At 44.2% G+C, this 203,972-nt stretch overlaps 3 protein-coding genes across 11 annotated transcripts; 1 reads left to right on the forward strand and 2 right to left on the reverse strand.

The window, feature by feature from the left end:
* Window positions 1–237: 237 nt before the first annotated feature.
* TTC26 (tetratricopeptide repeat domain 26) lies at window positions 238–99,953 on the reverse strand. 6 transcript variants are annotated; one of them, XM_039492456.1, is made up of 19 exons: window positions 99,826–99,953; window positions 99,590–99,662; window positions 69,352–69,489; window positions 68,680–68,772; window positions 59,986–60,100; window positions 52,127–52,176; window positions 47,029–47,174; window positions 45,060–45,231; window positions 44,547–44,621; window positions 41,846–41,948; window positions 38,977–39,032; window positions 35,235–35,288; window positions 34,708–34,771; window positions 25,503–25,591; window positions 13,787–13,870; window positions 12,129–12,198; window positions 6,901–7,007; window positions 3,460–3,593; window positions 238–1,694 (listed from the first exon to the last, which is right to left on the reverse strand). In XM_039492456.1, exons 2-19 carry the CDS (start codon window positions 99,629–99,631, stop codon window positions 1,583–1,585), a joined length of 1,704 nt encoding a protein of 567 aa, XP_039348390.1. In that variant the 5' UTR covers window positions 99,632–99,662; window positions 99,826–99,953; the 3' UTR covers window positions 238–1,582. The 6 variants fall into 6 exon arrangements, with proteins under 6 accessions (XP_039348390.1, XP_039348381.1, XP_039348400.1 ...); XM_039492447.1 differs by having other exon boundaries at window positions 99,847–99,881; XM_039492466.1 differs by lacking the exons at window positions 99,590–99,662; window positions 99,826–99,953 and adding an exon at window positions 69,608–69,829.
* LOC120373686 (heat-stable enterotoxin receptor-like) lies at window positions 71,832–148,991 on the forward strand. 3 transcript variants are annotated; one of them, XM_039492426.1, is made up of 28 exons: window positions 71,835–73,340; window positions 88,759–89,045; window positions 90,945–91,057; window positions 91,659–91,726; window positions 95,340–95,555; window positions 98,582–98,703; window positions 99,622–99,718; window positions 105,253–105,373; window positions 108,046–108,184; window positions 111,373–111,458; window positions 112,412–112,523; window positions 113,858–113,939; window positions 117,300–117,405; window positions 118,570–118,632; window positions 119,217–119,288; window positions 120,191–120,295; window positions 120,876–120,962; window positions 124,185–124,317; window positions 128,319–128,456; window positions 133,093–133,181; window positions 134,461–134,552; window positions 135,995–136,153; window positions 141,781–141,973; window positions 142,624–142,798; window positions 143,864–143,962; window positions 144,723–144,817; window positions 145,322–145,398; window positions 148,207–148,991. In XM_039492426.1, exons 2-28 carry the CDS (start codon window positions 88,835–88,837, stop codon window positions 148,373–148,375), a joined length of 3,219 nt encoding a protein of 1,072 aa, XP_039348360.1. In that variant the 5' UTR covers window positions 71,835–73,340; window positions 88,759–88,834; the 3' UTR covers window positions 148,376–148,991. The 3 variants fall into 3 exon arrangements, 1 of the variants encoding a protein (XP_039348360.1); XR_005585652.1 differs by lacking the exon at window positions 148,207–148,991 and having other exon boundaries at window positions 71,832–73,340; window positions 142,624–142,653; XR_005585654.1 differs by lacking the exons at window positions 141,781–141,973; window positions 145,322–145,398; window positions 148,207–148,991 and having other exon boundaries at window positions 71,832–73,340; window positions 142,624–142,653.
* Window positions 148,992–160,490: 11,499 nt separating this feature from the next.
* Window positions 160,491–180,338, reverse strand: LOC120373711. 2 transcript variants are annotated; one of them, XR_005585665.1, is made up of 11 exons: window positions 180,132–180,338; window positions 179,876–180,013; window positions 179,416–179,507; window positions 179,204–179,296; window positions 176,387–176,465; window positions 174,082–175,305; window positions 169,784–169,940; window positions 166,820–166,935; window positions 164,995–165,095; window positions 163,568–163,709; window positions 160,491–163,386 (listed from the first exon to the last, which is right to left on the reverse strand). XR_005585665.1 is itself a non-coding variant. In XM_039492507.1 (9 exons), exons 4-9 carry the CDS (start codon window positions 179,284–179,286, stop codon window positions 165,038–165,040), a joined length of 615 nt encoding a protein of 204 aa, XP_039348441.1. In that variant the 5' UTR covers window positions 179,287–179,296; window positions 179,416–179,507; window positions 179,876–180,013; window positions 180,132–180,338; the 3' UTR covers window positions 164,811–165,037. The 2 variants fall into 2 exon arrangements, 1 of the variants encoding a protein (XP_039348441.1); XM_039492507.1 differs by lacking the exons at window positions 160,491–163,386; window positions 163,568–163,709 and having other exon boundaries at window positions 164,811–165,095; window positions 166,928–166,935; window positions 174,082–174,257; window positions 176,387–176,519.
* Between the last annotated feature and the right edge of the window lie 23,634 nt (window positions 180,339–203,972).

Consider the following 203,972-nt stretch of genomic DNA (forward strand, 5'->3'; position numbering starts at 1 on the left):
AAACCACTTACAAATATAAGGGTTATCCAGCCACCCTCATCTCAGGAGCTAACATCAAAGGTCAGTACATAGGCCGTTGGGCCAGTCTGCTTTAACATGGTTCATCTTCATCTGACCATGAAATGCTGATTTGGCAGTCAGTCAATCATACATCCACCCTCCTCTGCAGCGAAATACATTTTCCGTCTCAATTGCCAGCCTCATCACAAGGCAACAAAGCCAAGCAAGAAGTTAGACTGAAAATCCAAGTATAAGCTTTAATCAAGGTACAAACATCATAGTGTTCAATGAAATATCTTGTCACAAGGTACAAAAATACTTTATAAGTTAAGTAATTTTTCCTTTACAAATAATGTACAGATATTATGTACTGTAAGCTCTACAATTCATTTCTATATCATATCCATTGTGCATCTTCTTAGAATTTCATCTCCTTTAGGATTAAGTGGTCTATTCTGAAAAGGATTCTCCCCAATTCCCTTTCCAGACCACCTTGAAACACAGCAGAGTATTTGCTGGGCAAAACTGTCAAGCAAACGCACAACATATTGCTGTCTAAGGTAGTGACTGGTGAAGGGCCTGATCCTGTAAACATACATGAATAACTTTATTGATGCGAGAGGTAAACTGGTGGGACAATTCACATGAGCAAATTTACTAACATGCACAAATGTTTGCAGGATCAGACTCTATAGCAAGAAACAGCTCAGCCAATCAGAACCTCATGCTTTGAAAAGCAATCCCCCAAATCTTGTAACTATCCTCCTTGAAAATAAGTAAGCAATTCTGGGGCCCTGCATTTGTGGTTGATTAGCTTCATGTTCAGAATTAATCTGACTTTGGCCAAGGGATAGCAAATCCTTTTGGACAAAAAGGAAAGAGATAAAGAGGTTATAAATTGGTCAGTAGGATCCATCTCAAAATGGATGTTGCTCAGGATGTGGTGTGTTCCACCCTGCAGTAGGCCAGGAATATTAAAAACATGTTAACTGTTAATAGTAAGTCAGTTGCTAAGATAACACAATCCTTCTTCCATTTGCCATCACCACTCTTGTGCTGAAGCAGATTTGCTGAGTTCTTCTTTGAAGGCCAGGAGAACTATTTTAAAATGTAAACCTCTCAAATTGCCACAGTACATCTTATGCAGTACTGTGGGAGCTGGTGCAAAGGAGTCTGGAGTGCCTGTGAGGGACAGTTTGAGTTGCTGAACATTGGAATCAAAATATGAAAAAGGTTGAGAACCCTTGAACTAGACACTGGGATTGCTGTAGAACAGAAAAAACGCCACTCGGATCTAGGTGAGAAGAGCATGGAATTCAAACCCCTTCTGTCCAAAAGAAATCCTTCATACCAAAATCATTGAAATTTTGTGCAGTCCAACTCCAGTACTCTTTTTGCTCCATCTGAGAGTTTGGCAGTCTCTTTAATGTTTGATGAGAGGCCAGCCCTAAACGAAGACTACAAGGAAGATGTGTGTGGGGTGGGAGGGTGAATGAAGGTGTGGGGGGGGAGGGCTGGACTCCATGCCCTCCGCTATGCACAAAAAGATGGCATCTGACCTGGTTTTCTTGGTGATGCTGTCTTAGACAGGCACTCTGTTCTCTTTGGCCCACTTCTTCATGATGCGGATGATATACTCTACCTGAGGGTTACCAGTGCTCCTTAGGAGATGTAGCACTTCCCGCAATGTCTCTCTGAAAAGACAGAAGACAAAGATTTAAAGCAGGGTGACGAGCACTTGGCTAGAAACAGCTGAAATTTCTGTGCATCTTTACATCCTGAAAGATTGCAAAGCACAGACTCTAGGTATGCAATCTACTTCACCTATGACTGAGGAGGAAGGTGACAGCTAATAAACACCACAGTAAACCTACACAATAGTATGAATCAAGAAATAAAGAATATTGTATCTAGTTGGAACTAGAAGGGAAATTCTAGATCAGCAAAAAAATATTATTCATACTGTAGCTTGCCAGGATATAAAATTTAACATTCCTACTCTTGCAAAAAATGCCATAAGACATTTAATGGCAAATTGTTAGAGCTTCAGTTTTTCAGGCCATCTGACAGACAACTTCAACAGCACAGCAACACCTATGTCAACACAGGAGCACTGCTCAGCACTAATTAGTCAATGCGTTTTCACAACATGAAGCATTATGTATTTTTTATTACTAAGAAATAAGAGTGCTGCCTTCAGAAGCATGACTCCCTGAAATACCCTGTTTTCCGTGGAGGGTTCCCATTCAACTACTAACCAGATCTAATCGTGTTTAGCTAGAGATATCTGATGAATTAATTCATAGTTTTAGGTAGTTTGCATTTAGGGGGAACAAGACCTGACATAACAAGTACATCAGTTTGTTTCTCAGATGTCTGTCATATCCATGCAGAATTCAGATTTTTGTGGAAGGATTAACTCAATTCCAGTTCAGAGACTGAGGTGCACTAGTTTATCTGCACTACTTTAGTAAGGGGCACTGTTGGAAAATGGAGGGCAGACAAGGGAGACAGTAACAGATGCCAGGGCTATGGGTGCTCCTGTTTTCTTGAAAGGTATGCATTTAAGAAAGCAACTGCAACTCCTCCTCTGTGTGGCCCCAAATGGGGAGAAAAGTAAGAATTCTAGAGATTATGTGAATCTTAACCAGAATGTACATGAACTCTGCCAGAGGGAAAATTGGAGGGTGCATTAGTTAATGCCACTGCTTGCAGAGCTTGGTCACTCAGCAGCACAGCAGACTTTTTACTGGAGAACAGGAACAGAAGGTATCTCCTCTATCCTCCCCCATTCCCCTATCCAGTGAGGTAGGCCAAAGGCAAAACAATAAATGGGAAGGACCATTTTCTCTTTTCTCTTGGAGGTTTAATCAAATCAACAAGCTTGGATTGAACAAAATTTGCAGAAAGAGAGATTAGGCCTTCACTAAAAACATTCATTTATCATTCAGAAACATGTTCTTCATCCCTCCTGGAGTTGTGAGTAACCATCCACCTATTTTAATTCTGCCATCCTTGAAATTCTAAGACCAAGGAGGAGGGGATACGACTTCCATTCACAGGCCATCAATACCTCTCCCTAATCAGTGAAATGAGGTCCTCCCTCCCTGTCTTCAGGGAATAAGTATGCTGTGTCTGTAGTTTAGCTACTACAAGAACAATGACCAGCAATCTATTTTAGGTCCCTGCAGTGCAGAGCACTAGCTGATGGACTATCCTCTACCACATATCCTGTCCCTGTTGGGCTGGAAGCTAGAAATCAAAAATGGTTATTGAGTGTGCAACTACTGGGGCAGTACAGGTCTCTTTCAAAAGACAAAAAAAAAAGGAGGGTTAGGGGACATCTGTTCCTGAAGTCACGCATCTCTTCACAAAAGCAGCTGTGACTGTGGTTCTAGCTACAGCTAGCTGGGAACGGAAGACTAATGAGAAAAGTTCATACACAGCAACGGTACGTACTTGGGTTCTCGGCCAGCTAAGATCATTTGGAAGATGCCCACACAGGCACCCCTCTTGCCTTCCCAGTATTCAGGGTTAGGGTCCAGTCTCTCCAGAACATCAAAGGCTTTGGCTGAATAGTAAAACTGGCCCATCTGTGTAGGAAGAAAAAAAACTTTACACATTTCAGGTCACAAGACTGCCTATACAGAATGAGATCCAAAGTTACGGGCTGGTTCTGATGCTGTTTGTCTGGTGTTAACAAGAGGAACAAGTCATGAGAACAGCATGCATTTTCCTTTTCTTTCCAGGTAGTCCATAACTAAAACAGGTACATTCCAATTCCACATAGGCTATGTACAGACTAGGAAAATAGTTTTATCTAACATGATTTTAAACAGTATAGACAGGCCAAGTTGTGACCTTTATTAACTGGTCATGATCAACTCTAGACTCCCCACTAGGTAAACCACATTCAACTATGAGCTAATAGAGCTAGTCAAAAATGTCATCTCCTTATTTTTGTATGTAATGTTGTAGCCGTGTTGATTCCAGGATATTAGAGAGATAAGGGGGATGAAGTAATATCTTTTATTGGACCAGCTTCTGTTGGTGAGAGAGAAACTTTAAGGCTTACACAGCGTCGTCGACCTGAAGAAGTGTTCTGTATAAATTCCAATGAAAGACAGCCCTAGTCTTTATGCATGACTTTCCCTTATACCCTAGGTGCAAAGTCCTGTTTAAAAGCATGTTAGTTAAAACAAGTTTATCCACGTTTTAAAACATGATGGATTTTCCTAGTCTAGATATGGCCATAAAGACAAAGCTCTGAAGGCTGCTGGGGTATTAGTTCAAAACTAATTTTTTACCCCTCGCTATAGAAGTAGAAGAAAAATCAAATGTAGTAGTGTTGCAATTCAGAGCTTTCCTGAACCTACGGGAAAATCATGTGTACACCCAACCTTAGTTATCCACTTGCAGGATAGGTCTAGGGGCACCTCGACTGGTACAGATGGGGAACTCTCAATTCTTCTCTTGGACCTTTTCTAAAGTGGATTTTAAAAGGTGTAACGTGCTAACATGTTTTAAAAGTCTACTGTACATAAGGCAGTGTATATTTTAATATGTGCTAGTTGGTCAAGTTAAAGCCTAGGGCAGTTTAGCACACATTCAAGTATATGCTGCCTTGTCTACAATAGACTTCTAAAACATATTAGTTAGCCTGTGTTAGCGAACACATGCTAACAACCTACCTTTAAATCCTGGTCTGGACAAGGCCTTGATTGTAGTGGGGAGGACCTGTGGGAAACGGCTTTAGGCCTATTCCACCAATTCCCCCGAATCGGGCCCCACGCCTAAGAGGGCCCCGCACCCAGTGAGAATCCCTTCCCTGGCTAAAGGCGCCTTTTTAATTTTTACTCACCTGGTGGCGCTCCGGGTCTTCAGCGGCACTTTGGCGGCAGGTCCTTCGCTTGCTCTGGGTCTTCGGCGGCACTTCAGCGGCGGGTCCTTCAGTGCCGCCGCAGACCCGGAGTACAAGCCCCATGTGTTTTTTTATATTTTTTTTTTAAAGTCATCCCTGCCGGGGCCCCGTCGAAACTGTTCAAATTGGGCCCTGCACTTCCTAAAGCCAGCCCTGCCAGGGAACATACCCTCTGAGGGAGTTGAGGCTATCTAATCACAGAAGCATTTAGCTTCATATTTGTTCTCATAGGAGGAGTGAAAAAAGGTTAAACATATGTGCACACCAGTCCTGGGAGAGAGAGAATTTCCAGCAATGCACTGCTACATTATCACAGGACAATTATCAATGTGCTTTTGAAATCTTTCATGGCCTGTGTCTCAATCTAAAGGAGTGGGCAAGAATCCCAGTGCTAGAGGCTGAAGATGTTGATCTCATCTATTAGTTTATTGTACCTACTCTTGAAAGTGGAAAAACAAACACCAGAGCATCTGTGCTAAGACTGACAAGGTAGGTAAGGTAAAACCTTTTACTGAACCAACTTCTGTAATTGTAATTGTTTTATGACACCCCGTATGTGGGTTTCCCCCCCGGTATTGAAGCAGGTTCTCCTGGGGTATCTGAATGGCCTATTCCACAATGTGATCTATTTCTCTGGTGGAGTGTCCTTGTTTAGTGAAGGCAGTTTTGAGTGTGCTTAAATGTCTGGCTGTTGCTAACAAATTTCTTGGTGTGTCTGGGGTGGTTGCAGGAGCTGAGAAGGTAAGTGTAGTGATCTGTGGATTTCTTGCACACAATCATTTGTGGGGTCTCATTGCTGAAGCTGACTGTGGTATTCAGGAAGTTAATGCTGGTGTGGGTGTTTTCTAGAGAATATGATGGATGGGCAGTTGTGGTTGAAGTTGTGGTGGAAATCTGAGGGAACTGAGGTCATCTGTCCAGAGGAGAAAAACATAATTGATGTACCTCATGTATATCATTGGTTTTGTGGTGCATTTTTCCAGAAATTTTCCTCGAGGTGGCCCACGAAGAGGTTGGCATACTGGGGGGCCATCTTAGTACACACGGCTGTTCCCAATATTTGGAGAAAGTGTTTGTTAAATGTGAAGTTACTGTGTGTGAGGATGAATTTGATGAGTTTGGTGATGTGTTTAGGTGGATTTTTGAGTGCTATATATTATCTTGTAAGTATTTGAGGCAGGCATCAATGCTGTCATGGTGAGGAATGCTGGTGTATAGGGAACATGACATCCATGGTGGCAAGGATGGTGTTCTGGGGGAGGATGTTGATGTTGGAGTTTCTGGAGGAAGTCAGTAACATCTTGGAGGAAGGTGGGCCTTTGTGTGCAGAGGGATAGCTCAGTGGTTTGAGCATTGGCCTGCTAAACCCAGGGTTGTGAGTTCAATTCTTGAGGGGGCCATTTAGGGAACTGGAGTAAAAATCTGTCTGGGGATTGGTCCTGCTTTGAGCAGGGGGTTGGACTAGATGACCTCTTGAGGTCCCTTCCAACCCGATGATTCTATGAGTGGTTTAAGGATGGTTTCCTATGACACCTAATATTCCTTCAGTAAAAGTCCTGTGGCCAGATATGATGGATCTGCCTGGGTTCCTATGTTTGTGTATCTGGGAAGCCTGTAGCAGGTCCCTGTGGGGGGATCAGGTTGTAAGCTTCACAGTCTGGGCTGCTGTCCCAGAAACAACTCCAACTTATAGCCCCTGGTTGTGTCTATATTAGAGTTTTCTCTTAAAATTTCCCATTGCTCCCACCATTGAAACTCTACTAGAGGTAGAAATTGTGTAGCCCAGTCACCAGTCTAACTAGAAGACATGCTGGTTTAAATGTTGACAGATCTCTACCAGCCTCTATACGTTGTGGAGCTTCACTAAAGGTAGCAATGGTGAGGAATTTTAAGAAGAGGAGTCTGCTGTAGACACGGCATCTGAGTGTAGTGCCACAGATTTAACAAACTAGATACCAGGCCTCAAAGAGAAGACTCACCTTGTAGCAGTCATTTGCAATGAGTTGCAAGAGACTGAAGGACTCTCCTGAGGTTTCCATCTTCAGGTAGAGCTCCCAGGCCAGTCGAGGCTTCTTATTCATGATATCTACAATGAGAACAGAAAGTTGGAGAAGATGAAGAAATGCCATAGTGCACTGCCCAGTAACAACAGGACTTCACCAAAGTCCCTGCTCCCTACTGAAACACATGGGGTTTGAATGAAAGCTAACCATCCCCTCAGCCACATCAATGATAGTCGTAAAGTGCTACAGTTTGCAAACATAAGAAAGAAGAGTTATGAAATCTACACCTGTCAGATTTATATTTCACAGATACAGCACTTACTATGCTGGAACTCAATGGTCCATCTAGTCTGGCATCCAGCCTGGTGACACATCAAGTCAGTCCATTGCTCTAGCTAGTTTGGTATTCTGCCCCTGACTGCAGTCAATACCAAATGCTTAACAGGATGAGGGAAAGGGGGATGGAAATAAAACCCAAGAGAAATCTCATAACACATAGCTAGTTATACAATGCTATAAATGAAAGAAACAATTAGTGACCCCCATTTTATGTTTTGAAGCAGAAGTTCATATTGCTCTCGTTATCTTAGTTTGTACACAGTAACTACAAAATTAAAGAAATCCTAGCCACCTAAGTCTGCAGAGTTTTAGACTCAAAAGGTTATCTACAGCTCAACACATGCACCTCTGTAGTTTCAGATACCAGCAATAGCTCTAAGTTCCATTTCATTTTATTATTTTTTTTTTCATGGCTTTGCTGCTGGTTTCCTCAGCTTCTGTGCAAGGGCAGGATAAACCAGCATTCTTTGAAGTGAGTGTATTCCCTTGGAACGGTGGATTTTAGAGATGACATACAGTACAAATAGGAAAAAGTCTAGAGTATGTTTTGTACATGTATTCAATAAGAATCTATAAGATATGCCCTTATCTACACTACAACACTTAACTGTGTTTGTTACACTTAGTAGCATGGTTAACAGTTAAACCACAGCAGCTAACAGTGTTTCACCCTTGCCAGAGGCCTGGGCTGACACTGATCAACACTGTTATTTTGCTGTGTTGATAGGATGCTCTAATGGTGCCTGTCTGAGTCCTCTTCCTTCCAAGAGCTCCGTGCAGGACCATCCAGAACCAATTTCCTTGTATGCTGAAAGAGTCTTTGTGCACATCCTCAGGACACTCTATCCCTCTGCTTGGGCAGTGTAGGAGATCTACAGCTACCCAAGATTTTCCCGGACTTCAGACTTACAGATATGAGTAGGAAGCATCAATGATGCAGATGCACAAACTTGGTTGGAATATGATTATAGTAGGAGGGGTGGGTAAAGAGAGGAGGAGAGTAAGCTGTTGTCTGGACACAAGTCAACCATGTTTGTTGAACAGAGTCTGAAAAGAGTTTGTATCCAGATTGCAACACATGCACTAATACTTACAGCATTTAAACAACAATTAAGCAATTGAAATTCACTTAAATCCTTTTACCTCTTCAGTTTTGGGTAGAGGACATGCATGAGGTTGAACTAACTACCACTGCTGAAGTCCCACGATGTCAGAGATTATTATGGGGCATAGAGTGGGGAATGTTGAATAAACAGAGAATGTATTTCTTATAGGGTACTGGACTGTGACATTCTCCTACTCTCTAATCTATTCAAACAGTGAGACTTAATATTACCCACTCATGTTCACAGAAAATAAGTCAAACATGAAGGACTGATGTCCTGAATGCCTGCACCCACCTGATTTTAAATACTGAATCCCCATAGTACTCATTGGTCCAAAGAAAGATAAAAATATCCACAAGATCCTTGCCATTGTGCACCCTATGAGGAAATTCTTTCCAGATTCCATAGATCTTGTGGTCATTTTAACAGTGCATATGTGAGCAAGAACTACCACCAGCCATTAACCTGAAACATCTGTGGTATAACACAACTAGTCATAAGTGCCAGAATAGACTCTCTCATGAATCCCAGTAACAGAGTTTCATCCAGTACTTTTTGGAGACAGAAAATTCCACAAACAGACCCTCTGAAGGTAAGGAAGTATTTAACCTAAAGTTTGGCTTGTTAATTCCAGGCATATCACAATGTTTTCTTATTGTGAAGGGAAAATATCCCCTTGGATCAGGTGTCTACCTCCTCTCAGAGTTCCACCAGATATTCATTCTGTGCACTGGTCATTAATATGGGGAAAATTCTTGTGCTCTTCAAGGTGAGGGAATGCTTGGCATTATGTGTACAGAAGTCAAGCGGAGTAACAATCATTTTTGACATTTATCCGGAATACCAATATAAATCCCTTCACACTGCACTAGAAACATACTCCAGAGTAGTTTATATGCACAACCAATCTCTCTCAATCTGATTCTAATTAAAACTATAATCTAGGGATAACTACATTAAAAATTACAAGAACTTCTCATATGTCCGAGCACAAACTGTTCACCAACTGGAGTCAGGAAGAAATCCACCCTTCCTTCACAACCTACATGGTATAGTATTGTACAAGTAGGTACATTATGGGGAAGTTACATCCTGTTATGAAATATCCTGAAATGGCCACTATTGGAGATAGTACATAAGAACAGGTAATTATTGGACTCTCCTGGTGTGGCAGAAACTGAGACACCAGACTAGATTTTGGGTTCTTCAGCTTCAGTGGTAGCACCTTCAGCAGAGAGGACACAGGTCTTAGCCCCACATATGACGACCAGATGTCTGAACACTGAAAACCTCACAAACCATGATTCCTTATGGGAAAAAATGCCTTTATAATTTAGTAACAACTAGCAATCTGTGCATATAGAGAAACAGTGCGCCATGCTGGGAAGCGAAACAGTAATGGCTTTTCACCTCCTCTTTGAGATAAAGTCTAAATAATTGGTACAATAACTCGAGACCACACATATTACATAGAGCCCTGAATAAGTTGCATTTCCAGCATCTCTAGTCTCCTGCAAATATCTGAGGACAGAAATATCCAAGGGATAATCTGAAGGCCAAAAGTTAAAAAAAAAAGAATTAGATAAGTTCATGGAGGATAGGTCCCATCAGTGGCTATTAGCCAAGATGGCTAAGCCTCTGACTGCCAGATTCTGGGACTGGAGGACCGGCAATGGATCACTCGATAATTGCCCCATTCTGTTCATTCCCGCTGAAGCATCTGGCATTGGCAGAAGACAGGATATTGGGCTAGATGGACCATTGATCTGACCCAGTATGGCCATTCTTATGTTCCTACAATATCTGCTCATACTCAAAAATGAATATGCTAGAATACTTTACAGCAAATCACCTGCGAATGGTGGAAAACAGGTAATTGCCTTATGTTAATCCCTGTAGCTAGTTACAGGTGATGCTTAGGAAATAAGTCTACTTCAAAGTCTCAGTGATTGCTTTTTGTTCACCTAAGAACTCCGAGCTGTCAAAAGAAGACATGAAACTGTATAAAAACCCTTGGGTCCTGATCCTTTTTATCTCAGATCTGCTTGATACTTTATGCAGGGGAAGTTTCAGTTGTAAACTGAGATCTCCAGTCCCACCTGGATCACCCTGAATATGAATGTTGGACTTACGGACTAATTCTGAAAGAACTCTTTGCAACTATAAAATTTACCATCTCTACTATAAAACTGATCTCAGAATTGTACTCAAGTCTGTATTATACTTATCTTTTAACTAATTCTCTCTTTTCTTTTTTAATAAATTTTAGTTTAGTTAATCAGAATTGGCTGTAAGTATTTATTTGGGTAAGATCTAAGATATTCCTTAACCTGAGAGGTAATGTGTCTGATCCTTTGGGATTGGTAGAACTTTCTTCTATGATGAATAAGATTTTCAGTAATTCTCATATCTGATTGGGTGTCTGGGTGGAAGCCCAAAGCTGGGTTGCTTTAAGGGAACTGTGTTTTGGTTTCTTGGTAACCAGTATGGTATTATAGAAGTTGTTTTGTGTTGGCTTGGTATTGGAATATCCACCAGCTTTGGGGATTGTCTGCCCATTGTTTACAGTTTGCCCTAACTGAGTAACCTCAGTGTGGCTCCCCTGGGACCCTGGCCACAATGGGTAGATGTCAAAACATAAAATTCACAATAAACATATATTCTAGATTTATGGATTAATTAAGTAAGAAACTGTGAGGTCCCCAAGGAGAATCAGGAATGGTTGGTCAATGTGTGTGGTGTAGAAGTCTCCATTTACCTGTCTGGGAAGGGCATAGCATAGATAGTGACTGTACCTCCAGCACAGCATAATGAAGTTACTGTTGCTGCTCTGGTCATTGAGGTGGGAGAAGGGCAGTCTAATGAACATTCTTACTGTTGTGCTGAGGCTACAAGGAAGGAGTTGCCTCAGGAAAAGTCTCCAGCTTTGAGCTGCACAAGCCTGTAGCAAAGGCCACCTCTATGGTACTCTGCTTTGAAAAAGTGGTACTGCCCATGTGCTCTCAAATTGACAAAATGTCACCTGAAGTAAGTGACATTGGCAACAATCATCACAGTAACAGCCACCATGTTCTTTATCTATCTAGATAGTCTTTGGTCTTCTTCACCAAAGTAGTTGAGCATTGCACAATCACTAATGGATTTTATTTTCACAGCATCTCTTTGAGTTAGGGAACTACTGTCCACATTTTATAGATGGGGAACTGAGGCACAAGTGTAAGTGACTTATCCAAGATTACAGAGGAAGTCTGTAGAATTGAACCCAGGCCCTGACTGCTAGGTTGGTGCCCTATCCACTAGACTATCTTTCCCTTCCACTCACCTCTTCCTATTCCTCTAAGGTTTTATATTATGCATCACTTGTATATTAGCACCTTTCCATGAGAAGGATTTCGTAAAAACTGGAGCAAACCAATATTAATTTAATAGCAATTAATGTAATCTATTATAATTGGCAATCTCTGCTCAGACAACATCCTGGACTTGGAAGAATGAGGTCCTACAGATCAGGAAGGAGGTGCATTGGCAGAGCTGTGTTGGGCCAGAACTGAAACAGGAGTGGTTATGCAGCCAAAGATATACTGCTTGCACAATACTTGCTCGCACTACAGCTGGCTAGAGCCAGTGCTATTTGCACTTCACTTTCATAAGTACTAAATCCACCCACAACATTAGAAACTATTAGGGAAGATGGATTGGCAATACTAATGCAAAACAGGAGGATCCACACCCTGCAATCTTGCAAGTAAAGTGACTCACAGCAACGAGCCAGCCAGCTAAGGTAAACATAATCATTCTTTATCTTCTCACTCTGGATCAAGAGGAACACCTGCAGGAAAGAAGGAAAAAGAAAATTATGTGCATCTGCTGTCCCACATACACAGTAGACCATGTCCTTGTTCCAATATGTAGCCAAGGCCTAGGCCGGAGAATACTTAACAACAGCTTGATGGGAAGAGTTAGAGTGTGAAATTGTAATCCATAGGGGCATCTCTCTTGTCTGGTAAGTGGGGAATTCAAACAGTACAACATTTATCATGGTATTATCTGGAGCTCTAAAATGCCAAACTATGGTGTGGCCTCACTTGAACAGCTGCTAGCAGGTGTTGGTACATAGCAAGCCAGCCATAAAGGAAGACAGGGGCTGAGAGAAGAGACTAGTTTGCACAGGCAGCAACTGAGAACGCATTAATTTAGAATGTAGTGCAAAGAATGAAATCAGTGTCTTTCTAAAATACCAGAAGTCTCACTGTGATGATGATCCCTTCCCACCTCTCTGCCACATATTGTACGTAACAGAGCATTCCTGGACTAGCAGCAACAGTCCTTAACCATTAGTTTTATCAAGGCTCTGTGTCAAAATACTACCTTTTACAACATATAGTGGAGTTACAGTCATTCCACATCTAAGGAGGGCTGGGGGTGATTTTGTTGAGTTCCTGAGGTCTGGTCTATACTACGTTAGGTTGACCTAAGTTGACTTGTTTTGCATCTATACACACCACACCTGATGCAGGTACCCACCAATATCAATGCAATAACAACCCCCAACAACACAAAGCTAAAGTCTACGTTCTTCCATCAACATAGTGCTAGTATAGACAGTGCATTACCTGCGTCAACTCTAGCAGTCTTTCAGGAAAAAACTGTCACCATATCGCTCCTGAGACTCAAATTTAAAACTCAAAAGAAAACGATTTCATTTTTTTTGGCCTATAAAAATCACACGATTTGCTTAAAATAAACTCACATGGGTTTGGGGGGCTTTTGGGTCTGTCCTCTGATTTTTTTTTTAACCCTTGTGGGAAATCTCTCTTCTTTCTTCCCAGCAGCCAATTGCTTTTGTTCATTTCAGGGATAATTCAACATCAGATGCACACACACACACACACACACAAAAGCTACGTATGGGGAGAAATGAACCTCCTTAAGTACTAATGGATGCGGCTGAATAGGATGGGGAGCACTTCCTCTTTCTTTCCTCCTCCCAGGGAAGAAAGTTCGTTTCTCACAAACCTCCAAGGGGGACACCTAAAGCTCTCATCTATCCGGTCTCTGTTGCTCAGTGATCCCTACTCCGCCTGAACAAGCCCTAGGTATGCCTCAGGCACAGTACACAGAACACTGGTCAAGACAGCATTCCTTGATCAGTTAGAGATAGCTTGGAGTGCTGCACTCACAGCATGATCCCCACATACCCAATCATGTGAGGTTAGCAGGACTCCGACTCCCCTGAATAAGGTTCACTGAAAGCAAGATATATATCTCAATTACTGCAGGAAGCAGCAGCTCCATTTCCACACAATATGCAGAATCAGAAAGGTGTGGGGGTGAAAGAGTGTGTGTTGGGGGGAGGGTTATGTAGGAAATAATTCCATTGGCTTTTTTTTTTTTTTTTTAAGAAAGCGTATACATACCTCCTCACCCTCGCTGGTATTGCCAGTGGCAGCTTTGGCTTGGGCGTAGTTAAAGTTAAAAGTGTCATCATTGTAGAAATAACTCTGGAAAATAAACCAGCCAGACAGAAAACCATGGTGTACAACATTAAAAATAAAGACCAAAAATATGAGTCAGCCTATAGCAGACAATTGGGAAAAAAACCCAAACGATACACTGTAAACATTAGGCACTTACAAACAGTGCCTAAAGAATTATGGAGGGGCTTTCCATCCTGACTATGTGATTACAATCAAAACTGAAACATTCCTGGGTATTAATCATGGTTGGTTTGGAGAATGTTCCAAGCCAAAAATTACAGGGTGGCAGCTTTTGTTGGGTTTGGCTTTCATTCTGGGCATGCTAAGACCTGCTATGAGGCTGTGGCCACTTCCTCCATGACCCTTCATATATCCCCAACACCGTAAAATCTGGGCTGGTGAACAGGTAGCTCTGACTCTCCAGTGGTTTAAAAGAGTGAGCAGTGGGGCTCTCTTGCTTTGTGAGTCTAGCTAAGTAACATTCAGAATCATAATACTGTGCTGAGTATTCTCCCGCAACAATGGTTTTGTCAGGGTTAAAACAAGTCCGGGGGTTAGGGAAACTTGGTAAGCAAGAAGCTAGCTTCTCTGCATCACCACTTCCTTTTGTACAAATACAGCCAGCCTTCTCGCTCAAACTTCACTTCTAAGTCCTTCAGCACTGGATGCCAGAGAATTTCAATGCTACCCTTCCTGTGACTTACATCTCAAAATTCTTTATGCTGTGGGAATCAGCACAAATAAGGCCAATTCCATTCTACAACTTTCAAGAGAGTCTGTTATCAGTTATTGACATGGTCAGCTATAAACATGATTACAAAACTCTGACAGCAACTATGGTCAGCTAACAGCATTTCACCGCAGTTAGGGTGTATTTGCATTACAGAAGTGAATGTAAGTTGCGGGGAACAGACCTTGTGTAAGTACTAATGCTGCTGTGAATTCACAGTAGCCATGCCCATCTGGTTGCAGAACAGGCACATTTTCTACCCTGCACTAGACTTACTATTGTTATCTTTGGTCTTGTAGCACCAGACCTTAAGTCCCTTGATCTTTTCATACGACCGGTTGCTGTTCTGAGTAATGTACAACTCCGCTAGCTGTTCAGACACTCAGTTGTACACTAACGTGTTCCTTATGACCAGGACTCATCTTGGCCTGGATTATCTCATCTCCCCAGATGACTTGCATCCGAAGAAGTGGGTATTCACCCACGAAAGCTTATGTTGCAAAACGTCTGTTAGTCTATAAGGTGCCACAGGATTCTTTGCTGCTCTCCCCAGATGGTCATCAGTGCCAGCATGTTGCCCTCAGACCAGCTGGCACACTCATAGCAAGGCGTCCTTTGAGACATGCAGTTTTAATTCAGTCACCGATAAAGGTGATTACTGAGGAAATATAATGCAAATGAGTTCCATAGAGTTCTCAGCTCTACTTGTAAACCTAAGTGGCTTCGATCAAAATTGGCCTCTGTGCTACAAAGCATAAACCATACTGGGCAGGCCACCTACGACTTGACTGGTGGGAAGTAGTGGGAGAACTATTTGAACCATTAGGGCTATAGGAATATAGGAGTTGCAAGCCTGGCTTAGACCAGTGGTCCATCTAGCCTGCATCCTCGTTTAGAGAGTGGCCAGTACCAGCTGCTTCAGAGGAAGGTGCAAAAAACCCTGCAGTAGGCAGTATGGGATAGCCTACTCCCAGGGAACAGTCCCTTCCAATCCCCACTCTTTAGAAGTCACCTTATGCTCTCAAGTATAAGGGTGTGTATCCCTTCAAAAAGATTTTTAAAATACTTATTGTTATAACTCTGGATAGTCTAGTTGGGTATATAAAATGTCCAATCTTTTTTAATCCTGCTAAAATGTTGGCCTCAATATCATCTGGTGGCAATAAATTCCACAGGTTAACTGTGTGTCTTATCTGAAAAATATATTTCCTTCAAAATGATCATTTTGAATTTGCCACAATTCCACTGACTCTCCTTGTTCTTGTCCTCTGAGAGAGTGAATAGAAGTTCACGATCTACCTTCTTTGTATCATTATTTTATATACTTTTCTCCTGTCTCCTTTTATTCTTTTTTTCTCTAAAGCATACAGTTTCAAACTTTTTCAATCTCTCTTCATATGAGAATTTTTTCATGTCCCTAATCATTCTCATTACCTTTCTCTGAACCCTCTCTAATTCTGATGTCCCCCTGGAGTGACCAGAACTGAACAGTATTCCAATGAGGGCATACCACCAATGTATATATTGGCACCATCTCTTCTGTATTAATCTGTTTCCCATTCCTTATGCATCCTAATTTTATTTGCTCTTGATGAGCGCATTGGCAATGCACTAGAGGAGACTGACAGAGGTGGACCACATGATGGTTAATTTTGCTTGAAGCATCTCTAATCAAAACAGTGATCACTTGCATGCCATTGGAAACACGTACATGTGCAGACACATGATGTGTTCCATGCATTCTTGGGGGACAATGAGAAGGTGGGAAGGGCAAGTGGTTATTAGCATACCACATTTTTCTGGAGTAGACCAAGTCTCAGAGTTCTAGGCTGGCAAATGGTTGGCTTCCTTTATCCAGTTCAGCACTCCTTTTTACAGAGTGAAGTGGTTATATTCTAGTTATATTCACATAACCAGTTTAACCTGCCCTTCTTCCTCCAGGCTCTCTGATATGACGTCCCAGAGTGCATTGTTCCACGTGCTGCTGAAACTGCTTTGTTTGCATGCCCTCAGCCCAGTCTATTACCTGTGGAGGCACTACAAGGTAGTTGCCCAAAATGCACCGATAAACATAGTTAGATAGCATAGTAAGTGCAGATGTACAAACAAGGCTCTTTGAGCAAAAAATGTGCCCTGTTACATGTATCCAGTTAAACTGCTCTGGTCTCTACAAAATCATGGATAAAAGTTGTAGGGCTGAGAGGACCTAAAAGATCATTGGCTGCTTTGTTTGGGAGCTTAAAAAAGACGGTTACTCACCTTTGTAACTGTTGTTCTTCGAGATGTGTTGCTCATATCCATTCCAATTAGGTGTGTGTGCGCGCCGCATGCACGTTCATCGGAAGATTTTTACCCTAGCAACACTCGGTGGGTCGGCTGGGCGCCTCCTGGAGTGGCGCCGCTATAGCACTGGATATATACCCCTGCCGACCCATCCGCCCCTCAGTTCCTTCTTGCCGACTACTCCGACAGTGGGGAAGGAGGGCAGGTTTGGAATGGATATGAGCAACACATCTCGAAGAACAACAGTTACAAAGGTGTCGCTCGCGTGGAAGGTTTCCTACTTCCCAATAGCACTTGTTGTACTGCATCCGAACAACGCAACTCCGATTGGCTCAACCAGAGAGCAGCCATGCTGTCAGATGGAGGGACTGCAGGTCCGGGTGGTGAAGCCTGCCGAAGTCCTGGGATATGAGGTCGGGTAGAGTGGCAAGGGGATCGGATCTTTTCTTCTTCGAGTGCTTGCTCATATCGATTCCAATTAGGTGATTCCCAAGCCTTACCTAGGCGGTGGGGTCGGAGCGAGATGTTGCGGAATGTAGGACCGCTGAGCCAAAGGCGGCATTGTCTCTAGACTGTTGGACCAATGCGTAATGTGATGCAAAGGTGTGGATGGAAGACCAAGTAGCCTCACGACAAATTTCCTGGATGGGAACATGGGCCAGGAAGGTGGCAGAGGAGGCTTGAGCTCGAGTAGAATGGGTGGTGAGATGTCCAGCCGGAACATGTGCCAAGTCATAGCATGCCCGGATACAGGATGTCACCCAAGAAGAAATTCGTTGGGAGGAGACCGGCATGCCCTTCATTCGGTCTGCGACCGCTACAAAGAGCTGAGGTGAACGCCGGAAGGGTCTGGTTCTCTCAATATAAAAGGCGAGAGCCCTACGGACATCCAAAGTATGCAGTTGTTGTTCCCGACGTGATGAGTGCGGTTTCGGGAAAAAAACTGGGAGGAAGTCGTCTTCATTGACGTGGAAGGCAGAAACCACTTTAGGGAGGAAAGCTGGGTGTGGTCGGAGCTGTACCTTGTCCCTATGAAAGACAGTATAAGGGGGATCCGCAGTCAAAGCGTGAAGTTCCGAGACTCGTCTAGCTGATGTGATAGCGACGAGAAAGGCTGTCTTCCAGGAGAGGTACAGCAACGAACAAGTAGCTAAAGGCTCAAAGGGGGAACCTTAGCCAACGCCAGGTTTAGGTCCCAGGTAGGGGTTGGGCATCTGACTTGAGGGTACAGTCGTTCCAAACCTCTAAGGAACCTGGAAACTATATGGTGAGAGAAAACAGTACTGTCAGCCTCGCCCGGATGGAAAGCGGAAATGGCTGCAAGATGCACCCTTATAGACGAGATAGCCAGGTCTTGCTCCTTGAGGGACCATAAGTAGTCCAAGATAGTGGGGACAGACACATGACCCGGGAGGAATCCCCACTGGGTGCACCAATAGGAGAAGCGCTTCCACTTGGCAAGATATGTCGCTCGCGTGGAAGGTTTCCTACTTCCCAATAGCACTTGTTGTACTGCATCCGAACAACGCAACTCCGATTGGCTCAACCAGAGAGCAGCCATGCTGTCAGATGGAGGGACTGCAGGTCCGGGTGGTGAAGCCTGCCGAAGTCCTGGGATATGAGGTCCGGATAGAGTGGCAAGGGGATCGGATCCACCACTGAGAGGTCAAGCAACAGGGTGTATCAATGTTGCCACGGCCACGCTGGAGCAATCAGGATTAGGTGGGTTCTGTCCCTGCGGAGCTTGAGAAGGACTCTGTGGACGAGTGGAAACGGAGGGAAGGCATAAAATAGGTGCCCGTTCCACGGAATTAGGAATGCATCCGAGAGGGAGCCCGGAGAGCGACCCCACAGGGAGCAGAACACCTGCCATTTCCTGTTCTCTTGGGAGGCGAAGAGGTCTATGTGGGGAAACCCCCACTTCCGGAAGACAGAATGGAGAACGTCCGGACGGATGGACCACTCGTGAGAGAGGAAGGATCTGCTCAGTTGGTCTGCCAGAGTGTTCCGGACTCCTGGGAGAAAGGATGCTACCAGGTCTATTGAGTGGGCTATGCAAAAGTCCCATAGTCGAATCGCCTCCTGACAAAGGGGGGAAGATCGTGTCCCTCCCTGCTTGTTTATATAATACATGGCCGTTATGTTGTCTGTGAAGACTGAGACACAACGACCCTGCAGCTGGTTCTGGAATGCCTGACACGCCAGGCAGACTGCTCTGAGTTCTCGGACATTTATGTGTAACGCCAACTCTTGAGATGACCAGAGACCTTGAGTGCGAAGGTGCCCCAGATGAGCACCCCTTCCGAGGGATGACGCGTCCGTTGTCAGGGACGTGGAGGGCTGGGGTGGATGGAACGGCAGGTGGGCACACACCAGGGACTGCGTCCGCCACCAGTCGAGGAAGGCTAGGACGTTCGATGGGATGGTGAGTATCATGTCCATGGCGTCCCTGCCCGGGCGGTAGGTCAAGGCAAGCCAAGTTTGAAGGGGATGCCTGCGCAGTCTGGTGTGCCTTGTCACGAATGTGCACGCTGCCAAATGGCCGAGGAGGCGGAGGCAAGTGCAGGCCAAGGTTGTCGGGAAGTTTTGAAGCATTTGTACAAGTGATACGATTGCCTGAAAACGAGGCAAAGGCAAACTGGCTGTTGCAAGACTGGAGTTTAGCATGGCCCCGATGAACTCTATTCTTTGCGTAGGCACTAGAGTGGATTTCTCCAGATTGATCATCAGGCCTAGACACATGAATAGGTCCTTGAGGATTTGCACGTGTCTGGTGACTTGTGCTTCGGAGGTCCCTCGAATAAGCCAGTCGTCGAGGTATGGAAAAACATGTATTCGATGACGACGGTGGGAGGCTGCGACTACAGCCATGCACTTCATGAAAACCCGCGGGGCTGTGGAGAGGCCAAAGGGGAGGACTGTGAACTGAAAGTGCTGGCGGTTTACCAGAAGCCGTAAATGGAGGGTAAACTGCAATGTGGAAGGTAAACGTAAATGGAGGGTAAACTGTGTGGAGGGTAAACTGCAATGTGGAAATACGCGTCCTTCATATCGAGAGCAGCATACCAATCTCCGGGATCCAGAGAAGGGATGATAGTCCCCAGGGATACCATGCGGAACTTGAACTTTTTCATGAACTTGTTCAGTCCTCGCAGGTCCAGGATAGGCCGAAGGCCACCTTTCGCCTTGGGGATTAGGAAATATCGGGAATAAAACCCCTTGCCCCTTGATTGCTCCGGTACCTCCTCTATAGCTCCGATTGTCCGGAGCCTGAGTACCTCTTGTAAGAGGAGTTGCTCGTGAGAGGGGTCCCTGAAGAGGGACGAGGAGGGGGGGGTGGGAGGGAGGGGCTGAAATAAACTGCAGGTGGTATCCAGACTCCACCGTGCAAAGGACCCAATGATCCGAGGTTAGTTGGGACCACGCAGGGAGGAAGGAGGAAAGGCGGTTGTAGAACTGAAAGGGATCCGGGGAGGCCATTGGTACACTGCTCTCGGGCGCACCCTCAAAAGTTTGATTTGGGTCCCGAAGATGGCTTGGTGGAACCCGTATTGTTACCCCCTTGAGGTCCAGACTGGCGTCTGCGGTTAGGACGACCTCGACGTCTGGCAAAGTCTTGCCTTGGCCTAGGTGGGGGGTAAGGGCACTGAGCTTGTGGGCGGAAGGACCGTCTTTGAGTCTGTGGCGTATGCATTCCGAGCGAACGCATGATTACGCAATTGTCTTTCAGACTCTGAAGCCTGGGGTCTGTCTTTTGTGAAAATAGGCCCTGACCATCAAATGGTAGGTCTTGGATCGTGTACTGAAGTTCAGGTGGCAGGCCTGACACCTGAAGCCACGAAATACGTCGCATGGCGATGCCAGAGGCGACTGTCCGAGCTGCTGAATCTGCGGCGTCTAGCGAGGCCTGGAGCGAGGTTCGCACTACCTTCTTGCCTTCCTCCAACAATGCTGAAAATTCTTGCCGGGAGTCCTGTGGAAGTAGTTCTGAAAACTTCCCTACTGACTCCCAGGTATTGTAATTGTACCTGCTCAGAGGGCCTGCTGGTTCGCTACCCTGAGTTGGAGGCCTCCCGCGGAATAGATCTTTTGTCCCAATAGGTCCCTTCGTCTGGCCTCCTTTGATTTTGGGGCAGGCCTGTTGGCCGTGGCGTTCCTGTTCATTAACGGACTGTACCACTAATGAAGATGGAGGGGGGTGTACATATAAGTACTCATACCCCTTGGAGGGTACCATGTACTTGCGTTCGACCCCTCTAGCTGTGGGCGGGATGGACGCCGGAGATTGCCAGATAGTATCTGCTCTAGCCTAGATCGAACGGATGAAGGGTAGGGCCACTCGGGTGGGTGTCTCCGCCGATAATATATCTATTACCGGGTCCTCCACCTCTGGGACCTCCTCTTCGGGCAAGTTGATATTCTGTGCGACCCGCCAGAGGAGGTCCTGATGTGACCTGAGGTCAATGGGAGGTGGTCCCGACGATGATGTCCCCGCTACCGCCTTGTCCGGGGAAGAGGAGGAAGAAAGTCCCGGGATGAGTGGGTCCTGAAGAGGCTCCTGGTCCTGGGGGACATCAGGAACTGGAAAAGCCTGGATGTCTGGTGCAGGGGCTGTAGCTTCCTCCATACCAGCTGGTGGAGGCCTGCTGACCGTTGCTTCTGGCATGCGGTGTTCTGAAGCAACAGAACACGATGTTACAGCAGGTTCATCTTGGGCCTGGTGATATGCCCAAGGCGTCCAAAAGGGCTACTGTTGTGGTCCATGGTCCAGGCCGTGGGCTCTTTGGGTGTGCTGTGATTATCAGAGTCCCCATAGGAGGCACTGTCCGCATGGGAGGAGACCGATGCATGCCAAGACGGCCATGGACGAGCTGAGCCCGTTTGGGGAGGGCCTCTGTATCCCGATGATCCGTGTACCCCATGCGGCACCGGGGAACGGTACTGGGGGTCGTACTGGTACCGGAAAGGAGATCGGGACCTGCTACCAGCACGGTGCCGGGAGGTCGACTGAAGTCTCGAATCTCTACGCCTCGACCGGCTGCAAGAGGTGAGGTGCCGGGACCTGGATCGGTGCCAAGAGTACCGGGTTGGCTAACGGGATCTTGACCGGTGCCACGAGTACGACCGGTGCCTAGATGGATAGCAGTACCGGGACTGCGAGTGGGACCGGGATCGATGACAGGACCGCGAAAGTCTGCGGGATCTGGACCTTGAGCGACGATGTTCGGTGGCGCCCGGCGAGGGAGGTCTCAGCAGGGCAGGCTTGCCTAATGATTGAGCAGCCCGCACCAGCGGTGCCAGGGGCTGAGGCGGCCCAGGGTCCATTAAGGCAATCAACTCCCTTGCCATAGAGAATGTCTCCGGCATGGAAGGCACGATAAGCTCAACCACGGTGCGTGCCGGGGAGCTGATGGGCACCGGACTCAACGGCTCTTGTGAGACCGGAATCAACGGTGCAGCAGGTGTTGGTGCCGCGGCAGTTGACGGTGCCGGGCGGTCCGACTTCGACGCGCGCTCCGACTGCGTCGCAGGTGCGGGGGCCACAGGAGCCTTGTGCTTCTTGCCACGTGGGGAGAGTGGACGGTGCCGGGCAGGAGTTTGGGCCGGTGACGGCTGATGTCGAGGAGCCTTCACGGTGCCAGTGCGCTCCGGTGCGGAGGAGGCACTCGTCCCCGGTGCCGTGGCCGGTGCTGAAGATGGAGGAGTGAGAGCTGCCTCCATCAGGAGCTGCTTGAGGTGAATGTCCCACTCCTTTTTCGTCCGGGGTTTGAACGCCTTGCAAATGCGGCACTTGTCCGCGAGGTGGGATTCGCCCAAGCACCTGAGACAGGAGTTGTGCGGATCTCCTGTGGGCATCGGCCTATGACACAGGTCGAGCACGGTTTAAAACCCGGCAAACCGGGCATGGGCGCCGGTATCGGGTGAGGGGAAGGGGCTAAGCCCCGATCCCTCTCAACTATCTATACTAACTACTACTAAAACTAATAAAACTTAACTAGAAATATAAAATATTGAACTATATACACAATAACTATGAAAAAACGAGCGAATAGCTAGGGAGGTGGAGGTCAGTTAAGCCGCGCTCCACTGTTCCAACGACCGACACAGGCGGTAAGAAGGAACTGAGGGGCGGATGGGTCGGCAGGGGTATATATCCGGCGCTATATCGGCGCCACTCCAGGGGGCGCCCAGCCGACCCACCAAGTGTTGCTAGGGTAAAAATCTTCCGACGAACGTGCACGTGCACACCTAATTGGAATCGATATGAGCAAGCACTCGAAGAAGTACTATTCCCTTGCCCACCCTTGTTAATGTTTAGCCATGCCTAGGGACACATCTTTCATCTCTAGGTATGGACATATTAGATTCTTTTGTGAGCTCTTTATGCTTGAAAGCACTGGCAATGCATGGTATACAAGGGGTTAACCTAATCACCCTCGATTTGGAATGTATGGAGGGGCCTGGTGCCAACTGGCACCAGGCCTTAGTCAGCAGGGAATGTTCAAGCACTCATAGGCTGAGTTATCCTAGACTTCTGGAACTGGCTTTGTACAGCACCTATTTCTCTGGCACTCCTTAGCTGCCCTTTAATCCAACAATCATTGTTTTTCAGCTTCATGATCTGGTGTCTTTATTTTAGTTATCTCATCTGCATGTTTCATTTCTAATCTGCTTTTCTTCTCATCTACTTCCCATTTCCAAAGTTACTTCAAACTCTGCTATATTATACTGAGATAATATAAATAATATCAAATAAACTACAGGAACTGTTTGTACATATTCCAAGTGAATGATCAAAGGAACAGGGGAGGGGGTGTGCGCGTGCCTGTGTACACTAGTATCCTCTAGTGGGTGGCCCAGGAAAAAGCTGCTCATGTGCAAATCAGAATCTCTTCACCAACTGAGCTCAGGAAGCTGCTCCTTCAGGCATGCAAATGACAGACAAGTGTACGTATGTGTGCGCGCGCAATACTGCACTGTGCTGGATGGGATAGATTATTCACCCTTGATCCCTGATTTGCTCTTGGAAGGTTTACGTTTTAAAATCAAATTATAGCCTATATGTTAGGGAAAGTTAAAATGTGTAAAGATGTTGATGATAAAAAATAATTAAAGTTGTAATGCAAGTAGGGAAAACAAATGTAAACATACGTGTTATAGGCTCTGCAAAAGTAGGCGAGCTAGAGAGTTATAGCCTACAGTGCTTGACCTAAGGCTATAAGATTTAGTAATATGCATCTTGTGATAAACAAATAAACCACAAAAGAGGAGTTTAAGCTTGAAATAACAGATTTTTAGGGGATTTTTGGTATATGTAACCATCAAGTTAACCACATTAATGTGCTGGAAACATTGGGAAATGTATTGACACAAATAGCTTATGTCAGCAATCAGAACCCCAATTATGGTTTCCCCGAAAGCCACACCTGGACAGGAGATGATAGGTCAGTGGTCCCCAACATGGTGCCCACGGGCACCAAGGCGCCCACCGGGGCATTTATGTGTGCCCGCCTAGTGCCCAGCAGGAGAGAGAAGCCGCGGCCCCGTGCCTGCCGGGGACAGAGAACTCCAGGGCTGCAGGCTGTGGACGCTGGTGTTCTCGGTCCCTGTCGGTGCGGGGCCGTGGCTTAAGCCAGAGAGAAGCCACGGCCCCGCGCCTGCCGGGGACAGAGATCTCTGGGGCTGCAGGCGCCGGTGTTCTCTGTGCTCGAGGCTTCTCTCCAGCCTCTCTCTTCTCTCTGGATTCATATATTACGTAATATTAAATATGTTTTTCATATTATTTAATGTACAAATACAAAATAAGCCTTGAAAAACTGTTGGCGCCTGCCACACTCTTCTGAAAACATGAATGTGCTACTGGCCACAGAAAGGTTGGGGACCACGGTGATAGGCAATCTAAATATGGTTACCGGATGCATGAGGGATGTAAGGAAAAAGGGTATAAAAAGGTTGTCAGACCAACCCCAGTGGGCACATCAGCATGACAGGATGCGGAAGTTTAGATTGTCACACCTCACTTCTGATATTCTCCACTTACTTTTCCTTCCATCCTCTGATACTTCTGATTGTCTCCACATGGGTGTGAGAATGCATAATGCAGGGAATTGTTCTGCTATATTTATTTTGCTTTTCTATTATTGCTATTATACTTGTATGTATTTAAGTACTAAATAAAGTCCTCGTGTCTGTGTGTGATTCACCAATCTCATCTCCTTTAAAAAATTTGTGTAGCTGCTTGAGCAAAATAACCTATTAGTGACTTGTGCAATTTGCATGCTAAATTAATCAAAGGCTACAAGGTCAGGCTTTTCATTAGTTCCCTCTGTTGGTTGAGTTTGGAAGGCAGGCAGCTCCTATCACTCCGCAAATAGAGAACACTGGTTTGCAGCTGAAGATAAACCTCTTGATGTTATGTATATCAATATTATATACAAGAATGTGCCATTGTTTTCATTTCTCCAACAAAAAAAAAAAGATAGAAAAGATAGAAAAAATGATCAGACACCCAATGGAAATTTCCCACCCCAGATAAGTAAGATTTCTTCTCTCAATGGGAATTATGCACACACAGGCCTGAGAGAAAAAGCTCTTAGCAGAAAAAGCTGGTAAACACAGCAGTAGTTAAGGTGCTCTACTGACCTTGACTGAGTTGAGGTAAATCAGGACATCATCAAATTGTCTGAGCAGAAAGAAGCAGGAGGCCATGCACTGTCTCCCTGGGATTGTATCTAAGACATGAGAGGAAAAGGCAGATATTTAAAATGGGGGGGTGGGGGGGGGTGGAAAATTAACTCGGATATCTGCCTCCCAAATTGCCAACAAAGTCCTAGAAAATAGTATAACCTGCCTCTTTGAGACAAGGGACTACACTACAGATGGAGAATAGCTATTAGTTCATCTGGTCATCCTTCCCTATCCTGCTCCGAGATAATGCAAGATTGTTTCCCAAAATAACTTTTCTAAATCTAAAAAGTTCACATATATTAAGTCCTTTATATTGGACTCCATACCAGGCCTTGCCATGTCCCACTGGAAAACTGTTAATCTCCCTTCACAATGGTATACAAACAACATGGTACTCTTATACGGCACTTTTCATCAGTAGATCTCAAAGCACTTTACAAAGGAAGATCAGTATCATTATTCCCATTTTACAGATGGGGAATAATTAGAGGTGAGGTGATTTGCTCAAGGTCACTCAGACAGCCAGTGGCAGAGCCTCAAATAGAACCCACATCTCTCGAGTCCCAGTTCAGTACCCTATCCACCAGGCAACACTACTGAGTATATGAGTATATAGCTTCCATTTCTTGTCCTGCAGGGTCAAGAGATAACAAGATTGGAAGTTGTGACAGATGTGAGACCCTGGAAATGTGAAAACCTCAAAATCTCATGTATTGAGATGAGCCAAAGGTTATGGACCCAGGAGATATTCATTGACTATTGTATCAATAAGCATTATGTGTATCTCTGTGTTCCTGGTTCACTGGGTGGGGTTCCTATGTAATCTGGAATCACTTAGAGGAGGGATGTTAATAATTAATGCAAGTTCCCAATGCTGGTTATGCAGATATCCAGACAGGTGAAGCTACATCCCCCAGGAGAAGTAGCATTGACTTAATTTAGCATCCAACGAAGTGGGCATTCACCCACGAAAGCTCATGCTGCAAAACGTCTGTTAGTCTATAAGGTGCCACAGGATTCTTTGCTGCTTAATTTACCTGATTCAGGAGGTCTGAAAGACAAAGGCTCCAAACTGTACAGAGTCAGCTTGAATTTATTCAGGACAGACCCATTCTGCAACAAAGAACTGACACCTTTGTATATGGACCTATCAGGATTTCATGTGGATAGCTGGTAAGTTTAGCATGTATGTAGGCTGTTTATTGTTTTATGATATGTTTTCTCTGTAATGCTTTTGTCATAAATAATTGTACTATGCTTTGTGAAAGCTGACTGGTCACTGATTAACTGTTATTGTCCCTGAGAAACAGCAGAACTGCAGGTGCTGAAATAAAGTCAGATGGGCTGGGATAATCATCACAGTGAATTGTAAGGGGACTGCAGCTCTAAAATTCGGATCTGGAGAGAGAGGAACACTGGTTCCTGCCCCGAAAAAGGGTACAGCTAGAGGCTTGAGACCTAAGGGTATGCCTCGAGGAAGTCATGAAGGTGGCAGATGTATAGTTAACCCCAATATTATGACAGTTTTCAAACACAGAAATCCATCCCTAGCTGAAGGTTTTATCTGGGCCTTTGGCAGGAGTTATAGAATGGAAAATGCCCCATTTGAGAGGAAAAAGTTTTGTTTTTGCTTTTTTAATGAAGCAGCACTTTGAAGTTGTTCAGGGGCCCTGAAAAATTAATCCATATCCCAGGGGGATTTATTCTAGTGGACAGAGGATTAGGAGACAATCAAAAGTGTTATCACACGGCTCTGCAATTTAACACCTTAATATCACCTCTAAGTATGATGTCTTTGTATAAAACACACACACACTTTGGTTGAATGTAAAAACAAAACCAAACAAAACAAAAACTTGAGTATTTAAACAGAGTCCACTAATGGGGAATGTAAGAAACCAACTGAAAATGGGTATGTTTTTGCTCCACTTCTCTATCCGCTGCCAGACTCCAATCTTATTGTCCTTCCTTGTAGGATTGCTCTAGTGTGGTTTTTCTACACCAGTGGTGCCCAAACTTTTCCTGTAACACCTCCTCTTACCAGTAATGGAATCTGTCTGCGCTATCCCCTCCCCCACCAATTATTGCACAGCCATGGCTTCCGCAGCAGAGGAACTTGGGCTGAAGGTGGAGCTGGGTACAGAAGTGGGGATGGGGGAGGAGCTAGGGCTAGAAGTGGAGCTAGCCTGGTGGCAGAGAGGGAAAGAGGGCAGAACTGGGCAGGAAGTGGAGTTGCAGCTGGGCTGGAAGCAGAGGAGGGGCCGGAGCTGGAGCTGGGCTGGCGGGTGGAGTGGAGCTGTGGTTGGGGCTGGAGCTAGGCTGGGGACAGAGCAGGGGGCGGAGTGCAGCTCCCACTGGAGGCAGAGCTAATCTGGGGGTGGAGTGGAGCTGTGGGGCTGAGGTCAGAGCTGGGTGGTGCTCCCTCCCCACCGCTCGTGGGGGCTGGCCAGCCCCTCCCCCTGCATGTTCCTCTGCATCCCCCTGGGGGAGGGCACACCCTACAGTTTGGGGACCACTGCTCTATACTCCGGCTTCCCCGGTCACTTCACTATGTATTATATTCTAGTACCTACTTGGGAACAGAAATTGGCTTGTGTGTTTAATTTTCCCTTTGCTTAAATATATGTCCATCACTAAATGCATCTCCATGTGTCAGGGCAATAAGTTAAATAAACCTCAGTGTTCTTCCACACCCCTCAAGGCAATGGAAGGCATAAAGAAACCCCAAAAGAGACCGCCCCACACACCTACCAAGATATTTAAGTTCATAAATCCATAGCAATTTATATTATACAAGATCCAAACAAAATATAAAGAAATATTTAAGGAGAGTAAAAATTAAGAATATATTTTCTTTATAAATTAATCAAGTTAATGGAACATTAATTTATAAAAACAGAATGTTCAAAGGTCAAGAAATTCTTGAGATTTATTCTCCCCCCCTACATTCCCACTCATCTTCCACTTTCTAGCTGGAGATCACCTTATCCCAGCACATTCCTCTCTGCATAGTTATTTTTTTTAAAATGCATTTAATTAAAGTAATATCCATACATCTCATACAACTCAGGCTAACACTACACATTTCCAAGACACAGTCAACTGGGGCATTAATCTTAGAGTTCTAGTTTTTCCTCTTCGTAACACCCATATTTCCATATTTGTAAAATACAGCCTCCCACTGAACTTTCAGAATATAGCCACAGACACCCCTTTTCCCCTTCCTGCAAACCATCCCTTAGAAAATTCTATATACTGGTTTATGAACTCCGAACATACAACACACAATGGCTGGAGACTGGAATTATTTTCCCATTAATGGCCAGAGACCATAACATCCTGAATGTTATTTCCATATGTATGTGCCAGAGATACCATCATGTCCCCATCCATCATTATGTGATGGGCTGAATACTCCACTAGACTTAGTTCACTTTCCCCATAAAGATTACAGACCTCACTAACTCATATTATTTCAGGCAATTATACTTCACCCATCACTATAGGATCTGAGTGCCTTACAAATTCTAAAGAAGAATCTGTTTCTCTCCCTCACACAGTTTTTATTATTGTGAAAAGCTAAGCGGAAGTAGTAAGTTTTGCATTCCACACTGATGGTGGCAAGGTTTGCAGTCATTCTGATCTCCTGCAGCATGTTCCACAGTCCTGGCCAGCTGCCAAGAAAGTGTTGTCATTCCTGTTTATTATCCTCATTGTTCTTTGGTGGCAGTTGAAGTAGTAAAAAGAGTCCAAAACGGAACTGAGATTTTCACCATTATTAAGAGGCACAAATTCCTTAACAAGTAAGAAGGCTTCAGGTTATGATCCGATCACATCTAAGAAAAGTAATTGGTCCTTATCAGTACTTGGGGAAACACCCAGAGGAAAACCTACAGGAAGCAGTGTCTATAATTCAGTATAGCATACTCTTTTCTTGGAGTCAGTAATAAACTAAAGCCCCAGCACTGTTTTGAGGATATTGTTTTGAGGATATTGTGCTGCTACATAAGCGCTATCTTGGGAAAAGACAAGCTGGGTCCCTGACTAACTGTGGTCATACAAAAATTCAATGGCACACTTTGAAAGTCTGTTGCCCCAGTGTTCTGCCCAAATTCCCTGTTAGAGGATAATTCTATGTAGGCAAAATGCAATTATCTATGATTTCACTTTAACAGAATATTATTCTTCACTCCCTGTTCTTAGGTATAAGTAGCATTACTGTGCTTTGTTAAATATCTGACCAGTATTGTGCTGGTACAGTACCAGTGTTGGATGAAATATTTCCTGAATAACGATCTTTCATAGAATGCTTTGAGATGATGCCTTTATAAAATATGGTATTAAAAAGATAATAAAAAGAACACAAAATAGTCATGGATTGGTGCCACTATCACCAAACCTGGTTTACCATGGATACTACTTGTTATGGCAAGAAGTGAATGGGTGACTTTGCCTTAGCTCTGTTCCATTTTGACTAATGAAATGGAAGTAAAATAGGAAAGCTGGGATTTTATAGACCTAATCCATCCCATGTGATTCACGCAGAAAGAGGAAAAAAACCTCATTTTGAGAAGCTCCATACTTTGTGTAACTTAAAGTGACTCAAAAGGAAGGTAATATGAAGACCAGAAAAGAGTTTTCACTGCCAGTGATTTGATGTTTTTCCTTTACCAAATGCAAGATTTGGTCTTTAAACGATTGAAGATGAAGAGGGGGTGCTTAGTCTCCATTATTTTGGCGTAGTGTGCAATCCTTGTGTTCGAGGAGGTAGAGCTACCAGCTATAGGTGTGCCAGCAGCAGCCACTTGCGTGGGCTACAGAGTCCACTCATATTGAGAATTAAGTTTGTCTAATGAGAACTGGATACTTACTAAGACATATGCTCAGCTACAGAAATGATATACCATTTATTAGGTGAAAGTGTTAAAAATGTGACAATTTACTGCGTCTCCCCCCTTCAGTTCTTCTTTTACTCTCTCCAAGGAATCTGATCCTTATTTCTTTTTCCACCATGAGGCTAAAGAAAGGTGAGCTATTGGGAAAGATCACTTAGAGCACTGGCATTAACTGCCAGGAGTATAGGGCAGCGGTTCTCAAACTTGTTCCGCCGCTTGTGCAGGGAAAGCCCCTGGCGGGCCGGGCCGGTTTGTTTACCTGCCACGTCTGCAGGTTCGGCCGATCGCGGCTCCTAGTGGCCGTGGTTCACCGCTCCAGGCCAATGGGAGCTGCTGGAAGTGGCGCAGGCCGAGGGACATACTGGCCGCCACTTCCAGCAGCTCCCATTGGCCTGGAGCAGTGAACCGCGCCGCCTGGGAGCCGCAATTGGCCGAACCTGCGGACGCGGCAGGTAAACAAACCGGCCCGGCCCACCAGAGGCTTTCCCTGCACAAGCGGCGGAACAAGTTTGGGAACCACTGGTACAGGGAACTATAGTGGGGCGGCTCCCCCACTCCAGCGGCAAAAGGGTTAAAATCAGCCCTGGGAGAAGGTTGTGGCTGAAAGCTGCTAAACTGGGCTGATTGGGGAAGCTGATTGGCTAAGCTGGGCCATGCCCCAAATCAGGCCACAGCTGGCCTGTATAAAAAGGCTGTGAGCCAGAGGCCCAGAAGTCTCTGTCCAGGCTGGGAGAGAGCAGAGCCTGGCTGCCTGCAGAAAGGCTACCGGGAGTGAAGCAGAGCTGGGGAAAGGCCTGAGACGCTCCAGGCTGGCAACTCCCCAGGCTGCAGGGCCTGGTCCAAGGCCCATAGAGGTACTGGGAGGCAGAGGAAGGCAGCAGGTCCAAACCCCCTTGCCTATGATGAGTGGCTTTTACACTGCAGTCTGCCCCAGGGAGTGGGGGCTTGGTGATGACTGGCAGTAGCCCAGACTGAAGCAAGATGGGGATTAGAGGGTTGGGGGTTTCCCAGAGAGGGGAGACCCACAGAGACTGGTGGGGTATTGCCAGGGGGAAGCCCCAGGATAAAGAGGCACTGGGGTCTGGGAGGGACACGGGGCCAGCTACAAGTGGGACACCGGCCCTGCAGAGGGCACTCCAAGGCTGGAAAAGAGCTAAATTCCCTGAGACTACCAGCAAGAGGCGCTGCAGGGGTGACTCCCGCACCTTTACAGTGACAGTAAAAAAAAAACAAACAAAAAAGCAACCTCTAGTGCAGGGGTGGTAAACCTGAGCCTGAGAAGGAGCCAGAATTTAACAATGTACATTGCCAAAGAGCCACAGTAATACGTCAGCAGCCCTCCCTCCCCCCAAACACACATACCAGCTCCCTCACCCTGCTCCCAGTGCCTCCCACCCACTGGCAGCCCCACCCATTAGCGCCTCCCCCTCCCTCCCCATCAGCTGTTTCGTGGTGTGCAGGAGGCTCTAGAGGGACGGTGGGGGGAGAAGCAAAGGCATTGCAGGCTCAGGGAAGTGGGTGGGAAGGGGTGGAGTCCCTGGGGCCAGGGCCTGTCGCAGAGCCAGGGGTTAAGCAGTGAGCACTCCCGGAACATTGGAAACTTGGCACCTGTAGTTCCATCCCTGGAATCGGTGCCTATACAAGGAGCTGCACATTAATTCTGAAGAGCCGCATGTGGCTCCAGAGCCACAGGTTGGCCACCCCTGCTCTAATGCCCTCATTTGCAATGTCAATTCCAGTTTATGAGCCATTGGTGATCAATAGTTTTAGCCATCTTTTTTCCTAGCTGAAATGCAGTGTAAGCTGTTGATTTTGGGCAGGTTTTATTGTGGAAGAAAGGTAGATAATGGTTGCTACATAATGGATGCTTCTTGAGTTTTTCTGAAACCACACAATAATTAAAAGTCTAAACTTACACAGCTCCTGAATGGAAGGACTCATACCCTAACTCTGCTCATTGTGTGTTTTTTAATTTCCTAAGTCAGTAATCTAACCAGAAACAACAGAGATCTAACCGCTGACCTCTGTAAGACTTTGCTGAATGTGTGACATAGTTCTCATAAAGTACCCTGTTCTCAACAGTTTTTTAAACATTTTCCAACTCCATGTCTGGTCCTGGGATCTCTGTAGAGAGTGAGAGATGTAGAAAGACCAGAATCACAACAAAGAAAGTGCTCTGCTTTTTCTGTTTGTCCATTGATCTTTGAAAATTCCCAGTAAGTTAACAGGCTTGTGAAGGTGCTATCAATCACTTCTCTGGCCCCCTTCCAAAAAAACCCCCCAAAACACTAAAGCAGGATTTTCTTCACTTTACGAAACACACAAAACTAGAAAGGAATGATGGTTTGTAACAGTTAGATATGCTGATGCAGGGCACAGACAATCTAGTGGTACTAGATCTTTAATCCTGAGAGACCACCAAGGACTGGCAATAGAAGGAAATGCTAGATTTTGACTTTTAGGCCAACTATGTTAGCAAAGGCTCTCATACAAAGGCAGCAAAACTATAATCCCCATCCTAAATCTAGGGAAGCAAATGCAAAGTCTAAGGGCAGCAGAATGACCTTAAGCAGGCAGCAGAATGGCTGGTGTGTTATAATATATATAAGTACAGTACATTTTGGAACACTGCACTGAGAGTTCTTATTGTTCCTCTTTATTAAATGCTATTAGCATGTGCTGCCCTGAACGTATAAAACATTGTAAGCTCCTTAAGGCAGAGACAGTCTAATTTAGACAAAAATATGCTACTTGAAGATAATACAGTAAAAGCTGTTTTATCTGGCACGTTGGGGGAATGGGGGTTGCCGCTAAGTAAAAAATGCTGGTTAACTAAGAGGGAGGAGTTTGGGTACTGGAAGGGCTGTATGGCTGGGGTGCGGGGTGCCAGATCTGGGGGATGCTCACCTTGGGTGACTCCCCACAAGCGGTGACCTGTCCCAGCTGCTCCTAGGCAGAGGCACGGAAGGCGGCTCTACCCTCCTCCGAGTGCTAGCTCCCCAGCTCCCATTGGCTGGGAACCATGGCCATTGGGAGCTGCGGGGGTGGCACCTGCGGGTGGAGGCAGCGCGTAGAGCTGCCTGCCATGCCTCTGCCTAGGAGCAGCTGGGACAGGTCATCACTTGCGGGGAGCCGCCCAAGGTAAGCGCGCTCCGGATCTGGCACCCTGCACTTTCTTCCATGTCCCAACTTGCTGCCCCGAGCCCTCTCCCGCACTGAAACTCCCTCCCAGAACCCGCGCTCCACATTCCCTCTGGCACCCCAACCCCCTGCCAGCCCCACGGCAACTGGACTATAAACAGGAATTTTAATGAAGATCAGAAATGCCAGTTTAGAGAGCTTTCCGGTTGGTGAAGTGCCGGATAAAACAGCTTTTACTGTACTGTGTATTTGGTATATCACTGGGCCCATCTCCAGCCCAAATGCTGCTGTTAATGTGACTGTTTATGATAGAAGTACACCTCTACCTCGATACAACGCTGTCCTCAGGAGCCAAAAAATCTTACCGCATTATAGGTGAAACCGTATTATATCAAGTTTGCTTTGATCCACCAGAGTGTGCAGCCCCCCACCCCCGGAGCACTGCTTTACCGGGTTATATCAGGGTAGAGATGTACCATTTTACATTGATAGAGATGCTGTTTTATTACAAACCGATTGCTCTAACTGGAACAATGTAGGTGTCTATAACATGCTCAAAATTGTGTGCACATGTGTCAGAGCATATCCTCAGTTTCAAATGACAGCAGATGTACTGTGTGGAAACATTATGCTGGTAACAGCATAACTACAGCAACACAGTGCCTGGCACTAGACATGCTGAGAGTCAGCAATTGCATAGGCACTATTATAAGACAGTATATACCAGCAGTTCTCAACCAAGGGTCCAAGGCCCCCTGGGGGCCACAAGCAGGTATCAGGGGTCCGCCAAGCAGGGCCAGCATTAAACTCACTGGGGCCCAGGGCAGAAAGCCAAAGCCCCACCGGTCTAGCCCTGGCAACCGGGCCTCAAGGTGAAACCAGAGCAGGTTAGCTTCGCAGGGCCCCCTGTGGCTTGGAGCCCTGGGCAGTTGCCCTGCTGGCTACCGCCTAATGCCAGCCTGGCTTGTACATGCAGAAAAACAGCTGTGGCACATGCGGGCTGTGGAGTTTTTATAGCATGTTTAGGTGGGCTGCAAAAAGAAAAAGGTTGAAAACCCCTGGTATATACTGTAGTAACAGTAGAAGAGTGTTTACAAAATGGAGAAAGAAAATTTCAAACGTACCACATTCACTGGCTGATCCTCCCACAAGCTGGAAGAACTGTTGAGCAATTTTCAGATGATCCCTCTTGGAGAGAAACAAATGACATGAGATCCAGAGCATGGAGTGGTGCCATGGGACAGAATGAATGCATGCTCCAAGAGGTGTGAGTAGAGTGAAGTAGAGCAAAGTAAATACACATATTGTGGGGTGAGGGGAAAGATGAGGACGGAGGTACAATAAGGAAAGAAGGAATCTTATTGCTTGGACCCATATATACCGAATCATTGCAAAAGGAAGCAAGGCTTTTGTAAGCAGGATAGAGAGGCTCAGTTCAGTCTGGATGAGTCTCAGGGCTAGTAACAGAAACTCACAATTCACTCACTCTGGACTGTGAATTATGGAGAGAGAAGAAATGAAGGGACTCAGAAAGCATGGGATTTGAGTGTGAAAGTACCACCTCTTTCCCATTAGCTGCAATCCAGATACCATATTTCTTTCTCCCCTAGTACTAATGTAAATGCTGGAGCAACAGAGGGGTTTTACTCACTGAGCCCATTTCCTGTCCAAGGGCTGCATTCACCACTCCCTTGAGTATGTACTCCTGCAACAAACAAGAGGATCAGAGAAGACAAGTTAAAGAATTCAGAAGACATACAAAACAGCTGCAGGCAACTTAGAAATTTTGTTCCTGCCCATGCCAACTCTATTCAAACTTCATTTTATTAGTAGTCAGATACGACTGTACTCCAGCAGCATGTAATAAATAATAACAAAAACAAAAATCCTGCATGTGAGCCAGTTTAAGTGAAATGAGCTAGGGTTCTGAATCAAAGTCCTGTGTAGAGACAGCAACATTATAAAAACACCATCAAAATTGCCAAGAATTGTCCTGATGTTATCAGTCACAAAAGAGGGGCCCAAGTAGACTGAACTCCCCTTTCAGGCTTATAAGTGGTCACGCCAGGGAGGAGGAGATGTGTCTCTGCCCCAGGGTATGGACGTTTGCATTGCCTCTGCCAGTATTATACCTACCCTGTGAATAAAGAGAACTTGAGTCTCTAGGGCTGACAAACTGACTGATATCTTTCAACCAGCATGAAAAAGTAAATCCGGTGCTGGTAAAAGGTATTAGATTGACAGTGCTGGAGGCTGAAGTCCTCTGCCGATAAGTCAGGTACAGCAAAGGCAGAAACATTGCAAGTTTTCCCACATATGTATATATAGTTCATCCACCCCTCCCTCGAGAGAGGCAACTCTGAAGCCTCTGCAGTTCTTGAACCCCTCTGCTGACATGCCAAAGAGGGGGACAATTAATGCCAATTGTGATTACGGTTTTTGATGGAACTTGTCCAGTAGCACAACAATGGCATGTTACCAATAATAAATAAGAGGAGCTGGACTGAGAAACTCACTGCATTTTACACAGGTCACTGGCCCATTCAGCCAGAATGCAACTTATCTGTCTGCATTCAGCCAGAACAACTGATTTTCTGCATATCCAGTAGATTAAAAGCCAGGGCTGGCATTAGGAGTAGCAAGCAGGGCAACTGCCTGTGGCCCCGGACCACAGAGGGTCTCACAAAGCTAAGGCTTTGGCTTCAGAGACGTGCAGCTTGGGCTTCGGCTTTTTGATCTGAGTCCCAGTGAGTCTAATGTTGGCCCTGCTCTCTGGTTTATTTTGGCAGACCATCTGAAACCTGCTTATAGCCCCCCAGGAGGCCCCAGACGTCTGGTTGAGAACCACTCGGATTGGCTTTTAGCCAAGATGGCCAGAGACACAACCCCATGCATAGGCGCCAATTTCCCCCAGTGCCGGTGGGAGCTCATGCCCCGCCCGCCTCCGGCCCTGCCCCGACTCCACCATTTCCCCATCCCAATTCCAACTCCTTCCCCAAAGTCCCCGCCCCAACTCCACCCCGTCCCTGCCCCTATTGGACCCCTTCCCTAAATCCCCGCCCCAGCCCCGCCTCTTCCCTGAGCGCACTGCATGCCCTCTCCTCCCCACTCTCTCCCAGCCGCGCAAAACAGCTGTTTCGCGGTGCAAGCGCTGGGAGCTAAGGGGAAAAATCAAACATGCTGCATGCTCAGGGGAGGAGGTGGAGCAGAGGTAGAGGTGAGCTTGGCAAGTGGCTGCTGAGCACCCACCAATTTTTCTCCATGGGTGTTCCAGCCCTGGAGCACCCACAGTCGGCGCCTATAGTGTCTTAAGCCTCTTACTGCAAGAAGCTGGGACTGGAGAACAGGGGATGGATCACTCAGTTGCCCAATTCTGTTCATTCTCTCTGAAGCATCTGGCACCGGTCACTCTTGGAAGACAGGACACTGGGCTAGATGAACCACTGGTATGATCCAATCTGGCCCTTCTTATGCATATTAACATACTGTATATTATCAACCTCGTGGCAAGTACTAGCATGTATGTGAGGAATATATTTATAAATCAGACACCCATAGAAGTCCTACATGTGGAGATGGATCTATCATTCTTAACCCAAGGAGTTCCAGTCACCTTTTCAAAAAAGCCTACCAGAGAAATGTTTCCTCTTTTCCCTGAAATATAAATTTCCTGACAAACACTGAGGAGCAGGACTTGATAACATTCAATCTAGAACTAGTGCCCGATTTACAGTTGTAGAAGGTCCCTGCAGGGCTAAATAAAGGAATTTATACCATTGCTATAGAAAGATTTCCGTTTTGCCAGTGGGAACCAGCATTTGATTCGAGCCATGGAAGATCCTAAAATGTCAGATGTTAGAAATTACATTATTTTTTAAAAAGCTCTTTTAGGTAATATTAAATCTTTCTAACATTTATTCATTATAATTTCTCTCTCTTAAAAAGCCTACACAGTAGGACTCATAACTACAGCAGCCTGGCTTTACAGGCAGAGAGAGATAATAAAACAGTACCAATAAACATTTTAAAACTTTGTAAAACATTTTTTCTGTAACATATATGGCATATGCACAATTCACAATGGCTGTGGTGTGGCATAAAAGATTTATTGGTACTCATCTGGGATGATCTGCATAATTTGCCTGTAGTTTTGCCACTCTCAACTCATGTTTACAGCAACATTTACAGCACACCTCCATTACCAGTAAATAGATACAGAATACATGAACACAAACAGCTAGCACATGAAGGAGTGGAGAGGACAAAAGGTTTTATCAGCATGAGTTTGGGATGACTGGCATAATTTGAGTGGCAAAGCCATCAGTAGCTGCTCCAACGTTGTTAAAACTAGGACTCGTAATTCACTGCTGGTGCTACTCCACCATCAGCAATGGTGGAAGTTCTAGGGTACACAGGTTTCAGGAGTTTTGGTCACTGTATCATGTAATCTTCCAGAGTATGCCTTCCTCAGTGTCTATTTTAGACATTTTCTCTTGTTCAGATCCACTGTATTTATACAGTGCATGTGTCTCTATATATGTGGGCTTTGAGAAAGAAAATGCAGGGAGGAGAAAGAGACCGAAGCTGGCCCAGCAGCTGCAGAAAGCAGTTCAAATAGATAGTGTTGAACTGGGATGAGTGGTTGAAATGAGGCCCAGCTGAGACCACCTCTTCCCCCTAGCACCTCCCAGACCCAGACCTATGCAGAGGACAACCCTATCCCCTCACAAGGACCCATAAAGTCTTCCCTCTCCTCCCCAGCCATGTGATCTGTGAGAAAAAACTGCAGGGAAGAGTCAGCAAGAGACATAAGTCAGCCCAGGAGTGGCAGAGAGCAGTTCAAGCAGGAGCCAAGGACACGGCAGTTTTCACTCCGAACATTCCTTCTTCTCTGCTGATTGGCTGTTCCTCCAACACCTCCCACCGTCACTCTTCTTGTCTAGTTAATACGCTTAACATAATGCAACTGAAAGGATTTAAATAACGAAATCACAAAACTAACACTATGTTTGCCACCGCCGCATTGTTCACTCTGTTTCTGCATTCTATCCCTTTCCCATACCCTGCGTCTGTCTTCTCTATTTAGACTGTAAGCTCTTCAGGTTAGGGATTGTCTCTTATTCTACATTTGTATAGTGCATTTACATTTGCACAATCAGGCCCCGTTTTCTACTGGCCCCTACACATGACCATAATAAACATGATAAATAAAATACTACATGCATGTATATATTTCACACATACAAAGCTTTAGCACTGGTGAAAGGTGGTGGAAGGATGAGTGCAGGGTGTTAAAAGGGATGAATCCTCAGGGTACTGGCTTGGACATGGCAGATTCTACCCCAACTTACAAACTCTTTCTTTAAGTAACCATGCCATAAGTCTCCAATTACCTGTGGAGTTGTAGGTTCCAGGTCCTTAATCAGGTTATAAGCCTCCTGCACATCATCTGAAATACCAGAAGTTACATGCATGACAAACCACAGTGAATTGTATTCAGACAGACCACTCATCCTCCACAACATTCCTTTACCCAGTCACAGATAGATAAAGCATTTGAAGGGGAGTAGTAAGGGGACTATAAATCTGTGTAAATGTATACCTTGCTGGTGGTGGTTTGCTTGAGCCTGTATAACAAACATGGTTTGAGTAATAGCTTCTTTATTACTACATTTTCCTTAGTACAGAGATCACTTGGCCCCTTGTTCATAGTCCAGTGGATGACTTCTCAATAGTACAAGGTCAAGATAATAAATCCTTCATACTCCTTTCTCCCCCAACATGTTTATTCCTCCCTCAGGGCAAGACTGGGTCAGCTGCTTCTGAATACAGACTTTGCAGTTTCATTATTAATATCTCAACATTTGGCAAATTAGTGTATCTGACCCTAATTCTCCCAGTAAAAAGCACGGTTAGTGCAAAAGTTAATTAAAGAATTTTACTCACACAAAAAAGTTATATACTAAAAAAAGTACATTCTAAAAAAAAAAAAAAAAAGGATCCAGTCTTAGAACATCTTAACTCCATCCCCTTCACTTGTAAATATTAGTGTGGGGCTCTTCTGTCACACAATTACCCAGAAAAGTTAATTCACACTAATAAACAGGAAATCCATTGCAAATTACCAGGTGTTGATAATTGAGCAATTTTTTTTTTAAACTAAGGTACTATAGAATAGCATATTTTGTTCATGTATTTTGACAAGTACAGTTTAACTTTAATGATACTTCATTGTACAATACTTATACACCATTTAAATCTTCAAAACACTACAAAATAAATCAAACCTCACATACTCATGAGGTACTTAGGTATATATGAGGCCAATAATTTTTTTAAGTACTTTGCTCTTAAATACCAAGTATTATTGGTTTACTAGTACATGCATTTTAGTACAATTTGTAAAAGTAATCAAGTCTTAATATGAGATCTTAATGCAGATCTCTGGTATTAAATCTTTGATGAGAAATCAGGTGAAATTGCCATTTTTGTGAGAATTAAAGGGCTTGTGGATTAGCAAAATGATATTAATGAGGTTCTGTACAGAATGTACCATAAGTGAGCTATATCCATTTATGGCAATAGGAAAAGAGAGCACATCTATGTACTAAAATTTGTGACAGCTCAAGTAATGAAGCTGAGTTCCAACTGGATGCGCACATACAGAGACAGTCTAGGATGCAAGTGAGTAGCAAGCAGAAAACTCATTTGAGACAAGTCCTCTGACAAAGGGATTACTTTTCAATAACCTTATTGGCATGGAATAAATATATTGCTAAAAATCAGCACATCAAGCTTCAGAATCAATATAATTAAGCTACAGAAGGCCCACAGAGCTTTTTCTTTTACTACTTTTATAGTCACTCAAATGCCTTGATGCACTTATTGGTATGTAAAGTTTAGGGTGTGGTTTGTTTCTGCTCCTTAGGTAAGAAGTCTAAAGTTTTTCTGATTATTTGAGTTTTGTGGGGTTATCAGTTTTATTTCTTTCATCTAAAAAGAACCAACTTGACCAAGGCTATGGCACCTATAGCACTTCAGTGTAGATGCTTACTATAGCAAGAGGATGGGTTCTCCATCTCTGTAGTTAATTCACCTCCCCAAGAGGTTGTAGTTAGGTTCATGGAAGAATTCTTCCATCAACTTAGCACTGCCTACACTAGAGTTAGGTTGGCTTAACTACATTGCTATGGGGGGTAGATTTTTTTACACCGCTGAGAGACAGCTATGCGGATGTAACTTTTCATTGTAGACCAGCCCCAACCCTAGACATTTAGGTGACAAAGTGGTAAAGGTTACTAGCTGAAGCAGTCAACATTACTGCAACCAGGGCTGGCTCCAGGCACCAGCGCAGCAAGCAGGTGCTTGGGGCGGCACGTCTGGTTCTTTGGGAGCAATTTGGCGGTGGGTCCCTTGGTCCCTTTTGGAGGGAAGGACCTGCCACCGAAGTGCCGCCAATCATGGCTTCCCCCCTCTCCCCCTTGGGTGGCAAAAAGCCTGGAGCCAACCCTGACTGCAATCTCCTTTGAAATACAATAAAACAGAATGTGTGGGACTAAACCATAAAGACAAAGAAGATAACATCTACTGCTTTTAAGGACACTGCTCTAAATAACTAGTCATGCAGAGGTGATGAAATACCATGAATAAGGAAGTCAATGAGTGGAAAAGTGATCAACATATCCCATTACACAGGTTCCTGCAGTTAACACCAAATCATCAATCAATCCACTTCTCAATGGAAAAATACAGTGGTGATGAGCATGAGGGGAGAGGGAGGCATTGTAACCAATAAACAATACAAAAGGAACCCAAAGCAAAGACAGAAATGACTTGGAAACACAAGAAACTCTTGCTGCCCGGGGAATCTACCTACATTTTTCAACAGTTGGCAGCCTTTTTTTTTTTTTTTAAAAAGCCTGTCTGTGCCACATTTACAGAAATAATTTTCATTGCCTGGGTGGCAATCCTGTGCCCATTTTTACCATTTTAGCAAGCTTAAGGGAAAGTGTTTCGCTAGTGTAAAAAAAAAGTCTCTGATCTTCTGCTGAAGTGGATTTGTTCAAACCTTTGCTAACGATCTTCCTTCAGAAGTCAAGAAAGTATGTAAGACATTAGCTTATTTACCACGGATGAAATAGTGCAAAGAATGCTGTGGCCCATTTAAAGAAGGCTAGTTGTGAGATAATGAACAGATATCACAGAAAAAGAACAGTTTTTAATCTCTGCATCTGAGAGAGAGACAGAGGGAGATTTCATTACCTTGACGGAGATAGTAAATCACCAGGTTCAATCTGGCTTCAGGAATAACATCAACCAGGGGTGGCAGAACCTGCAGAGCCCCTTCCCCACCTCGGAATACAACCTGCAGAAAACAAAGCACCCATCTTGTTAGTCCTATAGAGTGTTCCAGTCTGTGGTCTCACAATCCTTGAAATTTCCACAGTAATGACATGTTATAGTCAATGGATTCAGCATTAGCTGGACCCCTTGTTTATTAATAATTATAAACATCTCATATTTTATAGTGTCTTTATCCTGAGAAAATCTCTAAGCACTTTATAAAAATACTTAACCTGCTGAATCATTGGTAAAAGGATCAAAAAAAACATAATTCCACCACTGAAATCAGAAAACAGCTTTAACTCTTGAATGCATAATATGTTAGAAAAAAGGTATGGATAAGCTTGTTGTGACTTGGTTTGTGGTTCAGCCAATGTGCCATTTGAATAGGGTTGCCAATTTTAGTTGGACGTATTCCTGGAGGTTTCATCACATGACATAATCTTTAATTAAAGATTAATCTTTAATTCCTGGAGACTCCACGACAATCCTGGAGGGCTGGCAACCTACATTTGGATAAGTTTGTCAATCACAATGCAGCTTACTGAACAAAAAGAAGAGGGCCCTGAGTCTAGCAAGGGGTGTGCTTTGGTGGCTCCTACAATGGGAGAGGACAGGCCATGAGAAATTTCCAGCTCCAACAGGACTTTCAGGGTACCACAGTTAGTAGATCTGCAATTTCATATTTGAGTTTCTTCAGAACTCCTGGGTGAATACCATCTGGTCTTGATGACTTGTTACTGTTTAATTTATCAGTTTGTTCCAAAACCTCCTCTACTGATACCTCAGTCTGGGACAGCTCCTCATATCTGTCAAATGGTATGGAAATCTCCCTTACATTCTCTGCAGTGAAGACTGATACAAATAATTCATTTAGCAGCTCTTCGACGGCTTTGTCTTCCTTGAGTGCTCCATTAGCAACTCGATCATGCAGTGGCCCCTCTGATTGTCTGGCAGGATTACTGCTTCTGATGTACTTAAAATTTATTTTGCTGTTAGGGATAGTATCGCTAGAGATGTTGGACTGCAGGGTTTGGTGGACTGCAGCATACCCACAAAAGGTGGATAGGGCCGGAAGGAAGGCCAGCTGGAAAATAGCAACATTGCTGGGGTCCAGAGATGCTTCAGTTATCAGACATGGCCACATAGCCCAGAGTGCAGCTGAGCTTTATTGAGGATGGAGTGCACCACTCTTATACAGGTGCCAATTTGTTTCTGGATGATCTTGGTATTAGGTTGGCCAAACTTCTAGGTAGTGGGATTGAGGCAGCCAAGCTAAGGCGGTCACCTCCTTGTGTCAGGTGCCGGGTACAGGAACTTGCTGATTTAGGCTCCAGATAAAAAAGGTAACATAGTGGGCATCTGAAGGGCATCATATCTAACCCCTAGGGTAAAATAAGAATCAAGGCTCAGGATATTATCCTGGGGAATCACCCCACCAATGCACTTGATGGTGGTGCTGACTAAGGGGTCGAGGCCCCCTCTTGTCTCAATCCCAGAAAGGAGGAGAGATGCTAGCAGGCAATTGGAGACATGCAGAGACCTTCCTAGTGTGATGACTGGCACCCCCTGCAGAGGGAGCCCCTAAGAATTGGTAAAGGGTCAATGGAGTGCAAGTGACCATGCTGGGCTGTCCTCCAATGCAAACTTTGGATGTAATTTGACTAATAAAGTTGTGGCCTGGTTAAAACCCATACCAGATGTCCTTGCCTTCTTCCATCCAGTGAGCACACCAAACTGAGCAACTTGCCAACATCAAATAAAAGCAAACTACTACCACCAGTCGTTCACCAGAGTAGCAATAAAATCACTAGAGTAGGATGTTGCCAGATGATCAGTATATCTCCTACTTCAAACACAAATATTTTTACTTTGCCTCAGTATCTGCCCACCATGAGTTCCTAGTCATTAACTTTGCAAATAGAGACTATTCTCTTGAGACATTTTAATTCCATTGACATTGTACCGTGGTTAGACAACATTGTTCAGGATCCTCATCCATTCTGATTTTTGCATTGAAGTCTTGATTTTGACAGGGCTGTTCAAGGAGGGTTGGGGATTTGACCAGTCCAAAAATAATTGGTCAAACAACATAAAAAATGGTCAAATATTTTAAACCACTGATTTATTTATTATTCCTTGCTGGAATATATGACAAATATTGACCATGATCAAATAATAGGCAGTCAATTGACTGGCTTGCCGAGCCGAATCCCAAGTATCTTGCAAGGACAGGCTCACAGGACATTTAAAGCATCCTAACTTATCCCTGAGGATAAAGCAACATTTTTTCATGACATGGTAACAAGCCATGACAATGTAAAAAGACCAGAATGGTGTAATGCAACAACTTTGCTCTAGAAGACAAAGTATAAAGAAGGGGTAGGAATGCAGGTTCTTGTCTTGAACGTGGCACAAAGACAAGGAAAGCATCAGAAAATGAAACTGATTAAATAAAAGTGGGAAGCGTATTGATCAGACTGCCTCCATTGCTTACATTATAGATTCACATAACCTCTTAACACCCCACCTTAATTCCCAATTTTCAATAGTGGTACATCAAGAAAAGCTCTGCAGACCACAGTTTGAGATCCACAGCTTAGATGAATCCATTACTCACCAGATTGTGTTTAATGAGCTCCTTAGCAAACTCAAAAGATGACGAGGCATTGTCCATCAGACTCTTGAGTTCTGCCTGAAATTAAATATTATACCTATAAAAAGTTTATCAAAAATACCCCGCACAAGTGCGGATCCACACCACATCTGAAATTGATAGGAAGGCAACTCCAGCTGTGATAAGCTGGGTTGGTGGAGGAAAACAAACACCTCCCCACCCCCGTGCACACTTCACCGTGCTGACTGTTGCAAATGGATAATTCATACAAATGTAAAGCAAAACTTACATTGGGAAAATGGAAAGGCCAGCATGTGAACAGAAAACCTAAGTGCCCAACAATGTGAGGGACTATGGATAGGTAGGTGATATCCTTTGGGGGAGGACACTGACATGATAAAAGGCCATTTGTCAATAACTGTGATTAAGTATAAGGCAGATAACACAACAAGGAAAAGAAAGTTGCATGAGACTTCAAATGAGACTGACAAGCCAGAAGGGCTTTCCAATAGATACCTCAGCAGCCTTGCCATTGTAAAGACGGAAGTGGTTACAAGCCTTGAGGTTAAGAGCTATGGTGCTGTCAGGAACTTGCTGAAGGTAAACAGCCAGCACCTCTTGTGAAACATCATAGTAATCCAGTTTGTAGTAACATAAAGCCACATATACGTTGAGAGCCAGGTATTCCCTGAAGGGCAAAAGAGGAAGTGTTCACAGAAGCATTCATCTCCTGCCAGAAAATTGTGCTGAAAAGGAATATTAAAGTCTGTTTGACTTTCCCTCACCTTCCCATGTACTCTTTACAAATATAACAAATATTGAGTTCCTGAGAACAGCCTTATATGTGACTAGGGACTGTCAGGCTGAAATTTCCTCTCAAAGCACAGAATTACACAATGATATGCATTATGGAGGTGTTTCAGCTTTCTCTGAAGCATTCAGCATTACACACTGTCAGAGGCAAAAGACCATTGACCTGTTCCAGAATAGCAGTTTATACATTGCCAAGCCTTCCTTTGACTCTGGACCCTGCTTCCCAGGCCAGCAGCATCTAGAGCAGACCTGCACAACTCGTAAAGCGGTGAGGGCCATATTACTCCAAAGAAAACAGCTGAGGGCCGAACCCCCCCAGCCCGGCCGAACCCCCTCGCCAGCACCAAGCCCCCCCGATACACAACACCCCATGCCACTGCCCGCCCACTCGCCTCCTCAGCCCCCCACCCTCCCTGGCTCGCTTCCTCACCCCCGGCCACTGCCCGCCCGCCTCTTCAGCCCCCCTCCCTCATCCACTGCTTGCCTACTCACCCCCCGCAGGCCACACAGTGAGCCCACCTACTCACCCCCCGCGGGCCGCACAGTGAGCCCACGTGGGCCGCATGTTGTGCAGGCCTGATCTAGAGACAGGGGCGGCTCTAGACCCCAGCGCGCCAAGCAGGCGCGTGGGGCGGCCGTTTCCCGGGGGGGCGGCATTTGGCTCCGGTTGAGCTCCCGCCGGCATGCCTGCGGCAGGTCCACCGGAGCCCGGGACGAGCGGACCTGCCGCCGGCCTGACGGCGGCGGGTCCCGGCTTCCCGCGGCTCGGTTGAGCTCCGCGAGGCATGACTGCGGCAGGTCCGCTGGTCCCGGGCTCCGGTGGACCTGCCGCAGGCATGCCGGCAGGAGCTCAACCGGAGCCGCGGGAAGAGGGGACCCGCCGCGGGACCGGGGAAGGGTGGCGCAGCGCTCCGCGCTGCTTGGGGCAGCCTACTTTCTAGAGCCGCCCCTGTCTAGAGAATATTACATAGGCAGCACACTAAAAACTGTCTGTGAAGATGTGGTTGGGGGAAAACACAAGCCTTGTGCTGCTCAACAGCAACATCTCCAAAGATTTGGTTCCTTATCCACTTCCTGGCTGAGGCTGGTGGCTATAATGTGGAATCCAGGGACAGAGGTAATAACAGGATAAATGGGAATGGAGAGAATCCTCAGAGGTCAAAAGGACACACAGGATCCCTTGAATAAAAACAACAAGACTGAGGATTTCTTATGAAGGCTGAGGTGGAAGAGAGTTCAGTAACTAAAAATCAGGGCCAGGCAGGCAATCAGCCAACAAAACAAAACTAAAGCAACAGGTACATGCTTTGTATTGTGGGTAAGAGACACTCAGAACATTTTCTGCTCTGCTTGTAATTCTGTAGCATTTCATAAGAAACAGGAGAGGGGGGTCCCAGGATGGGTCACAGAACAAAGCACATTAAAAATAGGGGATTGGGGACGGGGTGGACACATTCCCCTTGTGCCTTATGGGTGTAACAGTTCCAATTCCAGTGACAAAATAGAGATGGCTGCAGTGTCCCCTTCTCACAGAGGGAAAAGCACAAAAGTGTCGATACCACCACAAATAAGTTTCCAGAAGCCAAGCAACCACATGGAAAAGAAACACAAATTCGTCAGAGATACTGCAGTGAGGCTGAGAATGGAGAGGAGGAGAAAAAGAGACACCAACCGGTTATCAAGCAGTATGCGTTTGTAGATATCAATAGCCTCTTGGTAGTGGGACCGCATATAGTGGATAGATGCCAGACTAAGCTGATCTTCTGTGATGTCCTGCAAATTCTGGTGGAAGCTCATCAATTTCTTTTCATCACTGAACTAAAGAGAAAGAGACAGACAACCTCCAAAAGAGTTCAGCAAGGGAAACAAGAGCAATTAGTCATATTAATCAGGAAGGGCATACAACAATACTAAGTGAGATTGAACTGCAGCAGAGAAAATTCAGATTAGACATTAGGAGTTGCTTTCTAACTTTAAAACTTGTTTAGCCAATGGAGAAATCTGTTGAGGGAAGATGTAGAAAGCCATCACTGGAAATAACTGAGCCTAAAACACACAACTGTCAAGTCTGATTCAGACATAATTAAATCTGATATGCCATGATGTAGGGGGTAACAGCAGGGAGATGGACTAGATACTCCATACTCAAAATAAATCTGTAATGTAAAATTTTACTACTATAATTTGAGCTAAGATTTGTTGGTTTTGGATCCAAAGCTTAGTTCTCAGGAACTAAGTTCCCATTCCTCTCCACCAAAAACAAAACAAAAAACCCCATAACTCTTGCGGAGCAAAAGGCTATTGCAAAGACAATTGCCACAATACTATTTTGTGGCACTGACTAGTTCTCTCTCTCCCCAGATCTCACATTTCCAATTTCTGTGATTCCACACAGTGTAATGTAATAGTTTCCATTTAAAAGAATTGTTGCATTTTACATAACAAATGTGCAAGTAAAATGGAGAGAGCATGGTTAACAATTTTGCAATTGCATCAAATTATAAAGTAGCCAAGAATGTCCATTTAATCAGACCATTCAAGTCACTTACAATTCTGATGCTTCCCCGTCTTGTATACGTTGCTGCTAGCAATGGTAATTATGAACCCACTCTATTGCTGTTATTGCTGGTTTTTAAATTGGGTTTGTTTTTTTTTTAAATTGATAGGTCTCCCACATTCAAAATATCTAGCTGCTCATCTTTGCTTCATATCTCTTTCCCTCTTGCTTGAGCTAGTCATGCAATAACACTTCAGCACAGCCAATAGTGCTCAAAAACAGTAATTTTATATCTTCGCATGGGCGCCAGGTTTGTATAATTTTTGGTGGTGCCCAGAATGGGTCCCAGCCCTGGCCCACCCCACTCTGCCCCGCCAGCTCCCGGCATCGCTCGGGGGAGGGAGCGAAAGCCAGAAAGATGCAGGGCAGGGACTTGGGGGAAGGGATGGAGTGGGGGCGTGGCATGGGCGGAGCAGGGGTGGGAAGAGGCGGGGTGGGGCAGGGCGGAGCAGAATGGGGCGGGCTGGGATCAGGTCACTTGCTGCTGCCAGCACCAGGCCCCCCCAGACCGCATGTCTCCCCAAAGTGCGGGGCCCAGGGTCGTTGCCTCAGTCCTTCGGGATGGCTCTGAAAATATAAGCCCAAACATTGGTGGAGCTGGCCCACCTTCTTGAATATGGGTGGAGCACGTGCACCACGGGCCCATATAACTCGCCACCTATGCTTCATAGTATCTTTCATTCCAAAGCCTCCTAAAGTACAGTAGAACCTCAGAGTTACAAACATCAGAATTACAAACTGACCGGTCAACCACACCCCTCATTTGGAACCGGAAGTACGCAACCAGGCAGCAGCAGAGACAAGAAAAGACAACACTAGAAAATACAGTATAGTGTTAAATGTAAACTAATAAAAAAATAAAGGGAAAGTTAAAAAAGGTAAGGAAACTGTTTCTTTTACATTAAGATGGTTAAAAGCAACATTTTTCTTTTGCATAATAAAGTTTCAAAGCTATATTAAGTCAATGTTCAGTCATAAACTTTTGAAAGAACAACCGTAACGTTTTGTTCAGAGTTACAAATATTTCAGAATTATGAACAACCTCCATTCCCAAGGTTTTTGTAACTCTGAGGATCTACAGTACTTTGCAGACTATATTCATAATGATTGTTCAACCACCATTGTAGTGTAGACACCTCTGGGTGTTAGTCAATTTGTGCCAGTGCCAGTACACAACAGATTTTAGGCAAGACAATGAAGAATTATGTTTTCAAATAAACCTGCAGAGAGACTTAGGTAGACAGAATGCAACCATCCAAATTAGAATTTGGCTGGGACAACAGGGTTAACAGGAGTTTTTGCAGAAAATGCCAGTATCTGGGTTTTCTCTCTCACCCAAAACACAGCTTCTCTAGAAGTAGTGCCCTTTTGCTGCATGTTGGGGCACGGCACAAAAATGAGTCAGAGGGAATAATGCACTACCCACTGATGCCTAAACACCTAATGAGGACCCAATCCAGCAAAGCACTTAAGCAAATTCTGAACTTTAAGCATATTCATATACTTAAAGTTAAGCATATGCTTACCTGCTTTGCTAGATTTGGACCTTGAATAACAAATACCATTTCTTGCAGCACTCGAGATTTCTGTGACCTGGCTTAGGTTATAAGGTCTCAGAAAAATCACAGCGACTTCATAATACATACATAATAAAGACTTTTGTTGGGAAGTGGAGGGCTTAGAATAGTAGCATTTTATCTGTTCTTTTGTCAAGTTTAAAAGGCCACTGTGAAAGACAATCCAATTTTATCAATACATTTACTCTGAAAAAAAGCACATCTTGGTGTGGTTGTTTTCTTAACCTTTGATGTTTCTAAATTGACAGAGCCACTTATTCACAAGTGGTTCATGCCATGGAGATAAAAGTTCCCTTGTTAATAATAAACTGTGATCTATTTATAGAACAAAAGCAATCCAATTTGCCAGCTAGAAGTGAAGGCGCTCTCATGAGTGGGCTAGGATAAAACAAGCCAACTCCTCTATAATCTGTTTAATTATTCTTGAACATACCAAGATGCAACAAAGTGAAGGTTGTGCCTCAATCATTGTTGAAATGAAATTTCCCTGCTATAAACAAGATTGTGTTTGGGGGGAACTGAATAGCTCAGGAGATTTTTATATCATTTACCAGTCATTCTACTTAAAATTAGGGCTGTCAAGTGATTAAAAACATAAATCCCAATTAATCGCAATTAATTGTGCTGTTAAACAATAATAGAATACCATTTATTTAAATATTTTTGGATGTCTTCTACATTTTCAAATATGTTGATTTCAATTACAACATAGAATACAAAGTGTACAGTGCTCACTTTATATTTATTTTTGATTGAAAATATTTGCATTGTAAAAAACAAAAGAAATAGTATTTTTAAATTCACCTTATACAAGTTCTGTAGTGCAATCTCTTTAGCATGAAAGTTGAACTTACAAATGTAGAATTATGTACAAAAAATAAATGCATTCAAAAATAAAACAATGTAAAACTTTAGGCCCTACAAATTCACTCAGTCCTACTTCAGCCAATCACTCAGACAAACAAGTTTGCAGGAGATAATGTTGCCCACTTCTTCTTTACGTCACCTGAAAGTGAGAACAGCATTTGCATGCCACTGTTGTAGCCAGCGTCGCAAGATATTTACGTGCCAGATGCGCTAAAGATTCATATGTCCCTTCATGCTTCAACCACCATTCCAGAGGACATGCGTCCAGGATGATGATGCCTTCTGCTTGATAACGATCCAAAGCAGAGCGGACCAACCGACGCATGGTCATTTTCATCATCTGAGTCAGATGCCACCAGCAGAAGGTTGATTTTCTTTTTGGTGGTTTGGGTTCTGTAGTTTCCACATCAAAGTGTTGCTCTTTTAAGACTTCTGAACGCATGCTCCACATCTCATCCCTCTCAGATTTTGGACAGCACTTCAAATTCTTAAACCTTGGGTCAAGTGCTGTAGCTATTTTTAGAAATCTCACATTGATACCTTCTTTGCATTTTGTCAAATCTGCTGTGAAAGTGTTCTTAAAATGAACAACATGTGCTGGGTTATCATCCAAGATTGCTATAACATGAAATATATGGCAGAATGCAGGTAAAACAGAAAAGGAGACATACAATTCTCCCCCAAGGAGTTCAGTCACAAATTTAATTAACACTTTTTTTTTTTTTTTTTTACAAGCATCATCAGCATGGAAACATGTCCTCTGGAATGGTGGCCGAAGCATGATGTTTAGCATATCTGGCACATAAATACCTTGCAATGCAACTACAAAAGTGCTATGTGAATGCCTGTTCTCACTTTCTGGTGACATTGTAAATAAGAAGCAGGCAGCAATATCTCCCATAAATGTAAACAAACTTGTTTGTCCTAGTGATTGGCGGCACAAGAAGTATGGCTGAGTGGATCTGTAGGCTCTAAAGTTTTATACTGTTTTGTTTTTGAGTGCAGTTATGTAATAAAAAAAAATCTACCTTTGTAAGTTGCCCTTTCACGATAAAGGGATTGCACTACAGTACTTATATGAAGTGAATTGAAAAATACAATTTCCTTTGTTTATAATTTTTACAGTGCAAATATTTGTAATAAAAATTATATAAAGTGAGCACTATATACTTTGTATTCTGTGTTGTAATTGAAATCAATATATTTGAAAATATAGAAAAATATCCAAAAATATTTAATACATTTCAATTGGTAATCTATTATTTAACAGTGCAATTAATCATGATTACTTTTTTTAATCGTGAATAATTTTTTTTTAGTTAATCGCGTGAGTTAACTGTGATTAATCAACAGCCCTACTTAAAATGTTAGTTCCAAGATGCTCCCCACCTGGGAAGAACTAGATGATCTTAGAAGAAAGAAAGTGGAAGTAGCTGCCTTTTATGTTAGTGGTTCTAATCAGGTCCTAGGGTGGCAATGGCCAAAAAATACCATCAGACTGTTTCTATTAGGCCTATGTGAAGTGATCTGGTGGGTCTCATTCTAGTTCCTAGCAGACCGGTGTCTTCTCTGAGCTCCCCTCTTACACCTACAGATGATTCCTCTACGTCAGATTAATGCAGTTGTGTTAGTGGTTGGGAAGGTTTGTTCTGCTGCAACCCATGATGTACCTATCCTGAGGACGCATTCTGGAAGGTTGTCAATCCAGCACCAATTACAGTTCAAAATTCAGAAAGAAACATGAAGTGTGAGCAAAGAGACATACATACCTTATGTGCTAGATGAAAGAGCAGACGATTCTGGAGTCGACTTTTAGGTGCTGAAAGGAAAATCCAACAGTATGTTTCAGAGCCCTGGTACTAACACAAGGAACATTTCTAATTCAAGTTTTCCCTCACTGTTTGTACGACCCCCCAATACACACCACCACTAGCTTGCCCAAGTACATCTCACTGACCTACCCACCCCACATAGCCTATAGCTGAACTTCTTTGCAATTTCTCACAATCTTGACACTGTTTACAAGTCTTCCTGGAATTATGAGGCAAGGCCTAGCACAGCAGAGAACCCAGGCATTACACCATCCTGCTACAACACTATCTATTTAGGTCTGCTAACACAAATCAGCTCTAACATATCAATTTAGATGGAATAAATGGGCCCCAGAGTGTCAAAGGTCTTATAACCCAGGCACTGTCCAACATTAAAGAGTTTTAAACAAGTGTCAGGGATTGGTATACAGAAACTTTAGTCTGCTGAGTACCATGGCAAATACACCATTAAAATCGTTTTAACCTTTTATTAAAGATACAGAAAAGGAAAAAACAGATAAAGCATTTGAAATGTAAAATAGTAAATAAGGCTTTTTAACAACAGCCCTTGTTCCTTTAGCTGGAGAGAATTTTTAGAAGGGAAAACCCCCATGACTGCCAGTCTCTTAGATGGTATTAAAGATATCTGTTGTCCTTTTGGGGAAAAAGAGAAGAGTCCCCTCCACTCAATACTTAGTCCTGCTTTGAGAGCAAGAGACTGGACTAAAAAACTCTTGAGGTCCCTTGCAGTCCTACCATTCTATGATTCTATAAATTAGTTGAGATGGGCTGGAGCTGTTATTGCTGCTGCTGTTAAAATTTGATCCAATTTCTAAAAAGACAAAACAAGAGAAAAAAAAAACACAAAAGGTGTGGGTGAGGAGGGGGGAAAAAACAGAAAATGTAGCTTCTGTCTCTGGTGCTGACTTTCACTTGCAACCTCATTGCTGGAGAAACACAGGCCCAGCACATAATCTTATCAGCTACCCTGAGACCTGGCAAACTTGTACCAGCACTGGGCTTTGTAGGGCAACCCTTTTAGTTGCGTCTTTCTGGTCACAGGCTTAACAGTGTTGCAAAATATGCAGTCTTGGATGGGTAAGCCAGACTCTTATTATATAGAAGGAAAAAGGAAAGGGATAGAAGAGAGAAGAAATAAGGCAGGGAAGGAAAAAAAATACATGGGAATGGTGCAGGAGAGAGACAAAGTCTCTCCTCCCAGGTGTGTTCAGGTTTCAGCCAAACTGATGGAGAAAGAGATATCATCTGGCTCCCTCTCTCTGGCATGGTTTTGTCAGGACATCTTTCAGGATCAGGACGACAAAGGCACAAGGTCCGAGGAGATGGTGGAAGTAGCAGCCATGATGATAAAGCTCACTCCAATAGCCAATTTTTCTCCCAAAGTCCCTTTTTTAAGTCCCCAAAAATAGAGTGATGGGTAGAACAGCCCATTCCCTTATTATTTTTTCCACCAATTAGGCATAATATCCAGCACACCAACTTTGGTTCACTGATTTCTCGATCCACATTCTTCTTGTTTACCAAGGATGACCTTAACACAGCCCTTAAGTTATAGCTATAGCCCTTTCTGTTTGGACTAATTCAGTCCGTCTCACTTTTGCATCTTTTCTCATCAACATTTGTTAATATAGGACGGTTATTGTGCTATTTATGAACTAATACTCTTTTTACAGCTGAGCTCACAATTAGAGTAAATTTGTAGGCCCAATTATCACAACAAATCTCTCTTCCTTCTCTGTGTAAAGGCGTATGTGGCAGCAGTTGGCAGGAAGAACAGGGAGTTTTGAGAAGGAGATTGCATACAGGAAGCTGTTAATGTCCAAACCAAGAAGGGGGCGGGGGGAAGAGTTTACAGAAGGCACCTCCTCTATGGAGCTCATAAACTTCACTGCAGCAGACCCTGCTCTGCCAAGATTGGGAACTCCACAGGGCACACATCCCCATCTGTGGAGCTCTTAAGATGTACATCTTAAGAGCCCCACAACTGAAGTTGCTTATCCTACATAGCTACTAAGCTCTGCTGGGAAAGTCCTTCTTCCAAAAACCTTCCCTTGGCTGTATCTCCCCTGCTAATCAGTATTCCCATCTCTGCCCTACCCACCCAGCTGGCCATTAATGCACCATATAAATGAATGTATGTGGCACCTCTACAAAAAAGGAAAATTATGCAGGTACTGTATCTGTGTGGTCACAAAACTGGAGAGTGAGCAAAGCCTTCCTTGTAACATGGGACAATAATTCTATTGGCATCCTAAACCATGAAAGCAGAGCTCATCCCAAAATGTCCCCTTCCCAGAGATGGAATTTCCTTGTATTAACTTGTAGATATTTAAAGTAATTTAATGGGTGATTTTTAGACTCATTCTTATCCCTTCCTAGATTTTCCTTCCTCCCAACAACAGCTCCTGCTCCTTCCCTCTCCTTTTTGAAAGAAGAGCCTTCCCACCTTGCTAGCCTTTCTTGTGAACAATGCCACAAAACAACCCTCTCAGCCTCATGCTGTCTGCCCACATTCTTTTTATCACTGGACTTGCCTTCTCCTGTGCTTTATTATTTCCAGCAGCATGCCTTCCCCTGCCAATTCCTGTGGGAGAAGGAAGGGATATCTTATCTTAAGAGAAGCCCTGTGGTAATAAACTGGGCTTAGTTCTAATATCAGGTATCAGCCCCATGCCAAAGATGTCTCCAGAGGTGATCCAGGGTGCTCTGTAAGAGTGTACCTCAGGCCCATAATCGGCACAGTGGTTGGTTCTAGAATCTTTGTTAGTGCCGGATTTGCTGTCATTCCAATCTCAGCAAATGACTTAGACCAGTGGTTCTCAACCAGGGGTACATGTACCCTTGGGGATACACAGAAGTCTTCCAGGGGTTGCATCAACTCATCTAGATATTTGCCTAGTTTTACAACAGGCTACATAAAAACCACTAGCAAAGTCAGTACAAACTAACATTTCATACAGACAATGATTTGTTTATACTGCTCTATATACTATACACTGAAATGTAAGTACAATATTTATATTCCATGATAAAAATGAGAAAAAAAAATTTCAGTAATAGCATGTTGTGACACATTTGTATTTTTATGTCTGATTCTGAAAGCAAGTACTTTTCAAGTGAAGTGAAACTTGGGGTTCTCAAGACAAATCTCTTCTCCTCCTTCCGAGATGGTATTACCCAATGTTTGGAGCCATGTCTAGGCTCTGTTTGGCTTTGCCTTTCAGCCTCACCCATTGCTTCGGACACAATTGCTGGCTCCAATAATGAATTTGTCTGTGCTAGAAGAGCTGGAGTTCAGGCCAACCTAATGTCATCTGGCCTCAGTGCCAGTCTACCAATTTTGACAGCGTTTTTTCCCCTTCTTTTTCCATTCCTGATCAACCCTACTCTCTTTGTTCTTTGGAGGTAGTATTCTCTTCCAGGTCCTAGGTGGTGCACGTCGATTGTTCAAGCAAGTACAGTTTCAGTCATGCGTCCCTTGACCTCCAAGTCCTCAAGAAAGATTTACAAACCACATACTTATTTGAGATGTGACTTTCCTCCAAACAGAATAAGCAGCAACAATGTCCATCAACCAGAAAGGATGAGTAAGTCACAGATCCGACAGGGTTTAAACCTAGAAGATTTTAAGTCTGCCATAGCAGTAGGCAGAGAGTGCCTAGCCCCATTGTAGGGGGTAGGGGTTGGTTTTAGAATGTCCAAATTGAAGAAGAGAAAAAAATAAGAGGGTGAATATAGATTTCTTCACAGAATTGTTTGAAAAAGGTTGAGCTCAGTAGGAGTAGCGGGTCAGAGACTCACTGGATTCTACCTTGCTGCTATAGGCAGCAAGATAGAACTGAAGGAGGGAGGGTTGTGGCTACTCCACCCTTTATGCCCTTGCACAGGGAACATGCACTGCCCCAATGAACAATGCCATTAAAAAACAAAAATCAGCTCTTGCACAAATAAGGTGCATGCATAACTACTGTGGAGTCCACAATGATGCATACTTGAAGACCCTCTCTTTCAATTGCTAAGAAAGATTTAAAATGCAATTTGATTTTATTCAAATACTACACTGAGATAGACAGAAAGTGGATGGGTAACTTCTCAAAGTGAAACTGCAGTGAGAATTTTAGACAGGCAGAATGGGATTGGAATTGGGTTCTCACCCCTCCTCTTTCAGACAGTGCCACGGGAACTTTAGGACCCTTTCTTGCAACAGCCAAGTCCTCCTGCAAGGTGTTGAACATCCCCAACTCCAACAGAAGTTGACCAGTAGTTAAGTGAACTCAGCATCTTGCAGGCATCAGTCCCCAAATGTCTAAACTGCTTTGGTTCAGCACTGATGCAAAAGCCAGCACACCATCTACTGAACCACTCAAAGACTATATGGGGCCCTACCCATGTCAGGGAGACCAATGTACTGTTGCCTACATTTCATTTTCTGACAGTAGTGCTGTGCTGCGCTAGTTAGCTTCAGTAGCACTGGCTCACAATCAACAGGATGGTAACTCCCTGCCGCTAGTCAACTACAACACAAACTGAATTTTAGATCTGTAAATAACAAAAATGTAAGGCTGGATGGGACATTGAGAGTTGACCTAGTCCATCCTGCCACACTTGAGGCAGGACCATCCCTGAAAGGTGTTTGTTAAACTTACTCTTAAAAACCTTAAATGATGGGGATTCTACAGCCTCCCTTGGTAAACTATTCCAGTACGCAACTATCCTTATGGGTTAGGTAGTTTTCCTAATATCTAACTAAATCTCCCTTGCTGCAGATTAAGCTATTACTTCTTGTCCTTCCATCAGTGAACATGGAGAACAACTGATCATTTATAACAGCCCTTAAAATATTTGAAGGCTGTTATCAGGACCTTCCCCCACCCCCAAGTCTTCTTTTCTCAAGGTTAAACATGCCCAGTTTTTTTCAACCTTCCCTCAAATCAGGATTTCTAAACCTTTTATCAGTTTTATTGCTCTCCTCCAGTTTGTCCATATTTTACTTGCAGTGTGGCACCCAAAAACTGGAAACAATACTCAAGCTGAAGTTTCACCAATGCCAAGTAGAGCAGGACAATTACCTCCTGTGCCTACATACAGTACTCCTATTGATACATCTCAGAATATTTGCCTTTTTCGCAACTGTATCATATTGTTGGCTCATGTTCAATTTGTGATCCACCATAATTCCTAGATCCTTTTCTGCAGTACTACTACGTAGCCAGTTATTCCCAATTTTGCATTTATGCATTTGATTTTTCCTTGTTAAGTGTAGTACTTTGTGCTCATCTTTATTGAACTTCCTCTTGTTGACCTCAGACCAGTTCCCCAATTTATCAAGGTCATTTTGTATTCTAATCCTGTCACCAAAGTGCTTGCAACTACTCCATCTTAGTGTCATCTGCAAATTTTATAAACATACTCTCAACTCCATTATCCAAGGAATTACACAATCAGGAGAAATTCATTTCTAATAGACCATTTCAATTCCAGATGCTCCACCTGCCCAAGACTTTCATACAGAGCAAGAGACATTACAACCCTCTTGTTAAATAAAAACAGCTTTGAACACAAGCTTAGAATAATAGAATCATAGGGCTAGAAGGGACCGCAAAAGTCATCTAGTCTAACCCCCTGCCAAGATGTTGGATAGATCAGCTTCTTGCATTCTTGTTTCAGATCTTACTTTCCAAAAGCATAAAACACTTTCTGTAGGATGCATTGTGTGATGGGTTCGGTCACAGAGACCCCCTTGGGACTGTCACCTGATGTGCTGAAACTATCTCTGAGCCAGTTTTCTCTGCCAGTTTGGGCCTCCAGAACCCTGTCTGGTTGAGACAGATACACTAATCTGTTGCAACACAGACCCAGGGTCTGAACCATGTGCCCCAAAGCTGCAGACTTAACTGAAAACAGCTTAAGTGCTCCTGTCTCCAGCACCCAGCTCTCAATGGGATCCAAACCCCAAATAAATCTGTTTTACTCTGTATAAAGCTTATACAGGGTAAACTCACAAATTGTCCGCCCTCTATAACACTGATAGAGAGATATGCACAGCTGTTTGCTCCCGCAGGTATTAATTACTTACTCTGAGTTCAATAATGAACAAAAGTGATTTTATTAAGTAGAAAAAGTAGGATTTAAGTGGTTCCAAGCAATAACAGACAGAACAAAGTAAGTTATCAAGCAAAATAAAACAAAACACGCAAGTCTAAGCCTAATACATTAAGAAACTGATTACAGATAAAATCTCACCCTCAGAAATGTTCCAATAAGCTTCTTTCACAGACTGGACTCCTTCCTAGTCTGGACCCAATCCTTTCCTCGGTACAGTTCTTGTTAGCTCCAGCTCAGGCAGGGCCGCCCAGAGGGGGGGGCAAAGAGGGCAATTTGCCCCGGGCCCCGGGCTCCCGCCTCCGCCCCTCTCCTGGAGCCTCAGCGCATCAAGCGCCGAGACTCCGGCCGAGCCCCTGAGCCCCGCCCCGATCCGCGTGGTGAGGGGGCGGGGCTGGGAGCTCCAACGGGGCCTGAGCCCCGCCCCGCTCAGAGCGGCGTGGGGAGGAGGCGGGGCAGCTGCCTCCGCTCGGCGTGGAGTTCACAGCCCGCCCCTCACCACGCGGCTCTGAGCGGACGGAGCTCAGGCCCCGCCGGTGACGCGCTTCGCAGGGGCCGGGCCGCGGCCGGGAGGGCGGGCGAGCGGGCGGCCGGGCCGCCGGGAGGGCGGGAGAAGCCGGGGCCGGGGCCGGGGCCGGGAGGGCGGGCGGGAGAAGCGGGGCCGCGGCCGGGAGGGCGGGCGGGAGAAGCCGGGGCCGCGGCCGGGAGGGCGGGCGGGAGAAGCCGGGCCGCGCCGGGGCGGGCGGGAGCCGGGGCCGGGCCGCGCCGGGAGGCGGGCGGGAGAAGCCGGGGCCGCAGCCGGGAGGGCGGGCGAAGCCGGAGCCGGGGCCGCGGCTGGGAGGGCGGGCGGGCGGGCGGAGCCGGGGCCGCGGCCGGGCGGGCGGGAGAAGCTGGGGCCGGCCGGGCGGGGGGAGGGGGGAAGCGGGACCCGCCGCCGCCGCCACAGCACAGCCCAGTCTTCAGCGGTGGGGGGCCCCATCTGTTCCGGGACCCGCCGCCTCCCGCCGCGGGTCTTCGGGGCACTTTGGCGGCGGGTCCCGGAACGGAAGGGCCCCCTGCCGCCGAAGACCCCGGGCCCCCGGAATCCTCTGGGCGGCCCTGAGCTCAGGTGGTAACTACGGGATTTATCATGACTGGAACCTCCTTTGTTCTGTTCTACCCCCCTTATATAGCTTTGGCACAAAACGGGAATCTTTTGTCTCTCTGGGTCCCCACCCCTCCTTCTAAATGGAATAGCACCAGGTTTAAGATGGATTCCAGTACCAGGTGAAATGGTCATATATCCTGAGAGACCCCAAGCCTTCATTCTTCCTGGCCTGACTCACAGGAAGGCTTGCAAGTAAACAGAGCCATTTACAAACAATTGTCCTAGTTGATGGGAGCTATCAAGATTCCAAACCACCATTAATGGCCCATACTTTGCATAATTACAATAGGACCTCAGAGTTATATTTCATATTTCTAGTTTCAGATACAAGAATGATACATTTATACAAAATTGGATGATCACACTCAGTAAATTATAGGCTTTGTACCTTACAAGAGACCTTTTGCATGAAGCATATTCCAGTTAAATTATATTCACACTAATTAGCATATTTTCTTAAAATCATATGGAGTGCAATGTCACACATTGCAAGGGTTTTTAAGACACCATAACCCCTATCACAGTCAATCCAAGAGACACACCTCACCTTTCAAGCCTGCCTGTTCAGCTTGTGTATACATCCCCAAGAGGAAGTAAGTGCATGCTAGGTTCACCCAGACATCAGGGTTGCAACCTGGTTGCTTGGTCAAAGCCTCATACTCCTGAAAGACAGAAGGTTTTTGAGACACTTTCTCTGTGATGTCCCAGACATTTGACAGCAAGACAAGCATTATGTAGACCAGAAGTTTCCAAACTTTTCTTATTGCATACCCCCTTCCAGATCTACCAGCTGCCCACATACCCCATTCCTTCTCAGCACTGATACTTTACATGTTCTTCTTAACACTACCTGTCTTTAGCCATCTGTCTATATTTCACTGTTACGCACAGATATAGTTATAGTGTGACGTATACAATTGAAACAAAAACCCTGACTACGTTCTGAGCTCAGTTATACTGGATAGTTGTAGGATGAATAATCACCTCAAAAAGGTTATTAAGAGTAAGCAGAGAGCCTATAAGTAATGCAAAAAGGGATTGATCAGCAAAAAAGGCTACATCTTGGAGGTTAGAAAATATAGTAATAAAGTGGGAATTGCTAAGAGTCAAGATGGATTAGCTCTTGCCAAGGAAATTAAAATAAATCAGAGGTTTTTTGGTTATATAATTAAAAAGAGGAGGAGGTTGGGCTGCTATGCAGTGTGAATGGAGAGGAGATTAAAGATAATCTAGGTATGGTCCAAAGACTAAAACAAATGCTTTGCCTACATTTTCAATATGGATGATAAAAATGGAACACAGGCATAAAGGCAGGACAGCTGATGGAAGAGAGTGTACAGATATGCAAATTACCACAGGTGGAAGAAAAACTTAAAGAGCTTAATACGCTGGATAATTTCCAACTCAGAATACTGAAAGAACTGGCATGTGAGATAAGTAGTCTGGTACCAAGGATTTTTAATAAATTTATTTAGGGTAGTTTTGTACGACTGGAGAATAGCTAGTAGCATACCTATATTTAAGAAAGGGAAAAAAGTGATCCAGGCTACTACAGACCTGTTAGTCTAACCTCAATAGTACACATGGCTGTAGAACAAACTGTGAAGGAAAGAATAATTAAATTCATGGAGATAAACGGAAGAAGGGGGCTCTAATTTAACATGGGTTTACCAAAGGCAGATCATGCCAGATTAACCAAATTTTCCTTCTTCAAGAATAAAACTGATTTTTTAGTTAAGGGAAATGGAGTAGATCTAATATACTTGGACTTCAGTAAAGCTCTGACATGATACAGCATAGGAAATTATTAATTAAATTACAAAAGATGGAGATTAGTACAAGAACTGTAAAATGGATAAGAAACTGTTTAAAGGGGAGAAGGCAACAAGTTGTGCTGAAGTTATCGGACTGGAGGGCAGTTACTAGTGGAGTTCCTTAAGGACTGCTCTTTGGACCAATCTTATCCAATGCTGGGGCCATGGAACAAAAAGTAGGAGTGTGTTAATAAAATTTGCTAATGATACGAAGTTGGGAGGCATAGTCAATACAGAGGTGGATTGGCATGTTATACAGGAAGATCTAGATGACTTTGAAGACTGGAGCCATAGAAGTGGGATGAAATTCAATAGTACAAAATACAAGGTCATGCACTTAGGGTCTAATAATAGAGGCCCACAAGCTGAGAGAGGAGGTGGGAGACCTGGTTGTGCTGGTAGATCATAGGATGACTACAAGCCACTAATGTGATGTGGCTGTGAAAAAGAAAAACACTAGAACATAAGAACGGCCATACTGGGTCAGACCAAAGGTCCATCAAGCCCAGTATCCTGTCCTCTGACAGTGGCCAATGGCAGGTGCCCCAAAGGGAATGAACAGACAGGTTATCATCAAGTGATCCATTCCCTGTCACCCAATCCCAACTTCTGACAAAACTAGGATATATCAGATTATGTTAGTGGCCAGGATGTGGGCACTTAGAGCAGGAGTCACGCCTAGTGGTCAGAGCAGGAATCAATACCCAGGAATTGGAAGCCAGGTGCCCAAGCCTAAGGTCACAGCTGGAGTCAGGAGCCATGAGTACAAGTCCTGGGTCAGAACCGGGTTATCTGGAGTGAGGCAAGGCAGGAGCAGGGCTGGAACAAGGCAGGAGCTATCACAACCACGAGCAAATGCTTTGAGCAGCCGCTGAATTGCTGCTACTGCTGGGCTTAAGATCCAGTCTTCTGACCCTTCCAATCAATCAGGCAGTGTAGCCACTCAGGCAGTCTACTACAGGCCAGCTGCACTCAGATTGCCCAGAGACTGATTCTGCCGCAGGCGCTGCTTCCAGACTAGCTCTGTTGCAGACCCTGATTCCTGACAAGCATAGCATTTCCAGTAGAGAAAGAGAAGTATTAATGCCATTATACAAGACACTGATAATACCTCTTTCAGAATATTGTATACAATTCTGCTCACCCCTGCTCAAGAAAGATGAATTCAAACAGGAACAGATGTGTAGAGAACAGTTACCAGGATAATCAGGGGAATGGAGGGCCTATTTTGAGATGAGATTGGAAGAGTTTGGCTTGTTTAGACTAGCAAAAAGAAGGCTGAGAGAGGATATGATTGCTCTCTATAAATATATCGGGGGGGGGGGTGTGAACACCAGGGAGGGTGAAGAGATGTTTAAGTTAGATGACAGTGATGGCATAGGCACAAATGGGTATAAACTGGCCATAAGCAAATTCAGGCTGGAAATTAGAAATAGGTTTCTAATAATCAGAGAAGCGAGGTTCTGGAACAACCTCCCAATAGAACTCCTTTCAGTTTATGTTTCCAAAAGCTCACGTTTCAGAGCTTCAGTCAGTCTCCTGCAGGGGTCAGGAAGGGATTTTCCTCAGCCCCCAATCTATTCTGGGTTTATATTTGCTTGCTCACTTTTGTGTCCTTCCTCTGAAAGATGTGAGATGACCACAGATGGAGAGGAACGCTGGACAGGGTGGGCCAGTGTTCTAAGGCGGGGATGAGCAGTCTCTCCCTCACTGGCACAGCTGGCAGGTTCTTGCTCATATGCTGAGTCTAACTGATCATATGCAGGTTTGGGAAGGGATTTTTCTCCAGGTCAGATTGGCAGGAACCTTGGGAATTCTTCTGCAGCAAAGGATACAGGTCCTTACCAGGATTGTCTAGCTTAATCTCACTTAATCATTTCCCTTCTACTCATACACTGCAGCTCCTCCTATTATTCGCCTGTGCCACATAATAGTTGAGTCTCTTTTGCACTGTAATACTTTGGTCTACTATCAGTAGTTGGGTTTAGTGTGAGAGTGCTGTTGGTGGCCTGTGACATACAAGAGGTTCGACTAGATGATCTGGTGGTCCCTCTGGCCTCAAACTCTATTACCTTTATTTCATATTAGATTCTGACATAGAATGTGTGCTACTGGTCCCTCGCTGTCCACATTATAGAATAAATCAATAGAATGACAATGGGGGACCAGTAACAGTATAAAAGTTAACTGCGGGGCTATGTAATATATTCTCTGTCCCAGATAACAAGGGTAAAAGGGACATCAGCACAAACAACTTTTTTCTAATTTTTCTGACGCTTTAAATTTACCTATTCCATGTCACACCCTAGCATGCACTGTTCAGGTGACATTATATCCGCCAGGAAATCCCACTCAATAATGGAACTCATCTATTGTAGATTCCGGTATATACCTTTTAAAATAACTTTAAGTCATGGTTTAGCACAGACTAAAATATGGACATGAAAAGACAGTATCAGGAATTCCATAATAGCAAAAATAAATAAAATAAAATCCACATTAAGTATTACACCACCACTGTTGGACACGGGGTCCCAATTTAAGATTTTAAAGTAATCAGCCACAGTTATGCAAAGGTACTGGATATGTAATATCTCACCTCTAACTTCCTTCTACATTTTTGTTCATTCCATATGCTTGAATGTTGCCATGTAAACCATTTAATTTCATCAGTCATTTGTGTAGAACAAAGCACATTATGCTCAGCGCCTTTAACAGATTTTTTTTTATTCTTTTTAAAAAAAAATATCAAGCAACTCTGTGCCTTGTGAAAGACAGCTGTGAGGATAAAAATCAGTGAAATCTTTAGTTACATCTGGAAACTATCTGCTTGTGGGGATGGAGAAATACTCCGTTAAAAAATTAAGACTGCTCTACATGTGCATAAAAAAAATTCCAAGCCACTTTCCATTTTAAGTTAAAAGCTGGTCCGCATATATATGTATGTGTGTATACACACAGATCAGCTCCTAATGCCTGTATTAGCAGACAGAGGAAGAGATTAATACAAATACTGGCACTTTTTAAAGGCCTGGATCAATATCACTACCTGGTGGTGAAACAGATTTAGACAGACTGGATTATTTTATTTACTGATGTGTCTGGTCCTCTTTTACTCTTGCATCCAAGAGAGTGTTCAAAATTTAAAATCCATCCTGGATTTCCTTTTAGTAATGTAAGCCCTTACAAAGTATTCAATGCAACAGGATAAACTTATTTTTTTTTTATTTTTTTTTACAGAATGTCTATCCGTCTCCACAAGCAGATATTACCAGATGCAACTAAAGAAAGTTTCAGTACTGCCAACTCATGTCCTTTAGCCTTCCCATTTCCAATATTTAAGGCGATGGAAAACGTTGAGGTCTACCAATTCCAAGCATCCCTGGCAATTGTAGAGAAGAGAATTAACTGAGTGAGATCTTTTCACGCTTCTAACTTCTGTCCCCTGCTCATTGTTCCAGAATAAGGGTAAAATGAAATAGGCTCAAAAATCTTACAGACATATTCAGGGCTGGTTGGGAAGGGATATTCCATCTCCAGGGAACTACAGGCCAATGAGCCTCACCTCAGTCCCCGGAAAAGTCATGAGGCAGGTCCTCAAGAAACCAATTTTGAAGCACTTAGAGGAGAGGAAAGTGATCAGGAACAGTTAGCATGGATTCACCAAGGGCAAGTCATACCTGACTAACCTAATTGCCTTCTATGATGAGATAACCGACACTGTGGATGAGGGGAAAGCAATGGACGTATTATTCCTTGATTTTAGCAAAGCTTTTGACATGCTCTCCCACAGTATTCTTGCCAGCAAGTTAAAGAAATATAGGTTGGATGAATAGACTATAAGGTGGATAGAAAGCTGGCTAGATCATCAGGCTCAACGGATAGTGATCAATGGCTCCATGTCTAGTTAGCAGCCGGTATCAAGCAGAGTTCCCCAAGGGTTGGTCCTGGGGCCGGTTTTGTTCAATATCTTCGTTAATGATCTGGAGGATGGCGTGGATTGCACCCTCAGCAAGTTTGCAGATGACACTAAACTGGGAGGAGTGGTAGATACCCTGGAGGGTAAGGATAGGATACAGAGGGACCTAGACAAATTAGAGGATTGGGCCAAAAGAAACCAGATGAGGTTCAACAAAGACAAGTGCAGAGTCCTGCACTTAGGATGGAAGAATCCCATGCACTGCTACAGACTAGGGACCGAATGGCTAGGCAGCAGTTCTGCAGCAAAGGACCTAGGTGTTACAGTGGACGAGAAGCTGGATATGAGTCGACAGTGTGCCCTTGTTGCCAAGAAGGCTAACGGCATTTTGGGCTGTATAAGTAGGAGCATTGCCAGCAGATTGAGTGACATGATTAGTCCCCTCTATTCGACACTGGTGAGGCCTCATCTGGAGTATTGTGTCCAGTTTTGGGCCCCACACTACAAGAAGGATGTGGAAAAATTGGAAAGAGTCCAAAAGAGGGCAAAAAAATCTGATTGGGGGCTGGAGCATATGATTTATGAGGAGCGGCTGAGGGAACTGGGATTGTTTAGTCTGCAGAAGAGAAGAATGAGGGGGGATTTGATAGCTAATTTCAACTACCTGAAAGGGAGTTCCAAAGAGGATGGATCTAGCAGGGCCGGCTCTAGGTTTTTTGCCGCCCCATGCAAAAAAATTTTTGGCTGCCCCCACCCCAGCCCTGGGCTTCCCCCTCCCACACACTCTTGCTGCCCCAGCCCTGGGCTCTCCCCCCCACACCTGCACCCCCTGCCGCCACAGCTCTGGGCCTCCCCCCACCCACACCCCCCTGCCGTCCCAGCCCTGGGCTCTCCCCTGACCCACCCCATGCTGCCCCAGCTCTGGGCTCCCCCCTTCACCCCCTTCTACTCCTTGGGCACACTTGTTCCCCATTCACAGTGCCACCCCGCTCTAGCAGTGAGCTCTCAATTCACAGCAAGCTGCAGCATGAGGTTTCAGCTACCATACCCCCTCCCCCTACCTTTCCTGTTGATAGCGGCCAAGGGAATGCTGGGAAATGTAGTTCTTCCCCTGATCCAGCACTGGCTCTATAGGCAGGGAGCTAACCAAGGAACTACAGCTCCCAGGGCCCCCTGTTGGTTCTCAGCTCCCAGGCTGGATCCCTGCTGGCTGCCGCCCCTGCAAATGGGCTGCCCCAAGCACCTGCTTGCTTTGCTGGTGCCTAGAGCCGCCCCTGGGATCTAGACTGTTCTCAGTGGTACCAGATGACAGAACAAGGAGTAATGGTCTCAAGTTGCAGTGGGGGAGGTTTCGTTGGAGATTAGGAAAAAACTTTTTCACTAGGAAGGTGGTGAAGCACTGGAATGGGTTACCTAGGGAGGCGGTAGAATCTCCTTCCTTCAATGTTTTTAAGGTCAGGCTTGACAAAGCCCTGGCTGGGATGATTTAGTTGGGGATTGATCCTGCTTTGAGCAGGGGGTTGGACTAGATGACCTCCTGAGGTCCCTTTCAACCCTCATATTCTATGATTCCACCCAAGTCTGGAAACTCATTTAACCCTGTACGTGTGAGCAAAAATCTCCACCTACTTCTATAAGGGGAAAAGTCATCATAGTTTCACAGCATAATTCTCTAAAACTATGGAGGGATGTTTTTTCCCCTGTGATCCCTAGTTCTATGAATTCACTTTAGTATTTTTCCCAGGGCTAAAGGGAGGTGTGAAAATAGGAGGGTATAGAAACAAATTAATAGGCTGTGAAGGCTCACTTCAGAATGGCACAAGACAAGATAGTCAATAGAAGCAGACTTAGGTTTTGCTAGATGTCAAGAGAGAGCGATGTGTGGGCACACCTAGTGGTTTGAGCATTGGCCTGCTAAACCCACAGTTGTGAGTTCAATCCTTGAGGAGGCCATTTAGGGAACTGGGGTAAAAATCTGTCTGGGGATTGATCCTGCTTTGAGCAGGGGGTTGGATTAGATGACCTCCTGAGGTCCCTTGCAACCCTGAAATTCTATAACAGAGTATGGGATCAGTGATCCTGCACTGGCAGCAAATTCTATTTCCCAGCAAGAGAGTTGTGGGGAGAAGGCGGCAAAATTCCACAGGGGCACCTTCTTACCCAAATGGAGTACAATAGGCACTATATGATGCAAGCAACTTGATAATCTATAGATTACTTGAATAAACATATTTTCTAATAAGCTTGAAAACTCTTTGGGGTAAAAGGCAGGTTTTATGCAGTCATCAGAAAATTCATAGAAGAGCAACAAAATCAATTAAGGGGCTAGAGGGACTAAGAAAAAAAAGATTTAAAAGAATTAAATATCTAATACTACCTCTTGGCTAAATAATGAAGGCGGGGATATGATTGTGTTGCCTCTTTTTGACCTGAATGGGTATTCAAAGTTCAGGGCCCTGGGGATGTTCCTGCTGGAAGTACTGAAGATGGAATCTCATATTTCCTGTGTACATTCCTTGTAAATAAACAAGATTGCATCAAATATCAGAGGGGTAGCCGTGTTAGTCTGGTTCTGTAGAAGCAGCAAAGAATCCTGTGGCACCTTATAGACTAACAGACGTTTTGCAGCATGAGCTTTCGTGGATGAATACCCACTTCTTCGGATGCAAGTAGTGGAAATTTCCAGGGGCAGGTTTATATATGCAAGCAAGAAGCAAGCTAGAGATAAGATTGCATCAAAGTCCTGCTTTTCCAAATACAGGATTAACCAAAGGCAATAAGAGGAGTTTCTTAGCTTACAGGTCCAAGCTTCTTTTCAGCCAGCATCCCAGAACCTATCTCTAAGTTTCCCTCAGGATCTCATTTGGTTATAACTTTTGCTTGGATTTTTCCAGGTAGTCTCTGTGTCGCTCTGGTCCTGTGCATGGATGCATACACACACACACACACGGTCTGCCCCCAACCCCCACCAAAAACAATATTTAGCGCATACACAAATGCCATGCCCATACAGTCCAAACTTGTTCAGTGAGTTCACATAACCCTTTACTTTTAGATGGGGGGCTGTGGTTAATTTATCCTTACAGTTATGCTAACTGAAGAGTGAATTCACGCCCATCAATCGCAACAAGGTTTTAACTCAACCCATAACAAGGTTCCACCCAGCTCAAACAATTACTTTCCACATATTATTTTCTGAAGGTGTACACACCAAATAGGGAAAAGAATGTTAGAACAACTGTCATGAAATTAAGAAAAGGACAATTTAGGCTTTGGGGCAAAGATTAACTAGGATGCTGGTCCAATAGACTGTTTCAGTATAGAAACTCCTATTTCCCTAATCCAAACCACCTTTCTGTATAGTTTTCTCTATTGTTGTTGGATTTATACACAAGTGGCCTGACCCATTTCTTCCACACCACCAAAAACCATCTCTCCTGCCTGCTGCCACCACTTTAGGACAACATCCTGATTCTCTCCAGCAGGAAGAAGGATTTCTTCATCTCACCTCCAATGCTCTCTTGTAGTCCCCCAGGTGAAAGGCGCAGTATCCAATCCAGAGGTCAGTGTCCTCATCTTGTTCCCCCACATGCCGTTTAAACTTCAAAGAAAAAGGGATGCAAAAAAGACACCAGCTGTCAAATTTTGTCAGATTGTCTCATGTGAAACAAATTAATTTATAAAATTAATATTAGGATGATTTCTGCTGGCTTGACAACTCCAGACACGGAAGTCAGGCAGTGTGAATATCACATTTTCAAGGACAGGCAGTTTCTATCCAGTCACACAGTCTCTGTACAAATATTGTAAAGCTGTAAAAGTAAAGGAGGGCGAGTGATTATTCAGGCACAGGGGGCATATCTAGGGTGTGAGAAAGAACAGAAAGGAAAAATTAGTTGAAAAAGCTGGAACTTTCTCCAAAGCGGGAGCTCTGCTGCAATTGGGAACAGTCTGCCAGAAGGAGCCTCATCACCCCAGTCACTGGGAGAAGGGTTTGGGCGAGGCCCCGGGGGCTGTGCACTGGGCACCAATCCTGCACTGGAGGAGGGACGCGGGGAATGGGGACCCGGGGACCTGCGGCCCCTCCCACTCGCACCCCCGTTGCCTGGGAGACTGGCGGAGTTAGCCCGTTAGCTGCGGCAGCGCAGAGCCCCGTAGGCCGAGCCCCCTCCCCCGTTACCTCCAGCAGGGCGATAGCGCCGGTGAAGTCCCTCTGGGCCAGCAGCTCCTCCAGCTGCGGGACTTTCTTGCCTTTCTTCTTCCGTTTGTCGCCCTGCGGCGGGGCGCCCCCCACGGCCGGCTTGGCCCGGGAGAGCATCTGGAGGTGCAGAAAGAAGAGGGGAGACGGGGTGAGAGCGGGGAGGCGCTGGGGGGGGTCAGACCTCCCCGCTCCTGCGTCCCACAAGCGGCGGCCCCCTCCCCGCCCTGTCCCTCACCATCTTGCCCCGGGCTCCTCGCTGCTCCAACGACTCCGTTACCCCGGTAACGCCGCGGGGGGGGGAGGGAGAATGAGTAAGTGAGACACCGAATAGGGCCCGGCTGGAACTCAGGTCCCAGCTCACAGTTCCGGCCCCGACCCCGCGGCTGGCGCAAAAGAGAAGCCGCTCGATTCTCCGGGGAGAGTTTGCGAAGGGACGTTTCCGGTGCGGCTCGCGCCTATCTCCATAGCAACCCAAGGAGCGGGGTGTGATTTGTCGCCGCAGTGTCACAATATTTATTTATTGTTGGTAAATGTCCCAGCTCTGGGGACGAGCGGTTGAGATGAGCCTGTGAGTTTTCATGTGTAATACAAACCCGGCCTTCAGGGGTCTGGAGACAAGCTTGAAAACAGGACCCAGGTCCGCTTGAGAGGCTCATCAGTGAAGAAAGCGAAGAGAACAGATTTTTGGTGTCTGACTCATGGCTTTTCAGTGCCTGGGGTTGCTAATAGTGTGATTGTGCAGCAGAAAACTTGGGGCTGTGGTACAACACCAGTGCTTTTGTCAGGCGAGAACATAGTAACGTCCTTTGACAACATGCTTAGAGGCCCTACATAGGATATAACACTAAATAATGAAATCAGAACAGGGAACTACTGATTTTTGGCCCCAGGAACAAATGATTCAGTGGTGATGTCATGACATGTATCAGCGTGTGGTATGTGACGTCATCGTACTCTTCAGTGTCATCAGTGTGCGTGGACCTTTACAGACAACTCAATACAGTAACTCCTCGCATAACGTTGTAGTTATGGGCCTGAAAAATGTGACTTTAAGCGAAACGATGTTAAGCAAATCCAATTTCCCCATAAAAATTAATGTACATGGGGGGATTAGGTTCCAGGGATTTTTTTTTTATCAGACAAAAGACTATGTTATATATACAGTATATAAACAAACAATTTAATACTGTATATAGTAATGATGATTGTGAAGCTTGGTTGAGGTGGTGAAGTCAGTGGGTGGAAGAGGGTGGGATATTTCCCAGGGAATGCCTTACTGCTAAATAATGAACTAGAACAGCTGAGCCCTCAAGGGTTAACACGTTGTTAATGTAGCCTCACACTCTACAAGGCAGCACAAATGGAGGGAGGGGAGACAGCATGGCAGACAGAGACACAAACTCAGTGTGTGGAAGAGAGAGAGATGTGCATTGCCCCTTTAAGTACGCTGACCTCCTCTAAGTACATTGCCTTTTTAAGTAGATCAGCAAGTTGAGACAGCTGCTGCTGCCAGAAAGCTCCCTCCTGAGCCCTGTTGTGTCCCCCCCTCTGCTTTATGGAGATGGGGTAAGAGAGGGGCAGAAGCAGGGGGAGAGAGACAGCCTGACAGTTCCCCTTTCCCACCCCCACCCTGCACAGCAAGCAGGAGGCTCCTGGGAGGAGGTCCAAGGCAGAGGGCAGGAGCAACACATGGCGGTGTGGGGAGGGACAGCTGAACTGCTGTCAATTGATAGCCTGCTGAGCGGCTGCCGCACAGGGAACTTAGGGGAGCAATGAGCTGATGCGGGGGGACCTGTCAACCCTGGTTCCAAGCCCCCATCACTAGCTCTTTCTGCAAGCAGTGGACAAAGCAAGCGGCAGCCAAACAACGTTATAAGGGAGCATTGCGCAACTTTAAACGAGCATGTTCTCTAATTGATCAGCAACGTAACAAGGAAACAACGTTAACCAGAAGGACTTTAAGTGAGGAGTAGGTGAGTTCCTCCTCAAATGGCCCATTAACTTTCCTCCAGTCATAGGGAAGAAAGGAAGTAGGAGAGCAACTGAGGGGGTTGTTAGTGGGTTCATAGAATCATAGAATATCAAGGTTGGAAGGGACCTCAGGAGGTCATCTAGTCCAACCCCCTGCTCAAAGCAGGACAAATCCCCTGACAGATTTTTACCCCATTCCTTTAAATGGCCCCCCCAAGGATTGAACTCATAACTGTGGGTTTAGCAGGCCAATCCTCAAACCATTGAGCTATCCCAGCAAGTGATATAGATTGTTGTCCTCAAAGGAAACCTGCACAAAACTGTAAAAAGACAAGTCTGGGAGCTTAAATTCTTAACTTTGCTAGACACTAAAAATCATGGTCCGAATAGACATTAGCTTTATGGCTTATTAAAACAGTGTAAGTGAAGTGTTAATGGGCCACTTCACCTCAAATGGTCTCTTGAAATATGTGCTAAACAATCTGTTCCATCTTGTCTTTAGCTGTGACACTCTAAATTAGTTCCCCAGACCTGAAGAAGAGCTCTGCATAAACTCAAAACCTTGTCTCTCTCACCGACAGAATTTGGTCCAATAAAAGATACTACCTCACCCACCTTGTACATCTAATATCATAGGACCAACATGGCTTCTCCAACACTGCACAAAATATGGACATTTTGCAGTTGTTTGTTGCACCAAAGCAGTCAGAGTGTTAACTCATATTATTGACAATCAAAATCCATTGTTTCTGTCATCGATCACATCTCATGACACAGAGCCTGCCTGGAGAGTGAAACTGAATATTCATGGAAACACTAGTGACTTTTAAATGATCCAGAAGCAGACATCTAACCTTCAACCCCTCCCAGAATGGAAGTCACCTGACACAGCCCTGAAAGTACTCCGAACACATGGGCCAGAGAAACAACTTTCAAAGACCAACAGTATGGTGTGCCCCAATGGTAGTAGTTATAAAGAAAAGTGGAAAAATACGAATCTGTGTGGATCTTAAAAGACTTAATGAAGCAATTGGGAGAGAAAAATATGTTCTCCCAACTCTGGATGATTTCCTTCCCAAAATGAAAGGAACTAAAGTATTCTCCCAAGCTGAATGCCTCGAGCCAACTTTGGCAAATTCTTCTAGACAAAGAAAGTGCTGAATTGACACATTTATCAAACGCTTTGGGAGATTTTACTTTCGAAGATTACCTTTTGGATTACCAGTGCACCTGAAATTTTCCAAAGAAAGATGGCAGAACTGTTAACGAACACAAATGGAGTTGTAGTTTTCATGGACAATGTTTTGATATATGGATCTTCAATGGAAGAACACAGCAAAACCTTCAATAAAGCCCTTGGCCTAATCAGTCAGACCAGACTGAAGTTAAAGAAAAGTGTGTTTTCCACCTACCCCAAATTGAGCTTTTGGGACAGTCAATAAAGAGAGATGGAATCAGTCTGAGCCTGAGAAAGTAAAAGGAATCTGAGAATGGAACACCCCAACATATGTACCAGAACTGAGAGCGTACTGGGCATGGTATATTACCTTGGTCGATACCTAGAAGACCTTTCTACAGTGACAAAATCACTACATGAACTGTCCGATGCATCTTGGCTATGGGGGCTAAATCAAGACATTGCCTTTTAAAAGGCAAAATAAATTATTTCAGCAGATCCAGTCTCAAATACTATGATGCGAACAAACCCACGATGGTCAGTGTGGATGCAAACACCTCTATGGCCTAGGTGTTATACAGTTGCAACAACACAAATGTGTGTGCAAACCAGTTGTGTTTTGCTCTCGCACACTCACAGAAGCAGAAAAGTTATACGGAGTGAATGAAAACAAGGGCCTGGCAAGTCTATGGGCATATGAAAACTTTTACAGATATCTGTGTGGATGGGATTAATTTACAATGATAAAAGACCATAAAACCCTCATCAATGGAAAAGGTTTGGATCAAGCCCTGCCAAGATGTCAACGTCTATTGATAAGGTTAGTGTGATTTAACCCAACTTCTAAATATGTTCCTGAGAAAAACCTAGTAGTAGCAGACATTCTGTCATGGAACCCAGCATCACACTGTGATGTTACCCAGGGTACGATTTGGACTGTTGAATAGCTGAGCCCCTTCAGTTCTCTAGCTGGGGGTGCCCTTTACACTGCTTTGCTATATAAACAGCCACTCCTGGCCTGCTCACACAGTCTTCAGCATGTAAATTAACTCCCAGCGAAATACATGAGCACTCTGACCATTCACTCATGAATTACATATAGGGTGATACTCACAAATTCTTAGTCCAAGCCTTGTTCCCTGAAATGTGCATCTTGTGCTGCTCAGCCCCCTCCTGAACAGTACAAGTTCATAGAAAGTCCATCATTTCATCAAAGGAAAATGATAATGTGCCAGCCTTGTTATCCCACACACTTTAATTCAAACACTGGTTAAGACAAAACAATAAGATATGTTTAATAACTACAGAAAGATAGATTTTAAGTGATTACAAGTGATGATGCTTAAAAGTCAGGATTGGCTACAAAAGAAAATAAAAGAGCAAAACGCAAGTTAAAACCTAATTTAACAAGTGAACTTAAAAACATTAGATTTTGTCTCACCATATGCTGCAGTAAATTTCACAGACTGGATCCTCTTTTCAGCCTGGAACTCCTCCCTTGCCCCCTTCCCCCTTGTTTAAGAGTCTCTCTGGTATTTACTGATGTCATGAGCAGAGAGATGGGAGGAGGAGAGGTGAATTGGAAGTCACTGTCTCTCATTCTTATATCCCTCTCCCTTTTTTGAGGATTATCCTCAGCTAGGGTGTAGGTGAAAAGCAGTCTCTTGTGGATGTGAGGCTTGAAATATTCCTGTGATGCAATTTAAATTTTGCATTCACACCTTCCTCCTGGTGAAGAATGGTCGCTTAAGCAGTTCATAGTTTTTTTAACACATCGCAGGTGCCAGTGTGTCTTTGTCTCTGAAAAACTGGTTTGTGGGCTTTACCCAGAGTTACAACACATTTCAGTAACAATCATACAGTAGAATATCATAACTTCACATACAGTGTTGCTACATATATTTCAATGGGGGTAATAATGTTCAGCAGATTATGAATTTTCAAATGTTACCTCACAAGGCATACTTTGTACAAAATTTACCATAGTCTTGTAAAAGTGATGAATGTGATCGTATGACTGTCACACACTCAGCTACCTGTGATCTCAAAGATGATGTAAAGGCATACGGGGATGCACACAGATCAGTGTCAGAAAAAAAAAGCAACCTCAACAGACATGCAACTTCAGTAAGTTCTAAATTACATTAGGGCTGGCTGGCTCAACTATAAAGGATTCTAAGGAACTGATAAGAGACTACTCTGTGGTACATAGACAGTTAAGTAAATTGAAGGGACTCAAGATTAAGACAACTGCATTGTAATTCCAAATGAAATGACAGAAGAAATATTAAACCTCATCCATGAAGGACATCAAGGATTAACTAAATGCCATATATGGGCCAACCAGCCAGTGCAGTGGCTTGACATCAGCAAGGATATAAACAATAAAGTATCTGCATGTGAACATTGCAGAACTAATAGACCAACACAACACAAAGCACCTTTAATAAAAACACATCTACCAAACAGATGTTGGAAGAGACTAGCTTCAGATTTATGCGAATACAGAGGATATCATTACCTGGTCGTAGTGGACTGTTTTTCCATATATAGAGAAATAATGTACTTGAGAGACATGTCACAAGAAACTGAAGTGCACTTTTGCTCATTTTGCCATTCCAGAACAACAAGGGATGGACAAAGGACCACAATTGACTGCAGCAGAATTTAAGTCATTCTGAACAAAACATGATTTTGATCATATTACTAGCAGCCCATATTACTCAGAAGTGAATGGAGAGGCTGAGAGAGCTGTACAGACAGCCAAGAAAACCCTAGAACAGGAAGATATATTCCTTTTCCACAGGTTGACTGTGTGTTGTGTTAAGCAGTACTTCCTAATGTTTCTTTTAAACCGGCTGCCTATTAATGTAATTGTGTGACCACATAAAAAAAGAACCAGGAAAGGGATAAATAACACTTCCTTATTCACTTTCTCCTCACTGTTCATGATTTTATAGACCTCTGTCATATGCCCCATTAGTCGTCTCTTTTCTAAACTGACACATCACAGACTTTTAATCTCTCCTCATATGGAATCTGTTTCATACTCTTAATTTTTTGTTGCCCTTCTCTGTACTTTTTTCAATTCTAATATATCTTTTTTGAGATGGGGCAACCAGAACTGCATGCAGTATTCAAGGTGCGGGGGTACCATGGCTTTATACAGTGGCATGATTATATTTTCTGTCTTATCATCTATCCCTTTCCTAATGGTTCCTAACATTTTCTTAGCTTTTTTGACTGCCATGGCACACTGAGCAGATGTTTTCAGAGAACTATCCACAATGACCCCAACACCTCTTTCTTGAGGGGTAACGGTTAATTTAAACCCCAATCATGGGGTTTTGTGCTCCCATGATGTTCCAGTGAAATCATTTAGATCAAGCTCTGTTTGATAACATACATGAAACCATTGATCGAGTGGATATCTCCAAAAGTAGTAGCAAAACATCCAGTGGACAAATATAAACATACACAGATATGAGAGACTTGGATTCTTGTAAACAGTTCATTGCCATCCCTTACAAAAATAAATGAAATGTTGAATAACCTGAAAGATACTTAACTGGAATTATCATCTGCATATCAGCAGATATCTGCTGAATTACCAGGGCATTTCTATTTAAGTGCCTACATATGATTTATGCACCTAAATATGAAAATGATGATCAAAGTGACAAAATTCAGAAAGAAATAACAACACCTGAACTACCAAAGGGCTGATGGGGAAATACAGTCTTGGAGATAAGATCAGTTAATGATTAGGCAGTAACTCAGAGATATCAATGTTTCCAGCAGTGTCCTCCCTTTCTATCAGCACAGAAATGATCATACATTTCTAAACAAATGTCTTTGAAGAAAAAAATGTCTAAAGAAATTGTAACAGATAATAGAGTACAATCAATCTCCAGGAAAAAAGGGAAACTATTGGATAATGAATGGTATAACACATGAGAACTTTTTACTATCCAAATGCATATGGATAAGCGGAAATATGAATAACTGATCAAGAAAGGTCTATAAAACCAAGCAATGAAGCTAAGCATTGGAAAAAGGCCATATAGGAAAGATTATTTGCTTAGAGATTGACACAATATTTAGCAACTGGTTTATAATAAGCTTTTATTTTTTCCAAGGAGAGAGGAAGTGTTGTATCTAATGCTAACTGAATACTGCAGGAATGACTAACTATCATACCTACATTCCAGCACTAGAGGGATCTTAGGGAAGGAAGTAAAAAAGGAGAAAAATAAGATGATGAGAGATCTATTGCATATGTGGGAATTTGTTTACAAGATCCAGTTTAATCCTATTGAGTGCTAGCTTATTTCAGTCAAAATACTACAGATATCTTTTAAGTGAGTTGTACAACTAAAGTTGTGACACATGGACATTATCTATCAGTGGTTTTCAACCTGTGGCCCATGGATCCTTGTGGGTCTGTCTAAGGGGTCTGTGAAAGGTTGTCGTTACCATAGAACAGTGGTTTTCAACTTGTGGTCCGTGGACCCGTAGGGGTTTGCAGACTGTGTCTAAGATTTCCAAGCAGTCTGCATTTCCATTCGAAATTTTTTTGGAGGTCTGCAAATGAGAAAAAATTAAAAACCACTAGTCTATGCTAGTGAAATTTGGTTTGCTAACCACTCTGTGTTACTCTTAACATGTTGTAACACAGCATATGTCCATATGCAAAGTTACTTCCATCAGTGCACAGGCATTCACATCACCATTTAGAAAAGATTTGCTTAGTGTAAAATAGGTACTGTGTCCTTTCTTTCATTAATAATAAGCTGGTGGTTTCTCAGTTACAATTAGTCAGTTGTTCAAATCAGAGAAACTGCCATCACAAACAAGGCTCATTGACATTATTATTGCCCATCGCGGCAGAAAGGCTAAGAACTGAATGGACCATGGAGACTGAATTCCTCTCAACACCCAGAGATGTTCCCTTCATGTCAAGGCTGAGGGACATAAGCTAGTGGCAGATAGCTGGTAGATTGTACTACTGCAGCTGGTGGTGTAAGGGTTCCATGCATAAAAGGCTGGATCCAAAATCCATTTAAGTCAATGGGCATTTTTCCATTAACTTCACTGGGCTTTGGATCAGGCCCAAACTTCAAAGCAGGGGCGGCTCTACAAATCACGCTGCCCCAAGCAGCGCGGAGCGCTGCGCCGCCCTTCCCCGGGTCCCCTCTTCCCGCGGCTCCGGTTGAGCTCCTGCCGGCATGCCTGCGGCAGGTCCACCGTATCCCGGGACCAGCGGACCTGCCGCAGTCATGCCTGCGGGAGCTCAACCGGAGCCGCGGGAAGACGGGACCCGCCGCAGTCATGCCTGCGGCAGGTCCGCTCGTTCCGGGCTCCGGTGGACCTGCTGCAGGCATGACGGCGGGAGCTCAACCGGAGCCAAATGCCGCCCCCCCGGGAAACGGCCGCCCCAAGCGCCTGCTTGGTGCGCTGGGGTCTAGAGCCGCCCCTGCTTCAAAGGCATATTATTATTTAATCCAGCATGTTTTATCAGCACCATATTAACTTTTTTTTTAAATTAGGAAAACTAGATGTAGAAAATACTACGGAAAGTCAGATCAAAGGAGGTAGATGTAGTAGTCTTGTTCTCCATGTTAAATACCAACAAACCTTTTTTAAAATGTAGTGCCAGATTGAGAAATCTGGCTTCTTTATTAATAATGATGGCATACTGCTGCAACAACAGTGTATTAATCATCTGCATTATCTCTCAGGCCATGTACTTTTAGTGTGACTGATGATCTTGTTTATTCCCACACAGAATTGCTGGGAGACAGTGAATTTATGTGTACAGATAGCAGCAAAAGGGGAAGTCCTGCAAGTGGGGCTAAACATAGAAATAAGTGTGGGAACACAATAAGCTTTTAAATTAAAAAAGCAAAGAGTGGAGGATAAGGATCGAGAATAAGGAAAAAAGAGAAAAAGAGAAAGAAAGGAAAGAGAAAAGAAGAAAGGGAGAGAAAAGAAAGGCAGGAAGTGGAGTGCATCCTGACAGCATAAAACATTGTTCACAAAGACAGTGCCAGTGTCAGTTTGGCAAACATTGATAGCAGTGCAGGAGTCAGGGTGAGAATCCTATAGGCTTTCTGGAAAATGTGCAGTTCTGGGGCCAGTATCCTATAGACTTTGCCTCTCTGATGCCTTGCTTAGACACATGTACAAAGAAAGGAAGCCAAAGTCATATGAGCAAGTTGTTTTATCTACAGTATTGGTCCCAAACACATCTTACAGTAGGGATACATAATCTGAAAACTGCAGTAATTTTTTTTTTTTTAAATAAGGGTGACTCCTGGCCAAAGGAAAGATGGGTTTTGGCTGTAAACTACAAAGATGGAAGAGTAGAGAAATTACCAGTCTTTACATTTTTTTCTTAACATTTAGATTATTCAGCTGTTTGATTCATTATGGATTTTAGGACACTGGATGAGCTTGAGTTTTGTATTGATTTTTAAAAAATCTCTGCCTGTCACTTTGAGCTGAGGACTCTCTCCCTGTTCTCTTTCCTGTGTAACATTGGCCTGGTCACAGGTTTCAAAAAGGGTCCAAAGAGCTCCATATGAGAGAATCAGAACCTTTATTCTCAGCATGTCAGGCTCCAACAAGTGAAACATGGCTATGGACAGAAAAATTGCTGTGTAATAATGACACCTGTATCCACAAACCTTCTCCCTATAATCTATCAGCCAACTTTAATTAGAAATAAAGTTAGCTCTGACAAGCCAGTGCAGCTTCTGCTATGCTTTGCTTATCATCAACAATGCTGTCTGCCAGATCTGGATAGTAGAATCCTTATTACCACTGATGATTTAAGAGGCAGAAAAAGGTTGCATTTCAGATCCCAGATGGATTTTGGAATGTTGGCAGTTAGAAAAATCATCTTCTACTAGCCATATTGGATCAGGGCACCACTGAGAGCAAATAAACTTGGACACTGCATTACTGTCACAGGTTTGCTTTTTAAGACTGTAGTGACATTTTGATTCTGGCACCTAACAACACTGAATAAATAAACTAAAACAGTAGCATTTTTTATTGACTTACCTGCAAATGCAACTGTTTATTTTTGAACATACTACATATGGGAAAAAGCCACTGGAGTGAAGAAGATCAAGGACACTTGAAAAGAATCTCAGCTGTCAGGGGCGGCTCTATGTATTTTGCCGCCCCAAGCACGGCAGGCAGGCGGCTTTCAGTGGCACGCCTGTGGGAGGTCTGCTGGTAACGTGGATTTGGCGGCATGCCTGCGGGAGGTCCACCAGTCCCGTGCCTTCGGCGTCCCTGCCACCGAATTACCGCCGAAGCCGCGGGACCGGTGGACCTCCCGCAGGCATGCCATCGAAGGCTGCATGACTGCCGCCCTCACAGCGACCATCAGGCTGCCCCCTCCCCCCCCACTTGGTGCACTGGTGCCTGGAGCCGCCTCTGTCAGCTGTGTCATATGAGGGCAGAATGCAGAAAAAAAGGGGTGTGTGAGATCTTGCTACATCTTACACCCCCTAGGCCAGTGGTTCTCAACCCGCGGCCTGCTTGCGGCTCAATCAGCACACAGCTGCAGCCCATGTGACATCCTCAGGGCCATACAGGTAGTATATATATTGTGTGGAGGTGGCCCACATAACACATTGAGCCCATAATGGTAACTAGGTTGAGAACCACTGTCCTAGGCCAAAGCTGGAGGGGTTAAATGCCACCAAAACATGAAATTTCCTAAACAAATTCGATGTAACATAGCCATCCATAATGAAGGAAATGGTACTGCCAATCCAAACATATACAAATAATGAGTCTAGCCACCCAAGAATTATGATTGGCTTAAAAATAAAGAGATTTAAAAAAATAAATCTTTGGTTCTTTTTAATTGCCTTCTGGCTTTTGAGCCTTTTGGTGCACTTGCGTCTCATGTTCAAGCTTTGCCTCTGCATCTAGGAGAGCAAGAAACTTACTTTAAAAAAAATTAAAGCTGAGATTCTCATGTAATATCAAGATACCAGTATCTGGAGATTTCAGGGGGAAAAAACACTATAAATTCAAGACACAATGGAATCACAAAAGTTGGCAACACTGAAGAAATAAACAATTGTAAGAAACATTCAGTGAAAAATTTATTTTTATAGGACACTATACCACAATGTTTCATTCGTAGTATAAAATCAGATATTTGCATAGCAGTGTATGATTCTCGACATGACTGTTGTTTGAAAACATACCTTTTAGCTGATTGAATGTTCCTTAGTAGCTCAGACAGAATGTGGGACATTAGGCAGCAAATAAGAGATGTCCCTTAAAATGCAGGATGTGAGTTCATACACCCCTCAGAAATATTAGGGCCACAGAAGTGATGTCAACATCCATGTTTGTGTGATTGATTGCTGCTATGTTCAGCTGATATTTTCACATCATCTACTGATTCCTAGGCTATAAGTTTTCAGGAATCCTCAGTTAATTGCTTGTGGCTATTACTCCTCTGGTCTCCACCTTCCAAGGAGGGAGAGGAATTATAATGAGTAGCCTACGGAGGTACAAACTGATGTAGTGGGATGTAATTAAGAAAAGGAAGATTAGGATGGATATCAGAAAAAAATGTTAACAATGAGCTCTATTAAGTTGTCTATTCCCAGTTCCTTCTTTAGAATGTGATCTCTCTAGGCTAAGGGACCTTATTGCACCATGTCTGCCATATTCTAACCACTGCACAGTGTTCTTGTACTTCTAATAATGTTTATAATAAAATTAGTCTCTGAAGAGAAGTGTTGAAAGCCCCATTACTTGAGTAATTTAAAACTGGACTGGACAAAGCACTGGAGAACATATTACAGGGACCAATCTTGATGGGCTGAGGGAGCTGACAGAACGACTCAGTAGGTATTCTGCTCTGATTTCTGTTATTCTGTGTGTCTATGAATTTTCCAGAAGAATAAGAGAGAAGCACTCAGAGCAAATGTATCATACTTAATTCCAGTAACATTACTAGTATTTGCTGACTGCTTCCAGTAGGCAGACTGAGGGCTTGGCTACGCTGGAGAGTTGCAGCGCTGGTGGTGGGTTTACAGTGCTGCAACTTAGGCCTGGTCTACACTAGGACTTTAATTCAAATTTAGCAGCGTTAATTCGATTTAACCGTGCAACCGTCCACACCAGGATGCTAATTAGTTCGACCTAGAGGGCTCTTTAGTTCGAATTCGGTACTCCACCCTGACGAGGGGAGTAGCGCTAAATTCAATATGGCTATGTCGAATTAGGCTAGGTGTGGATGCAAATCGAACTTAGTAGCTCCGGGAGCTATCCCACAGTGCACCACAGTGTTGACGCTCTGGACAGCAGTCCGAGCTCAGATGTTCTGATCAGCCATACAGGAAAAGCCCCGGGAAAATTTGAATTCCTTTTCCTGTCTGGCCAGTTTGAATCTCAATTCCTGGTTGGACATCGTGGCGAGCTCAGCAGCACTGGCAGCGATGCAGAGCTCTCCAGCAGAGTAGTCCATGCAATCTCAGAGTAGAAAGAGGGCCCCAGCATGGACTGACCGGGAAGTCTTGGATCTGATCGCTGTGTGGGGTGATGAGTCTGTGCTTTCGGAGCTGCGCTCCAAAAAACGGAATGCAAAGACCTACGAGAAGGTCTCCAAAGCCATGGCACTCAGAGGATACAGCCGGGATGCAATGCAGTGCCGCGTGAAAATCAAGGACCTGAGACAAGGCTACCAAAAAATCAAAGTGGCAAACGGACGCTCCGGAGCCCAGCCCCAGACATGCCGCTTCTACGAGGCACTGCATGCCATTCTCGGTGGGTCTGCCACCACTGCCCCACCAGTGACCGTGGACTCTGAGGATGGGATAGTGTCGACGGGCAGTTTCTCGGCGATGTTCGCCGATGGGGAAGATGAGGAAGGGTTTGTGGAGGACGAGGCAGGCGACAGTGCTTACAATACTGCTTTCCCCGACAGCCAGGATCTCTTCATCACCCTCACAGAGATCCCCTACCAATCCTCCCCGGCCGTTAACCCGGACTCTGAATCAGGGGAAGGATCAGTCGGTAAGTGCTATAAACATGTAAACATTTATTTTTTAAAAAACAGGAATAAAAACTATATGAAAAGAAGGTCAATGCATATAGGGATCGAACAGAAATCCTCTTGGGACAGTTCCACGAAGCTCTCGGAGAGGTAATCGAAAAGCCTCCGCAGGAGGTTCCTGGGGAGAGGTGCCTTATTGAGTGCTCCGTAGAAGCACACTCTTCCGCGCCAGGCCATCCTGAGGTATAGTGGGAGCATTGCCTCGACCAGCATCGCAGCATAGGGCCCTGGTCTGTGCAGGGATTCACGCAGCATGCGCTCTCTGTTTCTCCTGGTGACCCGCCTCAGGGTGATCTCGCTCGGCGACTGCTGCATCTAATTAGGGGAATTACTTTAATGATACTATTGTGAATGCTTGACTTTTCCTTTGCATAACAATGACCGTCGTTTAACAGCCACGTGTTGGAGGCTGCAGAGGAAAAGCATACAGGGATCTTTCCCGGGGGCAGCCGCGAGGGGCTGGAACAGGGTCAGACTTTATGCTTTCCAGATTGCCTGCAGCAGGAGGGCACTGCTATCCATTAACTGTTAAGCAGCCTAAAGTTTACGGCTTACCAGGCCTGGCTGCTACACGGATTCTGCTGTCCTGCCCCGCTTGTCCGATCTCCAGTGCAAGACCCCAGGCAATGAAAGCGAAAAATTCGAACTTGTCCTGAGAGCACATGAGATTAGGTGCCCTGTATGGTCTTGTTCACAGAAACTGAGTAGACTGTGTTCAGTGTTCGCAAACATGTATCTTTTCAAGGAAATCACTTCCTTTTTCCCATCACACAGCTGCGGCTCTTTCCCGAACTGCCCCGGCATCCCCCTCACAGAGGCTGGCGCAGATTAGGCGGCGAAAGAAAAAGACTGGGGACGAGATGTTCGCTGAACTGATGGCCTGCTCCAGAGCTGAGGCGGCCCAGCAGAGCCAGTGGAGGGAGACCCTCTCTCAGCAGCAGCGCTCACACAGTGAACGGGAGGACAGGTGGCGGCAGGAAGACCAGCAGGCAACTCAAACGCTGCTTGGCCTAATGAGGGAGCAAACGGACACGCTCCGGCGCTTTGTGGATGTTCTGCAGGACCGCAGGCAGGAGCAGAGAGCCCCCCTGAACTGTATCTGCAACCGCCCTCCCCCGCCACAAAGTCCTGTCCCCCCCTCACCCAAAATCACAAGAAGGAGGGGCGCTAGGGGCCGTGAAAACTGTCACTCCACCCCAGCAGAGCGCTCATGTACCAAACAGCTCTCATTCCCTAAAGTATGAGAATTGCTTCCCTTCCTGGCTCCCCCGATCCCAAATCCCAGTTTCATCCCCCAACTGTGTAGTTGAGTATTAAAAATAGTTTGCTGTTCATTACTGTTTCCGTCATGTTTCTTTGCAGAAGACTTTGTGTGAAGGGGCGGGAGGGGTTTGTTAATTGCATAGGACAGCCACCATTAACAGGGTACAGACATGGGGGCAGGATCAACAGCAGGTCACACACAGAGTGCAGTCAGTAGGCACCCGGGTCACTCTGCGAGGTGTCTGCTTCCCTAGGTCAGTCTGGGAGGTGTATGTTGCCCCAGGGTCCGAGCGCCTGGCATCCACAAATGGCAAGGCAGGCTGCCCTTACCATGCCCTTCCACCCTAGCCATGAACCTCTCCGATGCCCTGAGCCCCAGCCAGAGCCATCATCCCCCCACACCTACTCACCCTTCCCACACACCCCTCACCCCTTCCTGCACACCCTCCTGTAACTGTCCTCCCCCCAGAGACCGCTGTAGGAGCAGGAGCCTGTCAGTCCTCGAGTGTAGAAGCGGTCTGTACATAACTGCACACCGTACCCACCACAGTCTGCGTCCCTGTTTGAACCCTTGAACGCGAATTCGTTAGTAAAGAAAACTTTGTTAATTAAAAATGTTCCAATAACTTTATTTTTAAACGTCTGTTGGAAGGGGGGAAACCTGGTGAATGGGGTATGTAACCGCTGAAAAAAGTGAATAGTAAGTGAAACAGGGGCAGGTTCAGCTTCTCTGTAAAGAGACTGGACAGTCATAGGTTACCCTGCTCTCTGAGGAACCTAGCTTTCAAAGCCTCCCGGATGCACAGCGCTTCCCGCTGGGCTCTTCTAATCGCACGGGTGTCTGGCTGAGCGTAATCAGCAGCCAGGCGATTTGCCTCAACCTCCCATCCCGCCATAAAGGTCTCCCCCTTGCTCTCACAGAGATTGTGGAGCACACAGCAAGCTGCAATAACAATGGGGATATTGGTTTCGCTGAGATCCGAGCGAGTGAGTAAGCTCCTCCATCTCCCCTTGAGACGTCCGAAAGCACACTCCACCACCATTCTGCACTTGCTCAGCCGGTAGTTGAAGAGCTCCTTGTCACTGTCCAGGGCGCCTGTATAGGGCTTCATGAGCCAGGGCATTAGTGGGTAGGCTGGGTCCCCGAGGATCACTGTAGGCATCTCCACATCCCCAACAGTTATTTTGTGGTCCAGGAAGAAAATACCTTCCTGCAGGCGTCTAAACAGACCAGAGTTCCTGAAAACACGCGCGTCATGAACCTTGCCCGGCCACCCGACGTAGATGTTGGTAAAACGTCCCCTATGGTCCACCAGTGCTTGCAGCACCATTGAAAAGTAGCCCTTTCGGTTAATATACTGGCTGGCCTGGTGGGCCGGTCCCAGGATAGGGATGTGAGTGCCATCTATAGCCCCACCGCAGTTTGGGAATCCCATCGCGGTGAAGCCATCTATGACGACCTGGACATTTCCCAGGGTCACTACCTTTGAAAGCAGTAGGTCAACGATTGCGTGGGCTACTTGCATCACAGCAACCCCCACGGTAGATTTTCCCACGCCAAAGTGGTTCGCTACTGACCGGTAGCTGTCTGGCGTGGCAAGTTTCCAGAGGGCTATGGCCACTCGCTTCTGCACTGTCAGGGCTGCTCGCATCCGGGTGTCCTGGCGCTTCAGGGCAGGGGCCAGCAAGTCACACAGTTCAAGGAAAGTGCCCTTACGCATCCTGAAGTTTCGCAGCCACTGTGATTCATCCCAGACCTGCAGCATTATGCGGTCCCACCAGTCCGTGCTTGTTTCCCGGGCCCATAATCGCCGTCCCATAGCATGAACGTGACCCATTGCCACCATGATCTCCGCGGCGCGGGATCCCGTGCTTTGTGAGAGGGCTGTGCCACTCTGACACTTTATGTCCTCACCACGCTGCTGGAGCCTCCTCGCCCGATTCTCAGCAGCTGACTGTGGAAGAGGTGGACGATAAGGTGCGAGGAGTTGACAACAGCCATAAGTGCAGCGATGATCACAGCGGGCTCCATGCTCGCAGTGCTGTGGCGTCCGCGCTGTCACTGACCAGAAAAGTGCGGTAACAGATTTCCCGCCGGCGCTTTCAGGGAGAGAGGACGGGAGTGACGGTTGAATGACAACAGTTACCCAAAACCACCCTCGACACATTTTTCCCCCAGCAGGCATTGGGGGCTCTACCCAGCATTCCAATGGGCAGCGGGGACTGCGGGAACTGTGGGATAGCTTCCCACAGTGCACCGCTTCCAAAGTCGACGCTTGCCCCGTTAGTGTGGACTCACAAAGTCGAATTAGTGTCCTTAGTGTGGATACACAAATTCGAATTCATAAGGTCGAATCCACAAATTCGACCTAAGTTAAATCGAACTACTCTTGTAGTGTAGACATACCCTTAGTCACCGTCCACACTTGCAAGGCACATACAGCGCTGCATCTCCCTGGCTGCAGCACTGGCTGTACTCCTGCTTTGCCTGGGGTATAAGGATTGCAGCGCTGCTCCGCAAGTGTGGCCACCAAAAGTGCTGTAATTGGCCTCCGAGGTATTCGGAGGTATCCCAGAATGCCTGTTCAGCCACTCTGCTGTTTTGTTGTGAACTCCGGGCTCCCGGAGCTGCTTATCTAAAAAACAAACACAGCTACTGTTTGCTCCAGCAGAGGCAGGCAGGGGGATTCTTTTGGAATGTTCACAGCTAGTGTTTGCTTGAGGAGAGAAGCAACACGGTGGGGGGGGGTCCGTTTTGGAGCAGCTGCTTATCTGGTCTGAAGGCTATTTGCATTTAGTGAATAAGAGAGGGGTGGGGGAAGGGATCCAAACTTTTAAAATGATTGAAGGTTGGTGCTGTGTATCTTCCAGTCCTTAGAACTTGCAAGGGAGGGAGCTGACACAGTGTCAGCTCCAAAAATCCACTCTCTCTGTCTCCCCCACGCTCCCTGTCACACTCCACCCCACCCCCCTCTTTTGAAAAGCACGTTGCAGCCACTTGAACGCTGGGATAGCTGCCCATAATGCACCACTCCCAACAGCACTGCAAATGCTGCAAATGTGGCCACACTGCAGTGCTGGTAGCTGTCAGTGTGGCCACACTCCAGCGCTTTCCCTACACAGCTGTACGAAGACAGCTGTAACTCCCAGCGCTGCACATCTGCAAGTGTAGCCAAGCCCTAAGAAGAGAATTTAGGCCCAAAGCCTTCTCCCATTGACTTAAGTGGGAGAAAGTTCAGGCCCTCAATGAGTAATTACCCCAGAACAGCCAGAGTTGAGCCAATAAACTAGACATGAAAGGCTCCTTCTTCCATTCCCAATCTGATGGTCCATCCATCCACTCCTATGCTCATACTTCTATTCCAGCTTGTTATTTTAGAGTTCCTACATTACTGTTTATAAGCACAGGGTTCATTGAATGTGCTGGTTTGCAATTCTAGGCTCACTTATAAGTGCTGGATAGAGTAATGTGGTTTGTTCATAAACCTGGCTGCTGACATTGAGTTATCTCTCCCTCCCTCCAAAGATAAAGAATAGTGAAGCATTTATTTGGCATTAGGGGTAAGCTCATATAAAATATTACACGGACTTTGTAAACAGGTATACAATATACAGTGCTCTTTTAAATACAGGCTTTTATAATGAGATAAACCAAGAAAATTCTGGTTTCAGTTCAGTTGGTCTATGCCACAAACACTGTATTTGCATAGATGGTGTTTAATTTCCTTGTTTTGTTTTTAAATAATCTCTGGAAAGTTATAAAAGTTTATTTATTCTTCAGTGGGGCTTCACTCCAGGTTCTGGTGGACAGGTAGTAGCTGCTATGGATGTCCATTGGTCCCAAAATGCAAGATCCATCACATTCAGTAAAATATGGATTCAGTATTTATCTGCCTTAAGAGCTGTTGGCTCCCTCTACCTTTCTATTTCCTTTTCTCCCTTGTCAGAATAGCCAGGGACGGTAGATTTTTTTACCTTTTCTTACCCCCTGATTTGAGAACATTCTCAAGATGTGTTGTTGAGATGATCCACTCAAGAACACTGCCTTGTTACCTCTGAATGATTTGAGGTTTGGCTTTGGTCCCCCGTGTCAAATCTGTGACCTGCAGGGATTAGGTCCCTGTATGACTCTTAGTAGCCACATCACAAAAACAATTAACACAAGTGGCCCCCTCCTTGGTAGTCTCAGGAGACAGGCTCAATAGACTCTGAAAAGTGCATTCCCCTAGAGGTGTTTCTCTATAGCAGAGTTGGGGTACATTGCCCAGGGTGATATTGGGGAATTCCTAAAAGATGGATTCTGTGCTGATCCTGGAGGTTTTCAGTCAGACATTTTTTGCCAGCACTAAAAATCATTTTGATGGGAAAAACTAAAGGAATGAAAATGGTATCTTAAAGACATAAAAATTAGATAGAGTGATATAATAACCCCCAAACATAGGGGCACAGCCAAAAGGGGTAATGTGGCAGGGCAAAACATATGCAAAGCAACCATCTGTGTTCCTCTGGGGCTTTAATGGATCTTTTAATTTATATCCATTTTAAATAGCCTCCTTTTACAACCCAGTTGGCCCCTCTTTCTTTCTCTTCTCTATCCATCAGTTCACTGTGATGCAAAGTTAAAGTGTCCTTATCAGACAAGGTGCCAGTAATCTCTCTCTTTTATAGCCTCAACCTTTTCATGAGCAAACATACAAAGCAACCTTTGGCCTCTCTCCTTTCCTGAGTTCTGTTGCTTTTAATTCTTCACAAGCAGAAGTGCCAGTTAGAGTAGATGGGTGTGGGGTGGAGGTGGAGGCAGAAAAGGGGAGAGAGTGAAGGGGTGAAAGAGATACGATATAGCTGATCGGTGGATATACAACATGAATCTTTGTTTCAGCCTATCCAGGAACAACAACAATGTAGTGCGTGTGTATGTGTGAGCATTGGGCAATGGGTCTAAGCTGAGAGGAGTAATGAGGCAACGAATGCTGGGTCCGGACCTCTGGCCATTGCTCCTCTGTCTCCAGCTGCTGTGGCAGGTTGGTGAGGGCAAGTGCGTCAAGGACAATTATGTAATCAATGTGATGCAGATGAATCACTCAGACCTTCCATGGACCTTCGATAAAATAAAACCAGCTGTGCAGCTGGGACTACGTATTGTAGAAGAGCAGCTGCAGAAGGCAGGTAAGGGTGTGAAGCTGTGTGTTCTTTTCCCCTTTAAGTTTTTGGGTCAGACTGTGAGCCCTGGCCCTCCCTCAGTCAGTGCTTCTACAAACTGCCCCTTGGAGCTGTTCTTCGGCTGTCCAGTCACCATGTAGATCAGACTATAACTGTCCCCTTCTTTCCAAGCAGCGGAGCCACAGTGCAAGGATTGAACCAGGGATGTTTATGTGCAAGTTGATGCAAACCCTTCCCTGAGTTAATTTCTGAAGATGTTCAGTTGGGATTGAGAACATAGGAACTGCTGAACCAGACCAGACCAGATCAGGGGTCCACTGAGTCCAGTATCCTGGCTCCTCCTCTAGCAGAACAGATCAGTGATCTATCTATTCTGGTAACTTCTATGTTAGATAATGACAGATATGTCAGCCCACTCCCCCAATGATGCACATAACTTTGTAACATTATGATAAAGAAATTTCATCCTGACCCCAGTTGCTGCTCAGATTATTCCCTGAAGTGTGGGGATCAGTAGCCCTTATAACTTTTAATTTAGGTTGCATCACTCAGGGGCGGCTCTAGGATTTGCGCTGCCCCAAGCACGGCGGCACGCCGTGGGGGCCGCTCTGGCGGTCGCTGGTCCCGCGGCTCCAGTGGACCTCCCGCAGGCATGCCTGCGGATGCTCCACCGGAGCCGCAGGACCAGCGGACCCTCCGCAGGCATGCCTGCGGGAGGTCCACCGGAGCCTCCTGCCGCCCTCCCGCGGGACGCCGCCCCAAGCACACGCTTGGCGCGCTGGGGTCTGGAGCCGGCCCTGGCATCACTACAGATGCTATTCTTACTCATTTTCATATCTAACCCCTCTTTTCAATATCACTAAACCTGTGATTCTCAAACTTGTGCATCTTTTCCAGGGTGCAGGAACCTAATTAGTGGAGCCACGACTGTGCGACTCCACTAATTAGGTAGGTGGCCCGTCATTCTCTCTTGTGCGGCCCACCAGGCGCGCACCTTACAGGGAACTATCTGGGGACCACCTGAATGGAGCTCGTGGACCACTGGTGGTCCATGGAGCACAGTTTGAGAACCTCTGCACTAAACTATTTGCCTCCATAATGTCCTGTTACAGCAAGTTCTAAGAAAACTATCTCCTTTTCCTCCCCATTTTTAATGTTTTGTCTTTTTGTTTCATTTGAATTTGATGCCTTCTGATTTTTTTCCTGTAGCTTTAAAAATCATCTGATATTCTGCCTCTGATCATGCCCAATACCTGACGCTTTAGAAAAGAGTGTCAGGCTTCTATAGTGAAGCTAATTCTTATCCAGTGGAATGGAGGGTAGGGGGAATTGCTTCCCAGTGAATTTTGGGAATGGAGGCATTTTAGTATGCAGGCCCATATTAATGGATGGGCTAATGGGGCCATAGCCCAGGCCCCTCAGAAGACTACACCCTCCCCAAACTCATGGAATTGCAGTAAGTAATGTGATCTGCACTCACTTGCAGCGACACTCAAATTTGGCCCAGTCACTGCTCCGTCATGATCAAGGGACAGCTGGGATAAACCTGAGCAGTGTTGTGACCCTAAGTGATAGGTCACAATGCCCAGAGTAGGGAGCCAGCCCCAGCCCCAGCCCCATGGGATAGGAACCACTTCTGCAGGGTAAGTGTGGGCTGCACAGAGGTTTTTGAAACTGAGGCCCTCCCACCCTTCCAAACAATTAAAAACACCGAAGGGAGTCCTCCGGAGGCAGAGAGTAATGCAGGGCTCAGGATATTCTGTCTCCAGGACCCAGAATGTTCTTAATCTGGCCCTGTTAGTATGAGACTGTACTGCTCTGTGTCATGAATGAACAGAGAGGGACCCTCAGTGCATCAGTGAGTAGATGTGTCTTGTAATGCTATTTCCCATTTCTCGTCTATAGGAAAAAATGTGACAATCAACGCCACCTACCATGGCTTCAACACATCACTGTACCTCTCACAGGGCTGTCGCACTACCACCTGTGAAGGTGTGGAGGTCATCAAGGAACTCTATGTGAGTACTAGGCATTTCTACAGGAATCCTTCTTTTCTGTTTATGGAAGTGTGTTGAGTGTTGGCTAGAGGCAGGTATAGTTAGTGTGTGCTGAGGGCAAAGTACAAGCTTCTTACACAGACACTCAGTTCACCTCATTTCCAATTTATAGCACCCCCTAATTCCTACTGTCTGCCCCATACATCTGTACAGCTAGCCTCTCTTCAACTACTTCACTCCTCACCTGCAACTCCAACACAGCTCTGATAATGCATTTTAATTCTGACATGTAGTCTCCCTGCTGTTCCAGACCTGAGCTCCCACACAGCTTTTTCATACACCTCTGTGCAGACCACACACTGCCATGCATCATTCTGTCACCTCCTTTCTTCTCTTGCTCCAGATTCATCCTCTTATCTGTTCCCTCATTCCACAGCCCCTTCTCTCACCACTCCGCACTTGCTCAGTGGCAGTTTATCTTGGTGCTCTGTCTTCTCACATTTCACAGTCTCCTCCCAATCCCCCTTGCCTCTGCCTTGCGCCACATTCTGCATTTCCCATATCGGTAGCCCCTTCCCTCACTTTGCACTCTCTGTTGCAAATGCTCTTTTATCTCTTGCAGAATAGTGACACACTTGGCTGCGTTGTCCTGGGACCCATTTGTACTCATGCCACGTACCAGATGGTCTCGTAAGTATCAGAAAAAAAACATTACTGTGTTCCAAGGAAGTAAAATACTCAACAAAATTGTTTCCTACTCACACTAGCATAGAGACTGAACTTGTGTGTGGGACATACTGCGCTTCACAATCAGGGTCCTACAGAGCTCTTATACCTGGCCGCTACCTCCGGCAAGGACAAAATGCCCCCTAAAGAGCTTATTAATGCAACTGCTTTACTAGGTAGGACTCAGGAGAGGAGTGAGAATGATTGACAAAAAGTAGTCCAATCACTCAAGGTCTCAGCAGGCTACCTCTTTAACACTCGCAGCAAGAGACAGAAATGATCTTGAACATAGGAATCTCCATATTGACTCAGACAAGTGGTCCATCTAGACAAGTATCTCATCACTGTAGTAGATGCTTCAGAGGAAGGTGCAAGAAACCTTGCAGAAGACAGTGCTGGGATAACGTGCACTAAGAGACGGTTTCCTCCTAACCCCCAATATTTAGAGGTTTGCTCATTCCCTGAAATATGAGTGATTATATGCCTTCCAGAATTCTTGTTTTTTAAAATATATTTACTGTTATATACATGAACAACACATGAGTAAAATGTTATGTGTATATATAAGTGAAGATATTGTTATCCATGAAATTATGGTCTGACCCTTTTTTGAATCCTGCTACACTCTAGGCCAAAATGATATCGTGTTGCAAGGCGTTCTATAGGCTACTTGTGAGTTGTGTGAAAAAATATTTTCTTTAATCAGTTTTGAATTTACCTTCTTTCGACTGCATTGAATGTTTCTTTGCTCTTTTACTATGAGTCAGTGTGAATAGAAATCCACCTTCTCTTTTCCACTCACTGTTTTGTATGTTTTTTAATCATGCTCCCTTGTATTTGCCTCCTCTCTAAGGTAAAGCATCCCAGACTTTTCAGTCTCGCTCATACAAGAGTTTTTCATGTCCCTACTCATTCTGACTGCCCACCTCTGACCCCATTCTGTTTCTTCTATATCCATTTTGAGGTGGGATGACCAGAACTGAACATATTATTCCTTGTGAGGGTGCATGATTGATTTATATTATACAGTAATATTACCTGCTTTGCATATAGCAGTATTATAATAATTTCTGTATTACACTCCATCCCATTCCTTAAGCATCCTAGCATTGCTTTTTTGGACTCCTGCTGTACCTTGATCAAAGAGCTTCACTGAGTTGTTTACAATAATTCCCAAGTCTTCTTCCCCCTCCCCCCCCCCCAGTTAATTCAGAATGTTTATGAGGAGTTGAAGCTTCTGCATGGCAACGAAGAGCACTAACCATTAAGCAACCAAGTTGACCCAGGGTAAAATGAACAGATTTGGGAACCAAAAGCAGGTTCTTTACCTGGCAGTACTCTAAACCAGCCTGGTAAATTTCCATTTTAACAATGAAATCATCTTCCTGGCTCACTGCATCAGTTGTCCTCCCGAGCACTGTGCATCCCTCCACTGGCTCCCCCTTTTCTACTGCATCAAACATAAGCTACATCACTTCATAATAATAATGGCCTTTACCTGGAAATGAAGTTAGACAGTAGTTCTGTCATATCATTGCGAGATAATTCTAATTGCCATATTGTTCAGTACAATATTTCCTATGAAGTGTAAAAGATTGTCCTAAAAGAACTGCAGAATTTTTCTAGTGTAATGTGATAACAGTGCAACATTGCAGAAAATACCTTCACCCATTACAACCTCTCTATGGAGGAAAAAATCGTGGTGTTTTCAAAAATTCACCCCAGGTGGAGGTTTGCCATGTTTGTCTCTATAACCACTGCTATTTCCGCTTTCCCAAAATACACTAAGAAGTCTGGCTGTAGAAGTAAGATTTGTCAATGGCTCTGAGAATCTCTCCTCCAGCCCTGCTCTGTGAAGTGCTAAAACCAGTTTAAGAAGAGTGGCTATTGGTGGCCTGTGATTCATCTGACATCATTCACCTGGCAAAGGATGTCAGCCCACAGTTCATCCAAAACTGGCTTAATGGAACTAACGAAACTTCACTAAGCTATTTCAGATTTCCTTAGTGCATAGGCTGGCACTGTACAATAATTTTACCCTTCTACATAAGATGAAATGTGATAACTGGTTCTGGAGGATCTTATATCACACCTAGAGGTTGAGAGAAAGATTACGCAAGGGATTGATCAGTCAGTAGACAGGTAGCTTTTTGTTTCTAGCTCCCCTCTGGCCTCAAGAAAATTACAATCATCACCATCTGATAGCTGTTCCATGAACTGTTTAAAGTAAGTTGATAGGTTTCAGACCCACTCTTAGAAGCAGAAGATGGCATCACTGCAACTGTGACGGGTTTCCCCCAGGGTGCCACCCAAGACTGGGGTGCCACTTGGCCCCCTGACCCACCAGCCTGGGCTCCCTCTCACACTGTACTGCTGTGACAAGCTGCAAAGCCCTCCAACCTGCACTTTCACCAGTATATACAGTATATATACACAGGTAGGGACACACCCAGCTGCAGTTACATGCAGGCTCTCTGACCAGCCTCTTCATTGGAAGGCTACAGCTAAGGCAACTCCCAGCTCCTCAGGCACGCACCCACGCTGGAGTATAAACCCCAAACTATACCATCTTACACTGCACAGGGAACTGTACAGTGTAAGCTCATAAAATTCACCCCCTCCCTCAGTATGGAGAGGAATATGCAACAGCCTTTGCCCCGAGCTATGATTCCCATACACTTCACTCCAACTCACTGGTTAGATAAAGCAACAACAAGTTTATTAACTACAAAAGACAGATTTTAAGTGATTATAAGTGATAGCAAACAGCTTAAAGCAGATTGCCTATCAAATAAACAAAAAATGAAAACTAAATTTGATATGCTAGATAGATAGGGTGAGAATCTGCTAATCATATCCAAAGAGATGATACAAGCAGGCGGCAGATTCTTAAGTGGCAAGCTGCACTTGCTTTACAGCTCGGAATCCCCAGGTGTTCCATTCACAGGCTAGAAATCCCTTTAGCTTGGGTGCAGCACTTCCTCCAGTCCAGTCTTTGTTCCTCAGGTGTTTCCAGGAGCCTTCTTTGGTGGGGCGTTAAGAACACCAGATGATGTCACTCCCTGCCTTATATAGCTTTTGTATATGACAGGAACCCATTGTTCCCAAAGCTTGATTCCCAGACCAGTCTGTGGAAAAATACTGACATCCTAAGATGGAGCCTAGAGACATGTGATCTCATTACATGTCCTTGTAGAGTCATAGGAGCCATCACTTGGAGGCTGGCTGTAGCGTTTTCAGGAAGGCTCCCCATGTGGGAGATAAGCTTCTCCTAAGACCTATAATTATGTCATAATCATTTGGAAGGGTAATGTGTAGTGGAGGCATGCAGTGTACCTATACCAAGGCTAGTTAAATTGTCAGTCGAGCACCATTACGCTGTACTGACATTTTAATTAAAGATTTCGCCTGTTCTTTGGTGGGATGGGGTGGGATATTATTTCAAATTTAGTTTGTTTTAAAATGAAGTCAGGACACAAAGTGAGAACGTACTGGGCATGTGAATCACCTGGTAGCTACCTTGATGTGACATCAATTCATGCATCAGTCATTATTTTTTCCCCCTCTCCTCCCTTAGCGTTGACACAATATTGGGCCTCCCTCTGATCTCTGCAGGGAGCTTTGGGCTGTCATGTGACTATAAAGACAACCTAACTCGAATCCTGACTCCAGCCAGGAAACTGATCTACTTCTTCGTTGATTTCTGGAAACAGTCCAATTTGCCATTTAAAACCAGCTCCTGGGAATCCACTTACCTCTACAAGACAGATAACACCACAGAAGACTGCTTCTGGTAAGAGCATTCTCAAGTCTCTCCCAGCTACTGTCCAAGAAAACTCAAACTCACTCTGGCATGATTTCTTTAGGCTATCCTTAAATTTCTCCCTCTAACTCTCTTTATTGCTCTCATAGAACTGAGAGTTGGAAAAGACCAATTAGACCATCCAATCCCTCTCCTTTCCAGAACAGCAATATTCTCTACACTACATTTACCAGTGTTATGTAGAGTTTGCTTGCAAATGTTCCCAAGTTATAGATTTTCATCATGTCCATTGGGAGAATATTTCACAGTCTAATAGATTTCACTGCCTGAGTTTTTGTTGGCATCTAAATTAAATTTTCCCTCTTTCAATTTCATCCCATCACTCCTCGTAATGACTTTCTGTATCATCCTAAGTAATTCCTCTACTTCCTCCTTGATGCCTGATTGTCCCCACACAGGATACAAATCAGTCTGGTTGTTATCTTGCTAGGGGAAAAGGGTGTATCTGATGGTTGTGGAAGGAAGGAAAAAAATTAAGCCCTTGGTTTTACACCATTCAAATATTTCTAGACTGTTTAAATCCCTGATGTAAATGGTTATGCATCTGGCTTAACACATGAGAGGTTCCATTTAGTACTACTGATGTGCATAAAAGTCTGCAAGTTCAGGGCCTGAGTTAGCTCTTTTAATTCTTTCTCACCTTAGTCCCTTCAGTCACCGGTTATTTATGTTACACTGAATGCCTTTCAAACTCTGATCAATGTTCTTCTCTGAATGAAATGACCTAAAATGAAATCAATAGCCTAGGTATGGTCTCACCAGACCATGGCCATAGAGGGATATTATTACTTTTCTGCTCTGTGACATACTTCAGTATATGCAACTGCAGGGGCTGATCTTTCTGTCACAGCATTGTAAAAATCATATCTAATCTGCTGTCCGCTATCATCCTTAGGCCTTGTTCGGTTTTTTAGAGTCTTCTTCATTACCATTGAATTTCAATCAATTATACTGACTTTTTTCCTTTAATTACAGTACAATGCCTTTTCCCAAGTTGAATCAATCTTATTTAGTTACTTTTTGCCCAGACTTTAATCTTTCTAAGTCCCTTGGTGGTTTTTTCATTGTCCTCAGTGGTAGGTACAATTTCTCCTAATTTCATATCATATTGGAGTTGTATTAGTATATTTTACTCTATTTTTCATTAATGAAGATGTTAGTACAGACTTAATATCAATCTCTGTGATAGTCCAACAGACACTTTACCTGCACAATATATTGCTATTTATCATTACCCTTTGTTTATGTCCCTCAATCAGCCAATTGTCAGTTTGAGTGTGTTCCTATCCCAGTTTGAACTAAGTTTTCAAGTAAGAGTGAGACAATTGCTTTATTAACATCCAAATATTACATTTAGTGCACTCCACTCTTCTAGTGATTTGGAAATTAAACTAAAAAAAGCAATCAAGTTTGTGTGGAAAGATTTATTCTTTATTGCCCTCTGTCAGGAAAACACAAGTTCCTGCTGAACTTTATGCATCAGCTTGAACCCTATTGATTTCAATGTGACTTAAGCATGTATTTAAGTGCTCTATTGAATTAGGAATTAAAATACAATCCCAGTTCCATTATCTCAGATGTTTTTAATGACCATTTTCTCTTAGTATTTGTCCTTTTATTAAGGATAGAAACTTGACTTACAGGATGGTAATTGCCAGGATCATTTTTCTTTCATGTTTTGAAAATTAGTGTTTTTTCTTCTACTCTTCTGCTATATCCCCAGTTCTCCATAACTTTCCAAAAATAAATGTCCATGGTACCGTATATTCTCTAGCTAGTTTCCTTTAATACCTTAGGTTTCCTACCATTCAGAGCTGTTGATTTGTGTATTTTCATATTTTCTTGTATTTCCTTTATCAATACTACTTTTCATGGTCTTCCTTACTTCTTAATTGTTCAAACTTTTTTCTTTGATTGTCATTTTCAGGAAGGACTTATTTTATATAAAGTGTTGTGCTTAACTTGGAGTGTTTTAAATTTACTATTTTCTTTTAAAAATCCAATTTCTGATAAAGCACCTATTAAATAATATGGCCTGATTATTTCCACCCCACAAATATTTAGAGGCATGAGTATCTTCAACAGGACTATTCATGTGTGTAAAGTTAAGACATCTGAATGTGTGCAAGATTGGAGCCTTACTCACTAAGGGCATGATCCTGGTGAGGTGCAGAGTACCCTCTTTTCTTACTGAAGACAATGGGAGAAAAAGGTGTTCAGCACCTCAAAGGATGGTGCCCCAAGTGCTGTTAGAATCACAAACTAAGCAAACCAGGGGAGGGAATAATAGAGAACATTTGTTCTCCCTCCACTAATTTTTCAGACATAGTGACCCAAAGTCTCTTTTGTAGCTATAGGAGGTACAAAATTTTCAGATAGAAATAGGATTTTCAGATTGACAATGTCCCTTTAGTGCTTTTACCTTGCATTTACTCATTCTGCTTTCTTCCTCTCCTTATCTCTTTCCAGTGGGTCTTACTTGACTTTGCACTGTTATTTTTTTGCCTCCTATCGTTTTTAATCACTTTTTTTTTTAAAAACCTCAGGTCTTTAAGCAGTCGCTTGGAAAACCACATTTGCTCCTTTGCACTTCAATTTGTATCTCCCATTCAACTTCACTCACTAGATTTCATAATTCCTCAAAGTTTTCTGTTTTGAAAATTATCTTACTACATTAATGCATTATCTGAACCAACCCTTTATAATACCAGATTTCAGTGGTTCTTGGTCAGGTTCAAAGTTTTCCTTTTTATGCTCACATTCTCTGTACTGCTTTCCCTCCCAAATTCTGTAGTTTAACTTTATTGATGCAGAATGGCTGCTGCATTCCAACCCAGAAGTGGCTACATTTCTGTAGTAGGTGAAGTGATCCTTATGTGCTGTAAACAGTCTATCAGACATTTTAGGATTATTAATGAGGGAAGGTTCTATATAAATGTAAGGTGTTAGCAATATTTTCAGCTGATCTATAACCTGCACTTCCTACCCTGCATCAGGTACCTCAATGCACTGGAGGCTGGAGTCTCATACTTCTCTTCAGAGGTGAAGTTCAAAGAGGTTTTAAGGACACCAGAACAATTAAAGAAAATTGTGAAGGATCAGAACCGGAAAAGCAATGGTAAGGAGAGATGAGAGTTCCCTCTTCCTTGCATGCAATGCTGTTGATTTCTGTCTATGCACTACTGCCTGGGTTATGTTCTGGGGAAAATCTTTCCATTTATGGCAGAAAGAGCACAGATACTCTTTTTCCTCTTCTATTTTTGTGAATGTGGGAAGATGCCACATAACTCAATTCCCCCACTGTCCTGATAAAGCATATGGGCATATTCTGCTTGTAGAGGCCTCTTGGGGTAGATTATTTTCTGAAGACATGACACTGTCTTCCTACAAGCCCTGTCCAGTGGAGCATTCCTAACCCAGCAGCCCCCAGTCACAGTTTGGCTTCCTGTGTCACAAGAATGCCCAGCTTCTCTGTCTGTGTCTCACACACACCCCTTTTGTGCAACAAGGGGGCTCATTTCAAACATGGGGGAATGACCAATCCCTACTGGAAACCCTGGCCATGGTGGTGATACCTGAGCTCTATTAACAAGTGCTTTTGATAATGCTAACCCCTGACATCACTGGGGAGGGGGAGCACGAGAATAAGGAAGCCAGTGACAGACTAATGGTTTATTCTTCTAATGTCCTTTGCCTTAGAACCTTCTATACCATGTTACCGATAGTAGTTTACGCTGCACTCCATCTATGTGCGATATTAATGCTCATGAAAGGAAGGTGCTGATAATGGCTGGAGTCAGGCATAATGTGGGCAGGTGCTGATCAAGCTCTCTCCTCCCACTGACTGTGTAGTTCAGTCCTGACCCACAACTATCTGTTCTCCTATTTCTGGCAATGCCTCTCAGCCCTGACTTGCCGTAGCCCTGCTATTCTAGAGTTTATGTTCTAAAGAACAGTATGTAAAACTCTATTTGTCCCCCTCTCCTTAATTGTATGCCTCTCACCTTCTCTCCATCTGTCTTTGCCTCATCTGTAGTGATCATCATGTGTGGCTCCCCAGCTGAGGTCGAGACAATCCTAGGGGAAGAGAAAGTGGATGAGGACATAGTCATCATCCTGGTGGATCTTCACAAGTAAAGTATCACCACTGGTTTTCCTTCTGTCCCCACTCCCATTTCCTGCAGGATGGAGCTAATGGAAATAGTGCAAGAGGAACTCTCATGCTGAGGAGACATTTTACCATGAAACATTTCCCAGTCACCTCCTTTTCATAGTCTTCTTGGCCCCCTTTTAGCCAATTATCAAAGCTTTTTGGTGTTTCAACCAGGATGCATCCTCCACATCACTTATCCAATCCATGTTAGATTTTTTCTAAGGCATCTAAATTTTGGACTGTGATGTCATAATCATAGAGTCATGACCTCACTGCAGGATGAAATTATAGAATAACGGAAATCATAGTTAGAACCTAGTGTCCTTTCTATCTTCCTCCCTATTACCCAACCAGCAAATGCAGGAATGCACCCAAAAAGATATTCTCCAGGGCTTTGTCTTGTCTAATTTTAAATGACATAAGTAGTGGGGCTTCCACCACCTCCACTGAGAGACTATTCCATAGCCAAATGGATCTCCCTACTAGGATATATTTCCTGGTATTCAGCCTAAATATTCACTTGCTCAGTTTCATCTTAGTATTCCTAATTACAGCCACTTCAGATCACCTTATTTGATTTCTCCTTCTTTAAGATGGGTTCTTCAAAGGAGCCTAAGGTAGTTAGGTACTCAGTTAGGATTTGGGCATCTAACTTAGGCTCCTTTGAAAATCTGGCCAGAAGGCTAGAATTTTCAAAGGTATAGAGGCACCTGGTGGGATTTTAAAAAACATCTAAGGCCTGGTCTACACTGGGGGGGGGGGGGCAGGGAGAGGAAGGGGTGTCGATCTAAGTTACACAACTTCAGGTATGTGAATAACGTACCTGAAGTCAACGTACTTAGATCTACTCACTATGGTAGCTTCACTGTGGTGAGTCGACTGCTGACGTTTCCCCGTCGACTCCGCCTGCGCCTCTTGCTCCAGTGAAGTACTGGTGTTGATGGGAGAGCACTTGGTGGTCTATTAGACACGATAAATCGACCCCCGCTGGATTGATCACTGCCCACCGAGCAGGTTAGGCACCTAACTCATTCAAATCAATAGGAGTTAGGGATCTAACCTTGTTAGGTGCTTTTGAAAATCCCACTAGGCACCTAAATACCTGTGAAGGTCTGGCCCTTTCTGTTTATGCCCTTAATGTAACTGTAGAAATTTCTCATATCCCCCTTAGCTGTAGAGCTGGTCAGGAATTTTTTGACAAAGTTTTTCATCCAAAAATGTTGATTTGTCAAATCCTGTCAAGAGGGCAGTTTTGATTAAAAAATTTCAGCTCCAAGTTGAAATTTCTACTCAAAATAAAAGAGCAAGAGACCCTGGAATAGCCTGCTGGTTATGGCCCTCTCTTAGGATGCAGGAGCCATAAGACATCTAGGTTTTAGGGCCATCTCTGCCTAATTCAGAGCAGAGACCTGAACACAGGTCTTCCTCATTCCAGGTGAGTGCCCTAACCATGGGGCTATAGCATCAGTCTTTCTTTCTGAGCCAATGAATATTTAACTTACACGAAGTAGAACAGCTTCATCAGGAGAGATCCACCTTAGAATAGCCTGGTAGCTAATGCACTCAGCTAGGATGTAGATGACAGTTCTGCCTGAATTAGGCAGAGCAGTGACTTGAACCTAGGTCTCTCATGTTTCCTCCATCTTAGGTGAGTGCCATAATCACTAGACCGTTGGTTATTCTATAGTTGGTCATTCTGATTTTTCAGAGAAAAAATTTCAAAGGTCTCAGTTTTGCCCCACTGTAGCCAGGGGCGGCTCTAGGAATTTGGCCGCCCCAAGCAGGGCGGCACGCCGCGGGGGGCGCGCGCTGCCGGTTGCCGGTACCACGGCTCCGGGGGACCTCTTGCAGATGTGCCTGCGGGAGGTCCGCTGGTCCCGCGGCTCTGGTGGACCTCCCGCAGGCATGACTGCGGAGGGTCCGCCGGAGCTGCCTGCCACCCTGCCGACAAAATGCCGCCCCAAGCGCGCGCTTGGCGCGCTGGGGTCTGGAGCCGGCCCTGACTGTAGCATGGGAAGCTTTTCAAAATAATGAAATTTCTCGTAGGACAGGAAAACTGTTTCCTACCCAGTTCTCCTTAGTTGCATAATTTGGCCAAATAACACATGGGATTTTTTAAAAATCTCCCTACGTTTACCATTTCCTCTAGCACCTGGATTGTTTTCTTGCTATTCTGATTTTCCAGTTTGTCAGACTTATATAAAAGTGAGAGAGAGGCTATTACCAGGCCTGTTATTGCACTAACCTCCACAGCAGTGATCTCAATGGGATTTCTCAAATACAAGATTTGAACTTCATTACAGGATGGAACAGCAGCTGGAGGCCTAGAAGTTTTCACTCAAACACATATCTGCAATAACAGGGAAGGGAGTTGTTGTCAGTAAGTGTTGATGGCATTGAGAGAAATGGTCTCAGGTTTGCCCTAGGATTAAATCCCTCTTTGAAACATACTAAGTTCGGACGTGAGCAAGTATATAAATCTGAAGGAAATCAGGTAGCAGTAGTATATTGACCATCTCTTTGATGGTATGTATAGGACAAATTTTTATTATGGATGTTAGAATGATGTAAGAGCTATTGAAAATATCACAAAACAGGTATGACTGATAAAGTGCTTCAATGAGCAGTGCTCCTACTGCCGTGCATGGACCCTTCTGGAACAAGCTAAAAGGATTATGTTAACACAATCTAAGTATCTTTTAGTTCATGCCAGCAAGGTCTACATGGGGCAGTTAAAGCATTTTACAAATCATACCCTTCTAATGCGCTTTGCCGATGCCTATAGACAGCTTCTATAGAGGTGTTTTGAAGATGAATTCATTTATACATGGCCCCTGCATCACCTTGCATATAAATATTTACAGATTGGGTGGTGTGTGCAGTGATAGCACAGACTAAATCTCCACTCTGCCTGGGATGGGGGAATGAGATGATTTTTTTCTCCCTTCAGTAGGAGGATTGGAGCCACCACTGAAGTTGCTGCAGCATGTGGTCTTCTGACAGGGCCAGCTGCCTCAATGCCGTGGTGCCCTCCTACCATTTGCTGCTGCTTGTTTTTGATTTTAGCATAACCCTGTAGTTATGGGATATCTCAGATCAGGCCTTCTCATACACAAACACAGAAATATGCTAAATCCAAACAAGCAGCAGAGGGTAACTGGGTCAGGCCTCACTTTTCTCCAGTGGTGGAGTTCCCCAGATAGCTCTGTGGATTTAAATTCTGTTGGGCCAAGAGCCCTCTGCCAACCATGACTCAAGCTGAGATCATGTTCATCTGTAGAACTAAGTGAGCCACTGCTAGGAGGGCTCTTGCAGAGCTACTAAATCCTGTGGGCTCCAGGGAATTTTCCCTATTGGTTAGTCCAAGCTTGATTGTAAAGTGCTTTGAGATCCCTTCAGGGTGAAAGGTGCAGCGTGAATGTCTGGGGATATTATTAAGGGCAAGGGCAGTGTGTATGGGGGTGCGGAATACAACAGAAAAATGGTGATACTGGGTCAGACCAAAGGTCCATCCAGCCCAGTATCCTGTCTACCGACAGTGGCCAATGCCAGGTACCCTAGAAGGAGTGAACCTAACACATAATGATCAAGTGACCTCTCTTCTGCCATCCATCTCCACCCTCTGACAAACAGAGGCTAGGGACACCATTCCTTACCCATCCTGGCTAATAGCCAGGAATGGACTTAACCTCCATGAATCTGTCTAGTTCTCTTTTAAACCCTGTTATAGTCCTAGCTGCTGCTGCCTCCTGTGCTTGGGCTAAAAAGAAGACTTTGGACTCCAAAGCTCTTACTCTGGCACTAAATTCATTCTGAAAGTTAAAGAGACAAGAATGAGCAATCAAATATGGGTTATGGGATGAGATTCACAAAAGAAGCTTTTAGCAATCCAACTGTATCAAATACAGTTATATAATACTGCCCCTTCCCACTGATATAGTGTGGCAGAGCTCTGACCTTGCCCCCATGGGTCCTATGCTTCTAGGCAGTTTATGCTAGCCTCAGTGGCTCACTGTGACCCTCCATATAGCCCTTCTCTCTCTAGGGCCAGGGTTACAGTCTGCTGAGCCCTTTTCATCATAGGTCAGCAAGGAGGTTGGTGAGAGAACTCCCACAGTCTGTCATCCCTGGGGGCTTATTTCAGAACAATTTAGCCTTCTGTCCTGACAGGGGCCTGACTTCCCCTCCCAGGAGATGTTCCTGTAGTGGTGGGTTGGGGGGAACCCAGGCCCACCCTTTACTCCAGGTTCCAGCCCAGGGACCCTAATAGTAGCAGCTGTTGGCAGCCAACCTTTCACTGCCAGAGTTGCTACTACATTTCCCCACAGCTCTCCTACTTCTCCCTTCTTCACTCTTACCTTGGGGCTCACTTAACAATGGTTTGCAGGTGTCTTCATTAACTAGCCCTTCAGCCCCACTTCCTCTGCCTGACTGGAGTGAGCCCTTTTTATAGTACCAGTGGGGCGTTAATTAGAGTCAGGTGGTCACATTAGCTTAATGGCCTCACCTGACTCTTTGCAGGTTAATTAGAGTCAGGTGTTCTCATTAGCCTGGAGCAGCCCCTGCTCTGGTCAGTCAGGGCACAGAAAACTGTTAATCCAGTGGCCAGTATATCTGCCTTCTGCTATACCCAGCTGGCCTGGGTCTAGCACAATAGCCAATCTCCTCTCAGTGATGCTTTCAGCAAGTGGTTCTCAGCCTGGTTTGTGAAGCACTTCTAGATGGTCTGCGGAGCTGCTTTTGTCATGAAGTGAAGTAGCAGCCATCTTCAAGCAGTGGCCCATCCTGCTAGTGTAGCTCATTACCGGACTTAGATGGTTTCCACAGACTCTTTTAGCTCACTTAACTAAGGAAAAAAAAGCCAGCCCTTCTCTGCACCCTGCATAGCTATTTCATATCTTTCTTGGCCAAGTGTTTCTGTCGTGTAAATTCTGCTGTGATCAAGTTTGTAAAGGACACCAAAATTAGAGGGATAGTAAATGCATCAGAGGTCAAAAACAAATTAACCAGTAATCTGGAGAGATTGTAGTAATGGAGTCTTCAGACACCAAGAAGAGACTCGGGCCCAGGTATTTAGGCTCCTAACTTCCACTGATTTTAATAGACATTAGAAGCCTAGATAGTATTTTGGATCTGGGACTTAGTCTCTCTACGTGTAAAGTGCTTCAAGCAGGGACAGAAAATAAACAGCACAGAAACAAAGCAGGGCAATAGAATCTATTTAGTCATATGTGTTTATTTTTATCTGGTCTCTTCAGATCTGTCCCAATATTACCATTTTGTGTAGCTAAACATTATAGCTGCCATAGGGATAATGTGAACAATGGAAAGGGATGTATCTACCACAGTGAAAAGTGATTTACAATGTCAAAAAGTTTGAGAACCACCATGTGAACCTGTTAATCAAGAGTTCCTTTTGGGGAGAGGGGGAAGGTCTCTCTAGGTATGCAGAGCTGGAGGTCTCCCCTGCTCCGGCTATCATTGTCCCTGAAGCACTTGTGTTTTTCTTTGCAGCAACATCTACTTTCAGAACAACACCAAATCAGACAGTTATATGCGGAATGTCCTTGTCTTGACGCTGCCACCACCCGAATTCCACACACCGAATTCCACAAATTCCACAGAAGAACACCTGGTAACCGTTCTATTTCATAGCTGATCATTTCATCCAGCTTACCTGTGTTCAAACAAGAGTGTTCCAAATAAATAAATAAAAAGGCTGCTACTGACTGTACTCATCCCACAAAATAAACTAATCACATTGCAAAACAGCAGTGTGGTATAGCAATGTTTAGCTCTTCATGTCATGACAGTGTGACAATGCCGGATGACATCTAATTTTCCTGCTGTAATCTGACATCATGATGTGGGGTTACAGCATCACAAAGCAAAGGTGCAAGATTGTTGTGCTACATAATGAGGCCCAAACTAAATTCAAAGCTTTTAATTGGCCTGCGAGTGTCTAGTTTACGGGACTTGGGAGAGAGCAGTGAAAATTTTTACTCATGGGGGAATTCTGTGCCACTGCACATGTACAGAATTTATGTCCCCCACAGATTTCTTTGTTTCCCCACAGAAAAATGACTTTCTGACAGGGAAGCCACAAAAGTGGTCATGCAACCCAACCCAGCAGTATGTTTCAGGTGCCCAGGGCAGCCAGCAGAGTGGTAGATCACTGTGGGTTGGGGGCAGGATTGGGGAAGACACGGCTGGTGGCTCCTACCCTGCACCAGGCTCAGCTGCTAGTCCCAGCTGAGCTGGAGAGGATGGGACTTCCTCTTCTCCTACACAGCATCTGGGGCCGGGTCAGACCCACCCTCAGATTTATCCCCTGGCTGTAGGAAGCTCTGTAACCCCCGTCCCCCTCTCCAGCACTTCCTGCACCCATCGCTCCTCAGCTGCAGGGGGAGGGATTACTGTACAGGGAGCTGTTCCCCCATCCATCTAGCTCCTGTGCATCCAGACCCCCTCATACCCAGACCCTCCCTCTGAGCTTCACTCTACCCCTACACCCAGAACCCCCGTGACAAGCCCCACTCCCCCTGCACCTGGACCACCCACACCCCGATCCCCACCCTATTGAGCCCCAACCAGCTGCACCTGGATCCCAAACCAACTGAATCCCACTCCCCCAGCATCTGGACCCCTCACTGAGCCCCCACACCCAGACTCCCCTGCTGAGCTCTATCCCATGCCCACACACTCAGACCCCCCATGCTGAGCACCAACCCCCTTCACCTGGGCCCCCCAGTACAGTCCCATTACCATTACACCCAGAACCCTCCAAGAAGCCCCTGTGCATCCAGATCCTGCCCGCACCCAGCTCCCCTACTGAGCCACCCACACCCAGATTGCCCCACACAGAACCCTGTTAACACACACCTGGATCCTCCCACGCTAAGCCCTCCACACTTGCATCCTGCCTTGCTGAGCCTGCCTGCCCACGCCAGGTGCACCTGGCATGGAGGGGCAGGGCTCTGGGGTGTTTCTGGGGCAGGCCTGGTCCTTGCGCTGTGTCAGAGTTGGGTGCAGCCTCACTGCTGAGTCCGTGTTCCAGGGTGGGGGAAGGGGAGCTGCACAGTGACCTGTGCTCCCCAATGCCATGCTGGAGCCTCAACATTTATTTGACAAATAACATTTGCAGAATTTTAATATATCGTTTACAGAAATGTTAATTTTTTGGCACAGAATGCCCTCAGGAGTAGAAAATATGGACTGTACCTCAAGTTTTGGGGTGACTGTAAAGTCTATCAGATGCTATCTAGAGTAGCTATACTACATAATTCAAGCTGGATTTATAGATGTGGTGGGACTGTGGGGGAAAAAGGAGCGGTGGCCAGGTTTCAGAGGCACAGACTGTGGGGAAAACAAGGGCTGAGAAACAGAAACTCTGCTACACTACAGAGGAAGCCAGGGAAAAAGGAAGGGTCTGGAATTGTGATTTGGGGGAGTTGTGGGAAGACAGAGATGAAGCACCTTGCTCCCAAAGGAGAATAAGTGGGGGATTTGGAGGTGGGAGAGCCTCTTGTAACAGGTTTCTAGCTGAGCAATACAGCTACAGGACTTAGTTGCCTTGCCCTGTGCCCCTGGGGATAAGTGCAATGGTATCGCTACTGCCCTCTGGTGCAGAACAACAGAATAAACTCTGATGAAAGGTAATTCAGTGATTTTTTTATGGGTGCCCTTGCTCTGCCCTTTTGGGGCCTGTCATCTACAATGTCACAGCAGATCCAGGGTTGTTTGGAGGTTGTGCCTCTGCATTTCTTTTCTGGGTCAACTTTCTGCTACCTGGGTTGCATCAGCAAAAAGTCAGGCAGGACCAGTGCCTTATGTACCTTTAATATCACCAAGTCTCCCCTGCAGGCTTGTAGAAACCTTTGAGGCATCATCAAGTATTACAGACTAGTGAACTAAACCCAAGGCATGGAAGATTCAGAAATCAACAGTTGTCAGGAGGTGTCTAGTGGAAAATACTTTTGACCCACAGCACCTCTTGCTATTCCAGTCCTAGGGCCTCCCCAGTTCTGCCACTGCACCTGAATCTTGACCTGCAGTACCCTGTTACTACAGACCTCTGGCTCCATCACCTCACTCTGCTTATACATCTCAATCCCACCTTGCAGCATCCTATTTTTCCAAGCCTGAGCCTCCCCGCACCACTACCAATGCACCTCACCCTGATCTGCAGCAGCTTCTGCTGTTCCATTCCTGAAGTTTTTCCTGAGCTGATACTCCCAACTATGCTGCAGTTTTGGATGGAGATATAAACAGGCTGTGTTGCCAACTTCTTTTTTCCCCCTATTCTAGCTGAATAATGACTATATTGTCGGCTATTTGGATGGAGTCTTGCTCTTTGGACACGTCCTGAAGAAACTTCTGCTTTCCCAACAGTCAACTGAGAGTCCCAGAGATTTCATTGAACAGTTTCGGAACGTCACATTTAAAGGTAATCAAGTACAATTCTGAGCAATAGCTCACTGAGTGGACTGTGGGGAGAGGGAGTTTGTTTTCCAGGTGGGCATGAGGGGCAGTCCCCTTACTGCTGAACGGGTTCAGACTCTGCAATGAGTTGTCTTCCCTCTTGTTCTGTTCAATTGATTTTTCCAAATATACTATGATAATCAGCACTGAAGAAACAGACTAAGTAATATCCATACACAGAGAATCCCACTCCGTATACATCACATACAAAATAAGAGATGAAACATTTTATAAATTTCAATTAGGACCAAAGTGTTTGGGGGCCAGAATCTCTCCTGGGCTGCAGGCTCTTCACACTGGTCTGGCGGTGTAAAGGGTACAGAAATGACCTAGGATGAATACTCCTCTATAGTGGGAGGGGCACTCCCTGGTCAGCACAGAATAAGATGACATATGTTAAGCTCCTTGGCCTTATTACATTGTGCTTTTCTGGTGTAGGTATAGAGGACTGAATTGTCTATATGGGGACTATTGCCTGGGTGGACCAAAGGATGTGTAATAGTGAGGCATCCAAATTGGTTGCAGAGTCCATTAGACTCTTCCCTGTCATCTGACTGGCATCTAGGTTTTATTTTAGGGTAGACACAAGGTTGGATGAGGATGAAGTATACATAACATTGAAACAAATCCATCTCTAAGCTTCATCCCCAAAAATGTAGCCAGTCCTTCTTTTGTCATTGTCCTGGATGGCAGTGTGGGGAGTATGTATTGTAGATAACATTCAGCCACAGCTAACATTGGCCAAGAAAGCATCAGCATCAATTTCATCATTGACTTCAGAGGGAGCAGAGTTAGGCCAACACTGAGTGCTTTTGAAGATTACACCCTAAAATCCTTAGTCTGTAACATTAACATATCCTGAGTTATGGAATGTATGTGTTCCCCACCATAAGAAAGAAAGCAGCAGGGTAAGAAAAAGTATGATTAAAATGGCAAGGTACACAAGGTTATTAGACCCAAACAGCTATCCCTCAAAAGACAAAAATCTAGCCCAGGGGTTGGCAACCTTTCAGATGTGGTGTGCGAGTGAGTCTTCATTTATTCACTCTAATTTAAGGTTTCCCGTTGTGGAAGCCAGTAAATAATTAACAAGAATTTAAAAAGATTTTAATGAATGTTAGTTAGCAAGAGTTAAGCCATATTGTAACTTTAATGACGTAAGACTTGTAGGAGCAAAGATAGTGCGAGGCGACAGGACAGGAATTGTGTACAAAGTTATTACGACCTTGCAATTACTAACCAAAATGCAGGCTTGCTTTTTTTAGGATTGAGACAAAAAAGGCTTATCTTATTTGTCTCAATCCTAAGAAAAGCAAGCCTGCATTTTGGTTAGTGATTGCAAGGTCGTAATAACTTTGTACACAATTCCTGTCCTGTCGCCTCGCACTATCTTTGCTCCTACAAGTCTTACGTCATTAAGGTTACAGTATGGCTTGACTCTTGCTAACTAACATTCATTAAGATCTTTTTAAATTCTTGTTAATTATTTACTGGCTTCCACATTCCCCCCTTTTGTACTTCTAGTACAACAAACAATTTTAAATTTTAATTTGCATGAAACCATGGACTTTAGATTTTATAGCAAACATGTTAACCGTCATGGGACGTAATGACAATGCATGATTAGCATGAACATGAAAGGTATTGCTATTTTTATGTTATTTACAACAACAATAACAATAATATAATTTTAAATTAACTAACAACACTACAAACAATAACAATTCCATAGGAATAATATAATGTGGCTGTTGTACAATTGTGAACACAAAGCACAAAACATTATACCTAGTACATAAAGTAAACACTCTATAAGCTGTATGAAAGGCATTTTTTTTAGCTTGATATATATTTTAAAGCATGGGAATTTGCCCTTGCAATTCAGAGATTTTTTGAATTTTTGGTAACAATGAAAGCAAATTTTGAAACCGATTAGGCATTATTTTAATTTAATTAAAATATACTTAAAATTTAAGAGCTATTTGCAATATTTTATTTGCATTTTATCTGCAGGCCAGTAAATGATATAATTGCTTGCAGCAGTGGTAAGATTAATATGTATATTTTGTAAAGTGGTGGCATTAACGCACACACAGCTATTATGAGCTTGAAAAAAATGGGTGTTTTGTCAGGGTAGTTTTTTGACCTTTACTCTTTTAACAAATATTGTTATAAACAGTGACCAGTTTTTTTAGCTTTAGTTTATAGATACACTGAGCTGTGGTGGTTTTAACGGCCAAAATGTGTATTGACTCTCTATTCTTATTTAAAATGTTAGGTGTTATTTTAGGGGTACTGTCTAGAAATCAGATTAAATTAAAAAACCTGTCCAAAACCCTGTGTCCTATGGCACTCTCTCCCTCCATAGTAATTACTAAAAAAATAATAAAGTATTTAATTTTGCTGCACCCAAACAAAAAGCAAAAACAAGTTTTCTTCAACACCGTGCCAGTAATACATTTTAACATTTTTAGAAGGTCTCTATTTGTAAGTATATAATATATAACTAAACTGTTGTTGTATGTAAAGTAAATAAGGGTTTTAAAATGTTTAAGAAGCTTCATTTAAAATTAAATTAAAATGCAGAGCCCCCTGGACTGGTGGCCAGGACTTGGGCAGTGTGAGTGCCACTGAAAATCAGCTCGCGTGCCGCCTTCGGCACCCGTGCCATAGATTGCGTACCCCTGATCTAGCCCAAGTGAAGCCAGTAGAAAAGAACATAAATTCCCTCCTTGTTAACAGACTTTAAGACCAAGGATAGAATCAGAGTTTCCTTCTCACCTCTAGAGATGGTCCCTTGAAGGCACATTGGCAGGATCAGTGTATGGAAATAAAACAGACTGGTTGCTACATGAGTTGTATCTTTTCTGTGGTCAGGGAGGCTTCATTCTTCTGTATTGTCAGATCTACTTCTTTTACCAATTTCAAACTCATATTTTAAAGCAAAAATAGTATGGAAATAGGGGAGAAGCAGAGGTTGAATAAGCTGATGTGGGTGCTAAGAAGGGTGCAGTCATGTAGATGCAGAAGGTTAATGGGAAGAAAAACCCTAACATCAGAAGTCTCTTAATTTACACCCCACTTCTTGTTACATGTTAAAGCTTCTTGGGAAAGTGCCAGGCTCCTTCATTGATCTGTTCCTTGTGTCCACAGGTGCATTGGGTCCAGTGACCCTGGATGAATTTGGAGATCTTGATGTCAATTTGTCCCTGTTATATACATCAGTAGATACCTATCAAGTATGTAAATCCATTAAGAAGGTATTCTGTGGTGATCTGTGAGAGGGGAACTAAGAGGCCCTGGGTTAGAGTGTGACTATGACAAGAGGGATTGCCAGAGCTGAAAGGGAGGTGTACTAGAGCTGTCTGTGTGAGGGGTAGGGGTCTCTTCACGTCCCCTCCCAGACCCCACTTCAGGTCCTTGTACTGTCTTTCTCACTCTGCTGGCAGCTGCTCAAGGGGCCCTTGGAGCAAGCAAACAAATGAAAAGTCTTCTCCTCTCTTTCTTCTCTTCTGGGAGAGGGAAGTCCATGGGAAATTAGAGAAAAGTAAGGGTGACCTGGGACTCGGGCAGTCTTCCTGGATCAGCTCTTTGGGCTTAGTCTCGATGGGGGTCTATCTCCAGCCCCTCCTCATGGGGCATGTTGTTTTGAGGCTCAGTTGTGCAGCTTTGGGAGAAGTGAAGCTTGTTGCTGTCTCTCTCTGTGAGCCTAGCTTGGCTTTCAGAGGCAGGGCAGCCTTCATCCTGTTCACTGCCCCATCCTGGGGCAGCTGTTCCCTTTTAAGCTCCCCCCACTCCAGGCAGAACAAGCCTTGCAGGTGTGCCTTGTTGGTGTTGAACAGGCCCAGGGGAACTTGTTTATCTCCTCTCTGCCATTTTGAGAGCATGCCCCTTCACAGCAGCACAATGGGGCAAGTGGGGAAAGACGTCACCCTGATGACTTGGTAGACTGATGAAGTCAAAAACACCAGACTTTGTGGGACTGCTGCACTTCTGGGAAGGACAGAGTAGTAGTATAGGCAGAATATGAAAAACAGAAACATGAACCAGGCTGGAGGGGACACATCACTGCAGTAGAGGGCATGAGTCTATTTTGCTGACAGTTGTGTAGTGCATTATGGGAGGATGAAGCAAAGGAAAGGGACTGAGCGCGAGAGCTATTAACAAAGTTCATTTCTATACTCTCTCACAGTTCCGGACCCTCCTGCAGTATGACACTCATCAGAATAAGACAAAACCAGTGACTACCAGCCCATCTTTCATCTGGAGGAACCAGAAGCTTCCTAATGACATTCCAAGCACCGGTGAGATACCTACTAAAACTGGTTCATAATGGAGCGGGCTCATGCACCATTAAGATAACACTTACTATGCAATGTGGCCACCCAATATTAACTGTCATAGGGATGTCAATAGGAGCAGCTCCCATTGGCCGGGCCATCGCTTCCCACAGCTCCCAATAGCCAGGAACAGCGAACTGCAGCCATTGGGAGCTGCAAGCGGCCGTACCTGTGGACGCTCAGATAAACAAAGCATCTTGCAGCCTGCCAGGGCTTACCCTGAACAAGCCACGAACCAAGTTTGGGAACCACTGCAAATCTAGAAGTCCAACTTCTGATATAACCAGATTTTTTGCAGCTTAGGCAAAACAAACAAAAATGCTTTCCAAAGCCAAGAATTTAAAAAGGCTTCCTCCAGCCAGCTTCCAAACAAATATATTCAAACAGAAAATGGCTTTAGATAGCCAACGTTTAAGTTACTGTTACCATCCACCTCCTATCAAAACTGTTCTAGCTAGCTATGTCCTCTTTCCTCTAGAAAGCTAACCAAACTCAGTAACTAGAACACAACCCTTTTATAAAACAACGAAGAGTCCGGTGGCACCTTAAAGACTAACAGATTTATTTGGGCATAAGCTTTCGTGGGTAAAAAAGCTCACTTCTTCAGATGCATTTGAAGAAGTGAGGTTTTTTACCCATGAAAGCTTATGCCCAAATAAATCTGTTAGTCTTTAAGGTGCCACCGGACTCCTTGTTGTTTTTGTGGATACAGACTAACACAGCTACCTCCTGTAGTTTGCAATTGCTAATCCAATTCTGCCACTCTTCCCCATGACATCCCTTGAAATTAGGGCTTTCACCTTTGATTTTTCTATTGCTCAGAGTTTTAACGCCCATCCTACCAATCCCTGGATGGAGACTATACACTCCAGCATAAATTTTATTCTGGTTCTTTAGGAAGAATACACAATATTAATTCGTGGTGGAATACTGTTTAGCATGCTATAGTGTCAGTAGCCACAAGAGGGTAGCAGAGTCTCAAGAACAAAACTGGTGCTCTAATACTCCCATTTCAAACGTCACCCAGTCACATTATTAAAATCATGTTTGGAATCATGCAGGCTTCTATAAGTGAGACACATGTTTCAGAGGGTTGGCAGGGAGACACCTCATGACTCCTAATGCTTATCTGCTTGACTGATTTATTTATTGGTGGCCTGATGTCCTGCCTTCCTAACTGGAGGCCAATCTTCCACTGATTTCAACAGGCTTTGCATCAGGCCCTGGGTATGTATTTTTTAATACGTGTTCAGTGTTCTCACTAAGATTGTATATTTCCCCATTTCTCTCCTTTGCAGGCCCGCACATCCTGACTATCGCTGTCTTTGCACTCACTGGGACCGTGGTGTTGGTTCTGATCATCGCTCTGCTGGTGTTGAGGTACCAGCCTCATCTTTCTTCTCTCCTGCATTTGCTACTTCTGGGCCTGGGTTGTTTGATATCTCCTTGAAAATCTGTCCAATTATCTCCCACCCATCAGCAAGGCTCTTGTTGGCTTCTCCCTCTGTGTGTGCCACTGCCACTCTATTGTAGACATCATGCATGGCACCTGCGTTCAGCACTCCCTGCTTTGAGAAATGATCCAATTGCTCAGGTGGTAGACATGACAGATTGTCAGGCCTATTCCACCCACTAGCAAGCACTGCTTTGCATACACACACAAACTTAACAAGCATCTTTGTGAGGACAAGGCCAACCTTTAGACTTTTTCTCACTTATTGCTCACACTTAGCCATTTCTATTACTGTACTATGATTCTTTACCCTTTGGTGACTTAACAGTTCATTCTGAAAGGATGACTCAATCTTGTGTCATTGCACTAATAAAAACTCCAGAAAGTTTTGGTGCCACAGTCTCTAGACCCTCTTTGTCTCTTACTATTTTCCCAGACTTGTCTTGCCTCATTGCAGCTAGTTCATACACTTTTTCTATGGCTAAAATTTTCTGACTAGATTGTGGTATAGCTTCTATCAAGGCAGAAAAATCAGATAAATAGAAACTGAAACCCACTCTAGGATCTTCTCAGAGAAAAAGTTCAACCCATTTCCAGCAGAGATACAGTGAGACCCATATAACTATATATCTCTCATATTCACAGGACTCAGAACCGTCGTTTTCGGCGGTTTTAGAGATGTATTATTTTACCTGGACTTTCCACCTTTAGTAGCTCAGACAACTCCTTTTCCACAGATCAAAGGACTTTAGAGACAACAAGAATATTGGATTCTATGAAAACTGATTGGTAGCACACTTTAACCATTGTCATTTTGACCAGATGTGTTCTCCTTGCTAGTTAACACTTTCCATGAGGTAAGACTCCAAGTTGATGTAGTCAGTCCACACTTGGATGCCCAGCTGTACCCAAGAAACAGAAGAGCTCATTGTTCACAAACCTATGGACAAACATGCCAACAGACTGATAAAGTTTATCTGTATTTGTTTATTTGTTGAAGAGCTACCAGAAATTTGACAAAAGGCTATTTCCAGACACTTTGTACTGCTGCCAAAGGTGCTATTACTCCTCTTGAATCTATTCCAATGAATCTACTGATGGCAAAGATATTAATCGTTGAATTCAATTTAGAGTTTTATGCCACACCCATCACTGTGGTCTCTGAGAGCCTCCAATGCAGAAGAAATCCCTGGGGATTCCTCAGAATCAATTCTTGCTATTTTTTTCCAATGAATTTACGCTTTGCATGTAGAAATGTTACCAAACTTCACAATCCTAGTTAATTCAGATGATGCAGTGGATCACCTCACAATTCTCAAGGAAGAAGAGAGACCTGACAATGCCATTCTCTTTTGTCAGCCAGTTAATGTCCTGATTAATAATTGTCTACACCTGATACCAGTTTTGCTCTTCCCTTCAATATAGCCAGGCTCCACAAGCAGCCTACCTAAACTGAGGTCTTCTGACCCTAGTTTCAATTGTGCAGGAATTTCCTGCTCTAGTAAGTCTTAACTCTTGATAGGTGATAATAATGCTCCTAAGGATCCATTAGGCAAGAAAATGAACCAGCGCTCCAATCATTTCTTATATATCACCCAGTGTGTGGAGTTCCTAAACCAGGGGTAGGCAACCTATGGCACGGGTGCCGAAGGCGGCACGCAAGCTGATTTTCAGTGGCACTCTCACTGCCTGGGTCCTGGCCACCAGTCCGGGGGGCTCTGCATTTTCATTTAATTTTAAATGAAGCTTCTTAAACATTTGTAAAGCCTTATTTACTTTACATACAACAATAGTTTAGTTCTATATTATAGACTTATAGAAAGAGACCTTCTAAAAACTTTAAAATGTATTACCGGCATGTGAAACCTTAAATTAGAGTGACTAAATGAAGACTCAGCACACCACTTCTGAAAGGTTGCCAAGCCTTGTCCTAAACTATCCACACTTTTCTGGGTAGTTCTGACTTCCAAGTAAACAAATCAATCCAGAGTCCTCAAAAAAACACAAAACCAGTATTAGACATTGGAAATGTCATTCCAGTCCAATAAGTGCTTAGGTACTAACAAGTCAAATGGATCTTTCTTTTCTACTGGGTTTAGTTGCCTTATTTATTGATAGTTCATAGAATTTTCTAGTTAAGATTATGAAATGGGAATTTCCCACAATTTAATGTTTTCCTAACCGTCTTGAAATTTCTCCCTTATGATATCTCTCTGTTCTTGAATACTGTTAGAGCTTCATGTGGGGAATTCAGGAGCGATACAGTGAGACCCATATAACTAGAGCCCCATGATCTCATAACTGTCTAGCACTTTGACTGGTGCTCCTATTGGCAAATTATGATGGTTCAAATGCAACTAAACACTCCAGACTGAAATCAGAAAAAACTTTTACAGCTAAAAATGGACATTTCCTCCCTCTCCCCTTAGCAATGGCAGTTAAAATATGTTAGAAACATAAACTATTTATGTCAGTCAGCATCCTAGAATCTTCAGTGTTCCAGAGCATTCTCCAGCAGCCAATCACTGTTCAGGATTTGCCAGCATTCCACTAACCAATCCTTTTTATACAGGAGCAACCTGCATAGAAGAGTAGAATTTCCAATGAATTGTTTTCCTGTTTTCTTATAATTCTTCTGTTGAGGGAGGACATTCCTGCAGAAAAGATAGGGGATTCCATGCCCCAATTCCAAGGATTATTCCCCAATATAATCAGGAAATCTGCCAGAGACAAAGGCCCTCTACAAGAAGTCACCTTCCTTCATTCTGCTGCCTCCCCACTGGCTTCTTGCTTTTCCTGGATAGCACAATTCATTTCTGCAAGAGCCTTGCTGCCAGGGGCTCATCTAATCCATGTTTGCCTCTGAGATTGCCCTCAGAGGATGTTCAATAGCACAGAAAAGTAAACAGTATAAGCTATTGCAGACTCATTCTGCAGTAACTTGCATTGTCTTCCCCTGTGTATGAATGTGAAGAGTTAGGCAGCAACCTGCCAGCAATTCCTCTTCTGCATTGACCCCTTCAGATCTATAATGCTGAAACCTCAGAGAGACCAGACTTCCCTAGAATCAGGGGAAAAAGGTGTATGTGATGGAGAGGGTATTTCTCCCTTCCAGGCCTCAAAGCTGGGAGCTGTAGGAGCAGGCTCTCCAGGAATGCATGAAGAAAAGAGTACAGGAGCTAGTGCACTGGATTCTCTCTAATACTCCAAGATTCCCCACCACACTTAGCAGTATGGATTCCAATTGTTTCACAGGATGATCTTAAACAGGTGCACTTGTTTCACAGAAAGTACAGGAGAGATATTGCACTTCGGCAGAAGAAATGGTCTCACATACCCCCTGACAAGATCCTGCCTCTGGAAACCAATGAGACAAGCCACATCAGTCTGAAGGTAGGAGAAACAAGATATCCCCATGGAGGGAGGGTTGTGGGGGCTCAGAGTTTCTGCACTATCAAGGTTTAGACAAACAGTGACTACTGCTTGGGCTCTGACAGTGGTAGAAATATCTGTTAAAACTGGTTCACTGTCTTTTCACCTGCTACGCACTGTGCAGAAGAGGAATGAGATTAATCCCCAGTAACTTCCCCACTTAATACAGCAAGTACAAGTTCTTTGTATGACTGTGAACAGGGGCGGCTCTAAGTATTTTGCCGCCCCAAGCACGGCAGGCAGGCTGCCTTCGGTGGCTTGCCTGCGGGAGGTCCCCGGTTCCACAGATTCGGCGGCACACCTGCGGGAGGTCTGCCGAAGCCGCGGAACCAGCGGACCCTCTGCAGGCATGCCACCGAAGGCAACCTGCCTGCCACCCTCATGGCAACCGGCAGTGTGCCCCCTGTGGCTTGCCACCCCAGGCACGCGCTTGGCATGCTAGTGCCTGGAGCCGCGCCTGACTGTGAAACAGGCAGGGTATTTCTTTCCAGGCTCTTCCATTGGATTCCCTCATTATTAGTATCACAAATTACATCCCTTTTCAGGAAGGGGTTGATCCTTGTTTTGTCTGTAAATCAAAGGCCAATAGTATTGATCAGAGGAAGAGACCCTGATGGCATATGGGAGTCGCATGAATGGTGATCGCATGCTCTAGGACGGGGTCGGCAACCTCTGGCACGCGGCTCACCAGGGTAAGCCCCCTGGCAGGCCGGGCCAGTTTGTTTACCTGCTGTGATCGCGGCTCTCACTGGCCGCGGTTCGCCGCTCCAGGCCAATGGGGGCCGTGGGAAGCGGCGTGGGCTGAGGGATGTGCTGGCTGCAGCTTCCCGCCACCCCCATTGGCCTGGAGCGGCGAACCACTGCCAGTGAGAGCCGCGATCGTTTGAACCTGCCGACGCGGCAGGTAAACAAACTGGCTCGGCCCACCAGGGTGCTTACCCTGGTGAGCCGCGTGCCAGAGGTTGCCGACCCCCTGCTCTGGGATTTAGTTGGGCTCTAAAGAGAGAGACACCCATGCAGATAGTACCATACTTTGACATTATTTTTCTCTCTGCAGTCTGGTGCCTGCCAGGGTGGGGTTCGTATGTTATAATTGCTTGTTAATGAGTCTTCTTTGTTCCCCAGATTGATGAAGACAAGAGGCGTGACACAATCCAGAGACTGCGCCAAGCCAAATATGACAAGAAGGTAAAATGAGCACAGCATCTCTGCTCCCCTTCCCTTCTTTAGTGAGAGGCTTCTGTGAAAGGCAGTTGGTTCTCTTCAGAGATCAGGAAGCAGTGCCACCCCCATTCTCATCTAACCTTGCTAAACTGGTGAATTTATGGAAGGTGTGAGGTGTTCATTTTCCTTTGAGACCCCTTGTATTAGCAACTGCCAGAGGCAGAATATTGGACTCAATGAACCACTGGCCTAGTTCCGAATGTCAAGAGGCAGGATCCAGGACATAATAGACCACTGGTTTTATATGATGTGGCATGAGATAAATTAGTGGACTAGATGGGAAAAGGAGGACTCTTATTTATGTGTGAAATCCCCTGAATTTCAGTTGAACTTTTTGCCTGAGTAAGGTGACTCATGTGAGTGAAGGGTTTGAAAGATCAGCCCCTTAGTCTGTTCCAGGACAACTTGGTAAATCTTGTGAAAATTAATATAACTCCATTACTTATTAGTGGATAAGGATATATTCAAATACCAGAAGTAGTTTAAGGGAGTACAGATTGTTGTTGTGCAGCTGCTATGGTTTCTTTCCAGTTGTTTTTTCTTTCCAGGTGGTGATCCTGAAAGATCTCAAACACAATGATGGGAATTTCACAGAGAAACAAAAGATAGAACTGAACAAGGTAACTGTTTCATGTAGCAGCTAGATACTACAGAGTGAAGGAAACTAATTAGTGAACTCATTCCCCCAAATCCATGTGTGTGTGTCCATCCCACAGGCTACTGTAGCCTGAGGGCCTCTCTGTTTGTTATGGGGGTGGAGTCTTATGCACAGTTCTGATTCTGCACTGTAAGTCACTGAAGTTGAAGATGACTGAGATCGCTCATAAACTTGATAGAACCTTGTTAATCCACATTTTTATAATCAGTGCTAAAAATTATGCTTTCTCTTTCCTCACTTCATACCAATCTTTTAATAGTGGAGTGTTGTAGTCAAATCTCCTCTTACTAAGGGCTAAATGCATCTCTGGTGTATACAAATACATTTCCATTAACTTTCAGAGAATTATACCCTATATTAGGGTTTAATTTGGCTTTAATACTTCATAATTTTGTACAAAATATACTAAGTACATTTTTATGTTAGGGACAGATACATTGTAAAGTATTATAAATAATTTAATGAAACTGCAATAGCCTAACTAAATGAACAAAGTACATACTATCATGCAGGATCCTCATATTTTTATTATTTGTTCATTTATTAACTAATTTGCAACATTCAGTCATTTATAATGGGTATCCATGTCCAGGGTGTGAAACTGTGAGGTTCTACTGCAGAGGCAATAATGGAGACTGCGGAGTTTGGAATACAGTAAACAGTCACTCCCCACCCTTATCTCCTAGATCAGAAGGCTCTGGAATGAGAGCTACCCTTCAGCAATCACCCACTTCGGTTCTCCCACACCTGCACAGAGAGAACCCACACTTCATATCAGGGTCTGGGATTGAGAGCCCCTTCACAGCATCAGACTTAATTTTGGCTCCCACACTGTTTTTAATGGATATTTTATTTTTGCTCTAGCTCCTCCAGATTGACTATTACAACCTGACAAAGTTCTATGGCACAGTGAAGATGGACACGATGATCTTTGGGGTGATTGAATACTGTGAGAGAGGATCATTGCGGGTAAATAACTTTGCAAGCCCCTCTTATCAATTTTTAAAAGGAAATGCTAACCTGCCAGATGACTGGGTCCTAGGGCGAGAGAAGGAGAGGAGCAGAAGTGAAGTCAGTAATATTACTTGAGTACTTCTGTGAAGTAATATCGCAGACTTGTTCTCTTCTGCTCCTCTCCCTTCTCCTGCCTGGAGTCAGTCCTCAGCAGGTGTAAACTGGCATTGCTCATGAGTCAATGGAAAGTCTCTCACTGAATGTCTTGCTAGGTTTTGCACAGTTTTCATGTAGGCAAACATATTCACAGAGGCTCATTTTTGCCACTGGAAAACACAGTGGCTAGAAGTTAGGTTCTCACCTTTTCGTGGTTGCTGTGTTGGACAAACTTATATTCCATTCCCTAGCCTCCAAGTAACCAAGTGTCTGTCATAATTTACATACTTCTTTTTATGTAAAACAGAAGGGGCACCCTTTTTAGTCATTGGCCAAAAGGCTGTGTGATTCAGAGCTTTGTTAACATTACAAAGAGATACCTTCCCCGGCTGTTTCCTTGCTATAGGTCAGCCCCTTTGTCTCCTTCTTGTCTTCCCAGGATGTCTTAAATGATAAGATCTCCTACCCAGATGGCACCTTCATGGACTGGGAGTTTAAAATCTCTGTCATGTATGATATTGCCAAGGTAAGTGTCACTGAAGCATTTATAAACCTGTCCACATGCTATAAAACTTACATAGTGGGTAGCTATAGGTGACAGGGCCTAACATAATATATGTTTTAGGCTACCAAGAGAAAAGGTGCGGTCTAGTGGCTAGAGAAGGGATTTAGGCACTTGGAGCCCTAAAGTCTATTCCTAGCTCTGCTGCTGATTTATGGTGTGTGGCGTTGGGCAAGCTGCTTAAAGGAAAACTCCAGTGTTTGTTCAGAATGGTAGACTCGCACCATCTTGTATCAAAAACAACAGAATAGGGTTTGTTTTTTTAAATGAACACTGTAGTTAATCTTTTAAATGTAAATCTTTCAATGGCTATTAGCCAGGATGGGCAGGGATGGTGTCCCTAGCCTCTGTTTGCCAGAAGCTGAGAATGGGCGACAGCAGATGGATCACTTGGTGATTACCTGTTCTGTTCATTCCCTCTGGGGCACCTGGCATTGGCCACTGTTGGAAGACAGGATACTGGGCTATATGGACATTGGGTCTGACCCAGTATGGCCGTTCGTATGTTCATGGTAAAACTCACTATTAGTACTAGGTGTAACCATTTCAGGAAGTGAGGTCAAATTAGCCTGGGAATAAATTCATCCTGCACTGAAATCAAGGCTGGTTTTAAGTAACCTTCACTACATACACTAAAAGCGGTGTTATCCGGCACTGTACCAACCGGAAAGCTCAATAAACCGGCATTTCTGATTTTCACTGAAAGTCCTGTTTATAGTCTGGGTGGCATGGGGCCAGCAGGCTCCCTACCTGGCTCCATGTGGCTCCCTGGAAGCGGTGACACATCCCTGCTGCTCCTAGGCGGAGGAACAGCTAGGCGGCTCTGCACGCTGCCCCAGACCCAAGCACTGGCTCTACTGCTCTCATTGGCCCACCTCGGCCCTGCCTATTCCCACCCCCGCTATGCCCCCGGCCATGCCCCTACTTCACCCCTTCCCCCAAGGCCTCACCCCCACCCCACCTCTTCATGCCCTCGCCCCTGCTGAGCGTGCCCCATCCCCGCTCCTCACCAACTTTCCCAGTGCCTCCTTCATGCTGCTGCCACTCTCACCCGTGTGCTTAACCTGTGTGCTTAACCAGGCTTTCTGCTTCCAAACCTGCTTCCCCAGTAAAAAGGATGGCAGTGGAGGAGAAAGCCTTCTCAGACACACCAGCTCCCCAACTTGAAGACGAGGGAATTCTGTCACATATAGACCCCGGTATCATTGAATCATCTCGTAGGAGGCCAAAACTGGTGAGGAGTTTCTGCTCTAGTGGATTTGCTCCCTGGGTTGGTGTCAGCAGGAGTGCACACGAGATGCAGAAGCAGAAAGTGGGCCCTGAAGCTTGCAGAAGGGCCTGCGGTTGAAGGCTCTCTACAGTAGGTGGTGTCAGCAGGGCTGCATGGGAGTAGCAGCAGCGTTAAGAAGTGTTTCCTTTGGACACACATTATTACATAGTCTCCACAGGTTCCAGCATGATATCATATATCATCATAACCAGTTCCAATCACATTTTTAGGGCTGCTTGCATCCCCCTAGGGTTGGGGTTCAAACATACCTCTGCTGTTCCTGTCTCAACTGTCTACAACACTACCTGACTCTTCCCCTACTATAAGCAAAGCACAGTTCTCTCTTGTGAAAGAGCGGCATGTCACACCCTGTGATTATGATCACTCAATTGGTATAATCCACATTCATGATTATCATCTGTCATCCTTGAGGATGACATTTGCATGTGTGTGTTTAAAGTTATGGGGCCAAATTCAGAGGGAATCTAAACTGGTGTCATATACACCTTCTAGCCTCCTCAGCATACAGATTGCATTTTACATATCAAAGGGCCAGAAGAGAGAGGTGTAGAAGAAAAAACAACTAATAGAAGACTGTAAATAGGTGTAAATTGTACACCGCCAACTTAAACTTGCACCTACCTACTAGTTGTATCTCCCGCTACATCGCTCTTCCAGCTCCTTGACATACCAGCAACAAAGAATCCTGTGGCACCTTATAGACTAACAGACGTTCTGCAGCATGAGCTTTCGTGGGTGAATACCCACTTCTTCAGATGCAAGAAGTGGGTATGCTTGCATCTGAAGAAGTGGGTATTCACCCACGAAAGCTCATGCTGCAGAACGTCTGTTAGTCTATAAGGTGCCACAGGATTCTTTGTTGCTTTTACAGATCCAGACTAACACGGCTACCCCTCTGATACTTGACATACCAGATATGCCATCTTTGACGGTCCTAGACTAAGTGGGCCAAATTCAGAAGTGATGAATAAAGGGATGCAAATTACATGTCTGCAAGTATGTGTGTCAGAGAAAGAGAGTTCAGGAAGCCAGAGTCTAAAAACATCTGAATTAGCATAACCTGCTTGCTGAGGGAACTGGAAGATTCACCTCTGAAGTTAGCCCACAGACTGCAGGTATTATGTATGGACTAGTGTATATAGATTCAAAAATTGTAAGATCAGGAAGGACCTTTATGATAATCTAACCTGGCCTCCTGCATTACATAGGCCATAGAATGTCATCCAGTAATCTCTGCATTGATCCTTCAGCTGCCCTGTACTTCGGAGAATCAGACCTGCTCAAGTGCTGCTGATTATGAGTCCCACTTGTAGATTGATATCTACAGAAAGGATACAATCCTAATACTTTTGTCAGTTAATGGGGATTTTTCATTTAGCTAAGGTGCTCATTCTTTACAAAATAAAAAACTGGAACATTTCCCCAGCCACATTTTTAGGGTTGTAAAATACTTATATGAAACTGTAACTTTACTAAAAACACCATAAAAGCAGTTGTTGCAAATTCAATGAACTTCACTTGGAGGAAATAAATTTCCCAAACTCAGCAGATCTAGCACTGTCAAGAAGCACATCACAGTATCAGACAGTGTTAGTTGGAAAGAAGGATAATCTGGGTAAGGCACTGACCTGGAACTCTAGAGACCTAGCTTAATTTTTGAGCTCTACCACAGACATCTAATTTGACCTTGGAAAATCCCCTTTGGTAAAATAATTCCCTACCTCATAGGGGTGTAGTGAGGATAAAATTCTTTAACAATTGTGACATGCTCAGATACTATGCTGATGAGGGCCATGTAAGTACCTAGATATATTTTATGATGAACCTTCAAATTCTTACTAATGTTGGTAGCAATCAAGTCACATACAGTCTCTCTCTCTCTCTTTTTCTCACAGGGAATGTCCTACCTGCACTCAAGTAAAACTGAGGTCCATGGCCGCCTCAAGTCCACAAACTGTGTAGTGGACAGCCGCATGGTGGTGAAGATCACTGATTTTGGCTGCAATTCCATTCTTCCTCCAAGGAAAGGTATGCAAAAATAGTCACAATCCCGACTCCTCTCATCTCCTTCCCAGCCCCGGAATAAGATTGTGGGACTATTAGGCCAAAGTACAGCATGTGGGGAAATAGGTTTAAGTGAAAGCAATATGTATGTTTCTATGCAAAAGTTACACTTACTGATTTGTCTAACACATACTCACTATAATGTTGTGGAAAGTTAGATTTTCTTAGTCCACTGAGACTTTTTAATGTTTACTCTCTAAAAAGCTACATGATATCCTGTGCTCTATTATGCATTAGATGTACTGAGTACAGAGAAATGAATGCATGACATGCAATACAACTTTATTTTGTATCACATCTTTCATATAAACTGTGTCTGAAAACATTTTACTGAGTTAAATAATACAGTCACAGAGAGAAGTAATGGCAGAAGGAGAAAGGAAGCAAGTTGTAAAAAGAAAAGAGGAATGAAAGATATAGTTTCAACGGATATTTGGAAAGCAGGGGGAGTTTGTGAGAGGGCAAGACAGGAAGGTTGTTGAGATGGCAGGAACTGCAGGGAAAAAGCTCTTTTTTACAGCATGTGGCAGGGCAGCCCCAGCTAAAGTGTCCCCCTGTGGCAGACTGCAGCACAACTAGTTCAACTACCTCAGTTTCTCCTGGTCCAGCCATTAAAAAAAAACAAAAAACACAGTCTCTCTCAATGTCCAATTCAAAAGCCCACTTGTGGGCATAATGTATTGTGATAAACTCAGGACAGACAGCTGCAAGGGAGCAGTAGGAGTCAGTCCCAAAGGGTTAAAAGGCCCTCCCCCTTATCAACTGGGAGGCAACTACAGGTCAATCAGCTTCAGCTGAGAAAGAGTTACCAAGGTAGCAAATTAGAATCAGCTGAGGGGGAGCTACCTGAGGGTAATTAGGATCAGCTGATTCCAACTTGGGGCTGCCTGAGACCTTTTTAAACCCCTCCCCGGAAGGAAGGGTGAGAGCAGAGAGAGAAGGAGCCCTGCTGTCAGGAGTGCTGGCGCAGCAAGACAGCCTCACCAGGAGGAGAGGTAGTACTCTCTCCCACAAGGGAGTAAACATACTTTAAAAAGGACTGGTGGAGAGATGGGGAGCAGACTTCCCCTGTGTCCTAAGGGGGACTGTGTTACCCAAGCCTGTCTCACCAGGGCTAAAAGCAGCAGAGGCTGGGGAGACTGAGAAGGTGCCTTGCCACACTATTCATGTACACATTCAGTAATCTGCATAACCCTCATGATAAAATCATTCTCTCCAAATCCAAAGGTACAGCAGGTATAAACAAAACAGTTTTTCATGCGCTCTTCAGTGATTTCCAGGTCACCCACCCAAGAGTCAATCACCGCTCTGTTCACAGTTCCTTTGCCCTTGTTCCAGGGCCCACTCTCCAGGCCATATGCTAGAGAGTTATCAGAGTTGCTTTGCTTCCACAACTGTGGTACCAGAGCTTTCCAAGTCAGGTCTTCCTCAAGATAACTCACTGCAGTGTTCTACTTCCCAGGCTTTCCTGCCTGTGAGTCCTATCCTGCTTAAGAAACATCTCTCCAGATTCAACCCTCTTGTTTTTGGGCTCTGCTTCCAGCAGCCCTCCATTCAGGCATGGTACAAGAGGGCTCCCCACAGTGTTCCAATTCCCCAGGCCTCCTTGCTTGTGAGTCCTACCCCTGCTCCTGGGATCCACACTCCAGCATCAGCCCTCTTGTTTCATTCTCAGCTTTCCCTGACCAAGTTGATTTTTCCTCTTTGTCCTGGGGCTTTTGCATGAGCTTTCCCGCAACTTGGCAGGGCTCTCTAACTGGGGCTCACTAACAACTTTCTTCAACTTCAGGTCTTCCCAACTGCCCTTGGTACCAGCTCCCATCACCATCTTTTCTCCCACCCTCCAGGTCTCCTGTAGCACTCCCCCAGTAACTCTTGCCAGCTCTCCTCTGCTCCTCTCTGTCTCCAGCAACTCTCCTCTGTTGCTCCTATCTGGTTCTTGGTCTCTCCTTTCTTTCAGGCAGCTCTCACCTGCCCTTACTCTCTTTCTGAGAGAATATGGAGGCAGCTTTCAGTTACAGTGCACTGGACCCTGCTTCCTCTCAAAGGAGACAGTCACTCTGACACACCAACAGTGATGAGATTATGTGACAGGGCAGAAAAGAGGTGAGGTACACCATGATAGTACTGATCACAAAACAGTGGAGTGTCTGCATGAAATATCACAATATCTTGTGATGTACTATGATGTAATTCGAACATTAACATGTCATTTACATAAATTTACATAATTTTTACATTTTAAAATAATTCTCTAAAGAGATCCTTAATATTTTATATTCCTTAGATGAAATTCCAGTAAATTATAGCTTTCACTGTTTATCACCTTTTTTCTATTTCTGCTAATCATCATGGGGTATTTCCGTATAAATAAGCATTCCTCTCTTCTCCCCACCTATCTTCTCCTCCCACTTGATTTTTGAGTGAAGATATAAACCTGGAATTGTGACACTGGAATAATTTGTATGATTACCAGCTGGAATGTCATAAACACATATTATATCATCTCTGTGATACATAGACAGAAGAGAACCTGGGGCTGGAATGGCAAGAGAAAGTTCTTAGATTCACAAACAAACATTTGCAGTAATAGAGGTAGGAATATGGAAAATTAGTGGCTAGGAAAAGTGCACTGAATGTAAATGTTACATTCCTCCCGCTCAGGGTTTTCTCATTGTCACATTTGATATTTATATTCATTTTATTGAAATTATTGGCAATAAAAATTATTAGGGGTATGGAATGGCCTCCATATGAGGAGCGATTAATAAGACTGGGACTTTTCAGCTTGGAAAAGAGATGACTAAGGGGGGATATGATAGAGGTCTATAAAATCATGACTGGTGTGGAGAATGTAAATAGGGAAGTGTTATTTACTCCTCCTGATAACAGAAGAAGTAGGGATCACCAAAGGAAATTAATAGGCAGCTGGTTTAAAACAAAGAAAAGGAAGGATTTTTCACACAACACACAGTCAACCTATGGAACTCCTTGCCAGAGGATGTTGTGAAGGCCAAGACTATAATAGGGTTTAAAAAAGAACTAGATAAGTTCATGGAGGCTAGGTCTATTAGCCAGGATGGGCTGGGATGGTTTCCCTAGTCTCTGTTTGCCAGAAGCTGGGAATAGGCAACAGGGGATCACTTGATGATTACTTGTTCTGTTCATTCCCTCTGGATCATCTGTCATTGGCCATTGTCGGAAGACAGGATACTGGGCTAGATGGACCTTTGGTCTGACCCAGTAGGAGCGTTCTTATGTTCTTATTTTTATATTGGTAACAGGTTTCTCTTCTTTCTCTGGTAGCTCAGGGGGAAATATTGTTACAAGCAAACTGAAGAATTATTGGATGTTAGAATTCATCCCTTGAAACAAAGTTTTTTCATCACAACAGGGTGGTGTTTGCATTATGACTGCTATGCTACAGCTCAGAGAATGATTTTGCTTTACATTATGTTACAATATAAACATGTCATGATAGGTTGGCACAACAGAATAACACCACAATGTCTAGATATCATGGTGACCGGTGTACAAGAAATACATATGTATGTTGTTATCTAGCCACAGATGTTATGACACAATGATGTTGTCAGCCTCAAAAACATTTGGGGATTATTTTCATAGGTTCATGGAATTTAAGGCCAGCAAGGACCTTATGACCATCCAGTCTGACCTTCTGCACAACACAGGCCATAGAACCTCACCCAGTAATTCTTGCATCTAGCTCAACAACTTGTGTTTGAACCTAAGCATATCTGGTAGTCAGTTATCCAGTGTGTATTGAAGTCGGCCCTTCCACACAACAGCTGTACAAATATCTAAACAATACCAAGCTCTAGTGGGGATGGGGGTAACAATAGTAAAAAGATAAAATTAAAACAACACAAAGGGGATGAGGTTCTGAAGAAGCTCACACAAATCAGTTTCATCTCCGTCTGTATCTACCACTTCTGGCTGCTCAGATCTGTGGACAGCTCCTGAACACCTTCGTCATGCTGATGTGTCTCAGAAAGGTGATGTGTACAGCTATGGAATCATTGCACAGGAGATCATCTTGCGCAGGGAGACCTTCTACACTAACTGCTGCTGGGACCATAAAGGTAAAAGACTAAAAACCCACATCTGTCTTACGCTACAAATGTAACATTTGGATGCTGTGGTTGAGACTGTCACATTTTCCACAATTTTTAGTGAAAAACACTGTCTCTGTTGAGTACGTGAGCTGCTACTTTTCTCACTGGGCAATGAATAAAGAGTCTAAGGGTATGTCTTCTAGGCCTCCAGCTTCTGTTCCATCCTGTAATGAAGTCAGATCATTAAGATCACTGTTGTGGAGGTCATTGCAATAAGCAGCCTGGTAATAGCCTCTCTCTCTCACTTTTATATATGTCTGGCAGACTGGAAGATCAGAATAGCAAGAAAACAATCCAGGTGCTAGAGGAAATGGTAAATGTAGGGAGATTTTTAAAAAATCCCATATGTCATTTGACCAAATTATGCAACTAAGTAGAATTTGGTAGGAAACAGTGAGAAATTTCATGATTTTGAAAAGCTTCCCATGCTACAGTGGGACAAAACTGAGACCTTTGAAAAAAAAATTGTGAAAAATCAGAATGATCAACTATAGAATAACCAATCGCCTAGTGTTTATGGTACTCATCTAAGATGGAGGAGACATGAGAGACTTAAGTTCAAGTCACTGCTCTGCCTAATTCAGAGCAGAGCTTGAACTGTGTCATCTACATCCCAGCTAAGTGCATCAGCTACCAGCTATTCTAAAGTGGATCTCTTCTGTTGGAGCTGATCCACTTCGTGTAAGTTAAATATTCATTGGCTCAGAAAGAAAGACTGACTCTATAGCCCCATGGTTAGGGCACTCACCTGGGACGAGGTAGACCTGTGTTCAGGTCTCTGCTCTTAATTAGGCAGAGCAGGCCCTAGAACCTATAGCCTTATGGCTCCTGCATCCTAAGAGAAGGCCATAACCAGCAGGCTATTTCAGGGTCTCTTGCTCTTTTATTTTGAGTAGAAATTTTGACTTGGAGCTGAGAAAAATTTTAATCAAATCTGCCCTTTTGACAGGATTTGACAAATCAACATTTTGGATGAAAAACTGTCAAAAAATTCCTGACCAGCTCTACAGCAAAGAGGGATATGAGAAATGTCTACAATTACTTTAAGGGCATGAACACGAAGGGCCAGACCTTCACAGGTATTTAGGTGCCTAGTGGGATTTTCAAAAGCACCTAAGCAGTTTAGGTCCCTAACTTCCATCAATTTGAACGAGTTAGCTGCCTAACTCACTTGGCGGACAGCGATCGATCCAGCGGGAGTCGATTTATCGTGTCTAGTCTAGATGCGATAAATCGACCCCCCAAGCACTCTCCCGTGGACTCTGGTACTCTACCAGGGCGAGAGGCACAGGCGGAGTCAATGAGAGATCATCCTAGTGGGCTTCTTAGTCACTTAGGCAGTTCTGAAAATGTTACCTTTCGGCTAGTTTTCATCTGATTGTGGACAATGCATGACCCTTCCTCATATTATGAACATAACTTTTAGGTCTCTATCTGCCTGATTTGTAAAAGACTTTGCCAAAAGCTTTGTAGGCCAGTGAGATAATTGTATTAGGTTTACACGGATAGAAGGCTATGCTAATAAAAAACCCACAATGGACAAACTTATCTGCAAACAAGACGCTTCATAGTTATCAAAGTAGTTTCTTTTATTGGGAAGCCAACATTGTGTTGTTCCTGAAATGGACACATTTTGTTTATATGATGTAAATCCAATGCCACAACACCAGAATCCATCTATCATTATAAATTAGAATAACCATATGTATGTAAGAGTTTAGGATTCCCCAGATTGCATATTGATAACGAGTTTAGACACCTCTTCTACCTCTAAGTCATCCTGCCAAATCCTCTCTGTGTTTGTTTAAACACGTAGTACAGCAGCAACTCAACCTCCCAATTAGCTTTTTCCCTCTAAACATGTTAGAATTTCTGGGGTAACCTCAGCATGCTCTCTGCCCAGACACTTAATGTTTATACTCTGGAAAACACAGCCTTTCATTTGCTAACTCAATACAAATGAACATTTAAGAAAGCTCATTTTGGGTGGAGGGGACATTTCAGATTTATTTTTGGGTTTCTGTTTGCCTAAAAAACAAACAAGCAAGTCACCACCAATTTTTGAAAGTTTACAGTGCTCTACTTAGTTAGAAGATAGGGAACCATTAGCTAAACATACTATATTCACGGCATATTGGTCATCTTTATAACCCTGTCTGCCCAAGAGCATACTGTGTGTCAAATGATGCCTGGTCTTGTGTGGGAGTATAATTGGGAGCAGAGTATAAGAAGTCTTATTCCTCCTTGTGCAGGGGGTAGGCACAATCCCACTGAACACAAGGATTTGATAAGTGTAGTGTCACTACTGGCAAAGGACTCCCCAAAATGGGTGAAGAGGGGAAAGGGATATACTCTCCCTTCCATACTTCAGCTAGCAGGGCTTGATGCATGTAAGGGTGAGAGAGCAAGTTGCACTCTTTCAAAAGGTGTTTCGGGGCCATGTTCTCCCTGCTGTGCTAGAGGCATGATGCCAGCTCAGGCAAAATGTTCTTGGGTCCTTACTGCCCGCCACCCCCACTTAGCTAGTGGCGTTAGGGTCACAATCTGTCTCTGTGTTGACTTTGACCTATGTTTTATCATGAAGCTTCACCATTTTAGAAAAGTTTTGTCCATTCCAAATCACTTTAGTGTTTCCATCCCGTAGGCTTAGACCAACTTACTGACAGCTTTCTCAGCATTATGAGTTGCAATCCATGCCTCTTGCTGGAGCTGGCTCACAGGTGACAGGACATTTAATAGTCTCCTAATATTAGGAGTGGCTAAATCTACTGGGCATGAAGCCTCTTTGGCCACTCTGGATTCACCGAGTAACTTTTTTTAAATCTGTGGGCCAATCTTTTGTTAAGATTTTAAAGTTTCTCTTTAGCAGTGAGATTACATCAACACTCCATGAAGCCTTTCCCTTAATTTTAGTATTAGGGATGTATAGGTGGTTGATGTAACCGGTTCTGATATTGATCCTGATTTCAGAAGTTGATTAAATAAGTTTAGCATACATTCAGACAGCTGAGGGGTTAGATTTTATGGTATTCTGCCAAAAATCAGTGGAGATTGGGACTCACTATTAGGAAGGTTTTCAAAGCCCTCCACAGTTCCTCTTTTATAAATGTTTGGCCTAGGATCAGAGAGAGGACAGGTAACAAATGAAGAATTTTTGAATTACGCTTGAGTCATATTCTGCCTCTGAAATGAAGCATCTAGATACTGTGATGATTGGCATGCTGTAAATACCATAGATAGATAGGTAGATAGATAGATCAGTAAGAGGCAAAAAATTCCCCTGCTGTATGTGTAGAATCATTTGTGATATCTCTTACAGAAGCCCTTTACATGGTTGGGCTAGCAGAACATTCATTATTGCATGTTAGTAGGCAAGCTAATGGTTTGTTGATGGCATGGTATGAATGAGTTTTGAAAACTGGACTGAATTCTGTCATGTTCAGGAGTCAGACAGTCAGAGGTGAAAGTAAGCCGGTATGCCCCAGTATGGAGCACCGGCAAGAGCTAGTGCACCATACGGGGGTGGCCCGGCTTCCCTGGGCAGCAATTTAAAGGGCTTGCGGCTCCTAGCAGCAGCTGGAGCCCCAGGCCCTTTAAATTGCTGCCAGAGCCCTGCTGCTGGAGCCCTGGGGTAGCGGCAGTGGGGCTTAGGGCTCAGCCGCCGCGACTGCCCTGGGCCCTTTAAACCGCTGCCGGAGCCCCCAGCTGCCACCACTACTCCAGGGCTCCAGGGCTATTTAAAGGGCTGGGGCGGTAGAAGCAGGGGAGTAGCCCTGGGATAGCAGCAGCAGCTGGTGGCTCCAGCAGTGGTTTAAAGGGCCCGGGGCGGTTGCGGTGGCTGATCCCTAGGCCCTTTAAACTGCTGCCGGAGCCCCCAGCTGCCGCTGCTACCCTGGTGGGGGAGGAGGAGGGCACTTACCGGTACAGGGCGGGCCGGGGCTGGCTCTGACCCCCCCATTCTCGCCCCTTCCACCCGAAGCCCCACCCCTTCTGGGGGCCAGAACTGGCCTCCACCCAGTCCCATACCAGTAAGTCCCTATTTCTACTTTCACCCCTGCAGAGAGTTTTGGTAGGATGGGACAGTGTCTTCCTGCTTATGGGTACAAATAAGGCAACAAACTGCTATGTTTCAAAATTATACTCATATACATTAAAGCTCTGATTTGTAAAGGGGCTGAGCATCTGCAGCTTCAATTGCCTTTGTGAGATTGTGCTCTGCACTTCTGAAAATCAGGCCATAATATCCTAATGGGCTTCTCACATTGCCATTTACTATGGCTACACCCCATCCTGAGAAAGGCACTAATATGGCTACTGGCTACTTGGGAGGTTGTCATGTCCATGTCTATCATGCCCAATACATGCACATGTACATTCCTGTTCCTTTCATTTCTCAGGTGGCTTCAAGTCCCTCTGTTCTGGCCTTGAGCCTTATAACTAGAAACCCCCCAAAGTTCATATCCAGATAAAAAAACATGGGTGTCCAGAGCCATGCTTTTGCTTTGGGCCCATCTCTATTTAGAAAACTACCTTCGCATACTGAACTCACCCAGAAATGCACTGCCGCTTTATTGTTTAAATATTGCACTTTTTTTTTCATTAGAGAAACTTTACAGAGTGGAGAGTGGCAAAGGAGTTAGACCCTTCCGCCCAGACCTGGTCCCAGAGACTGCAGGAGAAGGAGAGCTGGAAGTAAGCCTACACTAAAGGAAAAGAGGAAATGCTTCTAGCCAGGCCAGAGATGGCTGGTGTGGGAGGATGAAGGCTATACACACTGTATGTTCCAATGCTGTGGCCTTTCAGGAAGAAAAAATGTCCCATAATTAACATCAGTGCAGTGAAATGTAATTCACTGGACTTCTTTCCTCCTCACTCCAGTGCCCACAACACAGCATTTCCTTCTTCTGCACCTGGTGGCTTCCAACAACTACAACATGTGTTAAGGGTGACTCTTTCTGAATTCACATGGTGTCCAGTGGGAGGCGTTTGCCAATCCACTGGAAAAGAAAAAAAAGCAAACAAATCAGAGGATATTTTCCCCACTTTTAGAATTATTTTTTTAAATTGCATTAAAATTGTGATGGGACATATGGGACAAAGAAGACCCCTGTTTCATTTTAAGGAACACATGTATGTTTAGTATGGCACAAGTGTCTGTTCGTCCTGACCAGATGCATCATGGGGAGGGTGTTTTACCTTTGTCTGAAGCATCAGCTATTAGCCAATTCTGCAGGTGGGATAACTGGGCTAAATGATTAATCATCTGATTCCACATGACAAGAGTCCAGATACTGGACTTCATTAATGGATTGTCTGATCCAGTGTGGCAAATCCTATATTCTTAAGTGGAGTGATTTATGGGGTGTATGTAACTATTTGGGAAAGGGGTACTATTACCTTTTGACAACACTTTCAAATAGTAGTACAGTATTCATTTCTATATTACAGTAGTATGTCTTTTAAAATGTTGATATTATTAAACCACAATAATCATTAAACACTAGAGTGGATATCTCAGGGGACTGGTAATAGCATGACGTTTTATTTCTGAGTCACCAGTTCCAGCCAGGACCCAAGCTCAGGGAATTGGCGCTGGAATTACTAAGGCTTTCACTTCTAGGTCAGTAATTACAGTCTGGTACCAGGTTGAGGGATTGGATCCTTTCACTTGGCTTTCATTATGGACCACTGATTCAAATTCTGTTCAGGTTGGTAGTCATTACTGAATGTCAGTATCATCTGTCTGCTGACCAGTGGCTAACGTGAAGCGAGTGTTGCTGTAAGGTGCCTATAATGAATTCCCTGGTCACAGATTAATAACAATTGGTCACATTTTAATAAGTTACTGGCCAAGAGGGATGGGAGAGGAATTCCATATTGACTAGTGAACAGATCCTGGTCTTGCTGTTTAACTCTATTACCATTCTTTGCAACTGCTCACCTGAATTTCCCCTTGGTTGTACGTTCTCAGGTGTATATGCTTGTAAAAAGTTGCTGGGAGGAAGATCCAGAGAAAAGGCCTGACTTTAAGAAACTTGAGAGCACTCTGGCTAAAATATTTAGGTAAGCACTGTGTTCCGAACTCCCAGCTACTTGGAAGCTGATAGTTCTAGGTGTGTATTCTGATGCAACATGACTCAATCAGTGGAAAAACAGAGCTCACTGACTGGGGCAGGTGTGGGTGTGTGAGAGAGATGATCATCCAGAGCCCAAATTATTATATTGTGTAAATAGGGACTTCCCAAGTGTCTGATAATGGGTCATGATGTCCAGGTTTCAGGAAATTGATGGAGTTGGATATTCTGGGGATGAGATGATTAGAAAGTTCAGGTGACTTGTTTTGGTGAGATTAATGGATTCAGATGACCGCAAAATGAGGTGATTGAAAAGATCAGGTAACCCAGAGTAAGGTAATTATAGGGTTTGAGTGAAATGAGTTCCCTACCATACTTTTTCTAATCTAGTTATTTAAAAGTCCCAAGCAATGAGTTTTCAGCCACTTCCCTTCAGAGACTATTTCACAACTTTTAAACCTATCCCCATAAGTCTGTCCCACCAGCCACATGCTTATATTTTTGTTGCTCTTCTTTGAACTTCTTCTAGATTGTCATTATTGTTCTGATAATGTGGTGTCTGTAACTGAACACAACATTCCAGATGAGGTCACACCAAAGAAGTGCAGAAAAAGTTAGATTCACCTCCAGGAGCATGGAGGAACACACAGTTCATGCCCAATAACTGCAGCGGCAGTTACATTAGAGGGGGGCTTACCCCAGGGGAGGGCACTTGGTTCCACTGCCACCTTAACATGGATGTTTTGCTTGGGGAAAAGGCAGTTTCCACCAGAATCCAAATTATTGGATCTTCCAGCCATCTTGGCCCCATCCACTTCATAGGCTGCATCTGCTAGCTCAGGACCCCAAGTGAAGCAGAGATTATGACTGGCTTGTGCTATATCATCTCTGCTTCTGGCAGATGGTCCATTGATGGGAGTCTTCAGTCCAAGTCCCACCAGTGGAAACCAGCAGATCTCAATGAGTGAATGGACCCACAGCCTGTTACTTCCCCGTTTGATGATAAGATGCCATTGTAAAGGAAGCCCAAAATTGTATTGGCTTTTTTTGGTGCTATATCCCTCTGCAAATTCATATCTAATTTGCTGCCTCCTATCACCTCTAGTTCCTTCTCAGGATTCTCACTTTCCACGGTACTCTCTCCTATTGAATATTTGTGTCTCAGGTTATTTTAAGTGACCTGAAACGGTGGAGATTAGCAGGGCCAGGAGAACTGGAGCTCAGAAAAGTAGCAAGACAGGGTAACCTGGGTGGGCCTGAGGCCTTTATGCCTTAAGAATAAGCCTTTGCTAAGAGGTGAAATTATGAGCTTTGAGCAATTTCCATTCTAACTGCAAGGAAGCCACACTCTGAAATAACCTTCTGTAGCTCACTTTTGCCCGTGTCCTGCCAATGTGCTCTCTTCATCCTTTTCCCAACCACTGTTCCCAGTAACTACCATAGTCAGACCAATGAAAGCTACATGGATACCTTGATCCGACGTCTGCAGCTGTATTCCCGGAACCTAGAGCATCTGGTAGAGGAGAGGACGGAGCTCTACAAGGCAGAAAGGGACAGAGCGGACAGGCTTAACTTCATGCTGCTCCCACGGTGAGTGTTGACCAGCAGGGGTCTCCATGCAGTAGGAAGCGTTCAGTATTGACTGTGAGGCCCACTGGGGTGTAATGCATCAGAATCATTGTGAGAGGCTCCAACCACAGTGAGCATGAAGGCGTGAATAATACTTGCTCCACAGAATAAATTGTAACAGTTCACAGTGCTTGCCTCCAGAGATCCAGGTCAGACAAAATGGGCTAAAATATTCTGTGAGTTATAACAAGTGACTAAAAGCAGAATTTGGCCCATTTTCATTTTTTTCCCTATGATTGGCATTATCACCTTTCAAATGAGCTGTAGAACTTAGGTCCTGAACTTGTAAAGTGATTAAAGATCCCATGTCTTTACCATTTAGCCTTTACTGACTGTTAACCCACATTAGGAAGTCCTCTCCTCTTGAGGTGATGGATTTGGTTTGGTTCTGCAGGGCTCTGATTGAAAAATACTGTTTTGCCAGCAGACCATAATAGTCATGGCATATTATGATTTTTTTGTCCACAGCTATTAATACAGAATCCCCAACATGCTCTTTCTTACAGTTTTTTCATCTCCTACGCTGCCATGGTTTACAGATGACTTGCAAAAGGGGAGAAAGTGGGGTGACTGCTAGAGCACTTCAGGAGGAAGTTTTGTGCTAATTAGACTAGCTCGAACATTAAGAACTTTTACAGATTTACGCCATGGTTGTGCAGGAGGCAAAGAAAGATTTGTTTGTGGCAAGCTAGCTGAGAGCTAGCTGGCTGAAGCATCACAGACATAAGATTGAGGTTGAGGCTGAGTGGGTTGAAGGAAACTATCAAAAGAATTTGCAAAGATTATATCAGATCCCCAGATGGAGGGACAGCCATTTATGGAACATGTTGGTAATATGGGTGTTTTGTTAGACTGACGACTGCTCCAGGGTGCTTTGCTAGAAGCTATAGGCAGGAGTCTTGTATCTGGTGAGATGAATGGGACAGTTTCTTTCAGATGCAGGCAGACCTCACCACCGTTGTTCATGCTTCTGTCACCTTCAGCCTAGGCTACTCTAATGAGCTGAGATCACTTGGAAACTGAAGCTGGTGCAGAATGCAGCTGCCTGCTTATTGAGTGGAATTTCACACTAAGAGCACATAATGCTGGTGCTCTGGGATCTGCACTGGCAGCCTGTTGGTATCCAAGTGGAGTTGAAAGGTTGGGTTTCACTTATAAAGTACTAAATAGTTTGGGACTTGGTTGCCCATTAGACCACCTCTCTCCCTAAACTGTACTGCTGCAATTGTGGTCAACAGAAGACCTTGATACAGAAGAAACTGGGCTGTCAACATGTTATTCTCTGTGAAGCCTGATCTGCTCTGGATCATGCTTCTCATGTGGTCTGCCAGATCAGCTAGCTTTCCAGAGAAGCTATGTCACAGCTTGCCAGGAGCAAGGCATCTTGTACCACATGCCCTTTGCTAGATGAGTAACAGTTAGTTGAAATTAATCTAAAGAAATGGCCACCTGGGCTTTTAAACTTTCAATAAAAAATGAAGAGTTTGTTGCATGCTTAAACTGAAGGTGAGGTCAAATTGTGAGCCCCTGACCTGGTCGTGAATGGTTTGGGTTAACACTGGGGAGCTGCTCTCCTGCCCAAGCTTCCCCCCATGCTCCCTCTTAGCAGAAGCAGACAGGCAAGTCTGATTGCCTATTGCCTCCTCAGAGCTCTTCTAGCTGCTGAAGGACCAAGTCTTATTGGTTCTGCCAGTACCAGAGCCTGAGTGGCTTCTCTAGGCTGTGCACAGAGGTCTGCACTCATGGCCCCTCTTTCCCAGATGATACTCTGCCTTTGGGCAGATTTGTCAGGGTGGTGATGCATCCAGCATGGGGGCAGGGAAGGCCTGGTATACCCCATCACATGCTACAAGGTCCATTTGTAGATGAGGTGGATGGAAAAAATGAGAGCAATGTAATTTATGCTTATATTTGATATTGCGATTTTAATTTGTTATGGGGACACTCAGAGCTTTAAATGTGTGTCTGTTGGTATTAGAATTATAAATCAAAGTAAATTCATGAACATAATTGAATGTCTCTGTTTACGTGAATGGGGATGGGGTCAGTGTTGGTGGTCCTAACTAATTCCAACTTGGAAAATTATATTCTGCTAACCTAAAATCAGCCTGCAGTTTCATTTGGAGAAAGTCTTCGTTCTTTCTAAAATGGAAGCGTTGTTTTTGTTGTGTGCTACTAATGAGTTGCCATATTCTGTCCCAGAAATTATTGTATTTCAGTAGTGGATGAAATAATCCTTATACTCACAGTGTGTAAAGTGCTTTGGGATCCTCCAAGATGAATGACTCTAGAGAAACATAAAATTATTATCATAAAAGTCATCTACCATTTTGAAAGTTCTCACTTGCAGTTCATTTACAGATATTCGCTCTCTTTTAAAAGCTGGAGGTTATCCTAACTCTGATCCTGTATTTGTTTGAATCAGAGAATCAAAGGCTGCTTCCACATCTCCTCTGTTCTAGTTCCCCCATCTACCCAGCTCAGCAGATGGTAAATTTGCAGGGCTCCCAGTTCCCTCTGCACTCTACTCTTTCTGATTCCCCATACAGGATCTTTGGGGAAAATATACAGCAGACAGTGAAAATGTGACATTGTTTGCACAGACAGAGATTCAAAGTTTCGACAGGGTTTGTCAGCTACCTAGGAACTGCTCTGACCGGCCAGTGCCCAGGAAGTCCCTGTCTAAGGCCCCAGTTCAGCGCATCACTTAAGCACATGGTTAAAGTTAAAATTATTTGCTAAATCAGAGCCTTAACTAGAAAGTACTTGCAGAGGCTCAAAACCTCCCAGATCTGATCTAAAATTAAAATACTACTTAATGATTGAAAAGATGTGAGGAAAAAATCCAGGCTTGGTCTACACTTAAAAATTAGGTTGACATAGATACATCAGTCAAGGGTGTGAAAAAGCACCCCCAACCAACATAACTATAATGAACTAATCCTCAGTGTTGACACAGCTATGTTGATGGAAGAATACCATTGTTTAGGGAAGTGGTATTCCTACACCAACAGAAAATCCCCTTCAGTTGGTGGAGGCTGCATCTATGCTACAGGGTTATGCCGGCATAGCTATGGCTTTTAACTAGGCCAGTATAGTCTCCGTAGTGTAGTCGTACCCCAATTTGTTATCGGTAAAGTGTGGTTGAGTGGAGAAGGGTGGTATTGTGATAAGCCCTTTCTGATTCACCTGTTGTTAAGATTTGTAACTCAAGAATTTAAATTTGTCTTGAAATAGATAAGCACTTTCTAGCTTATGCATGTCTCACCATGACCAATAAAATAACTGATCTATTTGAATGCTAATGATGTTGAAGAGGGTTGTTTGCCTAGAACTGGCCAAACCAGTCCTCCTCCATATATCTAGGTGTCACAGCTGAAAGACTTACAGGAGGATGCTAGAGGGAAACCTGTAGGTTTCATGTGCGAACAGAGGGCTAAACAATCTGGAGATAATTTGAAACATCATGGATTCCCAGACTTCATGTAATCATTATACATGATGATGGCTATACAGACAAACTGATTTAAAAACGAGCTTGAGAATGGAATGAGGTCCTTGGGAGTACAGTGGACAAACATTTAACAAAATGAATTAATACCTATTTTTAAGATTACTTTTCAGTTAATTATGTGACATAACCTGTCAATTTTGAATGTAATGTCCACATATCTTTAGCTCCTTTAATCTTCAAGGATCCTGAAGTTTTTTTTACAAGCTTTACAAATGATATATATGGGAATCAATTCACCTTCTACAGAAATGCAGCCACCTCTGTGATGGCATACAGCAGCAGTTTCAACAGCAAACACCACCACTAAGGTCTTGTCTACATAGGGAATTTAGTGTAAACTAGGGTGCGAATTTAAAGCACACTATCTATTTTGTTCCCCATGTAGACACTCTTATTTTGCACTAAAATGGTCTTTGTGCGCTTTAGCTTAATATACTTCCAAAGCCCTAGGATGTGAAGAATGACAGACTGCCATTGACAACTGAAACAGGAGTGGGAATTCAGGGAGGCAGAATGTAATTAACCAACGTGGAATTTGGCCAGGACACCAAGCCAAACACCCCCAGTCTTGTCAAGAACAAGATGTACAGAGAAAGCGTATGTGTGCAAAAGGACACTGAAAACTGGATTCAACTTCCAAAGCTGTCAGATGCTCACCAGATAGATTGGAACTAAGTAGAAAGAAATATGGCTATGTCTGTACAGCCTCGCAGTTTGCACAATGAGGGTGTGAATTGAAGCACACTCTAGTGTGTTCTCCTGTAACTTCTCCATATGGATGCTGCGGGCGTGAACTAACTACTTCACATTAACATAGTCCTCTTTAAACAGGATTAAATTAGTACAAACTAGGTACCTTTTAGATTGCACCCACAGCATCCACAGGGGAGTTATAGCACAGCACACAAGTGTGTGCTGCAATTCAGACCCCCCCTAGTCAAAACTGTGGGGCCATGTAGACAAGCCCTGTGTCTCCTTGGCTTTAGTGTGCACAATTCCAAGCTAGAAACTTGAAAGCAGGTCTTGGGAGGAGACTGCCTGCCTGATCCAGTCTTGTCTCTGGATTTTCTCAGTTATTATATATAGGGAGTATGGCAAATTGCTGGCACTATTATGATGGGTCCCACACTTTCTCCTCTTGTGGGGGTTCAGGACACCATTTCTCACTCCTGAACTGGGGTATCAACTGTCCCACTAGTGTCCCAGAAAAGGGGATTGGAGAGGGAGGGACCCAGGCCCACCCTCTACTCCAGGTCCCAGCCCAGGGGCCCCAGGGATAGTGGTAAATCATTTGAACTAGCGATTGCTTCCCCTGGGCTACTTCCCTCTCCGGCCCTTCAGCTTATGGGGCTTCTTGCCCTCTCTCCACTTGGGCCAAGTTTCTCCCAACCCCTTGTGTCTGTAGAATCCCTCTGCTCTGCACAAGCCAGGTTTCCCTTTACCTAGGGTCTTGGTCTTCTGGCCCATCACAGCACTTCTCCAAACTGCTCTCCACTCCAGCACCAAACCACTCTGCTTCAACTCCTTCAAACTACTCTCCTCCAAATTGCTCTCTGCTTCAACACCAAACCACTCTGCTTCAGCTCCTCCCCCTGTCTGATTGAAGCAGGGGGGTTTTATCAGGTGACTGGCTTCAGGTGCTCTAATTGGCTTAACTGGTTTCAAGTGCTCTAATTAATCTATAGCAGCCTCTCTTCCCTCTACAGGGAATAAGGCTCTCATCATCCTGGGGCTTACATATCTCTCATCTATCACTCTCCTGCTGCCCTCTGGCCATGCTATATCACAGGAGGCATAGGGAGGCATAGTGTTTTACAAAAATATAAGAAAAGTCTCTTCCCCAAGGAGTTTACAATCTAAATAAGAGCTTATAATCTAGAAGGCTCTTGTAGCCAGAAATGCTAGCGTGTCTGACTTTCCAAGTGCCTATTGAACTCATCACCAGAAGATTGGTTTGTTTTCTTATCAAACCTCTATTTCTGGAACACTTACTGCTGTCAGGTCTAAGAGGTTGAGTTGTCCTCTAAAGCAGAAGGTGTATTTATCTCCATTTCCCTTCCACCTTTCTTCACAGGCCAGTGGTAAAGTCTTTGAAGGAAACTGGGCGGGTAGAGCCAGAGCTGTTTGAAGCAGTAACCATCTACTTCAGCGACATTGTTGGCTTCACCACGCTATGCCAATACAGCACCCCCATGGAAGTGGTGGACATGCTCAATGACATGTATAAGAACTTTGACCACATTCTTGACCATCACGATGTTTACAAGGTGAACAGAGCCTCACTTACACTTAAATTATAATCAAGGTACATAAAACATCACATACAGAGTAATTGGGAATAGAATTTGGTAACAAAGGCTCAAAACCAGTATGCTAAGTAAAGACAAATGAGAGAAGTACAGGCCAAGATTACGTCTCTCTAATGTGCTTCACATAGCTGTCTGTAAATGGTTTTTGACACCAAGTAGCAGAGCTGGCTCCAGGGTTTTTGCCACACCAAGCGGCAAAAAAAAAAAAAAGCCGCGATCGCAATCGGCGGCAGCTTCACTGCACCACTTTCTTCTTCGGCTGCACTTCGGCAGCCGGTCCTTCCCTCCGAGAGGGACCGAGGGACCCTCTGCCAAATTGCCGCCGAAGAGCCTGATGTGCCACCCCTTCCCCTTGGCCGCCTCAAGCACCTGCTTGCTGGGCTGGTGCCTGGAGCCGGCCCCGCCAAGTAGTCACAGATTCATTACCTAGAATGCTGTGTATTGAGCACTTCACTACCAGAAAGATGTCATCTAATTGGAAGGAATTTGGCTACCCTTCACTTTCAAAGAAGAGATCAACAAGATGACTCTAACAGGCCTGTTCCATCTGCAATTTATATGCATCTTCCAGTAACTGGGAATGTTAACTGTTAATCATGTTTCCACAGGTGGAGACCATTGGTGATGCGTACATGGTGGTGAGTGGCTTACCAAAGACAAATGGCAACCGCCATGCAGTGGACATCTCTATGATGGCACTGGATATCCTTAGTTTCATGGGGTCCTTTGAATTACAACATCTTCCAGGCCTGCCTGTTTGGATTCGCATTGGGATTCACTCTGGTATGGGATCATGGCATCTGAACATGAATGACATAGCTATTCTATCTAGATCAAAAAGTAAACAATGATTAAAAGTGCTCACGCTTCATTGTTCATAAATTGATTCTCTGTGAGGACTATGGAATAGCATGACACACAACTGGCCAGAAGCACTGTCAGTTGCCTTCCTCGAAAGCATCAGGTATAAAAGACCATTGTTGGAGGAAGGGCAGTGGACTTAAATAGACCATTGGCTTGCTCCCATACCATTTAACAATCCCACCTCTGTGAGGTTGGTAGCTGAGCAAACCAACCTCTGTAGTTTCTTGTGAGATTGAGTTGGTGACATTATACCCACCCGAGTCCTTAGAGACCTTTCCTCCCCCACTGAAAAGCAGGTCTGTGTTAAATGCTTTTGAGGCGAATGTTCTCACCAGGCCCACTTGAGAATCAATTTTTGAATTACTTTATTAGAGTGGCATTGTGGATAATCCAAAGACCCCCAAGTACTTGGGGAAACTTTATCTTTTTATTTTTGCTTGTTTCAGTACTCTGTTCTTTATGTCCATCACCAGAGAAGGAATATAACAATTCAGTTATTTGGGAAGGCCCTAAAGACACCACCAGAAACTTCTTCATTATTAAGTTCATTCTTTCCATCCCCTGCTTCCAGAGCTGACACTTAGGAATTATGCAAATACTTCTGCATTTTTGTCTGTACAGAAATATATTCAAATAGTCTTTTAATATATTTAATACATTTAATATATTTTACAAGCTGAACAGAGACAGGCCTGGTCTACACTTGGATGTGAGACCTCCAGACACTGTCACAGTGATGTAGATAGTGCTTTCAATCAGTGCTCACCTCAATGCCCCTGCTCTGCTACTAGAAGTGCCATCTTCCAGATGAAACCACTCACCCACCCCTGGACACTAACAGATAACTCCCATAGTTATGATGGCATCGTGCTAATTCCTAAGTTTCAGTTTTTTTCTGTCTGAGACCTCAAGGGCTTCTTGGAATCCCCATGGAATAACAGCCTCTCTGTCTTTCTCTTTCCCTGCCCTGTCCTCTGCTTTTAGGTCCATGTGCGGCTGGCGTGGTTGGGATTAAGATGCCTCGTTACTGTTTATTTGGAGACACAGTTAACACAGCTTCAAGGATGGAATCCACAGGTTTACGTAAGACTTGAAGCTCACCTCTCTGTGTAATCTGGCAGTAGGCTAGTTGTGCGCTCAAATCTAGAGTTCCTTCTCCAGCCAAGAACAACTTTATCATCAAAGCGTAGACATTTAAAGATAGAAGATCAAATTGTCCATTCGTCCACTCCACCCTGGAAAATGCAGGCCTATACCTAGTTCTTGCTTCCTAGTAGATGAAGGGGGTAGGTGCCTGGCTGGCTCAGTTCCTGTGAAACTGGTGGTTTTAATGCTGCTGAGATTTAATTTAATTGTATTTATTATATAATTGATTATGTTTGGGCACCTGGTGACTTGGATAGGCATCTCTATTATATTAAATATAAATGAATAAATATCCCACAGTCTAATAGTTTTGCAACTAGGAATGTTTCCTGGGAGCCAGCCTAAATTTTCTTCCCTTTGCTCAGTTTCTTCCCATTCCTTCCCCTTCTTGATATTTACCCCTCCCTCCACCCCCGGCAAATACTGTTATCACTTCTATCCTGAGGCTTTGGTTAGTCCAGCCATAATTATTTAATTGTTTTAGTCTTTCCTCATATATAATGTTATGTGATGCAGTAGTTATTTTTGGGTTCAACAATATATGGGTAGTTTTAATGTCACTTACTCACAGAATGAGTCCTAAGACATCAATGACAATTAGATACACCTCTGCCATAGCACAGGTTTGCACAGAAAATGAACATGTTCATGCATTGTTTCCGAATCAAACATTTGTTGCTTGTTTGTTTATTTTTAGCTTTACGGATTCATGTAAGTGGGTCTACTATCGCCATCCTGAAGAGGACAGACTGCCATTTCCAGTATAAAATGAGAGGAAAGACTTACCTAAAGGTAACATATACCATGCCTAAAACCACACAGGAATGAAACTTATTTAAAGGTATCATACACCTGAGATGTTCACCTGTCTTAAACAAACAGCAGGAGAGCAAGAGAGACGTATCTGTTGGTAACAGCCACAGGGTGATGCAGACACCACTCTAGAATTAATATAGCCATTGAAAAAGTATTTGAGGCATAAGTCAAGGCAAAACAGATGTCCGGGAAGTACTGTAGGTAAAACATATCATTGGTAATAAAAATTTGGAGAGGAGGCAGTGGTGAATGGGCCTGGTGGGAGAGACCTATTAATTTGCTCACCTTTGCTTTGTTACATTTATTTGTTTCAGTTTATAAAATCTGATAGGTGCCTATCCTATGCTCTGGGTGCCTGTTACATACAGTAAGCAAAGACAATACAACCATAATATAATACAGTATAACATAAAACATATAAATCATACATTGTGCCTATCTAATCCCTAAATTGTGCTTCTCTCTTCTCTGACATATTAGGGCAAAGGAACTGAGATTACCTACTGGCTGACAGGGGTGAAGGACCAGCAGTATAATCTCCCAACACCTCCTTCTGTGTAAGATGTTCTTTATTTGTGGGAAGGGAGAAAAAAGCTCTCAGGCCTTGCACTTCAGCCTTCACCAAAAGTGCTGAAGTGCATTTTTTCCCACAAAATTGTTGGTATTCCTTGGGCTCACGTCAAGGACACAGCAGTGTATGTGCATATGAACACATGCAAATATACATAATAGCTGTCACAGGGCAAGGCCAGATGGCTATAGGAAAGTAGTGAGAAACAGGTATGTTAGCCCCAGGCTAAACAAATCCATGGTAACCAAATGGCAGTTGCTCCAGGTTAATCAAGTCACCTGGGGCAAATTAAGATCCTTCCAGAAAGCAGTGGAGACAGCTAGGTTGATTGGGACACCTGAAGCCAATCAGGGGCTGGTTGAAACTAGTTAAAAACCTCCCAGTTAGTTGGGTGGGTGTGCATGTCAGGAGTAGTGGGAGGAAGTTGTGTTATTGGAGAGACTGAGCAGTACATGCAATATCAGGCACAAGGAAGGAGGCCCTGAGGTAAGGGTGAAGTGGGGGCTGCTCTAGAGAAGTAGCCCAGGGATTTGTATGTGTCCTGTTTCTAAAAGGTCAGCTACTATAGCTGATACTATTAGGGTCCCTGGGCTGGAGCTTGGAGTAGAGGGTGCACCAGGGCTCCCCCACCCCTTGATTAATCACTGAGACTGGGAGACAACAGAAACTGTGCAAGGGAGGATTGCTTCTCCTCACCTCTCTTGCTGGCTTATGATGAAAATGGCTCAGTAGGCTGTGACCCTTGCCTCTAGAGAGAGAAGGACTATGTGGAGGGTCACAGTGAGCTTCTGAGGCTAGTGAAATCTGCCAGGAAATGCGGGACCCATGGAGACAAGGACAGAGCTTTGTATGTGTATATGAACACATGCAAGTATACATAATAGCATTAGTTCTGGGATTGCTAATAGGCTTACATACTTTACTGGATCAGGGCCTTGGATGAGAGACATTCAAGGAAAACTCACCAGAAAGGAGTGTTGATTTAGTAGGTGCAGGTTCAGATTGGGGGGGAAAAAAGAGCGATGATACTCTCCCAAACTTTACCCCCTGTCCGAGCTCCAATCACTTTTAACACTAAAATAACATGCCAATCACAATAGAATGTGCAGATTTTATTATGTAATTTCCCTTCTTTTTTCTTGTATGATTTGATCAGTAGTGAAACAGTTAGTAACACTAACATTAAACTGTCATCACTAAGCTTCAGACTCTGTACCAAAATGAGATGAATGAGAGCAGTTCACACCTCTTAGTTACCATTTTAGGTTGTCTGCAGACTCAGGAACCTCTTTGTTTATATTGGGTTCTCATTTTGAAGATTACCTTCACAGGCATAAGGTCTAGAGACATAATTTTTAAAAACTTCTAAACAAAACTTGAGTTTCTGGTAACTCCTCTCATGCTCCAGGTAAAAATGCTAGGTTGATGTCCTGGTTTAATCAGACCCAAGTAAGTAACAGTCTTCCTTTTGAAATAACACTGAGTCATTTTCCAAAGTAAAGGGGTGTAGTGACACTGAAGTGCTGCCTTTCAGAAGTGACATAAAACTGAGTTCCTGACCACTTGTGGTAATTTAAGATGTACTTTGCTCAATACAAAGGGCATTAGTTCCAGCGACAAGATCAAATTAAAGTCTAGCTGATTACATTTTTCCAAATAGTTTCAGTGAGATATGGAGTTCTTCTTCACTTCCTCTCCTATCCTGTTGTGTATTGTTGCTGTGTACTATTTACACAGCTGTTGTGATCCACCTCAGAAGTGACTGTGTTTCAATACAGATTGAAGTAATTCCTTTACATACTGTATATGGTAGTTTGTAAAACACATTGGGCTCTTTTGGGGTGAAAGGCACTAAATAAATGTAAAATACTATTTATTATTTTTATTGCAAAAGTTTTGAGAATTAGGTCATGTCCTATTCCACAAGTTCACCACTCCTCCCATTCATTCATATCTACCTGAAGCAGAAGGGACTGCCCTTCTCTCAGGGTAAGAGGTGATTTTTGTCAGGGTCTTTCCAGACCAGAGAGCATCTAGTTTTCTGGATAGTTTAAAATCCACTCTTGAGAGATTTGTTCTTCAAACATTCATCTGTGGGCTTAGGAAGTGAGATTCCTGGCCTACTTTCTTCAGTACATTTCTTTTCTAACTAGGCACTTTTTTTAACCTAAAGAAATTTTTAAAAAGAGCAATAGAGAGATTCGTCTTTAGAGTTTTGGCACTCCCTCTGAAGGTGTGTTTGAAGGTATCCCTCAGACCCTACCCATTGCTATCTGTCATGCTTATGTCTTCACTCTGTGATATGGCACCAATCTTATATATATGGGAATTTTTGAATTGTTCTGCATGGGACATACCTGTGAAAATCATACATGTCCCATGAATTTCTGGCAGAGTGGCAATTCTGAGACACCTGCAGCTGAATATTACAGGTATTTGAAACTGGGTCTGGTCATAGAGTCAGAGCCATAGTCCGTTTTAACTAGGCTTGTGAATCAAGTTCAGGTTTTTCTCCTCTTCATTCCAAGTGACTTCACAGACAATACAGGTGGGAGATTGTGATGCTAACGCAAACTTCCTTGGCAGAGACAGTAACCCATATTGTCAGAAACTGTCACAAGTAGACCCTGAATTGGATTTCTAAATCCACTTAGAATCAGTTCCATCTCATTAGTATATGGAGGGCTTCTGGAAAGATGGCAAGATAGAATTGTCTAAAAATGGCTTGGGAACTGAGGGTCCATTACCTGTACAACATGAGGCACTGAAATCTTTCCTCTTCTGCTATTTCCAGGGAGAATCAGCAGCGGTTGCAAGATGACTTAGCAGGGATGATAACAGAGTGTCTGGAGAAAAGGCAAACTGAAGGGGTCCCGGTGCATGAGCCTTCCCGAGTGGCCAGCTACCGAAAAGGCACCCTAGAGTACCTGCAGTTGGCCACCACAGAAAACTCCAGCACCTAGCTGTAAAACTGGATGTCTAGTGTGACATAAAAACCATGTACAGGCTTTGGAAGATACTACACAGAAGCTGGAGACTGGCACTCTCGGGGGGAAAAACAAGACTGTTCTGTCTTTGGGAAATGTCTCTACCACTTGGCTTTTATCAGATAGATCCTTTGCTGTGATGCCAAAATGTAGTTGCCTCCATGCTTGCTGCATTTTCCCAATCACCTGATTGCTTCACCCCGGCACATCCACCCTGATTTGGGGAAAGAGAAAATATCCATTTGAGACTGAAAGATATTGTCTAATATTTTTTAAATGTGATCAGCTGTTCAACGACCCATTTCCCAAAGTCTTCTCTGTAGAGTCTTACTTTATCATGATTTTAAACTTAGTGTTTAACTTGTTATGTTATTATACTAAACAGAGATTCTCCCTTAGCTCAAGTGGCAATGAACTATGTTTTTGGAGATAAATATTATGGGTTCCATCCTCGATGCCTTTCATGTACAGGTTAGCACAGACCTCATATGTGCAGCCACCAATGTATTATATGTACAGTCCCTGAATGCAGTTTTTATTAGATCTCTCCTCTCATGCATAATTGGGGTCATTAATTCCTGTATAAGTCCTTTGATTTAAGTAGTTACACCACAGATGAATCAGTTGGCATGTGTTATCGTGTCTCCTGTCCACATATTCCAGTCCTGTGCATTTCCTTGCCACATATATCATGGCAAATTCATATTCATTTACCCTCACTTAAAAATATGCACTGTTTCCAATTTGAGTTTGTCTAGCTTCAATTTCCAACCACTGGATCTTGTTATGTCTTTGTCTGCTAGATCAAAGTGCCCTCTACTATCAGAAATCTTCTCCCCTTCTGCTATTTAATCCCAAATATCTCCTGCTTGTTTTAAAAAGAAACTGCACGGCATTGCATTCCAAATGGCTTAGTGAGACATACTTCTGCCCCCACCTGGAGGAGATTTTGGTTGCACTTTTCACTTGCTCATTTGAGGTCATCTCACCAAATACAACCTACAGCTGTCTTTGATCAGAGTGAGAGCCTTGTGTTTTGGTTAATGAGCATCTACATTTCCTCTTATTGAGTTTGTACATCTGCACTTCCTGTTCATAACTGCATTGCTTGTCTATATTCCCTTTCTGTTTGCGCATGTGCCTGCAATCCCGCTGGCCATGTGCATCTCTGTATACATTCTGTGTGATGGCATATCTACATGGACTGAAGATAGTCCGTGGTGGTGTTATGTAGCTCGAAACATATCTCAGTACAACTAACATTAGAACACAATACCTTGCTATGGGTTTGATTAAAGTAAATGAGGAACAAATGAATATCCTGCACCTGAGGCAGCACTATAGGACCTTCACTTGGAGATGCTAGAAAATATAGGGAAACCAAAGGAAAGACTAAAATTTGAAATGTTTTCCTGACTAATAGAACTGCAATAACCTCTTTTTCTTATTCAACTAGACTAGCAACAAGGACAAAACAGTTTTCCACAAGGATGGTATATTTAGTAGTGCTGCATCCCTGCTACTGCTACAGCACTGCAATGTGAGCTTTGGGCATGAGCCGAAGCCTTGGTGTGTGACTTGAACGAGAGATCATCTGATATGAAAAAGCTACCACACAAACTACAGTGACAGCCTTTAAAAGAGTCCTAGTAAGAATGGCAATACTGGTTCAGACCAATGGTCCATCTAGTGCCCAGTGCCAGATGCTTCAGACCAGGGCTGGCTCCAGGTACCTGCTCAGCAAGCAGGTGCTTGGGGCGGCCAAGGGGAAGGGGCAGCACATCGGGCTCTTCGGTGGCAATTCGGCGGCGGGTCCCTCAGTCCTTCTCGGAGGGAAGGACCTGCTGCCGAAGAAGAAAGCAGCACGGTGGAGCTGCCGCCGATCACAGCCTTTTTTTTTTTCTTTCACCACTTGGGGCCGCAAAAACCCTGGAGCCGGCCCTGCTTCAGACGGAGTGACCAGAACAGGGCAATTTATAACATGATCCATCTCCTGGCATTTCAGTGCCAGCTTCTAGCATTTAGGGACTCCCGGAGTATAGGGTTGCATCCCTGACCATTTTGACTAATAGCCATTGATGGCCCTATCCTCCATGAACAACTTTTTTTTTTAAACCCAGTTATACTTTAGACTGTCACAACATCCCCTGGCAATGAGTTCCACAAGTTGACTTTAAACCTCCTACCTCTTAATTTCATGGGGTGACCTCTGGTTTGTGTGTTATGCAAAGGAATAAATAAAACTTCTTTATTCACATTCTCCACACCATTTATGATTTTATAGCCATCTATCTCATGCCCTTCAGTCATCTCTTTTCTAAGCTGAACATGGAAGCTGTTCCATACCCCTGATAATTTGTTGCCCTTCTCTGTACTTTTGCCACTTCTAATACATCTTTTTTTGAAATGGGGGCAATCAGAACTGCATGCAGTATTCAAGGTGTGGGCATACCATGAATCAACAGCTGCTTTAGGACATCAGGAGGAATACCCAAAATAGGACAAGCAATCTACATGGCATACAAGTAATCTGGATTGCAGGGGGCAAAGGAGGGATGCTGCTGCTTTATCATCTCGCCTTCTGAGACATGAGTGTGTTGGACATATTTTTTCAGCAGCATAAGGAACTGGTCTTTCTTTGAGGATAAATGTGTGGTCTCAAGAATGGCCTCATTCTTGTAAAAAATACATAGTTTTATTGAGTGCTTTTCTGACAAACAGCCACTTTGTGATTCTTGAACACACCTAAAAAGAACAGGAACCTGGAAACTATTGGTTAAAATGGCACCAATTGGAACTAGGCACTATGGGCCACTGGATGAAGCAGCAAGTCAGAGGCATAACAGCATGACCCCCACTACATACAGGAAATTGCTGCTGTGATGAACCTGCCTCTGGCAGGAAGAGCAAGGATTTAGGAGTGGAAGACAAGCATCCATAGGGGAAGCTGAAGAGAGGCCAGCCCTGATCCCAGCCGTGGGAAGAATGGTATAGAGAAGGGGTTCTCAACCTTTTTCTTCCTGAGGCCCCTCAAATGCTATAAAGATTCCTTGGCCCGCCTGTGCCACAATTGTTTTTCTGCATATCCAGTAGCTTAAAAGCCAGGGCTGGCATTAGGGGATAGCAAGAAAGACAACTGCCTGGAGCCCCGTGCCACAGGGGGCCCTGTGAAGCTTTGTTGCGCAGACTGTGGCATCAGCCCTGCACCACGGGGCTCAGGCTTTGGCTTTCTGCCCTGGGCTCCAGCGATTCCAATGCCAGTCCTGCTCTCTGGTTTATTTTGATGGACCCCCTGAAACCTGCTCATGGCCCCCCAAAGGGTCACCAGACCCCAGATGGTGTAAACAACAGAGCATGGGGGGAAGCAGGGGAGACTAAAGCCAGGTCATCTTGGTTCATTTCCCAGGTCAGAGGCTTCCCCTGTGCCCTTGGGCAAGTCAATTCACCCTGTACCCAGCTCCCACCTGTAAAATAGGAGTAGTTCCGGCCCCTGTGAGGATAAGGCCCTTGCTGAGTGTCAGGGCTGAGGCCCCCGCCAGCACCTAGGTAGAAAGACATGATTGTGGGCAGGGGCTGGTGGGTGGCGCAGCCTTCGGGCTGTTGCCGCGCTGAGGGGCTTGTGTAGGTGGGTTCTGCGGGGCACAAGGGCAGCGAGCCAGGGGGTCGGCAGTGCCTGCCCAGCCCCGGTGTTTGGCAGGAAATGCTGGCGACGTGGGCTCAGGAGCGTCCAGGAGCCGCTGCCACCCAAACCCTCTAATGACTTGTCTAAATAGAACATGGATTTTTTATGAATTGGTTCACTATTCAATATGGATTGAAGTAGTTTGATAAATTTCACTCCACAATTTGAGTGCTGTTTATAGGGAGTATTCAACTGATTACTCTGTATTTGAAATTAATGATTTAAGATCTCTGATTAGCTATGTCACTTAAATCAACTGGTATTGTTTTTGTTCCCTTTTTGGGTGACATAATTGTTTTTGACTAACTTTTGTACAAACAAAACTTAACTGGTATGCAGGGGCTGTGGAAAGCCATTTAAAGTGTGTGGGGGCCTTTTAGGCATTTTCCCTCATCCCCCCCAGTAGCCTGATTCCCCTGGCCCATGAACCCCTATGCCAGCCCCTCCAAATATGAGTGAGTGGCCTTGAGACCTGATGCATGGGGTTTTAGTACCACTTAAGTTTGGCCTGGCTGAAAAAGTGATGAGGCTGGGACCCTAGCTCCTCAGCTTATACTTGTTCGTATGTTTGTGAAAATCATGCATGAAAGATTCAAAATGCAATACATAATTCACATAGGGTTTGAATGTTTCACTCAGAGCTAAGGCTGAACAGGTTGACTGCAAACCAGGTGGAGTGAGATAAGGACTGTATGGATCCCTTAAATGTACTTTTTCAGACTCTAGTAGTAGTGTTTGGGTTTTTTAAAAAGTATAATATTGTTTTTGGAAGTTAGCTGGACTCTGCTGAAACAAACTTAACTCTGTATTGAATGGAGATTTTTGTTGAATTTCCTTCATTTAAAAAAAAATTAGCTCTTTTCATGCATAGTTCAAAGCATTTCTTCACAAAACCTCTTGCCTTCCTCATTGCCCCTTGCCCACGTTTTGAGTCCAGGGAGTACAGCTCTCCATGGCTCCTACAAATCCTACCCTTTCATGCTTTCCCCCGGTCTCCTGCCCTCAACCTTATCCATGCATCCCCTAGTTTAGGCTCCGGAACCCATGCAGTCAGCAGCAGGTTGGATTATACTTACAAACATTTAAAAATAAATTGAAAGCCTACTGTAATAGCCTCATAAAGACAGCTCTGTACCAGTGTGAGAATGGAGCCATGGATTACAAGAAGGGAGGGCATAAAGCAAAATAATGCATCTTGCCATTTTGATGCACCTCTGCACAGACTGTTTCTCCACCGTAGTCTAACTGATTGGGAGTCAGGATCAGGTTTTACTTCAACATGTTGATTATTTTTTTTAAGGCAAAACAGCAAACAGTTGGTTTGCTTCAAGGAAGAGAACATCTTGCAACATGCAAATCTTTAAATTACTAAATTAAACTTTCAGTGTAAAAACAATAATTAACTTCTCTAGTTGTTCTTGGTTGCTTCCCATTTATTCACTAGGTTAAGGAGGAATAGAGTATTTGCTGTCCTCTCCTTCCAGTTTTCCACTTCCTCCTCTTTGTATCCCTGTTTTTATACGCTCCTAGTTAATGCCTGTCCTACCTACTGAAGCACAGAACACAGACCCCATCACACAAGCTCTTCATATTATAAATCTTTACATGTTGTCCACTAACTCTTTCTCTCCTCCATCCCTCAACCCCTTCCTCCCCACCCCCAAACATTGAAAGCATCTATTCTTCAGCAAGGCCAACAAAATAAATATATACATTTGGTGTTTGTAGGACAAGTCATTTTGGAGATATGATGAGTCAAAACAGTCTTGAGAAATTTCTCATCCCTAGGTAAAATGGTTCTGGGTTGTGACATTCAGGGTATTAGCTTTTTTGAGTAAGATGTGCTTTGGGGAGCAGGCTGGAAGTCAGACTTCTAATTGGAAGCTAGCTTCTACCTTAATGATAGAGATGCTAGTTCTGCTCGGTAATGGACCTGTTGCACCATCTGTTTTCAGGAGAATCTAGCTTGTACCGCTGTTTATTAACTTTTGTTCTCTCCCACTTCGTTACCCTTCACTGCTACACACTACACCCTGACTGCTACATGGTCAGTTTTTGTGAACTCAGCTTGCAGCAGGGTGGATAAAAATCAATGATTTAAAAAAAAAATTTTTTAATTTAAATTGGATTTTTTTGATAAAAAGGTTTTTTTCCCTCAAAAAGCAATCTAAATATATTTTTAATTAAGATATATTATAGCTCAAAGATATCTCATCATGGAATAGGGATTATAAATTCTAATTCTATAGTATGAGACAATATATTCATGTAATGGTTAAGAAAAGTTTTGTAAATGAGTTCCAATAGTTCATGGATTAGGGACCCAATCTTATGGGTTCCAGGGGCTTTTGTATAGATTATTTAGGTTAATCTTTCTATCTACCCAATGGGACTCAGTGCTCAGACTAGAAGATACCATCAGTGATCCTTAGTTTTGCAGTTCCAAACTGGATTTGTGTCTCCAGAGATAACATGCTTGTTAAGAGCAAAAATGTTTTTAAATAAATAATATGTAGAGATGAGAAATAACAGACCTCAACCCTATCGTCCCTCTGCAAATTTGTGTACACAGAGTCAATCCCTCACCTCTCTCTAAAAGTGCAAAGTTTCAAAAAGTTCAATGAACAGAAGATTGTTGAGGGTGTAATAGATCTGGACAAGGAGAAAAGTCTGGAGATAAATGTGAGAAGGGAGGATCCAAGCAGTAAAAATAAAAGTGAAACTATTTGAGCAGAATATTCCAGAAGTCTTGAGGTCTTTCTGAATGTAGCCTTCACTGATTTGAGATCTACCATGCCATTCTCTCACTAGAAGGGAAAACCTATAATGGCAGCCGGCCGTAAAAAAGACCCAGTTTGGGGATATTTTAATGAAGTTCCTCTAACTGTGGGTAAGATAGGCATGCGTGCAAAATGCAAACAGTGCAATAAAGAAATGCAAGGCCTGATCGCCTGAATGAAACAACATCATGAGAAGTGTTCCTTCTCAGAAGGAAGCTGCGTTGAAGATGTCTGAACATGCAGGATCTTCAGGTTGGTAAACTTTTTTTATTTCATACTTCTTTCTTAAGGACTCCCTGTCTTTCTTCTGAACTATTCTTGAATTCTCATGTTTGAGCAAAAAATATAGTTGTTACTCTATGGTTCTATCATTTTAGATGCAATTGTGATAAAAAAGTAAATAGCTGAAATAGGCAGATCTTCCTTTTACAATTTCACCTTTAAAGTAGTACTGAATGTCAGTGAATGCAATGAGTAACGCTAAATGAGCAGTCTGATAATAATTAAATAACTGCATTGTCTAATTTTGTTTAGGAGAATCCATCCTCAACATACAGGATTCTGAAGACTATCCACCTTCAAGATCACGATTATTTTCTATAGTTTCGGAATTATCTGCCAATGATAGTGTTTCAGTCACATAATGTATGTCACATAGCCACAGTCTATCACCTATAGCAAAAAGAAAATAAAAAATCTCCATAATCCAGAAACAATCATAGATAAGTTTGTGATAAGAACCAGCAGATTACAAAAAGAGGTAATTGATGAAAAAAATTGCCTGATTTGTTTATACAACAAACTCTCCTTTCCGTATGATTGAGAACCCCACACTTCATTAACACCAGGATACAATCCACCCAAGAGAGCAGAGGTCGCAGGCAAATTGCTGGATAAAATGTATGAAAAAGAAATTGAGCAGTGTGCAAAAGGTCTAGAGTCTTGAAGGGTGGAGCAATGTCCACAATGATCCTGTTGTATATGCTTGTGTGACAACAGAAGAAGGGAATGTCTTCCTTAAAGAAACAACTAATATATCAGGAAATGTACAAACAGCAGAATACTTACAAGAAGTAGCAGTAAGAGCTATAACAAACTGTGGGGAAAAAATTCAACTGTTTAGTACGCAGCTTAGTCACAGACAATGCTGCAAATGTATCCAAGATGAGAAGAAATTATTTAGAAGAGAGTGAAAAGAGTCCCAACCTAATAATATATGGTTGCAGTGCTCATTTGATGCACCTCCTAGCCAAAGACTTCAGTGTTCCAGAAATAAAGGCTAATGTTGAAATTGCAAAATATTTCCGTAACAACCACTTTTCAGCAGTTACTCTGAAAAAAGTGAGAGGAACCAAGCTAACTCTCTCAAAAGACGTGTGATGGAACTCAGTAGTGGACTGTTTTGAGCACTATATCAAGAACTGGCCTAAACTGATGACAGTTTATGAACAAAATTGTGAAAAAATAGATGGCACTGTCACAGCCAAAGTTCTCAACATTGGGCTTAAGAGAAATGTTGAACACATGCTGAGTACCCTGAAGCTTATTTCTGTAGCCTTGAACAAAATGCAGGGAAATAGCTGTTTTATTGCTGATGCTGTTGAAATTTGGAAGGAACTGAGTGAGATCTTAAAAAGAGAAATATGCAATGACAGAGTTAAATTACAAGCATTAAAAAATTTCATTTGCCATTTTGTTGCCCAATCACTTAGTTTTGTGAGATCTTTTTGAAGTTCCTCACAGTCTGCTTTAAGCAGTTTAGTATCGTCTGCAAACTTTGCCATCTCACTGTTTACCCCTTTCTCCAGATCATTTATGAATAAGTTGAATAGGATTGGTCCTAGGACTGACCCTTGGGGAATACCACTAGTTATCCCTCTCCATTCTGAAAATTTACCATTTATTCCTACCCTTTGCTCCCTGTCTTTTAACCAGTTCTCAATCCATGAAAGGACCTTCTCTTTTATCCCATGACAACTTAATTTACATAAGAGCCTTTGGTGAGGGACCTTGTCAAAGGCTTTCTGGAAATCTAAGTACACTATGTCCACTGGATCCACCTTGTCCACATGTTTGTTGACCCCTTCAAAGAACCCTAATAGATTAGTAAGACACGATTTCCCTTTACAGAAACCATGTTTACTTTTGCCCAACAATTTATGTTCATCTCTGTCTGAGAATTTTATTCTTTACTATTGTTTCAACTAATTTGCCCGGTACTGACGTTAGACTTACTGGTCTGGAATTGCTGGGCTCACCTCTAGAGCCCTTTTTAAATATTAGCTAATGTAACGCCATCTTCCAGTCATTGGGTACCGAAGCCGATTTAAAGGACAGGTTACAAACCTTAGTTGTTAGTTCCACAATTCCACATTTGAGTTCTTTCAGAACTCTTGGGTGAATGCCATCTGGTCCTGGTGACTTATTACTATTAAGTTTATCGATTAATTCCAAAAACTCCTCTAATGACAATTCAATCTGTGACAATTCCTCAGATTTGTCACCTACAAAGGACGGCTCTGGTTTGGGAATCTCCTTAACATCCTCGGTCATGAAGACTGAAGCAAATAATTCATTTAGTTTCTCTGCAATGACTTTATTGTCTTTAAGGTCTCCTTTTTTATCTCGATTGTTCAGGAGCCCCACTGGTTGTTTAGCAAGCTTCCTGCTTCTGATGTCCTTAAAAAAAACATTTTGTTATTACCTTTTTGAGTTTTTGGCTAGCTGTTCTTCAAACTCCTTTTTGGTTAGCTGTTCTTCAAACTCCTTTTTGGCTTTTCTTATTACACTTATTACACTTACTTAATTAGGCAGTGTTTATGTTCCTTTCTATATACCTCACTAGGATTTGACTTCCACTTTTTAAAAGATGCCTTTTTATCTCTCACTGCTTCTTTTACATGGTTGTTAAGCCACGCTGGCTCTTTTTTAGTTCTTTTACTATGTTTTTTAATTTGGGGCGTACATTTAAGTTGGGCCTCTATTATGGTGTCTTTGAAAAGTGTCCATGCAGCTTGCAGGGATTTCACTCTAGTCACTGTACCTTTTAATTTCTGTTTAACTAACCTCCTCATTTTTGCATAATTCCCATTTCTGAAATTAAATGCCATAGTGTTGGGCTGCTGAGGTATTCTTCCCACCACAGGAATGTTAAATGTTATTATATTATGGTCACTATTTCCAAGCGGTCCTGTTATAGTTACCTCTTGGACCAGATCCTATGCGCCACTCAGGACTAAATCAAGAATTGCCTCTCCCCTTGTGGGTTCCAGTAACAGCTGCTCCAAGAAGCAGGCATCTAAAGTATCGAGAAATTTTGTCTCTGCATTTCATCCTGAGGTGACATGCACCTAGTCAATATGGGGATAATTGAAATCCCCCAATATTATTGAGTTCTTTATTTGATAGCCTCTCTAATCTCCCTTAGCATTTCATAATCACTATCACTGTCCTGGTCAGGTGGTCGATAATAGATCCCTGCTGTTATATTCTTATTAGAGCATTGAATTACTATCCATAGAGATTCTATGGAACATATGGATTCATTTAAGATTTTTACTTCATTTGATTCTACATTTTCTTTCACATATAGGGCCGCTCCCCCCTACATGACCTGTTCTGTCCTTCCAATATATTTTGTACCCTCACTCCACCAGGTTTCTGTGGTGCCTATTATATCAATATCCTCCTTTAACACAAGGCACTCTAGTTCACCCATCTTATTATTTAGACTTATTATTTAGGTCCTCTTTCAGTGTGGGAGGACTGCATGAGCTCAGAGAACATTTCATTGCAAGTGCGTTTTTTTTGCCTTCTAATCTTCGCTAGCCTCTGGGAAGGAGAAGATAGTGTGAGCATCGAAACATTTGCAGCTGGTGGAGGGAAAAAAAGGGAGAGTGGTAGTTAAAAAGACACATTTTAGAGAACAATGGATAGACTCCCTCATGGTAAACCTTGCTGTTAACATTACATACCACATGTGCTTTCGGTACAAGGTCGCATTTTGCCTCTTATTGAGGGTATGCCCGTTTGGTGTGAGAGATCACTCACGCAGGGCCAGGCAACAGAATTTGGCTTGTAGGCAGCCATGGTAAGACACAGTCTTTTGGCTTCTTTAACCTTCATAACATGTGGGAATGGTTTCAAACAGCAGCGCCCTCTTTCCCATACCAAGCAGCCATTGGGTTGGCCATTCAAAATGGGTTGGCAATTTAAAAGGAGGGGCTGCATTTTTGGGTTAACGTGCAGCACACACCCAACTAACCCCCCCACCCCACACATACCCAGTTCTCTGGGATGATCACTTCACCCCTCCCCCCACTGCGTGGCTAACAGCGGGGAACATTTCTGTTCAGCCAGAGGCAAACAGCCCAGCAGGAACAGGCACCTCTGAATGTCCCCTTAATAAAATCACCCTATTTCAACCAGGTGACCATGAATGATATCACTCTCCTGAGGATAACACAAAGAAATAAAGAACAGATGTTGTTTGAATGCCAGCAAACACCGGGACCATACGCTGTGTAATGCAATGATCCCAGACTCTGTGCTACTGGCCTGGTGTGGTAAAGTGTCTTACCATGGAGGATGGAATAAAGCTGCCCTCCCCAGAAACATTTTGCAAAGGCTTTGGGAGTACATCCGGGAAATCCCTGGAGGATTTCCACTCCATCCCCAGACACGTTAACAGACTTTTCCAGTAGCTGTACTAGCCACGTATGCCAAGGCAAATTAATCATTAAACACACTGGCTTTTAAACCATGTATAATATTTACAAAGGTACACTCACCAGAGGTCCCTTCTCCACCTTCAGGGTCCGGGAGGCAGCCTTGGGTGGGATCGAGGGGTACTGACTCCAGGTCCAGGGTGAGAAACAGTTCCTGGCTGTCAGGGAAAACAGTTTCTCCTCTTGCTTGCTGTGAGCTATCTTCAACCTCATCATCATCATCTTCCTCATCCCCAAAACCCGCATCCCTGTTGCATGCTACTCCATTGACTGAGTCAAACCACAGGGATGGGGTAGTGGTGGCTGCACCTCCTAGAATGGCATGCAGCTCATCATAGAAGTGGCATGTCTGGGGCTCTGACCTGGAGCAGCTGTTTGCCTCTCTGTTTTTTTGGTAGGCTCACCTCTGCTCCTTAAGTTTCATGTGGCACTGCTGCGGGTCCCTGTGATAGCCTCTGTCCTTCAAGCCCTTAGAGATTTTTTCAAATATTTAGGAATTTCATCTTTTGGAATGGAGTTCTGATAGCACGATGCATCTCCCCATACAGCCGTCAGATCCCGTACCTCCCGTTTGGTCCATGCTGGGGTTCTTTTGCGATTCTGTGACTCCATCATGGTCACCTTGGCTGATGAGATCTGCACTCATCTGCAGATTGCCACGCTGGCCAAACAGGAAATGAGAATTAAAAATTCACGGGCCTTTTCCTGTCTACCTGGCCAGTGCATCTGAGTTGAGAGCGTTGTCCACAGCGGTCACAATGGAGCACTCTGGGATAGCTCCCGGAGGCCAATACTGTCAAATTGTGACCACACTACCCCAAATTCGACCTGGCAAGGTCGATTTCAGCACTAATCCCCTCGTCAGGGGAGGAGTACAGAAATTGATTTTAAGAGCCCTTTAAGTTGAAAAAAATGGCTTTGTTGTGTGGATGGGTGCAGGGTTAAATCAATGTAACACCGCTAAATTCGACTAAACTCATTGTGTAGACCAGGGCTGAGTCTGGAAAAAGAGAAATTTAGTTCACTGGTAAATAATAACCAGAGCTGGACTTTAAATTTTGATTCAAGAGAGCTGTACCTCTTATGTAGCTGAGCATTATGAACATTGACATGATGAGAAACAGTTACTGCTCTGTCTCACTGAACACTAGACTAGCCAAGGAAGTGTTTCTGACTGTAGAGTTACAACCTTTTAAAGTAATAAATGCTGAAGTAAAAATAATGAAAACTGCCTTAAAGCAACTGAGTTATCACAGTGTCAGAAGTGCTTGAGCAAGAGCTTAGCAACTCAGAAAATAGTTTATTTTAATTGAAAAACTTCATAGCTTATGATAGAAAAAAATTACTTCTTAACAGGATATTTTAAGGCACTGAGCAAAATGGGTGCAATTTATTTGAAATCAAGCTAGGTATCCAATCATGAATGCCATTATCTACTGCCTTTGCAAAGCATTAGATATTGTGCTGATACTCATATCTTAGTTATTTTTACAGTGCCAATCGTCATAGTATGAATGCTAAATACGGTGAGATTCTCAGGGTTGTCCATGCTGCATTCAGCTCTCTGCTTGGCAGGTTTCCTTAGTGTTTTTCTTTTATTTTTCTCTCCTCTGTTTTTCCTTGTCTTCAGTTCTTGCAGGAAACCTTTTGCACAAAGGTAAGTCATGTATTTTGTTCTGAAAATTCAGCCTTTGGCTTAGTCTTATCTCTTCTAGAATAAAGTTCCATGGTCAGTAGCCTTTGACCAAAAATGCCTTGTCTGTAGCTCTTGCAAGTTTTGTCCTTGGCACCATTAGCTGTATTGACCTAGAGGAATGCAGGCAGTGTTTCCCACTCTCACATATGTATCATAAGTAACACAAATTTGGCCCTTGCTGGAGCCAGTCTTACCTATGAGGTGAGAGGCTCATCCTTCAAGTGATTTTTTTCAGGCTGTCTGGAGAAAACCCCCTTTGATAGATTGCCTTCCCCCATGTCCTCACCTCCTGGGGAGTTTGTTTGTTTGTACAGTCACTCAATGACAGTTGTGGTAGGAGACTTGCAGAACATTTCTTTTCTCCTCAGGAGCGAAGAAGGTTTTGGAGGAGGGGAAGAGAGCAGCCAATACTATTTACTCAAGAGAGGAAGGGGAGGAGAGAACAAAAATTGCCCAGCAGCTCAAGGTGTCCCTTCTCCCTCCCTTCTTGTGAAAAATGGGTCAGTCTTCTCTCTGCTCCTCTATCCTCCCCTTTCCTCTTCTATAATGCTCCTATACCAGGCCTGGAATGGAGGAGAAGGTGGCCCTCTTGGAGTTGCCCTCTCCCGAGGCCTACAAGGGGGTGTTTGTGAAGATCCAGTGGAGCTGCCCCTCCTCCCAGGTGTGTGCGTGTGCATGTGTGTGCCTCTCTCTCTCTCTCCCCCTGAAGCTTTTCCTCCAACTAGGTCTAGATTGGGATGAAGAACCTACACAGGAGGAGCAGAGGTGTGCTGGGAGTAAGGGGCACATATGGGGTAGCGAGGCAAGAGGTGTGCAGAATTGTTGTGTGACTGGGTTTGTGGAGTTGATCTGTAACTGGGATAAGTGTGAGGACTGGGGATTTGTCACAAAATAAGTTGTTTTGGGGTTGAGAGATGACATAAAATTACCTGTGATGGCCAAAATTGTATTTCTCATTGTAAATTGGCAATGTGAATTGACACACATATTAGAGGCAGACAGGGGAAGTTAAAGTCAGAACACAGCTCAGTAATCATTACAATAAAATAAAAAAAATCCTTACAATTTATGAGACAACCTCATAATTTTTGTGGGTTCTGACTCCTGATTTTTGAACTTTTGGTGTTTGTGGAACTATGCAGGTGTCTTGATGGGTTGTGAATGGAGACCTAATGTTATCAGGTCCCATGTCAGTGAGGGCTGAAAGATGAAAGTTGGGATTTTCAAAAGTATTCAGCATTGGTCTTTTGCCATTGACTTCCTACCAGAGCAGAGTTAGGCTAACTCTGAGCACTTTTTGAAAATGCCAGCTGAAGACAAGTATTTTGAATTGGTAGAATAAGTGAATAGGGACAGGTCATGAAACAACACTGTGATGTGCTCTTGGCATCTTTTCCTGTATTCTGTATAGTTGAGTTTCTGTGCTGCTTTCACCTTCAGACTCTGATCCAGCGATTTAGAATAGTCCAGTCTGTAGCTGACTAATCCATGGATTGCTGTGGGCACAGCTTCATCAGTGGGAAAGTGCATTGATTATATACGTTTTGTGGGACGCTGGATGTAACAATCCTCCTCCTTTCAGTCTTGTGACTTGAAGAAACTGTACTGAGAAACATCCATGTATTTGTATACAAGACAAGAGTGAACATGGTGTTGAAATTTGAGGAGACCATCAGTCTAACTTAGGTGCATTGCTGTTTTAGCAAGATTGCTGTTTTAATTAATGTGATTTTCAAAATGCTAAAGGAAATAAGCTTGTGTTTTTTTCATGATGAAAAGCAAGATGAAATCTCAAGTTCTAGGGAGCTAGTGTCTTAATAGCTTGGGTTTACCTGCCTGGATTTGAGGTGCAAAGCAGGTATCAAGTGACTCCTTCACTATTAGTTATACAAGAGAACTATTGAAAAAAACCTTTGCAATCTTTTGAATCTCAACTGGAAATCAAAGTTGATGATGCCCATGGCACTCTGTTTGTAAATTGCTTTCAATATCTCTCTTTGTAAGATTTCTTCTGGGTCAGGAACGGGAGTATCTTTTTTTCTATATCAGGACTCAACTGTGGCTGATGCTATGCAAAGAGAAATTGCTGAGCTCCAATTCATCTGCAAATTTAACACCATCAGTTTAGGACTAAACAAAGACTGTGAATGGCTTGCCAATTACAGAACCAGTTTCTCCTCCCTTGGTTTTCACACCTCAGCTGCTGGAACAGGGCCCCATCCTCCCTGATTGATCTAACCTCGTTATCTCTAGCTTGCTTCTTGCTTGCTTATATATACACACCTGCCCCTGGAAATTTCCACTGCTTGCATCCGAAGAAGTGGGTATTCACCCACGAAAGCTCATGCTGCAAAACGTCTGTTAGTCTATAAGGTGCCACAGGATTCTTTGCTGCTTCCATTGAAAAGATTGTGAACATAGTTTCCTGCAAGTGATAAAGCACATGACCGCTACCTTTTTAGAGGGTTAGTCTTAATGCAGTCACAGTTTGTGCAGCTAATGTAGTATGTTTCTATCTTTGGAAAGGCGGTAGGAGAGTTTGCTGTAGTGTAAAATGTGTTAACTTAGAGCGAGTACTAGGTGGAGCTTTTGATTAAAAAAAGTCAGTATAATTATTTTGAAATGTGCCAGAATTTCAGTCCTGGAAACTGAGGATGTCCACAGGTCAAATATGAGACAGGAAGTGGCTATACATGCTTCTCCCCATCTCTGCCCTGCCAATGAGCCTGAACCTTAGCTCTGTTCCTCAGGGGCCATCTCTAGGCCTGAGTAGGTAGTCAGGTTTTTGTAGCTTTTCATTCTCCCCCACCCTTTAAGATTGTGAACAGAGGTGTCAGATATGGTGAACCAACCAGTCTGTTCAGTTGTCTGTTACTTAAGTCAGCAAACAGGCATCTGATGATCATTATTCAGGTCATTAATTATAGATTGAAACTAGTGACCTAGAATTGGTTGGCTGCATAAACTTCACTACCAATTGTCTGATCCATTTAGTTCTCCACAAGGGATAGGGTATCTCAGTGGAATGAGGTCCCCACACTTCTTATTGCTGGAGATATGTAATACAACATTCTAACTTTCACCTCCTTGGTTTTTGTTTGCAGAAATCCACTATGCAACAGTATATTGGATGAAAACTGAGAAAACAATCCAGGTCAAAGATATGCCTCCTTGGACAGGAATGGAGATGCCTATGGCTTTTACAGTGACACCATACAATCAACAGGGTGGGGGATTCTGGAGATCGGAGCAGGCTATGGGAGTCAGTCCATAGGCAATGAACGCCTCATGTATGCAGCTGGCTTTTTGGAGGGCTATCTCACAGCTCCGTAAGTACTTTTCAAGTTAGCTTACTCCGTAAATACCTCATTTCAGTGCATGATACTGCCAGCTATTTCTTCAGGTCTCTTTTCTCCCTCTCTATTTTGAAGCATATAAGTTAACTATAATATTAACACTTATCACCTTTAATCCAAAGATTTCAACGTTAGTTTGTTTTTTAACAAAGAGTCTCACAACAGCTTGGAGAGAGAGATGAGTATTAAACCTATTTTACTGATAAGGAATTGAACCACAGAGCTTAAGTAACTTTTCTAAAATCCAACAATTGGAATGCAAGCCAGGAGTCCTGTCACACATTTGCCCCAAGTAGATCACAAATGGATGAATTAGTCATTCTTTAAAAATAGCTCTTATGGAGGGATACATACATCTTCCCTTCCTTTCCTTGCTCAAGTGCTGGAAGAACCCCAGTTAACATAAGGCAGTTGTTCTCCGTTGGGACATGTGCATAAGTCTTCCATGTTGAAATCTGAAAACAAATGGGAGCATCTCAAGCTGTACTTTCTTCCCCATCTAACTGTCTGCCACATTCATCTCTGTGCATTCGGAGGGTCTGTTCTCCAAGAGCCAGCATTGTCTGAATTTTCTCCCATAAGAGATAAGTAAGTCTCTTTATGCCCTTGTTCTCTCCTTTTGCACACAGCTGTGACCAGGCAGCTTAACTGCCTCTTTTAAAGGCTCTCCTCTTCTGATAACAGCAAGTGGAAAGCATAACAGTCTGTTCCAAGATGCCGAAAGCTTTACTTGCATCGTCAACAACTGCTCAGCTGTCAGGCATCAGGCTACAGCAAAATAATCTAAATAGACCGGCATGCTCTATTTCACTAAGGAGCACATAGGGAGGTTCTGTGTTTCAGAAAACTATGAAAAAAATTTATGATGAAATAAACTCAGAGGTGCTGATGCTCTTTTACTATATCTTATCCCTTACTGTATAGACCAGGGGTAGACAAAGGCGGCACGTGAGCTGATTTTCAGTGGCACTCACACTGCCCGAGTCCTGGCCACCGGTCCAGAGTGCTTTGCATTTTAATTTTAAATGAAGCTTCTTAAACATTTTAAAAACCTTATTTACTTTACATACAACAATAGTTTAGTTATATATTATAGATTTATAGAAAGAGGCCTTCTAAAAACGTTAAAATGTATTACTGGCACACAAAACCTTAAATTAGAGTGAATAAATGAAGACTTGGCACATCACTTCTCAAAGGTTGCCGACCCCTGGCATAAACTAAGAAAGTATGTGTTCTGCTGTGCTTTTTCTTAACTTGTTTAACTTGTTATAAACAAAATGACTTGCAAATAAAGGAGAATCAGCACTTCATCCCTCCCCCCCCCCCCACACACACACTCCCCTCCACTCTTAAAGGAAAATAATTTGGCTATTCCAAATTCTGTGTTCATTTAGTAATCCTGGACACTGATTAAAATGAGGACAATTTTTTTTAGCATTGTGCCCAAAAACTGTGCATTACATGGTACTATGGGGAGGCAAGGAGGGGGAAAGTAATTTATTTCATAATTGCTTTTGGATTTTCAAAATTCACAGTTCAAATTTGGTGGGCACTACCTGTTAAATTCCTTAATACTAACTAGTTGTATTCAGACTGGGATAAAATCTGTCATTGCTTGGCCCCGAAATGCCTCTGAGTTCTTTCAAAAACCCTTGTTTTATAAATGAACTGAGAATTATTGGCCCAGATCTTCAAAAGCAGGTGCCTGAAGCTAGGCACCTAAATCCATATTTAGGCAGCTAAATAAATGTCCTGACTTTCAGAGGCACTGAGTGTCACAGTTACAGGGCTGGCTGCACCTCAGATCCCTTCTCTGGTCTCTGAGTGCACCTCCACAGGTAATAGCCCTCATGTTCTTACCTTTTTCCAGAGTGAAATCCTGCAATGCTCACTTAGACGGGGTCCTGGGTTACAGTATCTGTGGATCAGCTGCACTTACCCCTGCAGACCTGACTGGGTTTGGGTCTCCCCATAGTTCCTTTCAGTGGCAGACAGAGAAATAAAATTGAGAGGAGTGCTAGGCCTCACTTTGCTCAGCCAATTACAGAGCAGCTCTAAATCCATCACACTGAGCACCTACATTTCTCATTTATTTCAATGGAACATGATAGGCCCGAGAGAGCAAACTTTAAACCTGGAATATCATTGGTCAAACGTCTCTCTGGTATGTTCTCACCAAGCCGGCATTCTGTCAGTGATGCTCCTTTTCATTTAAAGAGGTAAATTGAAATTCTCCTTTGGAATGTACCTTGAAATTCTCAGTGCGATTTCATGATTGCCTTACATTTTGTCCTAGGTAGAATAGAAAAGCTTTAACTTAATCTAATGAGCTGATTACTGCTTCAGTATGACACCATTATAAAGCATGAAGGACTTAGACGTTTCATTAAATATCACAAGGCAGTTAAAAAAAATCACTTGAATCCCTGAACTCCTTCCTCCCTTGTATGTCTCTGATTTGTGCAAGGAGGCAGGACCTCTCAAGAAGCTGCAGTGAAAAACCATGATTTGAGGTCCTCAAATCATGTTTTTTCGCCTTCCTCTGCAGCCTTCCTCTGCAGCCTTGGACACTTGCTGGAAGGTTCTCTGCACCTTGAAATTGTGGAAGCCAGTAAATAAGTAACAAGGTTTTGAAGAGATCTTAATGAATGTTAGTTAGCATGAGTTAGGTTAACTGTGACCCTGGTGACGTGAGGAAGCAAGATAATGTAAGACAGAGTGAATTGTGTGAAAGTTATTACGACCTTGCAATATGCAGTCTTGCAGTCTTGTTTTTCTAGTGAGATAGCAGAAAAGCTTATGTATAAACAAAATGTATTTGTTGCTTTTTACTGTCTGTATTATTGCTAGAAATTGTCTGAAACAACGTATAAAGGCTTGATGTAATTGTTTACCAGTTGAGAGACCTGTCCAGGACCCTGTGTCCTATGGCACTCTCTCCCTCCATGGTAATTACTGGAGAAATAATAAAGAATTTGATTTTGCTGCACCCAAACAAAAAGTGAGAACTGAGTTTTTCTTCGACAAAATCTTTAAACCACGATTTGAGGACTTCAATGGATCAGACACAGATTTGATACAGGAGTGGGTGGGTGAGATTCTGTGGCCTGCACTGGGCAGGAGGTCAGACTAGATGATCACAATGGTCCCTTCTGACCTTAAAGTCTGATTCTATGATTCTGCACTGGCTTGGTCAATGAGCAGCCTAGAGATGCCACTGGTGTAAAGTTTGCCCTATGTTGCTGGACATTCACTGGGTGTGTCAGATAGAGGGGTCTGTCAGGGGGCTGGTTACAACTCCTTGATTACCTGTCCTGGCCCAAGCACTTATTAGAGCAACCTGGGAGCTTCTCTAACTTGCTTATCTGGCTATCATCCCCAAGGGACCATCTGCCAGCTGGAGTGTATTCAGGGCTGGTGCAAACTTTCAAAAATGAATACTGCATAATATGATGTTGTTCATTAGAATTAATACACGTTATTGGACCCCATATCTACTCTGGCAACACCATCAGAGGACCCAACCACATCAGCCACACCATCAAGGGCTCATTCACCTGCACATCTACTAATGTTATATGTGCCATCATGTGCCAGCAATGCCCCTCTGCCATGTACATTGGCCAAACCGGACAGTCCCTACGTAAAAGAATAAATGGACACAAACTGGACATCAGGAATGGTATAATACAAAAGCCAGTAGGTGAACACTTCAATCTCCCTGGACATTCTATAACAGATTTAAAAGTCAAACTTCAGAAACAGACATCAAAGAGAAACAGGAGAACTAAAATTCATTTGCAAATTTAACACCATTAATTTGAGCTTGAAGAGAAACTGGGAGTGGCTGGCTCATTACAGAAGCAGCTTTGACTCTCCTGGAATTGACAACTCCTCATCTATTATTGGGAGTGGACCACATCCACCCTGATTGAATTGGCCTGTCAACACTTGGTCTCCACTTGTGAGGTACTCCCTTCTCTTCATGTGTCATTATATAATGCCTGCATCTGTAACTTTCACTCCATGCATCTGAAGAAGTGAGGTTTTTTACCTACGAAAGCTTATGCCTAAATAAAGCCTTGGCTACACCTGAGAGTTACAGCGCAATAAAGCCGCCCACAGTGCTGTAACTCACTCCCCATCCACACTGGCAAGGCACGTACAGCACTGTATCTCCGTGGCTACAGCGCTGCAGGTACTCCACCTCCCCGAGGGGAATAACAGCTGCTGCGGAGTGGCTGAGATGCTGGTGCTCTAGTGTAAACGGGGAGTAAACTTATTACACAGTGATTGGCCTCCAGAAACTCCCCATAATCCTTTTTAAGTGAAGGTTCCTCTCCTTGTTTGTTGTGATGCCTTTGTTTTGTTGTGAACTCCAGGTTCCGGGAGCTGCTTATCAAAACACCAAACACAGCTACTGTTTGCTGTGAATGAGCAGAGGCAGGCGGGGGGCTCCCTTTGGAATGCCCACAGCTAATGTTTGCTTGAAGAGAGAGGCGCGCGGGCGCAGGGAGGGGAGGGGAAGGGTCCCTTTCGGGGAGTGGCTGCTTATCTGGTCTGTGAGAAAAAAAACAAACAGCTGCTGTTTGCTTTCAGTGAGTGAGAGAGGGGTGGAGGAGGGAGGGGGGTCGGAACTTGCAAGGCAGAGTGCCGACAGTGTCGGCTCCAAAAATCCACACTCTCTCCCCCACACTCTGTATCACACTGCACCCCACCCCTTTTGAAAAGCATGTTGCAGCCACTTGAACGCTGGGATAGCTGCCCATAATGCACCGCTCCCAATGCCGCTGCAAATGTGGCCACAACAATGCGCTGGTAGCTGTCAGTGTGGACAGATTGCAGCGCTTTCCCTACTCAGCTGTACGAAGACAGGTTTAACTCCCAGCGCTGTACAGCGGCAAGTGTAGCCATACCCTAAATCTGTTAGTCTTTAAGGTGCCACCAGACTCCTTGTTATTTTTATAAAATTAAAATGGCGGACACTCAGTCATACTGGGGGATCGGGTTTGGTGGGGAAGGGAAGCAGACAAGGTTTGGTAAGTGGGGGTTCGGGTTTGGCTGGAGAGTGCAAGGGGAGCAGACCGGGTTTGGTCACTGGGAGGATCGGGTTTGGCTGGGGAGGGGAAGGGAAACAGACCTGGTTTGGGTGTAGAAGCGGGAGCAGGCGCAATCTGGGTTTGGCTGGGGGGCAGCGGGCAAGGTAGGATTCAAAGAGCCGCAAGGTGAAATGGGCGCTCTCCTCTCCAGTCCCTGGCATGCAGCAGGCTCCACTCTCCTTCTGGCTGCTGTGAAATCTATAAGACAGAGGAGCTATTACTGTAATGTACCTACCAACACAGCAATATCTGTACAATTATCAATCCACAATCAAAGGACTTCGCTGGCTTTCTAAATGGCAGAAGAGCAATTCATTGGGAGCGTGGTTCGTATCATATATGTCCTCCTTACAGTCTGCAATCTACAGCCAGCATCTTGATTGGCAGCGGCACCCCCAAATCTTGGTGCCCTAGGTTGTGCCGGCCCTGAGTGTATTGCATTCTGGCCAGTCCCATTCCCTGTCCCCAGCATGCCCCCTCCACTGGGGACTGAGGGGGAGGACTATGTAGGGGCCCACTCTGCTAGTTCTCTGCCTACTGGGGGAATCCCCAGAAGGGGAGTCATGGTGAGTCTGCTTCCTTTGTGCCGCCTGAGTGGTACAATGGGAGCAGAGCAGAGAGGAGAGTTTTCTGCTTACAAGGGACGTAAGTGGTGCATAGGCCCTCTGCACAGGAATGCATTTCACCCTCAGAGACGAACTGGGAATAAGGCCTGCAGATCTTGCAAACCTATTCCTCCCAGTGAGGGTTGCCCTCTTGGTGAAATGACCTAGGATTGTCGCAGGCTTTAACAGAAAGAAGTCTGGCCTTGTGACAAGTGCTCAGCATGATCATATGCAACCCAGATTACCTACTTGGCTCTGATGTATTGCTCTCAATGCTAGGCGAGAGCTCCCTACACAGATGAGTGGCTTAGTTCTGCTCACTCTGGATCCCAGCAAAGCTCTTGGCAATTCCCATCCATTCCTCTTCCTCAAAACAGTACAGCCAGAGAGTGTCTTTGGTGCTCTGGAAGTGTGCAGGACCCTTTCTTCCCTCTCTAAATATACATTTTTTGCAGAGCTATTAGCTAATCCATTGAGGAAGAAACACTTGGTTAACTGGTAAGTAAAACACTGTTAGATGTCAGTTGAGTTTTTCACAAGCTATCAAATCAGCATCCACCTGATCGCTTTCTTGATCCCAAATGGGATCATCTTCCAGTAACCCTTTTGTGTCATACTTTCAATTAATGTGCTAGGACATCCAAGATGCTACTGACCTAAAGCATGCTTGAAAACAGAAGTTTCATTATAGGGATACTTTAATCTCACTCTCTCATCTTTTTCCATTGTAAGACAGTTTGAATGGGTGGTGAGTTATGCCACTTATACTCTAAAAAGTCTCTTCTTATTACATGCCTCATGGTTTGTCTTGCACCAGAGATGCAAAGGTAATAGAGTGATAAAGAAACAGCTGACTTGCAAACTGTGCTGCTTATCTGTTACTATTCATGAAGCCAGAATTGAAAGAAATGAAGGGAAAATGGCAGAAAATAACTTTTGACACTTATTCTTTCAGGTGTATGTATGACCATACTTCAAACCTGTATCTGCAACTAATTAAGAATCCCATCGTTCTAAGCAGAATTCAGGAGTTTATGCGGTGTGTACTGAGTTACTTGAAATGTGATTCTTGAGTTCATGGCTTAGAAATAAAAGAATGATGGAATCCTCAGGTCTTTCAGCAATAAAAATAGCAGGCAATCTATTGACCAAAACGGACCCTGAACTACATAGGCACCGACTCCAAGGGTGCTGAGTGCTTAGCACCCATCAGCAGCCAAGCTTCCCCCCTCACCTCCCTGCTTCCCAGCGCCTCTCCTCTGTTGGCAGCCCCACTGATCACTCCTCCCCCTCCCTCCCAGCGCCTCCTACCTGCCGCGTGCAGGTCGGCTCTGGGAGGGAGGGAGAGGAGTGGGGACAGGGCACACTCAGGGGAGGAGGTGGGATGGGGCAGAACAGGGGTGGGAAGAGGCAGGGTGGGGACTTGGGGGAAGGGGTAGAGTGGGGGCGGTCCTGGGGCTGAGTGAGGGTGAAGCACCCCCTGGGTAGAGGGGAAGTTGGCGTCTATGGTGAATTTGGTAGGGCCCTAACTATACAGAATCCTTTGGATTTCAAAGGATTTGCTGCAGAAATTCGATCAGTGTCTTGAGGCTCTCCCAGAATCCTGAAGATGAGATGCTAATTCCTAAGCAAACTGATTCATCAGAAGACTTTAGACATGTAGGAATATGCTTGTGATGTCCCCTTTTCTCCATCTCCCCTCTCCCACTTCCCCCTAGGGGGATGCTTGTTCCAGGTTCTGGGTGGTCATGACTTAAAGCCAGATGGGGGATGTTCTAAAGCACTCAGCGTTGGCCTAGTCCTGCTCCCATTGTAGTGATTTGGAATTTTACTATTGATATCAATGGGGGAAAGTGTTAGACCAGCACTGAGCACTTTTGAAAATCCCATGTAGACAGTATATAAGTATTGTGCTGATCCAGTCAGCAATGGTGTATGCATCATCACAATTACTTACCTTGTACACAGTGCCAAAGAACATGGCCCTTTTAAGTAGATCACTGTGAAGGGGTCAACTCACTGCTGGAGTTGCTCCTTGTGGTCAGGCGTGGCAGCTCTCACCCTGTCTGGCACCCCCTGCCAACAGATGCTCTGGTCCTCTGGAGGTCAGCCTCCTCCTATGATGATCCTACAGCCAGGTCATGATTTAAGTCCACCCATTCCAAGGTGACATACAGTTCATTAAAATAAAAGCCCAGTCCTTATATCTGGTGTCCAGCGCCAGTGCTGGGCTCTGTGGTCCTTTCCCCTTCTCTGGCCTCGTGCCACCATACGAGTGGCTTGTATGGGAACCCAGGCACACACACTACACTGCTTCCCAGCCCAGGGAACCTATAACCAGCAGCCAAAGAAAGCTCCATCTCACTTCTTGCTGCTACCTCCATGGGCTTCTTCCTACTCATCCTCTCAGGCCTTCTCCCCTGCAATCTCTCAGTCCAACTCTTGATTATTTTTGAAAGTGGTTTCTCATGTGTAATTTAATATAGAAACTAAAGTTATCATATATACAGACTCCCAGGACCCTCTTCTGGGTACATCACACTGTTGAGGTTTTTTTAAAAAACAAACAAACAATGTTTATAGACCTGAGGTACCTTGCCTGCCCCTCCCCTGCCATATGTGAGAGGATAAAGCAATATAATAAAAGCTAAATGTATGTCTCAGCCTTCCTCCTCTAAATCACAGCCAAAATTAGGTACACCTGCGATACAAGATCTTAGCTATGTGGGGAAATTTTGCTTATTATTGGAACTTTTGGCAGAGGTTTTCATTTTGGAAGTTTTTTTCCCTTCCCTTTTGTGCACAAAGCAGTGTATTACATTCTTTCTGCTGATTACTTTCACTGCAAAAGCAGAATGGTCCAAATAGCTCGTGGGCAATACAGTTCTCCATTTGACTTCCTTGTGAAAATAGGTAGCAATTGAGAGAATACTGTTCTCTTCTCTTCCATCTCTCTCCAGCAGTCTCTCTTCAGAGAGGCCAGCTTCATGGTTAGGAACAAGGCTTCATGGAAGCACTGTACTTCTTTCCTACCTGGATGCTTCCCGTTGCAAATCTCCCAGTCTTATTCCTCCAGCCACAAGCACTCTGTGACCCTATTGAGCCTTGTCTACACTAAGGGTATGATAACAACCATGGAGGATTTTCTAAAAATTACCCTGGAGTCAAGAAGGCTTAAGATTAGACTTCTGTTTAAATGTTTATCTGGAAGAGGCCAGGGGAGAGACTACCAAATGATAGGTTACAAATAAACTGTGAATTAGATCACTCTGGTCTCCTAAAACCAGGATGGGATTTTTGAAAGTCCTTAGTCTAGTTTCTGGTGACTGGCTTTCTCTATTAACCAGTCTGAGCAAGTAGTTTCACATTTGGCTAGTATCACTGAGCTTACCTAACTCCCCGGGCATCATTTATCTCCATCCTCAGGATGTCTTATCAAAGGGTTTGCATGCACAAGGAAGTCAGTATGGAATAGCTAAACACATTAGTTATTGTAAGCTTTTTTTCTCATGTAGACAAGCCCAAAGTTTTTGTGAGACCTCAGTGCTCATCTGGGTCATTAATAAAGGCATTTAGATAAATGTTCAACTGACTAAAGTTTTCAAACCTAACAGTACAGTATCTGCTGACTCTGGGCTTTCTGTACAGATACAACAGGTTTTAATAATTCTTGTTAACCTCTCCTTTGGGGGTGAAAGAAAAACAAACTTGTATTAACAGCTGAAGTTGCTCACACAGTCACTTTTCCGTCTGAAAATACCGGTATATTCTTTTGTTTTGGTCTCTTTGCCTCCCAGTCCCTGAGTGTCTTTGATGTCCGCTTTCTGGATGCAGTTGGAGATCTACTGGACCCTATTCCTGCATTATTCACGTATTCAGCAGTGGGTTGGTATAAGGGTGACCCAGCAGGCTTTGGGAGATATCAATGGGTCATGGGTCACTGCTCTGCTCTTATCAAGGTGAGGGCAACAAAACTTCTCATAACTTCTAGCCCCTGCGTAGACTTGTATCATGATCATGTTGATGTAACCCTCATTATTATTTATATTTTGGGAACATATAGGGGCCTTAATCAGGCATCGGGGCCCCATCATGCTGGGCACTACAGACACATCAATTTAGATTTCATTTTGTTTTAGCTGATACTGTTCATAGATAAGTTTTCTAACAAATCATTCTAGCTCTTGATTTTGTATCATGTTACTCTTGTATTTGGGCTTTCATTTGTCTCTAAATTGAAGTTGTTAAATATCCAAAGATGGCCAAAAGCCATGTTGGAGAGACAGATAAGAAGTTCCCGTGCATTTTTAAGGGGTACAAAACATCTCAGAATGGCGGATCAGGTGACTCTGCAGTGTGCTACCTTTGAAAAGGGCAGTATCTGATTTTCTAGAGCCAGTCTCTTGTCCCTTGGTCTGGTAGTGATCAGGAAGACTGTCGAGGCAGCGTTTTAACTTTCTGGGGGGAGGAACGGGAGATACCTGCATCTGATTTAGAGGTAGCCTCTTTGTGTAAATTTGGGGAGTTAAAGATGCTATAGCAGGCCATGCAACTGGTGATTTTTCACTATCATCCAGGAGAAGAACTATGGTATTATGGCAATGGGTGTGATATAAAAATGGTTAGAAACTGGTTTTTCATTTCTAGTGGTGTTCTCCTTCCGTGCTGGTAGGGGGATGGAACACTGCAGGTGTGGGCACAGTGCTCTGAGGAGGAGGAGGCAGTGCCATCTAGATCAACAGGCACTCTTGGTTTGACTTTCTTTTTTAAAGAGAGGTTTTGTTATTGGGCTTCAGAAGGAATCTCAATAGCTGGTGTAGATGGTGGCCACAACATGGTGCTTCAAAGATGAAGGTGACAAAATGGGGAATTCTCAGGGTTCCAGTTGGGATCTGAAGACTTCTGGGACACTCCCTTTTGGTGTGGGGAATGTCACAACTCAGGAACCTTAGCTTAACCTGGAGAAGAGTCAGATATTTACTTATTGTAACTGGCTTCTGTGAACAATGGATATTAGAGCTCAGTGAATACTTAAAAGTACGAAGGTAAAGACAAGGGAACCTTGTCAGTAAAAGCAAATTTGTTTAAAAATGTAAATGTATATTGACAGAATATTCTTTTTTATTTAAGCAGGTCACCAAGAGGAACATAAGCAAAACCAGCATATTTTCAGCTAATATTGAAGAATATTTGTAGAAAGCAAATTTTGCATAATACATGTGTCCAATAAAAACTAAACTAACTAATTTCAAATAATTACTACTAATTGCTTGTAAACAGCCAACTGACCAAGGATTATTCCCAGAAATGTCAGTGACTAAATTTTAACAGCTGTAGCTGGCTGCCACCATAGGGCAGCTTCTCCCAGCCGACCTCTGTAAATTTCCCTTAGCTGGTTCCACCCAAGTTGGCAACAAATTCTTTTTTTAAAAAAAAAAAGCAAACAGAACACAAAACAAAACCTTCATAACAAAAATCCTCTCCTCCCAGGTGCCTTGTCTGGGGTGAAGGCTTCAGCCTTCCTGCCCAACTTAGAGGCCAGGTCACACCGCCTCAATCTTTTCTCCTGTAGGCTGGGAAAGGTCAGCAGGCAACCAGTGCTTCCCCTGCTCATGTCTCTCTCAGAGTGAGGCAAGAGTCAGGTTGTATTACATGCTTTTCCCCAGAACTTATTCTGGATGGCTGATAGAGAGGGAAGCCTTGTCCCACCCTACCCTGCAAAGCTCCTGATCCCAGGCCCTTAAAGAAACAGTAGCCTGGGTTTCCCCAGACTATCACCTTCGGACCATTTCTTCTCTCCTAGCACCTACATCCGTCATTTCCTAGGCCATTATCTGCTCCAGAATTCCTGGTCTCCCAGGTATCCCCTCTCTGGGTTTAAAGGGCCAGTATGCCCTATTATAACAAGAGATTCAAACTTGATAGTCTGATAATTCTTGAACAAAGGCAAAATCCATCAGATCGGTTATTTGCAACAAATTGTTGTTCCAACTCTACTGGTGTAGAATAGAGAGTGTTAGAATGATCAGGATTACTCACTGTTCTCCTTTTGTTTTCTAGGTTCTCCCTGGATATGAGAACATCTATTTTGCTCATTCCAGCTGGTTTACATATGCACCTACGTTGAGAATATATAAACACTGGGACTTCAACATCAGATTCCAGTATATACCTTTTTAAATAAAGGTAAGTCATGGTTTAGCACAGACTAAAATATGGACATAAAAAGACAGTATCACCATAATAGCAAAAATAAATAAAATAAAATCCACATAAAATCCAAGTATTATAACACCATTGTTGGACACAGGGTCCCAATTTAAGATCTCAAAGTAATCAGCCACAGTTATGCAAAAGGTACTGGATATGTAATACCTCACCTCTAACTTCCTTCTACATTTATGTTCATCTATTTAATTTCATCAGTCATTCGTGTAGAACAAAACACATTATGCTCAGCGTCTTTGACAGATTTTTTTTTCTATTTTTTTTTAAATATCAAGCAACTTTGTGCCTTGTGAAAGACAGCTGTGAGAATAAAAATCACTGAAATCTTCTTTAGTTACATCCGGTAACTATCTGCTTGTGGGGATGGAGAGATACCCAGTTTAAAAAACTGAGACTTCTCTACATGTGCATAAAAAAAATTCCAAGACACTTTCCATTTTAAGTTAAAAGCTGGTCTGTGTGTATATGTATGTGTATATGTATAATGCCTTTATTACAAACAGCCAAAGAGATTAATACAAATACTGGCATTTTTTAAAGGCCTGGATCAATATCACCACTTGGTGGTGAAATAGATTTAGACAGACTGGATTATTTTATTTACTGATGTGTCTGGTCCTCTTTTACTTTTGCCTCCAAGAGAGTGTTCGAAATTTAAAATCCATCCTGGATTTCCTTCTACTAATGTAAATCCTTACAAAGTATTCAATGCAACAGGATAAACTTAATTTTTTTTAATGGAATGTCTATCCGTCTCCACAAGCAGATATTACCAGATGCAACTAAAGAACGTTTCAGTACTGCCAATTCATGCCCCTTAGCCTACCCAATTCTAACATTTAAGGTGCTGGAAAAGGTTGAGGTCTACCAATTCCAAGCATCCCTGGCAATTACAGAGAAGAGAATTAACCAAGTGAGATATTTCCATCTCCTCCTAACTTCTGTCCCCTGCTCATTGTTCCAGAATAAGGGTAAAATGAAATATCCTCAAAAATCTTACAGACATATTCAGGGCTGGCTGGGACGGGATATTCCATCTCCAACCCAAGTCTGGAAACCCATTTAACCCTGTATGTGTGAGCAAAAATCTCCACCTACTTCTATAAGGGAAAAAGTCATTATAGTTCCACAGCATAATTCTCTAAAACTATGGAGGAATGTCTTTTCTCCTGTGATCTCTAGTTCTATGAATTCACTTTAGTATTTTCCCCTGGGCTAAAGGGAGGTGTGAAAATGGGAGGGTATAGAAACAAATTAATAGGCTGTGAAGGCTCATTTCAGAATGGCACAAGACAAGATAGTCAATAGACGCAGACTTTGCTAGATGTCAAGAGAGAGTGATGTGTGGGCACACCTGAGAACAGAGTATGAGCTCATTGACCCAGGACTGGCAGCAAATTCTATTTCACAGCAGGAGAGGCAGAAGGGTTGTGGGGAGAAGAAGGCAGAATCCCACAGGGGCACCTTCTTACCCAAAAGGAGTACAATAGGCACTATATGATGCAAGCAACTTGATAATCTATAGATTACTTGAATAAACATATTTTCTAATAACCTTGAAAACTCTTTGGGGGTAAAAGGGAGGTTTTATGCAGACATCAGAAAATTCATAGACGAGCAACAAAATAATTAAGGGGCTAGAGGGATTGAGGAAAAAAGATTAAAAAGAATTGAATATGTAATACTACTGCTTGGCTAAATAATGAAGGTGGGGATATGATTATGTTGCCCCTTTTTGACCTGAATGGTTATTCAAAGTTCAGGGCCCTGGGGATGTTCCTGCTAGAAGTACTGAAAATGGAATCTCATATTTCCTGTGTACATTCCTTGTAAATAAACAAAATTGCATCAAAGTCCTGCTTTTCCGAATACAGGATTAACTAAAGGCAAAAAGAGGAATTTCTTAGCTTACAGGTCCAAGCTTCTTTTTAGCCAGCATCCCAGAATCAGAACCTCTCTCTAAGTTTCTCTCAGGGGTCTCACTTTGGTTATAGACTTCTGCTTTGATTTTTCCAGGTAGTCTGTGAGTCTCTCCGGACATGTGCATGTGTGCACAAACACACATGTTCTGCCCTCGACCCCACCAAAAACAATACTTAGCACACACACACACACCATGCCCATACAGTCCAAACCTGTTCAGTGGGTTCACATAACCCTTTAGTTTTAGATGGGGGGCTATGGTTAATTTATCCTTACAGTTATGTTAACTGAAGAGTGTATTCACACCCATCAATCACAACAAGGTTTTAACTCAACCCATAACAAGGTTCCACCCAGCTCAAACAATTACTTTCCACATATTATTTTCTGAAGGTGTACACACCAAATAGGGAAAAGAATGTTAGAACAACTGTCATGAAATTAAGAAAAGGACAATTTAGGCTTTGGGGCAAAGTTTAACTAGGATGCTGGACCAATAGACTGTTTCGGTGTAGGAACTCCTATTTCCCTACTATACAGAAACTACTATTTCTGTATACTTTGCTCTATTGCTGCTAGATTTATACACAAAGGTCTGGCCCATTTCTTCTGCACCACCAAAAAACATCTCTCCTGCCTGCTGCCACTACTTTAGGACAACATCCTGATTCTCTCCAGCAGGGAGAGGATTTTTTTTCATCTCACCTCCAATGCTCTCTTGTAGTCCCCCAGGTGAAAGGCGCAGTATCCAATCCAGAGGTCAGTGTCCTCATCTTGTTCCCGCACATGCCGTTTAAACTTCAGAGAAAACAGGATGCAAAAAAGACACCAGCTGTCAAATTTTGTCAGATTGTCTCATGTGAAACAAATCAATTTATAAAATTAATATAAGGATGATTTCTGCTGGCTTGACAAACCTGGACACGGAAGTCAGGTGGTGTGAATATCACATTTTCAAGGACAGGCAGTTTCTATCCAGTCACACAGTCTCTGTACAAATATTGTAAAGCTGTAAAAGTAAAGGAGAGCGAGTGATTATTCAGGCACAGGGGGCATATCTAGGGTGTGAGAAAGAACAGAAAGGACAAATTAGTTGAAAAAGCTGGAACTTTCTCCAAAGCGGGAGCTCTGCTGCAATTGGGAACAGTCTGCCAGAAGGAGCCTCATCACCCCAGTCACTGGGAGAAGGGTTTGGGCGAGGCCCCGGGGGCTGTGCACTGGGCACCAATCCTGCACTGGCGGGGGGACGCGGGGAATGGGGACCCGGGGACCTGCGGCCCCTCCCACTCGCACCCCCGTTGCCTGGGAGACTGGCGGAGTTAGCCCGTTAGCTGCGGCAGCGCAGAGCCCCGTAGGCCGAGCCCCCTCCCCCGTTACCTCCAGCAGGGCGATGGCGCCGGTGAAGTCCCTCTGGGCCAGCAGCTCCTCCAGTTGCGGGACTTTCTTGCCTTTCTTCTTCCGTTTGTCGCCCTGCGGCGGGGCGCCCCCCACGGCCGGCTTGGCCCGGGAGAGCATCTGGAGGGGCAGAAAGAAGAGGGGAGACGGGGTGAGAGCGGGGAGGCGCTGGGGGGCGTCAGACCTCCCCGCTCCTGCGTCCCACAAGCGGCGGCCCCCTCCCCGCCCTGTCCCTCACCATCTTGCCCCGGGCTCCTCGCTGCTCCAACGACTCCGTTACCCCGGTAACGCCGCGGGGGGGGGGGGGAGAATGAGTAAGTGAAACACCGAATAGGGCCCGGCTGGAACTCAGGTCCCAGCTCACAGTTCCGGCCCCGACCCCGTGGCTAGCGCAAAAGAGAAGCCGCTCGATTCTCCGGGGAGAGTTTGCGAAGGGACGTTTCCGGTGCGGCTCGCGCCTATCTCCATAGCAACCCAAGGAGCGGGGTGTGATTTTATCGCCGCAGTGTCACAATATTTATGTATTGTTGGTAAATGGCCCAGCTCTGGGGACGAGCGGTTGAGATGAGCCTGTGAGTTTTCATGTGTAATACAAACCCGGCCTTCAGGGTCTGGAGACAAGCTTGAAAACAGGACCCAGGTCCGCTTGAGAGGCTCATCAGTGAAGAAAGCGAAGAGAACAGATTTTTGGTGTCTGACTCATGGCTTTTCAGTGCCTGGGGTTGCTAATAGTGTGATTGTGCAGCAGAAAACTTGGGGCTGTGGTACAACACCAGTGCTTTTGTCAGGCGAGAACATAGTAACGTCCTTTGACAACATGCTTAGAGGCCCTACATAGGATATAACACTAAATAATGAAATCAGAACAGGGAACTACTGATTTTTGGCCCCAGGAACAAATGATTCAGTGGTGATGTCATGACATGTATCAGTGTGTGGTATGTGATGTCATCACTGTACTCTTCAGTGCCATCAGTGTGCGTGGACCTTTACAGACAACTCAATACAGTAACTCCTCGCTTAACATTGTAGTTATGTTCCTGGAAAATGTGACTTTAAGCAAAATGATGTTAAGTGAATCCAATTTCCCCATAAGAATTCATGTAAATAGGAGGGGTTAGGTTCCAGGGAAATTTTTTTCACCAGACAAAAGACATATATGTATATATATACACACACACACTATAAGTTTTAAACAATTTAATACTGTACACAGCAATGATAATTGTGAAGCTTGGTTGAGATGGTGAAGTCAGAGGGTGGGATATTTCCCAGGGAATGCCTTACTGCTAAATGATGAAGTAGAACAGCTGAGCCCTCAAGGGTTAATGCATTATTGTTACTGTAGCCTCACACTCTACAAGGCAGCACAAATGGAGGGAAGGGAGACAGCATGGCAGACAGAGACACACTCTGTGTGTATGAGAGTGAGAGAGATGTGCATTTCCCCTTTAAGTATGCTGACCTCCTCTAAGTAAATTGCCTTTTTAAGTAGATCAGCAAGATGAGACAGCAGCTGCTGCCAGAAAGCTCCCTCCATCCTGAGCACCCTGTCGTTCCCTCCCCACCCTGCTCTATGGAGATGGGAGTAAGCAGGGCGCAGGAGCAGGGGGAGAGGGACACCCTGACATTAGTCGCCCTCTTCCTCCCTGCCCTGCACAGCAAACAGGAGGCTCCCAGGAGCATTTTCAAGGCAGAGAGCAGGAGCAGCACATGGCAGTGTGGAGAGGGCCAGCTGAACTGCCGGCAATTGATAGCCTGCTGGGTGGCTGCTGCACAGGGAACTTAGGGGAGGAGGGAGCTGATGGGGGGGCCTATCCACCCTGGTTCTAAGCCCCCACCACTAGCTTTTTCTGCAAACAGTGGACAAAGAAGGTGGTTGCCAAACAATGTTATAAGGGAGCATTGTGCAACTTTAAACGAGCATGTTCTCTAATTGATCAGCAACGAAACAATGTTAACCGGGATGACTTTAAGTGAGGAGTTATTGTAGATAAGTTCCTCCCCCAAATGGCCCATTAACATTCCTCCAGTCATAGGGAAGAAAGGAAGTGGGAGAGCAGCTGAGGGGGTTGTTATTGGATTATAGATTGTTGTCCTCGTCCTGAAAGGAAACCTGCACAAACTTTAAAAAGATGAGTCTGGGAGCTTAAATTCTTAACTTTGCTAGACACTAAAAATCATGGTCTGAACAGACGTTGGCCTTATGGCTTATTAAAATGGTGTAAGTGAAGTGTTAATGGGCCACTTCACCTCAAACGGTCTCTTGAAATATGTGCTAAACAATCTGTTCCATCTTGTCTTTAGCTGTGACACTCTGAATTAGTTTCCCAGACCTGAAGAAGAGCTCTGCATAAACTCAAAACCTTGTCTCTCTCACCGACAGAATTTGGTCCAATAAAAGATACTACCTCACCCATCTTGTACGTCTAATATCCTGGGACCAACATAGCTTCTCCAACACTGCACAAAATATAGACAATTTGCAGTTGTTTGTTGCACCAAAGCAGTCAGGGTGTTAACTCATATTATTGACAATCAAAACCCATTGTTTCTGTTGTCCATCACATCTCATGACACAGAGCCTACCTGGAGAGTGGAACTGAGTATTTATGGAAACACTAGTGACTTTTAAATGATCCAGAAGCAGACATCTAACCTTCAACCCTACCCAGAATGGAAGTCACGTGACACAGCCCTGACTAGCCATGAAAGTTCTCCGAACACATGGGCTAGAGAAACAACTTACAAAGACCCACAGTATGGTGTGTCCCCTTGGTAGTAGTTACAAAGAAAAGTGGAAAAATATGAATCTGTGTGGATCTTAAAAGACTTAATGAAGCAATTGGTTGAGAAAAATATGTTCTCCCAACTCTGGATGATTTCCTTCCCAAAATTAAAGGAACTAAAGTACCGGTATTCTCCCAAGCTGAATGCCTCAAGCCAACTCTGGCAAATTCCTCTAGCCAAAGAAAGTGTTAAACTGACACATTTATCAAACCCTTTAGGAGATTTTACTTTCGAAGATTACCTTTTGGGATTACCAGTGCACCTGAAATTTTCCAAAGAAAGATGGCAGAACTGTTAACGAACACAAATGGAGTTGTAGTTTTCATGGACAGTGTTTTGATATATGGATCTTCAATGGAAGAACACAACAAAACCCTCAACAAAGCCCTAGGCCTAATCAGTCAGTCCAGACTGAAGTTAAATAAAAGTGTGTTTTCCGCCTATCCCAAATTGAGCTTTTGGGACAGTCAATAAAGAAAGATGGAATAGTCTGACCCCTGAGAAAATAAAAGGAATCTGAGAATGGAATGCACCAACAAATGTACCAGAACTGAGAGCATACTGGGCATGGTAAATTACCCTGATACCTACAAGACCTTTCTACAGTGACAAAATCACTGCATGAACTGTCCAATGCATCTTGGCTATCGGGGCTAAATCAAGACATTGCCTTGAACAGACTCACAATGGTCAGTGTAGATGCAAACACCTCTATGGCCTAGGTGTTATACTGTTGCAACAACACAAATCTGTGTGCAAACCAGTTGTGTTTTGCTCTCGCACACTCAGAAGCAGAAAAGTTATAAGGAGTGAATGAAAACAAGGGCCTGGCAAGTCTATGGGCATATGAAAACTTTTACAGATATCTGTGTGGATGGGATTAATTTACAATGCTAAAGGACCATAAAACCCTCATCAATGGAAAAGTTTGGATCAAGCCCCGTCAAGATGTCAACGTCTATTGATAAGGTTAGTGTGATTTAACCCAACTTCCAAATATGTTCCTGAGAAAAATCTGGTAGTAGCAGACATTCTATCATGGAACCCAGCATCACACTGTGATTTTACCCAGGGTACGATTTGGACTGTTGAATAGCTGAGTCCCTTCAATTCTCTAGCCAGGGGTGCTCTTTACACGGCTTTGCTGTATAAACAGCCACTCCTGGCCTGCTCACACAGTCTTCAGCACATAAATTCACTCCCAGCTAAATACATGAGTACTCTGACCATTACATAAGAACATAAGAACATAAGAAAGGCTGTACCGGGTCAGACCAAAGGTCCATCTAGCCCAGTATCTGTCTACTGACAGTGGCCAATGCCAGGTGCCCCAGAGGGAGTGAATCTAACAGGCGATGATCAAGTGATCTCTCTCCTGCCATCCATCTCCATCCTCTGACGAACAGAGGCTAGGGACACCATTCTTACCCATTCTGGCTAATAGCCATTTATGGACTTAGCCACCATGAATTTATCCAGTCCCCTTTTAAACATTGTTATAGTCCTAGCCTTCACAACCTCCTCAGGTAAGGAGTTCCACAAGTTGACCATTCACTCATGAATTACGTTTAGGGCGATACTCGCAAATTCTTAGTCCAAGTCTTGTTCCCTGAAATGTGCATCTTGTGCTGCTCAGCCCCCTCCTAACAGTACAAGTTCATAGGAAGTCCATCATTTCATCAAAGGAAAATGATAATAAACCAGCCTTGTTATCCCACACACTTTACTTCAAACATTGGTTAAGACAAAACAATAAGATATGTTTAATAACTACAGAAAGATAGATTTTAAGTGATTACAAGTGATGATGCATAAAAGTCAGGATTGGCTACAAAAGAAAATAAAAGAGTAAAATGGAAGTTAATGCCTAATTTAACAAGTGAACTTAAAAGCATAAGATTTTGTCTCACCATATGCTGCAATAAATTTCACAGACTGGATCCCCTTTTCAGCCTGGAACTCCTTCCTTGTCCCCTTCCCCCTTGGTTCAGAGTCTCTCTGGTATTGATTGATGTCATGAGCAGAGAGATTGGAGGAGAGTTGAATTGGAGGTCACTATCTCTCATTCTTATATCCCTTTCCCTTCTTTGGGTACGTCTTCACTACCCGCCGTATCGGCGGGTTGCAATCAATTTCTCGGGGATCAATATATTGCATCTCATCTAGATGCGATATATCGATCCCCGAACGCGCTCATGTTGACTCCGTAACTCCACCAACGCGAACGGCAGTAGCGGAGTCGACATGGGGAGCCGCAGACATCGATCCCGCGCTGTGAGGACGGTAGGTAATTCGATATCAGATACTTCGACTTCAGCTACATTATTCACGTAGCTGAAGTTGCGTATCTTATATCGATTTTCCCCCATAGTGTAGACCTGCCCTTAGAGTATTACCCCTAGCTGGGGTCTAGGTGACAAGCAGTCTCTTGTGGATGCGAGGCTTGAAATGTTCCTGTGATGCAATGTAAATTTCATATTCACACCTTCCTCCTGCTGAAGAATGGCCGCTTAAGCAGCCATTGAAAGCATTGTAATTCCAAATGAAATGACAGAAGAAATATTAAATCTCATCCATAAAGAACATAACATAAACATAAGAACATAAGACTGGCCGTACTGGGTCAGACCAAAGGTCCATCTAGCCCAGTATCCTGTCTACCGACAGTGGCCAATGCCAGGTGCCACAGAGGAAGTGAACCCAACAGGCAATGATCAAGTGATCTCTCTCCTGCCATCCATCTCCACCTTCTGACAAACAGAGGCTAGGGACACCCTTCCTTACCCATCCTGGCTAATATCCATTAACAGACTTAACCGCCGTGAATTTATCCAGTTCTCTTTTAAACGCTGTTATAGTCCTAGCCTTCACAACCTCCTCAGGCAAGGATTTCCACAAGTTGACTGTGCGCTGTGTGAAGAAGAACTTCCTTTTACTTGTTTTAAACCTGCTGCCCGTTAATTTCATTTGGTGGCCCCTAGTTCTTGTATTATGGGAACAAGTAAATAATTTTTCCTTATTTACCTTCTCTACATCACTCATGATTTTATATACCTCTATCATATCCTCCCCTTAGTCTTCTCTTTTCCAAGATGAAAAGTCCTAGCCTCTTTAATCTCTCCTCATATGGGACCCATTCCAAACCCCTAATCATTTTAGTTGCCCTTCTCTAAACCTTTTCTAATGCCAGTATATCTTTTTAGAGATGAGGAGACCACACCTATACGCAGTATTCAAGATGTGGGCATACCATGGATTTATATAAGGGCAATAAGATACTCTCCGTCTTATTTTCTGTCCCCTTTTTATTGATTCCTAACATCCTGTTTGCTTTTTTGACCGCCGCTGCACACTGCGTGGATGTCTTTAGAGAACTATCCACGATGGCTCCAAGATCTTTTTCCTGATTCGTTGTAGCTAAATTAGCCCCCATCATATTGTATGTATAGTTGGAGTTATTTCTTCCAATGTGCATTACTTTACATTTACCCACATTAAATTTTATTTGCCTTTTTGTTGCCCAATCACTTAGTTTTGTGAGATCTTTTTGAAGTTCTTCACAGTCTGCTTTGGTCTTAACTATCTTGAGCAGTTTAGTATCGTACTGAAAACTTTGCCCCCTCACTTTTTACCCCTTTCTCCAGATCATTTATGAATAAGTTGAATAGGATTGGTCCTAGGACTGACCCTTGGGGGACACCACTTGTTACCCCTCTCCATTCTGAGAATTTACCATTTATTCCTACCCTTTTAACCAGTTCTCAATCCATGAAAGGACCTTCCCTCTTATCCCATGACAACTTAATTTAAGTAAGAGCCTTTGGTGAGGGACCATGTCAAAGGCTTTCTGGAAATCTAAGTATACTATGTCCACTGGATCCACCTTGTCCACATGTTTGTTGACCCCTTCAAAGAACTCTAATAGATTAGTAAGACACGATTTTCCCTTACAAAAACCATGTTGACTTTTGCCCAACAATTTATGTTCTATGTGTCTGACAATTTTATTCTTTACTATTGTTTCAACTAATTTGCCCGGTACTGACGTTAGACTTACTGGTCTGTAATTTCCGGGATCACCTCTAGAGCCCTTTTTAAATATTAGTATTACATTACCTATCTTCCAGTCATTGGGCACAGATGCCGATTTAAAGGACAGGTTACAAACCCTAGTTAATAGTTCCGCAACTTAACATTTGAGTTCTTTCAGAACTCTTGGGTGAATGCCATCTGGTCTCGGTGACTTGTTAATGTTGAGTTTATCAATTAATTCCAAAATCTCCTCTAGTGACACCTCAGTCTGTGACAATTCCTCCGATTTTTCACCTACAAAAGCCGGCTTCCACCTACAAAAGCCGGGTCCCTAACATCCTCAGCTGTGAAGACTGAAGCAAAGAATCCATTTAGTTTATCCGCTATGACTTTATCATCTTTAAGCTCTCCTTTTGGATCTCAATCATCCAGGGGCCCCACTGGTTGTTTAGCAAGCTTCCTGCTTCTGATGTACTTATAAAACATTTTATTATTACCTTTTGAGTTTTTGGCTAGCCGTTCTTCAAACTCCTCTTTGGCTTTTCTTATTACATTTTTACATTTAATTAGGCAGTGTTTATGTTCGTTTCGATTTACCTCACTAGGATTTGACTTCCACTTTTTTAAAGATGCCTTTTTATCTCTCACTGCTTCTTTTACATGGTTGTTAAGCCATGCTGGCTCTTTTTTAGTTCTTTTACTGTGTTTTTTAATTTAATTAAATGCCATATATGGGCCAACCAGCCAGTGCAGTGGTTTGGCATCAGCAAGGCTATAAACAATAAAGTATCTGCATGTGAACATTACAGAACTAATAGACCAACACAACACAAAGCACCTTTAATAACAACACATCTACCAAACAGATGTTGGAAGAGACTAGCTTCAGATTTATGCAAATACAGAGGATATCATTACCTGGTCGTAGTGGACTATTTTTCCATGTATATAGAAATAATGTACTTGGGAGACATAACATGTCACAGTGTTATCAAGAAACTGAAGTGCACTTTTGCTCATTTTGGCATTCCAGAACAACAAGGGATGGACTATGGACCACAATTCACTGCAGCAGAATTTAAGTCATTCTGAACAAAATATGATTTTGATCATATTACTAGCAGCCCATGTTACTCAGAAGTGAATGGAGAGTAAAGCCAAGAAAACCCTAGAACAGGAAGATATATTCCTTTTTCTCTGAGCTACAGGTCAACACCAATAGCAGCTACGGGATAGAGTCCAACATGACTTCTGATGGGAAGACAGCTCAGAACTACTGCTCTAACTTTTGAAAAGAATCTATTTCCAAAGACATGAAAAAAGTAACTAAATCAGACAAAAATGTAAAAAGAGCTTATAAACACCTTTACATCACACAATACTCAGAGAACTGCTGGGTCTAAGACCTGGTGACCATGTTCTGTCAAATTGGATATAGAGAGAGGATGGACACTTCAGCTGTCATAAAGAGAAATAACTTTAGAACCCAGATATATGATTGAGACCAGCAGTGGAGAGTTCAACAGAAACCATTGGCATCTAAAGTTTGTTCCTCAGAGAGAACAATCGACAGAGAAAACTCTACAGACAGTGGATTCCAGACTGACCACATTCAGTTGTTGCAACTAATGGACGCCCAGATGACCAAGCTGTTACATGTTCAGGTTGTGTAATTAGAAAGCCAGTATGATTCAGAGACATTTAACAGACTAATTTATACCGAACTTCAAAGATACATGTAGGTACATTTTGTAAATTCTAGGAACGTATTTAAGGGGGAGATGTAATGGAATGCTAAACCGTATTATGCTGTTAAGCCATGAGGTGGCACACTGTGCAACATACCTTATTTCAGCTAACCTCGGCCTTGCAGGGCAGAGCATTAAAGGATTTTACGGAAGATGCATTTCTGGTGTATCTCTTTGAGAAGGAAACTCTGTCGTCATTCAATAAATGACATAGAAGTTTGACCTGCCAGTAGCAGCCCTGCAACCTATCATGTATGAGGTGGAAATGACATCTGCCAAGTCTGCAGACAACATGTAGCAAAGGGAGCAGCAGAAGTGATTAGAGCCAAAGAGGAAACCACCTGGCCGCACTCACAAACAGAGCAGACCTGGTCCCCACTTCTCTGGAAGTGAAGGTTGGCTGGATTGCCGAGCTTTGATGCCTTACAAGCTCTCCAATATTGGCTCACCCCATTGGGTGGTGCTTGTGTGCCATGCTGGTGCCTGTGGGATTGGCTCTCCATTGATTGGGCTCACATGCATCTGAATATGCTACTGTCGCTGTGGCCTTTTGCTTCCAGTGGTCTGCTCATGGCATCAAAGGAGAAACCGTTCACAGTAAATTGTTCAGGTCTGTGATCTCTCTTCTCTTTTTTTACTTGTTTTGAAACAGCAAGTTAACCATGTTGACATTTAAATAATCAGCATTGGTAAACTGAGCCAACACATAATTGAGATGAATGGGGCAGTTCATATCTTTCAGAATTATTGTTTTATGTTCTCTGCAGATGCAATTGATCATCTGGTCATCACTGCATCAGTTTATACACTCATTTAACATTTTCAAGGCTTTCTTTGCAACCATAAGAGTAAGAGACTTTTTTTAATGAAAGCTGAGATTTTGGAGAACAAAAAGAAAAAGTGCTGTGTCACTGAATCAGTGAGACCGGTCCAATTCTAGCCTGAGTTTGGCACATCCACCTCCATGCGAGTCCGAGGGCAAAGCCTCACTCATCTGTATAATGCTTATTCTGGCAGATAGTATGTTTTGAAGTGAATTGGATTGAGATTGAGGGCCTTGTGAAATCAAACACCAAAAAAAGAATCCCTTATTGAAGGGCAGAACACAGGTTGAAGATATTCCCCCAGCCCCACCCCCTCTGTCCTGCCAGGGGGCAGGAAAACCCACAGATGGCTCTTTTTTGGTCTTGTCTTACCTTTCCCTCTTCTTCTTAATAAGGGTGTTGAAACTGGATGGAAACCTTAAACACTGAGGCCTGGTCTACACTAGGACTTTAATTCGAATTTATCAGCGTTAATTCGAACTAACCGCTCAACCGTCCACACCAGGAAGCCATTTAATTCGAACTAGAGGGCTCTTTAGTTCGAATTTGGTACTCCACCCCGGCAGGTGGAGTAACGCTAAATTCGCACTTGCTAGCTCGAATTAGGCTTGGTGTGGATGCTAATCGAACTTAGCAGCTCCGGGAGCTATCCCACAGTTCACCACTCTGTTGACGCTCTGGACAGCATTCCGAGCTTGGATTCTCTGGCCAGCCACACAGGAAATGACCCGCGAAAATTTGAATTCATTTTCCTGTCTGGGCGGTTTGAATCTGACGTTCTGGTTGCACATCGGGGCGAGCTCCGCAGCACCTGCAACGATGCAGAGCTCTCCAGCAGAGGAGTCCGGGCAATCCCAGACTAGAAAGAGGTCCCCAGCATGGAGTGACCGGGAAGTCCAGGATCTGATCGCTGTGTGGGGCGAGGAGTCTGTGCTCTCGGAGCTGCGCTCCAACAAGCGGAACGCGAAGACCTTCGAGAAGGTCTCTAAAGCCATGAAAGACAAAGGATACAGCCGGGATGCGATGCAGTGCCGCGTGAAAGTGAAGGACCTAAGACAAGGGTATCAAAAGTCAGAGCGGCAAACGGACGCTCGGAGCCCAGCCCCAGACATGCCGCTTCTACGAGGCACTGCATGCCATTCTAGGTGGGTCTGCCACCAGTGCCCCACCAGTGACGGTGGACTCCGAGGACGGAATAGTGTACGGGACAGTTCCCCTCCCTGTTCGCCGATGGGGAAGATGAGGAAGGGTCTTTAGAGGACGGCGCAGGCGACATCGAACCCACTCCCGCTTTCCCTGACAGCCAGGATCTCTTCATCACCCTCACAGAGATCCCCTACCAACCGTCCCGCCCGTTAACCAGGACTCGGAATCAGGGAAGGATCAGGCGGTAAGTGCTACAAACAGGGAAACATTTATTTTTTAAGAAACAGGGATTTATATAAAAATAGAAATACTATATAAACATTTTTAAATATGAAACTAAACAAACAGCAGGTCTACACAAACAGCAATGGAGCAATAGTCCTCTGGGGATATTTCAAAAAGCTCTCAGAGAGCAGCTGGAAAAGCCTCAGCAAGAGGTTTCTTGGGAGAGGTGCTTTATTGGGTGCTCCGTTGAAGCACACTCTTCCGCGCCATGCCATCCTCAGGTAGAGGGGGACCATCGCCTACGAGCATGGCAGCGTAGGGTCCTGGTCTGTGCAGGGCTTCTATTAACATCCGCTCTCTGTGTGCGCCTGACACGCCTCAGGGTGATGTCGTTGTGGAAGTGCTGCATCTAATTAGTGGAATTAGTGTACTGTTACTATTGTGCATGGTAGACTTTTACTTTGCATAAGAATGACCTCGCTTAACAGAGTTTTACTTTGCATAAGAATGACCCTCGCTTAACAGAGTTTTACTTTGCATAAGAATGACCCTCGCTAAACAGCCACGTGTTGCAGGCCTCAGAGGAAAAGCATACAGGGTCTTTCGCGGTCACTGGCGGGAGATGCCGCATAACGCTCATCTTTTCTGCTTTGCACATTGCCTCCAGCAGGAGAGCACAGCTAAGCACTATCTGATAAGCAGTCTGTACTGTAAGGCTTACCAGGACTTTGTGCAAGAGGGATGCAGCTGTCTCTCTCGCTTGTGCGCTATCCAGTGCAATCGCGCCGCCAATGAGAGCGTATTCCGAAATCTCGGACTAGTTCCGAGATCTCCTGAGACTTGGTTCCCTGTTTGGTCTTCTTAACTGAAAATGACTAGACTGTGTTTACTGTTGGCAAACATGTATTTGTTCAAGGAAATCACCTACTTTTTCGCATCACACAGCTTCGGCTCCTTCACGGACTGCCCCGCCATCCCCCTCGCAGAGGCTGGCTCAGATTAGACGCCGAAAGAAATAGACAAGGGCCGACATGTTCCAGGAACTGATGGCCAGCTCCAGAGCGGAGGCGGCAGAGCAGAGACAGTCGAGGAGAGCCTGTGTCAGCAGCATCGCACACACCTGGAACGGGAGGATAGGTGGCGGCAGGAAGACCAGCAGGCGACTCAAACGCTGCTTGGTCTAATGAGGGAGCAAACGGACACGCTCCGGCGCCTTGTAGATGTTCTGCAAGACCACAGGCAGGAGGAGAGAGCCCCCCTGCAGTGCATCTGCAACCGCCCTCCAACGCCAAGAAGTCCTGTCCCCCCCTCACCCAAAGTGACAAGAAGGAGGGGCGGTAGGGGCCGTGAGAACTGTCACTGCACCGCAGCAGAGCGCTAATGTACAAGACACCTCTCGATCTGTAAATTTGTAGAAGTTCTTCACATACAGGAACACCCAGTCCCAAATCAAAGTGTCAACCCCCCACTGATAATAACATTATTAAAAGCGGTTTGCTTTTACTCTCTTTTTCCGTCCAGTTTCTCGTGTCAGAAGACTTTGTGGGGGGGGGGGATTTTTAATTACAGTGCATAGCCCACATTACCAGGGTACAGACTTGGGGGCAGGGTCAACTGCAGGGCACACACAGACTGCAGTCACTAGGCACCAGGGACAGTCTGTGTGGTGTATGCTGCCCCGGGTCTTTCCTTGATGTGTAGGGTCCTGGTGCCTGACATCCCCGAATGTAAAGGCAGGCTTCCCTTCACATGCATTTGGACCGTAGTCACGATCCTCCCCGGTGCCCCGAGCCCCAAAAAGAGACCTCATCCAGGGGCAGATACTCACCCTTCCCCCACACCCCTCACCCCTTCCAACGCCCAAACCCACAGCCGTCATGGTAACCCCTATCCAAGGACGGACCCCCTCGACCCTTCCTGCAAACCCACCCATCAGTGCACACCTTAACCAGCACAGAATGCTTCCATGTTTCAACGAAGAAACAGAAATGCAAAGTCAACGAAAGATTTATTATTAATTACTAAAACATGTCCTTAGTTTTAAAACGTCCTTGGGAAGTGGGGAAAACTTGGTTTATGATCAGGCTCTCTTAAAATCAAGTGGACAGTCACAGGTTACCCTGCTCTGCGAGGAAACTCGCTTTCAAAGCCTCCTGATGCATATCGCTTCCCGCTGGGATATTCTCTCAGCACGGGTGTCTGGCTGATCATAAACAGCAGCCAGGCGATTTGCCTCAACCTCCCAAGCGGCCAAAAGGTCTCGCCCTTGCTCTCACAGAGATTGTGGAGCACACAGCAAGCAGCAATAACTACGGGGATATTCTTTTCGCTGATGTCCGAGCGAGTCAGTAAGGTCCGCCATCTCCCCTTGAGACGTCCGAAAGCACACTCCACCACCATTCTGCACTTGCTCAGCCGGTAGTTGAAGAGTTCCTTTTCAGTGTCCAAGGCGCCTGTATAGGGCTTCATGAGCCAGGGCATTAGCGGGTAGGCCGGGTCCCCGAGGATCACTGTAGGCATCTGCACATCCCCAACCGTTATTTTGTGGTCCGGGAAGAAAGTGCCTGCCTGGAGGCGTCTAAACAGACCAGAGTTCCTGAACACACGCGTCATGAACCTTGCCCGCCCACCCGACGTTGATGTTGGTAAAACGTCCCCTATGGTCCACCACAGCTTGCAGCACCATTGAAAAGTAGCCCTTTCGGTTAATGTACTCGCTGGCCTGGTGGGCTGGTGCCAGGATAGGGATGTGAGTCCCATCTATAGCCCCACCGCAGTTTGGGAATCCCATCGCGCGAAGCCATCTATGATGACCTGGACATTTCCGACAGTCACTACCTTTGAGAGCAGTTGCTCAACGATTGCGTGGGCTACTTGAATGACAGCAATCCCCACGGTAGATTTGCCCACGCCAAAGTGGTTCGCTACTGACCGGTAGCTGTCTGGCGTGGCAAGTTTCCAGAGGGCTATGGCCACTCGCTTCTGCACAGTCAGGGCTGCTCGCATCCTTGTGTCCTGGCGCTTCAGGGCAGGGGACAGCAAGTCACACAGTTCAAGGAAAGTGTCCTTACGCATCCTGAAGTTTCGCAGCCACTCTGTGTCATCCCAGACCTGCAGCACTATGCGGTCCCACCAGTCTGTGCTTGTTTCCCGGGCCCAGAATCGCGTTCCACACCATGAACTTGACCCATTGCCACCATGATCTCCACTGCCCGGCGTACCCTGCTTTCTGAGAGGTCTGCGCCACTCTCCTCACCGTGCTGCCGGAGCCTCCTCGCCCGGTTTCTCAGCATCTGACTGTGGAAGAGGTGGACGATAACGTGCGAGGAGTTGACAACGGCCATAAGTGCAGCGATGATCGCAGCGGGCTCCATGCTCGCAGTGCTGTGGCGTCCGCGCTGTAACCGACCAGAGAAGGGCGAACAGATTTCCGCCGCGCTTTCAAGGAAGAGAGGGAGGGCGGGATTGACGGTTCAATGACGACACATTTTTCCCCAGCATGCATTGGGGAAATCCCTAATTCAATGGGCAGCGGGAGTGCGGGAACTGTGGGATAGCTTCCCACAGTGCACCGCTTCCAAAGTCGAAGCTGGCCCCGTGAATGTGGACTCAGAAGTTCGAATTTGTGTATTTAGTATGGATACACAAATTCGACTTATTAAGGTCGAATCCACAAATTCGACTTAAGTAGATTCGAAATAGTCCTGTAGTGTAGACAAGCCCTGAGAGTCATAGAGCAAGTACAGTCTAGCACTTGGCTCCCTCACTTATAGAAATGCTCTTTTGAAAACCCTTAGGGAGAGAAAATGTCTCTGCTGTCCCCCTGTATCAGCCAATGCAACAATTCAGCAATAATGGATAAGCACAAATGCTGCATATTTCTTCTAAAATGATCAGCAGTGAAATGCTTAACACTGTTGAAATTTAAATGGTCATAATTAGGCTTCAGCGTTAACACCCCATCTAAGTGAATGGGGCAGTTCACATTTCTCTTAGAACTACTGTTTCAGCCTGTCTGCCTGCAGACTCAGGAGGAGAACACCGCATCAATTTTCATTCAGATGGCTAATTTTGCAAACAAAAGGGCTAGAGATTTTTTTTCATGTACATATTCCATTTTAATTATATTAACATTGATGAGCGTGCAGCTGTTCTCTATTAGATCAGCCACTGCTCAAAATATTCCCCACCCAGTGCAGACATATATTTTAATCCCTCTAGGATTTGAAAGTTAAAAAGGAACCAGTTTGGTCTAGCTCATTTTACATGCCTTCCTCTTATGGCTGCAGCTATACTACCTGGGGCTGTACTTGTGTGAGTTCTAACATACTAACCAGCGTTGGACCTCGTCAGTATTTGAAAAGAGAATTCAAAGAAAAACCAGGGAACTTCATGAAGTGTGGTGGTCAATGATCAAGTAAAGGGCATTCTTCTGTTTGAATGCTGATTGAATACTGTGATGATATTTAGCATGGTAGGGGGATTCTGTGATCTTGGAAGTGGCAGAGTTGGAGCTAAGCAATACATACTTTAGAACATGAGGGGTCCTTAGGAAAGGGTTCAGGAAGAAAAGTGGGGGAAGCAAGAGGGTGAAAGAGCTGTTGCACTTATGTGAATTATTTTAAATAAGAATCTGGTATAATCCTACTGTCTGCTTGCTTACTTCAGTCAAAATATAACATTTCTGGCATCATGGATTGCTTCTGCCTTTGTCTAGGTCACTTTGAAGTCTTTATGCTGAAAAGTGACTCAGATGTCTTCATTTTTTCTAGCTTAGCCTACACAGTTAGCTGTTCCATCGCAGCAGTGGAAATTATATTTCCCTAAGTACGTGCAAGCTATTTAGAGTGTAAAAGCAGCAAAGAGTCCTATGGCACCTTATAGACTAACAGATGTTTTGGAGCATGAGCTTTTGTGGGTGAATACCCACTTCCTCGGATGCATGCATCCAACGAAGTGGGTATTCACCCACGAAAGCTCATGCTCCAAAACATCTGTTAGTCTATAAGGTGCCACAGGACTCTTAGGTCTGGTCTACACTACGCGTTTATACCGAATTTAGCAGCGTTAAACCGATTTTACGCTGCACCCGTCCACACAACGAAGCCCTTTATATCGATATAAAGAGCTCTTAAAACCGATATCTGTACTCCTCCCCGACGAAGGGAGTAGCGCTCAAATCAGTATTGCCATGTCGGATTAGGGTTAGTGTGGCCGCAATTCAATGGTATTGGCCTCCGGAAGCTATCCCACAGTGCACCATTGTGACCGCTCTGGAAAGCCATCTGAACTTGGATGCACTGGCCAGGTAGACAGGAAAAGCCCCGCAAACTTTTGAATTTCATTTCCTATTTGGCCAGCGTGGAGAGCTCACCAGCACAGGTGACCACGCAGAGCTCATCAGCACAGGTAACAATGCAGTCTCCTGAGAATCGAAAAAGAGCTCCAGCATGGACTGCACGGGAGGTACTGGATCTGATCGCTGTATGGGGAGAGGATTCCATGCTAACAGAACTCTGTTCCAAAAGACTAAATGAAAAAACATTTGAAAAAATTTCTAAGGCCATGATGCAGAGAGGCCACACCAAGGACTCAGTACAGTGCCGTGTGAAAGTTAAGGAGCTCAGACAAGCCTACCAGAAAATCAAAGAAGCAAATGGAAAGTCCAGGGCAGGGCCAAAAACATGCTGCTTCTATGCTGAGCTGCATGCAATTCTAGGGGGGGTCTGCCACCACTACCCCACCCCTGTCCGTGGATTCCGAGGTGGAGGTGGTAATCGCAGCCATGGCTGAGGATTCTGCGGATGGGGAAGATGAGGAGGAAGAGGAGGACGAGCTTTTAGAGAGCACACAGCACTCCGTTCTCCCCAACAGCCAGGAGCTTTTTCTCACCCTGACGGAATTACCCTCCCAAGCAACTGTTGTGGAAAAATTGACCACACCTTTGAATTTAGAATCAGGCAGCCTGAGGCACTTTATTAGAGTACAAGCATGCATGCAGGGAGAGAGGTAGCGTATTCCCCTATAAGGGTTAAGCTCCCCTCTGCCTGTTTCAATTCTTATCACACTTATAAAGGTTAAAACCGCAAATTAGCATTTTCTTAAAATTCCCTTATTTGGGAGTAACACTTATAACATAAGCAAGCTACTGCAATCTTCTTCCATATATGGTTTTTCCTTTCATTGTTTCTGGGCAGTTTTCGTTGGTGGTCTGCCAGTCTTAAGACCCTCTCTCTGCGGTTACTTATGCCAGCTAAAATTCATACAGAAAGCAAAAACAAGCTGAACACTTCTATCTTATTTCCTTCTTTTGGTTCCTCATTTTCCCTGAATGCCCTCTGTACAGATAAACATATTAAAAGCAGAAATGCAAACCTTGGCTTTATATATATAACAATTGTCTAGACTATAGGCCTTTGGGCCTAATACAATAAATGCTGCAAGCAAATAATAACCTGGGCTGGACAGGGGGGGCAAATTTTCCCTATCATCCCCTCCTTTTTGATGCCTATTTTCATAGGCATCAACCCATTTAGACCTGAATATGCATTAGGTCCTGAATGTCTAGGTTAATAACTTCAATTTCCTGAAGGTTCTCTAAAAAATTACTTTCAGCAATGGGGCGTATATTCAGGTTAAGAAGGGAGTCAGGGGGGCAAAGGTCCACATCTATTTCTCTCAATGGAACGAGGGTCACCCGGGGAGAGGGTTTATAAAAAGTGGGTATTAAACGGGGACAACAAAAACAACAAAAACAAAGACAAAAACACAACAACAATCCGCCTAAGAGACCCCATAAAATGTACCTATGGGTCCGGGAGTATAAAATTTGAGTAATAAAACAGAGGACATCTGTGTCTGTACAGAGAGTCGTAACTCTATGAGTTGTTTGAAAGGCATGCAGTTCAGTGTTATATATGTTTTCAAGGATGTGAATCCGCCCTTGCAGTTGAGAAATTTGTTGAATTTGTGGTAAAAGAGACATTAAAGAGGAAAATCGATCATATACTAGGGCTGTCCAATTAACTGGAATAATAAAAGACAAAGAAAGTTGATAATTTTTTTCCGCCGGCCAATAAATTGCATGCGTGCCAGAGTCAGTAATTAAATTAAAAATTGAATCCCTTAAGTGAAATGAGTTAACTATTATGCAACTATTATTGGCTTGGATAATGGGCTGGGGAGTGAGATTCGTCAAGTTTCCGCTACCTTCCCAACATATGTGCTCATGTATAGTAATAATCTCTCCAGGGCTAAGCTTACGAATACACTGCAATTGGGGCGGTTCTAAAGGCCATAAAGTCCACAAATTACCCAATCCTATCCAAAGATCAGGTCTTATTTCCGTGGCACCGAGCAAAAACCGATTGGGGCCGTGGGGTGGCTTAACTTCCCACACATCTCGGTGGATCACCCAGTCCCACAAGCAACCTCCCCAAGGTCCAGGGAGAATGCGGTACGTGGGGGCCCAAACACCTTTCACAGGACCATAAGCCTGGAAGGAGCAATATGAGCTTAAGCAATTCCATCCTGAGAATCTCCATGTATGTTTCCATGGCCATAAGTCAGGTGGCACGCCCGAAGTATCTGTAAGGGCAGTGGGCCAAGTTTGGTGCTTGAGGTCTTCTTGAATAGAATTTAATGGGGCATTAAGGAATTCTTGTACCTCTGCACATGCGTGGTCCCACTGCGATGCCTTCCCAGCTTCAGAAACGCTCCGGATCATTTGGCTTAACATGTCGTGGGTGATGACACTAAGGGTGGAGATTAAATGTAGTTCTCCAACCCGGCCTTGACCCCAGTGATCTGTGCCCGGTAATAAAACCCGCTGCTTGTTCCAATTGTCCCAATCTATTTTCATGTTGATAGGTCTTATAGACACTCCAAGCGGAGGCAACACTATTTGCCCCTTCCACAATGCGTTAGGAAGATCCCTCCTTTTCCTAGACTTATGGATCCAAACACGTTGTAATACTAGTGGGATGGCACGCCGCCGGTACAATTAGGATAAATGGTGGCAATTTGAAAATGAGTCAAAGGCAATATAAACCTAATAGTCCCTAATGTGGCATTAAGTATAGTCCATTTAAATCCCTTGGGATCAGTAGTTTCCAAAGGTTCATACCACAACTGTTGGGGGTGGACTTGTACACCCTGCTTAGATATGGTCTCGTTAACAGTATGTGTAGGGGTAAATTGAACAAGAGTACATGTAATATTTTCAGTGAGAGGGAAAGTTTCTTTGCACAAAAAGTTGGTTTGCGTGGAACATCGTCTATGGGTGGTTACAGCATCTACTGTCACCTGGGTGATTAGGAAACAAAAGGTACCCTGGGTATTAAGGGTTTGACACAGGCCAGGGAATAACATTGCATCTGTATCCTTACCCCACTGTTGCATAAAGGAAACGGTTTTTGTGGGTGTGGTATTATAATAAACAGAAACGTTAATAGAATGAACACGTACAGTTCCCAAAGGTTCCCACTCCATTACCCGCTGGTAAAGGTGGCCTTGAGCAAAAAAATTAATTTGGTTGAACAATAAGAAAATAAATTGCTAATAGAAGAGGGCCTAGGCCATGTAAAATCGTCAAAGGTCATGTTGCTTTCTTGGTGGGGGCGGGGATGGAGGGTAGGAACAATTTGTCTTGTTGGGGCTGTTGAAAAGGAAGGATTAGGTTCCGATAACAAGTAGGGAATAGTTTGACATGGGTATGGTACTTGGCCCTTAGTACAATGTGCAGCTTGTGGGATAAATCCTGCCAGCCATTCGGTACCACATTCCCAAGAATATATTCCACATGTTCCCCCCTGCCAGTGGACTATATTGCGTCTTTTATACCAGGGCCAATTCTCTATATCTTTCATGGTCAAAGGTGTAATTCCCTTCCTCACCTCAGCCGACCGCGCCAGCCTTTTCTTTACTGGGGCTGGGCATGGCTTCGATGGCTTCGTGGGTGGGGTTGGTTTTGTTTTGTACAAGATCGGTTTGGTCTTTCGTAAGGGGGGACTTAAAGATGTTATAGGGATCGGGGTAACGGGTGCATTAACTTTCCCTGACATCCAAAAAAACATAAGGGCATCATGAAGATTCAAAAGCAATAAAAAAAACATAGTTACACAAATAAACCAAAGGGACGGCATAAGCCACTTTCGCACCATGGCTGATTCTTTGATTTTTGCTCTTGGATCAGCCATTGCAATGAGTCTCTTAACAGACTGGAAATAAGTCTTTTCCTAGTTTTCCGTTAAAGTCTTTTCCTGAGATTATATCTTGGCTCCTCGTCCTGGGGTTTAGGTGTTAAAGAATGTCCTGCTGGATTATAGTCCTTTTTAGCGACTTGATTTTGAACCTTAGGAACGAAGGGTGCCGTAGTGGGATCCAAAGGTGGGGCAACCTTTTTGCAGTGAGAGGCGTGGACCCAACGTGGGTATCCTTGGCACTTGACCGCCGTGTGAGTAACCAATAGCACCTGGTGAGGGCCCTTCCACCGAGGCTCCAGGGAGGATTTCCGTTGGTGCACTTTAAGGTAGACCCAATCACCGGGCTGCAATGGGTGGCATGCAGTATCTGCAGGTTCAGGTAGGGCGTCTGTAACCTGTGAATGGATAAATCTAACATGACGGATTAGTGCCCTACAATAATCCAAAACAGTATCATCATCTAGCTGTAAATTACCTTGCTTAGGGAGTAAGGGTGGGGAGACTGGCATTCTCATTGGTCGAGCCATGAGAATTTCGTGTGGAGACAACCCATGCTTTCGCATCGGGGTGTTCCTCATTTGCATCAGAGCTAAGGGAAGGGCATCAGGCCACTTAAGGCCAGTCTCAGAACATAGCTTGGCGAGCTTGTTCTTAAGCTCCCCATTCTTACGCTCCACCGCCCCTGCACTTTGAGGGTGGTGAGCACAGTGCAAATGTTGCACGATGTTGAGGGTCTTACAAAGATGCTGCATGATCTGGCCAGTAAAATGAGTACCTCTATCACTATTTATAGAGACAGGTAGTCCAAACCTAGGAATAAAATCCCTCAATAGCTTCTTTGCCACTGTGATGGAATCAGCCTTAACACAGGGGTAGGCCTCAACCCACCCAGAATACATACACACACACACTAGCACATATTCATAAGAACAACACTTTGGCATACTTATGAAATCAATTTGAATATTCACAAATGGCCCCCACGGTACAGGGTGAGCTGCCAGATTAGTGCGGATTGGTTTACCGCTGTTATGTGCTAAACAGATGGAACAAGAATTGCAATAGTGCTGAGCCACACTGGAAAACTTTGGGGCATACCAATGTCTCGCTACCGATGCAATCATCCCTCCCTTACCCACATGGGCTAAGCCATGGGCCAAGCGAGCCAGGTAGGAAGAAAAGCCTGGGCGCAACCAAGCGACCATTTAGATCACGCCACAAAGCATCTTCTGGGTGTTTCGAGCACCCAGACAACTTCCAGGCAACCTTCTCCTTCTCAGGTGCAGATTCCTGCATACGTGCAAGGTCCTGAGAGGATGTAGCCGGAGAAAGAGGCTGAAGTGCACAAAGGGGGAATATTTCGGTGGGAGCCGGAGACCGGAAAGGGCGCTTGCCTGGCGGCAGCATCCGCCAGGGCATTTCCTCGCGTAACATCATCGCAGGGTTTTCGGTGGGCCAAACATTTTACTATAGCAATAGAAGAAGGGAGTTGGAGGGCAAATAAAAGGGCTGAAACATAGGAGCCATTGCAAATAGGGGAACCACTAGAAGTAAGAAAACCCCTATATTTCCAGAGCTGCCCATAATCATGCACAACTCCAAAAGCATATCTGGAGTCGGTATAAATGGTTACCGAATGTCCGGTAGCCAGGTGGCAAGCTCTGGTAAGGGCAAACAATTCGGCTATTTGAGCAGATTTAACAGTCGGAAGGAAAAAAGCCTCTATAATACTATACAAATCACAAACAGCATAGCCCGCCATAAGCTGGCCAGCTGAATTCCTAAGACAAGATCCATCTACAAAAAATATCAAATCAGGGTTTTGAAGGGGGACATCCTGCAAATCAGCTCTAGGGGTTATAAGCTCAGCAGTCACAGATATACAATCATGAGGCTCACCATCAATTACTGTAGGTAACAAAGAGGCTGGGTTAAGAACTGGACACCTAACTAAGGTTACATTTGCTGCATTCAAAAGCAGCAATTCATATTTAGTGAGCCGAGAATTAGAAAGGTGCTGAGTGTGGCCCTTAGTAAGGAGGGCCGTAACCGCATGTGGAACAGCAACAGTTAAAGGATTACCTAACACCAATGTAGCTGAAGCCTCCACAAGAGTGGCCGCTGCAGCCACAGATCGAAGACATGGAGGCAAACTCACCGCTACAGAATCCAAAAAAGAACTAAAATAAGCCACTGGTCTATTTTTATCGCCATGCAACTGAGTAAGCACTCCTTGGGCTGAACCGTCTTTTTCATGACAGTACAGAGTAAAAGGTTTTTTATAATCAGGGAGGCCCAATGCGGGGGCTTGAGCTAAGGCACATTTAACTTGTTGAAAAGCATTTTCAGCTTCCTCTGTCCAAAAAATAGGATCAGATACCCTATTCAAGGTTAAAGCATATAAAGGGCGAACAAGAGAAGCATATCCAGGAATCCATTGTCGGCAGTAACCTGCCATGCCAAGGAATCCCCGCATCTGCTTCTTTGTGATCGGTTTGGGTATCTGAAGGATAGCCTGCACACGTGAAGGAGATAAACCTCGCTGCCCTGCCGAAATATCATGTCCAAGATAGCGGACCAAAGGCAAGCAAAGTTGCAGTTTCGCCTTAGAGGCTTTGTGGCCCTTTTGAGCTAATGCCTGAAGTAAAATAAGTGTGTCCGCCTTAGAGGCTTCTAAAGTATCAGAAGCAAGTAACAAATCATCTACATACTGGATCAAAACAGAACCCATAAGAAATTTAATATCATCCAAATCCCTTTTCAAGATTTGAGAAAAGATAGTAGGAGATTCAGTATAACCCTGTGGTAACCTAGTCCAGGTATACTGAAAACCCTGATAAGTAAAGGCAAACAAATATTGACTATCCTTATGGATAGGTATAGAGAAGAAGGCAGAACACAGATCAATCACAGAAAAATAACACGCTGAAAAAGGAATACATGAAAGAATAGTAGCAGGGTTTGGGACCACAGGAAAACTGGGAACAATAACAGCATTAATAGCTCGAAGATCCTGAACGAATCGCCAAGTTTGTTTCCCAGGCTTACGTACAGGAAAAATGGGAGAATTACATTCACTAACTGTTGGCACGATAACGCCCTGCTCCAACAGGGCAGTAATCACTGGACGAATGCCATCCTCAGCCTGTTTAGACAGAGGATATTGTCGAATTCTGGGAAGTGGCTTTGCTGGGTTCACACAAATCTTCACCGGCTGGGCAGAGCCAATACGTCCAACCTGGTTTGCATGGTCCGCCCACAGTGAAGGAGAAACCTGAGCTAGCAATTCCTGTTGCAATAAGGAAGTGCCAGGCTCGGCATCCCCCGGTGGAGGCTGCCCCCCCTGCAACAGAGCTAAAACTTCATTTTGTGCAGGATCGGGCACCTCCAAAAACACCCCGTCAGGGGTACAAAATATAGTACAGTTCAATTTACACAGCAAATCCTTTCCCAATAAATTTACAGGGGAACATGGGCTAAGAAGAAACGCATGATAATCAGATAAGGGACCAATAGAAACAGACAAAGGGGATGTAACAGGGTGGGGAATAGGGGAGTTTCCCACACCCACCGCAGTAACAATATCCGTGGATAGGATGGAAATTCTTGTGCCCTCAGAGTAGAACGTGAAGCTCCAGTATCTATTAAGCAGGGGGTGGGAATACCATTAATAATACAAGAGACAGTTGGACCAGTTTGATCCACCGGAAGAAGTGAAGCAACGATGTCACTAATCTCATGGCTCTCCTAACAATTAAATTATAAAGGGGGTGGGTCAGGGAAAGGCTGAGATGTCTGAAAAGAGTTTTGCTCCCGTGCTGGGCTTGAACGAGGCCCCGTAGGTCGCTTAGAGCAGTTTCTTATTAAATGCCCATTCCGCTTACAATAAGCACAGTATATTCGGGGACATTGTGCCCTCCAATGCCCCTCTTGCCCACATTCAAAACAAGCACGTGAGGTGCTAGTACTGGGGTTTGGGTGAAAAGCCACCATAGGAATGTCTCTATTTTGTTTCTGTTTAGAGAATTTATCCTGGGGTCCTTGTAAATTCTGAATCTGTAAAGCCATGAGTTTGGTTTCAGTGTCCTCCTTTTTCTTTTCCAATAGTCGA

The sequence above is a fragment of the Mauremys reevesii genome, linkage group 1 (genome assembly GCF_016161935.1).
Source record: "Mauremys reevesii isolate NIE-2019 linkage group 1, ASM1616193v1, whole genome shotgun sequence".
In the NCBI taxonomy this organism is placed as follows: domain Eukaryota; kingdom Metazoa; phylum Chordata; order Testudines; family Geoemydidae; genus Mauremys; species Mauremys reevesii.

Excerpts from the sequence above, each read along its gene's own strand:
- LOC120373686 (XM_039492426.1), top strand. The coding sequence starts at position 88,835 with ATGAGGCAACGAATGCTGGGTCCGGACCTCTGGCCATTGCTCCTCTGT. Across the intron at positions 91,727-95,339 it reads GCCACGTACCAGATGGTCTC|CGTTGACACAATATTGGGCC; the intron begins GTAAGTATCAGA and ends CTCCTCCCTTAG. Across the intron at positions 142,799-143,863 it reads TCGCATTGGGATTCACTCTG|GTCCATGTGCGGCTGGCGTG; the intron begins GTATGGGATCAT and ends CTCTGCTTTTAG.
- TTC26 (XM_039492447.1), bottom strand. Across the intron at positions 69,490-99,589 it reads CAAAGACAGATGGAGAGAAG|ATGCTCTCCCGGGCCAAGCC; the intron begins GTGAGAGGCATA and ends CTGCACCTCCAG. Across the intron at positions 7,008-12,128 it reads TAGCTGGCTGGCTCGTTGCT|ATATCATGAATAAGAAGCCT; the intron begins GTGAGTCACTTT and ends TTCTCATTGTAG.
- LOC120373711 (XM_039492507.1), bottom strand. The coding sequence starts at position 179,286 with ATGTGCGGGAACAAGATGAGGACACTGACCTCTGGATTGGATACTGCG. Across the intron at positions 176,520-179,203 it reads ACTACAAGAGAGCATTGGAG|GTATATACTGGAATCTGATG; the intron begins GTGAGATGAAAA and ends TTATTTAAAAAG. Across the intron at positions 174,258-176,386 it reads TAGAAAACAAAAGGAGAACA|CCTGCTGGGTCACCCTTATA; the intron begins GTGAGTAATCCT and ends TATCTCCCAAAG.